Below are 251,944 nucleotides of genomic sequence, written 5' to 3'. Positions count from 1 at the left end.
CAGTCTCACTGAGGCAGAAACCCTACGGAGGGGGCTGCGATCTGTATTTCCGAGCCCTCCAGGGATTCTGGGTCACTCAATTGCAAAGCCCCCCCCCCAGGTCTAGACCAGTGACAGCTACTGGCTGTGTATTGGAACCACCTGGGAGCTTTGAAAGCTCTGATGCCTTTGCCCCTCTGTACTGCTGTTACAACACTTGACTCCAAATGAGAGGATTTTCCCTCCGGACACCGAATCTGTATTGTTTCCAACACCACGTCTCCAGCTCTCTGACACTACCTGGAGTTAGTGCAGACCCCACAGGTTAAGGCCTCAGTCCCGTAAGACTGCCTCCCACTTCAGATGCCAGTCGCAAGTTGGGGTGGGGCGAGGGGTTCCTACGACCCCCTCCTCAGGTGTAGGATTTGCTAGAATGATTCAAACTCAGGGAAACACTGTCCTTACTAATACCAGTTTATTATAAAGGATGCAACGCAGAAAGAGGCAACTGGAAGAGATGCACAGGTGTCGGGGAGGGCGCAGAGCTTCTGTTCTCACCAGCCGCCACCATCCCAGATTAATTGCAGCCCCTCTCCCCTCCCCGGAGGTCAGGGGTTGGGGCTAAAAGTTCCAAGCTTTAATGAAGCGGGTTGGTCCCTGGGGCAACCATCCCCATCCTGAGGCTGCCGAGGGGCACACCGAGAGTCACCTCATCCTCATAAACTCAGGTATGGTCCAAAGGGGCTCCTTATGAATGCGAAACGATGCTCCTCTCACCCAGTCACTCAGGAAATTCCAAGGGTTTTAGAAGCTCTTGTACCAGGAACCAGGGACAAAGACCCAGTGTGTATTTCTCAGTATGTGATATTTTACAATATCGCAGCCTCACCATCCCATTCTGGGTGGGTGGGCTCTGTTCAGGCTCCCCAAGCTCCGTCCTCCTTTCTGCTGCAATGGGGGTGAGGGAGGGTCTGGACAGGAGCAGGCAGGGGCCAACCAGGTGTGTGGCCAGGATAGCTCAACAAAGCAAGGGGGAGGGAGGCTGTCACGGGTGGGAGATGAGGGGGCACTGGCCTCTTTCCCTAGAACCTTGCCTGCGAGCAGGGAGGCTGGGAGGGGACGGTACCCATGCCAGCTCCTTGTGACTCTGTGTGTGGCGTGCTGAGCAGCTCAGCCCATCAGACCAGCCTCAAGCCTTTTCTAAGGAGGCTTTTGCTTTAGTCACAGCAGACCCCACGTGGGGATGGGTAGCTCGGGAGGAGCGTTGCCTTGGCAACACAAAGACTTAGGAGGGTGGCGCTGGTAACCAGGGCTGCTTTTGACCTTCGCCATCTCTCGGGCTGGTGGCTTTATCATCTCCTGTTCTGACGCTGGGGCCATGCCCAAGCCTGCGATGCAAGTCAACCTCAGGGGAGGCCTTTGGCCGCCCCCTCCCATCCACCCTCTTATCTTAGAGGACATCACCATGAAATACAATTCACCAGGAGGTGCCAATTTGAAAGCACCTAAACCAAAGCTAAGCCCCTGTTTGCCCTGGATTTGCCCTGTAGCCACCACCCCGGGCCACACCTGCTGCTCAATGTGCATCTACAACCAGACAAGCAAGGTGACCTCTGAGTTCCAGGTGGATCCAATGCAGAAGATGGTGAAATACAGCCTTAGCATCACTTCTCCAGGCTTGACTCCTCTCAGCTGTGTGACCTTAGGCAGAAGGCTTCCCCTCTCTGAGCCTCAGCTTGATCTCAGTAAAGTGGGTGCTGATACACTTCCTCTCTCCAGGGGCTGTCGTCAGGGGATCTGAAGGCTCCCATGGGCCACAGTCCCTCGTGTCGTGAGGGTGAGGGTGTGTGTTAGTCTGCTCGGGCTGCTATAACAGAGCACCATAACCTAGTGGCTTATAAAACAAATTTAGTCCTCACCGTCCTGGAGGCTGGAGTCCGATTTGGTGTCGGGTGGAAGTCCTCTTCCTGGTTCATAGATGGCCATCTTTTTTGCTGTGTCCTCACAGGGCAGAAGGGGTGAAGGGGCGCTCTGGGTTCTCTTCTATAAGGACACTAACCCCATTCCTGAGGCTCCACCCTCCTGACCTGATCACCTCCTAACACCGTCATAGTGGGGGTTAGTTTTCAACATGAGGATTTGGGGGTGTGGACACAGAACTTCAGTCCATGCGGGACGTTCATGCATCTTCTATCGCCATTACCAGATGTTCGTGGAGGTCCAGGACTGTGCCAGGTCCTCCAGGAATCTTGACTCTTTTAAAGACCCCAGTTAGGGCTTCCCTGGTGGCGCAGTGGTTGAGAGTCTGCCTGCCAATGCAGGGGACACGGGTTCGAGCCCTGGTCTGGGAAGATCCCACATGCCGCGGAGCGTCTAGGCCCGTGAGCCACAACTACTGAGCCTGCGCGTCTGGAGCCTGTGCTCCGCAACAAGAGAGGCCGCGACAGTGAGAGGCCCGGCGCACTGCGATGAAGAGTGGCCCCCACTTGCCGCAACTGGAGAAAGCCCCCGCACAGAAACGAAGACCCAACACAGCCATAAATAAATAAAGTACGTTTCTTCCACAAAAAAAATTTTTAAAAAAAGAGTGAAATGAGGCCTTTAAAAAAATAAAGACAGAAAGAAAATAAAGACCCCAGTTAGAGACCCCAGTACCCACCCCTGACTGCGGCCAGCCCAGCCATAAGCTTTCCTCCACTCCCTCCAGACCACAGGCAGTGTTGCAGGTTTGGGGTTCAGGCTTCCCAGTAATTTGAAGGCTTTGCACTGACTGGGGTTCGGGGAGGAGGAGAGGGGAGCTGGCGCCTGCTGGCACGGAGCCCACGCTGCAGCTGGGCAAGCCCCAGCAGCGGCCCCCCTTGGCGGCCCGGGCCTCGGGAATGGCAAGGAGGGCTCACCACTGACCACACGGCAGGCCAGGCCAGCTCCTCCCACCCCGCTGGGCCAGGCAGCTCCCTTTGACCTTGGCGGGGCCTGCTGGACACGTGCGCGGGCAGCCTGCCTGGTCTCATGCAAGGTCAGAGGATTTCTGAAAATGCTTAAAAGCTTCAGCTCTTTTAAGAAGGATTTTCTTCATTTTGGCACAGTGGGGTGTTTCTGGGCTGCGAGCTGCCCAAGCCCCGGAGCGCCTTTGTTCCCTCGGTCTGGGGGTGAGGCCCGGCCGAGGGCACCTTGGCATGGTGTCCCCTGAGGAGTGGGTCTCAGGGACTTGTCCTGAGCTTCCTCGGGGTGGGGGTGAATGCCCTGTAGCCAAGGAGGAAAAGGAGGCTGGGTAGGTGGCCCCCCCAACCCGGACAGTGAGGGTGGCCTGGCCACTGCAGCCCCAGGGCTGACCACTGAGGGAGTCATCCGGCCTGCTGGCCCTGGCTGTCCCAACCCTGGCACCTGCTCCCCACGCAAGGTCAAGAGGGCGCCCCTGGGAAGAACCCAGAGGGAGGGGGTGCCAAGGCCCGGGAGCATGGAAACTAGCCGGGCCTCTTTAAGAATCTGTGTTACCAGAGGGGAGAAAATGCAGAGCAAGGCCTTTAGTAAACATCTGAGGGCTGCAGTAACAACTCCCAGCTGTGTGAGTGGGGCCGGGGGGGGGGGGGGGGGCGGGGGCGGGGAGGCCCACGGAGCTGGCTGGAGGGTGGGATGGGCTGAGGTCAGGCTGGGTGGGGACCAGCCAAGAACACATGGAGGGCGGGCAGCGGGCTGAGCAGGGACAGAAGTTTGTCCGAGCGCGGTGGGCAGTGGATGAGCCTCCAAGCCGCTGGGCCTGGAAGTTTCCACTTCCCTTGGGGCCTTTTCTGAATCCTTCCAGAGATCTCTAGCCCCTCCTTGCAGCCAGGAGAGGAAGGTTTCAGTCCCGTGGTAGTGGAGGGGACGGGGGGGAGGGAAGGGTCGGTGCAGCTTTTTCCAAGTCACTGCCAATAGTTCAATTGCCTGTCCGGGTGGTGATTAGTATCTCTTTCTATCACTCAGAGTACCAAGCACAGCACCTGTGAACTGTCCCTCAGCAACGCCCTTCTCCAGACCCATCCCCTGGAGCCCCACCTTCTCTTGCCCAGGAGTTGTGCTGCAGCCTCCTGGGTGGTCTCGCTGCCTCCCAGCTCTGTCCAGGCCAGCCCCATAGAGCCACCATCATTACTGCTCTAAGATACCTGATCGGGACATTTCTCTAGGCTTAAATCCAGGTGGTGATCCCCTGTTAGTGACAGGCGATATCCTAGTTCGGATGCTTTGGGTTATGAGTAACAAATCCAATTCAGAAAGGCTTAAACTTTGGAGAGGATATGGTTGTTCATATTAACTGGGAAGTCCAGAAGCTGTGTGGGTTTCATGGGTGGTTGAGCTAGCAGTTCAGCCATGTCCAGAGGACCAGGTTCGGGTCCACCTCTCCTTTCTATCCTCTGTAGCAGCACACTGCTACAGCCAGTAGCAATCCTCACACTGGCTTCCCTCATGTTGCCAAAATGGCTGCAGTGCCTCCAGCTCCATACCAAACCTTTAAATGGCAGAGTGAATCTCTTTTTCCAAACTCCTGTTCTGGTTACGTATTTCTGTACAACAAAATCACCCCAAAACTTAGTGACTAAATCTTTTATTTTTCTCATAAATCTGCAGTTTGGGCAGGGCTCAGCAAGAACAGTCCATCCTTGCTCCACATGGCATCAGCTGGGGAAGCTAAACTGGGGCTTGGAGAATCCATTTCTAGATGGCTCACTCACGTGGCTGACAAACTGGTACTGATGCTGGCTGGGAACTTGGTTCCTCCTCATACAGAGCTGCTTGGGCTTCCTAACAGCATGGTGCCTGGGCTCCAAGAGAACAAGGCAGGAGTGCATGGCGTTCTTATGACCTGGCCTCAGGAGTCACACAGCATCACTTCCTTTGTACTCTGTTGGTTGCAGTGGTTACAAAGCCCTGCCCGGATTCAAGGGGATGAGCCATAGTCCTTACCACTCATGGGAGGAGCGTCAAGGCTGCATCCATGAGGAATTTGTGGGATGGGAGCTACTGTTGTCACCATCTTGGAAATATGATCGGCCACAACCCCCTGCAAATGTCTTCTCCACTCTCACTGAGCCAGTCTGGGGCACATGCCCAGCACTAAACTGATACCCGAGGCCAGAGAATGGGTTGTGTGTCACCCCTGGAGCCAGGGAAGACTTGGCTCTCCCCAGAGTGTCTGGGCTGCATGGGGGAGGTGTGGGTCCCCCAGAGAAAGGAAGAAGCTCAGGATGCAACCAGTGCCCCCTATAGCCACATTCATGGAACACTCACTACGTGCCAGGGGCTGTGCTAAGTGCTTGGTCTCATTTACTCCATTACTCCTCACCACAACCCAGTGAGACTGGTGCTGTTGTTCTCTGCACTTTACAGAAACTGGGGTTTGTCACATGCCCAAGGCCACAAGGCCAGAAGACGACAGAGACAGAGTTAAAGGTCAGGTGTGTATGGCTTTAAGTCTACGCTGCTAACCACTCCATAGCAAAGTTCAAGACTTCTGGTCCATGGCTGAAGAAAGCAACTTGAATGTGGAAGCATATAGCCTGGTTTCACTGGCAGCCATTTTGTGACCATGAGGCGATCCAATTTGAGAAAGAAGCAGGGGCACCGAGAAGGGGTGAACCTTGATCAATTATGGCAACATCTGCCCTCCATAGGGACTCTTCAGTTATGTGAGTCAGTAAATCTACTTTACTGTTTAAGACTGTATGGGTTTGACGCATAGTTACTTATAACTGAGAGTATCTTAACCAACGAAGGAGGCTATTGTAATATTTTTCCTATTTCATTATAGGAATTGTCTGTACGTCTGTCTATGTGATTAGACAACAAGTGGCTTAGAAGAAGGGACCAGGCCTCAAGCATTTCTCTATGCCCATTGCCTAGCACAGCTGGTGACACTCCATTTTTTGAACCATACTTGGAGAGAAAATAAATGTAGCTATTCTTCCAGAATTTTCAGGTGTTTATATCATAACCCCCTTCTCTTCTCTGCTTCCATATCTGGTGCTGTTCTTTCACTGCCTCTTGTTTTCAAAGCCCAAACACAGAACCCACATTGCAATTGAGTCCCCCACGATGTGACTTTGGCAAAAGAGGCGAGGAGAAGAACAAGTAGGTGCCTGGTCACCAGAGCAGCTGGGCTGTGGAGGTGGCCCTTGGCAGAGTGGCAGTAGAGAGACCGAGGAGAACCTTCGTGGGAAACAGGGGTGTGGCCGGGACGAGGCGAGCCTGAATGCTTTTACACTATCTGCATATTTCATGGCAAAAAACTTGGCCTCGTTGCTGTAAAAGCCTTCAGCCCAAGACACGCAATCTTTCTTGTTTTCTTTGTTGAAGGTTAACTTTTCGCAAGTTAAATTTCCTCCTACTCATCCAGCCTCATCAAGGAGCTTTGGCATATAAAGCTTTGCTGAGCGCGATAAAAGAAAGCCTCAAAAAAAAATAACATATGAGTGTTCCGAGAGCGTTTCTGGGAAAAGCATGCCCAGCCAGCTTGTTCTGCAGCCTTCCTTTCCCCCCACTCAGCTCCCAGACTTGGACCCACCCTCACCCTTGTCACAGTGTGTGGGCAGCAGAGTCTTTCCCCATGCCCACCCCTGGGGCCACAGCACTTCCTTCAGAGCAGCTGGTTGGAACCCAGTCCTAAGGCTGATCCCAGAATGGTGGTCTCCCGTCTTCCCCATCTGTGGGAAATTAGCAAAATAAGGAAGATGTATCAGTCTTTTCAGAAAATGGGATCTCTTCAGCTGATGGAGCTGGCTCTTGTTCTGACATTGGGTCTCTATTTGGTTTGCTTTCCCCTGCAAATAAAAGAAAACTCCAACTCAACAGGTGTAAACAAGAAGAATGGTTTAAAAATCTCACTTAACACAGAGCCCTGAATCAGCGTCCCAGGGGTCCTCACCAACACGCTCAGGCCGACCGCATGCAGCTATCATTGCCGGATGCGGTTTTCTTTCTCACGGTGTTTGACTGTGATTCTCACATCCTAACCATGGCAAAACCATCCTTTAGTTCTGTTCTGGGCTGCTTCCCCCAAGAAGGGAAGAGGATTGTTAGACCAAATTCTGGATATTCCTCCAGGTGTCAAGCAATTTCTACAGACACGATTCCTGTCACCTGGTACCTTTTCCTCTGAGATGGTCACCCACATACAGATAAGTACAAACTGTTGGCAAGAAATTAAAAGCTTAACCCAACTAAGCAGTGACTGCGTTTTCTTTTTTTTTTTTTTTTTTTGGCCACACCACGTGGCATGCGGGATCTTAGTTCCCCGACCGGGGATTGAACCCATGCCCCCTGCAGTGGAAGCGTGGAGTCTTAACCACTGGACCCCCAGGGAAGTCCCCGCATTTTCTATATGAATAAAATCATCTTTGCAAAAATGACTGGACAGGTTTTTGAAAAATGGGGATATGGGTTTGGGGTGATCAGACCTAAAAGAGAAGCCTGGCACGGTGGGTGCCCGGGGCTAGCAGGCAGGAACGAGGTCTACATGGGGGAGTGACCGGGAGGTGGTGTTCCAGGGCTGGCGATGGTCCATTTCTCCACTGTTTTGGACGGTGGTCACTCACTGTCTTCACTTTGCAGGGACGTATCAAGCTCAACACTTAAGATCTGTGCACTTCTCTGTACGTATGTTGTCCCGGAACAAAAAATGTCTTTCGGTACCTCTCCAGCCAGGGAACCCATGATGTTCTCTCTCAGGGCGGGTCAGAGGCAGGCACGCATCCTCCAAGCTGCTGAAGCCGGAGGTAGGAGTCACAGGAATGGCACCTGCCAAGATGCCCCGTGAGAGGAAACGAGCCCCGGGGCCCCTCCCCCTCCCCTCCCCCTCCCCTCCCACTAGCAGCCCTCAAATTGTCACTCCATTCCAGTCATTGTGTCTGATGCCTATCTTTTCTCCCACCCCATCTTCCGATGGCTTTGATTCCTCTTGTTCTTTTGCCAGCAAAGCTCTGCTTTCGCCAGCCCAAGAAAGAGAAGCTGTTCTCACCTCCCTCTTTTCTCTCCCTCACCCACGACCCCCACTCGGACCATCTGGGTCCCCGGACCAGGAGCCAAGCCAGCAGACCCCATGGTTCCAGGGGCTATGGTGGGTGCCGGGTGGCAATAAATACTCATAGGTTGGAGGTTGTCCTGCCCAAGAGAGAGGAGGGCAACGGAGAAGCTGATGGTGATGCCCTGGGGAGTCCCATGCCTTACTGGTTAGATCACGACGGATGAGCTTGGTTCTCGTGGCGCCTGGCTTAGAGACGAGCAGGGTGACAGCTGGATGGAAAACGTGCAGGGCACTGAGGAGGGGAGAGGCCATTCTTTAGCAGAGGACAGAGTCTAAGCAAGCAGAGATGGCTGTGCCACTAAAGCTCTTTTCCTGGGAGCATGTCGTTTGAGCCTTTGCCTCATCTTCCCATCCTGTTCCCCTTGTCCCCCGGATGAGCTCCGGGAGCGTTTCCTGTTTGTCTCAGCCCTCTCAGGCCTGAAGGAGAAGCAGAAGCCCCGTGCCTAGGCTCCTCTTGGGAGGGGCCTCAGTGCTGGTGTAACCAGACAAGGCCGGTTCCAAACACAAGTTCGGCTGCTCACCGCTCAAAAGGCCAATACCCGAGACACAAGTGTTGGTGGAAAAGGAAAAATTGCTTTATTCATGAGGCCAGCAACCTGGAAAGATGGTAGACTGACGTCCTAAGACCATCTCCAAGTTGCCGGTTGGGAGACAAAGGTTTTACAGGTCCTGTGAGGGAGGGGGCCGCAGGGTGCCTGGTCAGCTTGCGTGCAATTCTCGATTGGTTGGCATCAAGGTGAAGTTTTGAGTATCACCAACCTTCTGGTTTCAACTGGTCTGGGGTCTTACATGCTTGCGTCAGCAGTTTTCATTGGAGTGGGTCTGCATCCCATAAAAACCACTGAGGACTGAGTGTCAAACATTTATTTATCTATATATTTCAGGGAACTGGGAGTTCGGTGACCCTGCTATGTGTCTGGTTTATAGTCTAAATTGTTACCAGTTTTCCCGACCAACAAATATTCTTTGTTTCTACATCTTCACATTTCCAAATCATTAACTCTGAAGCCAGCCCTTCTGAGACTCAGGGGAGGCCTGGGAGACGAAAGCAAAAGCCTTTTACTTCAAAGGACAGGGACACAGGGGCTGGCATGCTGTCTCAGTCCCCCTTCTCTCTGATACCTCTCAGTCTTGAGGGGAACAGGTGTTGGACAAGAAAGGGAATCACGGTTTTTTTGTTTTTTCGTTTTGTTTTGGTTTTTTTGGCCGCACTGTGCAGCACGTGGGATCTTAGTTCCCTGACCAGGGATCGAACCCATGCCCCCTGCAGTGGAAGCGCGGAGTCCTAACCACTGCACCGCCAGGGAAGTCCCTGGGAACCACGTTTTGAATAGAGAGGCTAATCACAAACTTGGCAGAGAAACTCGGTTTTAGGGGGACTTTGTTTCAGTGGTTCTCATTGAACCGTGTCCTCAGCCCCTGCCTCGCCCTCCCTGCCAGCTTCTCCTCAGGTGCTCCCTTCCCCCACCAGCCTAAGCTCACCAGGTCTGTGCCCACAAGCCCAGACTGGCTCCCCTCTGTGCCCTCCGCCTCTTCCCCGGGGAAAGCTTCTCTGCCCTGACTATCCAAACTTGACCCAACCTTTAAGACCCAACTTCCGCCATTCACGTGTCTTTGAAAAAAAAAAAAAAGTTACATTGAGATATAATTCACATATCATACAATTCATCCATTTAAAGTGTACAATTCTATAGTTTTTGGCACATTCGCAGTTATGCAGCCATCCCCACAGTTAATTTTAAAATATTTTTGTCACTTCAAAAAGAAACTATCTCCCTTTTGCCCCTCCCTCAGCCCTAAGCCTATTCTGAACATTTCATATAAATGGAATCATATAATATGTGGCCTTTTGTGTCTGGCTTCTTTCACTGAGCATGTTTTTGAAGTTCTGATGTAGCATGTGTTAGTGCTTCATTCTTTCTGATGCCAAAATCCTAATCCATTGCCCAGAGGCAGCATATTTTGTTTATTCAGTCATCACTCGATGGACATTTGAGTGGTTTCCACCTTTTGCTCCGATGAATCCACCATTCACTTTTAAACTTTTTCCAAGCACCTGGTCTGTGCATTGTAATCTCCCCCTCCTCTGCACAAATCCTGCCACTACTAATATTAATTACCCTCTACCAAGCACCTACTATATGCCAGACTCCAAATTAGGCTCTTCTTATGTCAACAGACTGAATTCACACCATACCCCGAAGAATGTGGTATTATTTCCACTTTATGGATGAGAAAGCTCTAGCCCAGAGGAGTAAAGAGATTGGCCAACATCATGGTGGAAATGGGACTTGAACCCAAGTCTGTCCTGCCACAAAATCCTCCTGTTGTGTTTATCTCATTTTTGGCATGTAACCTTTCTTTAATTGGTTTTGCATATTTGGGGGTCTCCCTCAAATTGTAAGCCTCTTTAGGGTAAGGACCATGTCTCACAGTTCTTTAGTCTTAGACCCAGTACCTTGTTGGACAGTCCTTGCACGCGTATTTGTGGAGCTCCTGTTGGCTTGCAGTCTGTGGGGGATCTATGCTTCTCGTCTGTTCAGCGTCCCTCCCCTCAGCCTCCTCCTGGCTACAGGATGGGCATGTGCCTCAGGCCTAACCAATCAAAGCCCTCAATCCCGCTGGCCACAGTGATTGGCTCAAGGACGGCCCTAGGATCCAAGCCTGGCCAATCAGAGCCTTCCTCAAGTATCTTGCCATAGTAACGGCTGAGGACACCTGCTTACTCTTTGGGACTGGGAGCCATAGGGACCATCAAGCCTGGCATTGCCATTGGCAACTTCATCCTGCCTTCTGGGCAGAGCCTACATCAGAATGCCATGCAGATGTTTAAAATAGTATTGCAGGAAAATATTTAATCACATAGAAAGATGTTCATGATACCTTCCTGGGTTTAAAATAAGGCAGCTACAAAATAGAACATACAATATTACTTGCTACGTAAGTGTTCATATATACCTGCAAATAAAAAATGGGTAATAGATGCCAAAATACTAACATTGGTTCTCTCTGTATGAGTATTGATTATATATTTTTTCTTTGTTTATTTGAACTTTCAAAACTCAGGCTGAATTCTGTACTTTTTAGAAGGTTTTTTTGTTTTCCTGTTTATTTTAGGCTAGAGCCCTTCAGTTCATCTCATTTGCCCTTTTAGAGCACACACTTTTCTAACAACCCCATCATCTGCCCTGGTCCTGGGCCTTCCCCACCCTTGGCCACTCTGCTCACCTGGGCCCCTCCTGCCCACCAAGGACCTGCCATCCCAGCTGTGCCTGAGTGATTCCATCCCCAGGTGTCTTCCTGATCCTTGGAGAAAGGCAGGCCTCCCTCCCCCACTCATCCTGCTGGGTGTTGCGTTTCCATTCTCAGCTCACAAGGAACCTGCAAAAAATATTTTCTCTGGCAGTCAGAGAGTAGCAGCCCCAGACATGCCTTCCAGGCGACGTCCGAGCCTGGAGCGGCTGCTGTCCTCCACCGCTGCCAGGAGACACGGTCAAAGACAAGGCCAGGGTTCTGACCTCATAGCCTTGAATAGGGCTCTTTGCCCCATCAAGGTGTGAGCAATAACAAGGCCTGGGAGGTGCAGCCCCACAGGATTCTTCTGCTGGACCCAACCTCTCCCAAGCCAATGGCACAGAGCCATCATCCTGGGCCCAGACCCTGACTGCCTTCTCCAAATGCTGAAGGGTTCAAAGGGTATGAGAGTCTCATGGGTGGGCAGTCAAGGGCCCAACTGTCTGCCCACCAGAGTGTCTCTCTGTGGGGGCCCTACCCTCACTCCAGAGAGGTGTCCCTTCCTGTTCCCCTCCTGGCCCAGCCTGTCCTTCAGACCCCAGGCTCTGACTACCCAGTTGGTACCAGCGGCCATAGCCATTGAGCCAGGAGTGGGTAGTCACCTGACCCCGGCTGGCCCATTGGATCTGCGCTCATAAGAATGCTCTGGATAAAAAGGCAGCCAGGCTGGGCTGTGAAAACGCAGAAAAATTCGGGGAGAGAAAGGAGACAGAGAGACAGGCAAGTAGTTGAGATGAGCCATTCGGAGGACTGAAAAGAACAAGAGGGATAAAGTAGGCCTGAGTGTTCTCCAGATTCCAGACATTCAGAGGCTACATCCTTTGAAGAAAGCCCACTTTAGCCAACCTGTCTCATCTGGGTATTTATTCCTTACAACCCATAGATTCAGGGTTACACTGAGAGTACCTGTTCCCAGGTGGGAAGATCTGAGCCTACCTCCAGGTGGAGGGAGACGCCCTCTTCTCATCCCTCTCCCCTCCCATTGGCTGGGAGGCCCCATTTGCTGCTCATTCCCAAGGGCCTTGAGTTCTTGAAGAAACTGCTTCTCTGTTACTGGACATCTCCCCCAACCCTGTTCCAAGGGGAAGGAGTTTCAGGGCAGAGGGATCTTCCAGATCATGACCAAAAATCACTGGCAACCTTGGTTCAGTGGACCCTAAAAAACATGCTGATTGGGCATGCCGACCATGCCTAAGTTATGAAAAAGTAACAGGTTTTGGAGTCTGGCAGATTAGGGTTTGAATCCTGGCCCCAGCAGCCTCCTGGCTGTGGGATCTGCTTTGTTTCTTGGCACCTTCATCACCAATATCATCCGGGACCTGCCATGTGCTGGATGCCTTCCTGCGAGCTCCTGTAGAGGATACTATCACTGGGATCCCATTTTCCAAATGAGGAAGCAGAGACAGGAGAGGTTAAGCCATGGGGCACGAGTCACACAGCTGGTGATGGAGGATAAACCCTGGTTTATCTGATTCTGGGGAGCAGGTTTAGCCCAAAGAGAAGAAAAAATCTTGTGAGAAACCCTCATAAAATGAAGTTAGTGTGTTTCTCTACCCGGAAAAAGAGAAAGTAGACCTTCAACAAAAAAAATGTTCTTCCAGTGTTTACAGAGGAACTACATACAACATCTGGGATTTGCTTCCGAATCGTCCACTGGGGCACGTGTTGATGGAAGAAAACTGGATGAGTTGATCATTTTCGAAGCTGGGCTTTGGGACATGGGTGAACATTACACTGCTCTCTCTCCTTGTGAATATGTCTGGAAGTTCTCATAATAAAAAGGGTTTTTTTTAACGTATCAAGTAGGAACTCAGTCAGAGTTGAGGCGCGTTCGGCAAAGGATGTCAAGGTGCAGACGGTGGGCACCAACCATGAGGGAGCCCGGAGCCCCTCCCTGGCCCTGCCGACCACTCTCCCTCCCCACCAGTCTCCCTCTTGACTCCCATGTTGTCCAAGAACCCTCGGCTGTGAGAAATGAATGCGCCTCTCGGCGGGACATGTGTTTCCAATCATTCTGTGCAGCAGTGAGTCACCTCGGACAGCTGCTGCCTGTCTCCGACTCCCACCCCTCACGTCCAGATCCACCCTGCCCCCACCCAACTCTGCGCTCAGCTGACAGGACCCTCCTGCAGCTCCTGCGTCCTCCCACCTCTGGGTCCTTCTACCTAGAACAGTGCTCCCACCTTATCTGAATCATTCTGACCAACCTCCAGGTCTCTACCCCAGGCCATCCAGACCTCACTGGTGCCTTTGCTCCTCCGTCTGGCCCCCAACACACTTTGCCATCATCTCTATCTGTATTTCTACTAAAAGGTGGATCATGCTGTAGCAGGAAAGGGACTGTTTTTGTTCCATCCACATCCCCGGCACCTGCACATGCCTGACACACAGCTGGGGCCCAAAAACTTGTCGAATGAATGAATGAATGAATGAATAAACAAATGAGCTATAACCTTAAGAAGTCGGGCGTCTTGGGGAAGGCAGACATGAAGACAAGTAACCCGTGTGAGAAAACGCAAGGGGTCTGAGAATTCCAGGTAAACGGGCCACAGAAGGGCAGTTTCCATCTCTACCCCTCCCTAGGGCGGCCCGCTCTCCACACGACCCCAGCCGGGCACCTCCCTGGGATGGAAATCAATCACGAGCCCCCTTTGGCTGGCTGGGCTGGCTCCTGGGTCATGGCGAGGAAGGCTCTGAGGCCACGTCCAGGCTCGGTGGGGAAGGAGCGCTGGAGAGCGATGTGCCTGGGGTGGGACTGGGGTGGGGGGACAGGGGGCTACTTGCCAGCCAGGAGGCCACACCTGGGACATCCCTCTACCTGCCCTGAGGAGCCAGGACGCAGTCCAACTCAATGGGGAGCGCTGAGGGGGACCCAGGGCGCCCTCTGTGTCTTCAGGAAGCCCAGCCTGCCTGGGTGCTGAGAGACGCAGCCCACCCAGCCCCTGTTGCCTTCCCTGTGGGCATCTAGGCGACCCGGCTCTGTGGTCAGATGACACCTGTCAGGGGAGGCTGTGCTGGAGGATGCAAGTCACCTCCAGCAGTGACTAGGTGTTGGCCTTGTTCCCGGGCCAGGGAACGCCTGGGCAGAACTGGGGCTGTGCTGGAGGAGGAGAGAAGCAGTGGGATTTGGGGCAGGACTGCACACGTGATCCCACTTCTACCAGGGGCTGGGCAGGCCCAGGGACATGGGGTCCCAGAGGGCGAGCCACTGCCTTTTGGACCCTCTCGCCTGTGGAGCTGGGCTGCTGTCTCGTAGCTGAGGAGAGAGTGGGAGTGCCAAAAACAGACAGTCAACGAGCCAGGCCCACAACTCCAGAGAGCAGCTGGAAATGGCGGTGAGGACCTGATGAATCACTTTTCAGGGAGCCGGGCCTCTCCTCGCCTTCCTCCTGGCTCCGTTCGTTGCCTTCTGATCTCTTTGTTGGGGACCAGAGCCACCCACGCCCTGCTCTCCCTCTTGTCTGGCAGTTCAGCTCAAGATTGAACGAGGGCCTTTAGGCATTCTGTCGCCTCGCCCTCACCCCGGACTCCAGTGGATGACCTCTAGGGGCTGGGACCTCCTCCGTTTGCTCCGAAGCTCGTCACAGAGGGAGGGAGTGAGACAGGTTGGAATCTGAAGGTGACAAGAAACTGGACTGGGGATGGAAGGAGGTTGGATGCTGACCACGGGCTGACCTCACGGAGAACCTGAGGCATCCCCAGAGAAGAGAGACCAGGGCGGGGCAGGGGGAGGTGGGGCAAGGGGGAGAGAAGGCAAGGCAGCAGCACAGAAAGAAAAATAGGATTGGGGAGAGGAAGGAGAGAGAGAGGAAATTCTTGGGCATAGTCCTAATCATAGCCTTGAAATGAAATTTACTGCTGCACTCAGCATGGGAAGCCAGCCAGCGCCGCCAAACCAGCCCCCCTTCTGTTTGGATTAGGCGATGACATCATGGCCATGGGCCGTCACTCCCAACACCAAAGGAAGAGCAGGATGGCGGGCGGGAAACCTGAGCCCCCTGCCTCTGGCTTCCAGGGAGGCGAACCTGAAACCACGAAAACTCAACCCCAACCATCCCCTGCTGAGCGGGACAGCCAGTCCCCCAGCTGTCCCGCCCCTCGCTCCTGGCCAGTCCCTGGTCCCCAGAATGCCAGCTGTGGCTGCTTCCGGGAGAAAGCCAGGGATGGAGAAGCAGTGGTCCCATCTCTGCTCGCTGACCCTGCTCCCTAACCCGCCCATGAGGGGAAGCACATGACCGCATGCCCAGGGCCAGAAGGAAATGGCCTGGGCACGAGAAAATGCAGAGCAGTGCCCCAAAGAGAGCCACTGCCTGGTGTCTCTCATAGTCCTTTGTTTTCCATGTAAATGAAGCCTACAGGGGGCTCTGGGAAGAGCCCAGTTTGGGGAGAGCTGAGAGGCAGACAGGTGGGGAGCCGGAGGAGAAAAGCACAGCTCCGGGGTGTGGACTTCTGGGGCACAGACTGTGCAGGAGCGGCTCCCTGGCCCTCCCTCGCTACCGGAAGGAGGGACGTGCCCTCCCTTGCAGGACTGGAGTCCCTTCTGAGTCACAGGGAGGCAAAACATGGCCACAGGGAGGAGAGGCAGTGCCATATGAGAGTCCATGGGAAGCAAGGTCTGAAAAGGCTTCCCGGCCCAGGGGGGAAACCACGGCTGTGCCAGAGCCGCCTCCCTGGAGGAAGTGTTTACGTGCTGCCAGTCTAGGCTGTCTGCTCCGGATACTTCAGATGCGGCAGTGTCTTCAAGCCAACAACTTACTTCATGGGCTTTCTGTTCACCCCCAGGACAGCCTCCCGCCCTCCCTCCCTCCCTCCTTTCTTTCTGGAGCCACCCTAGAATGGATCAGAGCAGCAGGGGTGGTGTGGGTACTGCTGCCGGGTTTGTGAAGGCTGTGCTCTGCATAGTGGGGAGCGGGGAATTAAGATACAGGCAGGTTTGCAAGGTGTGTGCCCTGGCTCAAGGCTGCCTTTGCCCAGAGGGGGACCTGCCTGGGAGGGGAGGAAGGGGGATTGACAGGTGCAGAGGCAGGGAGTGAAGGAGAGAGGCCAGGTCCCGCCTTCTTAAAGATGCTCTATGGGATAGCGTAAAGTATAGCCACAGGCGCAGCCAAAGAAACCCCAATGGGAGGCGTGAGCCAAAAGCAGTGTAGAGGACGGAGCGGGAGCATTGGAGAGTAATGCCTAGGGGGGCTGCAGCCAGGGCAGGCTTTAGTAGCGATGTGCTGAAAATGTAGAAGAATAGCCGTATTTCTGCCCCAAGTGCTATCCATTTTAGGGTTGGACCATCATCTGAAAACTGCTTTCCCCACACGAGGAGCAGGATATGACATCTATCTCATCACCTAAGTCCCCGTCACCCGGAGACATGCAATGCACTTTTTGGTGAACACCTGTTCATACATCCGTCTGCATCCCTGCATGTGTGTAATTTCCCATAAATGGACTATCACGCATGCTCTATGCTCATGGACACTTTATTATTATTATTATTATTATTATTATTTTGGCCGTGTGGCTTGTGGGATCTTAGTTCCCCGACCAGGGATGGAACCCAGGCCCTTGGCAGTAAGAACGTGGAGTCCTAACCACTGGACTTGCCAGGGAATTTCCATGGGCACTTTTTAAACAACAATCTTTATACTATTTCTTGCCTTCCCTCTCTCCCCTGAGAACCAGTGTGGACAGAGCACCATCTCCCAGCCTGTTCTCTGGGTGATACGTGGGTACAGAGGCCCTCCCTATGCATTACTATTTGCCCTACAGAAACAGAACCTTGTTGTTTACGTCTCTGCATTTGGTCTCAAGACCAGCGATTTTTATCAGTTTCCCCAGTTAAGCGTTATCAACTAGGGAGGTTTTGCCACCCGGGGGACATTAGGCAAAGTCTGAGGACTTCGGTTGTGACAACTTGGGGGGAAGATGCTATCGGCATCTAGAGGGTAGATACCAGGGTTATTGCTCAATACCCCCGCCACGCACAGGACAGCCCCGCTGTGCAGAGGACGGCCCCACCAGAGAAAGGTCTGGCCCCAAGGTCAGCGGGGCCGAGGCTGAGAAGCCGGTCCAGCGGAAGAGGGTTCATAATGAAATTAATGAAGTGAAACAAAAATCAAAATGTCCTTTAGAGTGTCCACGGCTGATCACGAAGATGCTCATGTTGACTGTGCCGTGACCCGTGGCCCATCTTCACGCCACACACGGCCCGGTCATTCTTACTCACCTTCTTGTCACCTTTGGGATGTCCTATGGTAAACAGCCCCGCCAAGGAACTTTGGGGACAGATGTCTGGGCTGCGTGTGGCACCGCCACCTACTGTGGCCACGAATCTGATGCCCGGTTGGTCGACCCGGGGGGGAGGGTGGGCATCGTGACCCCAATGCCAGCTGCCCATTCCTCTCTGGGGGCCACACATCACAAACTGCCAGGCACAGGGACGCATCCCTCACCCTCACCAGCCACCAGCTCCCGCGCCCCCGGACCTGCCCGAGACACGCCCACTCTTTTGGGGCCAGATTCCTGAGCCTGTGGGGCCGATTTTCACACTATATACTGTAGAGCGTCTGGCTCTCTGGAACCTGCTGGAAGGGGTGTGAGGCCTTCAGCTCCGCTCCAGCTGTCTCGAGGGAGAAAACACTCCAAGCTCAGGAGGAAATGGATCTTCGGTAAACTGGGAGAGCGAATCGAGTGAGAAGAGGCGCCTCTGACGTCCATCCTTGTGCTGGCTGGACAGGGCCTCCTCTCTGAGGCTGGTGAGGTCACTCTGACTCGGTTTACCTGAGAGGAGCAGGAAGGAGGCGGAGCTGGCATTTTCCTTCTGACCCTGCACAGCGTTTACGCTGCCAAGCCCAGCCCAGGATGTGTTTGCTAGGTGCGCTCCCACAGGGGTGGGACCGGCTGACAGCTCTGCTGGGCTCTGCCTTGAGAAAGTCTCTTTGGGAAGGAGGCAGGGGCAAAGCGGGCGTTCCTGGTGGGAAGTAGTGGCCCCAGGGGGTGCGGGTGGTGATCTGAGGGTCCTAGAAGCCCCCCTCCCCCGGCCGGCCTGGCAGGTGCTGCCCCCTCCTGTCTGTCCTGAGTCCTGCCGGGAGTCACAGATACAAACCGAGGTCCAGCAGGCTGTGGTCAGAATGCACATGGGGACTGGGAGGGGGTCTCCCGTATGGCTCCCCTGTTAGCCTGGCCCCTAAGATCAAGGTCGGGGAAGCTAGTTAGGAGAGAAGCCCATGGAGAGAGCTATCAGCCTTCGGGTCCTCCTTCTTCCCGGGCGTGGGGCGCCCTGACCCTGACCTCCCTCCTTGGGCAGAGGTCAGAGCTGCGGCCCCTTCGCTACATTCATCCCCAGTTGCTGAGCCCTCTTGGCGGTGGAGCAGAGGGCGTGTGAAAGGGCATCTGTTGACACCGTAGCCAGATCCTAATCTACTTCTTGTCTTCAGTAGATTCCTCACCTGAGGCCTCAGTTCCCGTGGTTTTGAGATGGGAAGATTCTAACTAGGAGCACAGGCAGAGGATGACGAGGAGGAATGGAGAGGCCACGGCAATGAAGCGGGGCGCCTAGGAGCCAAGGCCGCCACAGGCACCGTAAAATGGCTGGGCCGGTCAGGGTGGGGTGAGCTTTCGGGAGCTGCTCTGTCCCTTCACCTGCTGTGCCCTCGTGAAAGTCATTTAACATTCAATGCCTCCTGATGGCAGCCACCGAAGGCACCGGATTTTAGCGCCTCTGCTCAGCCATGCTCAGAAATCCACTAGGAAGGGGACTGTATCATCATTTTGTGGATGGGGAGACAGAGGCTTGGCAAGGTCAAGGTGAGGAGGCTGGGCTGCTGCATCTCTGAGTCACAGGTAAACCCTCTGCCCCCACTCCTGCCGATCCTACCACAGAGCTCCATCCTTTCAGAGGGGTCCGCTTTGCCCCTCTGCTCCAAACCCTCCAGAAGCTCTGACCTCAGAATAAAACGTGGTCCCCTCCCAGACCCTCTAAAATCTCCTCCATGGCTCCTCTCCCCTCACTTCTCTTCTCCTTCACCAGCTCAGGAGTCCTTCTACCCACTGGCCCAGGGACCATTGTCTGTTCTGTGGAGGCCTGAATGCCCAGCTCTCAGGACAGTGCCTACTGCAGATGCTCAGGTAAGCGTTGTTGGTGGAAGGAAGGAAGGAAGGCCAGCCCAGGCCCCTCATTTCCTGCCCTGTGCCTGGCATGGACCCCGATCCCCTTCTGCACCACCATCAACCTACCTGTAATGTATTTCTCACCCTCAGGTATACTTGATCATTTATGTGTCTATCTTGCCTGAAAGGCTGAGATCCCCTAAGATAGATATTTGTTTCTTTCATAAACTGACAAATTGATTTCAGCTTCTGTAAAGTTCGAGAGCATTTCGTTCCACTTGCAATAGCAAAGAAAGAAAGAAATGAAAAGGCTACAGGCAGCCAACTTGCGATAATTTTCCAAATTAACTGTACTTTAAAAATTAGCATCAAACATCATTTCACAAATGACACGACTTTATTTTACAGAAACAAAAGCCGAAAAAGTGACTTTGGAATTGTTAGAGTACTAAAAATAACTGCCCTGCCTATTTAACTTTTCTTCAAGTTGTCTGTTTCAAAGCACGCATAAACAGAAAGAAGCTGTTTTTCCATTGTTTCAGTATTTCCCAGTTTCAAATCTCAAGTCAGCAACACAGTTTAGCGGGCAATTATTCTTTAATTGTGTCATTTTTCTCAGTTTACAACTCCCCGGCTAGATTACAAACATCCTGCTGGCAAGAACGAGGCTTTATGTGTAACAGTGCCCACCACAGAGAGGGCTCAGAGACAGGTAGACAGGGACCCCAGGGGCCACACTTTCTGGGCCATCCACACCTCTAAGACCCTCTGCCCTTCCTTGGAACACAGAACTGTTTTGGGAAAAGTCCTTCAGCTCCCACATTTGTGGGCTAAGGGAGCAGAGCCCGGAGAATGCCTTCATCCAATCCTACTGTCTCCTGGGCTCCTGCCCCCACCCCCCGCCCCGCTGGCTGGTCAAAAATATGGCCAGTTTATATAAAATCCTGTTTTGTTCATAGTAACCACTCTCCCCTCCCCCTCCAACTCTACTGGCCAAGCGCACTTAAAATTCTAAGGCCTCCATTTGAAAAAGGAATCCTCGGTAAATTTCAGGAGGCCACCCAGCCAAAGGGGGCTGGGAGAGGGGCGGCAGGGAACGACCCCTGCTCCAAAGCGCACATCCTTCTCCTCAATCCCTGGCTAGAATCTCAGGGACCCCAGGGGTGGAAGGGAATCAGGCAGTGTACATCTCCCGTACCAAGCTGGAGGGGAAGGGGTGGTGGGTGGGCCGCCTGTGCCCTGGAGGGGTGGGCTGAGAGTCCCAAGTGCTGAGTCAGGGTCCACTGGGCGCTGTCCTCCCGCAGCAACCCCCTCCCCCCAAGCTCTGGAGATTTGGGAGGCTGCGGGGTACGGTACCGGGCGGTGGGAAGCCAGGTGCGCAGCGGCGAGCCCCGGCCGTGCCAGACTGGACACAACAAAAGCCGGGCCTGGGGGAGGGCCGGGAGGCGCGGGAGGCGAGCGGGGAGGGGGCGGCTGGGAGCTCCCGGAGCCGGCATTGGCCGCCCGCCACCGGGGGGCGGAGCCCAACAATCCTCGGAGAGCAATAAAAGGCCGGCTCGGCCCGCGCGCACGGCGCACACATCCATAGAAGGCGGTGGAGCGTCAGCGATCCGGCCCGCGGCGCGCTCGTTCGCTCGCTCGCTCGCTCGCTCGTTCACTCGCTGCCCCCCACCCGCTCTCGTCTCCGCGCTGCCGGCCGCGCCCCGCGCCCCCCTATCGCCCCCGCGACCAAGAGCCGAGAAAGTTTGTGTGGCGAGTGCGGGCCGGAGCGGAGGGCGCGCCCGCGGAGCGCCTCCCAGACCCGCGCGGCCCCGGCCGGCGAGAGGGGAGCGCCCCAAGCCCAGGCGGCGGCGGCGAGCCCGAGCCCGCGCCCCCGCCCCCCGCCCGCCATGGGCGCCGCGGCCCGCAGCCTGCGGCTTGTGCTCGGCCTCCTGCTGCTGGGGACGTTGCTCCGCCCGGCCGACGCCTGCAGCTGCTCCCCGGTGCACCCGCAACAGGCGTTTTGCAATGCAGACGTAGGTAAGGACGGCGACCCCGCCCCGGCGCCCACCGCCCCTACGGGGAGCGCTGGACCCGGAGGTTTCGCCGGCGCCCGCCCGCTCGCATCTTGCTGAGGGACCCAGCGCCCGCCTCCGGGGCCTCGGTGCCTTCTAGAATCCTGCAAGTTGATGCCAAAATCGTACTTTCTTTCCCCCCTTCCTTCTCTTCCTTTCTTTTCCTCTCTGCCGAGATGCTTCTCAACCTCAAAATTCCACCGAAATTCCGCTGCAGCTCCAGCTCCAGAAAAGGGAGCCAGGGAACGGATTGGATTTTGGCAGGCGGAGGGCCCCGGGATGCCAGCGCGGGGGGGTGGGGGTGGGGGTGGGGGGGGGCGGAGCGGGGAGAGTGCGGGACACAGCCTGGGGGGTGGGGGGACTCTCGACCTCGGTGGGTTGAAGGACCTGGGCCCCCAGGAAGAAACTTTCACAGGTGAGATGGGAGTTGGGCTCCTCTGGGCTTGGAGCTGGGTGGGGAAGAGCTGCTCTGCCTGGGCCTCTCCCACCAGGCCGCCCGTGGGGCTCACCAGATTAGGCTGGGGCTGGATGGAAGCTTCCCTCCCCTGGTCAGGTTCCCCACGGGCTCAGTGGAGCAGCTGGAAAGACGGGCAGAGCCCCATGGCCGGCTCCTCCCACGTCCTGCCCAGGAGGCACTGCACACAGTGACAGGCAGGAGGGTCCTTGAGTGGTGACTGCTTTTTCAGGACATCCACACGAGCTGGGGACTTTGGTGACTGCAGGTTGCAGGTAGGCTTGTGTGGCTGCTTAGAGTCCCCAGCGAGTATCTGTTCCCCCCAGGACCCCTTGCTCCCCACACATGGCAGCGAGCGAGGCAAGGAGGAGAGCCCAGTTATTTGTTCTCATCCACAGAGGGGCAGGAGACAGAAGTGGGGAGAATGCAGCAGAAATGGGAGGAACCAGCTGGGCCCTGGAGGTTTCCATCCAGTTCTGACACTTGCAGGCCTCTACTGCCCTGGTGACAGTCAGCCAGGTTTTCCTGGGGCGGGTTCAGTTGAACCAAAAGGACGGATGCACAGCAGGTGGGCCTCTGCAGCTCACTCTCACTTCCTGACAGGTTTGTTTTCTGCTTCTAAGTCTCAGCCGCCAGCCACGCATCCTCTTGCCAGCGGTGGTGAGGCTGGGCTGCCCTCACCTGTGCAGACTCAAGGGCAGGGTGTCTGGGTTTCTCCTCTTGTCAGCCATGCCCCGCTGATCTCCCCACACTCCCCACGGCTCCTGGACACACCTCAGTTGGCCCTTGGAGCTGCCGCTGTTGCCTGGCGCGGGAGGTCTTCAGGTCATTCTACCTGTGCGCATCACGTAGCTCAGGCCACCTGCACTTGGGGCACGGTGTGTGCTTGCAGAGTGGTTTCCACAAAACCCGAATTGGGGGAAGTTCTCCAATTTGGCTTCGCTGCTCAGCAAGACCGGTGCGGGGGAGGGGGGGCGGAGGAGAGGCTCCTCCCAGTGGCGGAGCCAGGATTGGCCTTGCATGCGGTGTCCCCTGGGAGTCCAGGCCTGCCCAGGCTCCTTGCAGAGAGAGAGGCTGTGCTTCTAGGGCAGAATCAGGCCCAGGCTCAGAAGGAATCCGTGGCTCAGGAGACTCTAGGGCTTGGTTCACAGGGGCTGAGCAGGAAGGGGTCGGGCCTTGGGACCACCTCACACCCCTCAGCTGCACGGAGAGAATGCCCAGCCAGCCACTCTCATCCTTGCCCAGTGTCAGCTGAGGCAGCGCTGGGGCCGTTTCTGCTTTGGGTTTGGATCAAGGGCAGCAAAGGTCAGGGTGCAGCAGTGTCCGAATGCCTCAAGGCCCCTTCTTGCTTTGCGCGTTACCCTCTCTTCCACCTGCATCTCCTGGCATTTGTGTCCAAGTCATCACATCAAAATCATCGTAGAGCCAAAACTTGTAACCCCATACCAGCTCAGAGGTTCCACAGGGCCTACTGATGCCAGGGTCGCGCCACAAAGCCCATTACATTAGGTTCCCATGGCTGCTGTAACAAGTGACCGCAAACTGAGGGACGTCAAACAGCAAGAATTGATTCTCTCACAGTTTAGGGGGCCTAACATCCAAAATGAAGGTGTTAGCAGTGTAGGTTCCTTCTGGAGGCTCTGAGGGGAAACCTGTTCCACCCCTGGTGGCTCCAGCAATCTTCAGTGTCCCTTGGCTTGTAGACATATCACTCCAATCTCTGCTCTGTCTTCTGGTGGCCTTCTTCTCTGTGCTTGTGTCTCTGTGCCCTCTCCTCTTATTCGAATACCAGTCATTGGATTCAGGGCCCTCCCTAGTCCGCTATGACGTCATCTCAACTTGATCATATCTGCAAAGACCCTATTTCCAAATAAGGTCACATTCACAGGTTCTGGGTGGACGTGAATTTGGGGTGGGTGCTGCCCAGTATTGTTCCATGGGCAGCCCTTCTGTGCTTAGTCAACTCGGGGTACGTCCCAGAGGCATCCCAGGGTGTAGGCCCCAGATGGCCATGGAGTAAACCCCACAGTGAAAGCTATATAGCCTTTCCACATCTGCTTCTCCTTTAGGTGGTGCATGGCTTCCTTGGTGATGATTCCCCACTCTGGCCGAGAGCATAATTGCCTTGGGTCTGGATCTCTTTGCAGACATCAAAAGTCTGGCTCAGACCTTGGCTTTTGTAGTTTTAAAGCCCTACAGGTGACTGTGCCACCAGGGCAGTGGCCCGGGGGTCCAGGAAGGGTGATGGTCTGCTGTACTTGGGGTCCCTAAAGACTGACCTTTAATGCAGTGTGCTGGCTCCTTTAATTGTTGGCTGGATGCAGGCTTGTGAAATGGCTTGGTGTCTACAAGAGGCAGTTGGCTTAGGAAACAGTCATTTTTCTCTCTGCCTGTGTAAGGATTTCTGGGAGGCATCTCCTTAGCTCTTGCAGTCGGTAGGATTGGAACTGGGGTCGGCAAAAGAGTTTGTTATGAGGTTATGAGATTGAGGATGAAGGGGTGGGAAGAGGTGACCGGGGCTCCTCCTGGAAGGCCCCGCTCCCTGTCCTTTCCAGAAAAGTGAGGATGAGCTTCCTTTCCAGGAAGTCTTTTCACGTCTCAGAGCCCTGCTCGGATGCGCCGCTGGCCTCATTCCCTCTCATCTAATGGGGTCCTTCGCCATCTCCTACAGGCCTGCACGGCTCCAGTAACCTGGCTGGAAACCAGCTTTGGGCTTGCTCTTCAGGTAGTGCCACAGTGCGGGAGCCTGGAGTCCCTTAGCCAGCTGAGTGGCTTGGCAGACCTGGGCCGCTTGGGCCGGTTTCTGGAGTCGAGGGTGAATCCAGGAGCTCTCTGGGCCCAGACGATAAAGTCTCCCCCGCGGCGTGGGTGGCGAGGCCCAGGGCCACTGTCTCCCAGGAGGGCTGGTCTCTAGCACCAGGTGGAGCAGGGCCCACAGCCAAGGGCACGTGCTTGTTGCCAGGGCAAACAGGCTGGCCTTGGGCACATGCTGATGGGGGCCGGATGGCGGCCACTCGGGGAGAAACGCAGTAGGCACTGAGAAACGGCAGCATCTTCACCAAACACGTGCTCGGGAAAAGCAAGGCAGCTGAGCTTCCTGTGAGCTGAGTGAGGCCTTGAGTGCACGGGGGCTGGGATGGGGGTGGTGCCGTGTAAAGATACTCCTTTCGCAAAGTGTATAATCAGTCTGTGTTTCGTAATCCTGATTTTCCTATCGGGCTCACCTGTGTCGCAACAAGCAGTTACAGAGTGCCCAGCTCTGCCCCCAGGGGACATAAGGGAGAAGCAAGGCATGATCCCTGCCCTCAGGAAGGAGCGCTAGGACACTGGTGCCAGGCAGTGTGGAAGCAGGTTTAAGACTGCGTGGGTCAGGGTGGGCAGAAGGCATGTAGACTCCCCCGACCCTGACCGACCGCCAGGGGCGTGGCTTAAAGTAAGTCAGCCTCCATGTGCTTCGGGCAAATAATGAACCAAGTAACTGTCACAAGGTGAAAAGCGTTTGGGCATCTGAAGAGAGATAACGGGTTCCAGTGAGAGGATGGGGAGGGGGCCATGGGGGGCCCTCGAGTTCCTGGGCTTGGTCTTGGACAGTGTTGCTGGAAGGATGTATTCTCCAGGGGAGTGACTGGAACCTGGGTTGGGAGATGGGAAGAGGTGTGTGCAGCGCTTGGAGGCTGTGCTGCGGGCATGGCACGTGGCTGGGAGGGAGCTCTGCCCACCCCACGTGTTCCTCCCTCTCTGATCTGAGGACATGGGGCCAGCCTGCAGCCTGGGGCCTGCTGGATCCCCTGGAATCGGTGGTCCTGGCCGCTAGTCCTTGAGCTGCAGATGGGCTCGGGTCCTGCCGCTCTTCTTTGTCATCTCAGCTGGGTTGCCCAGAGCATCCCATTGCTGCGGGTTTAGATGACTCCCAGGCTTGGGGGTCGGGGGGTGGACGCAGCCACCCTCGCCTGATGCAGAGCTGCTGAGCCAGTGCCCAAGGGGCTGTGGGAGCAGGTGAACCCCTTGGGTTCCAAAACGGCTAAGAGGTATGCTTGGAGGACCCCAGGAGGTCTGAAGGATGGGAAAAAACAGCAGGAAAAAGCAAAAGCATGTGTATAACTGAATCACTTTGCTGTACACCTGAAACTGTCACAACATTGTTAATCAACTGTGACTCCAATATAAAATAAAAAGTTAAAAAAAATCAAAATCAAAAAACAATAAAAGGGCTTCCCTGGTGGCGCAGTGGTTGAGGATCTGCCTGCCAATGCAGGGGACACGGGTTCGAGCCGTGGCCTGGGAAGATCCCACATGCCACGGAGCAACTAGGCCCGTGAGCCACAACTACTGAGCCCGCGCGTCTGGAGCCTGTGCTCCGCAACAAGAGAGGCCACGATAGTGAGAGGCCCGCGCATCGCGATGAAGAGTGGCCCCCGCTTGCCGCAACTAGAGAAAGCCCTCGCACAGAAACAAAGACCCAACACAGCCAAAAATAAAAATAAATTAATTAAAAGTAACATTTAAAAAAAAAACAATAAAATAAATAAGTACTAAGGATATAATGTGCAAAGTGATGACTATAGCTAACACTGCTGTATGATGTATAAGAAAGTTAAGAGAGCAAATCCTAAGAGTTCTCATCACAAGGAAAACTTTTTTTTGTTTTTCTTTTATATCTATGAGATGATGGATGTTAATTGAACATGTTGTGATAATCATTTCATGATACATCTAAGTCAAATCATTATGCTGTACACCTTAAACTTATATAGTGCTGTATGTCAATTATATCAATAAAACAGGGGAAAAAAAGCGTGAAAGGAGATAAAGAGAAGGCAGACTAGGGGCAGGGGTGTAAGTGCCACCGATTCTTCTCCCCTGCCCTGGAGCTCGACTCAGGTGCCTGCCCTGGACACCCCTCCACCCTGCAGTGTGTGTGAGAGTACACACACACCACACACACACAAACAAGGGGCTGAGGGCAAGTGGTCTTGTGGCCAGGATGGTCTTTCTGGAAAGAGAAAGGCAGACTTAGGAAATTAAGGTTGAAAGCGCTAAAAACCCTAAATTAGAGGATGGAGCTGGGGGAACATGTACCAGGCATGGTTAAGTGCATCATTTCACAGTGCCAAGGACAGGGACAGGCTGCCTGGGAAAGGTGCGAGGGAGTCTGGGTGCAGAGCAGGCTCGGGGGCAGGAGGGCCCGAGTGGCAGAGTGGGACTGGACATCTGGTTTATCACATAGGGTTTGCATTCCATCCCGAGGGCCTGAGGAGAGGCATCGAGAGTGTGTACCTGTGGGTGATAGCGGGCATCACCCAGGGAGTTTGCTGAAAGGCAGGTGTCTGAATTAGCGTCCCATATTGGACCCTTGGGGCTCAGGGCGTGGGCATGGGTATTTCTCAGGCTCTCCAGGTGATTCTGACACCCACCAAAGTTTGCACAGAGCAGTCGTTTCCAGAGCGGGTACCCAAGACAATTTGGGTGTGAGAAGAGAACTTTATAGATACCTTACTGTACGGATTGACAGATGCACTTGTGCATAGTTTTAAACGAACAGGTAGATTTTGAGTGCTTGGCTAGGCTTCTGTTTAGTTGCTACAGGGTCCATAGACTGCGAGGACCATAGGGTGTCAGGGTGGGGGGAGGGGTATGTGAGATGCCCCAGAATGCTGGGAGGAAAGGCAACCAAGGGAAGTGGGGAGGGAGGAGGGCTTCCAGACTGAGGGGCAGTCTGGGTACCAGCGTCTCAGAAAGAGCAGGAATGAAGCTGGCTCCCCCAGCCCAGGCCCAGGCTCTCCCAGGGCCCACCTCCAGGACCCCTGAGGGCTGGCTGGAATCCTGGAGCCTTTGGCGCCTCCATCACTGCGTGCATGTGCAGCCCCAGTGGGAAAGTGATAGAGACCCAGGGGAATCCCATTTTGTAGCTGACAAAATTGGGGTCAGCCTCGTCCAATTAGCATCCTAGGTTAAGCTTCTGGAGACCCCAGCAAGGCAGACTGGGCGAGTGTTTGCTGTAAAAATCAAATTGAGATGTAATCTCTATAAAGAAGGGTCCTAACCTGGGGGGCATGGACGTCTGTTCAGAGATGGGCCTGGTGGGGGGCGGTCTTGAGCCCTGAAACTGTAAGCAAAGCTGTGTGTGTGTGTGTGTGTGTGTGTCCATGTTTTTCTGTGGACAGGGGCCATGGCTTCCACCAGGTTCTCAAAGGGGTATGTGACCCCTAAAAGGTTAATCACTGCCTGTAAAAGACTTATTTATGGCCTGTTGGGAGGGGTGAGAGACATGGGGGGAAGGGGCTTTGAAACCAAAGGGTGGGCAGCCTTGGGCCGGGCTCAGCAGCAGAGCCTGAAGCCCCAGCGGTGGGAACCAGGGGGGGTCTTTGTTGTCGCCCCACCTCCCCAAGAGCGGGAGGGAGGGGAAGGAAGCTGCAGGCAGGAGAGCAATGTTAAGGGCTGGTAGTCAGTCACTCAGGTGAGCGGAGCAGGCACCTGCACGAGGGAGGGACTCAGGAAACGAAAGGCAGGCAGGGGGGTGACGGGCTGGGACAGGGGCTGCCTCTGGGGTTTGACCTCAGGGCCAGGGCCAGGCATCCCCTAACGTGGTCAGGTGGTCAGTGGGGTTCCCTGCTGAGTTCTGCTGAGAGACAGAGACAGTGGCGTCTCCGGCTGTAGTAGGTACAGCAGATTATGGAAGTATGTGAGGGGCCTCGGAGGGAAGAGGGGGTGGGAGCAGAGGCGGTGGGAAGTGGGGACATAGGTTTGGAGCGGCGTGGTGAGGGCAGCTGCTCTGCAGCCCCACGACTCAGTCCAGGGGAGAGATCTTGGGCAAGTGCCCTCGGTTTCTCCATCACCAAAGAGGAGATAATAATTTACCTGCCTTTTAAGGTTGTGGGCAAAGATCACAAGAAAGGGCAGAGGTGCAGTGCCTAGGATGGTGCCCATGGAGGCTCTCAGGGTTGGGGCGGGGGGACTGTCTCTTTCTGTGCCAGATGCTGTGCTGGACGTGTAATCCTCACCCAGCCCTGAGGTCTGGCCATGGTTATCACACAGGTAGGGGGGCGCAGAGACACACAAGCTGGGCCCTGGTGCCTCCAGGAGGGTGGCCAGGGAACTAGGAGGGAAACCGTGGTAGTTCTGTGAAGGAAAAGTGACTGTGGCAAATAACAGTAACAGCAGCTGTCATCATCCATGCTAAGTGCTTGGAACTGTGTTCCACACGTTCCTCCTGTTAACACGTCTGTTTCACAATTATCCCCATTTTACAGATGATCAGACTGAGGCACGGGCTGATTAACTTGCTTGGGTCACATGACTGTCAAATAGCAGAGTAAGAAGACAGAGGGTTTTAAAATGAAAGGAGGCTTAACAGTGAGGAGGCTGAACGCCGCAATTCTGGTCCACCTTGGCTTGGAGGGGGTGGTCTCTGGGGAGCATGAAGGAGGGAAACTCCTGGAAGCTGACCTTGTTCGTGAGATTTGCTCATCAATTGGAGATGAGCTAAATTAAATTAAGCTCTATCCTGACAGCAGAATATTAAGCAGTCATTTTAAACAGTATTATAGATTCACGTTTTTGACCTAGAAAAATGTTCAGAGTGCATTAAATTTAAAAGCCCAGATACAGTCAGTATGCTTTCACATTTCAAACAGTGTCTAATATAATTTTTAAGTGCACCATGCGTAACTGTACATTGTAACAAAAAGTTATCAAGCAAATACTCAAATTAAGAGATGAGTCATTGCCACCCTGAAACCTCAGTTAATCCCTCCTGGTCCCAACCCCCTCCTTTCCCTTAGATAACCACTGTCCTGGTTTTTATGGTGAAAATTCCCTGGCATACAGAAGTTTTATTGCTTCTGTATGTATCTCTATCCTTTTTTTTTTTTTATTGTGCATGTACAGAAAAGTGGAAGGGTGACTGTCAAAATTCTAGGCAGTGGGTGAGATCAAGGGTGATTTTTATTTCGTTTTGCTTATTTGTGTGTTCTGAATTTTCTGTGATTAACGTGTGTGAGTTGTATAATTATTTTAAAGTTAAAAGACAATGGGGAGACAGGGGTGGAGGTTTCTTCAGGATGGGGGAGGCAGAGGAGAAGGCTGCGGGCAAGAGGGTAAGAGCCCTGAGCCCGGAGGGAGGGGGAGCGCGTCCAGGGCTGCCCACCTTTGCCTTCGTCCTCCAAGAAGCAGATTAGGGAAGGGTTTATTGCTTCTTAAGAAGACTGTTATTGTTTTTCTGCCTCAGAGACTTATGCTTTATTGAGGTGTAATTCACATACTGTTCACCCATTTAAAGTGTACAATTCAGTGGTTTTTAGTGCAGTCACAGAGCTGTGCAGCCATCACTGCTATCTGATCTTGCAGCATCCCGAGGACCCCTGAGCTGAGTACATCCGAGGTTTCCGAGGTGAGACTCAGGCGGTGTGTTTCCACCCGGTGCTGCCCCAGCAAGGCTGTGCCCTACAACAGGACGCACAGGATGCAGTCGGCCTCCTAAAACTATGCTGGCCTTTCAGGGCTTGGCAAACTACACCCCTGCCCGCGACTGCCTATCGTGGTAAATACAGTTTTACTGGGATGCGGCCACGCTCATTCCTAATACAAAGTCTGCAGCTGCTTTTGAGCTACAAGGCAGCGTTGAGTAGTAGCGACAGAGCTACGTTAGTTATTGTACCATCTGGCCCTTTATGAAAACTTTCCCCCACCCCTGAGTGTGAGCTTCCTGGGGCTGGCTCACCTCTCACCTGGTGGCCCGCTCCCTGCTTTCCAGAAGAAATGATGCTTGTGGATATCATTCTCTGAACTGACCCCAAAGATGCAGCAAATCTTGAACCTGTGGGCCTAAGAGAGGGAGGGATGAGTTTAAAGGCCATAACCCCTCTGTGGTGGAACGTTCCGGGGTGGAGAGTTCCTGGGGACAGAGCCTGGCTTGGGATGAGTCTTCATGTGGCCCTTTCTGATCTGTGGTCTGGAGATCTTGGTTGGGCTTCCGGGAGACCCCATAGGGTCAGGGCATCCTCGCTGAGTTGGCTCAGCACCCCGGCTCTGCACCAGGCGTGGCCGAGGCCCCTCTGATGACAGTCAAAGGCCCTAGTTAGGAGGCACTTCAACAGCTGATTCTTAACCAAGGACAGAATGAGGAAATGGACTGACATTTTAGAGGAAAAAAGACGAAGTGGAACGTATTGGGAGAAGAAGCCTGGGCCTTTGGAGCCTGTTAGAGCTGGTTCTGAGTCCTGACTCTGTGCCTCTGTGAGCCTTGGTTTCTTCTTCTGTAAAAGCAGAATTAAACTCCTCAGGGCCGGGCCATAGCAGATGCTGAGTGAATTTCTGATGAATGAGTAAAGTGTGCAAAAGCATGGGAGGGACTCAATAGATGTCAGCCCCACCCACTCCATCTAGAATCCTGAGACCCTGGACGATGCTTCTGTGAAACCTTGTGGCCTATGTCCCCAGAGCTCCTCAAGAAGAAAGTCATGTGGGTGCAACAGGGAAATAAACCTCCTCTGACATTCCTGGCCCCCTCTGCTTTCTCTGTTCTTCCTACAGCGTGTAAAACTCAGCCTGGCCTCTCTCTCTGTGGCCCAGCTCACTTCTGCCGCCCTTCCTTTGGTCCAGATCAAGAGTTCAGGGCCGGTGGATGGGTTTTCAGCTCAGGCCACATGATGTGAGGGAGACGCGCTCACGCCGGCTCCCAGCACTGTATGGAAACTGTACCTCTGATGGTCCTCTGCTCTGCCTTCTCTGTGCCACCAGTCCCTGGTCACTCCAGGTAGTTGAAAATTCACTGTGCAGAGTTGGTTGACCCGCCCCAGGCCGCCTTGTCCTCACCTGGGTCCCATGACATGTGAGGGTGTGGAGAACAAGGACGGGGTGGGAAGGAACGCGTTAGATGTGGAGATGCGCAGGAATGATCTTATTGGGCCGCGTGTCTAGAACGTTTGCAGGCATGCGATGAAGTCTGAGCTCGCGGTGACCCCGGGTGCCCCAGCCTCTGGAGTCCAGGGTGCTGTCAACAGACAGCACTCCGTGTAGCCGCGAGAAAAGGCCAGAGGTCACTCGTGGGCTTCAGGTTCATGTGGATTGTTCTGCTCCGAGGGGAACATCCCTTTTCAGAAGGACTGTTGACCCTGTGACAGGGCGGTTTTGGGGGCAGACACAGTTCTCTCCTGGGGGCTTTTCTCTGCAGCCCTCCAGCATTTAATCTTCAATCCTCAGAAGCCCCGGGGAGAAATGACCCAGCCCAGCTATGCCCAGGCAGAAACCAGGTATCTCAGGAGGAATGGCGTTGGAGCAGAGCCATGATGAGCGCTGTCAGTCCCCAATTCTTGGTTGTGACATACTGGCCCCTTGGCCCCGTTGGATCCAGGGCAGGGAACAAAGGAATAAATCGAAGGTGGTGTTTGTTTCTTGTGCGCCGGTTCTGCGGGGCTGGGGGGGGGAAACCACCGGCAAATAGTCACCAATCATAAGTCTCTTCGATAAAAAAACATCGACTGTCTAGGGATTTTCAGTGCAAAAGGACTTCATCTCTTCCATTTCACAAGGACTCATGAGGTAGGTGGTAGGTCAGGCAGGTGTCCTCCCCTGTCTGGATGGGGAGCGGTCCATGATTTACCCAAGGTCACGCAGCCAAGGGCGGCACCAAGAATCTAAGGAGCCGGATCCTGGCTCAAGTCTCTGGAAATAGATCAGACGTCACAGCTTTGGCCTTTCCGTTGCTCTGTTCTGTGTGGCCAAGAGACTTGTTGTCCTTGGAAGGGCTGACTCTAAGTAGGTGTGTTTGGTCCTAACCTGAGCAATTTAGAAGCTTGGAAGGGCATTTTGACAATGCTGATCAAGGACTTTAAGTCTCCCCTTGAATGTAAATTGGTGCAGCCACTATGGCCAACAATATGGAGGTTCCTTAAACTAAAAGTAAGACTTACCGTATGATCCAGCCATCCCACTCCTGGGCATGTATCTGGAGAAAACTCTAATTCGTAAAGATGCATGCACCCCAATGTTCACAGCAGCACTGTTTACAATAACCAAGACATGGAAACAACCCAAATGTCCATTGACGGATGAATGGATAAAGAAGATGTGGTGTATTTATACAATAGGATATTGCTCAGCCATAAAAAAGAGTAAAATAATGCCATTTGCAGCAACATGGATGGACCTAGAGATTATCATACTAAGTGAAGTAAGTCATATAGAGAAGGACAAATGTCATATGATATCACTTATATGTGGAATCTAAGAAAATAATATCATGAACTTATTTACAAGACAGAAGAGACTCACAGACATAGAAAACAAACATGGTTACCAAAGGGGAAAGCTGGTGGGGGCAGGGGGGAGGGATAAATTAGGAGTTTGGGATTAGCAGATACAAACCACTATATATAAAACAGATAAACAACAAGGTCTTACTGTAGAGCACAGGGAACTATATTCAGTATCCTGTAATAAGCCATAATGGCAACGGATACAAAAAAGAATATATGTATGTATAATTGAATCTCTTTGCTGTACACCAGAAACGAACACAACATTGTAAATCAACTATATGTTAATTTAGAAAAAGAAAAAGTCTCCCCTTTGGTCAAGCAACTCTAAAGCTAGGAATTTTTTTGCGGGAAATAATGAAGTACATGTGCTGGCATCTCGTGACGCGGATGCTCACCTCCATCTTGTTTATCTCAGTGTTGGAAACACTTAGATACAGCAGCAGGGCAGTGGTCAAATAAATCACAGCCTCGGGTGCTCTGTGGGACCAAAGGTTGTAGAATTTTTTACTGAAATGTAAAATGTTCAGATAAAGGAGGGGAAATTAGACTTTCTTTTGCAAGTGTGTGTTTTCTAATTTTTCCCTGTTGAACTTGAATGATACGTGTCGTTTTTAAAGTCAGAGTTTGCTGAAGTATGGGTCTGACTGTACTCAGCAGTAGGTTGGGCCCGCACTATTAAAGCTGGGTTGGTCCTAGTTCATTGATGGGCCCCATGGAGCAGAGACCGCCGAGCAGAGCAGGTTCATCCAGAGGATGGGAGCTGCATCCTAGGAATCACTAAGATGGTGTCAGGAGAGCCCAGGCTTGGGAGAAATATCTTCAGTGCAGGAACAACCTGGAGAGCACGGCAGTGGTGGCCATTCCGGAATGCATCAAAGGTCCCACAAGCTGGAGTTTTTGGCCACCATGTTATCTGCACTCTCCCCAAGCCCCGCCCCAAACTTGTCCCATGCTGAAGGTGGGTGTACATGACCTTGCTGAGAAGAGGCTAAGGGATTGGGGGCTGGGTATGCTCTGGGGAAGGAGAAATGGACATAAGACTTTGTGTCTATGGGGCCAAGAAGAGGGGCCCAAAAAGTGGGTGGGGAGCTGTGGTTGAGAAGTTCAGGGGCAGACTTCCTGCCCCACGCCAGGTCGGGGACCACATGACCTCCCCAGAGCCCTTCCAGCCCCACACAAAGGCTTTCATCCCTGGATCAGCTCTGCCTCCAAGGTTCCAAGTCCCTGCTGTTGACTTTTACAAGAAACCAAACCCTGAGATCAGTTGCTTTGACGTCTTGGGGCCAATGTTCCCCAAACTAAATTTCTCAATTGTCAAATTTGTGGAGAGTGCCCTTAGCCCTAGAAATGAGGTCAGGCATGTCCTATTTCTTATTTTGGGTGGATGGGTGGGTGGGTGGGTGACATGGGGGCCCCAGGCCAGCATTCCTTTCCCCCACCTCCAGTCGGCTCAGCTCAACAGTGGATCCTGGAGGGGCAAATATCCCCAACCTGAGTGGGACCAGACGCCCTCCCTGTGGGAGGAGGGGTGGCCAGCGTTGTCGGGAAGCCCTGACCTTGAGGTGCAACAGCTCAGAAGAGTGACACCCCAATGAGGAACGTCACCATGCTGCCAGGCTGGGACAGGAGGGATTTTCTCCCTGCCAGACCGTCTTTAAGCACCGAAAGCACGCGCACGTCAGGCATCTTCACGGTGCCCCCGAGGTGGCCCTCCCTCTGCTCATCACCCCAGCTGTTTGAGCCAAATCTTTGTGATCGGTGGACCCACAACAGGTGTGCTGACAGGTGATCGCCCTCTGGCTGGCTCGTCACCGTCCCTGACTTCACCCCCGCTCTGATGTCAGAGCACCACAGCTCTGTCGTTCCCGTGGCAGCGGCTGCCAGAGTTCACCAGCTGGGGCGGATGCTGGGCTGCTGGCAGAGGTGGGGAGCTGCGATTCCAGCCAACTTTGGTCGGTGGGCCCCGGAGACCCCATGCAGAGCACCCAGGGCCGAGGTTCTTGTTGTGTCCCCGCCCCCTTATCCATTGTGAAGGTGGAGTTCTTTCTGTGCCCAGTGGTTTGGTGAGGGCGCCTTGGGAAGTGGGCCAATAAGAGTGTCCAGGCCACATGTCCAAAAGGCTAATTTGAAAGTCCTTGCACCACGGGGCTCTGCATATACAGTTGGATCGGGGAGGATGGGCAGTGGGAGCTGGTGGGATGGGGTTGGGGGTGAATGTGGTGGTTTTTTTGAGGGGGGAGATCACCATACAACAACAGTTGTTGGCACTGGGGACCCCTGACCTAGGCGGGGTAGCTGCAGTAGTAAGGTTGGAGGGAAAGCAGTTGACATCGCCAAGAGACATTTAGTAAGGTGCCAGTTGGATCAGCCGTAAGCAGCCCCCCAGCTAGCCTGGTGTCTCCTGTGAATTTGGAAGAGCCTGTGCCTCATGTCTGTCTTAATGAAGCTGGTTGGGGAGGTGACGGAGACAAGATGACAAGGGCTTGTTCTCCTAGAGGCTGGCTGCCCAGCCATCTCAGCCTTCTAGAACTGTCCTTATCCTGAGTATGCATCAGGGAGATGGTTAAACATACAGATTCGCAAACCCCACCCCAGGATTCGGGTGGAAAAACCTGCGGTAGGGTCTGGCCAGGACTCATAGTCTACCATGATCACCTCCCCACCAGGTGATTCTGATGCAGCTGGTCTAACACCCAGCCGGCTTTATGAACCACTACTCTGGAACTTAACTGAGGGAGAGTCAGGAAGTGAGCAAAAGTGGAAGCTCTGGGCAGCACACTGGGTGTCACAAAGTGTATTTCTAGCGGCTAGAACTCAGAGAAATGGAGTTTAAAATGTTTCTGATGTTTGTTTTATCTGGGCTTGGCTTGGATGCCTCCAGTGATGGGTGTCTCACTACCTACCAAGTCAGCCCAGTGATTTCAAGACAGCCCTGTAGAAAGTGCTTCTTTCCACCCGGGCCAATTTCTGCCTCCCTGTAATGTGTTCTTGGTGGTCTGGTCCAGGCATCTGGAGACACGCACAGTAAGTACCACCCTCTTCCCCAAGCAGCTTGCCAAGCATGTGGGTGTTTCTGATGGTGATGAGCGCTAGCATCTGTGTAGATGATGGGTGTTGCTGTTATTATCCCCGTTTTACAGATGAACAGAGACTGAGGCACCCAGAGTTAAGAAACCTGTGCTAGGTCACACAGTCAATACTCTGAACCACCAGAGTACACTGTTCTAGACTTTTCTACCACCTTCAAGCCTCCCACCAAACATTCTTGGTTCCTTAGGACTTTCCTTCCTATGACCTGTTTTCGTTTGTTTTTTCATTCTCCTCCTGAACTCTGAGGCCCTTCTTCCCATCCTTAACCACTCCCTGCCTTTCTGAACCATATCTGGGAAGACATACCTCTCCCTTACTCAGATTTTCTCCTTATTTAGTAAAAGTGTAGTTCTCATTTAGTGTATATTTCTCATTAGGTGAATTCCTAATAATTTCTTTTCTTTCTTTCTTTTTTTGCCGCACCGCGTGGCATGTGGGATCTTAGTTCCCCAACCAGGGATTGGAAGCGTGGAGTCTTAACCACTGGACCATCAGGGAAGTCCCCCTAAAAATTTCGATAGTTATATTTTGATTTTAAAACTTGCAGGCCATCCCGTTTGATCTTCACGCGTCCCGTGGGGGTGGGGAACAGGGTGGGTGAGGTCTGACCTGCGCAGGGGCTGGGCTGGACCATTACCCTGCTTGTTTTAGGCGTTCCTAGCAACACAGGTAACGATCACATTGGCTCTTTTGGTGACCACGGTCTCTGCCGACTCTGAGCTCACAGCCGGCTCAGACCCTCTCGTCTCCCGCTTTGCTCCTTCGGAGCTACATTCTCCCACTTGGCACTTGCAGGGTCGGATGTGGGGACCCACGTGTGGGTTGTAGATGTTTTCCCAGTATGCTTGGCCTTGTTAGATTTGACCAGGTGTTCAAGCCTGTGAAAAATCTGAGCTGAAGGCTTGCATTCCAGCAGCACGGCTGGTTTTCCATTTCCCTGTGGGTGATTGAGTGCCGGGAACATCGCATCCAGAGCTGATGGCCATGGATTCAGACGCTCATGTACTTGACTCATGGAAAGCCCACCAGGGCCCCAGCCTCTACTCTTCTTGCTTTAGACACACTTTTTTTTAAATAAATTTATTTATTTACTTATTTATTTATTTATGGGTGTGTTGGGTCTTCGTTTCTGTGCGAGGGCTTTCTCTAGTTGCGGCAAGTGGGGGCCACTCTTCATCGCGGTGTGCGGGCCTCTCACTGTCGCGGCCTCTCTTGTTGCGGAGCACAGGCTCCAGACGCGCAGGCCCAGTAGTTGTGGCTCACGGGCCTAGTTGCTCCGCGGTATGTGGGATCCTCCCAGACCAGGGCTCGAACCTGTGTCCCCTGCATTGGCAGGCAGATTCTCAACCACTGCGCCACCAGGGAAGCCCTAGACACACTTTTAAGACACTGCTTTGTGTGGGTCCCAGTCCATAGCAGTTTAGAAGCCGTATGAAAAAAGGGGGATAGGGTGCTGTCAGACACACAGACAGAAAGTTAAAACTACGGAGGAAGCTATAAGAAACCCACTTAAAAACTCCAAATTATATTCTGGGGTCATTTAGTTTAGAGGAACTCTGTCATATATATATATATACATGGTTTTTTTGGTGGGGGTCCTATATATCTTAAAAGCCCTTGAGGGATTCTCTGTATTATAGTCCTAAAGATAATCCAGAGTTCTAAGAAGGTCAAATTATATCTATTCTGTGTACTCTCAGGAGACCGAGAAATGTTTAACTTTACACACGAAAGAGTAAGCTTTACTTATATGGAAATGTTCTCTCTGGCCATGCCAGCTAATTGGGAGCCCTTTTATATCTATTTTTAAATGTTTCAAAGAAAATGTGCTAAACCGTGTCCCCGGGGCGTTGAATCTGTGGACCCCGGAGAAAAACAGGAGCATTTTCCTGTTGCTGCGGAAATCAGGGGCTGCCTTGTCAGGGAGGAAGAACCAGAACAGGGCTGGGGAGAGGTGGGTGGGTAGGATGAGGGGGGTTCTGTTTGAGGAAGAAGGACGGGCACGAGCACAGTGAAGGTGTTGGACCTGGGTCAGGGGCATTTGGGATGCCCGGCTGGGGAAAGGGGGCCAGATCCTGAGCTGCTGGAATGTTCCCAAGCCTGTAGGCCAGGGACTGCCCGACCGACTTCGGTGAGATGGTTAACTGAGCGCATTTCTGGGCCCCTCCCCACTGAGGCAGAGGTGGGATCGGTCTGGGGCGGGGCCCCAAAATCTGCGTCTTAACTAGCAGCTCAGGCAACCCGTGAGGCAGGTGGCCTCTGGCTGTGCTTGGGGACTTGCTGGTGCCGACAGCACAGGGCCCGTTGCAGATGCTCAAGTGACACAGGTGGCCGAGTTAGAACAGTGGCTGTAGCCATAGTGCTGGGAAGGAGGCGTCGGGTGGGGTGGAACGGGGGTGGTGGCAGGGAGCCTGGTTAGGAGGCTCAGGTGAGACCCTTCGACTGGAGTCCGGTCCATCTGGCATTGGAGCCCCTGGTTTGGGCGCCACACAGCCGCCTTCGTGGTCACCTTTCTTCCTCATCGGCCTGGGGTACCCTGGAGTCTCCATTGAGGGATCAGAAGGCAGGAGGGCTGCTGTGGGCCTGGCCCTTCCTGGGGGCCTGGGAGGGGGTCTGCCTCGGCTGAAAAGTCATCTGAGCCGCTACCCAGGTGACCGCCGCGGGCTGGCTCCACGCACCGGGGACGCAGAGGGTGAGAGGAGAATGGGCCCAGTGTCCTTCCCATCTGCCGCTCTGAGTGGAGCTTCTGTAAGGACAGGGCTGCGGCTTCCCGAGGGGTTGAAGGCAGCCAGCACAGGCCAGCCCGTCCCGCTTCGGGAAGCAAGATCAGACGGCCCGAGAGAACCCGGACACTCAGAACACTCTGGTCCCAAGTCCGTGAGCAAGGAAGGGCTTGGAGGTGAGGGCATGGGGCAGCTGGGGACATGGGCAGAGGGCAAGGGTGCATCTGCCGGTTGGTACAGGGTTTTCAGTTCCTGAACGAGGGAGCTGACTCTTAATTTCTGGGCTTTATCCCTAAGATCACCATCCAGATGTTTTAGGTTTTCATCCATTTGCGGGTCTCCAGGAAAACCACCTGGGCAGCATTGGGGTGCCCACCCCAGCGGGCCTGGCTCAGGGTATAACGGGTGACCGAGTGGGTGGGGGCCCTCCAGAGTGGGAGAGGCTCGTGCAGGGTTTGCTCATTGTCACCAGTTACCATGGGGCGTGAGCCAGTGGCTCCAGGCCCAAAAATAGACCTTGGATCTCGGGGTGCAGTTTTCCCCATTCTCTACAGATGAAGAGACATTCACAGCTCTCTCCCTCTCCTCACCTGTTTGGACACCCCTGTGGCCATTCCCAGGGGTGGGAAAAGCTCAATCTCTGACATTTGGGACCCAGATTCAAACCCAGCTCCTCCCTGTGAGCTGGGACAGTTACTCAGTTTCTGCACTTCTATTTCTTGGTGTGGGGAGATGCTTTCATTTCTCCTGGGCGTATACTTAGGAGTACAGTTGCTGGGTCATATGGTAGATCTACATTTACCATCTTATAAAACTGCCAAACAGTTTTCCAGAGCGGCTGCACCTTTTCGCATCCCCACCAGCAGCATGTGAGGGTTCCGATGTCCCCACATCCTCACCAAGTCTTGTCATTGCCTGTCTTTTTCATTGTAGCCATCCTAGTGGGTGTGAAGTGGTATCTTCATTTTGCATTTCCCTGATGAGTGTTGGTGCTGAACATCTTTTTATGGGCTTTATTAGCCATACATAAATCTTCTTTGGTGATGTGTTTATTTCAACCTTTTGCCTGTTTTTATAAATTTATTTATTTATTTATTTTTGGCTGCATTGGGTCTTCGTTGCTGTGCGCGGGCTTTTTCTAGATTGTGTTGAGCGGGGGCTACTCTTCATTTTGGTGCGCGGGCTTCTCATTGCGGTGGCTTCTCTTGCTGTGGAGCACGGACTCTAGGCACGTGGGCTTCAGTAAATGCGGCATGAGGGCTCAGTAGTTGTGGCACATGGGCTTTGTTGCTCTGCGGCATGTGAGATCTTCCCGGACCAGGGCTCGAACCGGTGTCCCTTGCATTGGCAGGCGGATTCTTAACCACTGTGCCACCAGGGAAGTCCCTGCCCATTTTTAAGTTGGATTGTTTGTCTTCTTCTTATTGTAAGAGCTGTTTATACAGACTGATTCAAGTCTTTTGTTGGATATGTGGTTTGCAGGTATTTCCTTCCAGTCCTTATGTTTTCACTTATTAACGATGTCTTTTGAAGTGCAGAGGTTTTTAATACTGATGATGCCACACTTATCAATTTCTTGTATTGCTTGTGCTTTTGGTGTTGTATCTAAGAATCTTTGCCTAACCTGAAGTCATGAAGATACAGTTCTGTTTCCTTCCAAGCGTCTATAGCTTTAGACCTTACCTTAAGGTCTATGATCACTTTAATTTCTGTATATGGTATATAATTTTGTATATGATGAGATAAGGGTGTAAATTAATCTTTTTTGCATGTGGATATCCAACTGTCCCAGGAACATTTGTTGAAAACGAACAAAAAAATGACTCTTTCCCCCATTGAATTGCTGTGGCACTTTTGTTGAAAATCTCAACCATTGTTTTAATGCCCCAGCTTTCTCTTTCTCTCTCCTCTTGCTCATCATGGTGGTTGGCAGACTGGTAGAATATGATGTGAACCGCATTTCCACATGTATAACTGCACCATCATAGTTACCAAGAGCCAGCGGCTATGTGACCATTGGTCAAAGACAAGATGGTCTATCCGAGGGGCAGCTGCCACCTGCCAGCTGTGTGATTTGGGTCAAGTTTCTTAATTGCTCCCTGCCTCAGTTTCCCCACCCGTGAACCAGGGGTGCTAATAACTCCTTACCTCAACGGTTACTGTAAAAAAGATAGCGGAGGGCAGCCCACGCAGTTAACATTAGTTGTTCCGTTGATGCAGTGGTGTTTCTGATGACCAGCATTAATTTTGGCTAAAATTGCTCACCCTGGCTCCGCACATCCTAAAATAAAAAAAGGGAAGGGATACCCACACAGTTGAGGGGCGCTCTGTACAGACTGCAGTGCCTAGGAAGCAGCTCCCATAGCCCACAAATCTGGCCGTTTTTGACATCAGCTGCAAGTGATACTCTTTTTTGGGGTGAATGCACCTTCTTTAGGAAGGCCTGGTGGAGCACGTGTCCCTGACTGATGGCAAAGAGATGTGAAAAAAGAAATACCACTAGCTTAACCTCCTCTCTGGTTTGCACTGAATTCTAGTACAAACCTGCACGTCAGCACACTCACCCACACACACCTCCCCCTACACACACAGACACACACACACACACACACACCCCTTTCCTGGCAGGCTCCTCCTCCTTCACCTCTTCCTCCTTTCATTTGTAAGTAGCTCCCTCCAGAGGGCCAGACATTTGCATCACCCCCACCTGAACCCTAACTTGTCTCCTAAGGTGGGGTCTTAACCCCGGCACTGTTGACGTTTGGAGCCTGGTCCCTGTTTGTCGTGGGGCCGTCCTGTGCATCTCAGGACGTTTTGCAGCAGCCCCCCTCCTTCCAGTTGTGACAACCAAAACTGTCTCCAGACATGGCCACATGGCCCCCTGGGAAGCAGAACCACACCCCACTGAGAACAGCTGCCCTGCTGGGTCTCATTAAAGGCGTGTGAGACAGAGATCGGGAGCCGGAGAACAGGCCCTCGTGGGCGGGTGACAGGAGAGTGATCTGGAGGGACACGTCGCCCAGTCTGTCCTGCACTCAGAGCCCCGTGTGCCTTGGCTCCAAGGCCTCGCTGTCCTCGGAACGCTCCGGGCAGCGCTGTGCATCTTCCTGCCCTGTGGGCTTGCCGTGAAACGGCCATAGCACCTGTGGCTCCTCGGCCCTGGTGCCCTTGAACCTCCACTCTTGGTTCACACCGCCTTCTCTCCGAAGCCGTGTGTGCAAAGGCCCCCAACACGAAAGGAAACGCGGAGAGAGCCCCTCGGCGGAGCCCCAGTCCCGACGACGAAGCCTTGCTTTTGAGGCAGAAGCACAAATGGCTACACGTCCGAGAGAAAGGAGACGTGCCCCTGCGGAGAAGACAGGACCTCCGGCGGTGGAAGAGCTGGCTGCCCCAGCGCTTGGCCGAGGAGCTGAAGGCGGAGCAGCAGAAGGCCCCAGACCAGTGAGTCCGAGGCCTGGAGAGGCTGTACTCAGCACATCTGTTGCGGGGGAGGTGGTGGCGGGCCGACTGGCCGAGGACCATGAACCTGACTCAGAGGGCTCGACCCAGCGAGGGGCCGCCAGGTCGCCCAGGGCCGAGGGGAAGCACACAATGGCCGTGCGGCAAGAGAAGGGACACAGGGAAGAGCTGGTCCGACGTCAGCCCTGGTGCACCACGTCCCGGAGAATAGCGGTGACCCAGGAGAGGCAGGGAGCCTCCAGAACCACGGGCCTGAGTCCTCGCCCGCTGAGCCCAGCACAGAGGAGTGAAGGAAAACACGCGCCTTCAACGAAGACCGGCGGGGGCCACCGTCCCGTTGACCCTGGGCTGAGAAGAGGGACAGAACTTGGGAAAGCTCTTGGCTGCTGTAGGGGAGATCAAATGCCTGGAGGAACAGGAGACAGAAACAGCCCAGGACGGCAGGAGGCAGCTGGGGAAGCGAACGGCTTGTCTTCAAGGCCCGAAAAACCACTGTTTGGATCAGAGCCCCCAGGGCAAAGCCGACGACCTGGAACAGCTGTGGCCAGTCGGCTTGACCTGCAGAAGGGGGGCCTGACCGCTGGCAAAGCTCTGTGACAAGAGCAGGTGGCAGGGAGAGCTGGAGTTTGCCTCTGAAGGGTTGTTCGATACCAACCGGAAGCTGAAAAAAACACCTGAACTTGCACCTGGATCTCAAGCCCGGGATGAATCAGAGCCCCAGTGAAGAACAGGGCTTTGAGGAGACGCAGGCATGGAGAAGGGAGAGCCAGAGAAAGGGGAATGGAAGAGATGCAGGGATGGACATGGTGCCCACCGGGGAGCCCACGAGTCCAGCGGGGGTGGACGCCCACCTGACGCCATCCAGAACCAGCTTGAAAAAGTTACTAAGCAAGCTCAAGAACCAAAAATCCCATAGGATGGCCAAGTGCGTGGTTAAGAATGACAGTAAACCGTGGTCTCCCGAGGCAGGGACATCTGTCGATGAAGAGACCCTGCTCTCGTGCAGCCCCGAATCCAGACAGGAGCCGCCCCGGCCGGACGCGCTGGCGCAGGGCTCCCTTCAGCTTCACCCGCGAGAACAGGCAGACAGAGGTGGCTTGACGGCATCAAGGCAGAAACAGAAAATGCAGGAGGAGCAGAGAAGACCAAAGCAGCTGGGCTCACTCAAGCAAATCAGACACCCCAAGATGAGCTTGGAGGCCGACCTCCAGACAGAGCTGGAAGATGGGAGGAGGGCACAGAGGCCAGCTTCTCTGGCTCGTCGGAAGCCTGACTCCCCTCCAGACCAGGAGGAGAAAGGAGGGTATGACCACAGCCCCACTTCCCCCTCGGCCAGCATCGTCGATGATGACAAGCACAGTCAGATGATCCGTGACCTTCAACAGCAAATTCTAGAGCAAAACAAGTTGCACAAGCAGTTTCTTGAAGAAACCAGGAAACGCTTGTGAGAGTTTCAGAAAATATGTTAAAAACGAGAGTCCCACCCCTGGTAAATACATCACTGGTAACTGAGCGTTCTGCCAGAACTGGCACCCAAGTCTGTGCGATTGTATTTGCGTCATCTGCTCAGAAACCTGTAGCCTCTTTAAAATGGGCCATCAGTCATCCTTCCATCCTTTGGAGCGAATTCCTCTGCAGGAATCGTACTTATTGCCAACCTTGCCTTTAAAACGAAGTCCAGTTCAGGAAGACTCCTTAGCACGAACGTGTGGGGCGCGCTAGGAGGGTCTGGCCATTGTAGCACGAAGGTGTGTCCCGGAGCTGAGGCTGTTTTCACGTGCCACAGCACAGGTGGAAATACCAGGTACATTTAAGTGCTTTAGATGTTTTGGCGAAATAAACAGTGGACTCTGAGGGGCATCCAAGGTCAGACGGGCACAGTTTCAAAAGATACATCATTTGTTGCTTAGCCAGTGGCTGAGACGTTAATGGAGAGATTTAACAAAAATCTTTTAGTCTTTCAAACCAACATCATTTAATAGGACATCAGTAACATTCTTATAACTTTAATATTAGAAAGTAGGAGGGAGGGAGAAAGGAGGGGGAGAGGGAGGGAAAGAAGGGGGTGGAAGCAAGAGGAAGAAAGAGGAAAGAGAGAAAGAAAGGGGAAGTGGTTCCCAGCAACTCAGCGCTATAGACTCCTTCTGGGGCTGGCAGTGGTGGGGAAACCAGGGTGTCTGGTAGGTTCCCTACCCTCCAGCTTTACCTCTGACCCAAAAGCCTTGGCAGTCGTGGAGACCCTACACTGGGTGGGGTTTTATCTGCCTGTTGCATACTTAGGGGTTGGAATGGGGGTGGACAAACCTTTTCTGCAAAGAGCCGATAGTAAACATTTTAGGCTTTGCTGGCTATACGGTCTCTGGCAACTACTCTACGCCTGCCTTTGCAGCTGGAACGCAGCCACAGACAACACATAAATGAATGGGTGTGACCGAGTTCCGATAAGACTTTATTTACAAAAATAGGTGGTAGGCAGGCTTTGGCCCTTGGGCCAGAGCTAACTGACCCCTGGACTTAGCATATGAAGGAGAGGTTCCCTCCCTCCCTCCCAAGGACCTCAGATGCACTGGGTGGGATAAATCCTCTTCATTCATGATATGTTGGCATCATTGGGCCACCAATGGCCTTTTTTATCTTACGTATGTTCGGCCTCATAGCCCAGCCATGTCAAAGTGACCAACAGAGTGAAGGCAGGGTCTGCCGCGACCCCAGCCCGTCCACATATAGACAATATAATGAACAACTGTGAGCCCACCACCCAAACCCAAGATCTGGAATATTTGCTGAAAACCAGCTTTATCTGTGTGCTACTTCCCTCTTCTCTACGCTGTTCCTCCTTAGCTGTATCGTACACCCGCTGAACTTGGGAGTTGTCCCTGCACTTCACTACAACCCGAACGCAACCTGTATTGTTTAGTTTTACTCCTGCTTGAACCCTATAAAAAGGATATTATATCATGTGTGGTCTTTTGGAAGCGTTTTTGGACCCAGCGTAGTTAGTTCATTCGTGTCACACGTAGGTGTCATTTTTGCCACAGCGTCATAGCATGTGACCCTCTGAGCCTTCTTTCCATAGCTGCTTCTGTTTTGTGCCAGTTCCCAAAAAGTGAACTACATCCCTAATGCATTTGGATCAAAAGGCCTGGCATCAAAAAGTGCTTTGGGAATGTTTGAACACCACAGCTGGGATGTAGGTGTGGGAAAGGTCCCATCCCTCCTTTTCTTCCCATTTTCACCTTTTTTTTTTTGTCCCTGGAAAATGTTGACCTGATATTATACTGTTTTTCCTTTGCAAATACTGAGTGACAGACACTGCCCCACTTAACTGGAGCTGAACACTGAACAACACACACACAGGACATGTTCTAGTGGAGGATATAGGTAACAAGTGACCACAATGACAGGTGGTGATAGAGGGATACTCAGAGAGGTGGGGTGACTGACCGGATATGTGTCTCTGAGCATCCAGCCCACAACCCCTGAATGCGACCATTTGTGTGGAGCAGTAATGGCATCCCACAAGGTGTGTTTTGTTTGTTTGTTTGTTTGTTTTTCAGTTTTGTTTTAAAATCAATAGCTTGAGTGAGGAACCTTCCACCATCTCACGTCTCCATCACGTGAGTCTCCGTTGTCTGTGGCTTTTCCATTTTAGGTGGAGAAAATGTTTGATCCCAGCCCGGTTTCTCTCACCTGCTTCCGGAATACCATGGGTCAGGGCTGCAGAGCTGCTCAACAATTTGGTCTGAGCCCAACGTGAATAAGAAAAAAGTCCTGGGGCCAAGAGAGCTTTGTCACTCCCAGGCCAAATGAGGACTCCCTGCGGGGAGGGGCGCTGGCCTTTAGTGGGTGCTCAGCTGGAACTCCCATCTGTCGCTATGGGATCACCTCAGTCTGAGGGTGGAGGGGGTGCCGTGGGATCACTGGGTTTAAAGCCGTGGCCACGATGAGACCCAAACACTGAGTAATGAGATCCTCGTGACTCGGGCTGGAAGCCGCAGTCTAATGAAGGGGCAAGCCTGCCTTTAAGTGCCTTATTTTTGTTTCCACTTTCAAAGGTCATGTTTGTGGCCCGTGTGTTCTAGGTGAGGAATTGTCCCTTCTTGGCCACACTTGAGCTAAAAGTAGGTGTGGGGGATGGGCAGCGAGACATGGCGGAGGGTGACTCAACTCCGCCTGGACGGTCACTCCCACACTGTCCCCTGGCAGCTGGATGAGACACCCTGCCCTTTCCCACCTGTCCTGCAGAAGGCTGAAGGGGGGCGGGCCAGGGTACCCCCTTCTCTAGGTCAGTGACGTGGGTAATGAAACAGCCCTCCAGGACTACCCCCGCCTGCCCGCCCGCAAAAAGAGCTGACCCTCCAGTGATTCCCGATGGAGATGTCACCAGTAACTTCCATCTCTCAGTGGTATCCAGGGGGTGGGCTGGGATCCCAGAAGACACTGCCTTCACTCCCTGTCGGTCACTTTGACATGACTGGACTCTGGTGCCCAGGGCCCTGGGACAGTGCCACCTGGAAGGGTTCCGCCCAGTACTGCCAGGGGGCAGTGGGGACCCCGACACGGTGGCTTCTCCTAAAGGGTCCTCCCCCAGCGGCCTTCCCCACGCATCCTCCCTCCCTCCCTTATGGGCTCTTCCTCTCTGAAACTGCATCTTCTAGAACTTTCCCCTGGTTTTGTGATTCCTCCCCCCACTTTCGGGGGCAGCTACCGTGTTCCTGTTTCACTCTGTGTTGTCAGGTCACTTCCTTGCAGCCCAGCCAGTGAGTCCTCCCCAGACGGCAGCCGCTAGGGAAGGCCTCCGTGGCCGGCCTGCTGGTGGACAGGCCCTCCGTTTGCCCAAGGGGTCCACAGGCGGAAGACGGCGCCGGTGGTGCCTGCTGCGAGGTCCGCTGTCCACAGGCAGGTGCGGGCCAGCAGTGACCGACAAGGACCAGGACACTTCGGAAGCAGGGACAGAAGTTCTCCCTCGACAATGTGACTGCTCCAGCCCTGGAGGGGCCGGTGGGCACCCTCGGCTTGGATGTGACCCCGCGTTCCACGTGTGCTGCTCTGAGGGTCCTTATGCCTGTCCCCTCCCCTGCCCAGCCAGGTGCGAGGTTGTAGTGTGTATGAGAACATCCAGAATCTCAGAAATGTAAAATAATGGGAAAATAGGTTTTTCAAGTTGGGGTGGAGGGCAGGGGACCCTCTTTCAGGCCATGAGATGCGGGCAGCTTCTTGCCTCCACGTGATGGAGATGTGATGGAGAGCTGATGGCGGAGCGCAGCCCACCCTCGTCCTGGCTGGAGACGGGAGGCTGGGTGGACTGCACACCCCACACCACCCGCTCCAAGGGGCAGCTGGGCTGCCACCTGGGCTCTTACTTGCTAAGCTAACGAGGACTAGCCGAGGAGAGGGGGCACGAACCACCCAGCCTGCGCACCCAGCTTCCCTCCACACTGGCAACTGGGAGGGTGGCTCTGGGATTCCAGCCTTTCCATCGCTGCTCTTGGCTCCTGGGAAATGCCGTGGATTGGAGTCGGCCCACAGACCACATGCCTCAACGTCCCACGCCAGGGCCGCTGCTGCTGCTCTGTCCATGCGGACGGGCGCCTGAGCCACAGGCCCGGCACTCGAGTGTTCAGTCCCCAAAATGAGGCAACCTGGAAGGGGAGACCTGCCCGAGGTCACGGTCCACCAGCAGCAACGTGAGGACAGGACCCTTGTCTGCTGCCCCTCACTTCTTAGCTGTCCGTCCAGCCCCTTCCTAAGCCTGTGGGTGGGGAGGGATCCTCTCAGCATCTCTCCCTGCACCACCACCCCCACCCCGCCCCCTGCCCCGCCTGGTCCTGCTCCTGCCCCCGCTCCGGGCTCCAGGCTTGGGCTTGCAGGACTGAGCTTGGCTCCTTCTCGGGGTCTTGGCGGAGAAAGTGCAGAGCAGCAGTTCCCTCCACAAAGCCGCACTGTTCTCAGCAAATCCTCCCAGGAGCGGGGATGCATTTTTTTCAAATGATTCAGCAGCACGTGAATGGGAAGGGCCCGAGCCCAAGGCTTCGGAGACCGTGACCAAGGCCTCTGGCATGAGATCCTGCTGGGCCCACAGGGAAAAGGGAGGAAAGGTGGCTTGAGTCAGGGGTCCTATCTGGGTCCTGGGGGGTCGGGAGAGCAGCTTGGAAGCTGGGCGGTGAGTGCTGCAGCTTCTCTCTGCATCACCAGGGCGCTTTTAGAGATGTTTCCCTCCTGCTCCCAAGGGGAGCCAAAGCAAAGGGACAGGAAATGGAGATGGGAAAGCTGGTCTCCATGGAGACGGGGCATCCAGTGGACAACGGCTCACGTGTATGTACTAGAATCTTGAACAGCACTGGGCAGGCCTGGCAGATCCCCAGGTACCGGGCTCATGGGCAGCGTGGACCAGGGCTGGGGCTGTACTGCTGTCTCCTGTTGTCTGTCCTGCACCCGTCACTCTCCCTGCCCCACCCTCAACTCCTGAAAAAACATATCTGCTCTGAGCAGTTGTCATTCCAGGCGTTTTTGACCCTAGCCTGAGTCACGCTGGCCAAGTCTTGCCCTCACACTGGACACCACAGCCCTGCCGTGGACATCTGTTGGCTCCTGGGGTTGGGGAGGTTTGGGGGACCTGGGGGTGGGTCTGGTCTCTCACAGCTGCTACAGGGATGGAAGAAGCCCTTGGTTCCCTGCAGCATCACAGGGCTGTTTTTAATTACTTCATTTCCCTGAAAGCAGGGAATTTGGAGGAGGTCTGCTCCACCCCTGGCTGAACAGGGCCTGGCATTGAGGCCAGGGAAGGCAGAGCTGAGTGCTTGGGGAGAGCCCCCAGGGCCGTGTCCACCTTGGGGCAGCTGGAAAGGTGAGGGCTGGGTGCACACTGAGGTCAGAGGGGCAGGTGGGGCTGGATGCTCCCACGGCCTTCTGGGCCCCAGGCCAGCACTGACGTCATGCATTCCTTGTGACATCTCCCGGGCTGCTCGGCCACATCCCGTTTCCACATGCCTGTTCTGTAGGGAGGGGCGTGGCCCCGAAACCTGGGGAGTCCAAGCGGTCTGCAGTCCATGTGAACACGACCCTCTTTCTAAATCATCATCCACCCGCCCCCTGCCCCTGTAGCTGGTGCGGTCTGCCCCCCACCCCAAAGAAGCAGATGCAGCCCATTGCAAAGGCTCACAGTGTCTTTACCATGCTCCCCACAGCCCACTGAGATGGTTTAGTTACTTGTAAGCAGTTAGGGATCCCTCGGTAATCCAGAGCAGGGCTCTGAAAAATATGATCACTTCATTACAGCTTTCAGGGGGCAGAGCAGCAGGCTGTGTGTCTGGGGTGTAGATGCAGGAAGCGGGGCACCCCTCATTTTCTGACTCTACCCTTAAGGGTTAGTGGTGGCTGGGATGGAGGCACCCCAGTCCACCCTCCACTGGGACTTGGGGCAAGTTCATCAAAATTCAAAGGTCAAGGGGCCTCCGCCAGGTCAACCAGCCATACAGTGTCACTGTGTCCACCCTAAAGAGACAAGAGACCCTCTTCCCAAGAGGCAGCCTCGGGATGTAGCTGCAGGCATTAAGCGAGGACTTTGGTAGCTCTGTGATTTGAGGGTGTAGATGTCTACCCTCACGGCGCCCCTTCTCTGGAGAGTGTAGACAAGAGTGTGGAACCCTCCAGCCCTCCCCAAGTACCCCAGCAGTGCAGAGCACACCTGGAGAGCTGGGGGTCCGAAGCCTGACCTGGAGTAAGTGGGGGCTGGATCTCGCCTGGGACAAAATCGTTGCTTTCTGAATTCCTCTGAAATGGTTGGCGTGTAGTTTTTCCCAGAGACAAGGAAAAGGACCAAGTGACCCTCTACTCTCAAACCAGGGCTCGCATTCCAGGCACAGCAGCAGAGGGGCCCCCACCCACTCTTGATTGGGGCCAGTAGGGTCTTTGGCAAATGTGCCGGCCAGTCGAAAGCCCCTGACCTCTCCCGCACAGCGGGTGGCTTTGAGACCGTGTGCCCCTCACCGGAGGGACCACTGGGCATTTTCCATGAGGCCGTGAGCAGGGCAGCGAGGTCCGTGTTAGTGCCTGTCTCGCTGGGCGCCCCTTCCAGATCGGAGCTGGAGGCTGCGGTAGGCGGGCGGGGAGGTGACGGTGGCCTCTGCTGATGCTGAGCCCCCCTCGCCACCCTGAGTCAGCGCATACACGTAAGGCTCAGACGATTCAGGGTTTTGACCTTGTATTTAGACGGATGTTCTTCCGAATCCTGGAGATTCCCGCACCTGTTGCAGGCAGACCCGTGATTTTTCCCTGAGCCGGAAGCTCTGCCTGGGCAGGCTCTGGGATCTGGGGATTCTGGGGTGTTGAGTGTGTTGGTGCAAGGCCGTGAATGTGTAAAAGTCAGAGTCCTGACATCCCCAGCCTTACCGTGCTCTGGGGTCGGGAGCCCATGCCGAGCAGCGTAGCCCCGTTGGGAAAGGTCCTACAGGATACATTCGTACGTGTAGCATATGGCATTCCTCTGGAGAGAAGTTGGGCCCGTGGTAAGACAGTCAAGATAATTCAGTTTATTTCAGTGTGAAATAAATGAACTTCTGACAAGCAGTTCTCTTTCAGGGCCCGGCTCCCCCGTAGACTATGTCCTTGGCTTGTTGTTAATCTCCATTGCTTCCCCGACAAGGTCTGCAGACACATGAGGACTGAGATGTTGGCGGGGTGTGGGCGAGACTTGAATCGGCCTGGGCTGGTCGAGTGTGCTGCTCCTCTGGACCGGCCCTGGTCACAGGGTGTGCTGGGGACACCCAAGGTTTCCTGCCAGCCTCCTCCCCGTCCCCTCCCCCCAGGGCAGTGGCACAGTCTGGCCTCCCTTGGTTTTGCCTGGGCTGTCGTCATCTCTCGGAGTCTGAACATAGCCTGTGTTCTTTGGATCGTCGTCCGCAACCTTGACTTTCCACCCACCCCGTTCTTTTCCATCCCAAATCTGGCTGGGCGGACTAGGGATTGTTTTTGCAGGCTCCTAGCGGGGGGAAGTGACGTCATGTGGTGTCCACAGCCCGAGGGGTGGGGGCGGGGGCTCTGCGGTTGCTTGTGCTTTGAATTAAGTCCACGGCTGTGCATTCCAGTAGCCAACATCTGGCAGTGAATTCATCAGCCAGTGTATCACCCTTGATCTCAAACCCAGATGTTGTGTTAACGGCAGAAGAGAAAGAAGAAAAAATCTGAGCAGGCCAGGGAGAGGCTATCATTTTTGCGTCCAAAGCGGTTAGAACAGGAATCTTCATGAAGACTCTCCCTCCTACTGCTGCCTCTCGTTCCCCAGGGGCAGGATGGGGGAGCAGAGCTGCTCACTCATGGGGGGGGAGGAACAGGACCTAGGCTGACCCCCACCCCAGGGCCAAACACCAAGCCCAGCATGCAGTAGGTGTTTGGTAAACATGAGTCCATGCCTCCATTTTAACTTCTTCCCAGATTCTTTGGGTCTCTTTGCTTCTCCCCAGCCCTGTCCTTTAAATGGCCTGGGACTCAGAGAGGCCCATCCCTCACTTGGAGTGGCCTCCAGTCTGGAGCTCAGGGTTATGCCCATTGCGCTAGGTGCAGGAAACACATTTCTGGAAAGCTCTTCTTGCCTCCTTCTCTGTCCGCCACTGGCAGTTGGAAAGAGTGTGCTTCTTGGTTTTCCTATCCATCATCTATCTTCCTGCCCGGGTTGGATCTCCTCGAAGGCAGGGACTGTTACTGAAGACCTTCCCACACCTTACCCCTTTTGCCCTTTGGGCAACAGGAGGGGGCCCATGCTTTATCGAATTTATACTTAAAAGGCAGTCCAACTCGGAACTCTGAGCTTGGCCTGGAAGACAGTCCCCACTCTGGCTCATGCCGGGGGCAGAAAGCTGAGGGTCGGGATGTCCGCAGCCGAGTTGGCTGGGGTCCACTGTGCTGCTGCCCCGCCTGCCCTCCCTCCCTTGTGAGGCCCCTCAGGTCTCCTATCTGTAACTTGCCTGTGGGAGCCTCTGGCTGTGATCAATTAAGCTGCCAACGCTTTGCCTGTGTCCCCCCACCCCACCCCATGCAGAGTGGTGCTGAGCCCAGGTGGTACCTGCTGCCCTGAGCAGCTCAGCGCCGTGGATCCCTCGCACCTACGCGGACAGGTGTGTGCCCAGCATCTCTCTTTCATGGTTGGAGGGTGTTGACACTTCGGGGAAGGTTTCCATAGAACTGGGCTTTCTTTTCTCTCTTGCTTCACTTTCTTTCCTTCCATTTCTCTTTTTATTTTTTTTAATTTTTATTTGTTTATTCATTTGTTTTTGGCTGCATTGGGTCTCCGTTGCTGCGCGCGGGCTTCCTCTATTTACGGTGAGCAGGGGCTGCTCTTCGATGCGGTGCACGGGCTTACCATTGCGGTGGCTTCTCTTGTTGCGGAGCACGGGCTCTAGGTGCGCGGGCTTCAGCAGTTGTGGCACATGGGCTCGGTAGTTGTGGCACATGGGCTTAGTTGCTCCACAGCATGTGGGATCTTCCCAGACAAGGGATCAAACCTGTGTCCCCTGCATTGGCAGGTAGATTCTTAACCACTGCGCCACCAGGGAAGTCCCCCCATTCTCTTTCATTTTGTAAAACGTTGAGATTCCCACCCAGAATTCAAAGACCCTGAAGAATCTGAATTCCTGTGCTGCGTGGACGAGCCCAGTTGGAGGTCCTCCCCACCCCACCCACCACCTCCCTGCAGGCAGCTGGCAGCCCAGGGGCCAGTGAACATTCTAGTCTTAACTCTGGACCCTGGATTCAACCAATCTCTTCTTTTCTGACAAATTTTAAAAGGCAAGTGTGTGGTCTGTAACCCCAAAGCAGGTGCATCAGGAAGCTGCATCAGACCCAGACCCAGGATCCTCACCGCCCAGAGTGGGCTTCCCAGGCCTGAACGTGGCACAGCTCTCCTTACCCCTCACCCCCCGAATGCAAGAATTCGCACCATTCTTCTCCGAGGTGCTGTTTTTGTTCTGTCCTGAGCTACACGTGCATCGTGTGTCAGGCACCGCGTCACGTGCCCCCCGTCTCTTAGTCTTCCCACACCTTGATGGTGTGCAGATCCTGGCGGCGGTGTCTCCGTTTCCGATGTGAGCAGCTGAGTCCCAGGGAGGTCAGGGAACTTCCCTGAGGCTACACAGCAGGGAGGGGCTACAGCAGGATGGAGCCCCTCTGCTGCCCCCTTTCAATTAACAACTCAGACTGCCTGGGAGCCGTAGGAGCTTTTATAAGAGAAAAATGCATGGACCTTGCTGTGTGGAATGGAATGGAGTCTCTTGGCTGTTTGGGAGTAGTTTTTGCTTGTTTTCTTTTTTTTTTTTTTTTTTAATTTTATTGAAGTATAGTTGATTTACAATGTTGTTAATTTCTGCTGTACAGCAAAGTGATTCAGTTATACATATATATATATTCTTTTTCATATTCTTTTCCATTATGATTTATCACAGGATATGGAATATACTTCCCTGTGTTCTACAGTAGGACCTTGTTGTTTATCCATCCTGTATATAATAGTTTGCATCTGCTAATCCCAACCTCACAATCCCTCCCCACCTCCCCCTTGGCAACCACAAGTCTGTTGCCTATGTGAGTCTGTTTCTGTTTCATAGATATGTTCATTTGTGTCGTATTTTAGATTCCACATATAAGTGTTATCATATGGTATTTGTCTTTCTCTGTCGGACTTACTTCGCTTAGTATGATCATCTCTAGGTCTATCCATGTTGCTGCCAATGGCATTACTTCATTCTTTTTTATGGCTGAGTAGTACTCCATTGTATATATATACCACATCTTCTTTATCCATTCATCTGTCGATGGACATTCAGATTGTTTCCACGTCTTGGCTGTTGTGAATAGTGCTACTATGAACATAAGGGTGCTTTTATCTTTTTTTTTTTTTTTTTTTGGCTGCGTTGGGTCTTTGTTGCTGCACGTGGCCTTTTCTCTAGTTGCAGCTAGTGGGGGCGTCTCTTCATTGTGGTGCATGGGCTTCTCATTGGGTGGCTTCTCTTGTTACAGAGCATGGGCTCTAGGCACGCGGGCTTCAGTAGTTGTGGCACTCGGGCTCAGTAGTTGTGGCTCACGGGCTCTAGAGCACAGGCTCAGTAGTTGTGGCACATGGGTTTAGTTGCTCCACGGCATGTGGGATCTTCCCAGACCACGGCTCGAACCCATGTCCCTTGCATTGACAGGCGGATTCTTAACCACTGTGCCACCAGGGAAGCCCAGGGGTGCTTGTATCTTTTTGAATTATAGTTTTCTCCAGATATATGCTCAGGAGTGGGATTGCTCGATCATATGGCAACTCTATTTTTAGTTTTTTGAGGAACCTCCATACTGTTTTCCATAGTGGCTGCACCAATTTACATTCCCACCAACAGTGTAGGGGGGTTCTCTTTTCTCCACACCCTCTCCAGCATTTGTTATTTGTAGACTTTTTAATGATGGCCGTTCTGACTGATGTGCAGTGGTACCTCATTGTAGTTTTGACTTTTTGCTTATTTTCTAATGGCCAGCAGTGTGTTTATTGAACACCTATAATGCAGTAAGCATTGTGCAGGGTGCTGGACCTCTGAAAAGCAGTGCCAAAAAGTTCCAAAAAGCATGCAGAATTAGATGTACCATAGTAAAATCTGGCAGCATTGCTCCTTTTAGAACTGTTATCTCCGTTGGATGTTCCTGGTTCATTTGATACCATGAGCTGAGGACGACGCTGCGGAAGAGCAGACTTATGACAGGACTAATCTGATGTTTACTGATTCGCATAAACACTTTTTTGTGCAGCACTGCAATAAGGTATAGATGAGGCAGGTCGTAAGAGGGACCAAGACAAACCTAACCTGTGCTGCCATCCAAGTATCTCAGGGTCAGCTCAGCAAATAGTGAGCCCTAACTGTTCTGTGGTTAGAGCATAGCTTCTGTCTGTTAGAAGCTCCCAGGGCCCTGAGCAGATGGGTACAGATGTTTACAGCAGAGTGGAGGAGAGATGTGGAATATACCAAGTGCTACGGGAGGACAGGATTTCCCAGAGGGAAGATGGGGAAGGGCTATTTCAGCTGGGTCTTGAAGGATGAGTGGAAGTTCTCCAGGCAGAGAGAGGGAGATGGCATTCAAGGCAGAAGAAACTTGCCTGTCTAGAGGTATGGACACCCCTGGGCAGGTTCAGATTCAGGGAGTATTATGGACTGGTGGGAGAGCAAGAGCGGGAGGCCACCACGGCAGCCGAAAGAGTCCCTGGCTGGCACCAGGTTGCAAAGGGTCTTCTGTTTTAGATGAGGGCAGTGGGCGGCCGAAAAAGATGTTTGAACTGGACGGGACGTGACTGAAAAAACATAACACGTGCTGGGGAGGGAGGATGGGTGGGGGCTGGGAGGAGACGCTGGGATCAGGTTGACCAGCTACCAAGGGCAAGACCCTCTGTTCTACGGTGGCATTTCCTAGATGTGGCTTTGTAGGTTGGGGGCTGGCTCAGCCTGGGAAACAGGAACCTGTGGCCTCGGCCAGTCATGACTCAGCGCTGACAGAAGAAAAAATAAGGATGGGTTTGGGCCTGGGTGGGGCGCTGGGGCTGTGGCGTGGGGCTCTGGTGCCAGGCTGGGATCCAGAGAGCATTTCAGGGGTCCAGGGAGATGGGGCACAGATGGGGATCCACGTGCCTGGGCCTCCCTGCTCTACGGGAGAAGACAGCCCTGCCTGGGGACTCTGAGATTCCAGCCGCCCACTGGGGAGTGGAGGTGGGAGGCTCCTCTGAGCCTGTCTGCTCCTTGTTTCTTTATTTTGCTCACACCCACACTCACGTGACCCTCATCCAGCGTGACCCTGAACAGCCGAATCTTGGAGGACAAAGCTTTTAAAGCCATTAAAACAGGCTGTGCCACCAGCGGATAAGCCTCGAAATGAAAAAAGGGAGGGCTCTGCCCAAGCGACAGGGTGAACTGATCCGCGCCCCGTCAGGTTATGGGTTGGAGCAGAGTCCTGGCTTAATTGCTAGTAGGAAGCCCTGGGGTGCATGGCCCTCGAGCAGCCTCAGGCCCCAGGGAACATTCCGGAACCTTCCCAGCCTGACCTCTTCCCCTCTCCTTCATCTCGTGTCACGTTCCAGGATCATCTTTCTTTCTGTTCGGCCTTTGTCCTCGGCATCTGTCCCTCATGTCTGCTAGAGATGCTCCTGAATGTCTCCTTCCCCCATTCAACGGTTAAAATGTTCAACCTTCCTCTGCTGTGCCTCTGATAGAATATGTGTTATTACAGAGAATCATCCCTGCGACATCTCTCAGGGACACGTTGAGGACAGATTAGGAGGCTGACAAGATAGACCTTTTAGATGGAAGACCCCCAACCTAAATATGATGGGGCCCCTCGTAGGTAGGTAACGCCCCCTCTGCCTTCAGCCCAAGAGAGCCTGATTGCCAGTAGGCTATGGGGGGCGGGGACTCTCACCATCCTTCACTGCGTGATGAGGATTGCAGAGCAGTCAGCGTGCTTATCTGCTTCCCCAGCCACAGACACATCCACATGGGGGAGAAGGAAGAGAAGCCCCAGAGCACTCAAGCATGACATCAACAGCGAGCTGTTGTTCAAATCAGTGACAGCCCCAGCAGCCCCCTGTCGTGAGGGACGAGAGCTTCTGCTCTGGGGCCCTGTCGACCGAGGGCTCTAGCTTCACTCCTGGTCTTCCCCCTCGGGATGGAGTCCGATGCTGTACCCAGGGCTGGGATCATCTTGCCCCTCACCTCCCACCTCCCTGCTGCCCCTTGCCCCCTCCTTAGAGCCAGGACAGTCTTTCGGGGACTCTGCTCACCTCTCTGTCTTTGTTTTGCAGTGATCAGGGCCAAAGCCGTCAGTCAGGAGGAGGTGGACTCCGGGAATGACATCTACGGCAACCCCATCAAGCGGATTCAGTACGAGATCAAGCAAATAAAGGTAACGGCGACTGTCCCTAGGTTGCTCCATCGGGCAGAGCTGGGGGAGATTTGGGAGCAGGGCCGGGGACCGGGAGGGGCTGTCCCACCATCTCAGTGCACCACTGGGTCCCTAGAACTCGGTCCAGCCACCTGTGAGGCAGACAGCTAGGAGCAAGGGCATCAAGCCACAAGTGGATCTGATTTTCCTTAATCTGTAAATGCTGAGAAGTCGTGTGGGCATGGTATGTTCCCATCAGCTAGGTGATTTCAGAAATGTGTTATCTTCATTTTGATGAATATAAATCAGTGGCAGAGCCTCAGCCTTAAGTTACCAAGTTCACAGCATCCGTGGAACGTTCTGTGAGTGCCTCTTCACCTCTCCATGGCGGGTTCAGAGGCAGCGGGAACTTGGCTGTTGCCTCTGGGAGCCCACGACCAATGTGAGAGCAGATGACCTAATTCCCCCAAACTGCGGGTGGACTCTAGTCTTGCCTGGTTAGCTTTATGTTCTAAGAGGAGGGGGGATTTGGAGAGAGGAGGACTCCTGTGGACAGGTGTGCTGGGACAGCTTCCTGAGATAGGGGAGTTGAGGAACAAATGGACATGGCAGCCTGGCTGGTGACGGAGAAGATGCTTTGCCGGGGGAAGGGAGGGACGGGAGGCATTGGGGGCTGCAGACTGAGAGGGCGGTGGCATTTGTTAGGTTTTCAGAATGGTGGTTGTGTTCAAGGTCATATGGCAAGGCGCCCATATTTGGGAGGGAGGGAGGGAGGGGAGGACGTGGAGGGGAGGTTGGGAGGACAGGACCAGTGCTGATGGAAGGTTATTGTTGTTGACAATAACTAACTTGGTCTATAAGAGGGAAGAAGATTCTAGGCTCCAGCTGGAGGGACAGCTTTTCGACCTGGTTAGTAGTTGTGGCCATCCATATTTAATTTTGTTACAAAAATAAAAAATAGAACATAAATGTTACCAGAAGGTCAAAGAAATGCTTAATCATTGTGTCTGTGTCATTTAAAGAGGTGACCCAGTGTCTCAGTGCCTACATCTCTATTTATGAAGCAGGAAGGACAGTTATCTCTGCTCTCACCACTCACTGAGGGGTCGTGAAAAGGCAGGTGTTGACAGCAAGGAAGCACTTTCAGCCCTTTGGTGATAGACATCATTTATAACCTTTCTAGGCATGGGTTGGGGTGTAGCTCTTGCAAAGCCGGTTCATCGTGACATTGGGATGACCAGGTTCCATTTGAGTTTGCTTGTTGAAACTCTTCCCCCCAAAACCAAACAACGCTATTAATCTCGGTTGAGCCACAGCAAGAGTCCTGATGCGGTTCCTGTGGAATCGTGGAGCCCGCGTGTTTGTGATCTACAGCCGTGTTTAGCCTCCTCTGTTGTGTGGTCCTGGCACATGCGTGCGCTCCCCTTTCCATTACCCCCACCCCCGCTCACCCGGCTTCCAGCAGCCTGCACCCCCAAAACTGGGGTGGAGGGGCAGTTCTCAGTCCACACTCAGGCCCCCGCCTGCCACTGTCCCCGATGGGGCCGCAGGAGCTCCCTGGCTGTGGCTTTCTCACTTCCTGCCCGGGCACTGGAACAACACACCCCTTCACCTGGGCAGCAGGTCTGTTCCCAAGAGGCTGTAAGAAAATCACAAGTTGAAAAGTCAAACTCCACTTGCCCAGGGAGTTGCATCCTAATTGAGAGGTGCCTCTCCACTCTGGTCCCCGTCAAATAGCCAGTGCTTAAAATTCCTGGAAATACACAAAAGTGGTGATCCTCCGTGATGGGTCAGAATCACCTGGAGATACATAAGCCCCTCCCCAGGGATTCTGAGATGACCTCACAGGTGGTAGGGAGAGCAGGTGTATTATCTGAGGCGGGTCCCTCTGGATGACAGTCTCATGCCCAGCCTGGTGACAACTGCCACACTAAGCAGTAAATCAGAGTGACTCCAGGGAATCCTGCCCATTAGGAATGCTCGTCTTCTAATGTCTCGCTGGTACATCTCCATCCCCTTTTCCATGTTGGCAGTACCACGGGTGCAGGTTGGGGCGCCCCTCTGTGTTCGGGATGGGAACGTGGCTGTGCCGCCCAATTCGTTGACATTCCTCATCCTCCTCTTTCCAGATGTTCAAGGGACCTGACAAGGACATAGAGTTTATCTACACGGCCCCCTCCTCCGCAGTGTGCGGGGTCTCGCTGGACATTGGAGGAAAGAAGGAGTATCTCATTGCAGGTGTGTATGTGGATATGGGCATGGAACGTTCTTAGAGACCGTCCAGGGGCGGGGAGGTGGGGCGGCTCGAAGTGGAACAGAGCCCTGACGTACGCACAGTGCTATTCAGAAGTCTCGGAGATTCCCTGCCTAATTCCCATCAGAGAATTAGTGAATTTTCTCCTGTCCTCGGCATTCCCCTTGTTAGAATAGTGGAACCAATGTGACTTGATGGGAAGGAGCAAAGTAAACCAGTATTCATAGGAAATTTGAGGTCAGGTGGACGCAAAGAGGTGAGATGCCCGAAGTGCTCAAGCCTGGACAGGAGGCGGGGAAGGAGAGTTGAAACCTCATTTTAGATCTCTTGGTATTATTATGCTCTCTACTCACCTGCTGCTTTGTTCATTGTATCCCTCTTTTTTTACTGTGATAAAATATATATAACATAAAATTTACCATTTTAGCCATTTTTAGGTGTACAGTTCAGTGGCATGAAGCACATTCACACTGTTGTACAACCATCACCACCATCTATCTCCAGAACTTTCGTCTTCCCAAACTGAAACTCCATGCCTGTTAAACTCCCCCTCGCCCCAGCCCTGGCGATCTCCATTCTGCTTTCTGTCTCGGTGAACCTGACTCCTCTAAGGGCCTCATAAAAGTGGAATCCTACAGCGTTTGCCCTTTTGTGATGGGCTGATTTCACTGAGCATCATGTTCTCAAGGGTCAGCCATGTTGCAGCAAATGTCAGAATTTCCTCCTTTTTTAAGGCTGAATAATACTCCGTTGTATGGATAGACCACGTTTTGTTTATCATTGCATCTCTTTTAAAAATTATATTCTTTTATTCTTACATAAAATGATTTCCCTTTACTTCTTTCTACTGCCTCCTCTGCCCACCCACCTAGGCTTCACCCCCAGAGTCCAGAGCAGGTGTCCTCACAATCAGCACTATTGACATTTGAGACCAGATCATTCTTTGTTGGGGGGCTTTTCCTATGCATGTAGGATATTTAGCTACATCCCTGGCTTCTACCCACTAATTGCTGTAACATCCTCCACCCCGTCGTGGGGTCTCCGACATCACCAAATGTTCCCGGGGCGGGGGCAGAATCACCCCGAGATGAGACCCCCCCCCCCCGCTCTAACAGAACCTCCAGTGATGCCGTAAATGCTGTATGCCCGTGCTGTCCGGTCTGGCCGCCATGAACCACACGTGGCTGCTGAGCACTTGAGCTGTGGCTGGTGCAACTGAGGGGCTGGGGCTTTCATTTTACTTCATTGCAATTGATTTAAATGTAAATGTGAACAGCCATCTGCAGCTGGTGGCCCCTATTCTGGCCGGTGCTGTCCGGGTCAGCTAAGGAACCTCACTGTCCGCTTCTAGGGAAAGTAGGAGTCAGATCACAAACTTAAGAAAAAAGAAGAGACAGGACACCTCCCCGAGACCGACATCCTATTTTGTTCCCAAAATCCCAATTTAATCATAAAATTAATTCCAAATCCAAATCTCCATGATTTGGGGGATTTTCTTCCATCCAGATTATTTCACATATTTCAACACATGTTTAGCAGGTGCCCACTAGGTGCCTAGCTCTGTGCTCGGCATGGCAGGAGGTTCAGGAGGAGAGATCCTGGGGCCCTGCTGTCAGGAATCCCATGTTACCCACCCGGGAGGGACAGGAGAAGAAGTTAAAGAAAGTAAGATAAGTTTCACACGTGGGGAAATGTGAATAGTGAGTGAATGCTTAAAAGGTACAAAGAGGCAGAGACCCTAGCAGATGCCAGGACCCAGAAGATGTAGTGTCGGGAGAAGGTGCTGACCTTGGCCATGCAAGGGCGGTGCTGCAGGGAGGGAGGTGCAGCGGGGCCAAGGAGGCTTCTGGAATCTCTCCTTGGACAAGTACCTCCCTCCCTTCCACAAAATGCTCACATCCAGCACCTGCTTCCGTGAGTTTCTTTGTCATTACCTCAAGACTTTTGTCCCTCTCCTTGGGGATAATGGGAGATTTTTTTCCTTCCTTTATAGGCCCTTCTGAACTTCCTAAATGTTTTATTTTGAGCACCTATTATTTTTTAACATCTTTCTTGAGATATAATTCACACAGCATACAATTCACCCATTTAAAGTGTATAATTTAAGGGTCTGGGTGTATTTACAGAGGTGTGCAACCATCAGCACCGTCAGAAAGAAACCCTATACCTTTTAGCTATTACCTTCCTAACCCCCATTCTCCCCTGACCCCAGCTCTCAGCAACCACTAATCTTTCTTTGTAGATTTCTTTACTCTGGACTTTCTTATGAATGGAATCGTGTAACATATGGTCCTTTGTGTCTGGCTTCTTTCAGCATAATGTTTTTTAAAGTTTTTAATGTTTTTAATGTTTTGTTCATGTTGTAACCTATATCAGAACTTCACTCCTTTTTATGGCCGAATAATATTCCACTGGATGGATGTACTACATTTTGCCTATCCATTCAGCATTTCTCCTATCCATTCAGCATTTCACTGGGGTTGTTTCTGCCTTTTGTCTATTATGAGCAATGCTGCTCTGAACATGTGTGTGCAAGTTTTTGCCTGGACGTGTGTTTTCATTTCTCTTGGGTAGATACTTAGGAGTGGAACTGCCAGACCTATGGTGACTCTGTGTTTCACCATTTGAGGAACTGACAGACTGTTTTACAAAACAGCTGCACCATTTCACATTTGCAGTATCTACTGGTTTTACAATAGGAAAGATGATATCAAATGGAGAGAAGCAGATGAGGACAAAATCACAATGCAGAGAGCTGACAACCTGACTGTGACATCACAGTAGCACAGGAAATGGCACTGGCGGAGACACACCTGGTTCAGGGACCTTATCGCCCTAGCAAATCAAAGGCTTCTAATTTTCTGCGTCCTTTTTTTGTCCTTGTCTCTAACACCCTTTAAAATGAGAGCCTCAGCCGTCCTGCTGGGTCTCCACACTGCCCTCTAAGGGCTGTCTGGCCAAACTGCAGAGCTGCCGAAGCCCTTATTCAAGGAGGGAGAGGCTGCATCCTGCCGTGGGCGGCTCCTGGTGGAAAAGCGACCTCAGTGTGGGCTAGGACCCGCTTCCAGACATGCCCAGCTGAATCCTTACCCACGCTGAGGCTCTGTCTTAAAGGCCTCTACATCAGGCTTCACCAGCTCCCTGTTAATAGAAATAGGAGTGCCCTTTTCCTGGAGCTGACGTTCTCCAAATGCTTTCCATGTGGGTTCCATTTAATCCTCACTACCCCCTATTATGATCCCCATTTTACAGATGAGGAAAACTGAGGAGTAGAGGATGGAGCCGTGTTCCCAGGTCCCGTGGTGTGTGCCTGAACCCACTTTCACTTTCAAGCCGACTGTTAAACTTTGGTTGATGTCATGGTGGTAGCTTGAAATTGGCCAGAGGGGGATTATTTACACCACAGAATTAGGGCAAATGCTACACACCAGATCTTTTCCTCCCAGGAGAGCTGCTGGTCAGGCGTTTCTCAGCACACCCCTGACAGCGTCACACTGCCGGGGAGTGGTGCAGTGGTGCAGCCAGAATTTACACCCTGGTCTGCCTGACCCCTGGGTCTGTTACACTCTGCTTCTTTCATCATTGGTCCAGGTTTAGAAGTCTCACTCCCCCAACGCCTAACCCAGCAGTCCTCCACACGCACTGCTCGTTGGAATTCCACAGGGAGTTTGCAAAAATCCTGATGCCCAGGCTGCACCCCAGACCAATTCAAGCAGAATCTCCAGGGGTGCGGCCCCAGCATCAGCATTTGTAAAGCTCCCTAGGAGAGTCCATTGTGCAGCCAGGACTGAGAACCTGCCCTCCTCTGGGTCAAGGCAGACCTTTTGTTCCAGAGGTGCCAAATAGCCAGTCTGCACACACTCAGGAGAGCTGAGCCCCAGCAGCCATGGTTGGTCACCTCCCTCAAGGTCAGTAGCCTCTGGACATTATTTCATCTCCTGGCACCCTTCTCAGTCAGTCAGACCTGCCTCTTGCCCCGAGATTCTGAGGAGCGGGGCACCACCCTTTATTCCACGAGATGGGTGGTCCAGACCATGGGGCCCTTTGGCCGGATCCTGGGGCAGGACGGGGAGATGGCTTATATCCAGCAGTCAGGAGCCCCAGCAGTGTCTTCGCGGAGCGTGGGGCTTGGGTCCTGTCCCGTTCCGCTTACCCCGAGAGTGCAAGGAAACCGCAGGGCTGCTTAGCAGGTGGGTCCAGGACAAGAGTGGAGGTCCACGTGGTGGCCGCGTGGTGATTGTTTTGCTGGTGGTTGCTTTTATTTCTTTTGGGGGACGTGGAGGGAAAATCAGCTGTGCTCAGACCCTTTTCGGAAAGGGAAAGACTTCATGTCCAAAGGGAGCATTGTGAGTCAAATGCAGAAAGCCTCATAATTTCAAGTCACTCGTGATAACGTTGATATTTTTCCCACGCGGAAGCTCAGCCGTTCATATGTGCTATTTAACATGTAACATGTATGTGACCTGTGCTGCTCCTACCACAGGCCCTTTCAATTGTCCCCAGGCTGAATGAGAAGACAGTTATACAAGTAATTGCCACACACATTTCAGAAGCTTGCTACACATGAAACCATCCAAATTGTAGCTCCACTTATAATAAAAATTAAAAACACTTGAAGAGGAATTCACGTGGTAACTGTGTGCCTATCATCTTGACTACCTCACATTTAGTATTGGAAGGAAGCAAGTGACATGGGACACATTTTAGTTCCCTAACTGGCCGTGGAACATAAGATTAATAAAAGGCACTTCCACTGGTGGCTGACTCACCCCATTACAGAGGGACCTCTCTAATCTGACTTCCTTCCCTGGCTCAGCGAGACAGCTCTGGAACAAATCTGGTGTTTAATTTCTAAAGAACAGACTCTAGATCTTGTTTTCCTGGAGTCGGAATGGGCTAACCAAGAATCACGGGGCACAGTAAACCACTCAGCCAGCGCTGGCTGCAGCCGCACGAGTGACCACATAGCCTGGGGCAGCCCACCTCCTCCTGGGCTGATGAGTCAAATTCACATGTTGAGTTGGCTCCGTGAGACGCTTGTGTTCAGGAACTGTTATGGAATCGGCCCTGTAATTTTCTTCTACAGTCCTCTCCTCCGGAAGGAAAAATAAACATACAACCCTCAGTTACAAATTTTAATTAATTCCTGTTTTTCTGTAGCCAAGAAAGACTTTGCTTTTTTTCCAAGGCAGACAGATGCTCACGTGCCCAACCAAGTCTTAATTACCCCTGCTGAAAGGGATCGCCTTTTAATATTCTGAGATGCTACACCATTTACACGTGACAGTTAAAGCTCATGTGAGCCCAGTAACTGGGACCACTGAAACTATACAATTTCCATTTCGTCTCCATGCCCTGCCTTTGTCCGTTCTCTGTGGAAGTTTGAATTGGTGGTGAAAAGATTAAAGAGGAAGACAGCAAGAAAAAGATAATGAAGCACATTGTTAGAACAGATACCCACGTCATTGTCAGCAGACATTTATTGAGCCGTTACTATGTGCAAGGAACTATGGATAAAAATGGATTAAGACACAACCCTTACCCTTCATGTTTATGAGCTGGTTAAGGAACAAGATACGTAAGAAAGGCAAAGAACAATGTGAAGTGGGATATTGGTGCCAGTCACGTGACGCAGTGGAAGTTGCTACGGAAGTCTGGAGGGAGGGGCTAGAATGAGTACTCAGCCTGCCTCTGATGAATGACCAGGCTGGGCAAGGTAGTAAATGCCAGAAGAAACCAGGCTGTGGGAAGGAGTTACTTGCCATCTGTCCATTTTGCTCCTCATCTATTCTGAACTCATAGAAAATAGCTACAGGCCTAGAAAAAAAAAAATAGCTATTTTTGAAGTTTAAGGCCACCCAGATGTATATTTTTTTAGTTATGAGGATCAGAATGAATGCTACGGTAGTCATTCTGCTCCTTGATCCTTTTCTTTACCTGGAATGTCATACAACTCTAAACAGATAACAAGGAAAAATAGAGCTCCTGAGGGTAAGAGGAGTGTTTAAAGAAGAAGAGCATGAGAATTCATATCTGGGGACTGCTTCCTGCCACCTGCCCAGCAAAGGATAGGCAGGTGGCAAAGGATGTCACTGGTGCCGCTCAGGCCTCAGGCAGCCCATCTCATCTTTCCCCTGGCAATAGATTTCTGTTTCACTTCCTCCCGACGGGGCGCAGTTGACGACAAGCTGCATCAGCGCTTCGCTGAGCTATGTTTCTGTTAGCAGATTGTTCGTGGCCAGGGCTATGCCTGAGATCATTAAGTCGGATGCACTGCAGCTTTGTCAAGCCGAGGTGCTCAGGGTGCAGCCCGGGGCTCCTGTCTGCCTCTGAGGGAATCGCGTGTCGCTCTCTGCCAGGCTCTGGTGTCATCACTGGGCATCTGTGCCTCTTGACAAGGTGCCATTGTAGCAGGAGGGACAAGATTTTAGACGACCTCCCTGGCCCTTGTTAGGATCTGTCAGTCACCAGAATACACTGGCTTGTCTTTTTCTCCTGCTCAGCTAATGCCCGGGCTGTCACCAATGAGAACTCTTCACAAAAGGAGGAAGGGGGCAGGAGCCTAAGGTACCAACAGCGTCTCATCATCCCCAATAAAAGGAATTCAGGGCAGATTTCTGATTTTATAAAATTCTGTTTTTACTGTTCATAACGGAACAACCCAGAATTACAAGTTCAACATCAAATGGAGGAAATGCTTAGGAATAAATATTTGGTGGAAAAAAAACAGGAAACAGTACAATTTACGTACAACATTATCTTTTGTGTGTGAATACGTGTGCATAAAAGAACATTGGAAGGAAATGCATCAAAATTTAGCTCTAGGTAATGAAAAGAGAGAAGTTTTTAAAAATTATTTCCTACCTTTTCTAAGTTTTCTACAGTGAACTTGCATTCTTCTTATACTCAGAGTAAATATTCCACGGTGTATGAGTGTGCTCGGGTTGCTATAACAAAAACCACAGACTGGTTAAACAACAGAAATTTATTTTCTCACAATTCTGGAGTCTGGAAGTCCAAGATCAAGGTGTTGGCAGGGTTGGTTTCTTCTGAGGCCTCTCTCTCTGGCTTGTGGACGGCCACTTTCTCCCTGTGTCCCCACATGGTCGTCCCTCTGTGTCTGTCTGTGTCTAATCTCTTCCTCTTATAAGGGCAGCAGTCCTATTGGATTAGGATTCACCCTAATGACCTCATTTTAATCAATTCTTTAAAGACCTTCTTTCCTAATTCAGTCACATCCTGACGTGCTAGGGGTAAGGGCTTCAACATCTGAATTTTGGAGGGGACACAACTGAGCCCACAGCACACGGTACCGTCAGAACTGACCCTCCCCATGCCCAAGCCGCATCCAAATGCAGAAGGATGAGAACCCATAACTTGTCCTGAGCTTGATGACCCCTGTCTACTCAGGAAAGGCCGAGGGGAATGGCAAGATGCACATCACCCTCTGTGACTTCATCGTGCCCTGGGACACCCTGAGCACCACCCAGAAGAAGAGCCTGAACCACAGGTACCAGATGGGCTGTGAGTGCAAGGTAAGCCACCACTACCTCCTCCCAGGCTTCGCCTCATCACCACCTCCTCCAGGTGGGTGGACTGCTGGGATTTGATCCCTGGCTTTCCTGGGCCTCTCAATCCACGGGGTCCCAACTTAGGCCAGGGCTCTGGGGAGGTGTGGCCTACCCACAAGTGAGGATGTCCGGCCAGGGACATTTGGGAGGTATGGGGAATCTGGCCATGTGGCCTATAGCTTCTAGGAAGGAAGCCTTCTAGGAGGAGGAGTTTTGTGGGGAGAACATGGTCCTAGGAGTATCTTTCTACAAATGTGCAAGTGCAGAGACTTGTGTGCCTTGTGAAAGAGTGTCCCGGGTGCTATGCTTTTGCCAACATACCAGCCATTTCCACGCATGGGTCCGTGTAAATGTGGGGTCTGTGTGCTGAAGCCCCAGCCCCTCTTCTTAAAAGCGGCCCAGAGGTTGCACCAAACACAGTTACAGCGGCGCTAATGCTTAGAAGCAGCCATAGAAAGTGAGACCTCCTTCACGGCCCACAGGCTCCCATCCTGTTGTCTCCTAACACATCAGCACTGCCCCTCCCCCAGCCCCAGCACAGGATGCGAGTCTGGGTCCAGAAGATGCTGGCCCAGCGCGGCCCTGTGCGAGGCTGCAGGGATTGGCCTATGCCGGTTGGCGCTGCTTGTGCAGCCCTCCTGCCCATCCTGGTAGGTGGGCCCTCCTGTCCTTCGCTCATTCAGAACGTGAATTCCGACCTACAGCTACACGTAAGTCCAGCAAACTCCTCTGTGCCTAACATGAAGTTAAGAAACAAGTTCCTCCTTTTTCTTTGCTTGGCCTGAAGGTTTTCACCTTCCTGTGAACTCAGGTTCTTTTGCCAAAATGCTACTTGCCGATCCCCTCTAAACCCATGTGTGCTTGGGAGCAAGACAACGTCCTTTTAATTTGATTTGAACCTATCCAGTAGATTCAAGACCCTTTATTGTTATTATTGTTGTACTCCCAGGAGGGCAGGGCTGAGCTGAAGGCAGTTTGTCATGCTCAGAGAAGGTAGACCAGATGGCCCAAAATGGAGGCGCGTTTACAGTAGCCGGGGGTGCAGAGACAGTGTACTGTCCCACCTTGGGCAGGCTGCCTACTACCATTTGGAGAGTATGGGGCTCAGGAAAGGCTACTGATGGAGCAGGTTGGACTCCAGTCCCAGCTCCCTCCCTTCCTGGTGCACTCGCTTGGTCATTCACTCTGCAAACTGCCCTTGAGCACCTTCGCCAGGTGCATTGCCAGGTTGTGGAGATGCCCCCATGAGTGGCCTTGGTCCCTGACTGAATCCACCTCTGCGTCCCCCTTCCTAGATCACGCGCTGCCCCATGATCCCGTGCTACATCTCCTCTCCGGACGAGTGCCTCTGGATGGACTGGGTCACGGAGAAGAACATCAACGGGCACCAGGCCAAGTTCTTCGCCTGCATCAAGAGAAGCGACGGCTCTTGCGCATGGTACCGTGGAGCGGCACCCCCCAAGCAGGAGTTTCTGGACATCGAGGACCCGTAAGCAGGCCACCAGCACCCCTGTGGCCAATTGAAAGCCTCCAAGAGTTCAGACTGGTCCAGCTCCGACATCCCTTCCTGGAAACAGCATGAATAAAACAGTCATCCAAGTGGGTCTAAATTAGTGTGATTCTCCTCCCCACCCCCGTTTTCCTTTTCAACATCGTTGTGGGTCTGGAGGCAGAGGTGGGTCCCATACCCCACCCGCCAGCCTGGACACTGCGCAACTCGGTCTCCCATCCTTGAGCGCGGGCAGGGGCAGGACGTTCGGGCTTCCCTCCCAGGCCCAGCCTTGGCACTGTCACAAACGCTGAGCAGGCAGCACTTAAGGGTCCCCCAGCCTGGTCAGGGCAGAGCCTGGAAGTATGCATTTTGCAGAAACTTTTGAGGGTCGTTGCCAGACTGTGTAGCAGGCCTACCAGGTCCCTTTCCTCTTGAGAGGGGCATGTCCCTCAGTTCCTGCAGCTTCCACCTCTGGCCCTAGGGTGGCAGCCCCTGCCCCTTGTAAGTGCCCTGTACCCCCGCAGACTCCCCCATGCCCACCACGGACTCCCAGTACCTGTGACTTCTGTGTGTCTGGGAGCAGCCCTGGACCGGTGGCTTGCTCTTGACGGAGCCCCAGTTAATCGTATTAATCTGCAGAATTCCATCAGGAGCCTCCCTCCCAGGCCCCGTAGCGATGCTGGGACAGCGAGCTTCAGCTCCAGCCAAGTCCTTTGATTCCCATCCCTGGCCCCCAACACACACCCCAGCCCTTGGCGGAACCTGCCACGTTCTGCCCTGGGGCAGACATTTGCGGGCGCGGGGCTTGGCTGCCCTTGTAGTTCCTTCTTGACCTGCTGAGGCCCCTCGCTCCCTGCTTCTCTTTCTGGCCTGTGGCATCCAGGTGGAGGGGCACGAATTTGCTTGGCGAGGGGTTGTGTGTGGCTGGTGGCATGAGCTGGCTGTGCCGTCTGCACATCCTGAGGACATCAAAAGCTGGGTCCCGCTCTGTCCCCCAACATGCCTCAGAGGCCCCCAAGCAGGTACCAGAGGTTTAGAGTATGACCTCCCTCAAAGACTGACCGTCACTGTGCCACGCGGGGGTTCCCGAGAGTGAAGTTAACGAAGCGTAGAATGAAGTCCTCCCCAGGGAAGGACGGATTTTGGAGGGAGGTGGCGTCAGTAAAATTCTCATTGCTTTCTGGGCCTCCAGGACTCTGTGGCCAGCTTTAAGAGACATTCTTCTAAAGATGAATTTTTAGAGAATATGTGAACCCAAATTACAGGTGTACCCACCTCTGCTTATATTTCTTTTATTACGAAGATCTCTCAGTTAAGAAAGTTCATAGGGAACTAGGGAACCTATCTGTTCCCTAAAGGTGGTTTCCTGATGCCAGTAAAATGGGAGTTAGCAGAGGCAGAAATTTCTCAGTAACAGTAAAGATAATCTCCTTTTTCTTCCCACTTGTGTTCTAAAGATAAACTGTTCTGAGTTTATCATGCACACTATGCAAACACACACAGTGAAACTGAAGTCTGTCAGCCTGGGAGTGGTCCTTCTGCAGAATTCTTCCAAAGTCATCCTCTAAGCCTGCTCTATTCTGCGGTGACCCCAAAGCACCTGTAAGACCCCTGACCCCCCCCCACCAGTGGCATGCAGCCCCCATGCCTACCCGGGACCTGGTCAGCACAGATTTTGATGACTCCCTTTCTAGGGCAGACTAGGGGACTCTCCAGGAATCCGGCCCGCTCCAAGGGCGTCTTCATGCTGTACAGTGATAGAAAGTTTGTAAGATGTCATAATGGACCAGTCCTTGTGATTTCAGTATATACGAGAACACCAGACCCTCCAATCAGTATAACACCCCACCCCCGTCTGCTTCCTGTACGGTGTTATCATATGTAACATTTACTCCTGTTTCTGCTGATTTTTTTTAATGTGTTGGTTTGTTTCTGACATCAGTTGTAATCATTCCTGTGCTGTGTTTTTTATTACCCTTGGTAGGGGTTAGACTCGCACCTTTTTTTTTCAAAGGTTTCTGCATCGTGGGAGCATTGGACCCAGAGTGGAAATGGCGCGGTAGCTAGCCTATGATGGTGATTCCTTCAGACCTTTCCTTCAGTTCCTTGAGTATCGTTGATTTTCCGTCTCCCATCTTTTGTTCTCCAGTTCCAATTATTACAAAGCAAAGAATCTTTGAGTAGGTTGGTTCTAAAAGGTGGCCTTTATATTCAGTCTACGCACATCGGTCTTGTAGCCGTGCTGAGCAGAAAAAAAAAAGTCAAGATGAAGTACCTGGTGGTGGCCGAGAGAAGCCACTCAAGTACCCTCAACAGTAAATAATTGCCATATATATATAGTTTAAGAAGGCTCTCCATTCAGCATTGTTTAATTTATATGTTATGTTCTAAGCACTGCTCTTTCCTCCCTCTATTCTTGTCTTCTGCAAGCAACTCAAAATATTTAAAATAAAGTTTACATTGTAGTTATTTCCAAATCTTTGCTTGATAAGTATTAAGAAATATCGGACTTGCCGCCGTAATTTAAAGCTTTGTTGATCTTGTTCGTTTTTGTTTGGATTTTTTCGTTTGTTTGTTTTGTTTTGTTTTACTTTTGGGGCAATGTGATTTTGCTGGAATATGAAGTCTGAGACCTTCCTGTGCTGGGAACACGTGAGAGTTGTTGAAAGTCGACAAGCAGACAGCGCATGTCTCCGATGCCTTGTGTCATTCTCGAGTGACCGCTCGGTCCGTGGACAGTAAACAGTATTATCAACGAGAACGCTGGCTCTCTGTGTGGTCTTGTCCGACGTTCCGAGCTGCCGCTTTCTAGGTTAGGAACAGGGGAGGGTGCGGCTTGGTTTATCCCCTGAGAAGCAGGCCTGGGTGCTTAGAGGCCTATGTGGGATGTGGCAGAGAGTGGGGCAGACGACAGTGAATATGGTTTCTTAAACTGGCCAAGAGGCAGGACGGGACCCCTTCATTCAGCACATACTTCTCCCTTTCTGTTATGGAGCACTTCACACACACACACACACACACACACACACACACACACACACACTCACACATGAAAGCAGAGCCCTGCAACCATCTTGCATCTTCCACAATGAACCCACCGTCTTTCTCCTCTGCCTGCACCCACTCCCCCAACCACCCTGCCTGAGATTATCAGGAAGGGAAGATTCCAGATGCCAAACAGTTTTATCTGTAGATGTTTCAGTACATATCTCTAAAAAAACAAGAACTATCTTTTTAATATTTATTTTTTGATTTGGCTGCGCCAGGTCTTAGTTGCGGCACATGGGATCTTTAGTTGTGGCGTGTGGGATCTAGTTCCCTGACCAGGGATTGAACCCGGGCCCCCTGCATTGGGAGCGTGGAGTCTTAGCCACTAGACCACCAGGGAAGTCCCAAAGCAAAAACTATTTTTAAAACATTTCTGAAATACTTTTATCACACCTTGAAAACATAATTAGAATCCATGAATGTCATGGAAGATCTAGTCAGTGTTCAGACATCTCTGATGGTCTCGTAAATGCTTTTTTATAGTTTGTTGTTTTGAATCAGGATCCAAATAAGGTCCATACATTGCAGTCGCTCCCTCAAGTCCCCTCCCCTGCCCCCCTGCCCTGCCTCCCTTCTCTCCCCCTCAAGCTGGGAAAAATGGTCCCATCATCATTCTTTTTTTTAACTAATTTATTTATTTATTTATTTATTTATTTATGGCTGCGTTGGGTCTTCGTTGCTGCGTGTGGCCTTTCTCTAGTTGCTGCGAGTGGGGGCTACTCTTCGTTGCTGTGCGTGGGCTTCTCATTGCGGTGGCTTCTCGTGTTGCGGAGCATGGGCTGTAGGCGCACAGGCTTCAGTAGTTGTGGCACGCAGGCTCAGTAGTTGTGGCGCATGGGCTTAGTTGCTCTGCAGCATGTGGAATCTTCCTGGACCAGGGATCGAACCCGTGTCCCCTGCATTGGCAGGCAGATTCTTAACCACTGCGCCACCAGGGAAGTCCCCCCATCATCATTTAAACTTTAACTGAGTCTCATATCACTGTGAGTCACCATATGAAAGTCCGTTCATGGTATGTTCGAACACGTGACCACCCTCTGGCCCACTTGTAGAATTTGTTATTCCAGGGACAAGCTGGAAGATTCATGTTTGCCATTTTCTGTAGCAGATCCCTAATCAGCAAGAACAAACTCATGGCTGCCTCATGAGGCAGTAAAGAGTTAGTGAGACAAAGCATTAAATGCCATCCACTGCAGAAATATCTGGATTGTTTTTTCCATATGATGAGATCTATGGGGGAAATGGTTCAGAGGCATATTAGAATAATATTGAATAATACAAACACTTTCTGTGTCATACAAATGACCTTACTTGGCATTGGTGCCCGTCCCAACCTGCAGACCACATTTGGGGTCTTAACACAAACGTTTCATTCATTTTATGTATTTAGGTCAAATGTGACTTTTTAAAAACACTTCTTGTGGAAATTTTCAAACATAGACAGAAACACAGAGAATGACAAAACGAACTCCATGCACTCATGATCCAGTTTCAACAATTTTCCCAGTTTTCTTGATCTTTGCAGGCAGTTTTAAATCAGTCTGAAGACCCACATATGGGGTAACCAGATTGTTAGGGATTCTACCAGACACCACTGTTTCCCCCTCAGCCTTACTCATTCTGTGAAAGAAGAGCAATGTGGGCAACTGAGGACAACCTGCTCTCTGGTCGGAACCCCCAACAGACACATGTGGGTTCAAACTGGAAACACAGCAGCAGCCTCTGCAGGATCCAGTTCGCGAGACCACGATCGGGGGGGTGGGGGTCAGGGCGGCAGTGGAAGAACCATCAGGGCTGGTGAAAATCCTTCAGACGTGTGAGGGGCACTATCTTTTCCCTCCTAATTATTCCTGGATCTGTTTATCTCATCTAACTTAAAATCAAACCAAGATGGTGGAGCTGCAATATTTCAGTAGGGTCAGCTTTATCCTAACAGCGACGTGCTGTTGCCATGGTTTTACATTAAGACTTTCAAGTTCACGGACCGGTCTATCTCTGGCCTTGGGTTCAAGCTTCAAGCCGACCCACAGCTCACCCTGTCACAGGCAGTTGCCTTGAATCATCTCGCGGTGAAAGGCAGTGCTTTGATTTGGGGAATCATTTAGCTCTAATAGCAGCTTTTTTCCTCCAAGAAACAAATTGTGGGGAAACGAAAAAAAAGACATTCAGAAACAGGAGATAATTCTGCATGTTTTCATTCTGTAACAACTTGGAGGAATGTTTCTTTCTAATTAAATGAAACAGTAGCGTGGACCAAATCCAAGTCGGTGTCTGCAGAATGGTGGGGTGTCACGTGGGGGTCAAAATCAGAGAAAGGGCGAGTGTTATGGAGGATCTGAGGACAGGATCCAGGATGGGAGGCAGGGGTAATGCTGCATACATGACCTAGAAAGAAAGCGGGAAGTTTCGTTTTTATTTTTAGGCCAATCAACGTGTCCTCGCTTTGTCCTTTGAAGGGAAGTTGGGTGGTGGGGCTGGGGGGGTGGGCAGCAGGAACAAGATTCCAACCAGGGAGGCTCCCTAGAGACTTAGCCCCCAGCGTTTGTACTGGGTGCTGGTCAGGTTGGCGCCCTCTGCCCAGCGTGTAGCAAAACCCCAGACTCCCAGAGCAGAAGCAGGTTTTAACATCCACAAACAGTTGGGGCACAGGAGCCACTCTTAATTAGAAATCCACGCTCCCAGACCTCGGAAGCAGGCCTTCCGGGGGGAGAGAGGTCTCGGGCCTGCCGTGATAACTCTTTTTCGCATATGAGTCCTTCCCATCTTCTTCCATGATCTGTCCCCCGTCCAGGAGACTCCGCTCCTAAACTCCCAGGGGCAACTGCTTAGGAAATCATTCTGATAAACCTAATAATTCCAGTCTTAGCTAACATTTATCCCACGCCAGGACTTGTGCTAAAGGTTTCACGTACATGACCTCATTTAACACCTGCCAACTCTGAGGGGTGGTCCTCTCACCTTCCCATTGGATAGACAGGGAAACCGAGGCCTGGGAAGCTTGAGTTACCGGTCACCCAGCCGTTCAGCGCTAGAGCTGGGATTTGAACCCAGGCAGAGTCGGAATCCTGGGCCCGGCTCTTCAGTAGGACATGCACCTGCCCTACTTCCCCAGCCTCTCTAAGGACCATGGACGGAGACTCCAACAAGGCCGTGGCTCAGGTGGAAGCAGGTTATCCTCTGCAGATCGATGCCCACCCAGCAGCAGGTGGGGACCCTTTCCTTCCACTCGCAGGAAGAGCCTTGTAGTGGTTTGTTTTTATGTGTTTTTCCCCCCCAGGACAAAGGCAAATTTCTCTCCCTTTTTCTGAATTTTGAAACAATGATAACAGCAAAATCCTAGTCTCAGTGAAGACACTTGATCACACCAAGATACCTTGTTCCAAGTTGTAATTTCTAAACTTAAAAAAAGAATAAAATTCAATTATATGGGAAATTCATCCCTATGTGCTTTCTCTTCCAAACCAGGACGCTTCTGAGAGAGAAAGCGGGCGCCGTTAACAATTAATAGGATCAAGGGGTGTAAAGCGGCACTGTCCTGGACAAGCTGCTATGCAGTGTCGCCCTGTCATTATGGGACCCCTTCCGACCACACGAGGTATATCAAACCCCCTCTGCCGTATTCCCAGTTGCTAGGGCTCATCCTCAGATGCAGTACACCCACAACCCTGGGGCCCAAAAGCCTTATCCTACCTTCCTGTGACCTGAGAGCGAAGGTGTACCAGCTAAGGCAGCTCTGGATACCGTAGCAAATGAGCCCAGTATCCCAGGGACTAACACAAAGGAGTTTATTTCTTGCCAAGACCAATGGGGATGTTTGGTGGGCGCCCTCCATGGCTGATTCAGGACCTGCCTTCTGTCCCTCAGTGTCCCTCACCACCTTCTGGAGCCTCGGAGTCCTTGGTTTTCAGCCAGAAAGAGGAGGGAAGGAGGCACCATAGATTCTTAGCCTCTCTGGCTTGGGGGTGACATCTACCACCTCCACGCCCAGGTACTAGACGGACTGAGTCGCCGTTCAACCATTCAACACCATTCAACAGGCAGCTTCTGGCCGTGGCCACTCTGCCTCTACCCACCTGCTTCCCAGGCAGTCCCAGACATGGCTCAAGTGAGAGGCCTTGTGGGGGAGTTTGGGGGAGGCAGGCGGGTGTGCAGAGAGGTGTCATGAGAGCCGTGGGGATGGGGGATCTCACGGCTTCCGTAAGGATTCAAGCAGGATTTCAGTATTAGCAGGTGGGGAAAGCTGCCCTCAAATACACAGGGAAAATACACACCTGTGGCATTTACGCTGGGTGAGTTTTCTTAGAGAGGAAGCTTTGTCTGGGAGGGGAAGGAAGAGGCAGGCGAGTGGCCACAGCCAACACAGGCATTTAAGGCCAGCACAGGGATTTAAGGTCCATTGGCTACTTTTTGGCCAAACCGCCAAACACAGGCCCAATTCCATTGCAGCCCATCTGCATGCAGGGGAAAGAGGCCTAAAACAAAACTCTTGGAGCCCTGCCACGTGGCTTTTCCTTGGTGAGTTCAACCAGACCCGGGTTTGGATCTAATTTGGCAGTTTCTAGAAACTGGAAATTGTCAGGGTTGTGTAGGCCCAGCAGGAGTGGCTCATAGGAACCAAAACTCACAATGACTGACGTAAAAGTCAGAAGAACAATGATTACTTTACAGTTAGAAATGTGACATAGGTCTTTCCAGAAATTAGCTTAAATCTTTGGTCATCTACAGGCTGTGAAACCGGGGGAGGGGTCCAGTCCCTTTTACCTCGACCTCCAAAGTAAGGAGCCCCCAGGTGACTTCTGGGCAACAGTACTGTTACTTTGTTAATGCATCTTTTTTAAGGTAAGTTCTAATTTGATTCATTTTGGTTACGGCTTTATTTTTTAAAATTGAGAATACTTTATTCTTTCATCTTCAGTGTTTCTCCAGTTTTCTCTTTCAGGATTTAGAGATTATTCAGTTGTCTCATCTCTAGCATTTTATTTGCCATTTAGTTGGATTTCACATTTATCCACAGTGTACCGCCAGCACACCAGCCCAGGGACACACCAATGAAATGAGACATGGTGGGGGAAGGAGGAGAAGTCCAGAGAACATTCCAAATGAATGTATAAGTGGAATGTGCCACCAGCCCAAGGCAACACCAACCTAATGGCAGGGATGGAGGGAATCCAGGAAGACCTCTTGGAGGAGGTGGCACCAGAGGAGGTGGTTGAAGGACAAGTGGGAAAGGGAATTTTAGGCCAAAGACCAACCTGAGCCTGGAGTAGAGACAGCCTGATTGGGGCCTGAGGGGCACTTGGATTTAGCTCTGCTGAAGGATGTAGGGCAGGGAATGGCTGGGGAGGAGGGGGAAAGGCAGGCAAAAGCCAGCCCCTGGGAGGCTATTAGAGACCATGCGAAGGAGCTTGGCTTTCCCATCAGCAGGAGGCAGGGGGAGGGGTGGACAGGAAAGGGTTTCAGACAGGAGTGAAATGGGTTCAGGTAGGCCTTTTAAATATATTATTCTGTTTGGCAGTTTGACCAACGGACTTGGCTCTATGCCAGTAATGCAGGAGAGAGCGGAGAGCGGCTTTACTTGGGCAATGGGACTGAGGGGAGGGAATGGCTTGAGGAATATTTGGAAAGTAAAATTAGCAAAATTTGTTGAGAATTTACACGGGGTGAGGGAGAGAGGGGGAGTCCAGGATGCGGCCAGGCAGGTGATTGTTGGGGTTACTGTGTGCATCAGTCCAGGTCCAACCAGGAACTCCAAAACCACTCTGCACAGCCTTTAAAACAGCAGGGATTAAGGTAGGGATTGGTGACAGCCTGATGGAAGAAACTCCCTGGGAAGCCAAGAAGGGAACAGCGGAAGCTGTCAGCACCTCGAGGGTGGAGGGGCAGAAGGAGGGGCAGCTCTTGTAGGCTGCCCTACCAGAGCCCAGGGAGGGGCCAGGTGGGAGGCTGCAACCACAGTATGTCTCTCTGGATGGCGTTGAAGCCACTGCTGGAGACTCCACTCAAAGCAGAGAGGGAGGGGAAGAAAAGGCCTGCTTCTCCTTTCCTCTGCCCACCAGTCTCAGCAGTGCCCCCAAGTGGCCGGACCCACTGGGAAACCAGCTGAAAAGGGCAAGGATTTGGTCTGAGCTCCAGCACAGCAGCCCAAGTAGGCAACAGGGCAGAAAGGAGAGACAGCTTGGTGGGGGCGGTGGGGGGGGGGCGTTTCTGGGCATGGTGAATTTCGAGGTGCTTGTGGGACACCTCGAAAGGACACCCCCTTCTGGGGAGGGGGTGTCCAGGAGGCACTGGACCCACCTTTCCAAAGATGAGGAGGAGAGAGGTCTGTGTTGGTACATTTGGAATTTACCAGCCTACAGGCAGTAGTTAGTTGCAGTGGTGACAGCAATGGATGTGCTCATAGGGTAAGTATGTTACATAAAAGAAACATTCAAATTATTTTCCCAAATGGTTGCATCATTTTACATTCCCTGCAGTTTTACAATCTATTTGCTTCCACATTCTTTCCAATGTGTAGTCTTTTAGCTTCTAGCAGTTCCATGAGTGTGGAATGTTAACTCATTGTGGTATTAATTTGCATTTCTCTGGTGACGTTTGAGATGGAGCATGTTTTAAAATTTTATTTATTTATTTTTGGCTGCGTGGGTCTTCGTTGCTGCACACAGGCTTTCTCTAGTTGTGTCGACGGGCTTCTCATTGCGGTGGCTTCTCTTGTTGTGGAGCACGGGCTCTAGGCACGCAGGCTTCAGTAGTTGGGGTGCATGGGTTCAGTAGCTGTGGCTTGCGGCCCTAGAGGGCAGGTTCAGTATTTGGGGTGCATGGGTTCAGTAGCTGTGGCTTGCGGCCCTAGAGGGCAGGTTCAGTAGTTGTAGCTCCCGGGCTTAGTTGCTCTCCAGCATGTGGGATCTTCCCGGACCAGGGCTCGAACCCGTGTCCCCTGCATTGGCAGGGGGATTCTTAACCGCTGCGCCACCAGGGAAGCCCAAGATGAAGCATTTTAGAAAAGACTTTCCTATGGGCCATGTGAACACACCTCTAGGAGATTCCACTTGGAAGCCTTCTAGGAGGGAATTTGAAAGGGGAGTAGGGTGGGAGTGTGGGTGGCCAAAGGCTCCACTCGACATCCAGGTCTCAGATCACATTCTCAAGCAGGATGCGGGCCTTTTCAGGCAATAGCTTTGTCATCTAAGAAAAATTTCAGGGTTACCTCTGAGGGCCTGAGCTAAAGATGTGAACTTGGAGCCTGAGAAACCTGGGTTTAAACCACACTTGCTTGCTGGGATCTTGCACACTCAGTTTTATCATCTGTAAAATGGAAACAATATCTTTTTGTAGGGTTGCCATGAGGATTAAATCAGATAGTGTGGGCAAGTGGCCAGCTTGGTATCTGGCACATAATATGAACTCAGCACCAGGAACAAATGTCATCAGTATTGTTATTAGAATCAAAGATCTGCTGGAGATCATCTTTATTTCACAGATGATCACATGGAGGCCCAAAAGAAGTGTCCAAAGCAACTTGCTAACTAGGGCAGAGCTGGGATAAAACTGAGGTCTCCTCAATCCTGGGCTAGTTGCCCGCCCTCCGCCCCCCACCTGCTCCCACACTTTTAATCACTCATTTATACATTGTATCAGACCTGGAAGAGTGAGGTCTTTGTCTGAATCATTGCCTTAGGGCTCAGAACGGATTCCGGGACAAATCCCAATCTGAATCTCTGTAGTTGAGGATTCTCACAGACAGGGCAGAGCTCAACCTCAGGCTCCTGCGGGTCTGTTCATACTTGTTTGCTTTTTCAAAAACCAGCACTCCCCAAGTGATAACTACAGGTGAATTTTGTTCCAATTACACCCATTCTCTCTCTCCATTGCCAGTCCCTGCTTGAAGGACTGTGCGGGGAAGGAACGTAACGACTAGCTCCAGGTTTCTAGTTGCTTCACCCAGGATCGCCCAGCCTGCCCTTCACACTTGTCTGCCAAGGACACAGCAGATTGTGTTGTGTACTCCAAGTGTTCCCTTTTAGGAAAAGTTGTTTTCTGTGGAGTAACAATATTCCTTTGCTTATGTGAGAGTATCTGGAGGTCAGGCCTGGGACTGCACTCTCTCCACCTGCCCTGCGGAACGGGGCGGACGCAACCAAGCGGATTAGGTGAAAGGCATTTTAAAAAATACTGCAAAAGCAAAGCGCGTTTGCAAACATTCAACCAAAACTTTAACGTAGTCATCACGGGATGACGCTTTTGGAGGAAGGGAGTGGGGTCAAGGAATTGCACAGGGCCCGGGACACTGCAAAGGTCAAATACCATCGCTCCCGACCCCTTAATCCCAAGAGCACTTTGCTCCGCCCTCCGGGCTTCACTGGACCCGCTGCCCTCTTCTCGCCGGGCCTGTGTCTTGGTCACTAAATGCCCTAGAGGGTGCGATCAAGCCTCCCGCGCCACCGCCCCTACTGCAGGTGAGAAAGACGCGCGCCCGGACGCCGCCCTAGGTGCGCCGGCTCGCCAGACCCGGAAGCAGGCACCTCACGTGCTCTGCGGGAACTCGTGGGGCGCCGGCCAAGGGGGCGGGGCGTCTCAGGCTCTGCGTGCTTGCGTCATCGCGTAGGCTGGCGGGGCCGCGGGACGGGGAGGTGACGTATCGGGCGCGTAAAGTGGCTGTGGGCGGGTCCAGGGACTAGGGCGGAAGCTAGCACCGCCTCTTAAAGTTGCCGGGGCCTTTCGGTGTGCCGCCTTGAGGGCTGCGGACCGCGGCTCCTTTAAGCGTCGCCGTGACACGTGTGTGAGGCGGCGGAGGCCCGGATGGTGCGTGTGCGGGGCCCGTGCCGAGCAGACGCCAGCGCTGCGGGCCTGCAGCCGGGCCAGCAGCCGAGCTAGCTGAGGGCTGGGTAGGCTGGGGCCGGGTTGGGGCGGCGCGAGGGCCGGGTGGAGAGCTTCCGCCCGGCGGGGCGTGGGAATGTGACTCCCGACGCGGGGCGCACCGGCGGACGCTCCGGGGAGACACGGGTGTTTGTTTGCGAGGGACTTGGGGGTCCACGGAGAGGCACCAGGGCTGCACCGTCCGCAAGGGGCTCCGGGGTCCACGGGGAGGCCCCGGGCTGCGCGTCCACGGGGGTCTCCGGGGTCCACGGGGAGGTACTAGGGCTGCGTCGTCTCCGAGGGCTCGGGGGTGCACGGGGAGGCCCTGGAAATGTGTCCTCGGTCCGGGTTGCCTCGGGTCTGCTCTCTGCTCTTCTCCACACACCGGGAGCGACCCGCGATGCAGGGAAGAGCTGCCCCGTCCAGGAACCCAGGCAGGGGAGGAGGCAGCAGCCTATGGCGGTGTTACGCACAGACGCATCATGTATGCAGAATTCAGACTTTCTTTGGAATGGCTTAATTCCAAATAAAGGGGAGGGCGTTCAGTTTGGCAGCAGAGTTGATGTCTTGTTTGTTCTCTTGTAGTAAGAGATGTGGGAAAGCTCGCCTCTGGAGAGGGTAACATTCCTTATGGTCTTGGTCGTGGTCATGGTCCTGGTGAGGGGATGGGTACAAGATGTGAGTTTTTTAAATATCTGTTTCTTTGGGCGGGTAGTATTGGGTCTCCCCTGGGGTTCTAGGAGCTAGAGCAGCGTCCTAAAACAGAGACGGATGAGAGAGGAAAACATCCTGGCTCTGACACAGTCCACTGTCTGTAAGGGATGCGGAGAATCAGGCCTCCAAGGAGAGGGGCGCTCAGTTTGCTCTTTCCTGGCTGGGGACCGATGTTTGCTCTGCAGAAGAGCCCCCTCTAAAAGCGCCCCAGGGAGGCCCCAGCCCTGTGCTGTCTGGGGCTCCTCCCCGCCAGCACGTGGTTGACCCTGTGAGTCTCCAGTGCATTTTATGCTGGAAAAATGCATTTAAAGGGAGGAGGGAGAGAAAATGTTCTTGAATGGTGATTGATTTAAGGAAGCTTTATTTGAGTAGAGGTAGAAACGTGCACAGATAAACGTGAGCTGGTCCTGGCCCGTGAGGAACGTGCACTGGAGAGAGCATCCTTCCTGAGTTTTGAAGCAAGTGTGTACATCAGAGGGCTTGTGATGATTACAGGGACATTTTTCTCTGGGTTGCTGCACCTCAGAAATAAATCATTTTTAGGTTGTTGCTTAATGTTTCGGGTGGAATGGGTGATGTAGAGGTTTGATCTTCCTGTTGAAACTTGAAAAATTCTATTTGTTCAAAATCTCTTGACTCCACATCGAGGAGTGGGCTATGTGGGATGGGTGGGTGTTCTTTAAGTTATTTATCTCGAATTAAACTGGGTTCAATCTCCCAAGTTCTGTTTATCCTCTAGCTTCGAGGGGTTCCCAAACCCATATCCGCCCATGACAAGAGTCCTTAGCAACGTGTGATCTTGACAGGAAGAGGGACATTGTAGGGAGTTTTCATGAAACAGAAATCTTTACAGATTGACTTCATTCTGAGATCATGTTTATTATGATCTTTAGTTTTTCTTTCTTTCTTTTTTTTTGCTGTTGATATGCTTTTACTTATGGACATCAGACATGGTATATCTGGAACTTGCTGTAAAGTAATGTGGGCTCAGGAGAGGAATCGACTGGTCCTACACAATAATTATTGACGCTGAATGAGGGGAGCATGGCGGTTCCCTGTGATGTTCTCTACATTGTGAATGAACGTTTTCACAGTAAAAAGTTTTTAAGTACCTTAATTTTCTGTAATCACAGTGATTGTGGTTGGTAATTAAGAAAAAAAAAAAGCAGAGTGAAAATTTGGCAACTCTCATTGCGCCATTTTTTTGGGAAATCTTACTGGCTCATGTCATCTGAAAGTTGGAGATGATTATCTGTTATCTCTTAGTCTTTGCAAATGTGATGGAGTCTGGAGTTGACCGGCGTGTGGGGAGATTTTTGTTCACTGGGCTTGTCACTGGCGTGAAGGTTAAGGTATGGAACAAAGGGCAGTGTTTTCATATCATGTCCATCGAAATTGTTTGTAGTTAGTTAGCTCAGCTTTTCACTCTTTCTAAGTCCCGCACTGTCCATATTCCTTCCGCCTTAATGCTGACTGTTCCCGGTAGATGGTTGGCCTTCCTGCTCCGCGTCCAGGGGGTGGGGCTGATGAGACAGCGGGAAGAGAACTGGCCTCATGTGATGCTGTGTTCATCCCACAGACTCTGACACCCATTCTGGACGACACGCTTGTGGCTCTGGTGATTGAACAGGCCAAAGCCTGGGAGCACGTGATTTTGAGGGCCCAGCACCACACCTGCCCAGTCCGGCCAAGCACCTGACCCCATGCTGCAGGAATAGCACGCCCAAGTTCAGACACCCCAGGTAAGCCCACATGTGGTCCAGCAGCCATTGTTCAGTTGGTGAGAGCTCTTAGATAATTCCCCTTAGGAAAGCTTCTTTTATTTTTTTCATGTCAAAGAACTTGTGCTTGCTTTTTTTAAAATAATGGTCTTACATTTCTGTTCTTTACAGAAATTTTTATAGAAAAAGAAATTGGATCCACATACAGAATTAGGTGCCCCATAACCATAAATCTGGATGGTTTACCAAGAGGTGCTGGACAGGGTCCTTTCACTCGAGGAGAGTTTTGGATCCACCTGACTAGTTGGGTCTCCTGGCTCAGGCCAGCGACCACATACCCGGGGGAAGTCATCATTTTTCTGATGGGAGTAAGCTGTGTAAGGAACTATTTTTCTAACTGTGACTCAAATAGTCCTTGAGCTTTGGCCGGGGTGGTTGAGTTGACAGGTAGTGTGTGTAGTTAGAGGTGATGGGGATTTCCGGTTTGTTACAGTTTCTACACTGCGGCTTTAGGGACTGTTCCGCAGCCAGCAGTCAGCTCTCACCCAGTGTGTGTCTCCCCATTAAGCTCACAGGCACCTTTGACACTGTTTTTTTTCCTATTTTACAAAGAACGGTCTCCCGCAGTCACAGTGATTGTCCCTGGAGTCTATAGCTAATCCACGCTGGAATAACCCAGGCCTGCCGCCTTCTGGAGCCTGAGTTGCCGCCACGGCCCCTGCCTGCTCTGCCCCCCACCCCCCCTTAAGTTTAGGCGTTTTGTGTACACCATTCTAGTCCTATTACTATCTTTTCTCTTCTCCCTCACTTTTTTTTTTTTTTTTTTTTTAATAAATTTATTTATTTTTAACTGTGTTGGGTCTTCGTTTCTGTGCGAGGGCTTTCTCTAGTTGCGGCGAGCAGGGGCCACTCTTCATTGCGGTGCGCGGGCCTCTCACTACTGCGACCTCTATTGTTGCGGAGCACAGGCTCCAGACGCGCAGGCTCAGTAGTTGTGGCTCACGGGCCTAGTTGCTCCGCGGCATGTGGGATCTTCCCAGACCAGGGCTCGAACCCATGTCCCCTGCACTGGCAGGCAGATTCTCAACCACTGCGCCACCAGGGAAGCCCTCCCTCACTTTTAAAAAGATACTCTGAACTGATTCACTTTGTTATAAAGCAGAAACTAACACACCATTGTAAAGCAATTATACTCCAATAGAGATGTTTAAAACAAAAATAAAAGATAATCTGTACAAGCACTATCCAGTAACACAAGCCACAAGTATAACTGAGTTTTATAGTGGCCACGTTAAAAAATAAAAAGAAGCAGATGAAATGAACTGTCACAATATAACTTATTTAACCCAGTATATGTAAAATGTGATCATTTTGGGGACTTCCCTGGTGGCGCCGTGGTTAAGAATCCGCCTGCCAATGCAGGGGACACGGGTTCGAGCCCTGGTCCGGGAAGATCCCACATGCCGCGGAGCAACTAAGGCCAAGAGCCACAACTACTAAGCCTGTGCTCTGGAGCCCGTGTGCCACAACTGCTGAGCCCATGCACCGCAACTACTGAGCCCAGTGCGCCTAGAGCCTGTGCTCTGCAACAAGAGAAGCGAGTGCTTGCTGCAACTAGAGAAAGCCCGCGTGCAGCAACAAAGACCCAACTCAGCCAAAAATATATATGTATATATATGATCATTTCGGCATATAACTAGTCTTAAAATTACTGAGATGTTTTACATTTGCAAACTGAGTCTTCGAAATCCAGTGTGTGTTCTACACTTACAGCACATCCCAGTTTGGACCAGCCTCACTTCTTCTGTTCAGTGGCCCAATGAGGCTCGTGGCCTTTGTTTTGAAGAGTACGGGTCTGAGCAGATGAGTGTGCCCACCTCACTCTCCGTGCGAATTCCTTTATTACATGGATTTGTGTGTGCAACTAGAGTGTCTTGTGAGAATTAGTGTTTTCCTGGTTTTGAGCATACGTTAGGACCACATGGTTGCCTCTTGAGGGAAATTGCACCAAGTGTGACGTCCAAAGTCACTTGATGGTACTTGTTGAAGAGAAGACGCCGAGAAGGTAGTCTCGCCTCCTCCGGGCCGTGTCAGTCCGTTTAGTGCTGTTTGCGGAGGCACTTTGTCTTTTTGAGAGGAGAAGCGTGGGCATCGCTGTGTCCAAGTGGTCAGTACTACGTCTCGTGTCACCCTTCCTTTGTAAGGTTGGCGGCCGATCCAGAGCCGCTTTCATGGTGGGTCACATCCATAAGGCCCAGGAGGGGGTTGTCAGGGAAGGGATGCTCTGTTCCTGGGACCCGCTTACCCGCCGCTCCGTGTTCTTCCTTATCCCCGCAGTGATGCACCATGCCCATAGTCGACAAGTTGAAGGAAGCCCTCAAGCCTGGCCGCAGGGACTCGGCTGACGATGGGGAGCTGGGGAAGCTTCTGGCCTCATCTGCCAGGAAGGTCCTTCTGCAGAAGCTGGAGTTTGAGCCGGCCAGCAAGAGTTTCTCCTACCAGCTGGAGTCACTGAAGAGCAAATACGTGCTGCTGAACCCCAGGACAGAGGGAGCCGGCTGCCACAGGAGCGGGGATGAGCCACAGGCCAGGACACAGGGTACTGTGAGAGGGCCTCGCTCTGTGCTGACCAAGTGGAGGGACGAAACGTTGACTGATTAGTAGGACCAGAAACGGAGTGTGGTGACTTGTGAATGTCGTGCGTGGGGTCAGTAGATTTTAGTTATGGAAGGAACGGTATGGGGTTGGTCAGAAAGAGATCTGTGTCCTTAGAGGTTCAAGAGCAGGCCTTGGACACCGGATGGAGAAGGGGGGTGGGCTCAGTGCCAGTGCCCGGTTCTTCCAGCTGCTGGTTCTCGGGACCTCGTCCTCTCATCCACAGAGGGGTCCTGGGGCGCTAGACCGACGCCGTCAGGGAGAGCCGTGGGGTGACAGGCGTTCTCCTGGGCTTCTGCCCCCGGAGAACCCAGTCGCCCCCGGATGCCGCGTTCTGAGCCCGTGCCCACTGAGTGTGCCACGGCACTTGCTCTCGGTGGTCTGCCTGGGCACGGAGTCAGATGGCCTCCTCTCTCCCATCCCTCCCCCTCCAGGCAGCGAGCACACGTACGAGAGCTGCGGTGACGGCGTCCCCGCGCCCCAGAAGGTGCTCTTCCCCGTGGAGCGGCTGTCGCTGCGCTGGGGGCGCGTCTACCGTGTGGGCGCGGGGCTGCACAACCTCGGCAACACCTGCTTCCTCAACTCCACCGTGCAGTGCTTGACCTACACGCCGCCCCTGGCCAACTACCTGCTCTCCAAGGAGCACACGCGAGGCTGTGAGTGAGCGCTGGGGGGGGGGGGGGGGGGCTGTGCACACGCATGGCGGCGAGTGTGCACGTGCAGTGGGGTGACCCTGGGTCCTCGGGGCCAGATGGTCTCCTAAGTGGACAAACCCATGTGCTCAACGGTGCTGCCAGTTCAGCCTGGGTCCAATTCAGGAGTGAAGTAGTAACTGATAAATAGTAACGCTTTATAGTAACTGGTAAATCCTACATTTGAATTGTGCCAGCTGCAGGATGGGCCGTGAAAGAGAATCAGGTAGAGTAATGGTCTCTAAACTGGTCTGAAAGTAATTACCTAAAGAGAGAAAAGGGTTTTCAAAAGATACCTCCGAAATACATGTATTCGGTTGTTTTATACACCTGTTTTTGTAGCAGTGTTTTATGTACATCATAAAACGTCCTCCAAAGTGGAAATTGAATGTGGGTAAAATAAAGATGAAAGAAAATATAACTTACCCAAACTGAAGAAAACAGAAAGTCTGAATAGCCTTTCCACCATTAACAAAATTAAGTCAGTGGTTAAAATTTTTCCCATGAAGAAAACACCAGGCTGAGACAATTTATGGGTAAGTTTTATGAAACTTTTAAGAAACAGATCATTTCAATGCTTCCTGAACTCTTTCAGAGAAAAGAAAAAGAGAGAAAGCTCCCTAGCTCGTTCAGTGAGGTTCTCTTAACTTGGATAACAAAATTAAAAAGCACAATATGAGAAAGAAAAATTACAGTTCCCTCTTGTTCATGAATATACATGTAAAAATTCTAGATAAAATACTAGCAAATTCAGTAGTCTTAAACACTGTGAGCAACTTGTGTTCATCCTAGTAACACAAGGATGTTCTAATATCAGAAAACCTCCAAATGTAATTGTGGAGCCAGTATAGCACAGCAGTTACAAGCACCACTCTGGAGGCTGGCCTGCTGGGTTTACATCCTGGTTCTGCCACCCGGCGACTGAGTCCTTGAGAATTACCTGACCTGTTCCTCATCTGCAAAGTAATAATAATATTTCCTTCACAGCGTTTTTGTAAAGCTTAAATGAATTGTGTAGAGTGCTTAGAATAGTACTTGGCACTCAGTAAGTTCTACATCCGTGACTGCTAATCTTGCTACCTTAGTTGCCGTCACTTTATTAACAGATTAAGAGAGAAAGGTCACCTGAAAATAGATGCCCCAAAAAATTATGATAAAGAAAACTCTTAGCAAAGTAGCAACAGAAGGGATTTTTTTACTAATATTGATAAAAGGTATCTAGCAAAAACTACAAAAAAGCATTCCAATTAGGAAAATAGTAGAAGCACACCTTTTAAAATACGGAGAGAAGCAAGGGTGGCCACTCTCTGTACTTGTGTTTGATATGCTGGTCCTGGCCAGAGCAGTGACACAGGAGACAAGAGGAGGGAGTAACACTTGTTGGTTAAAAATGATACTCCTGCGTAGAAAAACAAAGGAATCCATAGACAAATCAGAAATTCGGGGGAATAAGAAAGAAATTTGGCACTATGACTAGATATAACATCAATATACAAAAAGTTACTTGAATTTGTCTACACCAAACAAGAAATTGTTAAAAAAAAAAAAATTGGGGCTTCCCTGGTGGCGCAGTGGTTGAGAATCTGCCTGCCAATGCAGGGGACACGGGTTCGAGCCCTGGTCTGGGAAGATCCCACCTGCCGTGGAGCAACTAGGCCCGTGAGCCACAACTACTGAGCCTGCGCGTCTGGAGCCTGTGCTCCGCAGCAAGAGAGGCCGCGACAGTGAGAGGCCCACGCACTGCGATGAAGAGTGGCCCCCGCTCGCCGCAACTAGAGAAAGCCCTCGCACAGAAACGAAGACCCAACACAGCCAAAATAAATAAATTAATTAATTAATTAAAAAAATTTGCTATTATAAAAAATTGTATAACAGCAACAAAAATGATAAGTGTCGAGACCCAAATTACCAAGATATATGTGGAAAACCTTTCCTGGGAATTTAAGGGCATTATATGATAACCTACACACATGGAGATCGCTGCCTTCACAGAGGGAAGCCTCAATATTATAAAAATGTTGGTTCTCTCCCAAATTAATATAGAGATTATTGTAGCTCCAGCTGATTCTAAAATTTATGTGGAAAAGAAAAGCAAAGGACCAAAATCACCAAGACACCTGTAAAGAATATGAGAAGAGGTATACTCTAGCAGCTGTAAAGTCTTCTTGTAAAGTTAGAGAAGTTAAAATGGCATAGAATTGAGTCAGGGAGGGAAGTACTGACCGATGGAGAGACAGCCCAGAAACAGAGCCACGAATGCGTGGACATGTGGCATTACACACCATTTTTTCACATATACATGTGTCTCCTGTTTTAAATAAATGGAACTTAAAAATAACTAGGGTTTACATACGGAAAAAATGAAATAGAATCCCCATTTCACAGCATACTCACACCAAAAAATGGATTTAAAACTTCTCAAAAGGGCTTCCCTGGTGGCACAGTGGTTAAGAATCCTCCGGCCAATGCAGGGGACACGGGTTCAAGCTCTGATCCGGGAAAGTCCCACATACCGCGGAGCAACTAAGCCCATGTGCCACAACTACTGAGCCTGCGCTCTAGAGCCTGGGAGCCAGAACTACTGAGCCCGCGTGCCACAGCTACTGAAGCTCACATGCCTAGAGCCTGTGCTCTGCAACAAGAGAAGCCACCGCAATGAGAAGCCCGCGCACTGCCACAAAGAGTAGCCCCCACTTAGCGCAACTAGAGAAAGCCTGCGCACAGCAACGAAGACCCAACGCAGCCAAAAATAAATAAAATAAATAAATTTATTTTTAAAAAAACTTCTCAAAAGTAAAAACAATGCTTTTATAACAGACGTGAGCAAGTATCTTTCTGACCTTGGGTTGGGAGAAAGCACTAACCATTAAAAAAATTGATGAATTCGGCTGCATTAAAATTAAGAACTTTTGTTCATGAAAAAACAAAATACAAACAGGGAGCTACAGACGAGGAGATGACACCTGGGATGCATAAACAATGAAGGATTGGTACCAAGAATATATACAAAACCACAAATCAACAAGGAAAAGAGAATAACATATTAAGAAATAGATAAACATTAGGAGCAGGCATTTTATAGGAGAGGAAACTCATGGTCACAGAGCAGAGGAGGAGATTGCTAGTAACCTCGTAATCTGGGAGACGCTTTATACCTTTGTGGTCGATGAGGATTCAGAAGTCTGACGGTACCGAAGGCCATAGGGGATGGAGGTCAATGAGATTCTTTGTAAACTCCTGGTCTTAGTTGGCATAACTACTTTGGAAAACAATCTGGTGTTCTCTGTCATATAATCTACACTTAACAATTCTACAGAAAAGCTCTGATATCTGCACCAGGAAACCTACAGCAAAAAATTGTAAGCAACCCAGGTGCCCATCAACACAATGGGTACTTGAATTATATAGGCACATGGTAGAATATTATACGGCAGTGCAGAAGAATGGATTTGCTCCATGAATGAGTCTCAATAGCATAGTGTCAAGTGAAGAAAAAGTCCCAGAAGACTGCATGCAGCATGAATTCCTATTTATAAAATTGGAAAGCAGACAATTTGTTGTTTAGGTGTACATATATGTGATAAAACTTAAAGTGATTTTTATAACTAGGTAAATAATTAGAAATCAGGGCAGAACCAGAGGCAGGGACATGGGAGCGTGGGAGGAACATCGTTATGATAAAAGTTTGGGATTGCATGACGTGTTCAGGGATATTAGTTATATTATTAAAAAAGAATGAAAGAAGACCAGGCTATGGGAACGACTGTAGTATTTTAAATGTCTTGTAATGGTTCACAGCAGCACTAGCTACTGTATCAAGGCACAGTGCACACTTCTAAGATGAAGTTGATTCTAAATCTGTTTCCAGTAGTTACCTTGGTGATGGCTGAGGTTGTTTTGGGTGGACTTTACTAAGGTTTGACTGGGTTGTCTTTGTTTTTATCTCATGACGTTGGCGGTGAGAGCCTCTCTCCTGAGCCTGTAGGTCGCTCTGCCGTTTTCTTGTTCCCTGTGCTTCCGCTGTTGGTTTCTCTGCAGGAATCTTTGAGCTGTTTGCAACTTTGCAAGGGTTAATACAGTTAAAAGTAGGTAACCTCTGTAAGTCCATGTAACCTGGCACAAGTAAACTGTAGTATGTGGGGGCAAGGGCTTGAGTTGGGAGCAGCCCCTCCTCCTGTGAGCAACGCAGGCAGACCTGGGGAGGGTGCCAGTGTCTCTCCATGTCACTCTGTGAAATGTCAGTAAGCCTTAATTTCTTGGCTTTTTTAGAGTAAAATGTATTAAGAGAAGTTTTAGTATTTTTTTCCTGGCACCTGACTGGATCCCCAAGTGACCCCTAAGTGGGCTTGGGCTGTCCTCTCTTCCTCGAATTCACTGTTTGAAGATTCTCAAGGGTCCAGGGAAGTATGGCTTGAACATGACAAGGGGCTGCTTACATGGAGCCCCAGTCCTGCAACGTGCCTGGACCACTTCAGGATCTACCCACAGAATAAACACTGTGTAAAATATCCAGGGGGATTAAATCCTATTCTTTCGTACATTCTTCCCCAAATTCAAGTAGCAGTGTCCCCAAAATCATGGATACAACTTTTATGATACATTTTCCTAAATTACCTGAAGAAAGTGTCCACGGGCTGTTTAAATTAAACTTGCGTATTACCAGGGATTTGGGAAATCCTGTTTCAGGTATTTCTGGGTGAAATTGTTACTTGCCCTATTTTTTTTTTTTTTTGTGCCGAGTCACACGGCTTGCGGGATCTTAGTTCCCAGACCAGGGATTGAACCCTTGGTGGTGAAAGTGCCGAGTCCTAACCACTGGACCACCAGGGAGTTCCCAGTTGCCCTATTTAAGAGTGATGATTTATTAGTCTAAAAGTCTCAGCGTTTTAGATAATGATTAGAGGCTTAATTTCCACACGACTTTCATAGAGTATCTTAACATGAATTAGATTTTGTAAATGGGAGCTCTTTTTGTTTGCTTAACATTTGTTATGTTTGTTATCTTAAATAACATTAGGTTTTTTGCCTAAATTTGAGCCTTCTCCACAATTATTGCCATTTAAAAAATAAAAGTAATGAATGGATATAGTTAGAGTTGAGAAAACTCTAAAATGAAAAATTAAAGCCTCTCCTTCATGTAAAGGCATTAATCACATGAATGGTTTTTTGATTTCCCTCCAAGAAGAATTTTTTGTATAAATACTAGCATTTTTTAAAAAATAAAACTTTTTTGCATTATGGTAAGTGCATATAACAAAATTTACCATTTTAAGTGTACAGTTCAGTAGCATTAAGTGCATTCACACTGTCATGCAACCATCACCACCATCCATCTCCAGAACGTTTTCAAACTGGAAGTCCGGCCCCATTAAAAACAACCCCCCCCCCAGCCCCCATCCTTGGTACCCTCCATCCTACTTTTTTAAAATTATTATTTAATTATTAGCACCTTTAATTATTTATTTATTTATTTTTTGGCTGTGTTGGGTCTTCATTTCTGTGCGAGGGCTTCCTCTAGTTGCGGCAAGCGGGGGCCTCTCACTATCGCGGCCACTCTTGTTGCGGAGCATGGGCTCCAGACGCACAGGCTCAGTAGTTGTGGCTCACGGGCCTAGTTGCTCCGCGGCATGTGGCATCCTCCCAGACCAGGGCTCGAACCCGTGTCCCCTGCATTGGCAGGCAGATTCTCAACCACTGCGCCACCAGCAAAGCCCCCATCCTACTTTTTGTCTCGGTGACCCTTGCTGCTCCAGGTACTTCATGTAAGTGGAATTACACAGTGTTTGTCCTTTTAGGACTGGCTTACTTCACTTAGCATAATGTCCTCAAGGTTTCTCTTTGTTGTAGCAGGTGTCAGAATTCCTTTTCTTTTTAAGGCTGAGTAATATTCCACTTTATTTATAGACCACATTCTTTATCCATTCGTCTGTCAATGGTCGCTCAGATTGCTTCTACATTTTGGTTCTTGTGAATAATACTATAAATGTGAGTGTACGAGTATCTCTTTGAGACTCTGCTTTCCCTTCTTTTGGGTAAATACCTGGAAGAGGAATTACTGGATTATATGGGAATTCTATTTTTAATTTTTTGAGGAACTACCATACTCTTTTCCACAGTAGCTGCACCATTTGACATTCCCACGAACAGTGTACAGGGGTTCCAGTTTCTCAACATCTTTACCAACATGGGCCCTTTTCGTTTGTAGATACTAGGATTTTTTGTGTGTACGTGGTAAACAGGCTGCATGCTGTTTCCTTTTTTAATTTGAGATAGGTCTAAGTAACTGGGTGATTGGAGGTGTTCAGGGGGAGAATAATGGATTGGTGTGAATTTTGTGTTAGGCGCTGGGTCTGTTTAGGAAGGTCGTGCACTACATACACGACTGCAGTATCTTGTAGAACTAAAGATGTGCTTGCCCTTGGACCCAGAAATGTATCTTGTAGGTATATGCCTTAGAGAAACTGACATGCGCACAAGGACCATTCACCACAGCATTTGTGATAGCAGGAAAAGGGGGAAGGTTGACATGCAGGAGCAGGGGGGCCGTGTGGATGAACTGTGGTCTGGAGCAGGGATTAAAGAGCGGTTTGTTACAGTTGATAGAAAGTGAGCTTAAACATGAAGCTGCAGTGTCCTGGTAAGTGAGTGCCACGTGTGGAATACAGTGAATGCATGAATGGGAACAGTGGTGACCTGGTTGGGGAGAAGGATGAAGCACGTGGGGAACAGGGTTGTGAGAGGTTGAGAGGGAGTTCAACTATCACACCAGTACTTGACTTAAAAATCACCTAAAATGGGGTGTAGTCTTTGCTCTTCTCTGTGTATTTAAGATCATAATTTTAAGTAGAGGTAGAAGCATAACGCTATCTTGCCTAATTCCTGGGGGACAAATAGTTTATCCAGAGCACGGGGACTGGCCGCAGCCTGGGGGCCCCATCACAGCATGGGGGCTCTGTGTGGCCCACTGCCGGTCTTTATGGACCCGTCCCTACCGTGTAGGTGTCGCCTGGGGCCGCTTGGGGCGCCAGAGCTGCAGAGTCGGGCCATTAGGCTGGGGGAGCACGTGCCCGGGGTCTCCCCAGAGCTGGCCGAGCCCCTGTGTCTCCTGGAAACCAGAGCAGAGGTTCCTATGCTGAAGAGCACATGAAGGGGGTGTCGGGAAGCCCAAAATGTTCTAGCCTGTTGACCATGTGATGCAGTTTGGAAGTCAGAGAAAACATTATTCTAAACGGTGCTTGAAAACTCAGACTCCTTGGGCTGGGTTGCAGCCGAGCCCACAGCTGTGGAGAGACCGGGTCCCGGGTGCCGCAGGCAGCGCCGGGGCTTGGGCCGGGCTGTCAGGCTCCTGCTGTCTCTGCTGGGCGGGAGGCCATGTTGTCAGGTCTCCTGGGAGCTCTTGCCTTACCACGACCGCCTGTCCATGCCCGCAGGTCACCAGGGAAGCTTCTGCATGCTGTGTGTCATGCAGAACCACATCATCCAGGCCTTCGCCAACAGTGGCAACGCCATCAAGCCCGTGTCCTTCATCCGAGACCTCAGAAGTAAGAGCGGCTTCCTTCTCGGGGTGGGGGGGCAGGAGGGAGGGCTCGGGAGGCTGCACGCACAGAGTGTAGCAGACTAAGCGAGCCCTGGGGCTGGATGTGGGGCGGTCCACGCCAGGTGGTGGTGATCCCCACCCCGAAGATCAGGCGGGTTTGGCCAGGCCGGGAGCTGTGTGTCATGGGCCTGGAGGTGGGGAGCAGGTAAGGAAGGGCTGCGGGGCCTTTTCTCAACGTCAGAGAAACCAGTGTCCATGTGCTGTGACAGTCAGATATCTCCCTTAGCAGAAAAGATGGGCTCATTGGTTTTTGAAGCCCGTGTAAGTTGTATTGCGATGACATGGTGATAATCTGCCATGGTCTGTATTGGCTCCTGGAAAACCAGCTTTAGTTCATCAGTGGATCTCATATCCTTAATGCTTGGTGTTCATTCGTGCTTTCTGTTAAGTGTAGAGGGTTTAAGCCCTTACGTCTCACTGAGAAGATAACTGCCATGAGGGTGGTACCTGGGATGTAGAAAGCCAGGCAGGCTCCTTTTCCTCGCTTGGGTTTAGTCCTGGGTCCGCTAGGAGTTGGTGATGAGACCGACAGGAGTGGGACATTTGGAGAGCAGGCAGGAGCTCTTCCCTTCCGGCCTGATGCTTCTTCCTTTCCTCCTTAGAGATCGCCCGGCATTTCCGCTTCGGGAACCAAGAGGACGCACACGAGTTTCTGCGGTACACCATTGATGCCATGCAGAAGGCCTGCTTGAGCGGCTGTGCCAAGTACGCGCTCCTCCCCCCGCCCCAGGCTGCCTCTGTGGACCTTAGCCCCGTGGCCCTGAGCTGAAGCTCCAGCAAGGGGTCGCACTCTGCTTCCCGGGAAAGGGCTCCTCCTGCTGCAGGGCAGGTGGTGGCCATCTCTGTCCCAGCAACTCATGGAGGGAAATGCCTTCTTTTTTTTTAATGTTTATTTATTTATTTTTGGCTGTGTTGGGTCTTCGTTGCTGTGCGCGGGCTTTTCTCTAGTTGCGTCAAGTGGGGGCTACTCTTCGTTGTGGTGCACGGGCTTCTCATTGTGGTGGCTCCTCTTTGTTGTGGAGCATGGGCTCTAGGCGCGCGGGCTTCAGTAGTTGTGGCCCGCGGGCTCAGTAGTTGTGGCTCGCAGGCTTAGTTGCTCTGCGGCATGTGGGATCTTCCTGGACCAGGGCTCGAACCCATGTCCCCTGCATTGGCAGGCGGATTCTTAACCACTGCGCCACCAGGGAAGTCCTGGGAAATGCTTTAATAGATCTCTTCGAGAATCTTACGCTACTGACAGGGACTTTTGCCATCTTTTAAAAATCACCTCATTATTTTGGTACTGAGGATGGGGATGGTAGGAATTATAATGTCTTTATGGAAGAACTTGAAAGGCTGCAGGAAAACTTGAGGGTAAGGTAAGGAGATTATGATTTTTGAGGTTTTGCTCTGCCCAAATTTGAGAGCATAGACAAATGCACATGACGGATTGATGGTTGGTTGCTTAGTCTTCCCTTTTGTAAAACAGCTACTGTCAACAGTGTTTTTGTATCATTCCTGGGTTTTTGGGTTCAGAGAGAAGAAAGGAGGCAGGAAATGCTGCCTAGGCCTGGAATAGAACTGAGTCCTGGACTCTGGAAACACAACTCAGGAGTCATATCTGGAACATCCTTTGGCAAAGTTAGTTGAGTTGTAGCCACGAGGATGGGAAACCTCTGTTTCAGCGGGTGAAACTCTGATGTAATTAAACCTGACCCGTAGCCCGGTAAAGTGGTCTGTCTTTGGTGACCCCACACTGGTCGGGAAGTGACTCTCCCCTCGGGAACACACGCTGGCATTGCTTTTGCTTGGGTTAAAGGCCCTTTTTTCCCCTTAACGCCTGGGAATGTTTCTCGTGTTCTGCTTTATGTATTTGATGGTACGGTGCCCTTTCGGGTGCCAGGTTGTTGGTGTTCTCATGTCTCAGCTGCCCCCTCCCCGCGGCCGCCCCGCACACCCCCCCACCCCCGCTTCCTGTGCCCCTCACTCCATCTCCTTTGAGTCCCTCCTCCACGTGCCCCTCGAAGTTCAGTCTTTGTTTCTTTCCTGAGTTCAGTGAACTTTCCCTCCTTTTGGTCGTTTTATCTTAGTTTTAAGGCTTGTTCACGGTGGTCTTCCGTCTCCCCACATGCTTGTTTGGGGTCTTCATTTCAGCCTGGAGTTTGTGTCGCTGTCTTCTCCTGCTTCATGTTGCTTCCGGGGGGCTGATTCTCATCAGGTAGGGTGTCAAGTCTCCACCATTTTCTACTGGAACCACCTTTGCTTCCGTATCACGAGGATTTGGCGATTCGCTTGGCTCTTGCTTCGGGCGCCCCCTTCTGGCCACATAGCGAAGCACACGCTGGAGTGGGCAGCTTTTCCTCTCGGGGCGGAAGGGGCGTGTGGCCTCAGTATTTTTATGTTTCTCGTTCAGGACCCTGGTTTTCCCCTTTGTTCTCCTGCCCTGCACCCCCTGCTCCCCAAGGAGCCTGCCTGCCTCCTCCTGCCGAGTCGCTGCCTTGGGGGCTGCCTCCCAGCCACATCCTGTTGCCAGGACACTTGGGAGCCTCACCTTATAGGAGGTGCTGCACAGGCCTCAGGTCCCCTCGTCCCTTCTCCTTTCCTTCCCTTCCTCTGAGACGCTCAGTGGCAGCGTCTGGGATAGCTTTTTGATCTGGCTTTATTTTCCTACTTCTGGGTGATTGAATGTCTGCGCTGTCCTTGCTTCCGGCTGAACCGAGGGTGGGTCCTATGTGGTCCTCTGGGCTCCTGTCCTGACGGGCTTCCGGTGACCTGGGGGGTGACCTGGAGTTCAGCAGCTGCATCACACCCAGAGGCTTTCAGTCTGCTCTGAGGTTATGTCCTTGCTAGTTTTGGGACCTAAAATGTCCCTTCTTTGATGAGTGGTGGTGACAGTATAGATGGTGGCAGCTGATTTTTCTTTTCCTAACTTGCAGAATAAAAATCTGCTGACCCTGTGTTTGTCCCCCACGTGTTTTGGAGCTATACTCAGTGCGTCTGGGCAGCGCGGCCATGAATAGTCGTGTGGCCTGAGCAGGAGGCTGAGACCAGGGCGCCTGGCTCGCTCTGCCGGTGGTGGGAGGTGGCCACCTGCGGAGGGAGGTGCGGGGTTAGCAGCACTCAGGCCGCCCCCCACCCCCGCCCAGGAGGCAGAAGCATCTGCAGGAGGTGGTGGGCAGGAGAGTGGGGCCTGGGTGGACACGGGGAAGCTCTTCCCGGCAGGGAGTGGGCCTTGCCACGTAGTGCTTTTGTGGCCAAAAAGACCAAAAAGACCAAAAGGTCAGCTGTGATTGTGTCCCGGAGGTCTCGGGGACTCAGGACAGTTGCAGAGGAGTGGGTCAGATTCGGTGGGTTGCAAGCGAAGCCAGGAGCAGAGGCTAGATGTAGGGTATTGTTTCCAGAATCTTCGTTACATGAGTTGCTGTGGGTGCAGGCGCTGCGCTAGGTGCTCTCTGGAGCTCTGCTTCGCGGCTCTGGGGCTAGGGGTTTGAATGTAGGTCTGCCGGACCCTAAAGCCCACGCCCGTGCCCACTGCTGTCCTGCTGAGAGGGTTCAGAGGGGGAGTTTGTCCCCGCTCACTCTGCGCTCCCCTTCCCCAGAGATGAGCGTGTGCGGTGCCCACGAGGGACGGCGGGGCTGCGCTGGAGCGGGGAGGGGTGGGCCGGGGGTGGGGTGACGTACAGGTCCATCTGGTCTCTTGCTCCCTGTGCCGTGGGAGGTGAGGCTGCCTGCTGAGAGGGCAGCTGAGGCGGCTGCTGTGGGGAGCAGGCCGCGCGGGTCAGCGCGTGGGGAGGCCTCCGGGCGGAGCTGCCGCTGACCAGGTGGGACCTTTCCCATCCTCGCACTGAGTGGGTAACGGCACAGGGGCTGGTGGGGCTGCCGGCCTGCTTCTTGGCCCCTGTCCTCCCCCTGAAGGTCATGGCCTTTCTGCAGGTTGGATCGTCAGACGCAGGCTACGACTTTGGTCCATCAGATTTTTGGAGGCTATCTCCGATCGCGAGGTAAGTGGAGAAACGTTCTCTGCCCCTTCTTGTTGGGGATTAGAGTATTAACCAGAAATGCTTGGTATTGGCACCCAGGCTGACCCTCCAGGCCCAGGAGGCCTACAGCCTGGTTTGTGCACCGCAGCCCTGCCGGCTGCCTTGCTGGGGGCCCCGTTCCTGGGGGGGGGTTTGGAGCAAAGCATCAGGAGCCTGTGGATGCGGGTGGTGTTCCTTTTCCTCAGACGCCATAGCTGCTCAGATGTGGCCACTGCCCTTGGGGTGGGAGTGAGCACCCATGGGGCAGCTGGCCAGGCTGGGAAGGCACCTCGGGGTTTGCCCTCCTCTCCTCCTGAGCACTTCCCATCCCAAGATTTCAGGGGGCTGGTGAGCTGGTGGTCTGCCTCCAGTTCTCAGACTTGGAAACGGGGGTGGTGCCCTGGAGGCCCTGCACCCACCCCACTGCCCCCCTTGTTCTCTCGCAGTGAAGTGCTCCGTGTGCAAGAGCGTCTCAGACACCTACGATCCCTACTTGGATGTGGCGCTGGAGATTCGGGTATAGACCCTGTCATGCTGTTTCGTTTGCATTAGGACAGGGAGGCCAGAGGGCAAAGAACCCAAAGAACAAAAACCTATGAGAGCATGTGATCCAGATAGATCAGGAAAGAAATACTTGGAGTCCTACATTTTCGTGTATTTCTTCCTAGCCATTTCCCTCTGCGTGTTCTATTTTTTTCAAAAAGAAGGGGGAAAATAATGCAGTTTTGTGCCCCGAGGCATGAGTAGCGGCCACACTGAGTGCAGGGCTTGAGCAGGGAGGTCTGTCCGGTGTGCTGCGGGCAGCTTTCACACAGAGGCTGCGCATTTCGGAGCGGCCTTCCTTTCTCCCCGCTCTGACTCTGCAGGAGGTGAGCTCACCTCAGCCTGAGGTCTGGACCGGACCCTCTGAGGCCTTGATAAACCCCCGGGGCTGTGATCCTCGTCAACAGAGGAGGGGTGACAGCCTGGCTCCCTGTTCCTTTGCCGCGTTCTGACTCCCAGAAGGTGGCAGCTAGCAGGCCAATTCTTAACGCAAGTGAGATGTTGTGATTTGCTGCGTCAGCCTGAAAAAAGACCTTACATTTGGCATTTCTGGAGAGTCAGCCTTTTTCTTCCGCTCTTTGTTCTATTCCCTGTTTTTGTCCTTCTCAGCAAGCTGCAAATATCGTGCGTGCCCTGGAACTTTTTGTGAAACCAGATGTCCTGAGTGGAGAGAACGCCTATATGTGTGCGAAGTAAGTTTCGTTTTGCTTGTGGCAAAAAGATCAAGCCGGCCAGAAAGAAAATATGTCACCTAACCTGACACGGCTGCCGTCCCCCTCCCTCCCTCTCGCCCTCAGAGGTGACCACTGTCCACATTTCTTTTTTATGGCCGCGCCCCACGGCTTGCGGGATCTTAGTTACTCGACCAGGGATTGAACCCAGGCCACGGCAGTGAAAGCGCCGAGTCCTAACACTGGACCAGGGAACTCCCAACCACTGTCCACATTCTTGAGTGGCGCAGATGTGTCTTAAAACTGAAAACCTCTAAACAACACAGGTGGAGGGATAGCCGTGGTTGTCATAGCTGCTGTTTATTATGCGGCACTTACTCCGTGCTGGTCCCTGTTCTGAGGGCCTCGCGTGCACTCACTCGTGAGGCACGGACTGTTATTACCCCCATTTCACAGGAGGAGAAAACTGAGGCACAAAAGTGGAGTGACTGGACATGGCCGTCTGCTCCGGAGGCCGTCCTGCCTCCTCGAAAAGCCGTGTTCTGTGGCTTCCGTTCTTGACTTGAGTTGTCCTCGGCATTTTTCCATTTCAGCAGTTGTGACTGACCTCGTCCTCTTTAGGGTTGTGCAGTCTCAGTGTGTGGGTGTGTTACTTTATATCCAGGTCATTTAAAAGCTGTAATCACTAATGAAAATTTTTCTCACTATGCTTTTCAGGGGGATGATTCTGTGCCTAAACCCGCTTTTTATCCCTCTCAATTCACCTCCTTTAGCTCTAGAAGCTGTTCACTTTTGCCCCTGTCTTCTCCCCCTTCATTTCCTTGTCTTCTGGCTTTGCTTTCGGTGATTTCCTGCCTGCCTGTTTATCTCTTGGCCACATCTGCTCGAATTTGCTTTTCCTGTGTTAGCCCAAAGTTGCTTTTCCACGCATCTTCTTTAGTCTCCTCGTTGGGAAAGTATTTTGTTTTTGCTTTAGAATCTCCACCTTTTCTCTAGTCCTGGTTGCCCTGCCATAGCTTTCCTTTCCTTAAGTGGTGTTGATTGGTTTTTAGGGGTGCAGAGGGCACAGTCTCATTTAAGAAGACCCCTTATTTAAAGTGCAGTTCCTGATGTTCTGATACTAACCTAGTGTGAGGACAGCAGTCCTCAGAGCACGAGCTGATAGCTCTTCCTCTCCCCTTCCTCGCAGATGCAAGAAGAAGGTTCCAGCCAGCAAGCGGTTCACCATCCACAGGACGTCCAACGTCCTGACACTCTCACTGAAGCGCTTTGCCAACTTCAGTGGGGGGAAGATCACCAAGGTGAGCACTCAAAGTGCCCAGGCTGCTTGGTCAGCACTTTTTGAAAGATTCCAGGTTCTACTCCAGGTTGAGTGGATTCAAATCCCTGGAAGACAGGGCCCAGGAGTCCACATTTTTGCACCATCCCTAAATGATCATTATGCAGTCAAGTTCAAGAACATTTTTTTTTCCTAGCATCTTCCTGTGCTTGGGGTGTTGCTGCTATAGAAGGTCTGGGTGGCCCAAGAATCAGTGTGGTGAACACTGCGCCCTGCAGCTCTCTTCTCCCATGTCCTGTTTGTCTCTTAAGCAGGTGCAGCTGCATGCTGTGCCTTTTTGTGGAGTGTAATAATTTACTTTTTTGCACAGTGGTGTTTTAATAGAAGATGCCTTGTCTCATAAGGGCCTGGAGATGTGTTCTCAGTTGGTAGAGCCTAGCTGTGTGGTTTGGGGCAAGGCACTTGTCTGGGCTTTCAGTCTCCTCCCTGGCAGTGGTAGTGGTTAGGTCAGCATTTCCCAAACTGGTGTTCTGCAGAACGGTAGTATGGTACCCTGAAAAAAAGTGTTCCGTGTTCTGTGTTCAGCTGAGTTTGGGAAATGCCAAGCCGAAGTTAAAATAGTTCTTTTTAATTATAGACCTTCTCAGAGCCTTTATTAAGCTGTGTTGTATTTTGAATCTCCAAGGGGAATTTACTATGAGGAATTTTCTAAACTCAGTTACTGAGGGAGTCACTCATTCCTCCGTTCTAACACTTGGGCTTACATTGCACCATGCCATGCGAGGCACTGGGAAATCAGTGGGAGATAATCAGTGCTGAATGAGGTCGTGTTGCTTCTGCCCTGAGGAGCTCACGTTCCGCCATAAAATCTCCTGGAACTAGTTTTCCATTAGGACACAGTTTGAGAAACATTGGTCTGTTTGATTTCGGCCCCATGTCTAGCACGATTGGACTGGGGCTCCTGAGCCTATTGGGTGTGTTGGCTTTTGAGATTTTGAAATTGTCAATAGACAGGAAAAGATATGTCGGTGAATATCATGACATTCTGTTGATCCAGACAAACAGGTACCAACTGTATGAAGCCGAAGAACAGGCAGAAGTAACCACTGGCCGTGGGACTCGGAACAGTGGGTGCTTGACATGGGGGCACTTACTGGACAGAAAGGGGTTTTCTGGGTCCGTGTCTGTCTCTTGAGTGGAGTGTAGGTTACCATCAGTGTACACTGGTCAGAACTCACCAAACTGTGCTCCTATTTTCACTCTGTGTAAACCGTACTTCATTTTTTTTTTTTTTTTTTGGCCACAATGTGCGGCATGGGGGATCTTAGTTCCCAGACCAGGGATTGAACCCGTGCCCCCTGCAGTGGAAGTGCAGAGTGTTATCCACTGGACTGCCAGGGAAGTCGCTGTACTTCATTTTTTTAAAAGTCTGTATGTGCACAGGCAGAAATGCAAGTATGTTATATCTGTATCGTTCAAAGATCATGTTTGATAATATTTTCTTATGAAAAATTGTTGACTTCTAAAATAAATTATGGCATGACCTTCATCCTGAGCCACTCCATTAAAATTTTAACCTGCTGTTTCAGTTGGCCATGTGGAGTCAGCACCTGTTTTCGTGAATCCCTGACTCCCCCTGCAGTGTTCCTGCATGGTGGCAGGGAGGAGAATGAACAACTCTTCTCCTTTCACACGTGGGACCCAGGTAGTGAGAGAACTAATTTGGATGCACAGCCAAGACAGGGGACCATAAACCACTTGTCAGGACAATAAAGAGTTTCTCATAGAAACTCCCATAGAAAGATTGCAGTTTTCTGCTTTCTTTTTTAATCACTGACTAAGGGAGGCCCCCGCCTCAGCCTTGCTGTGTGCCCATTGCCCCACATTGTTAAAGACCAGCTGATGGAGAGGGCAAGGTGACCCTTACTCCCAATGATGAATTGTAATTGTCTTTTCCTTGGGTTTTCAAACAGGATGTGGGATATCCGGAATTCCTGAACATCCGTCCGTATATGTCCCAGAGTAATGGTGAGCCTGTCATGTACGGGCTGTATGCTGTCCTGGTCCATTCGGGCTATAGCTGCCACGCCGGGCACTATTACTGCTACGTGAAGGTCAGTGGCTCCTGTGTTCACGTCAGGCTGTCTTAGGTGGTGGTACGCGTGCTACCTCCAGGGGGCAGGTTTGTGGTGCCTGTTTGCACGAGTCCAGATGTGATCTCTGCAGAACGTTTATTCTGTGGAAAGTGGCCGTGTTTTGTGGTTGGTCCAGGTCCTGTTGTTGTTTCTTCGTGGAGTGCAAAGACGTGTTTTAAACCTGTCCCACTAGGATCTGTCCCACCCTTGGCCTTGCAATGAGACACTGGAGGGGGGCTGCTGCCAGTGCCCTGCCCTTAGACCCCTGGAGAAGACTCGGAAGGCCAGATATTGGTGGGAGAGGCTGTGCTGAGCAGACCTGCCAAAATAGCCTTCCACAAGGAAAGCTCGCGTCTTTCGGGGTGTCAGGAAGGAAGGGAGACTTCAGCACACTTGGGGGCACGTTCAGAGTTAGAGAGATACTTGACATTTTATGAAATCATTGCTAGTTAGTTCATCAGCACTGGGATACATGTGGCAGCTAAAAGGTTTTTTCCTTCCCTTGTTAAAAGTAAGGATCGCGGAAGTGTTGATCGTTGTGTTTTGTTTCGTCCACACCCTGCGCTGCTCAGGCAAGCAATGGACAGTGGTACCAGATGAACGACTCCTTTGTCCACTCCAGCAACATCAAGGTGGTTCTGAACCAGCAGGCCTACGTCCTCTTCTACCTGCGGTAACCGGCTCCCCACCCCCACCCCCCAGAGCGCTCGCCTTCACTCTGCTCTCGCCCCGACCGGCCTCCCTGGCCTTTCTCTGCGTGAAAGTGACTGGAATTCTGCAGGAGGGAAGCTCTTGGAGCAGCTCTCTTCCTGCCAGTCAGGTGTAGTGGAGAGCGGCCGCTGGGAAGGACACTTAGATCACGTCCACTTGGCTGTTGAGTCAAAGCCAGAGCCTGTGGGAAGGTCAGAGCAGGAGTCCATCTGCCCCACAGTGAGGTGACTTTGAATGTAAATTGGAAGGTTGTCTATTACATTATTGCCCCAAATTAGATGCGTTCCATCTGGCTATCGGCTGGCGTACAGACCTTCCTTTGTGGGGAAAGTGATCACGGTGGGCAGTGAGGTAGGTTGTCAGAGGGTAGAGGCTTAGTTGTCAGAGGGTGTAGGCCTTTGGAAGGTGCCTTTTCTTGGGACTGATTGTCACCAACCTGGAGGATGAGGATGTGGAGGGGGAGGTGTTTTGCTGCTCCAGGATGGCTTTCTGATAAACTGAGAATCTAATCTCGGAAGAACTGAGTAATTTGCTCTCTGCTTACATTGAGCAGAATCGGAGGCTGCGTAGTAAGTTCTCATGGTTTAAGGGCAAAGTCAGCTTCAGAGAAGCACGTTGGGACAGTCATGGTTCCCTCTGGCTGTTTTTCTGCCTTTGCTGCCCTTTTTTATTTATCCGTGCGGCGTGGCCTGCGGGATCTCAGTCCCCAGACCAGGGACTGAACCCGGGCCACCGCAGTGAAAGCCCGGAATCCTAACCACTGGGCCACCAGGGAGCTCCCTGCCTGCTCTTTTTTTTTTGGAATGGAATTGTAACCTTGACTTCTGTATTCTGATTCCGTCTCACACTCAGTTTCGGTAAAGCCTCTGCAGCTTTAGTAAGACACTCCCTGACTTTGTTCTATTCCTTTGACAGGATTCCAGGCTCTAAGAAGAGTCCTGAGGGCTCCATCTGCAGGACAGCGTCCTCCCTTCCCGGCCACTCCAGGGTGGTTCCAGACCACGCCAGGAAGAATATCAGCAATGGGACCACATCCCCATCAGTGACTGGAAAGGTACTTGTTTAAGAGGATCGATGTAATCATTGCCGTTCTTCGTGCCTGTGCCTCTCAGGGGATCGTGGAGCCCCCAGACCTCTTCATGCTGGGGAGCTCGGCCCAATGGAAGGAGAGTGCAGACAGCAGTCCTGCTGTATTCCACGTTCTTTCTGAAGTGGGTCACGGAGCCAACAATGGTGAGGAGGAAGAGGGGACAAGTGATGAGAAAACCTGACTCAGCAAATCAAGACTTAGAGCTCCCAGTGTGTCCCCGCCTTAGAGCAGCTGCTATGCAGAAGTGCAGTGACAGGTTCCCCGAGCAAACCTCTGGCCTTAAGCATCTGGGAAAAAAATATTTTATCCCCACATTTTAATACTAAAAATGTGAGTAGTTTGTACCAGTGTTAATTCTCTGATTTTGATAATTATATTCCAGTTATGCTAAGAGAATGTCCTTTGTTTTTAGGAATACTCGTGGGTGTATATGGAGGTAAAAGGACGTCGTGTCTAAAATTTAACTCCTATAGTTAGGAAAATATATATGTACATACATATACACATATATATACAGAAGGGGAGAGAGCAAGAAAACTAATGTGGTGAAGTGTTAACAATTAAGGAATACCCTTGAAGTTATTTTTGTATGTATTTGAAATTTTGTACTAAAAAAAGTAAAGAACTCAGTTTTATTAACAAGATAATAGCAGTTTCCTTATAACATAATTCATAATTCAAAAATAGAACGGCCCTCTCTTTTGACTATTTCTGTGATCCTTTCCCTTCAGTCTGAAGATCAAATCCAAACGCAGGCTGCCAGGGCCTTCACATGTCTACAGGGGTTTTAGTCATTTACGCAAATCTGTTTCCTTTCCAACATTAAAGAAAACAGAAGCTGAAATAGAAGTATTGGAGTTGACATAGCAATGACAAGCCATGACCTGGTTGCAAAGGTGATGGTCACTGTGGCCAGAGCAGGAAAGCCGTAAGCCTCGGGTGCTGCCCAGAGGAACAGCGACGGGCATGGGGGTGCCTGAGGGCGAGCCCGGCCCCCACCCCCCCACCCCCTGGTCAGGCCACCGCAAGGCCTCTTCGCTGACCCTGCGTGTTTTCATCATGAAAATAACTTTCGAAATACACTGCAGCTGCACAAAAGTTATTTTACTCTAAGTAACATTGTATAAGTTCCATGTACTTAAATGCTCAACAAGTGAACAGGTTTTGCAGCGCAGTGGGAAGATGTATTCCTTTTAGGAAGAATGCTAATAAAGAAATAATGATCTAAGTGACTTAAAATCACTCTGTTGCCTGTGCAGAGGATATGGATGTTTAAGTGATTCAAAATAGTATCAAATTAGCAAGTATTTTGGGAAAAAATTGTGGCCGGCAAGAGTACAGTAAATGCAGTGTGGCAGTATGCATCCTAATTTATGAAAATATTAACAGCCTAGTAATTCCATTTCTAAAAAATTAGCGTGGAGTACTAAGTACAGAAGAAGATTCAGTCTTTTGACCATTCCTTCAGCACATAGTCTCTAAGACCCTGACCTGGTTGGGGGTGGAGGTGGCGTGTCATGGTAAACAGCACCGACGCAGGCCTCGGGGAGCATTTCGGTGAGTGAGTGGCGTAGACCCAGTTGTAATGGTGCTGTGGAGAAGGATGGGGCACTTAGCACCTTAGTGGTATGTCAAGGAGACCTGGAGCCAGTCTAGTTGATAAACTCTTCATGCAATGAGATGGTCGCTAGTCAAACATTAAAGACCTTTGTTGATGGGCCAGAGTATGAAGGTGATAATGGCATATGGTGAAACTGAGATGCTCCTGTGCACCTGTGTCAGAAGAAAAGACCAAAGGGAGAAGACACCAGCCTATTAATGGAGGGTTATGTTTAGGTGATGGAACTTGGTAAATGTTTTCCCTTTATACTTTTTAGTATTTCTCAAATCTTGATGAAAATGTATTGCTTTCATAGTAAAGTTAATTATAAAGAGGCACACCCATACATGCACAACTCAAAAGATGCTGAAAAGAATAGCAGTATCTGTATCGTGTGTCCATATAAATAATTTGTCTAGAGTTGCTCCTCAGAGCCCCTGCCTGCTGCCTCCCTGTGGGGGCCCAGCCAGCTGGCTATGCTCCCTCCGGCTTTGACCGCCTCCTCTGCTTTGCTCCCCTTTAGAGACCAGACCCTGTGACAATGAAGAAGCCTCAGACCCCTGAAGAGCTCGGGGTGCCCGTTGCCAGGAATGGCTCTGTGTCGGGCCTGAAGTCTCAGAATGGATACACTCCTCCCAAGCCACCCCTGGGGTCCCCTTCCCCCAAACTCTGCAAAACACCTACCCACGCGCCAACCGTTCTGGATGAGCCTGGAAAGAAAGTCAAGAAACCAGCTCCCCTGCAGCACTTCTCCCCACCGCTCAAAACCTCCCCGGGGACCCCCGGCACTGGCGAGCCAGGCGGCAGCAGGTGTGAGGGCCGCAGGCCCAGCTCCTGGGACGGCAGGGCCACCCTCTCTACCTCACCTCGGCCCCCGGCCGCCAGGACCGCCAACGGGCTCGGGCCCAAGGTGGGTGATGAGGGCCCCGCCGCCGAGAGGAGGGGCTCCAGCCCTGAGCACCCTGCTGTCGGTGGCCCCTCCAGGCGCCCCCAGGCCCCCCAGAGTGGAGCCGCCCCTCTTAGCGATTCTCAGGGAACCCACTCTGCCGGCCCCGCCAAGGTGCTGCCGGCCCGAGAGGACGCCGAGCTGGTGAAGGCCAAGTGCCCCGACCTGAGCAGCACCGCCCCCGAGGCTGCCAACGCCATGTCTCCTCCGCCGGCCAAAAAGCTGGCCCTTTCTGCCAGGAAGGTGGGTGTGTGGGAGGGTGTCAGGCTTGAGGAGCGGATTCGATTTTAGTTTGGGAGGTGGGACGGCAGCACAGGGGCATTTGGCCACCTGAGGAGCCGAGACGTTGGGCTTCCCTAGGTGGCGGAGGGCTGTCCAGGCTTGGGCAGGTTGTGGCATCTCTGTCATTGGGTGAGGCCGGTGGCCAATGGAGGGTCAGGGCCACACAGCCATCCTCTGTCTCCATCTGTGGACAGATGTCCTAAGGGAGCTTTGGGGAATGGTCCCCGGCAGGGAGCTCTGAGCACGGGGACGCACGGGACACGGGCTGGCTGGCACCTCTGTGTGCACCTCGAAGCTCCGTGATATAATTGTCGTACTGAGATTTTTGTTTAAACTTCCTTCGTTTTTTCCTTTTTGTTTCTAACCAAAAACACTTCTGATTCTTCTTCTACCATTCTCTCACCCCTCACGCCCCCTTTTTTGTTCTTCTGTCCTCTCATCCTTCTTTCTGGGCTCTTTTATTTTTTATTTTATTTTTATTTTATTTTTACTTTTTCTCTTCACTCACGGCAACCTTTTTTAGAGCACCAAGTTTTTATTTATGTCAATAACTGCAGGCCAGCACCCTGCGGAGGGCAACCGGCAATGACCTCCGTCCACCTCCCCTCTCTCCATCCTCCGACCTCACCTCCCCCCGGAAACCCACTCACCCCGTCGTCGCCTCCACCTGGCCTGTCAGTACAATCCGGTAAGCGGGGCGGCCGCTCCTCCCCCGTGGGGACAGCACACAGGTCTGCCCGGTGTCTCCTCTGTCCTCCTGCCGAAGGGGCTTCGGCAGGGCAGAGGCGGCTTGGTCTCTCAGGCCCTGGCTTTTTTACTCTGTCTTCATCTTCCATCGTCTGCCACGTGCTCGTGGTGATGGGTGTGCTGTGAGCTGATCTGCCTATGGCCCCCCAGCCCCGTGACGGGACCCTGAAGTGGAAGAGAGGGGGGGCGTTTGAACAGACCCTGCGTGAGCTCAGGGTCCTGTGCGCTGGTTGTGTCTCCCAGCCGCGCTCCCTGGCTTATCTCGGGTGGGGTGGGGTCTGTCACCCTGGCCCTGAGGGCCTCCCGAGTGGGCTCAGGTGCCCCCCGTGCGCTGCGGAGGCTGCTGCAGGAGGCGAGGTTCTTTGGGAGCTTTTCAGGCTCCTGCGGAGATGCCCCTCCGGAGGTTTGGGCTGTCGCCTCCTGGCCCGCTCCGTACAGGGATGCTCGTGTTCCTTTGTGAGTCCAGGGCCAAAGGGCCAGAATTACCGATAAACGGCTTGTTTGAGGGCTGAGGGGCTATCAAGGCCTTTGGCAGCTGGGGAGGGAGGGAGGAAGGAAGGAAGGAAGATGGGGCGAGGCCATGGAGTGGTTTGGGCGGACTTGGCGTTGCCGCGGCGCCGACGTGCCCTCCCTGCCTTCCTCGTTCGGGGCCCCGCTGTTCCCTTCGTCCAGCCCCCCTCCCGCTCTCAGTCCTGGCACGGGGATTTTGCACGTGCTAGATCCTTAAATGTCCGAGACATTTATTGGGTATTTTTTCTTTGTTTCTTTGACATATCACTTTTTTTTTAATTCCAGAAAACGCAGAGTAGTAGTGCAGTTTGTATGTTGCCATCAGAGTTTGTTCTAGTTTAGACGATGTTGAGATAGTCCTGTTTAATTAACAACCCTTGGAGACGGGTATTATGTCACTCATTCACAGATGAGAAAATTGTGGCCCAGAGTGGAAAGTTGACCTTTCCAAGGTCGCATAGCTGGCAGGAGGAGATCCCAGAGTCTCACTTGATTTGCTCTAAATCCTGCCCTTTACTTGTCGTGCTGTATCATCTGACTGGAAAGTCATTTCCCTGATTTTCCTGAACCCCAAGTTTCAGAGGAAAATCCTCGAAGGGTAATAGTGGAAGATGCGTAGGCTTATAGCCGCCTTTCTTACAAGACTCACCGCCTGTGCTCAGACACCTGATACTTGCGGAGGCTGGACATTTATTGCTTAGTGGAGGTTTCCTCCCAACACATTTGTATTGAGAATCTGAAACATTAGGGTTTGCAAAAGTACTTTGAACTGCTTGGTGACAAGAAACTAAGAGATATGTAACGATTTTTATTAACTTTGATCTTAAGATTTGAATTTGTTAGCGTGTATTTTCTAATGTTCGCTGAAATGTACATATATCTGAGATTTACAGGCGAAAGTCTTATAAAATCCTGACCTGAGAGGGAAGGGGCTGAGGGAGGGCAGGCAGGGAGAGCTCAGCCTGTCCTCACTACCTGACTGTCCCTACAGGGCTGTGTCACCTGCTCCCAGACCATCCAGCCATCTGAAGCCCCCCCTTGGCCCCCATGCCCTGTCACTGTCCAGTAGCCCCCCGCCTCTCCGGACATCAGACCCACAGAGCCACTCGCCCGCCTCTGCGCCCCTGCCTCAGGTCAACGGGGGCTTCCGGTCCCCCTCACACCAGCTGCCAGAGGCCAGCGAGCCCCCCCAGGGTCTCTGTAAGAAGAGGAAGAAGACCCGCGTGGGAGAGACCCAGGGCCAGGGCTCAGAGACCTGCACGGCTGTGGCGGCCCCTCCAGGGCCTCCTAGGAAGAGGAGGAGGAGGAAGAGGAAGCACACGGGGGACACGGACGCCTCCCCTCTGCAGGCGGGGCGCACGGCAGGGCCGCCCTGGAGCCCTGCGCACAGGAAGGAGGGTCGGGCGGAGCCGTCGGTGGGCAGACCGGAGGAAGAGGGCGGACAGCAGCCGGGGAACGGCTGGCCCGTGGGATGCGGGAGCGACGGCCACCGCGTGAGCCGCAGGAAGAGGAGGAGGAAGGGAGCTGAGGGCCTTGGCGGAGAAGACTGCCTCCGCCAGGACCCACCTTGGCATGGGTGAGAGCAAGGAGCCCTGCACCGCCGCTCACACACAGTCCACTCCCAGTGGGTGCTGTCTGGAAATACAGGCGCTGCCCGGCCCTCTGGGACGTGACTGTATTGTCAGGTGTCCCAGGCGGGTGGTGAGTGGAAACAGCATTCTGGACCTGGCCAGCCCCGTAGGTGCTGGGAGGTCACGTGACCCGGGCCGGGCTGCACTGGGGTCCTGTCGTCCACTTTGTAGGACTTGCCTCGGATTAAAAACGCACTTGTGTGCTTTTCTGGACTGTGGCCGTGGGCAGGTCCTGGTCAGGTTCAGGTGGAGTCTCCTGGGGCTCTTCTGCGGGGCTGAGGCACATGCACCAAAGTTCACGGGGTATCTGGGCCTCAGTTTGCTAGGAGCTGACTGTCAACTCTGACTTCCTAGGAGCTTCTCTTCTTCAGATGTCGTCCAGCCAGAGACCATTGCAGCATCACCAAGGAAAAAGAAAAAGAAAAAAAGGAAGCAGGAGTCACAGCAGGAAGTAGAAGAGAATGAGCCTGAGGGCCAGAGGGGCTCTGTAGTCCCTGGGAGCAGGCCAGGGACAGCTGTGAATGGCCAGGCTCCCGGAGGCCCCACAGGTGTGCACTGGGCCGGGAGGGGACGCCAGGGGAGCAGGGGGTGGGAGCCAGCCTGCCCTGTGCGTCTAGAGGCAGGTGCGGTACATTGGGAGGGGCCCGCTGGAAGACCTCTTACCTCTGCCCTCGTGCCAGCTGTCTGCCCACTTGGGCCTCCTCACCTGGCAGATTGTTCAGCCCGAACTACCCCGTAGGAAAAGATGGGGTACATGTAAACTTTACACGTTCTGTGAGCGCAGGGTTTCTTCTGGTTCAGGGCTGTTCCCGTCTAAACCTTCCCACTGGAATTACTCCTGGGCTGCCCAGCCTGGCGTTTTTCTTTGCCAGTTGAACTTGCAGCATTGGGTTCAGAAGCTCACCTCCCTCTGCCTCTCTTTGTAGCCGGCCTTCCTGAAGATCGTGTGGCCTTTTGCTGTTGGGGTTCTGTGTGCTTTGGCCGTGCCCAGGCTGAGGCCTCCACCAAGCGCCTCGTTCATGTTTCGTTTTCTCTTTTCCTTAGTGGGCTGGCTCGTTTCACCAGGCTCTCCTGGTGGAATGTGTCTGTTAAATGAGGGGAGAGAAGGTCCTCAGCACTTCAGGAAGGGGCCCCCAGGTGGTGGATCGTCTGGGGTCTGCTGTTTGTGCTTTGGGGGCACACTGGTTCCCGGGGATGGGTTTGTAGTTTTTCAAACTCCGGAGAAACGAATTCATGAATAAACACGGAATTCCATTAATTACACGGCAAAAGCACTAACTGCTAGGCAGTGAGGAATGGCCACTTCAGGCAGCCCGTGTGTCATTGGAGAAAAGGCTGCAGAGACCGGCTGTCGTCAGACGGGGTCACTTCGTGAGCACGTCAGCCAAGCGGGAGGTGCTGCCAGGCCCCAAGGCTCTCTGCCCAGCGCAGAGCAGGAAGTGCGCGGCGGGCAGGTGCTGGGGCTGCAGGGACGCCCAGCGCCCCGTGGGTTTGCTCATGGTCCCAAAATGGGGGCGGGCATTTGTGACCCTAAAGAGGCCAGAGCCCGGGTTGCAGGTGGCTCCGCGTGACCACCGGGCCCGAGCTGTGCTGAGGAGCGGCTGGAGAGGGCGTGCGGGGGACAGGCTGGGGGCAGACAGTGGACGCTGTCCTGCTCAGAGCACTGAGCCTGAAGGGCACCAGGTCATTGCCAAATTGGCGGACCAGAGAGATGAGGTCAGGCTTGTGTTTAGGGAGGTGAGTCTATTCTGACAGTTGTGGGAGGTTAGGGGGACTGGGCAGAGGCCAGGAGCAGCTCAGACGTCATTTCTAGAGCCCTGATGAGGGGCGGTCAGTGCTGTCTGTGCAGATGTCCTTGCTGGCCAGGCTCCCTGGGGGCAGGGAGGTGGGAGCTGCCCTGCTGCTGCGGTGGCGGTGGTGGTGGCGGCGGCACCTTGTCCCTCCAGTGCGCGCTGCTCCGGGTTTCTGCCCCTTCCCTGCAGGCGAGGAGCCTCCAGTGGGAGCTCCCCTCCCTTGCTGCTTCAGACCGAGGGCTCACTGCTGCCTGTAGGTTTTTTGCTTTGTTTTCGGTGTTCAGGTTTTCATCTTTTGCAGAGTTGATTTGGACCAATAACCTCTTCTCTTGAGAAAGAATAATCGTTAACTCCCTTGTCACAGGCAGGCAGGCAGGCAGGAAGAGCTTGCTTTTACACATTCTTTAAAGAATTTGTCATTAGTAAGTTCTGCAATTCTGTTGTAAGTAAAAGGTGTGCGAGCGTTTCCTTGGTGGTTTATTTTTAATGTATGTAAATGTTATTCTGATTGCAGGGCTGGGACAGGCTCCTCTTGTATCCTGGGACAGAGAGAGAGAATCCGATGTGGTCCAGGAATTGCTCAAATATTCATCTGATAAAGCTTACGGGAGAAGAGGTACTGGTTTTGAGACTTGACTTCTGTCTTCTGCAGTTGGCTTATGAGGAGGTAGGGAGGCCTGAAACAGACCTCCTGTGTTGAGCCTTGTGCCTAGGAATTGCTTGGCTCCGAAGACGGGAAGAGGAATGTACATGTCTGTTGTACCCTCTCTGACCCTGCTGCCATTGCATGCAGATCAAGAACCCTGCAGGCGGGTTTTGTCTGCGGTGGGGATCCAGAGCAGCTTCCCCCTGGGCTCTGGGAGCCGGGGAGAGGGCAGGGTGGGCACGTTTGGGCAGGGCAGGGCAGCCAGGGAGAGCGTTAGAATCCCAGAGTCGGGGTAGGCAACAGACCGAAAAACTCATCCAGCACTCATGCTGTAAGTTTTTATTTAGAACGTTATTTTTCTAATTCGGACTCTGAGAAAGAACGCAAGATCTTTGTTTCTCAGATGAGGGCATGGGCTTAAAAAGAACTAAATATTTGGGGTTAACAGTGTTTGCTTTTAAGTGATGGGATCACTGACTGGCCTACACACCGGAGACCACTCTGTTCCTCCCCTTTTCCTTCTCTGTGTATCCATTTTCACCAAAAGGTGGCACTCAAAACTTTTTGAATAATTAGGAGTAGACCAGCCTAGTTTGTAAACTTCACCCTTGAAGTAAATCCACAGGGCAGCTGGGGACCCACACAGGTCGCAATGCCAGTGTCTGTCTTGCAGTTTTGACGTGGGACGGCGAGGTGTCAGCTGTCAGTCAGGACGCCATTCAGGACAGCAGGCTGGCCTGCATGGCCACAGTCATTGACGACTGGGACGAAGAGTTCGACCGAGGGAAGGTATGATGTGTGGTGGCGCCTGGCGGGGGCGGAGCGCCGCGGAGTAGCTCAGCTCGGGGGGCGCTGGGGAGGACTTGGACTTTCAGGGCTGTTTGAAGGGGCAGCAGCCTTGCAGAGTGGCCGAGGGCGAGACTGGAGCCATGCTGCCCGGGTTCAGGAAGCCTCTGTCCTCCAGTTGCTCCTGCTCCTCCATCAGCGAAGTGGGGGTCATGGGGACACCTTCCGTGGGTCACGTGGAGAGTAAATCTGTTCGTTTAGGTCGCACGTTGAGACTCGTGCTGGCACGTAGTAAGCACTTGGAAAGGAGCCACCGGGACCCGGGGGAGCCCTGTTTGGGAATTGTGACACAGTGATTCTTGACATAGGAAAAGAAATTGAAAAAATTCAAGAGAGAGAAGAAAAGAAACTTCAACGCCTTCCAGAAACTTCAGAGTAGACGGAACTTTTGGTCTGTGACTCATCCAGCTAAGGCTTCCAGTCTCAGCTATCGCCGCTGAATTTGCAGCTGTCAAGATGGGTCAGTTTGTGCGTGTGTGTGTGTGTGCGCAGTCGTGCATGGGCTGTGGTGTGTACGGCGTGGAGTGTGGTGTGCACACACCGGTCACTCGCAGATTGAGGACCAGGCTGTTTCCAGGCTCCATCTCGTGTCAGTGTCGTTGCCTGTGTGGGACACGCTCTCCAGGGCTGGTGGTGGGACTCCTAGGGTCTCGTTTCTCTCCCTCAAGAATGATGTTCTTTGCCTCACAGCCTCCAGAGACGCGGTCCCTTCCCGGGGACCGTCTATCTGGACTGAAGAGCCACTTGCTGAGGACTTGCTGGCTCTGTCGGCTCCAGGCCTGCCATGGGGGACGGCCCGCAGAGGCCCCGGGCTTCTGTGGATCAGGACCTCTGGTGACACAACATGCACTGTGACGGACACGGGGACTCTTAGAGCAGGGGGCAGCACAGCAACGGGGACCCGGGATGGGCCTGAGCGCCCTGTGCTGCTGGCCGGCGGCATCTGGCCTGGGTCTGTGGGGGACAGCGGGGAGGACGGCGGCTGCGCCTTCCCAGTGTGACCTCGAGCTCCAGAGATGACGGCATGCAGCCAGTTGCCCTTCTCGACGGGCCCTCCGTCCCCCACTCCTGGCGGCTGGCGCTGCCAACTCATCCTGCGCCTCCCGCTTCCTCAGGTGGGGGCTCTGTATGCCTTACCTGTCCAGCCTCAGAGAGTCGGCGGCGCCCCGGGCCGGCCCCACGCCGCTGCCTCTCCCTTTTGTGGAATTGCGGGGCGGGCAGCCCTGCCAGTGCATCTCTCTCTTGCAAGAAACTCTAGATCCTCTCTGGAGAGCAGGTGGCTGTAGTGGGGCAGGTTGGGGGCCGAAAAGGTGTGCCGACACATCTGCTTCTCAGGCTGCTACTTGTTCCGAGGTGGCTTTGCTGGACCCTCCCTTGCAGCTGCAGTAACCCGGGGGTCCTTACTGAGGTGGTGGTCTTGGGGTAGATTCTCCGTTTATTTTACTACTTGATATAAAACATTTATTTTTCACCAGGCCTGTGGCTTCCATCAGCAATATGTTTCCTCTCCCTAATATGCAAATACTGGCTTCGTTTGCTCAATTTTGTGAGTGCTTTTTGAATTTAGATGATTGTATTACTCGAGAAGATCACAATCACTTTTTTATCTTGTTCAAGCTGTGCCTGCGAACTTATAATTTAATAAATATGGGAAATCCTCAGTGAGGTGGTACTGTCCAGAAAAAGGATGCATGTCCCAGTGGTAGAAGGTATGGAAGTAAATCTGAAGATTATCCCTCAGCGCATGTCCACGCTTCCTCTCCTCTTGGTATCACTTCGTGTGGGCGTGGACCAATGCCTGGTCCTGTCCTTCGAGTGGTCTCCTCGGCCTGAGGCCCGATGCACTTGTCTGGCCCCCACTTTCTTCCTCACGGAGCCTTGCCCTTTGCTCTGCGGCTTGTTCTGGGGCCTGGGGGATCCTGGTGGTATCGAAAAAGCGTTACATTTTTTATACGGGGAGCTATGTTAATTTTTTCATGTGGGTCGTTCTTTATGTTTTTTTCTTCCTGTTTTTGTATTTCTCTTTAAACAGTTGGGGAGAATAATACCAGTGGCCTGCGCTGGGGCTGCTCTGGTCCCAGCAGATGGGAACCGGGCTCTGCCTGGACTGGCCCAGGAGCCTTTTGGTCTTTTTCAGAGGACTGATTCCTGCATGTCAACCACACCTTGCTCAAAGCTGAGGGGCCTACCCCAGTGCCCTGTGGCTCTGTCATTTGTCATCTCAGGAGGGAAGGCAGGTGCCTCCGTGGGCAGGGTTTTTTTCTCTCTTGAGATGTTGACATCCATTCCTGCGTGAACTATTTCCCCGACCATATTTTTATCATGTTCTGTAGCTGAAAAAAGAAAAATTCAGTTGTTTGCTAGCACAGAATTGATCTCCTTTCTCTCTCTCCCTCTTCTCCAAACAAGTCTCTTCCTTTCTCCATTATATAATTATAAAGCCTTTTCCTGAGGAAAACGTACCCGTTTTCTCCTGGGCAGGGGTGAGCACTGGCCTGACCCTGCAGCGTTTAAGTATCGCTGTTAAGTAGACAAGTCCTCCCATCCCACGGAGAATCATCGGCCAAACTGGGAGGGAAAGGATAGGCCCAGAAATCGAGTCCAGATCCTAGGTGTACGTGTATAAAGAACTAAAGCTTCTATAGTGGCGGTCTTAGACTTTGTTGACTTAGAACATGGGTCTAATTTAACTTCGTGTTTGGGGAGTCACCCCTCCCAGTGGTCCTCGGCCCTCTCACTCCCTGACCCTTGGCTGGGGCCCTGCTCACACCTCGGCCCCGTGTGCGCGTCGAGCCCACGGCACGTGACCTGCACCTCCGCTCCAGGGGCTGAGGGGCCCCAGGTGTTGCCAAGATCTTGGTGCAATAAAACAACGAGTTTTTGTGAGTCCTGCCTGTGTCTTTGTTTTTTTTTTCCCTTTGACTTTTAAAAGGTTCACCCTGACCCCAGTCTGCTGTCCCAGTTCGCATGTGAGGTTGGCCTCAGGCACTTTCTGGTCACCTGTCTGTGAGTGGGAGCCAGGTGCCTTTAGCAGTCTGTGCAGCAAAGCTTAGAACAGGTCTTTGTTAAGCATAAAGGGGGAATAAAGAGGTTTATTGGAATGTCTTAATACATACATTTATTTGAATTTAAGAAGGAAGAAATCCTTTGAAGTGACTCCCTGAGCTTTGAGGGTGATTTTCAGTGAGCACCAGATTGATACTTGGAAACAGTATCATTCCACTGAGGTTTGTTTGAAAATTTTTTGAACCAAATGGTTGGATTTCTGCAGGGAAAGATGAGGGAGAAATCATAGGTTTTGCTAAACTGAGTTTTCCTCACGGTTGGCAGGGACGACCCAGGCTTCTGGTTTGGGGACCCCCTCCTGAGCCTGGCTTGTGCGCAGCGGTGGGTAGGGCACGGGGACGTGGTCAGTGCCCGTTCAGTCTCCCCTGACCCAAGCGGGCACGCCCAGCTGCTGCTTCAGCCACATGCTGGAGGCCGTGTTGAGGAAAACTCGTTTCCTGTGCGGACTGGAATTCAGTGTTGATACAGAATGTAATTCGGACTCACGTGGACATCGCTGCTCTTGTCAGGCTTGACAGGAGCAGGAGGGGCAGGGTCTGGCTGATAGCACATGTCCTGGAAGCGGGGTAAGGCCAGGAGGGGGCACAGGTCCCTGCAGAGTGCTCCGTGATCGGGAGGTTACAGGTGGCAGGAGCAGTGCCTGTGAGTGGGTGACAGGAGCTAGTGTAGTCCCAGGCGAAGGCAGGTTTCCGTTGAGTGGGTTCTGGTGCCCAAGTCCCGCGGCTCCTTACCCCTTCCTTCTCTTCAGTGACACCCCACAGTGCCCCACCCAAACATGCCCCTCTGACACCGGGACTCTATTCCAGTCACTGCGGCGGGGGCCGGGGGCGGGTGGTGGCCAGACAGCTCAAAATGAGGACAGCAGAGTAAGAACAGGTGAGGTGAGACATCTGGACCCAAACCAGAGGGGGTGCTCGGCAGATGGGAGAGAGTTTGGGGTGACTGATGCAGTTCATGGGCCTGTCTCACCAGCCAAACTTGTGTCCAAAGGTTCTGCATCACAGGCTGGGAGGCAGCTGGAGTTGATCCACTACAAATCTGGGCACAGGGGTCATACAAGCAAGACCATAGCTTTTCCATGTTGTTACTGTTTCCCAACAGTAGCAACATGGTTCAGGGTGTGTAGAAGATGAATAAGGCCAAGTTTCCCACTGGCAGCCCGTGGTCTCAAGCACAGAGCTGCCGGCTCCAGTGGGAACCAGGAGGAGGGCGTGCCAGCTCTGCCTGGTGTGGCCTCGGGGACGAGGGGAGGCTGTGAATGGAGGGTTGACAGGTGAGTAGGCTCCAGCTGGTGGCGCTCACTTGAACGACCCTGTCAGGTGACAAGTCAAAAGCACAGGATGCTTCTCCATTGATAATTTCGGTAGGAACCTTTGATGCCAGCCTTTCTTTGTGTGTCTTTCGGGTTACAGTGAGTGTCTGCGGTGTCGTCAGCAAGGGTCTACAAGGTCTGATTCGCTCTTTACACACCCAAGGCTGATGGCAGTGTGCGTGCAGGCCAGGGGCGGGGGTGGAGAAGACAGGTGAAGATGACCAGTCCAACAGGCTGGCCAAGAAGTGCTCATGTCTGGAACTATGACATGGTAGTAACAGAAGAGGTGGGGCCACTTGGGTATTTGGAGGTGGAATCAAGAGCAAAGGTAACAGATAAGGTGGAAGGTTCAGGGTTGGGGGAAGACCTCTGGCTTGGGAAGTCAGTTGAGTGGTAGGGCACGTTGTACCAGAGAGGCAGGTGGGTGACAGATTCCAAGGCTGTGATGCAGCCAAGCCTGCGTTATCAGAACAGAATGGGGAGAACCACAGGTGTGAGAAGGAGGTGACCAGGGAGCATGGAGTCTCCCGATTAAAAAGTGCAGGACACCTGGGGAACCAGGTGAACATCCATTAGAAGCCCGGCCGACCTCAGGAGTCAGGAGTGAGCAGTGAAAGGCTGGCTGGTACGATGGAGTGAGGAAGGCCAGGGTACAAGTCCTGCCCAGCCTGGTAGCGTGGACAGCCTCCATGTAGATGGGACCTAGGTGAAACTAGGTTCTGGTAATCCCAGGCAGCTTGAGGATGTGTCATGGGACACCTGGTGGGAGCTCAGCGGTGTGGTTCTCCCTTTGCCTTCGGGGCCTCATGGCCGGTCACCTGCACTGGCTCCTCCCTTTAGCCCACGCTCGTGCCTGGAGGAGCCCCTGCTGCACAGACTCTGCTTAGCCCAGCTGCATCGTGCTCCTTCCTTCCCCACTCCTGCATCAGGACCGGCTGGTACCGTCAGGGAGGACCATCCAGCTGCCCAAAGCTGGTTGCCATGCTTCATTAGGTTGTCTCAGGGGGCCCCTCTCTCCCATCCCATGAGTGGCTGTTGCACATTTGTGCCCTCCCACCACCTGTGTGCCCCTTACTCTTGGCAAATGATTTTCATCCCACTGCAAGAGTTGCCTCCCACTCCGAAATAAACAGCGAAACACGAGGAAACCAAAACCATAAGCAACTTCTCTCCCTCTCCATGTGGTCTGTTCTCCCTCTAACCTAGCGGTTCCAACACTCACGGAGCCCAGAATCACCTGGGAGAGTTAGTTAATACTAATTTAATACAAATGTGAAGGAAATGAGAATCTCGAGAGTGAGCCTTGGGCAAACCCTTCCCGAGTGATTCTACCGGGCGGCCAGCGTTGAGAACTGCTGTGCTAGTCCCGGGTTTGAGAGAGGGTCAGAATCACCAGGGGGTTGTTAAAACACAGGTTGCTGGGCCCCATCCCCCGACATTCTGATTCAGCAGGTCTGGGGTGAGGTCTGAGAATTTGCATTTCTAGCATGTTCCTAGGGGATGCTGAACCCGCTGCTGGGTGGGGACCACACTCACAGCTCTGATCTAATGGTTCTTACATGGGATGGTCTGTAGGACCCCCTGTGGGGACCTCAATGTGCTCTCCAGACCGACCTCTTCCACCCCTTGGGGACCTCGCCTCAGTGATTATCCCATCTGCCTCCTGTGTCTCGCTCTTCCCGCTTCCTTCTCTCATGAACATGTTCAAGTGTCAGCCATCCTAAAAAAGGGCCATTGTTTCCGTGTCCCCTCCCAGCCACCCTCTCCCTCACCTAAGCTTCGATTTGCCCTCTGCTTCCTTCTCCACTCAGTGGAGGTCCTTAGTCTGCTTTCTGCCCGCATCACTCCACTCAGTGACCCGATTCCCAAATCTGATGAGCCTTTGCCACAACTTCTTTTCAGGATTGGACACTATTCACCCCCGTCTCCCTGAAGAGCTCTTCTTTTTCTGTCCCTTCAGTGTTAAATCTGTTGGATCTGGTGAGCCCTGGATACTTAGATGTAGCCAGAATCAATCCACTCCAATCAATATGCCCCATTGTCTAATCAATATAGCCCGAGGAACATCTTTTCCTGGATATCCTACTGGCAAATCTGTGGCCCAGACAGAGTTCATTGTTTTGTCTGCCCTCCTCTTACCTGTGTCCTGCTCCTCCTGTGTCCCTCCCATGGCTGGGGGCCCACCATCCACCCTGATGCCAAAGCCAGAAACGTGCCCGCCACGCTTGGCACCTCCTTCACGTTACTCCCACGCATCAGTGACAGAATTCTGATCTTTCCACCTGGCTGCCGGAAAGTCCTCTCTTTCCCGTCCCCACCGCCTGGCTCTCAGCTTGAGTCGCCACCACTTTTCTCTTGGACTCGAATTGTCTTCTAACCAGTTCTCCAACCTCCAGTGGACCTGCTTCCTGGTCTGCCTTCCTGGCCCCTAGGACAGTCCTTCAAGACAAGAAGCCCTAATCAAATCATTCCTGTCCTCAGGTTTCCCAGCACCTGTCACAGCTGTGTTGTTGAAAGGATGTGTCAGCCTTCATCATCCCGCGCTAACCGTTGGGACTGTTAAAATGCACCTTGATGTGGTTTTTTGCTCTTACAGTAATAGAAATGATCCGTGGTTCATGTACTTTATTCTCCCTTCTTACGTGTACTGCTCTGCTGTTTTCTGCCTTACATGGCCTCGGCTAGACACTTCCCCTTGGCAGAGACCGGTGGGTGTTGCCTTCGGTGGGTCCCGAATTCCAGGCCCCCAGGAAGTCTTGGTGGAAGGGGTAAGCCCGACAGGAGTGTGATTGGTGACCGTGCCCCTGGACTCCCCTCAGAACGCAGCCAGCCCACCTCCGCTGATGTCCTTGGCCCAGAGGCCTCCTTGCGCCGTCCTCCCGACGCTTCTGTCTCTGAGCCCCTGCCCCCCACCCCCCGTCCCCCCCACCTTTGTTTTTTGCACAAGTGCAAATATTTTGGCAGGTCTGGCGGGAACTGGAGCATTAGCTCCTCTATTTGAAGTGAAAGCCTGGACGGTGTGGCACGTGGCCAGCTGTCTGCCGGGCGGCAGGGGAACCGTTTGTGACAGCTGGACACAATCAAGATCCATTACAAACAGATTTCAAGGGCCATTCACACACAGAAGAAACTGCAAGCTTTAGCAGAATAAAATCTGGGGGTTTTCAAAGCAAGACAATGCCCCAGCCTCGGCCCCGGCCCCGTGTGAGCCGCTCGGTTTGCATCTCTGCAAGCGCCCTTCCTTCCCCAGCACCACCTCCCTCCCGAGTGCGGGCTGGAGAGGCTGGCGGGGCTGGCGGGGCTGGCGGGGGCTGCCCCCAGGCCCTGTCTTGTGTTACTGAGGACACCTGTCTAAACCTGCATGGGGAGGGCTCAGAGGCTGGCTTCCGGAAGCGCCGCTGCCCAGCCTCGTCAGCCTCTCACCTTGGTCTCAGGGAGAATGGAGTGTTCACATAGCAGTTGGAGGGTGAGGCTGGCAGGCCCAGCTGAGCCCATTCCTCTTCTGTGAAGCAGGTGTTATCTGAGGTAACTGTCCCCCCCTCCCTGGCCCTGGCCTTGGCGGAGCTCTGAGTAGTGGCTCGTCGGGTAGCCATTTATAATTCTATATGGAGGGGAGGCCTTAGGACGTGGTGCTTCCTGTGGTTCTGTTGGCCTCAGCAGACGGTGTTCCTTCAGCACGTGCGGGGTGGTGGTGCGAGTTGTTCCTTTTGCACGTGGAGGGGTGTCATTGCTCATGCAGGGAGGGGACACCGTCCTCCCCTTTCTCACGAGACCCTCCAGCTTGCACTGCCCACTTGGCCCCCTGCTGTCTCACTCATCTTGATGGGAGAAGAGAAAGGCGAGGAAATAGAATCATTTGTTTTAGAAAAAGGAACCAGATGAAATATGGACACAAGGAAGAACAGAAAGGTAATAGTAAAGTCCCTCACCATGGTATCTTATATCTAAGCCTCCTCTAAAATTCTTATTTAAAACATTAATTTAAAATAGGTAATAATATCATATGATATCACTTATACGTAGAATCTAAAATATCACACAGATGAACTTATTTACAAAACAGAAAAAGACTCACAGGCATAGAAAACAAACTTACGGTTAACAAAGGGCAAAGGGCTTGGGGGAGGGATAAATTAGGAGTTTTGGGATTAGCAGATACACACCACTATATATAAAATAGATAAACAACAAGGACTCACTGTATATCACAGGGAACTATATTCAATATCCTATAATAAACCATAATGGAAAAGAATATGAAAAAGAATATATACATATATATATATATATATATAACTGAAATCTGCTGTACACCCAAAACTAACACAACATTGTAAATCAACTATACTTCAGTAAAAAAATAAATAAATAAAATAAAATAGGTAATACAGGCATATTGTGTTTAATTTAAAAGCTGTGTATTTCCCAGGGCTGCTGTAACAAAGTCCCACGGGCTGGGGGGCTTAAAACAACAGAAATTTGTTCTCTCACAGTCTGGAGGCCGGAGGTCTGAAATCAAGGTACTGGCAGGGCTGCACTCTCTCTGAAGAATCCTTCTTTGCCTCTTCCAGCTTCTGGTGACCCAGGCATTGCTTGGCCTCTCCAGTGTCTGCCTCCATCTTCACATGGCCTTCTCTTTGTGTCTCTATGTCCTAATCGCCTCTTCTTAGAAGGACACCAGTTATTGGATTTGGGCCAGCCTAGTGATCTCATCTTAACCTGATTACATCTGCAGAGACCTTATTTCCAAATAAGATCACAATTCACAGGTACTGGAGGTTAGGTTTTTGGGTTCACAATTCAACCCCTTTGAGTATTGAAGGGTATTTAATGAAGAGTCTCCCACTCCTGTTTCCCTGGCAGCTGGCTCTCCTCCCAGAGGCAGGGAGGCCCCCAGTCTCCTGTGTGCCCTGATAGCCACAGTCCACGCTTGCCCACTAGTTTGGGAGTCCCAAGAGGGCATGGCTTTCCAGCTTCTCCCTTCGCTGCTGTGTCCTCAGCATCTTGAACAGCACATGGCACAGCACTGCGCCCTGCCCCCGACAAATATTTGTCAAATGGCTGAACGTACAATGTAAATGTACATCACATGTCGATGTATTTTTGTTAGAAATGGAAATATACTATATACCCCTGTTCTGTCCTTGCTTTTTCCACTTCATACAGCTTGGGAATCGTCTCACGTCGGTAAATGCGGAAATCAGCCTCAATCTTTTAAAAGCCTGTGGGTGCTCCCTTGTATGAAAGGGACAGGACCCAGTAACCTGTCCCTTAACCTGTCCCTTTTTGAATACTGTGTCTGAAAAAGTTTTAAACATCACAGTATAAGCACAGGAAAAAAATATATTTTGGGTTACCTCTGCTCAAAAACCTTCCTTCGTCATTCTAATTTTTGAAATTATTATGTAAGGCAAGGATGACAGAAGGGAGGCACTAACTTAAAAAAAAAAAGTTGTCAGGCGGATCAACCACTAAAAGCAACAGACCACAGTGAGAGGCCGGCAGGGAGCCCCGACCCATTTTCTTTTCCTTTTCAATTTTTTTTTTTTTTGATGTGGACAATTTTTTAAGAGTCTTTATTGAATTTGTTACAATACTGCTTCTGTTTTATGTTTTGGTTTTTTGGCCACAAGGCATGTGGGATCTTAGCTCCCCGACCAGGGATCAAACCCGCACCCCCTGCATTGGAAGGCGAAGTCTTAACCACTGGACCGCCAGGGAAGTCCCTGACCCATTTTCAAAGTTCTTGACGTGGGGGAAGAGGTCTGGGGGGAAGCAGCAAACCAGCAGATTCCAGACCCACGGCCAGTGCCCTCTCAGCTCCTCTGCTCCCTGCCTCTGGCTCTCCCTTTGAGGTCTCGCTATGCTCCAGGGGCTGAGGACACAAGTAGCAAGTGAAGCTGACCTGGTGGCTCCCATTCTACACTGTGACCTCTGTGGGCCTCAGTTTCCAAATCTGCGGCATGGAGATAACAGTTCAACGAAGCCCCCGAGCCAGGAATGTGAACTAACAGAGGGTCTTTGACAGTGACCTGCAGTCAAGTACATTTTATGTCCCTACCCAGTGCATTCATCTACAACCAAAACAAACATTATCCTTACGGTATGTGATGGACACTGATTCTATCTTATTCTATCTTCTCTTCATCCAATGGTGATTGGTTTTTCATCCATTCAGAGTCAGGACCTGCCATTGGAAAACACTGTTGTAACGAAACAATGTAAGTTAAGGGAATTTGTAAACAGTTAAGTACCAGGCTAATTGAAGTGATTAGCATTCACACCCGTATTCCTTCCCATCCAAAGGTACTGGGTTTGGGAGTTCAGATCATAGTGAGAATTAACCTGTGGCCTCAATTGCTTTTCTTCCCACGTTTTGGTCATTGAGCAAGAGTTAGGTGAAATCAGTGAAGATTAAACTGCTAGGTCCACCAGAATCAACATTTTAGGAGTAAGATAACAATCTATACAAGGGAAGTGTCTAATTTCTGGAACTATTCGAAAGAAACACCTGCCTAAGGAAATGGAGACCATCTTCTAAGACTTTCTGGAGACATCAAGCTTCTCCACCAAAGGCTGGGTCAGACAGCTCAGTGGAGTAAGAGGGATGTTTGTGAATGTACAATTTTCTTAGCCACCGGAAGGGTGGGCCAGAGCTGCACCCTGATGGAATGTAAAGATTAGGATCCCTTAGGGTGATATATTGAAATCCATGCATCCATCCATCCATGTGCAGAAGTCAAGAGGAAGACAACGACAGATCTGTCACTTCAGAGATCAATATTGGGTAGAAGCCTGGATTTTACAGGCAGAGGCTCCATTGTGTGGGTGGGAAACAGGTTCAGGGCATTGAGCTGTTTGCCCAGGTCACAAGGCTAATAGGAAGCAGATCTGGAAAGAAAGCCTAGAGTTTCATCATTCATTTATCCCTTTTCCATGAGGGGAAATTACTTTTCTTTCTTGTCTCTTGGGAGGCATATTTTAGGGCTCACTCTTAAGGAAACAGGCTGCTGAGGAGGGTCACAACTCCCCCTGATGGAGACATTGCCAGGGACATTGCCAGGTCCTTGGGCTGAGCTCTCCTCCAGCAGCCCCTGGGTACAGCACGTTGGCTAGGTGTCCAGGGTTATGACCCCCCAGGAGGGTCTTGGACCATCCCTGTGTGATGTGTGATCCAGAGATTCCTTCGAACTGAGGCAGTTATCATTTTTATGGGTAGCACCAAACCAAGAAAGAGCATACGCATCCAGAAGTGGCTGGAAAAAGTGGCATTTTCCTTGATTTTTCTAAATTAAAAATTGGGGAGGTGCCCACCTCCGGGTGAAGAGCTACTGCTCACGCTCCCCGAAGGGCAGCTCAGTTTACCAGTGGGAGGGGATTGGTCCGCCCAGGGCAGGCAAATAAAACATGTAAGAGGCCCAGGAATCAAGGTCACCAAAATCCTGAAATGCTGGGAGATGAGGTGCCTCTCTTTGAAATTTGATCTGGGTAAATTCAGAGGACAAATAAAAGGAAGTATAAAGGCAGTGAGCTCATGACATTCACGGTGCTAAGGTTCAGACCTCAGAAATAATGAATTCAAATTCTCTGGTCTCTGACCGAGGACCGGCCGTCTCTGGCAGTCTGGGGAGGGCCGGACCTGCGAGGTTGACGTCAGCGAGGACCACCCTGCCCTTCAGTGGCCGGACACGACCTTGGGCCTTTGTGGGCCGCCAGGCTCCGTGCTGTATACCCCGGGCCTGTGCCGCCCTTGAGAAATCCTAAACCCGCTGCGCCCCTGGAGGCGGCCGGGGCGGGGCCTCGGGCTGGGGCGTGGTATGAGGCGGGGCCTCGGGTCGAGGGGCCAGCCGGAGGGGCGGGGCCTGGGCGGGAGCGCGTACGCAGGCGCGGGCAGGCTACAGGACGCAGCCCGAAGGGTGGGCGCGCGGGCGGCGAGGGCGGGGCCGCGGGCCTGGCCGGGCGCGCGTGCGCAGGCGCGGGCCGGGAGGCGGCCGCGTGCTGGGGTGTGTGTGTGTGCGCGCGCGTAGGCGGCGGGCGGGGCGCGCAGGCGGCGGGCGGGGCGCCCCGCGGGAGGCAAGGGGCGGGTGGCGGGCGCGGGGCCGGGGGCGGGGCTCCGAGACGCGCTGGGCGAGCAGGGCCAGGAGCTACGGGTCCAGGGGCGAGCGGCGAGCCCGGCGCGGAGCCCGGCGCCGGCACCATGGACGAGGACGACAGCTACGGTCAGTACGGCCCGCGGCCCGGCCGGCGGACGCCCTCTCCCTCGCTTCCTCCCTTCTCCGGCCCGGCGCCCTGCCGCGCCTCTGGCGGCTCGCGTTTCCCGGGGACGGTGGTGCCGGACGCGAGCCTAGGGCGGCCGGGCCGGGTGGGGACCTCCGCAGGGCAGGGGTCACCCGGGGCCCGGAGGCTGAAGGCTGAGGGGCGCTGAGGGGTCGGCGTCGGAGTGCCCAGGTCTCCGGGGTCGGCGCCGGGGGTCGCCGGGCTCGGGTCTCTGGGGCCGGGTTCATAGGACTGGGGTCTCAGGGCCTGGGTCTCCGGGGCGGGGGTCTCCGGCGCGAGGGTCTCGAGGCCGGGGTCTCGGGCGGGTTTCGCGAGGAGAGTGTCTCGGGGCCGCGAATTCGGGGCCAGGGTCTCGGGCGGGGGTCGCGGGCCTCTGTCCGGCGCAGGCCCGGTCGCCCCACAGCCCCGCCGCGGGCCCCCGCGAACGCTCAAGTTCCCCCCGGGCATTCTCCGTAGTTTCCGGCCCCTTCGGTGTTGGCAAGTTGTGTGCCCGGGTCCATGTCTTTGTTCAGAAACGAAAATGAGAAAACACAGGCAGCGAACCCGAAGTGGACAGGCTGCGACCAGGGGGTGCCATCGGGACCAGGACGTCGGCCAGTGGCCACTCCAAGGCCCGGGTTGACGATCGCTGCCCGCCGTTCCGTGTGAACGGGCTGCTGGTCCAAAACGCCTGCGGGTGAAGCCCGAGGGGCGCGGAGAAACGCAAGTTTGCTTTCTCATCTGTGCACAGAGACGCGGCATAGTCATCACATCACACAGACAGGGAAAACTTGACAAAACTACCAGTTTCCAAATCCTCCACCAGCTAATCTTATGCTGGGAACTCTTGGCCATCGGAAGGGCATTCCTCCCTCAAATAGCTTCAGATCGCCGGAGTTTTAGACGGCTCTGTGAAATGCTTTAGTTAATTTAACGTTTTATTCCTGAGAGATGAAAGAATGGCAGATAGAACAAGTGGTGAACTTCCGTGGTTTGGTAGCTGAGTACAGAGAGCACAGTTAAAAATACCTGTGTGGCTAAAGGGAACCGAATCCTGCTTTATTGACTAATTGACATAGGTGGTGTTTGTTTCTTAAGTTCTGAGGGAGCAAGCTTTGTTATGGAGTATGTTAAAATGAGACGGGTGAAGCATGTTGTTATGGTTTTCTGTTTATTTACGAGTAAGTCATTGAGGAACCACTGACCGCAGAAAAGGTGGGTTAATGACCCACAACCCTGAGTGGCAGACAGGGGAAGGGCCACCACTCGTGGCCTGAAGTCCAGAGCATGTGAGGGATGGCTACCCATCAGATGTCCCCTTGTTAACCTTCCAAGTAAAAGTAGTGTGTGCTTTTCTTCTGTGATTGAAAAAAAATCACCTCCTGGCTGGTCCCGAAGGGTTTTTTGGCTCCTGCAGGCTTCTGTCTTTCTGCCCACCCAGGAGAAGTCTTCTCCAGCTTTGCCTGCTGCTGTGCCTTCTCTTGCTGTTTAATCTCTCGCAGATCCCAGTGTTCTGCCAGGCTTTCTTGTGCCCTCTTCTGGTGTTCTTACCCACCGGGCGAGGCAGGAAGCTGTTGGTCTGGTTGCTTTTAACACAATGACTGCTTTGCCACCAGTGGCGTGAATTTGTGCTTGGACGGGGTGAATGGAAGCAGGGGGTATTTGTTTCCTTTGGTGGCTGTGACAGGTTAGCACAAGCTTGGTGGCTCAAAAGAACATACATTTATTATCTTCTAGTTCTGGAGGTCAGAAGTCCAGATTTGCTCTCACTGAGCTAAAATCAAGGTGTTTACGGGTCTGTGTTCCTTTCTGGAGGTCCTAAGGGAACGTCCGTTTCCTTACCTTTTCCAGCTTCTAAAGGCTGCCCACATTCCTTGGCTGGTGGCCACCTTCCATCTTCAAAGCCAGCAGGTAGCATCTTCTCATTTCTCTCTGACCTCTGCCTCTTCTAGTTAGGACCCTGTGATTCCATTGGACCCACCTGGATATGGATGAGGATCAGCAACCTTAATTCTGCAGTGGTAATCCCCCTTTTGCCATGTAGGGGTAACACGTTCGCAGGTTCTGGGATTGGGACAGGGACATCTCTGGGGTCCGTTATTCTGCTGACCACACGTAAAGATGAGGAAGAAGTTCTTCCTTTCTTTCTCTTTATGCAATTTAAAAAAATCATGTTCTTTGTATTTTGGAGGAACCAGAAATGTTGACTTAAAGAAGATTCCCTACCCATAGGGTTTACCACACAAAAAGTACCTAATAGCTCAAGATGATCATACGAAGAATAAGGCTCCCAGTTCTTTAAGGTTTGCCTTAGTCTCCAGAACTGTCCATTTCTTTCCTAGGTTTTACAGAGAATTTACCTCAAAAGATAAGACAACTGTTCAGATTCCACATTTCAAAAGGAAGTGCGTGCTACGGCCTCATAAAGCACATAGAATGCCAGGTCCAGGGGTTCCCTCAGAACCACCACTGGTGGTTCATGGGTCAGCCTGGGACACTAGAACTGTTTTTCACGTTGTATCTTTGGGGAAATGGGTTATGATTTCCAAGCTACCACCTTGGTATAAAAAACCTTTGAAACATAGCTCATTTATAATAAGCTAAAGAAAGAGAATTAGTCTTAGAGTTTCTCTGTTCAATGAAAGAGAATTTCGAAAACTCACCAGAAGGCCTTTCTTGACTGCATACTCTTTGGTGCCCTGTACGGACCCAGAGACCACACCACTGAGTTCGTCAGCCCTTTCTCCTGTATACTCCCTGTGATCCTGAATTGTTTATTTGGAGGGTCTTAACTCACTAGACCAGTGCAGCGTGGTTCAGACTGCACATGTGGTATGATAAACTGTACTCTGAAGACCTATGTGGGGTGGGGGGTGGGAACGATAAAAGTCATTTTAAAGCTTATTCTTTTTTTTGGAAAACTGTGGAATTAGTGATTTTCTAAATGCTTAATTGACACTTTAAGAAAGATGTTCATAATGCTTGTGGCTGGCTGGTCTTTATCCCCCGGCAGCTTCTTTCTAAACACTGTGAAATAATTGGGAGGTTTTTTTTTTCCGGTCATTTTACCTTCTTATTAGATGACTGTACTTCCTGGATGTCACAATTCTCATTTGCAAAAGGAAGAGGTATTTTTGCCTTCATAGGGCTCCCTGCCCAAGAAAAGACTCAGTGACTCTGTTCCTCTTTGTGACCTCTGAACTTGAGCAGACATTTTTAACCTGCAATCTGCCCCTCAGTGGGCTTTCAGGCCCCTCTGAGAGTGTATGTGAGAGTTTTTGTGAATGTGCATTTTTGGAGAGTCTTTAGCTTGAATCCGGTTCTCAGACGGCTCTGACTCCGGGAATTGCTGCTCCAGAGGTTGCCTGTGTGTTTGCCTGCCTCTCTCTTAGGACAGGTCGCGAGGTAGAGATGGGCAGGGTCCGTCTAGTAGTAACATCGGAAATGTTAGTGGTGATGACTCTGACAAAATAATCAAATTTCTGAGCGTGGGTTCTTAAGATCGTTGAACTCAGCGTGCCGTTCAAGGCTTTTACTTCTCAAACACAGATCTTAACTCCTCTCGGCTTTTATTAGCTTCAGGCTGATCCCTATCCTGCAGCACGAGGGAGAAGAGGTCTTTAAGAAATAAGCCTCTCTTGAGAGAGTGGAGAAGTTGATCTTAACCAGGCACACCTGCCGTTCTCAGAAGATTAAAGTGAGGCGTGGGCAGTGACACGCATGCGCGCTGCCGCAGGATGGTGCGTGGGAACCCGTGGCGTCTAGAGAGATTTGCTGTTTCGTGTTTGTGCCTCCAGAACAAGCCTGGGGCCCGGTACCCAATAGAAGCAGCTCAGCAACTGTTGAGGGAATAACAGATTGAAGCAGGTTCCATGTGGCAAAAGTTAACATTCATTGAGCTTGAATTTTTGTCTTCAACCCTCCATCCCAAACAGAAACTAGAACACTTTTCTGATTGACCCTGTGCCAAACCAGTTTTCTTCATTTTTCTATGATATTGATGACTTTCATTGTTTCCAGGGTAGTTCCACTCTTAGTGATTTGCGTTAATTGAAAAGAATACAATTACATGAAGTCAGGGCTTTCTTAGAAAATCTGGAACATAAGGTTACCATAATTATACATTTTGTGGTCTTTAGGGTAGATTTCCAGGGGTGACATTAACATGTCAGAGGATATAAACATTTTGAGAATTCTTGATGCCTGGTGCCAATTTGCTTTCCAAAAGGGCTGTATCATTCTACCCTGTTCTTAGCCCCATATGGGGGTATGTGTTCCAGTATCACTGCAAATGTGCCACCGGTGAGGATTAGCATATGAAAGCTTTTTTTTTTTAAACTAATTTAATGGTTACAAATAGCACCTCATTATATCTGTTGATTACTAGCTAGGTTAAAAAAAATTTCTTTTGTATATTTGTGTATTATGACCTGGCTGTTCAAGTGAGATGATGGTTTCTTTATTTATTTACCTGAGATTAACTCCTTCTTTAAGGCCTCTGTTAAATCAGCTGATTTACGTTTTTCTCACTCTGATATTTTAAGCATGGGGAAAACATATATTCTGATTGGGATTTGGGTCAGATTTTGACCATTTGTAGAGTCGCTTATTTACCTTTCTTTAGTCTTTGTCTTAAAGATTGAAGATCTCTCAACCAATATATTGTCTTCTGGCCCAATACAAAATGTTTCCTTTAGGGGAGAAATTGCGAGTTAAGTGGCTTTTATTGGTTTGGGTTACAATGATAAATAGTTCAGTCTGTGGAATCTTAGGGTTCATACCTGCCCCTTTCTGAATGTCCTGGGTGTTAGTCAAAAACCATCTTGCCAAATAGAGTTTTTTCTTATGTATTTCATGCCTTCAAGATTAGGTAGTTCTCCAGTAAGAACTAGGAGAGCGCCTTCTTATTCCAACGTGAGAGGAAACATAGAGGTTACTTGGCGGGGGAGGAGGGTGGGGACGTGTGTGTGTGTGTGTGTGTGTGTGTGAATGAGAGAGACATGAGGCAGAGGATGGAAAGCTTGAGCCTGAGAGCCGTGTGGCTGGTGGAGTCTCCACTCCTGTAGCCCTCTTCACCCCTTTCCTGCTCACCCTCCGAGACAAAAGTTGTGGACAGGGGGCTCTGGAAGAAAAGCACTTTGCCCGAACCTGTCCATCTGCTCCATTGCCACACTGCCTCTCGATTGGCTAATTATTGTCGCTCAGTTTCAGTTGCAATAATAGAGGTCTGGAGGAGGTGGAAAATTATTTAGAAATTTTCAAGAAGTGAATCCCACATTCTTTGAAACTGCTGGTAGTGTTGTTTTCCTTCTCTCTTCCCATGGACTAAAAAAATGTAATATAGGGTGAAGGCTGTGTAGGGGATTTTTGTTATTCTTCATTATGCAAGATGGTGCAATGCTGTGTCTTTCTGCTTTTGTGGTGGTGAGATGGTTGTGAGCTGCTTCCTGTGAGGCCTGGCTCCTTTAGCAAGGGTCAGGATGTCACCTTCCTTAGCCCAGTGCTTTCTGTGTCTTCCACTTTTTTTTTTTTTTTTTTGAGTCTTCAAGAAGATTTCTGTGGGAATTCCCTGGCAGTCCAGTAGTTAGGACTCTGCACTGTCACTGCTGGGGGCCTGGGTTCCATCCCTGGTTGGGAAACTAAGATCCCACAAGCCGTGTGGCGTGGCCTGGCCCAAAAAAAAAAAGGACGTTTCTATTTCAAAAGCATGCCTTTATCTGGCATTGTTGCAGTCTATATTGTGTGGTTTTTAAAAATTATTTTATTTAATTTATTTATTTTTGGCTGCGTTGGGTCTTTGTTGCTGCACGCAGGCTTTCTCCAGTTGCCGGGGCTACTCTTCGTTGTGGTGCGCGGGCTTCTCATTGCGGTGGCTTCTCTTGTTGCGGAGCACAGGCTCTAGGTGCGCGAGCTTCAGTAGTTGTGGCATGCGGGCTCTGAGTGCAGGCTCAGTACTTGTGGCACATGGGCTTAGTTGCTCTGAAGCACATGGGATCTTCCCGGACCAGCGCTCGAACCCGTGTCCCCTGCATTGGCAGGCGGATTCTTAACCACTGCGCCACCAGGGAAGTCCCTGCAGCCTATATTGTAATTATTAAAGTTGGGTATGAATGATGGAATTGGTTTAATGCTATTAAAAATCTTTCCCCTTCAGTAGTCCTGAAACAGGCTTGGTTTCTGTGAGCAGTTTACAAAGGCTTATTCAGTCAACAAGCACTAGTGACCACACCACGCAGCCCCTACCGTCACAGATGCTTCGAGCCGAGAAGGAGGAGACAGACGTGGAAGAAGGCTGTGAAGGAGAGTATTAGAGTGGATGTGACAGGTGTACAGGAAAACTCAGGCACACAGAGGAGAGCAGTTCTACCTGGGGTCGGGGTGGGACCGGATTGGGCAGAGGACAGTTCACGGAAGAGCTGGCACTTGGGCTGGATTTTGAAACATGAGTTGGTGCTAACTAGGTGGATATGGCAAAGAAATACATTTCAGGCAGAGAGATTGAGCAGAGGCCAGGCGAATGGAGTAACCGGCTCCTGTGGGGAGCTGCAGGTGGTTCTGTGTGCCCGGGGGGAGGGCGGGGAGGGTCCTGAGGGCTCCTGCATGGGACCCAGGACTTTCTTCTCTGTGCCACGAGGAGCCATGAGGGGTAGGGCTGGGCTGTTTCGAGGTGATTATTTTGCATTTTGGAAAGATTCCCCCGTCTGGTGTGGTGCAGCTGGGCAGCGTGGAGCCCCTTTGGGAGCTGTTGCAGGCATCCGGGCGGGGTAGAGGATGGGGCCTGAGTTAAGGCAGTAGGGGTGGGAGGAAGGGGGGGAACAAGCACGAGACTGGGTAAGGACCTGAAATTGATAGGATTTGGTTGCCAGAGTTTGGGAGGGACAGAGCTTCGAAGGACAAGAAGGAAATAGGATGAGTCTCGGGGAGACCGACCACTTAGAGAGTGTCTGGACTGAGTGTGCAGAGTTGAGCGCAGGAGCTCGGGTGAGGACACACCGAGTGGAGTCGTGAGGTTCGTACGGGCCCTCCACGGGGGGAGGTCCATTTAGGCAGCTGGATTCGGAACTGGAACTCAGGCAATTACCAACACACGAGTGGGAGTGGAAGCAGGGAAGGGGTGATGTGACGTGCTGACTGAGAAGAGGTCCAGGGACGTCATCTTGGGCGTGCCACCGTTGAAGGGCTGGGCAGGGAAAGCGGCCCGAAAAGGAGACTGTGCAGTTCTATATATGTATATATAGAACCCTTTTAAGAAACTAGATGAAATGAAGAGAGGGGGCAGCAGCTAGAACGCAATGCAGAATGGAGAGGCTTTTGTTTTAAATTTGGGGACACTTAAGACTGTGGATAGACTCTTTTTTGAAAACTACTCTGAACCAGTCTTGGATTAAGGTTTTCATAGACCATGTGCTGTGAACCCCATGTAGGATGGGGCTCGTATTTCATTTTGTCTGTTGAGGCTTTTACACATAGCAGCTGCCGGACTGCATGTGTTTGCAACCTTTTTAGCTTAAGTTACTTTCTCTTATGATCTCTGCTTCCCTGAAATACTTTTTCCAACAGCCCTAATGATTGAAATTAAGAGAGTGTTTTGATTTTTAACTGTATTCTTGCATTTTCAGCTGCCTGCTTGATGTTTCCCCCTGGGTATTCTATCGTCTCAAATTCAGCATCGGAAGGCGACCTTCTGCCTCTCTCCCTTCTACTCTCCTCTCCAGACTTCCCCCCCCCCTTTTTTTTTTAACTTTTATCCCCATTTACTTATCACTCCAATTACTCAGGCTTGAAAAACTACTTGATTCCTTTGTCTTTCTTGCCTTCTAAATTATTTTCCAGCTATCCATCATCTATCCATCTATTCATCCCATTTTCATTATCTTCTTTGTGTTGGGGCATTTGCTTGATGCCGAGGCTATGAAGAATTTTAAAATACGGGCCCTGTTTTCAAGAAGCTCACAGTGTAGGGGGGTTGGTGAATTGAAAAATTTCAATGAAGAATATATGACAGATGCTCTGATGAAGATATAAACAAATGCTGTGGGAGCCTGGAGGGTTCTAGTTTTCAGTGTGTTCTGGGTGAGGTATACTTTTGAGTAAACCACCTAACTTCGGGATGAAATAAGGTGGGAGCATAGCAGAGCATGTGTTACCACTATAACTATTTTTGCAGCAGCAGTTAACTGCTTGCCGTGCACTAAGTTCACTGCTGAACATCTTTTGTACGGTCTTATTTAGTCCTCACAGTAATCCTGGGTGGGAGGAACAGTGGCCACGCCCTCTTAATAGGTGACGAGATAGAGAGGTTAAGAGATTTATTTATAAAAGGTGACCTGGCTGATGAGTGGCAGAGTTGGCGCTGGAACCAGATTTCTCAGACTGCAGAGCCTGTGTGCTCACCACTTCTGCTGCCGGCCTGCTTGTTCTTTTTTTTTTTTTTTTTTTTGAATTTTAGTAGAGTTGATTTACAATGTTGTGTTAGTTTCAGTATACAGCAAAGTGATTCATTTATACAAATATATATATTCTTTTTCAGCTTCTTTTCCATTATAGGTTATTATAAGATATTGAATATAGTTCCCTGTGCTGTACAGTAGGTCCCTGTTGTTTATCTATTTTATTTATAGTAGTGTGTATCTGTTAGTCATAAACTCCTAATTTATCCCTGCCCCCACTTTCCCCTTTGGTAACCATACGTTTGTTTTCTGCGAGTCTATTTCTGTTCTGTAAATAAGCTCATTTGTATTATTTTTTTAGGTTCTACATATAAGTGATATCATGTGATATTTGTCTTTCTCTGTCTGTGACTTCACTTAGTATGATCATCTCTGGGTCCATCCACGTTGCTGCAAATAGCCTGCTCATTCCTATTTCCTATTATTTCACACCCCTCTCTTCACTTTTACATGCTTATACATGTAAAAGGTATACATACCTTGTATACTTTTTATAAACTTTCTAAACTTTCTGTTTTTCTCCTGGAATTAGGAGTTCCAATTCCATGAGTTCCATGTCTTGATACACTGGTTACTTTTTTGGTTAAAACCTATGTTGCAGGTTATTAAACAGATGTATATTGAAAGAGCCCATTGTTAATTTTAGGGTTGAGATTTGACGGTTTAGGCAGATCATACAGTAAAGCCTGTTTCTTTCTCCTAGTCTGTTGGGTTGTGTTGGCTTCTCCTGGGGCCTCTGGTAAGTGGGGGCTGGTGTGGCGACAGGAGTCATGCTCCTGGCCTTTGAGGGTCCCCTGGAGCCAGACACGTCCTGTGGTTGGGCAGCCAGAGTTTATAGGCGAAGCCCAGGTAACCAGGTGAAGGTTAACACAGGAGTCCTGCCTCCTGCAGATCTGTCCCGAAGCTGGCCCCTCAGCCAGTTCCAGGCGCCTTCTGGTGTGGCTCCTCACCTTTCACCCCTTAGGACGAAGTAGAAGAGCCTGTTGTGTAGAGAACAAATGTATGGACACCAAGGAGGGACAGTGGCGGGGGCGGGGGGGGGGAGCTGGTGGTGGTGGGATGAATTGGGAGATCGGGATTGACGTATATACACTAATATGTGTAAAATAGGTAACTAATAAGAACCTGCTGTATAAAAAAATAAATAAAATTCAAAAAAATAAAAATAAGAGCCTGTTGAGAGAGGAAACCCAACAGTGAAACAGGAGACTGCGGTGGTGGCACAGTATTTCTTCAGGGGAATGATGGTACCTTCCAGCATCACCCCCCACTCCGCCACCGCTGCTCTAACTCTGTAGTTTGTGCCTCCTGTCAGGGCCTCGTCCGTACAACAGTCCCCTAGAGGGGTCTCCAAGGATTCTGGAGCAGGACTTCAGCTTTGCAGGCTCAAAAAGACTTTGGGGCCTAGATTCCCAAGTGAGCATGCTGATTTATGACGGTGTTTGCAGGAGTTTTTGAAACCAGCCTTTGGTCATGTGACGGCTCCTAGCCCAGCTGCGGGAGCGCCTGCAAGAGGCTGTGGTTCAGGACACCCAGGCAGCCCAGGACCCCAGCGTCCTCATTTTCACGCCTCTTGCGTTTCGCCTCCTAAGTCTCACCTGCCCTGGACCATCACTCTTGTGTCAGGATGACACCCAACGATAAAGTGGGGTTGGAGCAGCTCCTGAGCACCCTGGGCTGTCGTCTCAGAGTCCCGGACTTTGTGGTCACCTTAGTGGCCGCGTCAGGCACGCTTCCTCCCTGAAGTGGCTCTCCTCCTTCATGGTGACTTTTACCGGTGGTGGGCAAGGGTGACTTCTTCAGCTGATTCAGTAACTTTGACAAACACTTCCAGTGATTTCCCCCAGTGTCCAGACAAAGCATGGAAGAAATGAATTTCTGAAAAGATTGCAGGGTTGGAATTGAAAGATTATTTTGTGGGTTTACGATATTCTCAGAGAAACAGGGATTCTGCCCTAGCCTTTGTGGTCTAGCTCCGGAGGCACACCTTCTGGGCCATGGTCTCCAGGAAGGCCCTTGCAGACCTCCACACCTCTGCTCTCTCCACTCGGCCCACTGCCTGCTGGGATGCTTCCCACCCGGACGTCCTCGTGATCAGTCCCCTCACTTACCGGCCTTGGTTTAGGTTCCCTTCCTCCCAGGGAGGCTTACCCAGATCTGCGCGCAGTTAATTAAGCAGCCTGCACTGCACGCCTCTGCCCCCCAACTCTGCTTGACTCCCACCCCCTTCCCCAGGCACTCATCGCCTGCTACCTATTATGTTTATTACACGTGGCTGGTCTTCTCCAGCTGAAATGGAAGCTCCACGGAGACAGGAATCTTCATCTTCTGTTACCAGACACAACCCAGGTGCCTAAGACTGGGCCCCGTACACCGTAGGCTCTCAGAGTTTGTTGAGGGAATTGTTGAGTCCACACTCTCTCTCGCCCATCTGGTTTTGATGTGGAAACTAAGGTCATTGAAATTGCTCCTGTAAACTTGCAAGTTGTTGTTGAAATAAGAATTTAGCCCTCTTATCTCACACGTGCTCTGTCCTTTTTCATTCTTCTGTGTTTTGTGGTTTATTTGGGGGCTTGGTTCTTGCTGCAGCTGGTTGTGGTAATAACCAGTTAGGAAGTTCCACACTACTGGCTTGCTGCAAGGGTTATGGGGACGCTTTCTATGCATTCAGAGATTTCAGTACAAATCTTAAAAAAGGGATATTTGGACAAAACATATGATTATTCTGTTCTTGAAAGACGAGTGAGATGAGGAAATTCTTCAGGAGGGCTCACGTAACCTACTGGTGTGAGTCCCCTTTATTTTAGGAAGTGTTAAGGTATTAGACAAATGTATGTATCTTGACAAGGATTAAAAATTTTCGGGATTAAAAAAAATCAGGAAAGCAACTGGGCATGTTGATAGGATGCTGCTTTGACTTGGATCTTTTCTGGACACGCCCTCAGCACCGTAGAGAGACAAAAGAAGTGGCTTCACTGTATTAGTTTCTTATGGCTGTTGTAACAAATTATCATGAATTTAGTGGCTTAAAACAACACAGGGCTTCCCTGGTGGCGCAGTGGTTGAGAACCTGCCTGCCAGTGCAGGGGACACGGGTTCGAGCCCTGGTCTGGGAGGATCCCACGTGCCGCGGAGCAGCTGGGCCCGTGAGCCACAATTACTGAGCCTGCGCGTCTGGAGCCTGTGCTCCGCAACTGGAGAGGCCGCGATAGTGAGAGGCCCGCGCACCGCGATGAAGAGTGGCCCCCACTTGCCGCAACTAGAGAAAGCCCTCTCACAGAAACGAAGACCCAACACAGCCATAAATAAATAAATAAATACTTAAAAAAAAAGAAAAATCTATTAAAAAAAACAATGCAAATTTATTTTATTGTTCTGGGGGGTGGATCACAAGTCTGGAATGGGTCTCAGGGCTAAAATCAAGGTGTCAGCTCTGTTCCTTCTGGAAGCTCTAGGGGAGCCTCCATGTCCTTGCCTTTTCCACCCTTTAGAAGCTACCTGCATCCCTTGGCTCGTGGCCCTATTACATCTGTTTTGTTTTATTTCTCTCATTACATCCTCAAAACCACCAATGACTGATCAAGTCTTTCTCATATCTCATCACTCTGATGCTGACTTTGCCCCACTTCCACTTTTAAGCCCCCTTGTGATCACGTTGTGCCCACCCAGGTAATCCAGGATAATCTCTCCATCTCTAGGTCAGCTGATTAGCAACGTTAATTACATCTGCAACCTTAATTCCCCTTTGCCGTGGAATTTACCAGATCCATATGGTCCAGGGACTAGGGTCAGGACATCTCTGGGGGCCGTGTTCTGCAGACCACATCACCCTAGCGCTTTTGTTCCTAGGCTGTTTCTCATGAGGAGGGACCTCTTTCTTCTTGAGGAGATGTTCCACGTGAATAGGAAGGACTACAGTATTGTGTAGACTTTTTCTAGTTTTGTTAAGCATTTCTTGTCCTAGAAGAGCGTTCCTCATTCAGCACACATGCAGAGCAGCAACAAACTCTGACCTGTATGTCCTGTTCTGCTCCTCAGCAGCCCTATTTGTCATCAAATTGCCAGAACAGAGAAGGTCTCCAGTCAGAAGGCTGTGTTGTTGCTGCCCGTCCTTAGGAATGTTTTTGTACTTACTTTGGTAGCAAAGAGAATTTTTTTTTTTGGTTTCAGGTAATGGAAACATCCCTGAACAATGGAGCTTGATAGGAAAAAGGAGTTCATTATTCTAGAGGAATATATTGACATGACATTGTTCGGTGATTATCTTCCCAGTCATCTGCCTTTTTTCCTCACATCACTTGATGGGCATCCGTGTAGAGGAAGCAGGCTAGGTGTGACTTTCACAAATTCGTGTTAAAGGCTCATTTGGGGGCTTCCCTGGTGGCGCAGTGGTTGAGAGTCTGCCTGCCGATGCAAGGGACGCGGGTTCAAGCCCTGGTCCGGGAGGATCCCACATGCCGCGGAGCGGCTGGGCCCGTGAGCCACAATTGCTGAGCCTGCGCATCTGGAGCCTGTGCTCCGCAGCAAGAGAGGCCGCGATGGTGAGAGGACCGCGCACCGCGATGAAGAGTGGCCCCCGCTTGCCGCAACTAGAGAAAGCCCTAGCACAGAAACAAAGACCCAACATAGCCATAAATAAATTAAAAAAAATTAAAAAAAAAAATTTAAAAAAAAAAAGGCTCATTTGGTTTGATTTCCACCCTGAATGGATCTCAAGGATACAAAACTGAGTTTTTGGCTAAATACTACTGTTCTTTCCCTTTTTTGATCTTGCTGTTATCTCTCATTTTCTTAAACATGTAAACATGTGTACATATAGCGTTTTCATAAGAGGAGTTTAAACTACTTTAAAAAAATTATGAAAGTAACATATCCTTATGGTAAAAACACAATTGATAGAGAAAAGCATGTAAAAGCAAGTCACTTTTGACTTTTAAAGGGGTTTTACTAGGCTCTAGGAAGTTTGCACGGTTTTAGTTCTCTGTGTTATCCCCAAGGTCAGTTGATTTCCACACAAAAATAGGTTACACATCCCCCGATTCTTGCCTGGAGCCACAGAACTGAAGAAAACAGTCTCTGTGAGACTGAATTGTGATTGGAGATTTGCCGCTTGGAGAAAATAAATTCGGGACCGTTTGAACGCAAAAGTCGGGGGATCTCGCACGTAGAGACCGTGTGAGCCAGGATGTGTGCTCCTGCATTGCTGCGGGACTCAGGCTGAAATTACAAAAGTATCAGTAGTCTGTTTAACCTGCCCATCTGAGTTGGTAATCTAGTAAATAGGGATTAGAATGGTGTGTCCACGCCTGGCTAATCTACAGAATCGCCTGTGTCAGTTTAAAAGGCAGTTTACTCTGGGGCCCCACTATAGCCATAGCTAATGAACCAGGACCCTCCAGGGTAGGATCCGGGAATGAATGAATACATACATACATACATACATACATATGTACACACACATACACACATATTTTCAAAGAGCCTAAATTCGAGGAGCCCAGATGTAGAAGACCCACTCTCAGGAAGCTTGCGCTGCTCTCTTTGGGGTCACGTTGCTTGGCCCTGGCTTGCGTTAGAGATGGTTCCCTTTATTTCCTGTGTTTGTTTGAAATGATGGTGTGAGGATTTGTGTCAAGGATTGTAGGAAGGGTCGGCTGAGTGTTAAATGCATTTTTCCAACGGTAACCATCTAATTGATGTGGTTTTGCTTTAGGCCATTCAGAATTCCCCTTAGAGGATTTTGAGCTTTCAAGCAGAGGTTTGTAAGAAGAGGCTCAGCAGATCAAAGGAGCAAAAAATAACCAAGCTTGGGTTTTTTTTTAAACTCCTTTATTATAGCCACCAAGTTTATCTGCCTCCCCACTTCAGCTTCCCTAGGTGTCTGTGCGGTTTTAGTTTTGCTCCTTGTAGAAGACACCTTCCCTGTGTGTTGCTCAGTTGCTGGGCAGCCCCTGGGCAGGCGCCATCCTGGAGCCCTGATCTGCACAGCAGAGGAAGTGACCTGAAAAGAGCCTTCCCATGTCCCACTTGGGACGTGGATTGCCAGGCACACGAGGCCTGTGGAAGGGCCGAGGCCCGCAGCCACCTGCCAGAGCGTCTTCCGAGGAGCTCTCAGCCTCTCCTCAGGGGTTGTTGGTGGATAGTCTGGCCGTGCTAGGCTGGCTGTAATTGTATATGTCCTCTTTAGCACTTTGGGCGAGCTTTGAAAAGTTAACATTATGGAAAATTTCAAACACATGCAAAAGTGCAGGGAAGAGTGTAACGAACTCCCATGGACCCGTCACCATGAACATTTTGGTATAGTTTTCTTTCATGCATATTCCTACATGTCCACCAACCTTAAGTCCTTTTTGGAAAACGTAGGATTTAAAAAATAAGCTTAAACCTCAGCTTCCATCTTAAGAGACTAGCCAAAAGGAGAAAATGAAATCCAAGCAGAAGGACGGAGAATATAAAAGAGCAGAAATCAATGAAATAGAAAACAGAGCAGCTGCTCAGAAAAGTTCTCGCCTTGAAGGGAAGTGGATTAGCAGAGAGAAAGGGGAGGACATCCACTCCATTTATCACATTTTAGCAGTCTGGTTATATAGTGCTGAGCAGGCGTGAAGGGTATGGTAGCAAGAGCACTGCACGTGTAGTCTGGCCTGGCTTCTGGGTCTGGTACTGTCTCTAATGCCCCTGGGATCTTGGGCAAGTCACTTAGCATCCCCACATCCCCTGCAAAGTGTAGACAGTGGTATCTTTCCTACCTGCCTTGCACGGTTGTTGCAAGGTCAAATAAGAGAGTGCATGTGAAAGTAATTTACATAAAACAGCTGCGGAAATGTGGAGTGTAAGATTTGATAAGGAGAAATTTGGAATTACTAGATAAACTGAAGCTTGGGGGTTATATATCTGGATCTTATTAGCAACAACAACAACAAAAAGCTTAAAAACTAGTTCCAGTCACTCTGTGGAATGTTTTGTAGCTTTTTAAAAAAAACATAAGTGTTTTTCTGTGCCATTAAAATTTATATATGGATGATTTTTTGGTGGCATCTGCCAGGGAAGGACCCCATCCTCATAGCGGACAGCGTGAAAAGCAAGAGTCTAAAGGAGGGGCTGGAGGTAGGTGGCAGGCCTCACTGGGTCAGAACCAGACAGTTTATCACGTGGAGCCCAGCAGACACCGGAACCCAGGCTGGGGCTGCTGCTTCCCCCACACCAAGTCCCACAGGGTGATGGGATGAGCCCAAACGATGGGCACGCTTGAATTGGGTTGGTCTGCAGCTGAGGGACCAGGGCCCCAGGGCTTAGCACCTTCCGCAGCAAGCAGCAGACAAGCCAGCCCTCCCCTGGGAGCCAGCAGGTCACACTGCGGTCTCCTTGACCAACCAAATGTGACAAAAGACGTGTGGGGATGCTGGGGCCCTATGGTGGCCTGCCTATGCCGAATGCAGTATAATATGGTGGCGCCCTGATTTGATTAATTGTCCTCTCTTGTTGGTCATTTAGAAGTTTCCTCTCTGTTCCTGTAACAAATAACCCTGTAACATTGTTGGTAAAATGTTGTCTACATTTCTGATTCTTTTCTTAGGCTAGATTCCTGTAAGTGGAATCACTGGGTCAGTGACTAAAAACTTCTTTTTAGTCTCTTGATATGTACTGTCAAGTGATTTTCCAGAAAGTTCTGTCACATTTACGTTTACATTTCACACTAGTATATGATGATATTTGTTAATTTATCCTTCCAAACATTGAATTGTTTTTTAATCATTAGTTTTTTGATGTAACTTTTAAATATTTTTTTCTCTCTCTCCTCAGTGTTGGTGGGGTAGCTTTATTCTAAGACCTTGCCTAGTGCTCGTATAAATCAGAATGGGAATTATAGCAGCTTCTTTCCCAGGTCATTTCTTGTTAATTTAGTCAACAGATATTTATTGTGTACCAGTTAGGAGCTGGGCGCTCTGTGGGTCTTGGAATTTAGACGTGGACAGAGTTCTCAGGGATCTTGCATACTAGATGGAAGGAGAACTTTGACCTTTAACCAAGAAAAGGAGCTGGTTTTTCTGGGTATGTTTCATCCAGCTGTGTTCTCTGTTGAGTTCAGATGAGGGTTTCTTAAGAGTTAAGTTAGGGTGAGAACTCATCTGCTTCCCACCTTGTGTTTATTGGACACAGGCCAGCGGTTGAGCTTTGTGTTCCTGACTTCTCAGCACTCCTGTGTCCCCTTGTGACTGAAAGGGGCTTTTTATAGACATCTGCGTCCACAAATTGTGTTAAAGACCTTTGAAAGTGAGTCTACGCAAACCACGATGTAATTCTGAACAGATAGGTTTTAGAATCCTTTTCTGTACGGATAGGGAGGACAGTGCCTGTTGAGGGACTCTCTGATAGAAAGAAGCTTAAACTTGGCTTGATAACTTTGTCTTTTAATACTCTTTCCAAAGTGCATTGTCTGGGAGTTCCCTGGCAGTCCAGTGGTTAGGACTCCGTGCTTTCACTGCCAAGAGCCTGGGTTCGATCCCTGGTCGGGGAACTAAGATCCCACAAGTCGCGTGGCGCGGCCAAAAAAAAAAAAAAGAACAAAGTGCATTGTCATGAACTTTTCATCAGTCAGCCTTAATTTTTACCCTGGCCACTTGTGCCTTGGGCAGATTATCTGTCTTCTCTAAGAGGCACAGACTTGGGGTAACGACACAGTCGTACCTGCCTTGCAGGGCATTGTGAAGGGTCCAGTGAGGTGCTCCGTGTACATCAGGCAGGGGGGTGACATGCAGCAGGAGCCTGGGGAGTGTCCGCTGTGAAGGCCATCATCAGCGGACATTCTGGAGGGCTTGGTAGGGCCTCCACAGCAAACTAGGATACCAGCGGTGACACATTGAAACATCTTACTTAGTGATAACAAGTACATTCGTTTCCATTTATCTTTTTGCTACAAACTTTTCTGATTCCCCCTTATTGTAGTTTTCTAAAAAATAACTTTATCGAGGTATAATTTACATACAATCAATTGTATCTATTTGAAGTGTACCGTCTGATGAACTATATTTGACAGATTTGTACACCATTGAAACCACCATCACTGTCAAGATACAGAACATTTCCATTGCCATGAAAAGGTTCTCTACGTCCATCTGCAGCCCATCCCTCCCTCTACCCCAGGCATCCTGGATCTTTTTGTCACTACAGATTGGTTTGTGTTCCCCAGCATTTTATATAAATGGAATCATACAATGTATTCTCTACTGTGTCTGGCCCTCACTCAGCATGAAGTAATTGAGATCATTTTTGGGATGTCAGTCTTTTCTCTTTATTGCTGAGTGGTGTTCCACTGTCTGGATGGACCACAGTGTATTTATCCAGTCACCTGTCATGAACGTGTGCATGGTTTCTGGTTTGGGGCCATTGTGAATAAAGCTGCTGTGAGCCTTCATGTAAAGTCATCATGTGGACATGTTTTCATTTCTCTTGGGTTAATATCCATGGATGGAATGGTTGGCTTGTATCGTGGGGTTTTCCTTTTCTCCTAAAAAACGTTTTATTATATGTAAAATGTAATAAGGAATGGTATGTACAAATGGTATGTAACTAGTTTTAAAATGTCTTAGAAAAGCTTTTATTTAATGTAAGTATAATATGCAAATCAGTGAAAGTATGTTTTAGTATGTTATCATTTTGCATCAATCAAAAAAATACTGGATTTTCCTAGAAAAAAAGTGACGTAAAACTTGAAACAATCACAAAGTAAATGCAAACTTTTTTTTCTGTTCTTGTACAAAATCACAATTTTGTACTTCCTTAAAATTGGAGAGAAAGCTTCACACAAAAATTTAGAAGTATAAATTCTTGCAGGTGGGCAAATGCACCCAGGAGCACAGCAGAATCAGGCATGAGGGCAGGGTAGCCCTCAGGAAGGTTCTCTCAGCATTGTGTGCCTGTGTCTCCTGTGCTTTCCCTTTGCAGAGTTGCTTTGTGTATCTAGGTAAGCTGCTCCCTGGTAGCTCGTGGCTTTTGTCCATGATGTTTGTGAGACAAACACAACGTAGACAAGCCTTCGATGGTCACTTTATTCCTCCCCCCAGTGTAGCCAGAGGATAGGCACCCTCTCATGTCATCAGCCAGGCCTTTGCCACCCACTAGATTGCTTGCACCACTGCCACTCAAAGTGTAAATCTTCTTTTAGAAAGGGGGGAGCGGGTGTTAATATATTTTTAAAAGGGATTATTCTGTAAAATATTTTCAGAACAATTCTGTTGTTTAGGGGGTTTTGGTGTTTGAACTACCAGGCAGAAAGCCTTCTACTTTGGAATTAAGGTATTAATTAAAGGTTATTCTAAAGATTCAGTGATTTATGTCCGCAGACAAGTTAGATGGCAGGAGTTAAAAGTAATTTAACTTAAAGTTGGCAAATTGGTCTTTTCATAATTGTGGTGTGGCAAACCACCGATTTAGTCCACTTAGTACCTTGTTATGTACCGTTTTCTGTCCCAATTGTTAGTACTGCTTAATTTAATGGTTGTGATCTCCTGCAGGATTCCCTCAGGTCAGTGTGTAAACCCCACGTGATGAACTAGGGATGCCAGCAGCCCTCTGAGCCTTCGTTCGCAGTCTGTCAGCCTTCGGGGTGGGATGAGAGGCTTGGCCCCAGTGTCCTCGTGCTGCTGGTGACTTTTGTCACCCAGCTCACTCAGGCACGTGCCTGAAGACTTAAGGAAAGGAGGAGTAAACCTCTCGGGAGATTGGGTAACCCCTGCGTGTACTCTTTTTCTTGATGTGTTCTTGGATGTCTTGTTTCCCGACCAGGATTATACATGACGTTTTGGCAGGACCGTCTTTTACTAAACAAGAAGTTTTGTATTCTGCAGAACTACCTTTAGCTTTGTACTTAAGTAGGCGTTTTACATTTTCAGTATAGGATTTAATCTGTACCATCACTTTACGATAAGAGGTTTGTGACATTATCTCCATTTACTAGGTCACAGTTACAAACTCATTGATGTGCTTTTGCAAAGTTCTCAGTTGTCGTCTTATTTGACAGCATTATTTGTCCTGATCATCCCAAACCAGTTAATTGATGATAGAGGTTTTCCTCCAGTTAGATACATTTTAAAGGTAATTTCTATGGAAATTGATATGAAATGCATATGATAAAGCTCTTTCCTTTCCAGTGGGAGAGAGCAATGAATAACAGTCCTTTCTTTCCCTTTCAAGTTCCGAACTGCTGGAAATAGAGAAAGCAGTCAGAAAGTGGAGATCAAATCACCAGCTTTATAACTGGTGAAGAGAGGGCGTCCCCCTAACTCCAGGCATCTGGGAATAGATTGCAAGTTTGTAAAGTAGGTCACATCTCTCCCTCTTTCTTCCCCCTAATTGGATCTTCTGAACATTTGGCATCACCATTTGGTATAACCAATAGCTTTAATTAAGTACTGCCTATCCTCTGATGTCTCCTGAGCTTATACAGCCAGTCCTCGTTATTTGTGGATTCCGTATTTGTGAGTTTGCCTCCTCGCTAGAATCTGTTTGTAACCCCAAATCAACACGACAGTGGTGCTCTCTCTGTTGTGTGTGGACGTGCGCAGGGCAGTGAAAGATGCGGGTGGTCCACCACGGCTCCCAGGGCCCTCTACCTCCCCTTTCAGTGCTCAGGCCTTAAGCAAGGGCCCTGGATGCACTCTGCTTAGTGCCACGTTTTTGCCCTTTCTGCTGGTGATTTCTCTGTTGAAAATGGCCCCACGCATAGTGCTGACGTGCTGTCTGGTGTTCCCCAGTGCAAGAAGGCTGTGGTGTGCCCCACTGAGAACACACATGTGTTTGATGAGCCTCCTTCAGGCATGAGTTCAGTGTCAGTGAGGTGTCCTGAAACAAGCTTACGTGTTGATCCTTTGAGGAAGTGGGATCAGGGGCTCGCAGGAACCTAGCCCTGTATTTCCCCTGGGGACCTTGGTTCAGTGTTTGGCAATTCTGGGTTAGCAGAGACTTTCTAGGACGTAACTGCTTGAATTATGAGGACCGACTGTACCTCTAGCCTTCTTCCTCCCCCTAAGCTTCAGGCTCGGATGGCTCACTGCCTCGTTTGTCATCCCCCCGAGATGTCTGAACGGGGCCTCATGCTCAGTGTGGCACCGCAGAGCCCCCAGCTGTCCCCATCCTAGGAAACAGCATGTCTGCCCGCGTGGTGTGCAAATCACATGTTGAGAAATCAACCCTCATTCCTCCCTTTCTCTCGTTTTCCACATCCAGTTCCTTAGTAGTGCTGTCTATTCTACTTCCAAACACGTTCTAAAGTCCTCTGTTTTTCTCCATCTCTCCTGCTGCCACGTGAGTGGGGGTCACTGGTATTGCTCCCCGGATGTGACTCCAGCTCCCTGTGTGGACCTCACTGTGCCCCCATATCCCATGCTCTCCCCCTTCTGGGCACCTGATTAGCTGTCCCTTTTCAGGTGGACCCAGAGAATTTGTGTGGGAGCACTTGGTGTTACTCTGGGTGATGGTAGCTTCTGCAAACAGAGACCTGCCTCCAAACCTGGTAGGAATATTTTTGAGACTGGAAGGGAGGGGTTTTTTTTTTTTTTTAGGGAAAATAAACATCTGAATAGTGGTTTAAGAGCTTGAAGAATATCTTGAAGAAATGCCCCTTCAAGAATAGATTATTAGAGTTTCCTTATTTGCTTTGTATTTTACTGAAACCACCTGCCTTGTAAAACAAGGAGATTAGATTTTAGACAAAACCATGGTTTCCGATTAGTTTGTTTTTAAAATCAGTGACAGGTACCAAGAAGAAGTTTGGACGGGCTGCTTGTGTGGTACTGCCTTCCGCCTTCTCTGCTCTGCCCCTTGACATAGCGTGGGCATGGTCTGTCTTCCTCCTGCTCCTCTGTCATGTGATGGCTTCATCAGCAGGGCCCTGGTTTCTTTTCACTGGTTCACTTTGCTCTCTGTCAGCTGAGTAAAAGGATGGGTGGAGTGCACCGATTTTGTAACTTGGTCTTGTGGTTTTACAAAGAAAGGGGGTGATGTATAATTAGTAAGGCAGAAAGGGAGCGAAGGAAACAGGAAGAGGATATACAGTGCTTGTGCATCAGAGTAGATGTGCAAAGCAACGAAGAGTGGGCAGGCAAGCTCCTGTGTTCCCCAGCCTTATCTGTCCTTACTGTTTGAGCTGTCAGAGAACTTTGCTTTCATACACGCTTAAATTTCGCACCATGATGGCAGTTGTTTCCGTATTTATTGAAGGCTGGCCATTTTTTTCCAAAAGTTATTAATTGAATTTGGTTTAGAAGTACACAGAACACCATTCCCCTAAGTAGTAAAAGTACCAGAAAGATCATTTCTTTTTTTTTTTTTTAATTTATCTTCTTATTTATTTATTTATTTTGGCATGCGGGATCTTTAGTTGTGGCTTTCAGACTCTTAGTTGAGGCATGCATGCGGGATCTAGTTCCCTGATCGGGGATCGAAGCTGGGCCCCCTGCATTGGGAGCGTGGAGTCTTACCCACTGGATGACCAGGGAAGTCCCCAGAAAGATCATTTTTGGAAATACCAGTTGCATTTATTTTAAATAGCTGGTGCTTGTCATGTATTACTTTACTCCAGTTAAAGAATGAACTTGCCTGATAGCTTAGTCACCATTGTCCCCTACAAAACCATTAGGCTTGTTTGATCCGTAAACATTTTCCTTTCAACCCAGGACAGCGTTAAAACAATCCATTCATCACGCAGTGGGTGATGAGTATTACACTGAGCTGATGGAATACCTAACGTGATTGCTCCGTGATTACCTGAGAGCATAGAAAGCTGGTTCAGCAGACACTTTTCATCTTTGAGAAGGGGAGTCTTAGTTCACAGAATCATAAAATGTTTAGAGGGGAAACTTACCATGAATCTGAGTCAGCATCTTTAGTTTTGTTTCCTGTATATGGCTTGACGGTGAGAGGGTCGCGGGAGGAGGTTCTGGAACTGGAATTTGAATAGGTAGAATTCAGGTAGAAAAAACTAGAAAATATTTTAAAGTTTATTTTACCACAGTGATACAATATATACACATAGTTTAAAAGATCATACACCACATAAAAATTTACATGCATGCTTTTTAAAAATTAATTAATTAAATTTGCCTGGTCTTCTTTGAAATTATCAATTGCTTTCTAAAATACTGCAGCTTTGCCCCAAGCTTATCTATGATGCTTTCTATCTGCTTAAGCACATCAGTCAGTTGTGTCCCCCTGGACAGCGCACATGATTTTTCCGCTCAGATCTAGATCAGTTGCTCTTAAGTCTGCTGTGCGGCCTTTGTTTCCGTTTCCCCCCCAGAGTCATTGGGCATTCCCTCTCTGTTGGATCACCTTTTCCTTGGTCTGTGTCTTTCCTGTTTTCAGTTTACCTTAAGTTTACAGAAGCATATTCTCTAGAAGTTTCCTAGGAAAGGGTATGTGGGAGGTCGGTGTTCTGAGTCTGCATGTTAGAAAATATTTTGGTCTGTACTTAACACTTTTTGGATTTGGTATAAAATTCTTGCAGTAAAGTTTTCTTCTGATTTTAAAGGCTTTTTTTTTTTTGCTTGTCCATGAGGTTTATCCATGTTGTTTCATGTAGTTATAGTTTGTTCACTTTTACAAATGTATGATATTTTATCTTTTGAGTATGCCACAATTTTAAAAAAGTCTGTTCCACTTTTAATGGACATTTAGGTGGTTTCCATTTCAGGGTTATTGCTACAAATGCTGCTGTGACCATTCACATTCATATTTCCTGGTATTCATGTGACGGGTGTATACCCAGCAGCATTTATAGGAAACTCAGTCTGTTAAAAGCTAACAGATGCTGTCAGCTATTAGTCCCTATTTATGCTTTATTTCATGAGCAGTTTACTTTGATAAAAAGACCAGAATTCAGCCTTTAGGAGAAGTTTCTTACTGGTTCATATTTGTGTTTTATAAACTTGTCTCAGTCGAGAGGGGCTGTCTCTTAGGCAGTTTCGTTTCGTACTGGTTCATATTTGTGTTTTATAAACTTATCTCAGTCGAGAGGGGCTGTCTCTTAGGCAGTTTCAGAGTTAAGGGAACTCACTCTTGATGACTTCCTCACTAGGGGCATCTGGTCCCTGTGCCCGGAGTGTGCATCCCGTCAGGCTGGGGGAGCACATGGAGAGCAGATGGGGGCGAGGGCACCGCCCCGGGAGGGCTCCACTGGGCTTGGTGGTGGCAGCCGTGGTTGGCGTGGCTCCTCCACTCTCCCGTGTCCTCAGCTTCCTTCATCGTGGAAGGGGATGGTGATGGTGGTGGCAGGGGTGCCTCCTGATCTCCTCCAGGGTTGTTCTGATGCTCAAGAAATCCTGTATTTCTGTGAAAATATCTCTGTGTCTCTTTGGAAACTGATACCGCTTTTCAAAGTTACCTGATTGATTATGATGCAGTAGCACGTGTCCCTTCAGTTGGGGTGACAAGACCTCAGGCTGTCTAGCAGTTCCGTGAGCCTGGTTCTTGTTTGGAATTCCACATCCTTTTGTCTTTGAATCTGCATTTCCTAAGTCCCTTTTTCTTGCAAACTTCTCTCCAGGTAGGTTTCCTGGCTGCGAAGAGAATGTGCAGCCCAGCCAACACAAATGTCATTCTGTGACTTTGGGTATAAAATCATTTTCAAAAAGAGTAGGGTAACTGGACTGAGGGTTTGTTCAGTGGAGGGAAGTTAAGTTTGGGGCCACATTCCTGGAAGGATGAATCATCACTACGCGAATGACGGAAATGCAGGTGGGTCTCTGTGGATGGCGGGGTTCTCTCGGGGTGACAGTAGATGGGTGGGGAGCCACGCAGGACCAGGTCTTGAAGGGCCTCTTGTGCGGGGCGGCTCTGTCTAAAATGCCCTTCCTCTCCCACGCAGCGCCTGCTTACCCCAAAGGTCATCTCTACTTCTTCCTTTAAGATTGTGGCCACAAAGCGGTATTTGAATCTCCCCGGATCTCCTCCTAAATACCAGATAATGCCACTGAGATTGTGGATTTTCCCAAGTCACTCTCCGTTATTGGACTGCTCACATCCCCATTCTCCCCGCCTCTCCCAGGGACTGATTTTTGGTGTTCTTCCTCCAAGAACTTGGAGCACCCGGCCCTCGCGTCCTAGTCCTGAGCAGCGTGAGTGGTGGTTTAGGTGACCGCTACTGCTGCCACCAGCCCGGGCCTCCAGAGGCCTGTGCTCTCTTCACCTCTGCACCCCAGCACGCAGCTAGTGTGGTGCTCAAACTGAACACACAGTAGAGACCCAAGTCCTTTTTGAGTGGATGCAGAGTACTAAGCACTTACAGTTTTCAAATAATGAATACTGTGTGTGTGAGCAGCAGCTAGAACATGGGGGGCAGGCATCCTCAGGGTATTAGGCTCTTTCAGGTTGAAAGTAAGAGACCCTCAGGTTACCAGGTGATGAGACTTTCTCCTAAATGGACACAGGAAGTGGGAGGTTCAGCCGCCACAGTCGCTCTGGGTCCCGGAGCTCAGGTCTGTTCACGGGGAAATGGCCTTGGGAATCCCAATCTTGCAGAGGGTGCCTGTTTAATTTCATTAGTCCACGTGGTGAGGAACAGGAAGTAGGAGGTTCAGAGGAGAATATAAATGCATTTCACACACCACAGGATTCTGGACAAGAGAAGCCTGTGTATGGTGTTTTTGTTTTGGGTTGGGGAGCGTCACTGAGGTTCAGCTTTCACCTCTGTGATGCCTTTTCTGACCACCACGTTGAATACTTTAATAACCGCTCCCACGCACGCACTCCTGATTCCTTCTTTTCCACGTAGCACTTGCCACTTTCTAGCGTGCTAGTTAATTTATTATTTATTGTGTATATTGTTTGTTGTCTGTATCTGCCCATATAACATAAATTCCCATTGGCTATCACCCATTCCCATAAATTAGTCACAGTGTACAGACAAAGGGCAAACCAATTTTCATATAACAAAAAACCCTTCAGAAAATGAGAACTGCTGAATATCACCAGAGCATGCATGACCTGTATACTAGGTAGAACATGACTTTCTTCTTCTGTATACATTCAAAAGGTAATTTATTTGCAGAAATGGCTAATTGTAAACCTTTTAACAGTCTTCTCATGTAGCCAGCAGAGGGCAGCACAGACTGAATTGACCATATCCGGAATTTTGACTTTATTTTAAACGGCATTTAAAATTGCAGCAACTGCTTACAGGTGTAGTTCGATATTTATCAGCATCAAGTTTAGTATACTTCGTTCTCATTTGTGAGTCGTACTGTTGCTCCTCTGTCCTTGTGAAGGAAGATGTTTCTGTTTATCGCGAATATGTCAAATTCATGTTTTCTAAAGCGTACACAACACGCTTCCGAGTGTGATCGTGACGGCAGGTGTGAGTCCTTTGAGGCATCGTTCCATCATCACCAGGCAGTGGGTAATCATTTATTTACCCGGGCTTCTCCGAGGGATGGTGCTGCCCTTACCCACTCTTGGAGGGCTGGGTCCAGGTGCAGATTCCTCAACACGAGGGTCCTCTCTGAGCGTCTGGTGATGTGTCGAACCCCTTCTCAAGGAAAAAAAGCACAGAAACTCAAAACCACGTGTTTTTTTCAGTTTTATGGCATTGATAATGGATTTTCTTCACGTAGAAAATAAGACCAGATTTTGTGAAGAATTGCACCTTTCTCATTTTTTTCTTGCAAAAGGTAATGACTCTTTTTGGAAAAAATTGAAATTCAGATTGTATACATAAAATAAAGGCTAAAAGGGCATGGTTTGGGCTTTTTAAAAAAAATATCTAATTGATTTTTACTTTTGATGATAAAACTGCCAAAAATTCTGCCTCATGAAGTACGCACTGGCAGATGTGATCAGGTGCAAAGTAAGTGCACGTCCAGGAATTTTTCATTTGAATTCTCTGCGACACACACATGGTATTTCTTTTGTTCTCAAGTCTTTTTTGTGCAATACTGATTTGATGCTGTTTGTGTCTGTGAGGAAAAACAGTACAAATCCATGTTTTTCAGGTAATCCAGGAAGTAGAAGTAACCTTTAAAAGAGTTTTGCAGTATTTCCAGGCAACTGGATTTCTGTCTGCAGAAGGCTGAGGTCTTTGTCACTTTCCACCCCAGCTTACAGATGCACTTCTGGGGGTTTGAGGACACTCCTGTGACTGCATGCTCTAAGCCCCTCTCCTATTGGCAGCTTATCAGGAAAGATCTAAGCTGCAGAGAAGGAGGCCATCAGGAAGCAAAACAATTTATCTCCAAATCTCAGAAAGACTTCAAGGCACCATGGGCCTCTGAGAATAGAGATACGGAGTGAGGCTAGAAACTGGAGGGGGGGTTGGAAGTCATGGCAGGCAGTTAAGACTTCCAGTTCTCTTCCATCTCCTGTAGCAAGGCGATTTCTCTTCCCCCTTGGTAAAACATGAAGATGAGCCTGTAAGGAAACTGAGTGAAAGTCTGTGTACTTACTTACGAGCTCCTTACCCTTTCTCCTCTACCTAGCTTCCCAGATGCTGCTGGCCAGGTTTATAGCCCACATAGCTCAGGTAGGAGGTTGGAGATCACTTCTTTAGGTCATTGCCCAAGAAAAAAGAACCTACAGAGTCCTACATGTGGGATATCCACATGTTATTGCTTTATTATTTTACAAAGACACCCCCCACTCAATAGGTCACAGCTACTACACAGGGCTTTTAATCGGGTTGTCAGTGCCTCTCTCTTAAATGTAAAGAAACAGCCTCTGTTTACTAGACATTTAAGGAAAATCCCCAAACATTAACAACAGAACAAAGCAAACGGAAGAAAAGAAATTAGAGGAAACAGGTCATGGAAGAAAACCTTATAAACTATATACTTGGGACTTCCCTGGTGGCGCAGTGGTTAAGAATCCACCTGCCAATGCAGGGGACACGGGTTCGAGCCCTGGTCCGGGAAGATCCCACATGCCGCAGAGCAACTAAGCCCGTGCGCCGCAACTACTGAGCCTGCGCTCTAGAGCCCGAGAGCCACAACTACTGAGCCCACGTGCCGCGAATACTGAAGCCCTCGTGCCTAGAGCCCGTGCTCTGCCGCAGCAAGAGAAGCCACCGCAACGAGAAGCCCGTGCACCGCAACGAAGAGTAGCCCCTGCTCGCCGCAACTAGAGAAAGCCCGCGTGCAGCAACGAAGACCCAACACAGCCAAAAATTAATTAATTAATTATTTTAAAAAAGGAATCGTGTTTAGAAAAAAGAAAGCATAAATATTAAATGATAATTCTGAGTTTTTTTTAACACAAAAAGATTATCTCACTAAAGGCAGAATGTATCATACTTACTTTCTTCTGTTTAAATTACAGAAGGAATACATGATTACTATGTTCTGGGGTGGGGGGGAAGTGCAGAACACATAAAATACAAAAATAAAAGTCTTTTTTTTTTTTTTTTTTACTGCCTACATCACAAGGTTAAACAGTGTGTGTTTTTCTACAAGTTTTTTTTTTTTTTTCATTTAATTTGTCTTAGAGCACATAGATCTACCTCAATTTTTTTAAACTGGTACATTCCACAGCAAAATCTGTACTATACTTTGATTTTGTACTGATGAAACTTTGTTTCCAGTACTTTGCTGTCACAGGCTGTGTGCAATCAACATTCTTCTACTTCTATCTTTCTGTACGTGCAGAAGAGATTCAGAAACGCTGAATTACAGAGTCAACAGGTCTGGGCAGCTAACTTTTTATTTTGAAAATTTTTAGACCTGCAGAAAAATTGAAAAAACATGGAGTTGCCATATGCCCTCTACCCAACTTCCCCTAAGGTTACTATCTTACATACCACAGTACAGTTATTAAAACCAGCGAATTAACACCAATACAATACTAGTAAGCAATCTGGCAGTCCTACTGGAACCTCACCAGTTTTCTCACTAAGGTCCTTTCCTTCTGGTCCAGGATCTAATTCAGAAGACCCCACTGCAATTAGTTCTGACCACGACAGTTCCCAGTCCTGTGTGTCACGACCTTGACACTTCACAGAGGACTTCTCGATTATTTTGTAGAATGTTCCCCAGTTTGGATTTGCCTGCAGTTTTCTCCTGATTCAATTGAGGCTGTGCATTTTTGGCAAGAATGAGGTTGTGTTCTTAGTGCATTGTGTCAGGGTCCATGATGGTGATGAATCCTTTTACTAGTGATGTTAACCTTGAACATCTGGTAAAGATGAGTCCACCAGGTTTCTGTAAGTTTCTGTGGCTGGCTGTCCTTTTGTGATTCCTAAGAATCTTGTTGGGAGATGCTCTGGGGTGATGTGGATATCTGTTCCTCGCCATCCTTTCTCACCCCCCAATTTTCGTGTCAACGGCTGGGTGCTTCCTCAAGTTGGCTTCTGTGTCTTTCAACCTGTCCCCATCATTCTCTGAGCACTTCCTCACTTCCTGCCATCACAGGATTTTCCGGGCAGGCTCATTTTGTATTTTTCCCTACCCAGCCCTGGAATCAACCATTTCCCCAAGGATCACAGGTTCCTTTTAATGGGGAATGGTATTTAGAAACCAAGATCTGGGCATAGGGGCGTACTGTAGAAACATTTTTAACTGGGACAGACATTACCAAACTGCCTTCTGAAACTTGGCACCACCTGCTCCCCACCACACACTATGAGAATGTCCCCTTCCCTACAACCTCACCAATGCTCTTTAACACTCTGGTAGTCTACTGGCTATTGTAATTTATACTGCCCTGTTTATTAGGGTTATTGGCTGTCTGTCTTTCTTCTCTGAATTGTTCATATCCTTTGTCCTATTTTGCTACTGTTGTTTGTCTTTTTATTGGTTTGTAGGTACTCTTCATATATTTTGGATAGTAATCCTTTGCTTGTAAGTGTTGCAAATATTTTCTCCAACTATACTGCCAGTCTTACCTTTTTTATGAGAGCTTTTGTCATACAAAATAGAATATAAATAATATATTTATATATTAAGTTCATTCATATGAAGTCAAGTTGGTCAATTGTTTTTTCTTTTATGACTTCTAGGTTTTTGTGACCTGCTTAGGAAGTAATGTTCCTTTGCAATAAAATTAGAAAAAATTCACTTAAAAATGTACATATGTACATATATAGGTATATATAATATATACTTTTTATATTTACATACTTATATTTGTCATTCTGTACTTAAAGAAACAAAACAAAAAACTCCAGGTGGATTATAGGTCAAAGTACATATACATATATAAGATACACTTTGACCTATAATCCATCTGGAGGTTTTTTGTTTGTTTTTTTAAGTATAGAATGGCAAAGGGAATCTAAATTTTTTCTGGATAGTCAATTGTCATCACCATTTATTGAAGAGCACATCCTTTCCCTGCTGACCTAAAATACCACGTGATCAGTACAAGGTAGTGACTAAACACGCAAGCCCAGGAGTCAGCTGCTTGGGTTATAGCCCTGGCTCCATGGCTCACTAGCTGTCTGCTTACTCTCTCCATGTCTTTTAGTTTTTTCATCTAGGAAATGGGGAAAATTTTCCCACTTAGTAGGGTTATTGTAAAAGTGCTTAAAACAATGCAGACACCTAGTAGACACAATACATGTTAGCTATTATTATAGACTAAATTTGCACGCACACATTGGTGTGTCTAGCCAATGCTGTCCAAAAAAACATAGTGTGGGCCAAATACATAATTTAAAATTTTCTAGTAGCCACATTACACAGCTAAAAGATAAATGGTAAAAATAACCTTAATAATATATTTTATTTAACCCAATATATCTAAAACATTATCATTTCAACATATAATCAATATAATAATTAAGATACTTTGCATTTTTTTGGTGCTAGGATTTCAAAATCCAGGGTGTGTGTTACACTTAGAACATACTTGAAGAACTCAGTAGTGGTTACCACACGTGACAGTGCAGGGCTAGACTAGTTCATGACTTGGTTGTATATTCTTGGAACAATATCACATGTGTACCTGCAAGAAAATTACTAAACTGAGCAGCCACCCATAACTGAAAAAAATCTCTTGACAAACTAGAAAGAGAAGGAATCCTTTTTTAACATGATAAAAGGTATTTACAACTTATAGTAAATGTTATATTCTGTGGAGGAATGTAGAAAGCTTTTCCTTTAAGATGGCGAAGAAATGAAGGGTGTCCACGCTCAGCAACTTCACTGGTGCTGTACTGCAGGGTTTTCTAGCCCAATCTTTCTCAGCCACGGAGCCCCAGGAGAATTGGGCCCGAACGCTCTAGCCGGGGAAACGGGGCAAGAAAAAGGGCACAAGGATTGTAAAGAGGAAAAAAAGGAAACGATTGTCTCACAGGTGGATTGACTGTCCATATAGAAAAGGTAAAAAACCTAAAGACAAATTGTTAGAATCATTCACAGAGGTTGGCAAAGCTGCTGTTCACAAAGTCAACATATAAAGCACAAATGCATTCCAATATATTAGCAACCAACAGTAATTAAATACCTGGCGATAAATCTATCAACAATGTGCAAGAGTTTAGTGGAAAAAAAATTCTAAAATTTTATTGAAAGACTTGAAAGAGGACCTAAATCCATGGAGAGAGAAAGTGCACTCAGGACCCAGCACACTCAGATGTCAGTTTTCCCAGAGGATCTACAGATTCAATGTAGATTTGCCACTGCAAATCACAATCCCAGCAGGTTTTACTTGTCTGTTTTGGGGGTTTCTTCACCGCAACGAAGAGTAGCCCCGCTCGCCACAACTAGAGAAAGCCCACGTGCAGCAACGAAGACCCAATGCAGCCAAAAATAAATCAGATAAAATAAATAAATTTATATATAAAAAAACTATATACTTAAGAGTCTCAGAAATTATATTACTGAAACAACAGGATGCTATCAAAAAGGAATATTCAGAGATTAAGAGTGAGTTCTTGCAAATTAAAAATAGCAAAAATAGAACATTCAATAGAAAGGTTGGAAGATAAAGCAGAGAATCGTCTTAGTTCAGGCTGCTGTAACAAGGTACCACAGGCTGGGTGGCTTAAACAACAAATGTTTATTTCTCACAGTTGTGGAGGCTGAAAGTCTAAGATCTCAGTGCTGGCCTGGTTGGGTTCTTGGTGAGGGCCCTCCTCCTGGTTTATAGAGGGCTATCTTCTCGCTGTGTCCTCACATGGCAGAAAGAGAGAGCTAGTTAACTCTCTGGCCTCTTCTTATAAGGGCACTTATCCCATCAAGGTGGCTTCACCCTCATGACCTAATCACCTCCCAGAGGCTCCACCTCCAAACACCATCACATTAGGGTTTCAACATATGAGTTGGGGCGGGTGGGACACAGACATTCAGGCCATTGCAACAATATTTCCTAGAAAGCAGCTCAAAAAGGAGAGGAAAAGTAGGAGTGAAAAGATAAGAATAGTTAAAGGATTCACAGTGGAGGCCCAGTGTCTAACTAATAGAAATTCCAAAAAACAAGAACTGGGAAAAAAAAAAAGGACAGGAATTTATTAAAGAGTATAAGACTTCAGACATAGGTTCTACCTGGTGGCTAACATAACGTATGAAATTTCACAATACTGAGTGTAGAGATAAGGTCCTAAAAGCTTCCTGAAAGGGGAAAAAGGTCACATACAAAATATTGGGAATCAGAATGGTACCATCACTATGAGCAATACAGGAAGAGGAAACAATGAGCGGATGCCTCCACTATGCTCAGGAAACGTGACTTCGCTTAGAATGCCACACCCCGCCAGAATGTCAGGTGTGAGAGAAGAGACATGCAAAATTCACAACAACGACGATGAAAACCCACCCCTCCACAGCCTCTCTCTGCTAGTTGTTAGAGAATGTGCTCCACCAAAAGGAGCAAGCAGTCCAAGAAAGAAAAAAACCATGGAATCAGAGACTCAGGTCCAGCGGTGGGAAATGTCTGGGGGGTGCTCAGGGTGGTGCCCCGAACGCGGGCCTCAAGAGCCAGAAGACCAGGCTGAGTAGGAGTGTGGAGGTTTCTGGAGGCCGTCTCAGAAAACAGACCGCTCGGCGCGTTTGACCGTCTTGACAGTTGCATAGCTTGGTAGAGAGTTTGGCGTGAGCAAACAGAAACAAACAAAGGACACTTAGTCCATTCTGTGGTTATTTTAATCATAGTACATTATATAGCTGAGCTGTGAGCAGTGTTTATGGGAATACTAAATACTGATTTAACCAGAAATGTTTGTGTAATTATACCGAGTGGGCGTGTGTGTGTGTGTGTGTGTGCATGTGGGAGGGGGGTGGGGGTAAAAGGCGAGTCTTCATCTTCCATGGCAGGCAGTTGACGTCTAGAGGTGAAAACTCGAGAACAAGTAGTGTAACTAGTTATTTCAAAACAAGGAGGTGATGAACAGAAGAAATAGTCAAGAGACCTACGTCTGTGAAGCATGAGTCGGGGGTGGGGGGTGGGGAGTTGGGCAGGAAGCCGTGGTTTTCTGTTTTAAGCCTTAGGTACTATTTGCTTTTTATATGATGTGTGCATCTTTTGCTTAGAGAAACAAACCAGGCACGGTGGTGAGAGACGAGCCTGAAGAGGGACAGGGTCCCAGGAAGGGGGTCTTGAAACTGGTGATTACGGGGCTGAGACTTGGTGGGCAGATGTCAGGCCATTGAATTCTTCAGGGCCGGTTCCTGGGGCCTTGTGGTTTGTGTTGTGCCCTCACAGCTCCACTCTCTATGCTCTCCCTGGTCCTCTGGCCCTGTTGGATTATGTAGGAGACTGGCGGGCCAGGGGACAGTGAGGTCAAGGTGTCTTCTCCCCACCAGGGAGCTAAGGTCGGCTGAACCCTCTACCTGTGGTCCTGCCAGCGGCCTCTCTACTCCGCTGCCCAGCAGGCCTGGCCTGGGTCAGGGCCGCCCCCTCTCACTGGCCCTGCTGCTGCGTCTCTCCCTGTGGTCTCCCCACACTCCACCCTCACTTTTTTTTTAATAGCTACTCTATCTATCTATCTATCTATCTATCTATCTATCTATCTATCTATTTATTTATTTATGGCTGTGTTGGGTCTTCGTTTCATGTGAGGGCTTTCTCTAGTTGCGGCGAGCGGGGGCCACTTCTTCATCGTGGTGCGTGGGCCTCTCACTATCGCAGCCCCTCCCGTTGCGGGGCACAGGCTCCAGACGCGCAGGCTCAGCAATTGTGGCTCACGGGCCCAGTTGCTCTGCGGCATGTGGGATCCTCCCAGACCAGGGCTCGAACCCGTGTCCCCTGCATTGGCAGGCAGATTCTCAACCACTGCGCCACCAGGGAAGCCCCTCCACCCTCACTTTTATAGACAGTCCCTCTCTTCTCTCCAGACTCCCACTCTGAGTGCGTCTCTGTCTCCTTGGGATTGTGACTGACGTGGGTATTGTGCTGAGAAAAAGACTTTTCCCAGAACGTTACGTGGATATTCATGGAGGCTTTCTTTCAGGCTACATCCTGATAAACCCATTGTAAGCTGAAAATGTTGTAGGTCAAAAATGCATGTAATACACCTAAACTGAACATCATAGCTTAGCGCAGCCTACCTTAAAGGTGCTCAAAACACACACAGTGTGTTTTGCCCCCCTGCAGTGGGGCAAAATCATCTAACACAGAGGCTATTTTGTAATAAAGTGTTGATTTTCTCATGTAATGGCTTGAATACTGTATTGACACTGAGAAGCAGAACAGTTGTCTGGGTCCAGGATGGTTGTAAGTGTATCGGTTGTTCACCCTCGTGATCATGGGCTGACTGGGGGCTGTGCTCGCTGCTGCTGCCGCCCAGCATCACGGGAGAGGATTGGACCGCATACCGCTAGCCCGGAAAAGAGCAACGTTCAAAGTATGGTTTCTACTGAGTGCATGTTGCTTTCACACCATCATAAAGTGGAAAAATCATAAGTCAACCATTGTGGGACTTCCCTGGTTGTCCAGTGGTTAGGGCTCCATGCTTCCACTGCAGGGGGCATGGGTTTGATCCCTGGTCGGGGAACTAAGATCCTGCATGCCGCACGGTGTGGGAAAAAAAAAAAAGTCAACCATTGTAAGTCGGGGACTGTCTGTATACTTATCTCTTGAGGTAAATATATCTTAAGGATGAATATATCTCATATATTGTATAATATATGTGGTTATACATATGAACTATGACAGATATGAGAGATATAGAGATATAAAGAAATGTATAGGGCTTCCCTGGTGGCACAGTGGTTGAGAATCTGCCTGCTAATGCAGGGGACACGGGTTCGAGCCCTGGTCTGGGAAGATCCCACATGCCACGGAGCAGCTGGGCCCGTGAGCCACAACTACTGAGCCTGCGCGTCTGGAGCCTGTGCCCCGCAACGGGAGGGGCCACGATAGTGAAAGGCCCGCGCACCGCGATGAAGAGCGGTCCCCGCACCGCGATGAAGAGTGGCCCCCGCTTGCCGCAACTAGAGAAAGCCCTCGCACGAACCGAAGACCCAACACAGCCAAAAATAAATAAATAAATAAAGTAGCTATAAAAATTAAAAAAAAAAAAAAGAAATGTATATATAGTTAAATTTTACATGTAAAACACAGAGAATAAGAATATAATACATAAAACAAAAATCTGGAAAAATGTAAAGAATATATACTGAAATGTCATCAGTGGTTATCCCTGGGTGACCCGCCCCCCGCCACTACTGTAATCTAATTTCAATAATAAACATGTGTCATGACTATAGTAAGAGAAAAGAACAGTTTGGTGCAATATATTAGAACATAGAATGGGGATGAAATTGAACTTATATTGGGAATAATGCCCTTAGATTTTTTTTTTTTTTGGCCTCTAAAATCCGCCTTCTACTTTTATCCTGTGACCTCACAACATACTGTCATGATTACGATCTCTTAGTCATGCTCTTGGGAAATGCGCTGTTATCTCCTTGTGAGACAACCAGGGGTTTTTAAGTGATTCCATTCTAAGAAGGTACTTGGGAAGTGAAGAGAGAGACGCCAGCTCTGTCTGCTGCTTTGGGCGAATCTGAGACCAGAAGTGCCTCTGTTACTCGTTGGACTCCAGCTCAGACTGCTTCCAGGGAGGAGGTGTTTAACCTCTCGGAAGCTACTTGAGCTTGACTTCAGGAACTGGGTGGTGGCCGTGAACTGGGAGTGACGCTTCTGTGGCTGGAGGCTGATTGGTCCAGGAGTGCAGCCAGCGAGTTCCCTGTCGGTCCAGGAAGCAGCTCTGAGCTGTCCCGGTGGCTGGACAGCTCACAGGTATTCCTGCCCCACCTGGCCCTGCCTCCCAGGGAGTCTTTGCTCTGAGTTCTCCTTTGAAGAACAAAACCCAGCAACCTTCAAGGTCCTACTGTGACAGAAAAGATGGTCCTTAAAACCAAAGAAGAGGACGGTGAGTCCCAGTCCTGGCTTGGGTGTATGGGGTGGGGTTTAAGTAGCTCTTTTGATTGACATGTGAAATTCTGTGACGACAATTTTACTGCCTCTTGAGAAGAAGTACCAACCGACAGTCTCTTGCCTCTGTGTGTGCGTGTGTGTGTGTGTGTGTGTGTGTGTGTGTGAGAGAGAGCGAGAGAGCGCGTGAGCCAGAGAGATGCTGTGTTTTTAAACTGAAGACGTCCCCCAGCCCCCACCCCCACTCTTTACTTTTCATTGAAGATCCCCCTGGGTGCGTCTTGGTGGCATGTGCCCTCCTACTTGGTGATCGTGTCTGATTTCCTGAATCTGAGCAGCAGTCTTAGAAGCTCTGGAAGTTGCGTGTACACCCAGAGTGAGTGTGACACTAAAAAGGAAAGATGTTAGAGACCAGGTTGAAAGTATTGGTGAGGTTCAAGATGAATATTAACCATTTTTATTAAATAAAAATGTAACAAAGAGAATATCCATAGTTATTTGATCTTCCTCTTTTGGTATTAGGTAAAGACTGAAGCCTTGTCAGGTCTGGGGAACTTCCTTCGTCTTCTCCACACCCACACTGTAAACAGTGAAGCTATGAGTAAAGGGGTGACAAATTTTGTGGGTTATAAATCCCAAAAGCTTTTGCAGAAGAACTGGCTTAAAGCACCCTAGGTCCGGGCTCTCAAATGTTCTGAGGTTAAGTTTTGTGTGTGGATGTGTGTATGTTTTCTTGTGATGCTTTCATCAGATGGCCATGTTTTAATGCCATAAGACAAAAAGCAAAATGTATACTGGTTTGTAGCTGGTACTGAATGATATGAATAAGTCAGAAATAAATATTAGGCTGTTTTTCAAAATGGATTTTGTGAAAGTGATAATAAACTTTGGGGGTCCTTTTTATGCTTTTCCTTATCTGGTTCACTATAAAGTATTTTCAAGTTTTACCTCTATGTCAGACAGAGTATCTTGGACCATATTCACAGGGTGGTTGGAAAAGCTGTACTGTGTGTGAAAGCCTTTGGGGGAGAGGGCATCTGGTGTTGATAATGACCCTTGGCATGTGAAGAGGGGACGATAATGAGGCAGTTCTAGGTCAGGGCTGAACCGCCCCCATGGGAGGTTTTGTATCTGAAAGGTGAGTCCAGGGTAGCCAAGGTCTCTCGTTCAGCAGGGGAGCCTCATGAAAGTGGAAGAGGACGTTGGCGGCTGACCCTGGGTTCGTAGGGCCGCGCCGGCCTGGCCTGGGCAGATGGCGACCGCTGCTCACGGAGCCAGTTCTCCCCTCTTGCCTACTGCTGCTCCTTCTGCGTAGCCTGGCTTCAGACCCACCGAGGTGGTGCTAACCGTCGCTTCAAAGTCAAAATCAAGGGGTCCCACGTCGTCAGCCTCTAGCCATCCTAGAGGCTTTAACATTCAACATAAACTGCTCAGTGTGTGTGCCCTTGATTCAGGGGTGGGAGTAGGGCCAGGGCTTTTAGAGATCAGATTTTAGTGGTAGGATTAATGTGCAACTTTGCCTTGAAAAAGTCGCCTTCAAGAGAGGGTGGTTCTCCATTTCCCTCAACCCTCCTGGGAATGTTTCATCTTGTTGTCTATTTGGGACATTAGGGAGGGCAGTGTTGCTAAGATAGATACCCCTAGGTATTGAGGTGAGATGCAGAAGTGGCATCAGGCAGATGTGAAAGTGAAGGGAGCAAATGGACTTTCCCGGGCAGGTCCCCAAGCATCCTGGGGAGGGATGGTCAAGCGTCAGCGTGTGCTTCTCACGCAGTTGCATTGATTAGATTGTTACCCAGAGAGCTGCCCCACACAGGGGAATGAAGTTTTCAAAAATGTCTCTAAAGGGGCTTCCCTGGTGGCGCAGTGGTTAAGAATCCGCCTGCCAATGCAGGGGACACGGGTTCGAGCCCTGGTCCGGGAAGATCCCACATGCCGCGGAGCAACTAAGCCTGTGCACCATGACTACTGAGCCTGCGCTCTAGAGCCTGTGAGCTACAACTACTGAAGCCCGCGGGCCTAGAGCCCGTGCTCTGCAGCAAGAGAAGCCCCCGCAATGAGAAGCCCGAGCACCACAACGAAGAGTAGCCCGCGTGCAGCAACGAAGACCCAACGTAGCCATAACTAAATAAATAAATAAATTTATTTAAAAAAAGAAAATGTCTAAAGAAATCAGATCCTACCTGCTGCACGAGTGTCTAATCCACAGTCCTTCAGTTACAGATGTGGCTTTGCCTCTGTCCTGACTTGGTACTTACGCTCATCAATTTCTACTCCACTTATGCAGGTGTGTGTGAGTGAGGACTAACCAGTGGCAGTTGTGCAGGTGCCTGCGAGACTTAACCACTGTACTGAACTGAGCACTGTTTTCTTAACTGCCTGGGGCTATTTTTTAGCCGTTTAATCTTACCTTTTGAGTGTTTGGTCCTCCTTGGTTTGCCTTTGAGCCTTCTCTTTGGGATGGAATCCCAGCTCCTTGGTGTGTGTGACACGAGGCCTTCACCTGCATAGCCCAGGCTCTCTGCCGGGTGCCCTGGGCCCTGACCCAAGGTGTGCTCACTGTCTCCAGGAACCCAGCTACTTCCTGGCCTCCTCCCCTCACTTGGGATGTGCATCCGCGCTGTCTCTGCTTCTCCATTTGGGGAACTCATTTGTTCTCAACTCCTGGCTCAGAGGCTTGACTGCTGTGAAGCCGCTCGGTCCCTGGTGTCCTCTGAGTCCTGGGCAGGCGTGGCCGCCGTGGCAGCATGTGCTACCACCACAGGCTCGCTCGCCTACCCCTCTGGCCTCTCCCTTCTGTGCAGGGCATGGGCTGGAGCTCTTTGAATCCCAGCTCCGAGCACAGGCTGGGCATATGCAGATGCACAGTAAACGCTGAGCTGACGTGGCTTTTATTATTCCCGTGAGAGAAAATAAAGAGCTGAGGGCTCAGCCAGTGAGTTTGAATTGGGCTTGGTCTGTTTGTGGATTATTTATACTCATTGAGTCTTACCTCTATAAACTGGAGGTAACAGTGCATAGTCCATTGTCAGGAAATGCACAGAGTTCATAGTCGGACTTTGTTGTCAAGTTCAAATAAAAATGGAAATGGAAAAAGATTTTAAGCCATGGATACTATGTGAGTATAGGATAGTGTTATTTATAGGAAAATATGCTGAATAGAATGGAATTAAATAGAGTGCCTCTCCCTTAGGACATTGGATTTTCAGGTTGCGTCTAGAATACTCTCTCTGATGGTAACTTACCCCTCATCCCATCCTCTAAACGCGTTCCTTGTCATTATGCCAGCCTCATGTTGGGCAGGTTGCTGAGGTCGAGGCGAGTATTAAACAGAAAAGCAGAGGTGCTGTAAGTGAACATCTGTAGATACTCCTCACTCCCTTCCTTAGGAGTTGAGTTTGTATTTTGCGAAATCAAAAATGGTTACATCTTTATTTGTAAGCTAGAGCGCTTGGCGCTGTACAAAGCACACATCTCAGCAGACCTGCATCACCATCTGCTGGGACCAGTTTTGAAGGGGACTTGCTCTGGTCTGGATTTCATAGGCTCTAGCCTGGATTTCATAGGCTGTCTGTGGACCGCACCAGCGTGAGTGCCCGCAGCGTTGAACAGAGGGTCAGGACTGCCCTTTCTTCTTGATGAAAGAGATGAACAGAAATGGGCCTCGGGTTCTGCTCTGAAAAGAGCGGACCTTTATCCATCGTCTAAGGCTTTCTGCAGCCTCCCAAGTTCTCTTTGGTACGGAACATAAATGCATAGGGCTGGCTGCCAGAGGTCAGGACCCAGCGTCCAGGAGGCAGGTGGGGTGCGGAGGGCAGCAGGTGGAGTTGTCTGAGGAGCCAGCATTGTGGAAAGAAGAGGCAGGGAGTGTGGGTCTTGGCAGGACACCGGTCTGGGGCCTTAGGAGCCCCCAGCCTGCCAGTGGGCAGTGGAGACGAGGACAAGGCAGGTGCGGTAGATCTGGACAGGAGGCGTCAGGACCTTGTGGTGCAGCCCTTCCTGTGGCTCTGGAAGATTCGCTGAATATGTTGGGGGGGGGCGGTGCTGGCAGCACAGGACCCACATAGAGTTTGCTGCTGGTGATGTTAAATGTGGAGGGGTAGACGTCCTGGAAGTTTTTTATAATATCCATTTCTCACTTTTCCCTTGCATTTTGACAGCCTTCCAAAGGCACCTTTACTGAATTTACATTGTTCTTGTCTCTGCTCCTCTTTCTGTTTGTTGCAGCCCAGCTGAGATTTCCTTTTTAGAAAAAGACTCTTGTAACTGCTGCTGTCTTCTCCTGTTACCTTGTGAAGAGCTTCCGCTCATGGGGATTCAGATGGGTTCATTTTGCAGCTGGGACAGTCACTAGATGCAGAGGGGCCACAGGCTTGTGGGTCCGCGGCTCCTGGGGGGGGACATGGAACTCCGCCGGGGCTGGCGTTGGGCAGCACTGCTGAGATGCGCTGCTCTTGGGACCCACGTCTCCTCCTCCTGAGCCCGTGCTGGGTGTGACACACCAGTGAAAACGGGGACAGAAGTCAGTCCTGCTGCCCTCAGTTCTGCTCATGGTCAGGACTTGCCCAGCCACTCCTTCCCTTCTTATGAAGATAATTTCTTGACTTTTGTATGTTCTTCCTTCCTTACCCTATGGAGAAATCATGAAAGCTTAACTTCTGACCTAGAAAAATGCAATGCATTTCTTTTCTAAGTCAGTGGCTATTTCTGCCTCTCCTCTCTTTCTGGCACCTTAAGTCTCTTCTGTTAAGCGTTCAGGATTCTGATTCATAGAAATACGTTGGAATCCCACGTAGACAGCGTGGCATGATGGTATAGTTGCCTCAGGGGTTTCACACGCATTATAACAGGACTCAAGTATGTTCCTTCCACTAAAGGAATAATTAGTCATTAATCTGAGCAAATGTTTTGGGGTAAGTGGCTGGTGACATTTCCATATTTTCTCTGAATAGAAATTTCAACATACAATTTTGCCTCATTTGTGGATCCAGATACACAGAAAGGTATAAAATGTGGCGTTGCCGCCTCTGCTTGCTCCCTCTCCACACTCCTCATCTCTGAACAGGGTCCCTGTTGACAGTTTCAAGTGCGTCCTTCTCAGATCTTGCATTTACCAGCATCGGTGCCACGCGCATGGTGTCCTGTTCCTTCCCGTGGCACAGTGTCTGGGAGATCTTTCTGTGCTGGCATCTACCGATCAGCTCGTTCTTTTTCATGACCAAATCGTGTGTAAGTAGTTTTCATTTTTGCACTTTTGGGAGTATGTCCATTGGATAAATTCTTAAACGGAATTACTGAATTGAAAAGTACTGCAGAAAGGTTGCGCCGTTTACACTCCCCCAGCAGAGCCTGGGCCGCCTGTGTACTCCCGCGCCCTTGGCCGACGCTCTCATTTCTGCCAGACTCACTGGGAGCGGTGTGGTGTTCGTGCTTTAACTTGAGAGTTTAAGCGTCCTTCATGTCTGGCCACTGTGTTTCTCTTTCTGGGTCTGCTTTTTATGTCTTTCGCTGGTTGTGTCCACCTTTGTCTTACTGCTCTATATGCTGCTCTCCTTGTGAAAAGAAGTTAATCCTCTGTCATATATTTTGCACATTTGTTGTCCTGGTTGTTTACCTTTTAGCTCATAGAACTTTATTTTCCATTCTGAAGCTTTACATTTCATTGTAGCAAACTGAACAGACTCTCTGAGATTATGACCATATTAATCCATGCTTTATTCTAGAATTTTTGTGGTTTCTTTTTTTACATTAAAATCTTTGATTCAGCTAGAATTTATTCCGATATAAATGAGGTAGACATTCAGCTTAGTTTTCCCTCAAATGGGTAGCTGGCTAATTGCCCCCCCACCATTGACTGAATAATCCTATTTTTCTTTATATTTTTGTATCTTTTAAAAATATTTTCTTTATGAGATTTTATGACTTGAAGTGCCACCTGTGTGTTTCAGTATTTCTTGAGTTTCTTTTCTGCTGTTTTCCTTCTGTAGTGCTGAAATTTCAAATTATTGATGTCTCAACACTTTACTCTCTGGCAGAGGCTCGCCTCACATTACCCTTCTTCCTCTTCATAGTTTTCTAGGCTATTCATACATACATTTTCCATATGAACTTTAATATCGTTTTATCTGTTGCGCTCCTGTGAAACTCTTGTTGGTAAGGTAAATAGTTTTAGAAACTGAGGCACATACTGAGGACAGCTTTTCCCGCAGGGCTCTCTCTGCCTGTGCTCAGATCTTCCTTGTTTTCTTGGTGGCTTGCTCCTGGCACAGTAAGCGCGCTGGCTTGTGGGGAATTTGCTGGTGCTTGGGGGTAGAAGAGAGGAGAATCTGCTTGTACTGGAGGGAGGAGGCCCCCGCCCTCTCACGGGTCAGCTCGCCTCCTTGAGCTGGCGGCTCTGAGGCACCGTGCCGCCCTGGGTCTCTGCGGACAGAGCGTTGCCCACCGCCTGCCTCAGCCTCCTCGTGGCCCCGCAGTTCTCCCCTCCTTCCTCCCTGCAGTCTCCTCCTGTCTCTGCTGCGCCCTCTGCAAAGGCCAGGAGGGAGAGGATGGCCGAGGGCAGCCCCGGCAGGGATGAGATCCCTGCGCTGGTGCCGGGAGCAGGCCCCATCAGGGAGGCTGGCCCTTGCCTGCCCCGGCTCTGCTGCCTGTGAGCGGACCCAGGACCACTGGGACCCGGAGCCCAGTCGGTGCCTCCAGCTCCTCTCGGGCTTCTCTCAGACCTCAGGGTCACTTCTCTGGACTTCGGGCAGCTCTGAGAAGGGTTGATGTCTGGCACCGGGAGCTGGCTTTTTCTACTATGAGGTTAGAGTTAGGAACTGCTACCCTCTCGGTTGCTTCAGGTGTTTCTCAGAGAGGGGACAGAAGCCAGTCTCGGCTTCTTTGAAGAAGCATTTATGCTCCTAGCTTTTACTAAAGAGCAATTCAGCATTTTAAAGCATAAGGAATAGGGTAGAATGGTTGAAACTCCATGCCTGAGTTTTGTGTGACACAGAAGCAGGGGAGGCGGGGATGCTGAGTGTGGAGGGCTCCACGCCTGGTATGGGCTGGTGCAGGGCCTTTGCCCAGGTGACGCGGGGCTCGGGGAGGCCGAGTGCGTAGGGTTAGCAAGTCTGTGATGTTGGTGAATTGAAAGACACTGATTTACTGCCTCTCAGGAGCTGTCTGTGGAATAAGCGAGTGCTGCAGACCACCCTGCGCGCGTGGCGGAGGGCCCGGTTCAAGGCAGCCCTGGGGAGACGGCGCGTGGTGTGGGGAGCGGTGTCGCACAGGGTGGCCGTGGAAGCTCTGAGCTACCAGGGGGGCAGAAGACACTTAGTCCTCTGTTCCCACTTCTGAGCCCAAGTTTCGCTGCCTTGGACAAACGCCCTGTGTTCCTGTCACTTCTCCCTGGCCACCGCGGAAAAGCTCCCCGTCCGTCTCTCCGGGTGCCCCCATGCCCCTTCCCACTCTGTCTCTACCTTGCCTCCCGCCTGACAACAGGACAGTCAGATGTCCTCATGCCAGACTCAAAGGGCATGGTCTGACTTGTGCAGCTTTTCCAGGCATTTCCAGCTTGTTCTCCCCTGTCCCCGTTTGTCCTCTGTCCCCAGCCTCGAGGGCCCTCTCACCGATGGCCCAGCCTCAGCTCTCGTGGGGTCTCCTGGGACAACCTGGCCGCGGGCTTGGCTGTCTCTGACCCCGTGACGCCTGTCGCCAGCATTCATTGGGCGCTTACTTGCTGCTTGATTCTTTTTTCTTTAAAAGGACCAGTAACATGTAAGCTCTTTGGGGGCCCGAACCATGTCTTACCATCTTTGTATCTTCTACGGTAACTAATAGGGTAGTTACTAATAGGGTACCTGGTTTATGGGTGGTAACCATTTTTTCCCCAAAGATTGTTTGTTAGATTACAAGTCTGAGAAAGTAATTTTTTAAAGCTTTTATTTTCTCCGTTGGTAGATTTCCTGAGATTACTAGCCAGTGAACAGTCTTTTTCTCTGATCATCGCTGTGATTTCATAAACTTGATTGTGGGGCCGTTTATTGAGATCTGTCTTTAGAGAAGAGGCGGGCCACACTGCAGACTTCCTGTCGGTAGCTTTTCACTCTCACTTCTTGTCTCCTTGCTTCCTTGGATCATACTGTTTGTGCCAAGAATTGACCGTGGTGCAGCCTTTGCTGCCAGCCTGTCTGGCCTGGCTTCACGCTGAGGCCTTTGCTGGTTTACACGCTACAAGTCAAGCCCAGTGGTGGATCCTCTGTTGCTGAATTGTAGCTGGTGAGTTAAGGGTGAGCCACAGTGAGCCTGTGCCTTATGACCGAGTCATGCACAGAAAGTGATAGGTCAGGATCTGCCTGCTGGGACCTTTAAATCCCTGGAGTGTGTCTGTGTGTATTTTGATGTTAGCTCAGAAAGGGGGACATAGCCCTTAGGACTGTGCAGAGTGCTGTGAGAATATTTATGGTATTTTACTGGAAGGCAAGAGCTTAATTTCATGGGCAGATAACCCCCTGGGAACAGGACAGTGTCCAACCAGGTGGTAAACTGCATGATACAAACATTGTTCCAAGGAAACGGTGTGAAGAAGGCCTTTAAGTGAGGGTTCATTTGTGTGAACTGAGGGAGTTCTCCCCGTAAGAGGTGGCTCTTCATGGCTGGCCAGGATGAGCCTCTAAACAATGACAAGGAAACGGAAACAGGCTGGGGACGAGGTGCTCTGGTGGACCAGGGAGGATGGGCTCTCCCTGGGGCCGGGTGAGGGATGGGCAGCTCACCAGACTGAGTGTCAGTTGGGGACTCTCAGTCCATGTGTTTGTTGAAAACTTGTCTCCCTTTTGCAGCTTAAAGCAAAGATCTCATAAATAATTTTAGGGTTTATTTCTCATAGATTTGGTATGATTCTTTTAGATGAGAACTGCCATTTCGACACAAAAATAAAATTGTTCATATTGTGGCTGTTTCTTTAAAGACAGGCTAGGCTGCAAAGCCCAAGTGTTTGGTTAGGTCTGGTGACCCTCCTGGTGATGAGGAGACCTCAGAGTATGGATCGCACGTTAGTGTGGTGGGGGAGGATGCCTCCTGTCAGCAGTTTCCTAAGGGCAGAGGACTGGAAGGCAGGGGAGGGTGTGGGATTTTTAAGTGTTTTTCCTCCTGTTGTTGTCGTGTGCCTGGACCAGTGCTTCTTAAGCAGGACACTTTTGCCCTTCAGGGGATTTGGCAACGTCTGGAGACGTTTGGGGTTGTCCTATCTGGGGGATAGGGTGGGGTGTTACTGGCATCCAGTGGGTGGAGGCCAGGGTGCAGTTAAATGTGCTCTAAGGCACCAGGATGCCCTCGACACAGAATGATCCCCGAAATGTCAATAGTGCCGAGATCGGAGAACCTCATCTAGTGTAGTGGTTTATTTTCTCTTTTTTCTCCTTGCTTATTTGGCACTTGTTTTAAAATCCTTATGTCTCCTCCCTTATTAGTCAAAGGCAGTGCTTCCCAGAGGGGTCTGCAGACAGGGCTTCCAGTCACCCTGTGTTCTGGCTTAACACGGGGCCCTGAGCCTCTGGAACCCGAGTCTCAGCCTGGGGTCCCAGATCTGTGTGTCTGATGGTGCCCTTGGTGATCCTCGTGCCCTGGAGTTTGAGAGCCACTCCTCTCAGGCTGTAGCGACGTTTCTTGTCACCAGCCATCTTACAGTATCGTCCCTGGACCCACCTGCCTCACTCAGCCTAGCCAGAATATACTGGAACGCTCTGTTGCAGCCTCTGGTGCGGAAACACCTATGGCCCGTGTGTGGAGAGAGCGGCTAGCACATGGCCTGAGTGGGAGGCAGGTCCTTTTTAGTAAAAAGGCTGGAGCGTGCCACGTGGGGACAAGGGGCCTAAGGCCTCCGAGGACGGGAAGCCGGGGGGGGGGGGGATGGTGTTGGAGCGGCGTGGTCAGCGTCCCTGCCTGCTGACACGGGGCTGGGCAAAGGAGGTGGCCTTGCGCTGAGGGTGACAGGACAGCCTGCCCTCTGGATCCTGCCCGCTTGTTTATCCACTCAGGAAGGGAGAGGGTCCCTTAAGTAAGGGTTAACATCCTCCCTGGGAAGCCACCATCAGCTTTTTGCTTCCAAGGGGGAGAAAAAAGCCGCTGCAGCCTGTGAGTAAAGGCTCTTGGCGCGTCCCACCTCCGAGGCCGCGAGTGGGGGCGTGGTGGGCGGGGCACTGTCATCGCATTCATGGAAATAAGCCTGGAGGACGGAGCACACGCTCCAAGTGTCAGCCCGGCGACATCTCCGTCCACGCCTGCCTTCCCCACCAGCATCGGTTCCCTCTCCACCCGGGTTTCCGCTCAGCTTTTGTGTCCGCGGCCGCCGCCTCTGCCCTGGCTGTGCGGACGCACGTTCTTTGCGGGCTCCATCGCTGCCTCCGCCCGGCGCTGTGGGGGCAGCCGGGGGCCTGGGACTGGGGGGTCGCGGTGCCGGGCCACCATGGCCTCTGAAGCTGAGAGCTGCCGGCTGCCTGGGCTTTGACGTTGCCGCCCTGGGGCTGCCGGGATCCTGGGGCTGCCGGAGAGGGGACTCGCCCTGGGTAAGAGGCTGAGTGGGTGGCGCGTGTGAGCCCATCGTGTGCAGCTTCCTGTAGAGCGCGGATCCCTCTGTTGTTGTTATTATGCGCCGCCGCCGCCGCTGCCGGCCTCTCCCACCCAGGAGCAGGCAGCAGCGTGATGTGTGCAGCGGCTGCTTCTCTGCATGTCTGTCTTGTGGTTTCGCATTCTGCTCTCTCCTCCTAGGGTTTTTCCAGTAGCTTCTTCAAATAGAGGTTTAAGCCTTCAGTGTGGTTTCTTCTAGGCCTGAGATTGAGGAACAAGCTAATAACCGATTTCTGTGGTCCTGCTCTGGTGAGGTTAGAAATAGGCTGGCAGAAAGCAGAGGGGCAAATCCGGCAAGATCCCCCTCTCAGCCCACCCTAGGAGTTTTTATTTTACTCATTAAGAACTTTGGAACCTTCCCCCGGTATGGTAGCCCTCTTTCCAAAAATGCACACAGAAGAGGAGCTGGAGACCCACGTTTATTTTGGTGCCAGGGGTCTGTTCCAGCTGTCAGCCAAGGTGGGGGGGGGGCAATGTTTCAGTCTGCAGAAGTATTCAGGGTTTTACAAAGGGCCAGCGTACACATAGGCTTTAGGAAGGCGGGTAAAGTGAGAGCGAAGTGACTTCTTCAGTTCTTCACGCCCTCACCGAGCCTCTCTTTTGGAGGGAAGGGGTGTGGTGGCACAGCTGTGCAGTGCCAGAGATGGCAGCTGGTGTGGGGAGGGAGGAGAGGGGCGCTGATGCTCGGTTCTGCTGCTGGGATGGGAGCTCCCAGACTCGCCCTGAGAGCACGAGGGCTGCGCGATGTCTCAAGGAGCCAGAGGTAGAACATGGCTCTCCTTGCCGAGCTGGCTCCGGCGCTGCTTGCAGTCTCTGTGACCCTTTCCAAAACAGCCTTGGAGACAGAGATCGCAAGTATGAGTGCTGGAGAGAAACTGCTGCAGAAGTCCAGCTGGATCACATAGTACCACTGCTAGGTTTTAGAAAAGCTTGAGGTTCTTAAAATGATTATTTTCTAGTGTTCAGCTTTTCTTGAAAGCAGATGTTAACTTTATTTTTCTAAACCAAACTTTTAGGATGAAATTTTATGACTTTGTTTCTTTTACTACCTTGAGATTTGACTTCATTTTCCCTTTGGTTAGCTGGTTGAATCATAAGGTTATACAGACTGGTCTTTGAGTTCTAGGATTTCTTAGATAAAATGTGTTGATTCCCTCCTCTATGTAAGGTAAGATGATAAAATACCCTGCTTTCATGAGACAGTTTATGGAGCTGTTTATTATACACCCTCTCATTGGGAAGGACAAGGATTCTGACATGCCCATTCCTGCTTAGGGAAACCAGGGCAGGGAGAGGTGGTGGTTTCTCCAGGTCACAGAGCAACTAGGCAGTGAAGCCCCACACAGGTGTCCCTCCCCCCGCTCCCCAATCCCTGGGCAGTGTCTCATCTCAGTTAAGGGGGCCTGAGTTGTTAGGTTAGTGGTTAGATGAGATGTCTCAAAGACTGAGATAGGAACAAAGTTTTCCTTAAAGATGCAGACTATGGTAATAAAATCTTTAGTATACTTACTTCTAGGTGGGAGACTGGGTGGTCTTTGTGTGGAAGAAATTTAAGCTAGAAGAGTAAATATTCACCGGGGCAATTTGCTAGAAGGCACCTCTCACCTCCTGTGTTGAATGTCAGTTATGCTAGCCACGGGCCAATTTAATTCTTTCTTTTAGAATCACTTAGGCTGTAAATTGGTGGTGAGACACTTCTCTTCCAGTGCTTTACACAAAAGTCAAATCGTAGCTTCTTGGGAAAGGGACTAAGGTAAGCAGAAATCGGCAAGTCAGGATATTGCTATTAAAATTTTGTTTCATTTGTTTTTAATTATGGTAAAATATATGTAATATAAACTTTACCCTTTTAAGTGAACGGTTCAGTAGCCTTAAGTTCATTTACCTTGTTGACAACCATCACCGCTATCCCTCTCCAGAAGTTTTGCAAAACTGAAACTCTGTCCCCGTTAAACACTGGCTCCCCATTCTCCCCTCCCCCAGCCCCAGACACCCACCATTCCCCTTTCTGTTCCTGTAAATTTGGCTTCTCTAGGGACCTCATGTAAGTGGAATCGTACAGTATTGGTCCTTTTGTGGCTGGCTTATTTCACTTAGCATAATGTCTTCCGGGTTCCTTCATGCTCTAGCACGTGTCAGAATTTCCTTCCTTTTCGAGGCAGAATAATATGGTATTAAATTATACAGAGGGTTGGTGTAGTTTTGACTTAGTTGGAGGGGAAAGGAATTGTTTCCCAAAGTCGGGAGACTTTCTGTAAAGGTGTGAGGTGGTCAAGTCAGCAGACTGTTGGCCGTATGTGTGTCCACAAGTTTCAGATTTCGGTCACATCCCTTTGCTACGTCCTCCTGTGCCCTCTGGTCTTGACAACTACCCTGACGTCTGTCTCTAAGTGTGAGGCTGTCAGCGAAGCCCCTTAGTCATTGTAGCTTTCTGTTTCACTCATCTCTATGTTGCCTTTACTTAAGGACCCTGTGAATTTTGGTTGTTTTCTTATCCCCATCATGAAGATCTGACCTCATGTATTTCTAACGTCAGCATAGAATTGAGAGTTTTGTGAAAGTCTGCTGACTGTATGTCACCAAAGCCTGAGTTGTTTCTAGTCTTTTGGGTTTTTTCACATTGGAAGGCACTGGGATCTCTTGGGAGACCAAGGTGACTTACCCCAGGGTGGGGCAGAGTGAGTGATCTGACCGGAGGATCTGCACAGGCTGATTCAGAAAGTGCCTGGTGGTATGAGCAGCACCCACCACACCGTGAGTTCTGTACGCAGGCCCTTTGATCTTTGTCTTTGGAGGCACACCGCCTTCACTCCGTGGGCAGCTTCCCAGATTTGCGCTCTTGAACCCAAGAGCTGTTTGTAAATAGCTCATGTTCCCTCTGGAGCTGGTAACAGTTTCTGGAGAGGGTACAGGAAGGCCCAGTGCTTTACTTTACCTTTCTTTCTTTTTTAAGAACATTTATTTTACTGAAATATAGTTGATTTACAATGTTGTGTTAATTTCTGCTGTACAGCAAAGTGATTCAGTTATATATATACGTGTGTGTGTGTGTGTATTCTTTTTCATATTCTTTTCCATTGTGGTTTATCATAGGATATTGAATATGGTTCCCTGTGCTATACAGTAGGACCTTGTTGTTTCTCCATTCTGTGTATAATAGTTTGCGTCTGCTAATCCTCATGCTTTACTTTACCAGGCTGCTGTGGCTCCAGGTGGGCAGGTGGTTTCTGAGGCTGTGTGTGTTTTCAGTTTCATGAAACTCCAGCCTGGAAAGGGTCTGGCCTTGCTTAGCAGGGCACCCTGGCCGGCGCAGGCTCCGGAGGCCTGGAAGCGCTTCTTCTGTACACCGACCTGGGCTGCGTGGAGACCAGACCTGTCTGTCTACTTTCTCCACACGTGGGGAAAAGGGAGGGCCTTATGGACTCTTGGCCTCACCTTTTTAAATGTTTCCCTGCTGTGGTAGTTTAAATTTAGACCCTTCTTATCCACCGAAAGGCAAGGGCTATATATAAGAAGGATGATGGTTGATGATTATGGTGGAAAAAATAAGGCAAATGATGTATTTTAAAGCTAGGCAGAGGGACCTGGTATAGCTGGAGGACCTCAGGGAGCTGTGTCTGGGCCCTGAAGTGCACCTCCAACACTTTGATATTTGTCACCCCTGGGGACGAAGGGCAGACAACGTGGTCCCTTCTGGCTGGCAGCCGCCTGTATTCCTGTTGAGCAGAAACTGCTGTCAGAAGATCTGCCTTTTCAGTTGGACTTCATGGCAGGTCTCTGGGCACCTGCCCATGATTGTGACCGCTGGAGAGGGAGAAGCTGCACCTAGCGATGCCGCATGTGCATATCTACCCGCCCCCAGCCCGGAAGGAGGGCGCTGTCCCTTTAAGAGAGCCTCCTTTGTATGCGCTGGATGGAGCACATTGCTGCTCTGGGTTTCTGCCGGTTAAATCCGCAGAGCAACATTTAAATAAAGAAATAAATAGAAGGTCCCCTTGTGTGGCTTTTCTATTCACAGCCGAGCACAATGGTCTCTTGTTGTTGTAGGCTCTTTAATCCCCTTCATTAAATTGGAGCTCTGCAAGGGAATGGTGAGGGGCTGCTGCTGGACTGGTCCCCGTGCTGGAAGCAGGACACCTTGTATTGAAATTAACCTTTGCAGGCACGAAATCCCAAGGCCTCCAGGCCCTCTGCCCCGTGTCCTTTATGCGCAGGCCGCTGCCTCCCTAGTTGCCATTCTTTTCAGGAGAAGAGGGTTTAGCTGCCTTCCTGGCACAGAAGCGTGGCTGCAGCACGTGGCAGTCGGGGGGTGGGGGTGCGGGGGGAGGAGTTGTTTGTTGATCTGCCATCTGGCCCATCAGATCTTTTACAGTTTAACCCTAATGGCTACGCCAGGGCTTGGGTAGATAGATGCCTTTCCCAGGGGCCCACGCTGCTTTCTCAGAAACTCGGGGTGCCGAGTGGATGTGGTGGTTTCTGAGTACCAGCTGTTCCTGTCGTGTCCTGGTGGCAGCCTTCCAGGGTCCTTGAGACGCCAGCTAGGATCCTAGGGATCACTTACTCCTCTGGCTCTCCAGCCGTGGTTTTGATTCTTCATGTTGTTAAATGAAATTAAGCATTTTGTCTGTGGAATTTTTCTTTTCCTCATGGGCAACATGAGAATGAGGGCTTGAGTTGAAAATTTGGTGTTGCATTGATAAGTTTAAGCAGAGGAAAATACATTTGTTAAAATGCTGGATTTTTTTTTCTCACCTCAGAGCAAAATTCCACTAGAAAAATGAGATCTAAATCTGCTTCTTTTTTTTTTTTTTTGTGGTAAGTTCTTAGGTGATTTGTTGAACCAAAAGGGAAGCAGTGCTGTGATTTAAGGGTACTAAGTGTGGAATGGAGAAGCGATTTAGAAATCGCGTGGTTAATGTCAGGAGACAGCTTCAAAGTAAATGTGGATAAATGCCTTGCTGGTTCTAACTGCACATTGGCTAGAAGTATCTTCCATCTGACCACCAGGACGTATTGATGTTCCATAAGATGTTATGGAAAATCCCGAACGAACTTTTTGGCCAGCCCAATAGAAGGCCTGTCTTTTTCTAGTGACCATAGACTAACATTTTTATTTTTCATTTAAAAAATGCAGTAGTACTTAACTGTATTTTTTTAAGCAAGTATTCAGGAGCTCATGTGCCCCATCTCTCTCCATTCCCAGACCCCCCTACCCAGAAGCAACCACTCATAATGAACTTTTTCTGGTTTTTGATCTTCTGGTAGATGCTGCCAGGTTTGTATTGATATTCTCTTCCTGCTGATTATTTTATCAAAGTCAAAGATTATCTCCTGATTTCCTTCACTTGCAGCATTCTTTCCTTCACTCTCTCCCTGTCCATTTTTGATAGTTTTTCACAAATGTCTGGTCGCTTAATTTTCATCTTTGAGACTCTCATACACGCATTCACAACCTTGATTTCTGTCTGTGATCTTTCACGCGTGCCTCCTGCTCCTTTGTAAGAGGAGGTGCGGGGACCCCGCTTGCCCTTCGTGTGCTCCTTGCCTCTCTCGGGCCCTCACACCTCTGTCAGCTCTTTCCCCATTTCAGCATGCTCACAGCTGACTACATACAGCTTTTGTCCTGGAACCTGAAGTGGCCTCTGTGCCACGTGCTCCCCACTGGTACCCTCCCCGCGACAGGAGTGTGCGCCCTCCTGGGAGCTCTTCCCAGCACCAAGGTCGATGCCTCCTTTCTTGCCTCCCGTTGGCATGTGGCTTGAACCCTGATTCCCTCTAGCCTTTGTTTTTCCTGTTTCTAGCTACCTTGTTCTTCTGTTGAGAGGAGACCCAAGTGATGCCTTCTCCCATCGTAAACACTCCAGCTCTTTCCCATTCATTCTCTCGTCCACTCTTCCTGAGGATGGTCTTCTTGCAGCCCATTGGCCTCTTGTTCTAATCGGATCCTCTCCACACTGTGAGCGTGCGTGCGTGTCGGGTCAGAATCGTTTTTGTTTAGAACTTTGAAAGCCCCTTCCACTGTCTTGCGGGATCTCTGTTGCTCCAGCCCGATTCTTGTTTTGTGGGTGGTCTGGTTCCCCTCTTTACTCCTCATCGAGGTTTTAGGATCGTCTTTAATCCTTCAACTTCTGAACTTTACTCTGAGGACTTCTCTGAGATTAAAAAAAACTTTATTATACTGAATGGACTGACTTCTTGCTTATATTTTGTTTTGCTTCTTTTTTCAAGTCTTTTTTTTTGCACTTTGTTCTGTAGGAGTGCCTCAGCTTCATCTTTTATCCTTTTATTGACTTTTTTTATTTTGGGAGAGGCTAGAGGGGCAAAATATGTTTAATTTCCAAGAGCTTATTCTTTTTCTGTAATTGTCTCCTTTTCATAGTTTCCTGTTCTTTCAAAGTTTCCTTCTGTTCCCTTAATTATCTCTGTCTGCTCCAGGGTAGATTATCTGCTCCCTGCCCTGCTGGTTGCCATTCGGGCCGGAGGTTCAGCCATCTCTGTGAGCGGAAGAATGATACGGTGGATGGGCTGAGTGGGAGCTCCAAGTGTGGGGACGGGCCTGGGGCATAAGTCTGCTCTCCACAGGGCAGTACCAGGCCTCCCAAATACAGGAATCGAGGCTCCGCCCTGGGCACCCTCTCCCATGCTTGCTCTCCGCGTGCCGGTCCAGCTCCTTTGTTTTTGCCTGGGGACAAATATATATTCAGAACCTCTGGGTGCCAGACACTGTGCTGGGTGCTGCGAACACGGCAGTGTCAGGCATGCAAGGTCCCTGCCCTCGTGGAGTCTGCTTTCAGAGGGAGGTGTTGGCGCTCTGCCCTGGAAATTCGTGGAGGCCTCTTTTGCCGATGGCCCCTCTCCCCGTACTCTGTGGTATTGCAGGATTGTACCTTTTTTAATTCCTTTACTCTCTCTAAAGCAGCATCTCAGAAGGTGGAGGACCGCAGGCACATTTTGAACTTCTGCTGCAGAAACTAGATTGTGACCTTCCAGAAAAACTGTCTTGTGCGAAGGCTAACCCAGAATGGCTGGGTGCTTAGATTCTGAAAAGGAAGCCACCACTGAGAGTTTCCAGTTTGGAACAATAGAAATTGGCTTCTCAGGGTATCCAGCAGTCTTGAGATACAAATTTTTCACATCATGGTTCTGTTTTTCATCAGCCTTGTTATGAGGACCGTAGTCTTGCCTCTGATTGGGGCGAGACTCCTTAGTGATCTGATCAAGCCTTCTCTGTGGTTCAGAGTCAAAGCCTGGTTATTCATTCCCCCATGGAATAGCTATTAAAGAAATGAACTATTGCCTCAAATTTGCAAAACCATGTTATGTTAGAAGCTCAGGAAATTAGTTTCTTAAAGGGAACTTCTCATCTTCATGGACTAGAAATTTTTCTGGTTTGTGAAGTCCAGAAGAAGCAGAGTGAACTCCTTTAGGCGTGCTTTTCTCTAGAATGGGGTATGAGTCAGTAGAGTTTGTGTTGTTTCTTAGAGTGGTTTTCGCTCTAACTAGAACTGATCTGTTGTTAGTTAACTTTCTCCTCAAGTAGCTGTTGGAATGCTCACCCCTGAGTTCACAGAGACACAGTTGAGGCCGCACTTGGAAGGCCTGGGCTGGGTGTAGGTGGTCTGTTGGAATCTCTGGATGGCTCTGTCTTCCAGCCTCTAGTGAATTAGGAGTGTATTTCAAACTACAGGACTCAGTGCGTTCATTAGGCTACGAAATCAGTTTCGTGGGCCACAGCCGCTGTTAGGAAAACTAAGAGTAAAACAGTAGAAAATGTCAATGGATTTCACGTGGTGAGGGGTTTGTTTTTGTTTTTGTTTTCTTTTTTTGGCTGCACTGTGCGGCATGTGGGATCTTAGTTTCCCAATCAGGGATCAAACACATGCCCCCTGCAGTGGAAGCATGGAGTCTTAACCATTGGACCACCGGGGAAGTCCCAAGGGTATTATTTTTGATACTGTTGTGTATGGGGGAGATTGGGTCGTGAAATCAAATACATTTCTTAACTGTGGGTCTTGGAGAAGTTTAAAAGACACTTTTCTAGGGACTTTCCTGGTGGCGCAGTGGTTGGGAATCCGCCTGCCAATGCAGGGGACACGGGTTTGAGCCCTGGTCCGGGAAGATCCCACATGCTGCAGAGCAGCTAAGCCCGTGAGCCACAACTACTGAGCCTGCGTGCCACAACTACTGAAGCCTGCATACCTAGAGCCCGTGCTCTGCAATGAGAGAAGCCACCGCAATGAGAAGCCTGCACACCGCAACCAAGAGTAGCCCCCGCTCGCCGCAACTAGAGAGCCTGTGTGCAGCAACGAAGACCCAATGCAGCCAAAAATAAATATACAGTGGAGAAAAGACAGCCTCTTCAATAAGTGGTACTGGGAAAACTGGACAGCTACATGTAAAAGAATGAAATTAGAACACTCCTTAACACCGTACACAAAAATAAACTCAAAATGGATTAAAGACCTAAATGTAAGGCCAGACATCATCAAACTCTTAGAAGAAAACATAGGCAGAACACTCTATGACATAAATCACAGCAAGATCCTTTTTGATCCACCTCCTAGAGAAATGGAAATAAAAACAAAACTAAACAAGTGGGACCTAATGAAACTTAAAAGCTTTTGCACAGCAAAGGAAACCATAAACAAGACGAAAAGACAACCCTCAGAATGGGAGAAAATATTTGCAAATGAAGCAACTGACAAAGGATTAATCTCCAAAACATACAAGCAACTCATGCAGCTCAATATCAAAAAAACAAACAACCCAATCCAAAAATGGGCAGAAGACCTAAATAGACATTTGTCCAAAGAAGATATACAGATTGCCAACAAACACATGAAAGAATGCTCAACATCATTAATCATTAGAGAAATGCAAATCAAAACTACAATGAGATATCATCTCACACCGGTCAGAATGGCCATCATCAAAAAATCTACAAACAATAAATGCTGGAGAGGGTGTGGAGAAAAGGGAACCCTCTTGCACTGTTGGTGGGAATGTAAATTGATACAGCCACTATGGAGAACAGTATGGAGGTTCCTTAAAAAACTAAAAATAGAACTACCATACAACCCAGCAATCCCACTACTGGGCATATACCCTGAGAAAACCATAATTCAAAAAGAGTCATGTACCAAAATGTTCATTGCAACTCTATTTACAATAGCCAGGACATGGAAGCAACCTAAGTGTCCATCGACAGATGAATGGATAAAGAAGATGTGGCACATATATACAATGGAATATTACTCAGCCATAAAAAGGAACGAAACTGAGTTATTTGTAGTGAGGTGGATGGACCTAGAGACTGTCATACAGCGTGAAGTAAGTCAGAAAGAGAAAAACAAATACCATATGCTAACACATATATATATGGAATCTAAAAAAAAAAAAAGAAAAAAAAATGGTCAGAAGAACCTAGGGGCAAGACGGGAATAAAGATGCAGACCTACTAGAGAATGGACTTGAGGATACGGGGAGGGGGAAGTGTAAGCTGGGACAAAGAGAGAGAGTGGCATGGACATATATACACTACGAAACGTAAAATAGATAGCTAGTGGGAAGCAGCCGCATAGCAGCAGGAGATCAGCTCTGTGCTTTGTGACCACCTAGAGGGGTGGGATAGGGAGGATGGAAGGGAGAGAGATGCAAGAGGGAAGAGATATGGGGACATATGTATACGTATAACTGATTCACTTTGTTATAAAGCAGAAACTAACACACCATTGTAAAGCAATTATACTCTAATAAAGATGTTAAAAAAAAAAGAAAAATAAATAAAAATGAATAAATTTATTTTTTTAAAAAAGACACTTTTCTAGACAAGGGTGGGGAAAAGCTGGATAAAAAAGGAAGAATCAGCGTAGAACCTAATGTAACTAACTAACCTGTGCTGAGACTTAATCGTGGTCTGTTGTTTCTACCCTCTTCTATTGTCTTACATGATTTTTATGATATATTTGGGGAGAGTAGATTCAGTACTACAGAGAGTAGATCGCAGTAGATTCAGTTTCAGTGCCATGCTTGGCAAGTCGTGCACCCTGCTATGCCTTCAAGCAGAACTGTTCCACTGTGCTGCCCAGTAGAAACGTAATATGAGCCACAAATGCAGTGTTACTCTCCAGCAGCCCCTGTGAGCACAATTAAAATAATATATTTTATTTACCAACTTATCATTTCAATGTGTAATCAATACAAAAAAGTATTAAAGAGATATGTTACTCTTTTGGTACAAAATCTGGTGTGTATTTTACACACACAGCCCATCTCAAACTGGGCTTAATCACATTTCAAGTGCTTCCTACCCACACTCGGCTTGTGACCACCACATCATACGGAGCCGTTCTCACTTACTGAGGCGCCTGCGCGAAGGATAGAAGCATCCAGGTACTGCCCCTCCCGTCTGGCAACATGGGGCCCTTTGCTGTGGCCCCCAAGGGAATGGGACCAACACTTGTGAGCCCCTCCTAAGCCCCAGGCGGGATGGGGTGCGCTTCAGTGACTATGGGACTTCACCCTCACAGCAGCCAGTGCATGGGCGAGGGTGTCCCCATTTTATTGGTGCTGAACGTGGCCTGAATAGGTTCAGTAACTGTGCAAAGTGGCCTGAGTGCTGTGTGGTGGGTTGGATCTGGGATTGGAGCCGGGCATGCCTGATGCCAACGCCTGTTCTTCCATCGACCACTGGCTGCCCGCGCGCTCAGAAGGACCGTTGTAGGGCCTTCCTACCCCGAGCCCCTGCTTTTAGAGGAGATGGAGTCTTGAGGAATGTGGAAGCGTTTTGTGGTGAGAACTGTGATGGGGAATTAAGTAACTTTGTTCTGATGAAAAGAGCTCATTTAAAAATATGATTCAAAAAATGTTAAAGGGTATAAAGCAGAGAGAAAAGTCCCCATAACCCCATCCTCAGAGTTAAACATTGTTTCAGTTTGGGGGTGTGTCCTTCTAGATTTTTTTTCTCTGTACATACTAGTCTCTCCCCTTCCCACTCCAGAATGTCACAGAACTGTCATTCACATTGCTTCTCTGTTGCCTCCCCCTCCCCTCTAGGGTCATGGACATCGCCCTGTGTCGGGGCTGGACCCAGTGAGGGAGCCGAGGCCTAGAGAGATGGATTAACCCAGGGGCCTGAGCCCCCCACCCCTCAGGATGGAAATGGCCAGGGCCTGGCCAACAGTCCTCCCCTTTCATTCCTAGCCAACCTCATCTCATCTCAGGCAGCCTTTTCTCCCTTGTTTTTTTGTGACAGCTGTTCCTTTATCAGAGCTCTTCTCTGTGATCCACTATCCTTTCTAACCTTGGTCATCCTGACGGAGAATGGGAGCCAGATCCGTCCCCAGCAGTCGTTCATTTCCGACACTGGCTTCTCACCTCTTCCGTGGTACCTTTGTCCTTTTGCGGTCTCTGGATTGTATTTATTTTTGGCGCGGTGAAAGCTTTCTGAGTAATCCTCCCCTCCTTTTCTGTAGTTCCCAGTGACCTGACTGCAGACGAGCGCCAGGAGCTGGAGAACATTCGGCGGAGGAAGCAGGAGCTGCTGGCCGACATCCAGGTAGGAGCCGGGCCGCCACCTCGACCAGGTGTCTTCTCTTGACACCTTCTGACTTGGTCTCACCACGGTTCTGATAAAGTGCAGGTATTGATAACCAGCCTTGCTTAACAAGTGAGAGTGGAATCTCGGAGAGGAGGAGTGCTCTGTAAGCTGCACCCAGCTGGCCGGCTGTCAGGCTAGAGTGACAGGTCTCCTGACTGCGACTAGAACCCAGGCTTCAGGTTAAGTAGACCCATGTCCACATCCTGGCGGCCACTTTCTGGCAGGGCGATTCTAGATAGAGAATTTTGCCTCTTTGGTCTTCAGTTTCTTTATCTGTAAAATAGGAATGAAAACACCTGTTGATAGGTTGCCCTTAGTTGGATGATTTTAGCCCCTGGGGAAGCCAATTCTTTTAGAATTCTCTGCTCTGTAAAACATTTGAGAGCTCAGGGACGGGGCTGGGGGGTGGGGTGGGCGGGGCACACCCTGTAACCCCAAGCTGCAAAGTGTATCGTCGGAAAGACAGGGTGTGCTCTAGTGTTGGTGTGAGTATACTTTGCTGTGGCCCTAGTTCTTTGATTCCTCCTTCACTGGTAAGTGCTGGGAAAGCTTAGCGGTTCTTCACTCAAAGCCCCCTCCAGCGTGACAGTCGTCCACTCTGAGGGCCTGCTTAGATGGGGGAGGGGTGGAAGGCAGAGCTGGGATCAGCGTTCCCTTTGCCAGCCACTTGGCGGCACTGTTGGCCCAGCACCAGCACTGCTGGCGGGGCAGCCTGGGCGCTGGGGGGAGTGGTTTATCCTGGGAATCTTCTGTCACCCGCTGTTCAGTGAGCTGCAGATGTGCTCCAGCAGACTGTGTTAAGGCCGCCGTTTTCAGTGGAAAAATACATACTGTACATAGTGTGTATGATTATAAATTTCTGTCCTAGACTGTAAACTCCTTGAGGTCAGGAGGTATCTTTTTCACCTTTGTATTCCCTAGAATGTTTACTATCTGGTAGGAACCCAAGAAATATTTGTTGAATAGATGAATTTTCCAAAAATTTTTAGATTTTGGGGGGGCGTCATCTTATTTAATTTCATTTTGCTTTATTTTAGTTTTTGGTTGGAGGGAGTTGTGTGAGATTTTAGAGATTTTAATTTGATCTGTATCTTCCTCCTGGTAATTCTGGGCTGTGTGTTTTGCAGAGGCTGAAGGATGAGATAGCAGAAGTAGCTAATGAAATTGAAAACCTGGGGTCCACAGAAGAGAGGTGAGTCTGTCCTCTTCCAAGTGGTTTTGTGGTTGTAGCATCGCCAAGTGCCAGCCTGCAATTGTACACACGTGGTGTATTTAAGAAGAAAGCGTGTTTTCTGCCCTCTTTGCCTAGCAAGCACGTACGTAACCATACTTTTTGCCTTCAGTGCAGGGACTTCTAAATGTGAGGGCTTTTGACATTGTTGGAAAGGCTGAACTGGAGAACTTGGCAGGTCCCCCAAAGCCTTAAACTGCCCTTAAATGGTCGTGTGAACTATTTCTTCCCTTCTCTTGTCCACTGTGTACCTATTCTCGAGTTTCTGTTTTTCCTTTTCGGTAAAGGAAAAGCTTAATGGATGCTGCCAATGCAGTTCCAGAAGGCTGGAGGCCCAGTTGTGTCTGGGTGTCATCACAAGCTTGCTGGTGCCTCCCTAAGACTTAAGAGAAGAGAACGTAGAAATGAGATTATAGCACAAAGTGACAAGGGGTGTCTACAGGTTGTTTTCTTCTTTTAACTACGTGAAATCTTAGTTGCTTTGAGAGTTTAATTTTGAATGGGGTTCCCAGACCATTTTCTAACTGCTTAATGTCGTAAATGGGCTATTTCTAATTCACTACATGTCTGTATTTTTCTAAGCCTGAGTCTCCCTGTCTGGCTTCATGAGACTGTTTGATTTGGTTATTTTAAACTTGTGTGGGCAGGGCCATCAGGGATTAGTGAAGCTGCATGTCCTGCAGAAATCGGCCAGCTCATCACATCCAGTCACTGCATTGTCAGTTCTGAATTATAGCTTTCTTACTTGCCATTAAAAAAAAACTGTAGCTTAAAAGAAATGGACAAATAGGAGTTCATCAGAATTTACAATTTCTGCTCTTATAAAATATACTCTTAAAAGAAATGAATAGGCAAACCACAGATGAGGAGAAAATGCTTGCAATACCCGAGTTTGAAAAAGGACCTGTATCCAGAATATCTATAGAAAGAACACATAAAACTTACTAATAAAAAAACAGCTTAGGGACTTCCCTCGTGGTCCAGTGGTTAAGACTCCACGCTCCCAATGCAGGGAGCCCCGGTTCGATCCCTGGTCAGGGAACTAGATCCCGCATGCTGCAACTAAAAATCCCGCATGCCGCAACTAAAAAAGATCCCGCACGCTGCAACAAGGACCCCGCACGCGGCAACGAAGATCCTGCGTGCCGCAACTAAGACCCGGCGCAGCCAGACAAACAAACAAATAAATAAATAAATCAGCTTAACTAAAAAATGGGCAAAAAACTTGAACACTTTTATATGTATATAATAGACACATGAAAAATGCTCAGTATCATTAGTCATAAGGAGATGCTGCTTCACACCCACTAGGACGGCTGGCATTAAATAGACAGGTGGCGTCTCGAGTTGCCGAGAGCTGGTGAGAATAAGCAGTGTAAACACTGGGGAAAACGGGATGGCAGTTTCTCATAATGTTGACCATATATCCGTGCTGTGCCCAGCAATTCAGCTCCCAGGTATTTACTCAAGAGAAATGAGAGCGTGCCCACATGCACGAGGATATCTACAGTATTCTTATTTAAAATAGCCAAAAACTGGAATTAGCTTTAAATGTCTACCAGCAGATGAATGGACGAACAGATTGAGGCAATAAGCTATTAACTTACATAGCATACACTTCTGGGGTTTTGAAAATGCTCTAAAACTGGATTATGGTGATAGTTGCACAACTTATTAGTAAACTTAGTAAACATCATTCAGATGTGCACTCAAAATGGGTATGTTATATGATATGTAAACTATACCTCAATAAAGTTTTAAAAAATCATGTTAAAAAAAGAAACCCACTGCGGTAGGAGGAACAAATGAGCGTGGGGCCAGGGTCAGGATTTCAGTGTCCTTCCATAGTTAGACCTAAGTGTGCCTGTGCTTTCCTGGATAAATCTCAGAAATCCCTGCAAATCAGTGGACGCGTGTGGGGGTCATATCAGTCTTTCAAAAATTCTCGAATACCTGGAGTACTTAAATGGCTGTGGTGGTTGTTTTACAGGAAAAACATGCAGAGGAACAAACAGGTAGCCATGGGCAGGAAAAAATTCAACATGGATCCTAAAAAAGTAAGTGGAAAGGCAGCAGCCAGAGCCCATAGTCTGTAAGGTGGCGGTTTCCACGGTGTCAGCTGGAACCCAGGGGCACTGAGACAGCTTACCTGCCTGTTTGTAGAGTGCAGCTCATGTTGTGAGCCCTGCTTCCTGCAGAACTTGGAATTACTTAGTAGATACTTCCTCTGTGTCCAGAGCACCCACACCCGTTCTTCCTGTGCCCTTGTCTCCTTTCCGGACCTTCCTGGGGTCTAAGGCACCATTGGCATCTTTGCTGTCTTTCCAGGGGATCCAATTCTTAATAGAGAATGATCTGCTGAAGAACACTTGTGAAGACATCGCCCAGTTCTTGTATAAAGGTGAAGGGCTCAACAAAACAGCCATCGGTGACTACCTGGGGGAGAGGTAAGGCCTCCGGAGACACCTGTGGCCGGTTGGTCAGCAGTTAGTTACCTAGAGAAACAAACTCCAGGATGCTCCGAGCTTTGTCCTGAGGGGTGCTGGGGAACAGCAGCTGGCGTGCTTGGGGGCGGAAGGACTCCTCCTGTGTTCAGCTAGCAGACAGAGAGCTGCAGGTAGATGGCTGCCCGCCCCGCCCCGGCCACGGGGCCGCAGCGCTCAGCGTGGGAGGCGGCCGCGCGCTGGGGGTCGGGATGACCTTGGATTCTCAGCATCAGTGTCTGACTTCTGCTCTCCCCCCCCACCCCCGTATCTTTTGTTTCTCTTGCTAGAGATGAGTTTAACATCCAGGTTCTTCATGCGTTTGTGGAGCTACATGAGTTCACCGATCTCAACCTCGTCCAGGCCTTACGGTGAGTGCATTCAAAGCTAGCAACTTGTGGAGCGGGAGGCGGGTCTTTGGTTATGCGTCTGCCCTGGGCTGGCATTTTAATGAAATTTACCTTTGGCGGTTATTTGAGTATCTCGAAGCATCTTAAAGGAAAGTAGTCTGTTGGCCTATGATTGAAATGATTGGATGGTTAAAGGGAATTAAATTGAAAGCAAATTTTGCAGAACTGTTCCTCAGGTCTTTCATTTAACATTTTGGAAATTGATGAATATTTACACTTTGAATCTTTCCCAATTTCGCTTTAGAAAACCCTTTAATTTCCTGCCCTAGGATAGGAAGTAGATAGTGTGCCCTTCATTTTAGAAGGAAAAAACTCAGCATTAATTTTTTTGCTAAATCTATTACCTGTGTCTTTTGAGAAATTGTCATTTGGTATTTTCACTGCCGTTAGTGTAAATGATATCATCTTTTGTGTTGTCATTTAGATAGGTGAAAATAATCCAGAGTTAAATCTGTTGACCACAGGTCTCTCTTTGACTTAAAGGGATCAGTCATGAACGCTTTGATAGAAAATCTCTTTTCCTGCTATGTCGTCTTTTTTTCTGGAAATTGGAGTTCTTTTAAAATGAGCATTATCTATATTTCAGTCGTGTATCAGGCTGAGGAGGAGAACCATTCTTTTGAATAGGAAAATCTTAATTGTTTTCTAAATGCATTCTCTCCGATCGAGAGAATGGTGATGTGGAGTAGTTAGCCTGCATCTGTTCAGAGTTACTTGACTGAAGGCTGAAGTCCCCCACGTCTCCCTTTGCCGCAGAAATCATTCACGGAGAAACAAATTATCTCCTCAAGTCCCATAACTTGCCCTGTCTTGACCTCCTAGGCAGTTCCTGTGGAGCTTCCGGCTGCCGGGAGAGGCCCAGAAGATTGACCGGATGATGGAGGCGTTTGCCCAGCGCTACTGTCAGTGCAACCACGGGGTGTTCCAGTCAACAGGTGAGCGGGGTGGGTGGGGGGGGGGGGCGTCCTCTCCTGCGGTTGGCAGTGCCTGCCAGGTTCTCTTCTAGGTACTAGGTCATTCCTAAAACAAAAGGGCTTAGGTTCTTGCCTAAGAACATTGCTTTAAATGGTATTTATAATAGTAAAAGGTTGGAAACTATCCAAATTCTAACAATAAGGTAGTAAGAATGTAAGTTAGGGTACCTCTGAATTATGAAGTATGCAACTACTAAAAATCATGTTTTTAAGAGGCTTTATTGACATGGAAAAACGCTAATAAGATTAGCCAAAAAGCAGACTTCAAAACAATGTATCTGTTTTCATTCTAATTGTGTTACAGTCTGTATCTGTGAGATACATTTGTGATAACCTTACACGTAGGCGCATTTATGTAAGAAAGCAAAATAAGTTATTACTACGTGGTGAGATTATAGGCAGTTTATATCTTCTTTTTTATACATTGTGCTTTTCTGGTTTTCTATGCTGTATGTGTTCTTCTTTTACAATCTGAAGAAATAAACATCTTTAAGTCTTGAATGCTTTATGTTCTTTCCCGTGCCTTGCTCTTTTCAGTGAACAGTATATAACCTTTCAGTTAGAGCATACCCAGGCGCTTGGATTTTGCCCATTCTTTTGAGAGCACTGCTTTTTATTCTCTATCTCATCCGGCGTTACTTGTTCTTTCGGGTGGGATGTTTCCTATCGGATTTTGCTTTTCTCTTTTAGACACTTGTTACGTCCTCTCATTTGCCATCATCATGTTGAACACCAGCCTGCATAACCCCAATGTCAAAGACAAGCCCACCGTGGAGAGGTTCATCGCCATGAATCGAGGCATCAACGACGGGGGAGACCTGCCCGAGGAGCTGCTCCGGGTGAGTTTGGCGCTGATTCAAGACTGTGGTCCCGGGTGGCGCTGATGGAGCAGACGGGAGGGACATGGGATCATCCAGTGTCTACTCGGACCATACACATAATTATGTGAATTTCATTAAGAAATTGGTAGTGAGGCCCAGTGAGGAGTCAGTGGGGGAAAGTGGTTTATAAATCTGAAACTAAAGGCTCGAATGGAAGTCGGGCTGATCTCTTTTCTTTCTTAATTGTCCATTAGGCATCTTATTTCTCTTGTCTCTGTGAGCCCCTAAAGGGAGAGATGTTCTCCATGCTACCAGTGCGTGGCACACAGTGACACTTATTAAATGAATGATGGGAAAGGGCGGGAGGAGAGGTATTTCTAGGATCAGAGACATGCAGTGTCATCTTTTATCCCAGAATCTGTATGAGAGCATAAAAAACGAACCCTTTAAAATCCCAGAAGATGATGGGAATGACCTTACTCACACTTTCTTCAACCCAGACCGAGAAGGCTGGCTATTGAAGCTCGGTAAGTGATGCCGTCTGGGTTGGGGCTCCTAACGCAGAAACTTAGAAACTTAGAAAGAAAGGACGTGTGTATGCACGCTCGCCCACCCGCGCCTGCACTGTGGCGAACAGGGGGTTGGTGCAGGAGGCGCTAAGGAGAGACTTTGGTATGAATTCGTACTGTTCTAACAAGATCGCCTCCAGAAAGGAAGTGAATGCACGGCTAGTGCCCCATGGGACGCACAGAGACTCCTGGGGACAGGCTTGCCCGCATAAGTACTGCCTACATGTGTTTGCGCTCCACATTTCCTCTCTGGGGCAGTTCCCGGAGGACCTGGTCCTTTTCCCTTCCCGGCCCCCTGGACCACTGGGAGGGCGGCCAGCTGTGCCCTTCTCTCTACTTCCCATCACGAGTTTGTATCCGGTGCTCCCGCCTCCCCCACCCCGGTGCATCCTCACTTCCTTCTGCATCTGGCTCCCCACAGGCAGCGTGCATGGCAAACCCAAGGCCCTGGCTGCAGCACAATCCACGGCACTCTGACTCATTCTTGGGCGCTGGTTGTTTTCCCCCCTCCTTTCCGATACAAATCAGCCACATTAATGATTTTGTTCATTCAGAAAAATTAAAAGTTATTCCTCTTCCCTCTGCCAAAAGTGAGCTTGTATTGCTGAGATTTGTGGTCATGCCTTGCCATGAAGGTGACCAAGTAACCAAAACGAAGGTTTTTATACATTCATATGCACATGTGATTATTTCATTAACCGTTTCAGAACGCAGAGAGAGCCCCCGGATGTAATGATGTTAATTTTTTGGCCACTGAGAGAGTACTCTCCTCTGTTTTCTTCTGCCTTGGCCTTTTGACGTGTGGGTTCCTGCATTATCAGGAGGTGTCATTAGAATGATCCTCCTCTACTATTTCAGCTCCTGGTCCCAGTGAGATTAGAAGTCCTTACACTCTATGCCATTATTGACACGTCTGGGAAGCGCTGAAATGAAATCTTCAATTTCTGACTAGTTCAGATGGCAGTAGGATTCGTATTCCCTTTTAACAGCATATCCTAAGTCCTCGTGTTTATACATAATGACTTAGTTCATAAATTCTCCTTAAGCACCACCTCACTGGTCGGAGTTTTAAATGTCTCTTGAATTTGTCAACATTTCATGTATCTTTAAGCCAGTAGACTCTTCGAAGTTAAGGCTCTAAAATTACTCACCCCAGAGGTGGCCACTCTGCTCTGCATCTTTATTGCCAAGTGGCTAGAGTTAAAAGGAAACCTGCTGGAAAATTTAAAAGTGCATCCAAGTTTGGATTTGCTTCCCCCTCCAGGGAAATTTGTTTAAATGCTAATACTAAGTGTTAGCTTTGACAGCCCAGAGAGTAAAATTAGAACAGTACGAAGATTATCTTGGTTCTTACACCAGGATGACATGTAAATTCATGAGGCATCCCATATTTTTTAAAAAGAAAAAAATTTAACTAAATGTGAGACTCGTTTTTAGGTCATTGCATTACTTTTTCCAGACCTCCACCAAACCCTCCTAAACTCTTCACGTTGTGTTTTCATTGTAGCACACTTCAGATCACCCCTTCGTATGTGTGTGCCACAGAAGGCAGGCCTTCCAGCCGTCTGCAATTGTGTGTATATGTCTGTGTATGCATATAACCGTAAGATTGTGTATTCTTGTGTATACACATATGTACATATGTATTCACAGGCTTGTGTGTGAGCATTTTTACACACACTTTAAAAAGAGGTAGCCATCCGAAGAGAGACATTTAATTTTCCCCAAAGTAATCTTCACTGTCTTTGCTCTGGATTCAGGATATACTAATAAACGTCAGCTTGGTGAGAGCTGATCTGTGGCATCTTTGAGGCCAGGATTTTGGTGGTGCCTCAGATCTTGTCTTTACCAGATGGGATGTGGCAGATGAGGCCAGCCCCTCATTCACACGCTGGACAGTGGCGTTTGCCCTGTTGCTGTCTTTATGTCCCGTCCCCACGAGGCAGACATGAATGACTAATACAGTGCACCTTAAGATTAAGGAGTCGGGTTTAATTTCTTTGTTTTAATTTTCTTTTCTCCCTCATTTGTATGTTTCCATGATTTTGGCTCTCCTTTTCCTTGCCCCAAACTCCAGGAGGTATGTAATCCCCTCAACCTGCTCGCTCGCTCTGCCCAGGCCACTGTAATCGCTGCAGCGTTTTCTTATTTTGTGACTTTTGATTATTTTGTTTTAAATTGCTGGTGGTAGTCTTAATGCTGCTTCTAACTTACCGTACAGTCCCTAGGGAACTGGTCAGGATTGGGGGTGCGGAGTGATTTTCACGTTTCCCTTGGAGGGGTAGTGCATAGTGCATCCAACAGCTGGGCACCCAGATGTGGGATAATTTGAACTCTCCCAAGTGCAGTAGTGCAAGAAAACACACTAAGAGTGGATTTGTAAAAGCAGACAAAGTATTCACTGAATTGTCTCTCGGAATTATTGGCCAGGCGTATGCTATATTACTGACTCAAACTGACACTCAGGAACTTCAGAGATTTCTGACGTGGAGCAGAGGAGGGGGAGGAGGTTGTGATCCCCGCAGTTGTGTGCTCCGGGCACACGTGCCGTGACCAGAGAAGCAAACCAGGAAAATAAATAAATTAGACAACATAGGACATTTGCCTTTGCATGAAAAAGGGAAATGGTGTTTCTTCAACTCAGAATGAGGCCAGGTAAAGTTAAAAAAGATAAAACCCCCAAATCCCTTCTTGAAGTCCTTCCGTTTAATCTCCTGTGTTTTAGGGGAGGGCATTACAACCTCGGCTCTGTTTTTTATGTTTTGTTTTGTTTTTCTCCCTCCTCTTTTTCAATGAGTCATCGTTCAAACCCCCAAATTGGCCTCGTAGTTATGTCGTTGGCATCTGCTCTCCACTTGCTGATTCAGGGAAACATGTTTTCTAGATGAGGAGTCCTCAGGTGTCTGCTTCAGCCTCACTTGAGCAGAGCCTCAAGGGAAAGAACGGCCCCAACGCTGACATTTATGAAACGTTTCCGGGCCTTGTCCGGTGGTTCCCACCCAGCTCCGGGGGGAGCCAGCGTCTGGCCTTTACATCTACGGGGTAGAGGCCCGCAGGCTGGGAGGTGGTCCTGTGAGTTCCTCAGGGACTGTCCTAGGTGCGCGCATCGGTCTGTCTGCTTGTTTCATGTCTGTTTCCCTTTCAACATGAAATGTGTCCCTGGGACCGCGGGATGCTTCACGGTAGGGGTCTCGTTAATGCAGCAGGTTGTCGGGAAGGGACATAGCCAAGCTTTCATCACCAGGGAGAGGATTTGTCTGGCTTTGCTTTCGTCCTAGATTTCCTCCCATCTTCTTCCTTGTGACATCTGACCCCTCTTCCATGACCTCCTGAGCCCCAGGTGCCCCCGGGGTGGTCCTGTGAGGGGAGCGCATGGCAGTGGGCCTGGGTTGAGGTGTCCTGTGTGCTGAGCCCCAGGTGGGGGTGAAGGCCCAAGAGGCAGAAGAGCTGCTTTCTCGGGTTCTGAAAGGGGGAAGGGGGTTTCCTTTATTATGACAAATTGGCTCCAGTTCTAAGTATATTCCTTGTGTTCTTTCTCCTCCTGATTTATTTCGGTTCTGCCCAGCCTTTCCCATTTCCTTACGCATGTCCTATTTCCATCCATGGTTTTCTTGATTCACGCCCTAGGGCCTTAGGGGCCAGAGGCACGTGCTCACAGAAGCTGACAGTTGCTGTGGACAGAGAGTCGAGTTGGTCTTCGCTTGACAGCAGCAGGGGGTGTGGGTGGGGGCGTAGCGCGTGCTGGCTCAGGACCAAACTCCTTCCGTGAGGCGGTGCCATTGAGAACCTCGGCAATTCGTGATCAGTCGCTTAACCTCTCAGAGTTCGGGCACCCAAGCAGAGCCGTGCAAGGGGCCCAAAAGTCCAGTAGTCCTCAAAACTGCTACCAGGACCGACGCTGGACACTTCATTTCCGTGGCAGGATTTGCGTTGCTCCAGCAGTCGGATCCTTTGAGGAAACCTGGCGTGATCACACGGCCACGTCCTGGATCACACGGCCACGTCCTGGATCACACGGCCACGTCCTGGCAGCTGGGATACTCCTTCTGAACCCTGTGCTCAGCTGTTCGTGGTGCGGGGCAAGCAAGGAAGCGTGGCTGGGGTCACTAGATTTACACCCTGTGGTCCTTGTTCTTTGTGAGGTTTGGAGGAGTGATGTTCTCTGTAGGTTAAGTCAGCAAAGGAGCATATCCTGTCCAGGGCAGTAAGAAGTGTTTATGAAATGCTGTGTGTATCTCACCACATGCAGGCCTTTCATGTGGTTCATGTTCAGAAAGCTTTCCCTGGACCCGGTGTAAGTCGAGGAGAAGAAAGGCTTTGCTCATGGTCAGATTGAGAGCAGGATGTGCCTTCACTCACCGAGGCCACGGTGAACTTTCCCTTCCTTTGTGTCATCTTGGGATAACTTCATGACCCCGGTGATTCTTCTTATTGAGAAGGACTAAGGGAACCTTCAACAGCTCACAGCCACCCGCGAGAGCTCACTTGGCCTGTGGCCTCCTCCTCCAGTTATTTTTGTTTCAAGATTCCGGTGAGAAGTCCAGAATTGAATAGGGACCTCTGCTTACCAGTGGATTCTTCCCTGATCCAGGGATCCTGCTTTGTCCCACCCAGGACTCGGGGGGAATTTAGGACACTGGCCCAGAAACCTAAAAAGCCAGTGTAGAAACGCACTACAGTCAGGAAGGTGGGGTAGAAGGTGAAACCGTAGGAACTTGGGTCCCACGTTCCAGGAGAGCTGGATCTGATTGTGAGGGGATTAAAATGTCTTACTTACTGGTTCCTCCTCCTGTCCCGTTCTGATAAAACCCTGGGCTGGTGGACCCGCAGTGTAGCGTAGCCAGGGCGCTGACCCTCTCCCCTCCTCTTGTGTTCGCCCATTTCCACCGCATCCATAGGCTTCTGCTGACGCTTCTCTGGTCCATCACCGTCCCAGCTCCCTCCCCAGCCCGTGCTCTCATCTGCTGTCCTGATGTCATCTGCAGGGGGCCACCCAACTTGCTTGCTCTGCTTGTACCCACAGACTTTCACGCTGTGAAAGGTGCTTCTGTTTTGGCTCTGTGTCTCGTTACTGATGTAAATCTGCCATGGTCTCAGTGTCTTCCTGGCGCCCTGCCCCCGCTTCCTCGTCCTGCACCCTCTCTGGGGGCAGAGCTTCGAGCCCCCCGGAGCCTGCGCTGGCTGGTTGACTCCTATCCAACACGCATCTCTCTTTGCTCTGCAGGTGGCAGGGTAAAGACTTGGAAAAGACGCTGGTTCATTCTGACTGACAACTGCCTTTACTACTTTGAGTACACGACGGTGAGCGCCTGCTTGGTCAGCTGGGACGGGGGTGGACCAGGCCTTGTGTTTAAACGGCTCTAATGAGACAGGGTTGGAGGACACAGGGGGAGACAGTCAGATTTGTCCTGCTGCATCTTTGGGGCACTAGGAGAGTTTATGTGAAGTGGAAGGGCTAAGACGAATCTCAAGAGAGGGGCCCGGGTGTGGTGTGGGGTGTCTGGCCACAGGAACCGTAGCTCAGAGCTGACATCCACTTCTCCGTTGGGACACGAGGCGCCCTGCCAGGAGACAGTGGCAGACAACATCATACACGGCCTTAGAAATGGGTTGTAGAGCCGAGCTAGAAAGAATGAACTTGGACCCATGGCCAAGAGAGAGTTTGTGGCCCCATTGAAAGGGAAACAAAGGTAATTGTGATTCTATGGTAGCAGAAATACTGAAGCACTTGATTTAGAAGAAACAGCCAAGGGGCAAAATATGTAATAGAGGAAAAGAAAGTGAAATGAAATGGGAGATTACCTGGAGTTTTAAGAAATTGACGTTTACTTAAACTGAAAGTTTTGTTGGTTTTTATTTAGTGGGAATGGAATTACAATACATACAATTCTATGAGAATAAAGATGGTACAGAGTCTACGAGAGTAAAGACTGTACAGTAAGACCTTTTCCGAAGCTCCCTCTAGGAGCCCCAGCAGGTTGGTAGCCTCAGGTTGGAGCCCGCTCAGACGGGCTCCCCACAGCTGGAGGCCCTCGTTTCTGCCCTGTTCCCTGGTCATCGGAAGAGCAAACCATATACCACTGGCAGCACTGGAACGTGTCTTAAGTAAATCAGGGCAGTTGAGATGCTACTGAGAAAACGAAGGTTCAGAAGCATCTTTTATAATAAAGATATTAGAGCAAGATGGGATGAGAGTCCTGGCGGTGTCTGTGTGAAGCTCGCTAGGAGCCAGGATGCAGGTCCACGCCTAGCCCTTTGCAGCTTGGCGGTGAAGCGGGTTTCCACTGTGTTCCACACTGTGGTTCTGCAGCTTGCAGACGTCGTGCGGATGTGGCTTCTCACGTGGGGAGTGAGAGTCATGACAGTGTCAGCTCAGAATTCAGTCACTCAGCAATTTCCAAGGGAATGCTGACCAGGATTTTGTGCGTTATGGGGGCTAAACCCATGCCACGTACGTTCTGCAACTGGCTTTGCTTTTCTGTTATTAAAATCCTTTCAATTATGAGAGTACTGTATTTCAAATACCCAAAACAGTACAAAGATAGATTTTTTTTTTCACCCCGCAAAGTACCACTGTGAACAGCTTGGTAAATTTCTTTCTCTTTTGCCCCTGTCCCCCTGCCCCATGTATTAACTTTTTTTTTCTAGACCGGTGACATCTTTAAAATCCTGTTTAAATCTTTTTCACTGGTCTCTGGGTTAATATGAACCACGTGCGGGGCATCTAAACAGTGCACCCCTAAGTCCCGGGACAGTCTCAGTGGTAATGCAGTGAGATTCTAGAATCTTGTGGTTCTTCATGACGCCGACCATGGTGGCGTTAGCTGAATTCAGTCTAGCAGCGCACCGGCATTTTATCAGGCAGTGGGAATCCAGAGAAAACGTTTCTGAAGATGCCGAGGGGGGAGCCTCAGGGTTAAGATGGTAGGTGGAGATAACCACACAGAAATTACCTGACAAAGAGGAAAAATCTAGTAGAAATAAGTGGGGACGTAGCAGCCGGATGAGGAAAGGGCAGAACTCATTCACCGCACTTCGCAGTAGGCAGCAGGGGCCGCCGGCACAGCCCGGAGCCAGCAGAAGGCCCCTTGCTGCATGGCCAGGCACAACCAGCCCCAGACCTCCCCGTGCCCAAGTCTGGGAGAAGTAAACCGAGTAAGAATTCTTCCCTCCTCCCCCTTCGGATGGAGGAGTGGTGAGGTCTGCTGCAGGGTAGAAACCGGGGAAACGGGAAAAGTGGGAAAACAGGGCTCACTTTCTGCGATATCAGTGAAAGCTCCGGGTGTGTGTTCATGTAAGAAGACTGTCCGTGGGGGGTGTGCGGTGAGCATCAGCTCCAAGAGATGCCGGACACCAGCACCCCAGGGGAGAGTTGGGGCTCGGGGTGTCTGAGGGGGGCGCTCCCTCCACTCGCTTCTCTCCTGAGACTCTGGAAGTGGCCAGAACACCAATAGCTGGCTCTCCAGTAGTTTCAGACTTAAATGAGACCCAAAACTATATATTAAGAATATGACTATATAATTGTAGAATTATAACTTATTTATTAACACATAAGTTAAAACTTTAAGGGATGATTAGCTAGAAATGTAATCACTATCCTAGAGGAGAGGCTTGAGACAGTCATAGAGATTGTGTCTGAAAGACAAGCATTAAAACAATTAAGGGCAAGCTAACAGGTGCGGAGGACAGATGGGGGTGATCCCAATACCAGAATGAATGGGACCTGCAAATGCAAAGACAAGTTATGACATTATTTCCCTAAAAAGGAGAAACAAACCTGAATCTGCAGATCGAAAGAGTGCATATGGTATTTTAGGAACATCTGTCCTAGGAAGCTTGGTGCCGAGGCATAGCCCAGTTAAACTGTTGAACTTGGAACAAAGTCTTTGGCCATTGGTTGTCTGGACATCAGGGAGAAGAGGTGAAGGCTGATGGCCCGGCAGGTGTGGGAGTGGCCTTTGCTGAGATGGGAAGCCCTGGAGGAGGGCCAGTTGTGGGTGAGGGGACGCAGGGCTCTGTTCTGGACAGGAGTTTAGGTGCTTTCTGGTCCAGGTGGAGTTGTCAGGCAGGCAGTGTCTCTTTGAGGATCCTACAGTCTGGAGGGGGGAGGTGAGGCTGGAGATAGTGAGAAGGTAGTGACACACGACACGACTATAGTCCAGGCGTTGCGGGCACAGAACAGGGGCACCTCGGGTGAGACTTGAGCTTCCTAGGGTTGCTGACACTGGAACTGAGGCTTGAAAGCTGAGTAGGCGGGCCAGACAAAGAAGCAGGATAATTTTTGTGTGAAAGGGGCTTACATGTTCCCCACTGGAGGGCCACCCACAGCTCTTGTCACACTCAGTCTTTCAGAGCATCTGTGGAAGCTCCTCCTCCAAAGGCTTTTCGGTCTTAGGGATTCATATGTGGTACGTTGACAACACCCACACGTTTCTTGACCCTATTCTTGTTTTTAAAGCTGCTCTGTGGACTTCATGTCGTGGAGGAGTCACGGGAGCTGGGCTGAGTTGCCGGGAGGAAGGTAACAGGACATGCGTTCATAAACTGAGCAGTTAGGTCTTCTCTCTCCAATTCTTCTGCAGGATAAGGAGCCCCGTGGAATTATCCCATTAGAGAACCTGAGTATCCGGGAGGTGGAAGACTCCAAAAAACCAGTGAGTATTTTTTGGTGAGATGTTTTGGGGGGACAGAAGGGATGGGCATAGCAGCTGTTGGACACAGGAAGAAGTTGCAGAGGTTTACAGTTGACCCTTGGACAACAAAGTTGGGGCTGTGTGGGTCCCCTGACACGTGGACTGTTCTCAGTGGTGACTCCTACGGTAGAGTGCCGTGTGTGCTTGGCTAAGTCCGCGGGTGCTGAGGCACTGCTGTACGGACGGAGGCCGACTGTCGGTCGTACGTGGATTCTTAATTGCGCGGAAGGTCAGCACCCACCCCCGCCTTACTCAAGGGTCAGCTGTACTTGAGAAAAACCCCGGAAGTACTCATATGATTTAATTTAAGTTAGCCTAACTTTTAAAATTATCTTTACAGTTCAAGCCAAAGGTGAGACTAAATAACCTCTTTCATTCTGTCCATCAGCTTTAGCGTCAATTTACTGAATATCACACGAGGTATAGAATTGTCCTTCCTTAAAAGGCAGCATCAAGCTCTCATGATTGGACCACTTATTTTATGATCTTCAGATCGCTTATAAATATTTTTCCTCTGTTTTGGAATATCGTATTGCTGGCTTGGCTTTAAAAGGCATTAAGCTACCTGCAGTTCGCTCCATATTTTCTATATATTAGGAGTAGAGCTACCATGTATCATCTGCTCAATATCTTTGCTAATAAAACCTATTTATATACAATCTACATCCTCCAGAATTCCACTTCTAGGCTCCTCTTTTCCAAAGGAAAACATATGTTGGCTATATTTTATGAAGGTGAGACTAAAGAAAGAAGTTAACTTTTTTTTTTTTTTTGGAAATAAAAATTTGCTTTTTGGGAAATAAATTAACTTTTTTCTTGGTCAGCAGCTTTCTTAGATCTTTGTCACTCTCTCCCTCTCTTTCTTAATTCTCAGAACTGCTTTGAGCTTTACATCCCCGACAACAAAGACCAAGTGATTAAGGCCTGTAAGACGGAGGCTGACGGGCGAGTGGTGGAGGGGAACCACACGGTGTACCGCATCTCGGCCCCGACGCCTGAGGAGAAGGAGGACTGGATCAAGTGCATCAAGTAGGTGGCCGATGAAGGTGGCGACCTCGCCTCTCAGATAGTGACGCTCCAGCTGTCCCGTGGGCTGCCCATCCCGCCTCTGCGCCCCGCGTGCTGAATCCTTAGCGAGTAGTTTGACTGTGATTCCCCAGTGACTTTTTCCCTGGGTCTCTGGATTCTTGACCATTGAGCGTTTTTAAGAGCGCGCCTCACATCTAGGTTTCCCAAGTGCAGCTCATGGCCCCAAAGAGGGGACAGGTGGGCAGGCTTATAGGCACAGGTGCCACTGGCCAGACTGGCCTTTTCATGTCTTAGGAAGTGGGTTTTGTCTTCATGGTGGCAGCTCAGCGGGGATTGTAACCGTTCCCTTTTATAATTTCTTAATCCTGTGAGACACTGTCGTCCCATTTACAGATGGGCAGACTGAGGCCCATAGAGGGTAAGTAATGAATGCTTGTCAGAGTCACATGGCCGTGACCCGGGGTTGCGAGGCAGAGCCTCACGCTCCCTGCTGCGCTGTGAGGAAGCGGTGGTTCTGGGGGAAGGGAGGTGTACACGGATCCTCGGGTCCAGGGCTCCTCCTGGTCCTCGCGCCACCTGTTTCACCGCGCTTTATCACGGGGCGGGGGTGGGGGGGGGTGCCCTGCCCCGGCAGCTCCTCCTCCCCACTCCTCCCTGGGGCTTCCGTGAGCCCTGTCCCGCCCGCCAGCACACCCACCGCCCATCGCCACACCCGTCTCGGTGGCACTTGCTCCTGAGAGTGCGTCCTCGCTCTCCCCGCCAGGGCTGTGTCCATCAGACAGGACCCCGCCGTTTCCTTCGGGCGTCCCCATTACTGGGCCTCGAGACTTCCCCTGGAGACCAGTGAGGCCGCACTGACCGGTGACCGAGGCCCTGCAGGTCCTGCGTCGCCCCGAGTGATGGGCCTTCTCCCGCCGGGGCCGCGGCCTGCTCCTGAGGGGCTGGGCATGCTCTAGTTTTTGTGGTGGTTTTGGCACCTCTCCTAAAACAAGTGTAGTGTTTGGGCCAGGGTTAAATAGTGAATAAACGGCTGAAGGGGGGAGAGGTGATGGTGGGGGGAAGGAGCAGATCGTTTATTCCCACACAAAGAGTCTCTGAAAGTTGTGCGGTTCAGACGGGCGGGACAGGAGAGCACCGGTTCGGAGTCAGGCCAGCCCGTGCCGAGTTCCCGCTCTGACTCTCGGCGTCGCCTGCCCTCCTCCCAGACCCCCAGCTTTCTCACCACACAGCAGTGAGAGGCGGGGCTCCCGGGGGGCTCCCGGGGGGCTCCCGGGGACGTCGCCGCGCCCTTCCGGACGATGGTGTTAAGGCACAAGGCTGTTCTGAGGGTGAGGCAGGTGGCGCAGCGCTGTGCTCAGCGCGCCGCCTGGACCCTGGTAGCCCTGGGTGGTGACGGCTGTCGGAAGTGTGGTGTCATCAGGGGCCGTCCCACGTGCCGTGGAGCCCACGAGGCACCGCAGCGTTTCTGGCGTCACCACCAATAATGAGGCTCAGGGGTCCTCTGTGCTGGACGCGCCCTGAGGTCTGCGTGGAGGAGTAGCAGCGCCTTGGGGACAGGTGGCCACGGAGAGCTCCTTACCCATGTCCCCGTGCCCTTTTTCTTACCACATGTTTTTTAAAAAAATACTCGACTCTTTAATCCTTATGAAATGTATTTTTTGCATGTGGTTTGAAGTAAAGGATGTAACCTTATTTTCTCGAGTGAGTGGCTGATTGTCCTGATACCGTTTATTACTCCATCTTGCCCAGTCTGAAGTGCTCTCTTTAGTGTGGACCAACTTCCCGTGTGTGCGCGGTGCGCGCGTCCCTTGTGGCTCTGGGTCTGTGTGCTGTCCTGCGTGATCATTGGGGCATCAGAGCGTGTGTGGACACGGCATTGTGGGTAGCCTCCCCCGACTCATCGTTCTTCCAAAAAGGCTTTGTCTGCAGGTGTACGTTCTGTCTTTCATGTCATTGTACTTCGGTAGCCAGAGAAGCCGAGCCCTCCTTACGGCCACGCTTGGAATGGTTCAGTCCCTCCATCGAGGTGAATGCAGAGCCTTCTCGGGGGTGGTTCCCGGGGTCTGCCCGGAGCTGGCCTCATCTCCCTGTGGGAGTTGCAGACACTGTTCCAGCTCCACAGCTCAGCGCCCTTAACCCTCTCCAGAGCCCTGCGAAGGTGGGTGCCGCAGGATGGTTGTCCCCAGGTGACAGATGAGGACACAGGCACAGCGAGGTGAATTCAGTCGTCCCGAGCCTTCTGACTCAGGGAGCCGTCCTCCTCCACGTGCGGCGCTCAGCTCCAGCCGCCCTTGGCTCTGACGCTCCCCCAGTGAAAATGTTGGGGCAGAGGCGCCAGAGGAGGGACCTGATCGGATGGAAGCTCTTTGCGATGTCGCTGGAGAGGTTTTGCAGAAGGTCAAGTTGCAGGCACGTTTTCTCTCATCAGTGCTCTTCCCAGGAGTGTCCAGCTACCTCGGTCCTGGTGCTCTGGGGACGTGGTCACACAGGATCGCATGTCTCTGCAGACAGACCTGCAGCGCAGCGACGGTGGCCGCTGAGGGAGAGCTCCTGCTGCCTGGTGTCGTCTCCGCTCTGCCTTCCCAGGGCTGGGGCGGAGGGTCTCCAGGGACCGTGTGAGGACGGCCGTGAGAAGGAGCACACGTATGTGCAAGGCCGGGGCAGAGCTCCCAGCCCCAAGCCCTTCACTGCGCCCTGGCCCCCCCGTCGCGTGGACTGGAGATGTGCCGCGGCGTCCCTGGGGGCTTGGCCCACCCAGGAAGCGGAGGTGGACCCACCCTAATGCTCTGAAGGTGGAAGCAGGATTCCCTCCCTTGCACTCCGAGCGGTCAGATGCCTGCGTGGCGGGGTCCCTCGGGATGCGTTCCGGGCCCTGTCCAGCTCCTGCCTCCCCCGGAGCTGAGTTGCTGTTTCACACGGACACATCCTCTCTGTGAACGGGGCCCGGTCAGCCCGCCGGAGCCGTCGTGCACCTGGTTAAGTGCGGTCCACAGTCACGTGGGCTTGTGACTGGCCCAGAAGCTAGTTGGCACCTGGAATACTACTTCTCAGGAAAAGCAAATTAAACTTCAAAACGTGGATCACACCTTGCTTAAAAGTGGAGAATGACAAATACAGAGGGACGACAGGTGGCTGAGGCCTGCCATCACCACCTGTGCTGGTGTCTCTGGGGCCAGTGCAAGGGCTGCTTGGGCTCCCTCCCCACCAGGCTGTGGGCACAGAGCAGGCTGCTGGCCGCTTGCTTGGGCCCCGACTGCCCAGTGATGGGTCTTGGCTGTCGAGCTGGTGCTCTTGGGGACTCAGAAGTTGCTCGGTACAGACGGTGGCCGCCAATCAGACGCACCACGTGCCAGGGGACACACGGGGTTGTGTGGTGGTCACTGCTCCAGACAAACGCCACTGTCATGACGGAACTAAAGCGCTGCGCTTGTTTTGCTGCGTTAGAGCACAGCTGTGAGGGTGTAGAGGATTCCTCAACTTAAATTGATTACTTGGTTGAAACAGGCAATAAGCACCCCACAGTGATCTTGTCACCTGTACCACGTGTCTCCCTCAAAACTTGTCTTTTACGCCACATGTGGACACAGTGAAGGTTGATGCCGGGACGTGGCCTTTAAAGGGACGGTCGAGCAGGGAGGGGGTCTGGGGCACGGCTGCTGCTAGGAAGCCCCTGCCTGGGGTCGTGTCTCCTGGTCCTGTTCCTCAGTCTCCTCTGCTTTCTCCCCTTTTCTGTGTTGCAGGGCGGCCATCAGCAGGGACCCTTTCTACGAGATGCTAGCCGCGCGGAAGAAGAAGGTCTCTTCCACGAAAAGACACTGAGTCTGCGCAGCCAGCAGGGCTGGTGGGCCCGGCGAGTGAGGCCCGGCGAGTGAGGCCCGGTGCAGCCTCCCTGCCGCCCATGCAGTGGGAGCGTCTTGCCAGGCATCGCCCTGAATTCCTAGAGACTAGCTTCAGCTTTTGCTAATTTTTTTAAGTGGGAGAAGGGTAGGCAGTCACCCTTGGAGAAGGGGGCCTGATGCCTTCACGCTTGGGTTTTGAGCCTTTCTCTCTAAAAAGAACAGAGCTCCTGTCGGCCATGCCGCCTCCCCGCAAGTCTCCACTCAGCAGGTCTGATAGCAGAGCTCGGAGCCGACCATTTACCTCTCGGTTATTCCCTGGGAAGAAGCCTTCAACCCTGCACCATAAATATGTGTACCCATATCTTATTATATGTTAAGAAAAAAAGTGGAATGGAAGAGAAGCCACATGCTATAAAGATATATTTTTGTTTTTTAAAGAAAGAGAAAGAGAAGGTGGAGCTGTCCAGGCATTCTGCCTGTCTACTTCGGGAAGCTTCTCCCTAGAGAAGAAGCTCCCCGGGCCGCCGCTGTGCGTGTCAGCCCGGGCAGGGGCAGGGGCCGGGCGGGCCCCCTCCCCGCACTTCTGGGGCCTCGTCTGGGCGAGGGAGGAGGTGGCGAGGGGGGAGAGGGGGCCGCGCGGCGAGGACAGACTCGGGGCCTGCAGGGCAGCACCGGCCACTCCAGCTGATGCTTTTCCTTCCAGGTGCCCGGGGACCACTGCGGGGAGAAGGGAACCCGCCCCCCGCCTGCGCTGTTCCTTCTCTTTCAGGATTCATTCTTGTCGGGCTTTAAAATAGTCAGCATTTTTCCTTGAGCTACGTACCTAATCACCAAAACTGTGAGGAAGGTAGTCCCATCAGAGATTCCGGGATAACCTGTTTCTTATTTGGTTTTTCTTCCTCCTGCCCCTGAACTCCATTCCTCGTTTTAGAGGAAGGAGCAGGTCTGACCCGATCACCTTAGGGCTTCAGCCTTTTCTGCCTCCGAACCGGCCTTCACCTGGACTACGCCGTGCATGTCGCGCTGGCCCTTGGAGAGGAGCGGGCCTTCGTCTGCGCGGCAGGGGCGGGGGCGGGGAGCCAGAGGGTGAGTGGTCGGCCTCCCGCTGGAGTCGGCCTTGCCCTCCTATCGCGTGGCCTGAAGGAGCCGTGGCCGCCGCTCTCCTGCTGTTCTCTCAGGGACTCTCGTCCGGGGCCTGGTGCCCAGTCCGGGCAGAGCAGGGCTGGCCGGGCCATTGCAGCGCCAGTGTGACCCTGACTCCTCTGACACCTTCCGGGCGGGCTCACATCTCTGGAAATAGCTTTTGTAAAGGGGAGTGGTGGGGTCACTTTCTGGGGTCCCCGCCTTCATGTAGGTCCTACCTGGAATGGCTTCAGGCGTTTTAATGCCAGAGCTCGTGAAGGTGGCAGAAGAGGGTCCAGGCTGGGAACCTGAAATTTCTGGGCGGGAGAACCAGGGTGGTGCCAGCCGAGGTCCAGGGGGTCTGGGCCGGTGCTGGAGCCCCTCTGGCTATCCGAGTCCCTGGCCCTGGTTCTCACAAATATTATCTAGACAGAGAGGCACCTGGATCAGTATTAGTCTATTTATCAGAGGTGTAAATAATCCATGTATAGTTTTTCTCCTTTTAGATTATTTTGTATTTGTTTTAAAAAAAAGTTTTGTCAAAATATAAAGAAATGACTGAAAGTTGTTGACAGGGTTTTTAAAAAAATTATAATTATTCCAATCGTTTTTTGTTTGTCTGGTTTTTTTGCATTGTAAACTAGCGCCAAGGAACTGCAGCAAATAAACTCCAAATCTGCCCAAACCACTTTGTTGCCTGTGGCGTTGCTTCATGCCCGGATGGGCCCTGAGAAGGAAGGTCGTGCTTGTCAGGTGCACTTCCGCGGGAGGATGTGTCACTTGAACCTCTCGTCTTAAGTCTAGTGATGATAAAGATCGGAAGTGGCGAGCATGGTTCTTCTTCTGTTAAGGAGAGCGGAGCAAAAATGATCATTAGCATAGTCATTCCCCGCCCCCACCCTTTATGGAAGAAGAAACAAATGTCAGACATCAACTTTAAATTAAGATCAAGAAATGTGCCTTCAGCCTTTATAATACATTCTTAGTATTATTTCATTTTCCAGATGTGCCTACATAACTCCAGGGAAGAGTCACAGTGAGGTAGAGCTCAAAAGTTGAGAAGACATTCAGCATAGCATCTCAGGGTAAGGAGATCGACAAGCCTTAGCCTGTCCCCTCAGCTGGTGGTTCATCAGAACATGCAAAGTAGAGTTATCATGTGATCCAGCAGTTCCATTCCAAGGTATATGCCCAAGAGAACTGAAAGCAAGTCCACACAGAAACTTGCACACGACTGTTTATAGCAACATGATTCACAACAGCCAAAAGGTGGAAACAATCTAAATGTTCATCAACTGATGAATGGATGAACAAACTTTCGTCTGTTCGTACAAGGGAGTATCATGCAGCCACAAAAAGGAATGAAGTACCGATTCGTGCTGTGACATGGCTGAACCCTGAAAACGTTATGCTGAGTGAAAGAAGCCTGACACAAAAATCCATAGCTATATGATTCTTTTCATATGCAGTGTCTTGAAAAGGCAAATCTATGGAGAGAGAAAGTAGGTTGGTGGTAGTCAGAGGCTGGAGATGTTGGGGAGAATGGGGAGTGACTGCCCATGGGTACAGGGTTTCTTTTTTGGGGTGTTGAAAATATTCTGGAGTTAGTGGTGTTGGTTACACAACGTTGTGAATGCACTAAATCCCACTGAATTGTACACTTTAAAAGGGTGAATTTTATGATAAGTGAATTACATCTCAGTTTTAGAACAATAGCAGTGAACAAATGCCATCACTTCCCATGGTTTTACTGGTTCTCAAAGTGTGGTTCCCTGGTCAGCATCTTCAGCAACATCTGGGAATGGGTTAGAAATGCAAATTCTCAGGCCCCCGCCACACCGACTGAACTAGAACCTCTTGTGCTGGGGCCTGACACAGTTTAACAAGTTCTCCAGGTGCTTCTGGTGCCCAGTAATGTTTGAGAACCACTGCCTTAAACAACCACCCTGATTCCTTCTGTTACCAAACAGGTTTGGCCGCTCATCGTTTAAGAATCCAATGTTGAGAGACAAATGTTGGGTAAAAGGAAAGATATTAGCTTTATTGAGGAAGCTGGCAATCCTGCAGAGAAGGTGGCCTCATGTCCCAAAGAACCAATTCCCCCTTGTCGACTGGGGGCTAGAGCTTTTAAAGGGGAGTTTCAGGGGTTCACAGGCGGGCTTGGGGGGCCATATGCAGAACAGCACAGTCAGCTCTGACGGTAGTCTTGAAATTGCTCACGCGGAGGTCTGATCAGTGTCATCTTGATTCTTTTAATTACAGTTAATCTTCGACTCCAGGGTCAGTTTGTTCCCATTTCCTTGGGCCATTTCTTGGAATTGTGCAAGATGGAGCAGCTTATGTCTCATGGCTACAGTCTGGTCATCATGTAGTTAACTTCTTCCTCCTGGTCGGGGTTTCAATATCTGCAAAGCAGCTCAAAGGATATGGATCAGAATATTATCCATAGCCCTTAAGGAGGAACTAAAGGTCCTTGATTTTGTTTAATGGTTGAACTATTATTATTTTGTCTTGTTTGACTATTTTCCTCTGTTTCTGCATTTTCTCATTTCTCTGATTAAATTTATTCTTTGGCTAAAGTTCTTCCAGACAAGAGGCAGGTGGAGGACATGGGGAGGGTGGGTGTCTGTCCCAGGAAGGCCCCATAGGGTCCTGCACCATTACACTTCCTTCTCTTCATTGTTAGGCATACGTACGTATATTTATATATAAGTGTGTGAGTCTAACGTGAGACTGTGTAAATCTCACGTTACAGGACCACGATCTCCTCGCTGGATGGTCTTGGCCCCAGCATAGACAAGCCACAAGCAGCTCTGTGGTCAAGTCTGTGCTGTGAAGTGTCTCTCTCTCTCTCCTTTCCAGCCGAGGGTTCTGCTAGATTTTCATGGTTTAGATCAACTCCAGCTTCTACCTGGAGCGAGCTGTTTCCTAACCTGGTTAAAACAAGCGGGCTGCTGTGTGTGACCCGCTGCAGAGAAGACAGTAGAAAACCTCAGCCCTGTTAGCCACGGACGGTCATGTGACTTGGGTACCAGAACTCGTGTCCTGTACCAAGAGGGACAAGAGTGATGGCAGCCAGACTAGCCTTATCTTCCTTAATCTAGTCCTCCTCTGGGTTCGCTGCATTGCATCGCACGAAATCTACTTTCTACTCTTGGATTAGATCTTTGTACAAATTCAGTTGAAACCGATCTGTTTATGTTTCCTACGGGTTCAGAATTCTGCTTAGCGTCCTCCTGACAAGCGTCCTTAGTGACTATTATACACAGTCTCCTCCTATCTTCATGCTCTTAAGCAAGACGTAATTACAGTTTATTGAGCACCTGTGTCCTGGGCCTTTTCATTCATTTCTCCACTATCCCCGACTACCACCTAAAAAACTAGCATCCTGCCAGATGTTAATAGGTGCTCCTGAGTGTTACGCAAACAGGTTTAGGACATGCCGGTTTGGGCCACGTGGCCAGCGTCCTTTCCTGCAGCCTCTCCATATCTGCAGGTGTCCAAAGCACGCAGCGTCTCCTGGACCTTGTGCGTGGCGCTCCCTTGCAGGTGGCATCTCAGGAGAAGCCAGCGTTCCTTGGGCCAGCGCTGCCCTTATCTGGTCCATTCACCTTTCTCTGATGACCTGCGTAAGCCCGGCCCTTCCTGACTTCAGGGCTGTCACTGCCTCTCTGGCCAGCTCCACTTTCTTTGGGATTCTGGCCCTGCTCGCCTCCTAGTTTTGGCTCGCTCTTGCGCCTTTCCTGGTTATTTCTTCCTTCCAGCCTCTGGGTTCTCACAGTGCTTCACATGGACCGTCTTTGTCTCCTGCCTCCCGGCCCCACAAGTCACTCTGCCTTCCACTTGGAAGTTCCTCCACCTCCATCTTCCTGGGATGCTTCTGCTCATCCCTAAGATCCCAGCCGGGCCACCCCTACCGCCAGGCGTCTTCCCGACCCTCATCCCGCATTCCCTGCCAGCCCCCTGGTCTCTCCCCATCATGATTCACATCATGCTGACTCTTTCTTTTCTGTTTGGAAAGTAACGCTCTTAATTGTGCAGCTTGCCGAGTTTCACATGATGACCCTGAATTTTAATTTCGCAGCGGTTTGTCTCTCAGCCTAGGCAAAATCCACGGGAGCTTTCCTCACTTCGTGCTCACAGAACAACCCACGGGGATCGGGGAGGGGAGTGCTGCTTGGCCTTACACCAGCTTGGTGAACTCAGACTGGCTCAGTCCCAGGCCAGCACCAAAGGCCCTTCTGGAAGCTCTGCGGGGGCTTCTCCCATTGTTCGTGGCTTGATTTTACGTGGGGGCCGTCTGCCTCTTAGGCCTTGATCTCAAAGGGCCCTGGCCTGTTTTACTGGGGACTGAGGGCCAGAGAGGAAGAGTATTGACCCAAACGCTCTCCCAGTTTAGTGAAAACGTCTGGATTCAGGGCCCAATTCTGATACCCAGTCCGGCCCCCCGTGACCATAGCCCTGCCTCGTTAGGGTGGGGCCCACAGGGCAGGAGTGTTCTGAGTGGCCTCTCCACAAAGCCGTTGGGGCCCCGTGAACACAGGTAGCTTCGCCGAGCCTGGTTCTGCCCTGTGGGGTTTAGGGACGAGCCCTGCAGAACCTCTTGTTCGTGACTCTGAGCAAAATGAAGCCAGGGTCTCTGGGAACCACTGTGTGATTTGCCCTTCATCTTGGCTGCCAGGAAGCCCAGAGTCAGGGGCACGCTTCCTCATATGACTTGTTAATCCTGCTTTGCACTTTTATTTTTGTTAATAGACTTATTTTCTTAGGACAGTTTTAGGTTTACAATAAATTGAGGGGTTGGCGCAAGGATTTCCCATAACCCCTGCACCTACACCTGCATAGCCTCTCCCGTTATCAACATCCGCCACCAGAGCTCGGGGGGTAACCGAAGAACCTACATTGACACATCATCACCCAGAGTCTGCAGTGTACATTAGGGTTCACTCTTGGTGTTTTACATTCTATGGGTTTGGATAAACGTGTAATGTCATGTATCCGCCGTCATATTATCACGCAGAGAGGTTTCACTTCCCTAAAAATCCTCTGTTCTCTGTCTATTCACCCCCCCTTCCCCCCAACCCCTGGCCACCCCTGATCTTGCTGCCACTGCCTACTGTCTCCGTAGCTCTGCCTGTTCCAAAATGTCACAGAGTTGGAATCATACAATGTATAGACTGTACTTTCCACTTTTAATTGTTTTTTTTTTAATAAATTTATTTATCTTTGGCTGCGTTGAGTCTTCGTTGCTGCACACGGGCTTTCTCTAGTTGCGGCGAGTGGGGGCTACTCTTCGTTGCGGTGCGCGGGCTTCTCATTGCAGTGGCTTCTCTTTGTTTCGGTGCACGGGCTCTAGGCATGCGGGCTTCAGTAGTTGTGGCTCTTGGGCTCTAGAGCACAGGCTCAGTAGTTGTGGCGCATGGGCTTAGTTGCTCCGTGGCATGTGGGATCTTCCCAGACCAGGGCTCGAACCCATGTCCCCTGCATTGGCAGGCAGATTCTTAAGCACTGTGCCACCAGGGAAGTCCCTTAATCGTGTTTTTTGACTCTTTATCCTCTTTTATCATTATCATAGTATATATTGGAATTTATAAGCTCATTCACTTTTTTTTTTAAAGAGGAAATTTGTGAATAAAATAGGGACAAAACTTTAAAAATTGCCTGAATGCTTGGTCCATTGTTGGGCCTATCAGACACTTGCTTTTGTGTCCTTTAGGAGTTGTGTAATGCTTTCTTTGTGACTATTTGAAAAGGGAAGTGGAACCATCTACTGCAGAGTACACGGCACTGAAGAGACGCAGGGTGGCTTCCCGGGGGGAGCTCTGAGATTTAGCAATCTGTGATAACGTCACTTCTGACCCCAGCCTCTTGTTAGGACAGGAGGGCTCTGGGACGGCCGTGACATTTGGAATGTGGAAACGACCTTGCAGCTCCTTCTGCTGCAGGTTAAGCTTCCTGAGATGGGTTGACAGGACAGAGAAGTCCTTTCTCAAAGTGCCCCGGGAGCAATCATCACAATTTCAAATTCTGTCCCCTCTCTGCCTTATTAGATTTTGCTGGAAGCCCTGTGGTTTGAGGGCGGAGGGGGGACACCCTCTGAAAACCTGTGGGCACTGGCCGGAGAATGGCATTTCTTGAAGGAATAGACGTTACAGATGATGTGGAAATAAGACGGCAGTTTTTTGTTTGTTTTTTTTTTTTTTTTTAATTTAAGATTATTGTATTTCCTTACAAGAGGAATGTTTTAACAAATTTTACAGGTGTCAATCAACCTTTGTTCGAATTGGGCACACATCAAATCTAGCATTTTGGGAGTTTTATTTGGAAGTGAACTTTTAACTATCAATACAAATGCCAAGATACTACACAAAACATCCACAGGAACTTTTTTCATCTTTTTTGAATTGTTCACAAACATTTCCTACATAATCCAACATACAACAGAGAAATGGTACATCTTTTTCTTTCAATTTGCATACAATGGAAAAACAAGAATATATATATATATATTTTACAAAGTTTAACTAATAGATACTACCAAGCTGACAGTTTAGTCTATAGGTGAGAAATTATCTAATAAAAAATAATCAATTTATTTAGCATCAGTCACTTCCATAACCAAGTATTATTCTGATTAATAAAACTTGCTGCCATTAAGCTTCTGGTATATACTTATACCAACTACTCCATCTGTTGTATTGCTCCCCACCTTGGTTCTTCACAATTACAAACAGAAAATCGTTGCAAAGTAGGGGCAAGCATTTGCAAAAACAAACAAAAATCCCCAGCTTATTATAAGCATGAATGTGTGGTGGAATTTCCTCCCAAGCAATGGACTTTCAAATCACTTAAGAAATCACCAGAACTGAATGTGTTAAGATATTTCGCCTAAGTCCAAGAAGAGATGCATTTATTTATATCCAACAGAGGACTGAAAATTAAACTTAGTGTTTAGTTTGGGGGCAGGTTGGGGGGAATTCAGCCATTTGAAAAATGACCGTCTTAAAAAAAAAAAATGACCACCAAAAATAGGTTCACTAAATTTATTTTAAAAATCATAAAACGTTTCTTACAAAAGAGCATTACATTCTGCACACTGCTCTGAATAGATGCCAGGGACATATGGACTATTGTTACTTTTCCTCCCTGTCCCACCCCCCCAAATGTTACAGTGATCACAAAGTAAAGTGTTCACAATAATTACATGGGGGGATTTTTTTTTTAAACCACCAACGATGAACAAAGATTAAAATTCACTCACTCTGCTGCTGTTTCAAAATTTCAATGTTAGTTTTTGCACACCCTCCCCCACCCCCCACCCCTGTTTGTAAGGAACTAAAACATTACATCTGGTGAACAGCAAAGATTTCACTACACCTCAAATGCAGAACACCTATGAAGCAGAGGAATGTTGGCTTTTTAAACAGAAGCAGATAAAAAAAAAAAGATGCAGGACTCCTTCAGTTCTTCACTAGTCTTAGAAAAACTTTCCAGAATACTGCTTCACACTGTTCTGCAGCAAGTACTGTGCATTCTGTATCTGGTCCTGTGTTCCTGTAATGGTAATGATCCGGTCTTCGGACCCTTCTAAAGGCTCATCAATTTTGATCGACGCTCCTGACTCATGACGGATTTGTTTAATCCGCTGACCACCTTTGCCAATAATAGATCCAGCCAGATCTTTGGGAATAGTTACTTGTGTAGTAATAATAGGTCCACCAAGATCACCATATGAGCCACGACCCCCTGCGTAGGAATAATCATATCCAGAGCCACCCTGTGGTTCATAAGCCATCTGCCACTCTGATGGGCTCCATGTATCTATGGCAGAGTCCCAGGTTTCATCAGCACTGAAACCAACCATGCCATCATAACGGTCTCCAGGTCTTCCTCTTCTGTCATAGGCCATTAGATCTCCCCCTCTAGGTGGTGGTGGTGGAGGAAGAGGAAGATTCCGAGCTCTGCTACCACCCCGGCCACCTCGTCCAGGAGGAGGTGGAGGAGGTCCTCGACGAGGGCTCATATCATCATAATCTTTTCTGGATGGAGGCATGGGACGCCCACCCCGACCAGGAGGCATTCTGTCAAAACCACCTCTTCCCCGCATGGGAAATCCCACAGGACGTCCACGGCGGTCATCAAACATCATTGTAAAACCACCATAATCGTAGGTTTCATCGTAAAAATTGGGATCATAAGGCTGAGCACGTCCTTTGATGGGAGACTCTGATATAAGATCAAGGATGATCTTTATGCACTCTACAACCCTATCAGGTTTTCCTCCAATAAGAACGACTCTGTCAGTGGATTGAGGACAACATTCCTGGAAAAGCTTGATTGTTGTCTGAGTGTTCTCTCGAAGTTCTTTGATTTTAGCACCTTTGACCCCAATAATTCCTCCTGCCAGACTCTGATGAATCAACAGTCTCAACTCGCAGTCAAAGTCGCTTCCTTTATAGTGTTGGTACTCTTCCAAGGTAGGGATGATTTTCTTCAGAATTTCTCCAATTGTTTCAATGTCAGCACTGATACTCAATATGCGCTCGGGGCCACTGCTGTCTGGGACTGAAACACTGGCATTGTAGTCTGTACGGAGAGCCTTAATATTCTTGCCTCCTTTTCCAATCACTGCCCCAGCATTCTTGCTCTGAAGCAGAATGCGTAATTCAACCATCTCATCAGTGTTTCTAGATCTTTTAAAAGCTTGTTCCTCTTCCATATCTTCAGCAGGGCGCTTACCAAATTCGCCATTGGTTTCGGTGTTGGGAAAGGTTTCCTCTGGCTGTTCAGTTTCCATTTTCTTGTATTAAAGGGACACACCAATCAGTTATTAAATATATCCTTGCAGGGCAGAACTGAAGTGTTCTGGGCGGGACCAACTGACACCCTAGTGCTGCAGTAGCCTATAGGCCGCAAATAACCGGGAAGTAGGCAAGACGTCGAGGTTGGTGCACTAGAGAAACAGAGGATAATGGCGCCTGCAGTGCTTTCGCCTGGAGAGCCCTCCTCCTTTCCAAGACTGCAGTTTTTGTCACTGTCATTAAAATGGTGATATGATTCTGAGAACTCTCAGCAGAGAGCTTGTTCTGAGAACCATCCAGAGACAGGGAAGTGGCCCCTGCTTCCCTTGCTGCCCCGCCTTTGCAAGGGCCACGTGCTCCACTGGCTGACCTCAGCCTTTGGACGCTGGTGGGCTCTGCAGGGTGAGTGGTTTGTGCAGGCCAGCCTGTCTGCTTCAGCGCCATCTCCCCAGCCATCAGCAGAACGTGGTCCCTCTAATAAGGTCACCCTGTATCGAAGGAGCAGCAAGGGTGGAGCCCTCCTTTCAGCAGCCAAATGGACCTGACACCACCACGGGGCGTGTTTGGGTAGGTTGTGCTGCCAGCGAGGGTTCCAACAGCATCTGTCGGAGCCAGATCGTACCTCTCCTGTTCCCTTCACGCTTTAAGACAGTCTCTCCCAGAGGCATCGTGTGTCCCCCATCTGAAGGCTCACTGATCATCTTCTAGGAATCAAAGCTGTGTCTCAGTCTGTTTTCTGAATCAGGGGTAAAGATACACCCCCTGTTGAGAATGCTGGACTTCATGAATCAGCCCTCTCCATGTGAAAAACTGTCATTTCTTTGCAGGGAAAGGTGCATGTCTGGCAAAAGCTTATGTATCTGTATCACCCAGAACCTCCAGGGAAGTGGTTCTTATTACCTGTGGGCCTTGGCCCCTCTGTGAAGCTAATATAAGCTACAGACGTTCTCCCCAGAAAAGTACAGAGGGAGCCCCAAGTGCAAAGCCGGTGGAGTCCCTTCCGTGGCCCCAGGTTAAACAGCCCCCGTCTGAGCCTGTGCTCGCCAGACTCAGGGGCGCCCGAATGGATTGCGAAAGGAGGAAGCCTTGCATTTCAAAGTTTGCTTTTTCACTCTGTGTCTGCTCTCTATATGCTCAATACCTATTTAAAGAATAGGTATTCTTTAAATAGATCTGTTTGTCGTAGTCTGCTCAGGCTACTGTAACAAAAAATACCACAGACTGGGCGGTTTAAATGACAGAAATTTATTTCTCAGTTCTGAAGGCGGGAAGTCCAAAGTCAAGGTGGCCACCAGTTGAGCTCCTGGTGAGGCTGTCTTGCCTACTCGCTGTGTCTTCACATGATGGAGAGAGAGCGGGCTGGAGAGAGAGAGAGAGAGGAAGCAAGCTCTGCGGTCTGTTGCTTTTGTTTCTCTGGAGAACCCTGACTTACAACACAGACGGCAAAGAGAAACACGGGAAGCAGCCCCCTTGGGAAGGAATTCACTGAAGTGAGTCTGGGCAAATGTGCGGGGGCAGAGCCGGACCTCACGTCCTTTCATCTGCTTTACTAACTTTATGAACTCCTCGACCTGCCCAGATGGTGTCAGCTCTTCCTGGGCATGTATACGCAGTTGACTCAGGTTGGCACCAAATCCACCCACACCTGTGAAGTATCTGCCCGTTGACGGCTGCTGACATCTTAGCGTGGTGCCCCTCCCTCAGGCGTCGGGTGCCACCTTCCCTGCTCACTCGAGGGGGACAGTTGTGGGTCTGCTCGGCGGTGCCAGGGGACTCCCTCAGAGGCTGCGGCCCCCGCGGGGATGGCAGATGCCAGATGTCACAGCCAGGGAAACACCTCGCTGAAGTTCAGGTGAGCAGTGGATAGACCCCGGGTCTGGGGAGCCTATCGAAACAGAAGTTCCGGTGGTGTGCCATGGGGACGAGGTGACTTTGCTTGACTTGGACCCTGGATTGCAATATAAGGAAGCAAGGAGCTAGTCCAAGTCACCAAATATTTCTTGGAGGCAGCCAGTCATTTCCCAGGGAGCAGAGCCCAAACCTCAAGTAAATAGCCCTTGCCTGTTCCTTAGGTACGTACAGGTTCTGGGCAAAGAGGATGAGGCTGCATGCAAATACTGACACTGCTTGGTGGGTGTCTTATGTAATTGGCCCTGTTAAACTTTCCAAGCAATTATTGCTTATAACTTTACCTGTAGCTTTACCTTTAGCTTTCAAAGGTTGGGTCTGGAAATGGCTACAGACAGAAAATGTGATGTGGGTGGTGTGTTGGAAAAACTCCCATTTCCCACTTCTCCCTTACGTTCACACACAACTCTTCACTCTGACACTTCTGCCACCAGATGTGTGGGAGTTGGCCCCAACCGAGCATTCTCCGTGACACCAGCTGGGTGTCCTGCAACTGAACTCAATTCTGACACTGCCTACCCGGAGATGGCGTCAGATCCCACAGGTGAAGGGCTCAGTCCCACAAGGCTGCCCCCCGCCCCCCGACTTCAGACGCCCAAAATCGAAGGAGGTGGGTCCCCGCGTTACCCACCACTCCGTCCAATTTGCCTGTAAACTGGAGTCATATATACTTATTTATAAATATTTCTTGTCTATATTTATTTACAAATATTATTTTTATATTTATCATTGAAATTTTAAAACTACAGAAAAGCACAAGGGACAATACAAAAGCTCGTATTCCTACTACCCAGTATTTCCGACTGTTCACATTTTGTCACTTCCCCACCCCCTTCCAGTTTCTTAGAATAAATAAGTAAGATATTCTGGTTTCCCCTTAGGACACAGAAGGCTGGAAAGAGGCACACTCCCATCCTAACAAGAGAAGTCTAGATAGTCTACAAAATGATTCCGAGCTCATCAAGGAACAGAGCTTATAGGGTGACAGCCTCGCCTGAAATCTAAGAAAGACAGGCCTCCAAGGAGAGCAGGAGACGGGGTCACGGGGCAGAGCTGGGGAGGAGATGGGCCACGGTCCCGGTGGGTCAGGAGACTCAGCTGAAACTTTTAGCCAAGTGCTGCAGGTGCAGTGCAGGCCGGCTGGAGGGGAGAGAACCGCTGGTGTTGAGACTCAACGGGTCCTCCCCAGGGACCTCCCCGTGCGCTCACAGGAAGGGTGGGGGCAGGCAGGAAGGGCAGAGAAAGCTTCCTTGAAACCCACAAACCTCTCCCGACAGAACAAAAGCCTGCGGCCACCGTGGGAAGAACTACAAAGCCTGTCACCCCCCGGGGCACAGGTGGAGACTCATTGAGGCTGGAGGAACAGATACCCTCTGCCCCTCGTGGGGAGGTAGAGGCTGTCAGAGATCTCCTACCACTGGGAAGGGCAGGGCCATGAGAAAAACCCACCCTGAGGTGCAGGGACATGGGGACTGAAGCCCAAACCCAGCAACAGAGAACCCCTCTCCCCAGAGCCTGGTGCCCCAGCCCAGCCCAGCCCAGGCTGGAAAGTGTCCAGTAACAGCGGTCCACTGCTGCGGCAGGGGGAGGGAGCCCCCCTCGGAGGGGCAGGCTCAGCAAGAAATCCCAAGAACAGGAACGTTGAGAAAAGTTCTTTGGTCCCCAGCGCTCACGATTGAATTACCCTCCCTGAGGTCCACCAGCTGGGTTTCCTTCTCGCCCGTGGCCACACTGCTGCATGAATCATGCGATGCTGGGAGGTGTTTCGTTGTCGATCCATCCACAGGTTTTTGTCTGTTCTGAATAAGCTGCCATGAACTTGCACAGACAAATCTCAATGTGGACACATGTTTCCATTTCTCTTGTAAATACCCAGGAACAGGGTTGCTGGGTCTTAGAGCATGGGCATCTTTAAGGAGACCACTGAACTGTTTTCCAAATAAGCTGTCCCTCACATTCCCAGCGGCAACGACCCGAGTCCCAGTTACTTTGCATCCCCGTCAATATTTGGTATTGTTGGTCTCTCTGATTTTAACCACTTCAGTGGGTGTGTGACGGTATCTCATAGTGGTTTTAATTTGCATTTTCCTAGTGACTAATGATACTGAGCATCTGTTCATTGGCTTGTTCCCTGTATTTCTTCTTTGCCAAAATGTCTGCTCAAGTCACTTGCCCATTTTTTAAAAAGTTCAGGTTGTCTTTTCGTTAAAGGGTTGTAAGCATTCTTTATATAATCTGGATACAAGTCCTTGATTGGATATATGTGTTGCAAATATTTTCTCCCAGTCCAGGCCTTGCTTTTAAACTTCTTTTTTTTTTTTTGGCCACAGTGTGTGGCATGCAGGATCTTAGTTTCCCGACCAGGGATCGAACCCATGCCCCCTGCAATGGAAGTACAAAATCTTAACGACTTGACTGCCAGGGAAGTCCCTTAAACTTTTTAATAGTGTCTTTTGAAGGGCAAACATTTTTAATTTTGATGAAACGATTTTATCAATTATTTTTCATTTATGATTTGTGCTTTTGTAATCTAAGAAATCTTTGCCTAACCCAAGATCACAAGCATTTTCTCCTAGAAGTTTTACAGGTTTACCTCTTATATTTAGGTCTGATCCATCTTGAGTTAATTTTTGTATAGGGTGTGAGCTAATGGTCAAAATGAACACCTTGGCCTTGTTCCTGATCTTAGGAGAAAGCATTCTGTTTTTTATCATTAGGTGGGATGATAGTCTTAGGTTTTTCAGAGATGCTTTTTATCTTAAAAAGGTTAAATATGTTCTCATATTTTCCTACTTTGTGGAGAGTTTTACTCATGAATGAGCGCTCAATTTGTTAAATGGTTTAACAAATCAGTTTGTTAAATGGAGAATCTGCATAGGTGCAGAATCTCATGATTTTTCTCTTTCAGTGTATTAATATGGTGAGTTACACTGAATAATATTTTTAGTGGTAAATCAACTTTGTGCCCCTGGGATAAAACACACTTGGCCATGGTTTTTAAAAACGTATTACTGGATTCAATTTGTTAAATGTTTTGTTAAGGAGTTCTTGTATCTGCATTCATGAGGGATAAGGTGATATGGTCATTTAATCCATTAAACTGAATTGTCAGCTCCATGAGAGCAGAGAGTCTGCCTCTTTGGGTCATCTCTGGGTTCCCAGCTCCTAGACAATGCTTGGCACATAGAGGACCCTTGGGACCTATCTGTTGAATAAATGACAATTAATGAATGCATGACAATAAGTCACAGGTTGCTTTATGCCAGACAGGATTGTGTGAATAGTTTATCAGAACTTGCTTTCTGTAACCCAAGGGAATGTGATTCAGGTGCATTAGTAGCTTATCTGGTTGTTCTGACTCTTAAAGTGGTCCAGATTTGTAAGGATGGAGGTGACCTGAAGATGTAAGAGGAGAAGCAGCATAGGAAGGAGAAAGAAGGAGGCCGTTTCTGGGGTTTCACCCCTGTCTTCTGATCCTTGACCCATTTCTCTCCACCTGATGGGTGCTACCTGTTCGCTAAGCTCCCCTCCCTACCCATGGATTAGGCAGCTGCAGCCCTTTTCCTTAAACACCTGGTGGGTCCTGGTGCCGTTGCATCACCTTTGTGCACAATCTAAACAGACTGAGGGCAGGGCAGCTTATCCCCCAGTTGCAGTCATCTCTCATGCTTTCATTTCCATCATCATTATCACTGAATATTTATTGGGTAAATACCATGTGGGTATCACTCTGCTGTGCATAGTACCCTTCATTTGTCTGGCATTTCATGTAAGAAATCATGATGATTATCTACTGACTTCCTACTATCATAATTAACATATTATTTCTTTGGTTAAGTGAACTCAGGACCCTCCTTGGAGGCAGACATTTGCACAGTCAGGACACTACAGTGAGGTAGTGCCCAAGGTCCCCCAGACAGCACACGGTGCAGACGGGATCTGCATGCCCTTCTGATGACTGGGACACCCTCAAGGCCAGTCTTGGACTCAGGTAAGCACCTCGGTCTAGTGCCCTCCAGGTCGTGTGACTAAGACACTCATTTTCTTATCATGTGTTTGGAAAGTGGGATGTTTTGCAGTAATATGCAAAAAGGTAATGTTATCTTGATCTCGTCTCTTCCTACACAGATTTAGTTAAAAAGTCTAATCTAAGTGGGAGTTTAGGGGAAAGCCCATTGACACAGTGGGTGTATGTGGCCAGGCTATTTAAGATGGCGCTTTCTCTTGCTCTCTGTACATCCCCTTCTTGACTAGTCCCTGCTTCCCTCACGTGACTACCCAGTCCTCTTCATTCTAGGGCTTCAGTAGTCCCTGGTAACTCATGAGCCCACCTGATGTGAATTCCCCCAATAAACGGTAGCCTTCTTCTCCCCTGAGTAGCCAAGACTACCGCCATGTCCTGCCTGCCATCTGCCACACACAGTGGGGTATCACTCCAGGACCCTTTGTGTAAGATCCCCTATCCAATGAACCATTGATGTCTCTGTGCTCTCTCCAGACTCTTTCTTCAGTCTTGAGGCTGGGCAACTATTGGGTTGGCCAAAAAGTTCGTTCGGGTTTTCCATAACATCTTACAGAAAAACCCAAATGAACTTTTTGCCGACCCAATACAAAGCTTGCAGGCCTGTGGGGTGCAGCCCACCGATGGGTGAAGGACTTTATTTGAATGGATTGCTTATGGGAGATGCAGAGACTAGACCTGTCATTCAAATAATAGTCTGATACAGAATCCGAAATGCAGAGAAAATTCTAAAGACCTGTTGAAAAATGGTGAGAGCTAGAACAAGAATGCAGGAGACCATCTTTAGTTAATTTAGTTGTGGAAGCTGCATCTCTTGACACTGAGCATTTTGGCCACCAAGAGTTCATTGTTTTAGGTTCCTGCTCTCGGCTGCTTGGCTGGGACCATTGACTAAATACATTCTGGATGCTCAGAGTTGGTTCAGGTTCACGAAGAAGGGGACACATGCAAATGTTAGGCTGAGGGACATGGCATAATTGTCCTATCTACACAGTGCCAAAGTCTAAGAGATTATGTCTGTCAACTTTGCCAATCAACATATGACTCCAAGGTCGAATGAGGAAGTGTCTTCAGACGGGGGTGAAGAACAATCTTGTTTTTTTTTTTGTAAGTCAACCATTTATGGTCACTTTCATATGATTGTTCATTGCACAAATAATATTACCCATAAAATCGAACAGAGTCCTGAAATCTGTATGAAGACTATGGTCTAATTCACCAGCAAATCCTTTCTTGATTCAGGATGGAGAGGAATTGGTTTTGAAAGAGGTTGGAATAGTTCATGCAGGTGGAGCCCAGGTTAGCAAGGGGCATCCCAAATGTGTTGGGCCCTGCCTTGTTGAACATTCCCAAAATGCAGAATGACAGGCTGAGTGATAGGGTCATATTGTTCTTAAGAGGCGTATAACCTACAAGAGGCTTGGGTTGATGTGGTCCTAACCCAGCTTAACTCTGAGATAACTTCAGCTCAAAGCTGCATAAAAACCTTAGGACTTTTGCTCCAGTCACAAGAAAATAAGTGGGGCGAGGCTTGACTTTCCACTGCGTAAAGCTGGACAAATAGACGAGGCAGATGTCTGCAGGCATTGGACAACAGGCAACACAGGACTGTAATTTTGAGAGCAGAGAACACATGAGCAGAAACCACCATGCTTGTCTTGGCTTTCTGACTTGGGGGCATTTTTGTGCATGGTTTGGGGAGTGGGTCCCAAGCAGAATGGTGTTCTTGCTGAGAATTGTGTGATGCCGGAGTGGCTGAAATATGCAAATCAGGGTCCCAGAGAAGAGGGATCTGCACAGAGGGGGTGGTTCCAGAGGTCTGCATGGACATTCACTGCAGATCCTTGTGTCTTAGTCCATTTGGGTGGCTAAAACCAAATACAATAGACAGTATATTTACTTCTCACACTTTCAGAGGCTGGAAGTCCAAGATCAAGTTTCTGGCAGCTTTGGTGTCTGGTGAGGGCCTGCTTTCTGGTTCACAGATGGCTGTCTTCTCATTATATCCTCACATGGCAAGGGACAAGGGAGCTCTTGGGGATCTTGTTTGTAAGGGCACTAATCTCATTCAAGAGGGCTCTACCCTCATGACCTAATTACCTTTTATTTTATTATTTTTATTTTTTTAATTGAAGTATAGTTGGTTTACAATGTTGTGTTAATTTCTGCTATACAGCAAAATGATTCAGTTATACATATATATTCCTTTTTTATATTCTTTTCCATTATGGTTTATCACAGGGTATTGAATATAGTTCTTTGTGCTATGCAGTAGGACGTTGTTGTTTATCCCTAGTTACCTTTTAAAGACCTACCTCCAAATACTATCACATTGGGGGAATAGGCTTCAACGTATGAATTTGGAGGAGGCACAGATATTCAGTCTGTTGCACCTTGTCTGAGGGCTGGGCTGTACAGGTGCAGGGTAAGACTCTGTGAGGGCCTAGCAGAGATTGCCTGATGCAGGGCTGAGAACCAAACATGATACTGGAAGTATCATGCTGGGGAGCATTAGTTGGACTTTCAGCCCAGCCAGTGTGGAAAGACTTTGCATTCAGGTGTGACCCCAGAAAGGCCAGGCCTTAGGAGAACTGTATCCTAGGACTATGTTCAAGACAGAAATAGACATGCCCCACAAATGAGAAATCAAGCCTGATAGGACCAAAAGAATCTGCCAGTAATTTAACTACCTGCCAGAAAAAAAAACAACAACAAAAAAACCCTTAACACTCTTTAAAGGAAGATAACCTAATCCAGATTGCCTACAATGTATTTTCATACTTTCCAGCATATAATCAAAAATAACTAGACTTGCAAAGAAGCAGGAAAGTGTGACTCATACTCAAAAAAAAAAAAAAAAATCAAGTAGAAACAGACCCCAAGATGAACTAATGTTGAAATGAGCAGACAAGGACTTTAAAGCAGCTGTTATAAATATACAATTAGTTGATGTTTAACAAAGCTAGGAAGGTAATTCAGTGGGGGAAAAGGAAAGACTTTCCAACAACTAGGACTGGAACAACTGGATAAACAATGGAAATAAATCAACCTCAACCTCTACCTCATAACATACACAAAGATTATTTCGAGATGGATCATAGACCTAGTCCCAAACCTAAAACTATAAAGCTAAAACTATATCATACAAGAATAGTCTCATGACCTTTGGAGTAAGCAAAGATTTCTTCGAGAGGATGCAAAAAAATACTAAACATAAGATTTTTTTTAAAAAGAATAAATCAGACTTCATCAAACTACAGCCTGGGGGGAAATATTTGAAATACATAGAGCTGGCAAAAAGTGAGAAATAATAACTCGTGGTAGTTTTGATTTGTATTTCCCTGACTCCTGGTTATGATGCACGCTCTTTTGCTTTGCCCATTTGAATTTCCTCCTCTGTGCATTGCCTGTTCATGCCTTTTGACTATTTTCCTTTAGGGTTGTCTTTAAAAAGTCAATTTGTAGGTGTTTTTGTGATGTTAAGTGATATTAAACTTATGCTTACGGGTGTACTACAAGTATTTTTCTAAGTCTGATATTGGCCTTTTGATTTTATTTGTGTTATGTTTTCCAAAATTTTAATTTTATAGAGTCCAATATGTCCATTTTTTCTGTATAGTTTTGAGTTTCTTGTCTTATTTAAGGAGGTTGCCTTTCCTCCAAAATAAATAGTCCCCTAAATTTTCTTCTAATATTTAATTTTAATTTTCTTTCTTTGACCTCTGGATTTTTAATCCATCTAAGGTTCATTTCTGTTTATGTTATGAGGAAAGGATCTAAGTTTATTTTACTCCAGAAAGGTAATTGATAATGCCAACACAACCCATTAATTAAATCATCCTTTTCCCACTGCATTGAGATACCACTTTTATCATGTGTTAAATTCCCAGATATTTTTGGAATGGCTTCTTTTCCTGTGCCAAGAATACTCTTTTCATTACAGTTGTTTCCAAAGGAGCTATTAATAGTTGGTGAGTAAACCTCCCTCATCATTCCTCAGCTTTGAGATGTTCTTGGCTATCCTCAGACATTTATTCTTTCTTAGAAGCATTAAAAATACTTGTTTCTAGTTTGAAAATCACAGATGGGGTCATAAGGCCAGAGAAATACCAAGGCATGCAGCCAAGAGCATAAATGGGAACTGTTGTTTCTCTTCACAACCAGTTTTGTCCATTTACCTGATCCAAGGGCCATTTAGGGGGAAATCCTTTGCAAATCAATTAGAGCAGCTTGCCAGAGAATGGCTGTAGTTGACTGACCACAGCTGATCAGTGGCTCTTGGACAGAATTTTGAGTGATGGTGTCATCCTGAGAGTCTTGGAAGAGCTGCTGGAGGCAGCTGGTGTGGGCAGGGAGCGGGCCTCCGGGCCAGGGACCTTCCTGGTGGTTCTGACCCCCGCCCTCTGGCAGGATCATGTTCTTGTGTCTCCTGGAGATGCCCCTGGGTGTCCTTCTTCTAACTGGACTGACATCAGCCCTCCAGCCCCTGGTGATTCCATCCTCAGCCCTGTTCTCACTACCCTGCTGTCCGGGCATCTCCCCTCACCCTCTGTGACCTCAACTCCATTTCACTGAGGCAGCTGGACGCTAAGATGCTCTTTAGAGCTGAAAGAGAAAAATAATTAACATCAGTCTGCATTGAGCCACGACTTCCTTCTGACACCACAGCCAAACACTGATCTGCGGCAGGTGGCCACTTGGGAACAAAGGGAGAAGTTGGCAGGTCCTTGGGGACAGAACAGGTGCTCCCGCTCAGATCGCCCTTTCTCCCACCTGTCCATCTGCATCTGGTGCAGAGTTAGTGAACAACGGCAGCCTGGCCTTTGTTTGCACTCAGACTCCCTGGTGGACCCGCCCATTTGGTGGCATTGCCTGGTCGTCTGTGCCCCTCATGTAGCTCCTGCACTTCATGGCTACAGCTTGGTCCACATCAGTAACGGAAACCGGGAGGGTCCACCTCCCTCCACTTGAGAACATGGAGTTCTTGTTTATCATCCAAATGGCTCAGAATTCCAAGATGTAAGACCTTTAAATAAGAAGGAGAGAGAGCGCACCGGGGTCATAAGGATGATAGAATCCCTGACACAGATTAGTAGAACGATTCTTGATGACCAGTTCTCTTTATTCTCTTCATTGGGTCACTAATTCTCACCTCTCCTCTCTTCCCCCCGCCATGCCCCCGCTTCCACCACCCGACATGGACACCAGTTCCCTCTCCATCATCCTATCTACCCCACGTCACCTCCCCAACACGCACAGGGAAAGGCCTTGCCTTTTACGATTGTTTTCTTTTTTGAAAGAATTTCAAAAGTACAGAAAAGTTACCAAAAATTATTGTATAAAGAACACCTGTATGCCCAGATTTACCTGCTAATATTTCACCCATTTGCTGTGTTATTGTGCGCTCTCTCTCTCTCTTTACCATTTGAGAGGTTACTTGCATACACTCAGTCCTTTAGCTCTAAACCTTTCTGTGTGTAATTCCTAAGAATAAGAATATCCACTTACATAACCATAAAACCACGATATAGTTACCAACATCAGTAAATTTAACACAGATGCAACACTTTTGTCTGATCAACTGTTTGAATTCAAATTTGTCAGTTGACCCAGTACTATCCTTTATAGCATTTTCCCTCCAGTCCAGGATCCAGTCCAGAATCAGGCATTGCATTTAGTTGTCCTGTTTCCTTAGCCTCCTTTAATCTGGAATTCCTATGGCTTTTCTTTTTCTACTATGGCATGGACATTTTTTAAGAGTAACCCCTCACCCCCGCCTTTTAAAAAATAATAGATTGCTCCTCATTTGGGGTACGCCTCACGTTTCCTCATGAGTAGACGGGGGTTATGCATTTTGGGAAGGACCCTGTATAGGGAGTGCTGCATCCAGCAAAGGGCACCCCATCAGGAGGCACGAGGTCCAGCGCCCCTCACTGGTGATGTGGGTGTTGACCGCCTGGTCCACTGCATAACCGCTGTTTCTTTATTCTCCCTGCAGCTAATAGGCAATCAGGGAGGAGATACTTGGAGATGATGCGAGAAATAGAATAGAATATTCTATTTCTCATGAAACCTCCTTCTAGACTTAGCTTCATTGGTGACTCTCACCTGCTCCAGTCTTCACCTGTCAAGCACTTGTACTTTCTATTCTTCCCCAGGGAAGAATAGAAAGTAAAAGTAAAAGCCTCAAGGGCTGTGTCACGGAACTCAGGAGGATGCAGTCATCACCTGGTTTGTCCTTTTGAGGGTTAACTTCGTTAGGAAGTTTTCCCGACGTTGATACACACCCTGATATAACGCACTGCAGAAAAGACCAAGCTCTGGCACAGGCTGACTTGCTTGGATCATCTGAATGTGTCTGTGGTCCTTGGCGATTGAGGCTCTTTGTGTGTTTGCTAAAAGCTATGGGTAGCTTTCCCAGAATTTGCATACATCGTGGATCCACTAAACTTTCTTACAATTTCATTGATGTCCCTTCCTTAAAGCTGGTCTGTGGGCCCCACTATGAGGACCCTGCCAAGCAAAGATACCAAAATGTTTTTTGTCTTGAAGAACTGACGTGCCTTCCTTTTTCACATAGCCAGTATTATCCTGCTGCATTCCTATGTTGTCCTGGCTTCCAGGAAACTTGTAGTAAAATGCAATGTTGTAGCTCAGCCCCAGCCTCCAAAGACTGGGGGAGAACGGAACTTACCTTTAGGCTGGAAGTGCGAAGTCTTGGCACGATCATAGATTCTGTGCTGAAACTCTCCGATGGAACACAGAACATCACAAAATTCATGGTTTCCAGACTGTCAGAGGGAAATGGAAATCACCGGTATGGCCTTCTGGAGGGTGTTCGAGGTTGGAGGAGCTCTCTGCTGCTGGAAGCCCGTCTGCAGTGGCGGAAGCGCCGCCACAGCTACAGGTGTTTTGGAGGCTGGAATGCGGTCTTACGGGCCCTGGATAATCTGAGCATCACTGGGAACACCCACGTGCTCTCTCCCAGGAGAGGATGGAACACTTCGACTGTTGTTGTGAGTGGCTGTTCCCTTGAGCCCCAAAGCAAGAGAGGTGGGAGGTCCAATGTCAGCTGACAGCGCTGAGTGGCCTGGGCTGCGTTTATGGTGTCTGGTGCCATCATGCTTCTGCCTAGCCAGGTCGTGCACCACATAGAGTGTCTGCCACCATGTGAGAGTGAGCGTCAGACTTGGGGACCTAGTCTAGCTGAGGGTTTTCGGGTTCGGGGGAAACGTAGCTGTCCCCTGGTCTATTGATGCTCCGGGTGGCTGCACGTTGCAATGACTCGGGAATTTTTAAAAGGACTGATGGCTGAGTCCCAATTCTAATGTGAATTAAATATGTGAATCTATTAGAAATAGATTCCAATGTGAATCCTGGAAATGGGGTGTGGCCTGGGTTTTGGGGTTTTTTTAAGTCTATTTTTAAAAACAGCTTTATTTAGATATAATTAACACACGATTCAAGCAATTTCAAGTGCGCAATTCAATGGTTTTCAGTAGAGTCACAGGGTTGTATATCCATTATCACAATCTTATCTTAGAACGTTTTTTTTTGCCCCTAAAAGGAATCCCAGACTCATTAGCAGGCACACCCCATTACCACCCCCACTCTTCTCTCAGCCCCAGGCAATCCCCTTTCTCTCTCTAGAGATTTGTCTATTCTGGTCTTTCATATAAAAGGAATATATATGAAGTCATTTATAACTGGCTTATTTCCTAAACATAATGTTTTCAGGGTTCATCCATGTTGTAGCATTCCTTTTTATTGCTGAATACTGTTCTATTGTATGGATGTGCCACGTTTTATGTATCCATTCATCAGTGATTGACCATGTTTTATGTATCCATTCATCAGTGATGGACATTTGGGTTCTTTCCATATCTTGGCTATTGTGAATAATGCTGCTACGAACATTCACATACAAGTTTTTCTGCAGACACATTCGTTGCCTTAAATTTTACAATTTCCTGTCAATTTATGAATGTCTCAAAAAAAGAAGTTGATTATTACCTCCCACTAATATAGGATAAACCAGCTTCCTCTTGGTAGTATTTGCTTCTCATATTTACTCTCGATCTTTCTGTAATTAAACAGAATCTCTTGTTATTAAAATGTAGCTTGATATCATTTTTTTGGTCCAATCTGATAACCTCTGTCATTTTACTGGCAAATTTAGTCTATTCACAATCATAATTACTATTCTGGATTTGTATCTACCATATTATGAAATTTCTTGTTCCACATTTCATATGTTTTCCTCTTTTCTTGTCTTTTTTTTTTTAATATTTATTTATTTATTTGGCTGCACCAGGTCTTAGTTGAGGCACACGGGATCTTTTAGTTGCAACACGCGAACTCTTAATTGCGGCATGTGGGGTCTAGTTCCCTGACCAGGGATCAAAACTGGGCCCCTGCATTGCAAGCGTGGAGTCTTAGCCACTGAACCACCAAGGAAGTCCCTTTTCTTGTCCTTTTAGTTGAGCTTTCTTTAGTTCATACCTACCGCCACTAGTTTGGAAGCTACATAGATTTGTATTCCTTTTTTAGTTAGCCTTACATTGTGAATATTTAGCCTAAAAGGAATGAATATTTCTCATCTACTCTCAGAAAATAGAGGAACCATAGAATATTTCAGCTTCTATCATCTCTCCCATTGTATATTTTTTTAAAAAAAAAACTTTTTTTGAAACATTCATAAACTGACAGGAAATTGTAAAGATAGTACAGACAGGTCCTGTGTACACTTCACCCAGTTTTCCCCAGTGGTTACATCTTACATAATTGTAGTATAATATCAAAACCAGGAAATTAACACTCATAAAATGTATGGATAGCCCTCTCATTTTATCAGATATATAAATTTATGTAACCACCACAATCAAGATACAGGAGTGTTCCCTCACCACAAAGATCTCCTTACAGACATCCTTTCATAGTCACACCCATGACCTTGTCCCCTACCACCTGTAATCCCTGGCAAGCACTGATCTGTTTTCCATCTCTATGATGTTGTCATTTTGACAAAATTATATAAAATCACCTTTTATGTGACCCTTGGAGATTGGCCTTTCTACTCAGCATAATGCTCTTGAGATCCAAGTTGTTGTATACATCAGTAATTCCTTCCCTCTTTTTGTTAAGTGCTACTCAACAGTATGGATGCACGAGTTTGTTTAACCATCCTACTTCTACTGTAGGACATTTTGCTTGTTTCTACTTTTTGGCTACTATGAATAAAAATTGCTATAAATAATCATATAAGGTTTTTATGTGGACATAAGTTTTCTTTCTCTAGGATAAATGCCCAAGACTACAGCTGTTGGGTCATATGATAACTGTTTGTTTAGATTTTAAAGAAACTACCAAACTTTTTCAAAGTGACTATGCCATTTTACATTCCCACCAGCCATGTAGAAGGTATCCAGTTTTTCTGCATTTTCAGCATTTGGCATTGACATTATTTTTTATTTTAGCTGTTCTAATAAGTATGCAGTGATAGCTCTTTTTGGTTTTAATATTTCATTTCCCTAATGGTTTAGTTATGTTGAATGTATTTTCATGTCCTTATTTGCCATCCGTTTGCCTCTTCAGTGAACTATTTCTTCATTTTTTGACCTATTTTCTAATTGGATTTATTTTTTTTACTGTTGAATGTTGAGAGTTCTTGATATTTTCTAGATACTGGATACGTGGTTTGCAGATATTTTCTGCCAGTCTTAGCTTGTCTTTTCATCTTCTTAACAAGGTCTTTGAAAGAGCAAACATTTAAAATTTTGATGAAGTCCAATGAATTTTTTCCTTTTTTTTTTTCCCAAAGGTGTTGCTAATCTGAAAGCCATGACGCTGGATGAGTAAAGCCCTCTCCCTGAGCCCGTCTGTCTCCCTGCATCCTCTGACAGCCTGAGTCTGAGAAGAATCCCCCTCACGGGGGGGGCGAGCTGGCCTTCCTGATGCTTTTCCTATGGGCCCCATTCTCACTGTTTCAGCCATCGAACCAGCCTGACCCTGCTTCCTTTGAACGACTCTTCAGGTATCTGAAATCAGCTTTGTGAGGTTCTTGTCTCCTCTTTTCCAAAGGAAGGGGGTGTCCACTTGCTGGGTCATTAGTTGGTCAGGCAGGATGTGTCAGATGGGCTGGGGATGCTTGGGCCCCTCCTGGCCCCCTCCCTCCACTCAGCACAGCAGGCCCTGGTCAGCCCTGGGGGGTGGACAGAATGAGGAAACCAAGACCCCTTGGTTTGCCTTAAAGAGTCTCTGGTTGTTTGCAAGCTCCGTACATGTTCCCAAATCCTGGCTCATGTGCCCCAAGAGGCCTCGCGGGCAGGCGGGCCACAGGGAAGAGAAAAGCAGGGCCCTGCAAGTGTCACACCTGTGACAGGTGTGAGCCGGACAGGCCTCCATTTGCTCACTTGTGGAGCAAAAGAGGCAGAATCTGCTGTGCAGGTGCCATCAGGGGGACTCAGGAATGCCAGGCCTCCAGCCTACCGCTCAGCACAGAGGGACCTTAGTGACATCATGAGAACAAGGACAAATACGGATGGAGCTCATTCCAAACCAGGCCAGGCTCCAAGCGCATTTAACCTCTCGACAGCCCGGAGCCAGCTCTGCCCGGTGCCTCGTCCCCACAGCTGCAGTGCAGGCCCAGACAGGTGTAGTGATGTGAGCAGTTCACCCGGCAGGTAAGCGGCAGAGACTCTCCCGGCGATGTGGCTGGAGAGTGGGAGCCCGAGGGCACTGGGCTCACTGCCCTCCTGCGTCCACTCATGAGTAGAAGCTGCCTCCTGTCCCAGGTGTGTGTTTGGATCAATGGGTCATCCTGCTTTTCTTCTGAGAACCACATGCACAGACACCAGACCAATGAAGGTCCTGGGTTTGCATCTCTGTGGGGTGGTGTAACTCAGGCAACTCTGCTGCTGGGGCTGGTGAGGGGACGGCGCTCCCCCACGATCACGTTCATCCATCTGACAATTGGGAGACCAGGGAAGAATCTGGCCAAAATGGTAAGTCCTGAGGCTTGTTTGGGAACCATCAGGCCAAGCAAAACCAGATGGGAAACTGTATTTCCAGATCTGCATTCAGATCGCTGTCTTCGTGATTCCTAAAACTGAAGTGTAAACACACAGAAATCCCCACTTGAAGTCTAAAAATGCTGTTCTTATTATTCTTCTAAAGTCCTGAAATTGTGGAGTGTTTTTCTTCCTAGTTCCCCCTCCTTTATTCAAAATATTTTGAATCTTTGCCCCTGGGAATACTGTCTTTTTAAAATCAGAATCTTCATTTTCCCATCTGGGCTCATGACTAGATAGATTTCCATGTCACTGGGGCCCAGATTTTTCATCTCTAATACCCTCTTCCAGGTGGGCGGCCCCAGACACTTGCCCAGGGCTGCTTTCCGCCCCCCATGCCTGGTCCTGGGGCAGGCTGATGGGTCCCTCCACTACACCTGGCCAGTTCTGGTCACTCCTGATGGCTCTCCCTTCTTGGGGCTGCCAACAAAGCCCCACAAACTGGGGGGCTTAAAACATCTCACACTCTGGAGGCCAGAAGTCCGAAATCAAGGCGTTAGCAGGGCTGTGCTCTCCTTGGAGGTGTAGGGGAGGGTCCTGCCAGGCCTCTTCCAGGCTCTGGTGGCCCCAGGCGTTCCTTGGCTTGTGGCCACATCACCCCAATTCTGTCTCCATCCTCACATGGCCTCATCTGGGTCTGTGTCTCAAATCTCCCTCTGCTTTTATCTTATGAGGACACCAGTCTTTGGATTTGGGCCCCACCCTAAATGGAGTTGGGTTTCATCTCAGAATCCTTTACTTAGTTACATCTGCAAAAACCCTTTTTACAAATGAGGTCATGTAAGGTTCTAGGCAGACAGGACTTGGACGTATCTTTTTTTGAACAACTTTATCGAGATGTAATTCACACGCCATATAATTCACTCATTTAGTGTGCAATTCAATGGTTGTTCGTGTATTACATTAACTTTTTAAAATTGCGGTAAAAACTATACACATATCTGGGGTCACCTCATCTCTCACCTGCTGCACTGGCCATGGGCTTGACTCATGGGCATGGGGTGGGGAGGGGGGCCATTTCCCTTCATTTTCAGTTACTTCCTTGGGTCAGCCTGTATGGCCCTTGGGCTGCCTTTGTGGGCATTGTGTGACAGCCATAGGGCAAAGCCCCGGGCTGACCATGTGATCAGAGGACTGAAGTCCCCCCCACCTCCGCAGGTCCTGGGCATACTTGTGACACCTGAATGGGAAAGGGGGTGATTCCTCAGCGGGATGTTTTGGCTCTGCCCATCTCTCACCCTTGCGGTCCAGGGTCCGTCAGGGGCTCCCTGGTCTGGCCTCTGCATTGTGGTCCCCTGTGCTGCATCCTTCCTGGTTCCCTTCCCTCTTCCTGGAGATGCACCTGGCCTGGCCTGTTCTGTCCAGATAGGTTTGGGCTGGATGGTCACTGATATTGCATTCTGACCCTTTCTGTAAGTGTTGCTCTCTGGGTGACTTATATATATGTTTATGGGGTTTCTTTTTAATACCCCAGGACGTTATTTAAATGATAAGAGACTGTGACACAGAGGCTTTTGCCGAGATTTAGGGCAGGTGGGCATTTTCGTTCCTTTGAAACCTGGCTGCCTCTGCAAGGGGACGGATGCGGCAGCTGAGGAGTAGCTGCTGAACCCCCCGGGGAAGTGCGGATGGGGTGGGGACCACGGGTCACAGAAGTGGTGCTAGGAGGCTGATGAAACAGCTGACAGCTCAGCCCTTCATCACCTGTGAAAATGGCAGGAAAAAAGCAGAATGTTCCATGTCATTTAGCCGGTCCCACGTAGCTGATTTTCTGGGGCACTTTAGCCAGGAGGACATGCTCCCGCATTTGCTCTGAGGCCATATTATCTCATGCCTGGGGTTTCAGAAGAGCTGTCACCCTCTGGCTGTACCCATGGCAACGGGAGACCCAGCATCAGGAGCGCTCTCTCAGTGTCTGCATTCAGCACCAAGGGATGTGGAGGGGGGCCCTTTGGGAACAGAGTAGACCCTGGCAGTCATTGGGTCCAGACCCCTCCTTCGAGGGTGTAGCAGGGAGCCACCAACGGAAAGGGCAGGGCCGAGGGAGACCCATCTTCTGACTCCTTGCCGGATCCCCGCTAGTCCTGCAGCTCCTCCCTCACGAGAGGCTTCCGGTACTTTCTCCCTTGATCGGCATTAACTGTCAAGAGGTGCCAACAGCTAAGGGAAGGGAAGGAGAAGAGTCCATAAGACCATGAGAAAGGGGAACCAGAAGGGTTGGAGGAAAGCCAGAATGTTCCAGAATCTGAGGGAAGCAGGGGCTATCCAACGCAGCAAGCAAGTCAGGTTAGATAATTAGCAAATTCAGCATTTGTTTGGAATCCACCTAAAAGATCATCTCTAATTTGAGCTTATTTCTAGGCAACATTCCCTGGACCTAGTAATTCGGAAACAACCTTTCCCTCTGAGATTTTTGTCATTCTGGAGATGTTCTATTATGCAGACAGTGAAGGGAAGCAGCACGATGGATAGAACTTTTTTTTTTCCTAAGCCACGAACCATCCTTGGCTTCTGCAGTTTCTCCCTAGCATTGCAAGGTAGTAGCTCTTGTGCTTTAAGTCTTCCCCAGAAATGTTTAACAATAGCAAAAAATATATAAGCAAACAAAACCCAGACTTATAGCTACAGGCTTGATTTCTACATGGCAGAAGCTAGGTTTCCTTTGTCTTTTATGGCACGTTTCCAGGTCTACGTATTGTCTGGCTTGTGTACCATTGGTTTTTATAAGTTTTGGGATTTGACCTGTTGTGAAAACTATTGTTGCCACATACATACATGTAATTACACCTAATTACTACTTAATATTCTATTTGTTAATTCAACAACCATTTAAGTTTTTTCTGTATCCAAGGCGGTGTGCGGAGCAGTTACAGTTCAATGGGGAAAACAGTGTCCCTGCTCCCAAAGGCACCTGCACAGTATTCCAGGGCAGGGGAATCAGCACATGACGGGAGCATGTGTACATTGTGTTTAGACCAGAGGGGCCAGTGGTCACTTATTTGGAAGGAGTAGGAGGGAGGGGGTGAGAAAGTCTTCCTTGAAGCTAAGCCTCTCTCTGGCCATTCAACATTCTCAAATCCTTTATGCCGTGGTTCTTCTATATTTTATCAGAAAACCTTCAGCAGTAGGTCAGCACCACAAGCTGCCCATCTGCATTTCTCTACCCGGTTGCTGAGCCCCGTGAGAAGCCATCTCATCTGCTAAACATCCAATTTAATTGCTCATAAGTTCCACCTTCCATAAAACACTGAACACATTCAGCCAAGTTCTTTGCCACTTTATAACATGGATCACCTTTCCTCCAGTTTCCAAAGTCAGCTCCATCCCTTTAACTAACTGTCTGTTAATCCCATTCCGGGTCATTCCCCCATGAAAGCAACTTCATGCTCCTCCATCAGTGGCTCTCTTCCCCACTGGCCAGTCTTGGCCCCATGGGGGATTGGTTCATGCCCCTGAACCCCTAGATTTGCACCTGCATGAGTGCTGTGTGGTTTCCCACAGGTGTCCTTTGCTGTGTCTTCAGAGACTTCTCAGTGTGAGAGACACACAGTGCAGAAGAGGCAAAGCACCGTCAGGCTACAAGGCCATGAAGCTTGTGGCTGGAAGGTGGACCACCAGGATGTGAAGAAGACACCAGAGGGTGTGATACGGTCCACCCGTCGCACTGCTCAGATCCACTCATTCCTCACATGACGTCCAATCCATCTCAGAGCCCTCCAGGTGGTGGCAAGAACCAATAGCATTTCAGGTATCTTGGTGTCACCATCAGACTCGATATCCACCAGCCCTCAAAAGTTGGAGTGTCCCCCTTTTCCCAGTGAATACTCTGATAAACGGCTGTAAGTCCATTTAAGGAAGAGTTAAGGGACCTTTATCATAAACAGCTGTGGTGCCAGTGCAGGGGCCCTTTCTCAGGAGGACCAGGGTCCTCCCTTCATCAGTGGGCTCTTGGTCCATGAAACTGACCCAACGTGATTTTCCACTGAATGGCTGATATCAACCTTATGTTCACCAGCTCTAGATTTTTCTCTTAGTTCCACCAGTTCCCTGCCCATCCCAATGGCCTTTTAGCTTTGCTGTCCGTTATAGTTGTTATGTCTACCTGACCGCTGTCCGGTGAGGACTGCCACCTGCCTTCTCCTCTCTGTAATGACATCATCTTCACTGACGCTGGGGAGCCCAGGCCCATGGCTGGTCCCCCACTGTAAACTCCAGGCCCACAGAGGACAGCCAGCCTGGAGCCCCTCAGACATGTCAATGCCTCTCTCACCAATGCATTTCCTATTGCTTTTGTAGAGGGGGTGTCCTTTGAGCTTTGCTGGGGAACACAGGTGGTAAATTCTTTCATCTCACACAACAAAGTCATCCTAACATTGCCCCTTCCCTGAGCCCTCTGTCCCTTACCTCAGTGCTCTGCCAAGGCACTTCCAGCCTCTCTGCCTAATCTACTGCAGGTCATGACGATGCACAAGCTTCATGGACCCATTCCCGGCAGGGTAGTAAGGCAGGCTCCAGGCCTTCTCCAGCCTCTAAACTAAGCTGGTGACTAAACTAAGCTGGAGATGTTCAGTCCAAGTCTGAAGATCTGAGAACCGGGGGGCCGATGGTGTAAGTCCCAGACTGAGTTTGAAGGCCCGAGAATCAGATATCCGAGGGGAGGAGGAGGTGGACGTCCGCACTCAAGCAGAGAGCAAATTCACCTTTCCTCTGCCTTTTTGTTCTACTCAGACCTTCCACAGATTGGATGATGCCCACCCACATCAGGGAGGGCCATCTTCTTTCCTCCGTCCACCAATTCAAATGCTCATCTCTTCCAGAAACACCCTCACAAGACACACACAGAGATCATGTTTGACCAGCTATCTGGGCATCCCTTAGCCCAGCCAAGTTGACACATAAAATTAACCATCACAACAGGTAAACTCACGGTCTGAAGCCCAGAGTTTCCCCCTTCTGCCCCGGTTGGGAAAGAACATTGATAGGTGTTTTCTACTTTGGTTTTCCCCATTATCACTTTGCTGCACAAGGAAGTGGAGAGAGTTTGGGAGACTCAGAGGAACCACCCTCAAAGCACAAAATCCTTACGAAAAGACCAGACTGGGAAGAAATGAAATTTCCAGATCTCGACTCATAGGTTTTCCCCTGATTACTCAACCTAAAGCATTAACCACATTCCAGGTAGAAGAGAATCCATTTTTATTCTAAAGACCCAGCATGTGTTGTGTTTCTGCTATTCTCTCCCCTTCAGTTTTATAAACACCCTGAAAATGACTTACAGACGTAAACATCAATCAGGAACTCTCTCCAGCCTGTATGACAAAATCCAGGGCCGTCTGCAAAGGAAAGTTCTGCTTCCCCATTTTATCGTTGTTTTGATTTCCGAGGGGTCCCCAGGGCATCTGTTTTCCATAACTTCCTGCTTCCTCCAGATGGAATGACCCAGCCAGCCAGCTCCCTCCAAGGAGAGCGTGGGGTCGGTCTGGGGTTCCTTCCCTGCACCTCCTTCCTCACGTTTGGAAAGTTGGAGATTTCCTCTCTGTTTCATGGTTTATGTCAAATATCTGCATATTCAAATCAAACGGACGGCTCTGTGTATTTCAACATTCCTTATCCTAACTTGACTTATCTGACTCTTGAGAGTTGTGGCTGTTTTTGCAAATCACTGAAGAGGGGCAGAAGCAGGTTCTCTAGCTAATGGAAAGGGGAGGAAGGGAGAGCCTCAGACCCCTGCCACCATGAGCAGGCAGACCGCAGACCACAGCGTGTCTTGGGTCCTGGGAGGGCCCCAGGTTCGCTTTTCTGAAGCCCTTTCCCATGCCCACGTGCGGTTTGTTCCCATGTGAAAGAAGCCCCACTGGCGATCGGCAGCTTTCCCCAAGCTTTCCCATGGGGCAGGCATTTCCCCATGTTTCCGGGGCAAAGACAGAGTAAAGTGCCAGGTGCTGAGGTCAGAGTCGACTGTTGGTGCGTTTGTGCATTAGAGAGACAAACCCAGGATAAGTGTGTGAAAGAGCTAAAACCCAGCACTGGGAAAATATACCCAATACTGGCCCTTGAAAGACTGGGTCACTCCCAGCACCTTTAAATGTGAAAAAACGCTCCACGGTTTTAAGGCCCATGCTAACAAGAGCTGTGCTCCTAGGTGAGTCTTGAAGCTTCATCAAGTCGATTTAAAATTCAGAGGTTCTCAAAGGCTGTTCAGCGATTCCAGGGTAGGACGCATCACAACAGGAATGAAGCTCACAGAATAAAAGCTCGCCGTCCAGACCAGACAGCTGCTGTTTGATGCCGAGTTTGGTGTCTCGTGGACCGAACCCCAGGATGCAGAGGTAGGAGGCTCTTAGGGATCATCCAGTCTATCGATAAATGAGGACTCAGCCCGCAGACCAGCCCCACCTCCCTGTTAGCTCAGTGCCCTAGGGAAGGGTACCCCATCGCTCTGTGCCTCAGTTTCCTCCTCGGAATCTCATTTCACAAAGATTTTGAGAAATGGGCCTTCGTGGACTGCCCCTTCTTGAGGGATCTTGAACTCATGAATAAAGGAAAATGAAGCTGGTCAATATCTTCCCTTCTCCTTTCTCTAGGGAGGGGTCAGCCATAAGGTCTGCAGGCCAAATCAGGCCCCTCTGCCTGTTTTTGGAAGTAGCACTTTATGGGAACACGGCCACACCCATCATCCACATGTTGTCTGTGGTGGCTTCAGAAGTACGATGGCGGAGTTGAGCGGTTGACACAGAGACCATCTGGATTCCAAAGCCTAAACTAGTTACTCTCTGGTCCTTTACAGAAAAAGTGTGCTGGTCCCCAAGACCCCTAAGGTGGCTGTGAACTTAAAGGGGACTTTTGCAGCAGGCCTGCCTCTGTGAAGTCCTGGTAAGACTGGGAGAGGCCGAGAGCTCAGGGTTTTTGTATTTCAGGAAACCCAATCTCCACGGATGCAACCGCAGTGTTCCCAGCACAGCACATAATTGTGTTTTCCCCCCTCTCAGAAAACCATTTAACCAGGAGGCCTGTAAGTCACAGGTGATGAGACCAGCTCTGTCCCCACAGGGCCACGCCCTTGGAAAATGGGAAAGTCATCTCCTTCAGTGTCTGGGCAGAAGATCGGGAAAGAGACCAATTGGGCATGGCCGTGCAGGGCCCGGGGCCACTGGCAGCCAAGGCAAAGGCTTGGGGTGGGGATTGGGGGCTGCAGAAAGGATTCAGGGGCTGGGCGGTCTAGGTTAGGGGCAGGAGAAGGAAGCTGTTCTAGCTTCAACATCTGGGGGCGGCTGCACTGAATGAAGCCCAGAGGGTCCGGTGCATCACCCTTGGACCCTCACAATCCGAGGGGTGTTGGGGCGTACCTCAGTCTTCACCGATTAACGGTGACAAGGGCTCACCACCTACTGCCTTGGGGGGGCCGGCACACCCTTCCCGGCCCCCCGCCATCTCTACAGAAGCACTGGCCTCGCAGGATTCGGGGAAGCAAAGGCAGAGCATCGGCTAGTGGATAAGTGCCCAGCGGTGGGGTCCGTGCTGGTCCTCTGCAAACGCTCCTTCCCGTAGAAGCCAAACTGGCTGCCGAGAGGGGCTTACCATGGGCAGGAGCTGGTGAGTGTCCTCGGAGCCGGACCCTCCCCGGGTGAGCCAGGAAGCCCCGTACTCAGTGAGGAGGGGGCCAAGCCCCAGGGAGGAGCTGAGGAAGTGGCATTCCACTCCGGCTGGAGATGTATTGAGCCGCGTTGAGGAGTGGCATGGGAGCTGGGCCTGCGTCTTGACTTTTGCTCCAGGAACATGTCATTTTCAATTAAGACCTCTTTGCTTTTACAGTGAGCTCTTTAAACATGGAGTTGTTTTTAATCGTGGCAAAGGGATATGAAATAAGCAGAAGCTGTAGCTCCCTTTTCCATCCCCTCACGACTGAGGGTCCTGAATGGAGCCAGGGAGGGAGAGCTGACCTTCAGCATCCCAAAATGCCAGGCAGAGAGGTGGGAGGTGAGTGGGGCTGGTGCCTGGTGAAGGCCACGGCCAGGAGTGAATGACGGCCTTGCCCTGCTGAGGAATGGGTGCTTCGGCTTTGGGGCATTTTTGGTGACTCTATGAGGGACAGAGTCATGCCTGGATTGCTGGCACAGGCTCGTACAAAGGGAGGGATGTATCGCAGTGATTGTGACCTGAGTGGGGTGAGGGGGCAGCCTGGATCTTGAAGGGGGAGATGGAGGGGCGTCTCTGGGAGCCGGTGCTCCAGTACCGAGGGAGGATCCGAAGGGGAGCTACCAGCACTCAAATCCCATTGACCCTCACCGTCTGGGCAAGTGCCCTGGATTTACTTCAGTGTTTTCACACCCTCACCATGGAGGCCGCTTTCTCTCTCTCTCTTTTTTTCAAATCGTGGTGAATACATATCATGAAATTTACCATCTTAACTGTTTTAAAGTTAACCATTCAGTGGCATTTAGTACATTCAAAATGTTGTGCAACCATCTCCTCTATCCAGTTCCAGAACTCCTACATCTTCTCAAAAGGAAGCCCTGTACCAAGGAGCAGTCACCCGCGCCTTCCCTGGCAACCACTAATTAATTACTCTCTGTCTCTGTGGATCTGCCTATTCTGGGCATTTCATCCACATGGAATCATACACTATGTGGCTGTGGATTTTTTTAATATCATGTTTTAAAAGATTTCTCCTCCCCACTAAAAACTGGGCCAAAGTTCTAAACAGACACCTCGTCAAAGAAGATACACAGATACAAATAAGCACATGAAAAGATGCTCCATATCATATGTCATCAGGGAAGAGGCACTTAAAGCAACAATGAGACACGACTACACGCCCATTAGAATGGCTAAAATCCAGAACACTGACAATACCAAACGCTGGCGAGGATGTGGAACAGCAGGAACTCTCATTCGTTGCTGGTGGGAATACAAAATGGTGCAGCCACTTCGGAAGAGAGTTTGGTGGTTTCTTACAATCCAGCAATCACACTCCTTGGTATTTACCCAAAGGAGTTGAAGACACTGTCACACAAAAACCAATACCCACATGTTTATCACAGCTTTATTCACAGTCACAAAAATTTGGAAGCAACCAAGATGTCCTTCAGTAGGTGATGGATAAATAAACTGTGGTACATTCAGACAATGGAATATTATTCAGTGGTGAGAAGAAGTGAGCTATTAAGTCATAAAAAGACATGGAGGAGGGAACCTTCCATGCATTTTGCCAAGTGAAAGAAACCAATCTGAGAAGGCTACTGTTTGATTCCAACTACAGGACATTCTGGAAAAGGCAAAACTATGGAGACAGTAAATAGATGAATGGTTACCAGGGTTACGGAGGAGGGAGGGATGAATAGGTGCGGCACAGAGGATATTTAAGGCAGTGAAACTACTCCGTAGGATACTACAGTGGTGAATGCATACCATCATACATTTGTCCAAACCCGTAGAACGTACAACACCAAGATGAACCCTAGTGTAAACTATGGGCTTCAGAATTAAGAATACTGTGTCAGTATTGACTCATCAATTGTAACAGATGTCCCACATGAATACAAGATGTTAATAATAGGAAGAAGAGGGGGTTGACGATGACCTCATATGAATCAGCATGGAGAAGACAAGGACACAAACCGTCAGGATATCATACTTCAGACTGTGGCTGTTTCTCCCACTCCTCAGGACTATCCTAGTCCTCCTGTATTCTTGTTTATAATGACTACTGGAGCTGAGCTCTTGGGCCTTTACGTACTCCATGTATAACCTGAGAAACTCCAAGAAATTCTCTTTTTTATTATTTTTTTATTGAAGTACAGTTGACGTATAATACTATATTAGTTAGAGGTGTATGGTATGCCGATTCACAGTTTTTAAAGGTTATACTCCATTTATAGTTATTATAAAATATTGTTGTACAATATATCCTTGTAGCTTACTTTATACCCAATAGTTTGTACTTCTTAATCCCCTACCCCTGACTTGCCCCTCCCCCCTTCCCTCTCCCCACTGGTAACCACTAGTTTGTTCTCTATACTATCTGTGTGTCTGCTTCTTTTCTGTTATATTCACTAGTTGTTATTTTTTTAGATTCCAAATATAAGTGATATCATACAGTAAAAAAAAAAAAAAAAAAAAGAGGGGGTTGAGGGGGCAGTGAGAGGGTAAGAGGCATATAGGAACTCTGTACTTTCTGGTCAATTTTTCTGTAAACCTAAAATTCCCCCCAAAAAAGTCTGTTAATTTAAAAAAATCTCTCTCTGTCATGTCAGAGATCATCAATTAAATAATTGATTTGTTTTCCCGGTTTTATTCAAAGACACATGTAACTGCCCTTCAAAACTTGAAAAAACAAACTCTATCCAGAGCATAGGATCTTGCTATTTTGGTTAGCTTGGGCAGGTTCTCACTGGTAAATGTACTATTTTTTTTTTTTTTGCATATTCTTTTCCATTATAGTTTGTTACAAGATACTGAATATAGTTCCCTGTGCTATACAATAGGACCTTGTTGTTTATCTATTATATATATGGTAGTTTTTATCTGCTAATCCCAAACTCTTAATTTATCCCTTCCCCGCACCCCGCTTTCCCCTCTGGTAACCTTAAGTTTGTTTTGTATGTTTGTGAGGCTGTTTCTGTTTTGTAAATAAGTTCATTTGTATCATATTTTGCTCTTTTTTTTTTTTTTTTTTTGGTTGTGCCACGTGGCTAGCAGAATCTTAGTTCCCTAACCAGGGATGGAACCTGCGCCCCCTGCAGTGGAAGTATGGAGTCTTAACCACTGGACTGCCAGGAAATTCCCTGTATCATATTTTAGATTCCACATATAAGTGACATCATATGATATTTGCCTTGCTCTGTCTGACTTACTTCACTTAGTATGATAATCTCTATATTCATCCATGTTGCTGCAAACGGCATATCTCATTCTTTTTTATGGCTGAGTAATATTCTATTGTGTATATATATACCACATCTTCTTTATCCATTCATCTGTTGATGGATAGTTAAGTTGCTTCCATGTCTTGGCTATTGTAAATAGTGCTGCCATGAACATTGGGATGCATGTATCTTTTTGAATTAGAGTTTTCTCTGGACATATGCCTAGGAGTGGGATTGCTGGATCATATGGTAACACTATGTTAACTTTTTTAAGGAACCTCCATACTGTATTCCATAATGGCTGCACCAAGTTAAATATACCATTTTTTTGTGTCTTTCATTAAGACCATTTTTCTGTGGGGGAGATGGCTCCAGCCCCCCACACACATACCCCATTTCTATCTCCCCATCTCTGGAACAGGGCTTTGTCTTGAATCACCTGAGGATGGGGTAAATTTAGGTTCTGACGGAGTCACGGAGTGGGCTTGGAGAGTCTTTGTTTCCAGCGGTTTCCCAGGTGGTCCGGTCAGGGGATCACCCTTCAGGTAGGAGGCTCTGGAGTTTGAAGATCTTGAAATAAATCTTCGCGATTAAAGTAGTCCCTTGAGGGGCCAAGCCAGCAGCATTTGGTGAATTGGAATATCAGACTCCAAACATGGCTCCACTAATTACAAAATGGGCGGGGTCCTGAGAAAGTTCCAGACCCCTCTGAGAACCATGAAGGAATTCTTTTGGATTCCTGACAGGTCCCCGGGAACCAGGCAGCCCTGTCGCTTCTGCCGGCAACAACCAGGTTGCCAAGTGGTCTGAGTGTGCCCGGGACCTTCCTGGGTTTCCTTCAGAAAGTCTCAAGTTCTGGCACACAGGGACGGCTGACAACCCAGGATTCTTATTAGTGCTTTCCCACCAGCAAAGAAAGACACAAAAGATAAAAGTGAAACCAGCAGAACGTGTCTCGGTCGGTACTCAGTAGAGCATAGGTTCTTCTGTCTCAGAGCAAAAGGAATTCAGCGAGAGGCAGGGTGACAGGAAAGAGCTTATTAGTATAGGACGCTTGTGAGAGATATAAGCGGTCAGGCAAGGGAGTGCCGCACCGAGAACTTTGTGGCTACATTTTTATAATCAAAGGAAAAGTGGTGAGGGGAAAAAGACCGCCTTCTTCCTCATTCTTGAGTAGACGTCACGCTTCCGTCATCAGTTCCTCCTCCAGGTCGGGCGGGGGAGTTTTCTTGTCCTTACATGGTCAAGCTGACACTGTCATGGTGCAGTGGAAATGAGCGATAACAAATACTAAAATGTGATGTCATCTCAGGTTTCAGTGTAATGTCACCTTTTCCTTATATTTTTGTTTTTAGTGTGAGCAGAGGACCATGTCCTAAAAGTCATTAACTTACTGACCTCGCTGGGCATGATGTGGGTCTCGTGCCACCATTATGTTATTGTTTGGGGGCATGTCTCATGCTTCTGTTGCTAAGCAAGCCTGCTTGGTTTTGTGGTTCAGCAAACCTGCTTTCTTGAACGATCATTAACTTACAGGGGTCTCCCATACTTTTTCCTTTACTTATGATCCTTTAGTGGGATTAACTATTGAATCACCTACTCTGTCTCTTTACTCTGTCCCTATCAAAAGGACTGAGATTCATAGTGCCTTATTGCTTAAGAAGCCTTCAGGGACGGAGGCCAGGCTGGAGGTGACAAATCCCCCAGTCTCAGGAGAGACCAGAGAGGAGCTGGGGATGGCATCCACACAATCGCAGGCGGGTCTCGGCAGCCCTGCCCGTGCTGGTAGCCGCCCTGCTTCCCAGATTACCTGCCCACACCGTAGGAGTCTGGGGGACGCAAGGACAGCCTGGTCACAGCGCAATGACTATCCTTGGGGTAGATTTAGAGACAGATGGGCTGAGTCCAACCACAGGCAGGAAATTTCATTTCCAGACCTCCTTCAAATTCTTCTTTCCTGACTCACTATATTCAAAGAACGTTTTGTTTTGCAAACAAAGCCGAGAAGGCCTTCCAGCAGAGGCCCATCCCCAGGGCCCAGGTATCACTCTCCCTGCCCTGAAGTCTGGAGTTAAACTTGAATCTCAGGCAAACAGGATGATGGTCCGATGGTCGGTGGAAACACAGAGCGTGTGGGAGGAATGGTGCTGTTTCAGTGGTAAAGCCGTCGTCTTGCAGCTTTTTGCTACCGTTTTGACTCCCATTTATTACTTAGGGCCCCTGACTTTCACCTTGGAGATATTTTTTTCCAGTATGAGATAATGTAAACTAAGTCATTGAACAGGAGACTACTCTATAACACAGTTTAATTTTTTTTTAGTATCCCAAAGAAAAGGGATCTTTGCACTTTTAAGAAAGAAATCTTTTCTATTTCCAGGTCTTGGGTGGAAGTTGAGCTGTAACGTTTTGGAAACCATTGGAGGGACGCTGGGTCTCTTAAAGGCAGCCTGTCCTTGAACGCCCCCTCCCCCCGAATCCAAAGTGTGCCCAAGTGGACGGCATGATTGATGAGCAGTTAGTGGAGAAAAGGATGGTAGGGGCGGGGCAGGGAGGCAGAGGCCACCTGGCCTGGGACTGGCCCTAGGGCCTCGCAGGACCTCTCCTGGAAGGACAGCAGGGGACATCCAAGGTCTGTCCCCTGAGGGGGACAGTCAGCGTGAATGAGCTCGACTGCGAGGTTTTTGGGGTGAGAGCTGCTCTGAGTTCCGGGTCCCTCGGGTGTAGTTCTGCCGCGCGCCCTGCTGTGCGTGGACAGCGTTTATCCCTGAGTCGAATCTGCCCAAATTTCTAGTTTGTTTGTCAGCGACTGTTCCGCTACAATGGGCCAAGGGCGGCAAGACTCTCCTCTGAGGGGCACTGACCCCTCCCGGGCCAGGTTTCCACACCTGTCCACACTTAGACCCGAGGGAAGATGTGAACATCCAGGCGTTTGGCCCTGCCCGCCTGGGGGTGGGGCCAGAGCCCTGAGCTCGGGCAGCTTCCCAGGTGATTCCACTCTGCAGCCATGGGGAGAACCGTAGCCTTTGAAGCACCTGCTCTTCATGTAATCAGTGGGCTCGTTGAAGGGAACCCAGGCCCTGAGGGTGGGTCCTCCTCAAACGTGTATGACCCTAAAGAAAGGAAATAGAGGAGGGCTTCATAGCTAAGGATAGCTGGCTACTTCAAGTGAATTTACTCGAAACAGAGACTAAAATTTTACTCTAAACCAGTGGTTCTCAACCTCTAGCGTGCATTAGAATCTCCTGGGGGCTTGTTAAAATTCGGATGGCTCCCCCCACCCCCATGTTTCCCCCTCCAGCAGGTCGGGGCGGGCCTGAGCACATTCATCACTAACACACTCCCATATGATGTTGACGCTGCGGTCCAGGGAGCTACTGTGAGAACCACATTCTAGAGAGCGGAAAAAAAGTCAAAGGCTTGAGGGAAGCGATTCTTAAAAATGAAAATTACAGAGAGTTTATTTTATCGAACATTTAATGAAAACACAGATTGCAGGTGCCGTCAATTCTTAGAATAAAGGATGAATTAAGTGTGTGCGTGATGAGGGGAGGGGCATGGGGGAGGGGCATGGGGGGAGGGGCAGCCTGCGATGCTCCCGGGACTCGGCGGGGCCGCGGCCAGGGCCGGCGCGTGTCAGAGATACACTGGCACCATCCACAGCAGTTTTGAAGGACTCAGGGAGCTGGCAGGAGGGACAGGGCACGGGTCCCAGATGAATCGGAAATGTAAGTGCCTGACGTTAGGTTTTGGTTCCCGAGGCACCCGTTTCAAAAGAGGTCCGTCTTGAACGAACGTAGTGCCAGCTGCATGGTACAGCCGCCTGCCAAACAGCCAGGTAAGGATCAGGCCCCCGCTACCATGAAGCTGCCCTTCCAGAGGGCCCTGGAGGACCTAGATAACCAGGTGCTTAGTGACCCGGCCTCCGGTTTCCTGAGCCCTAATTCTCACCCTTATGCTTCAGTTAGCCCGTGAGTGACCCCTCGAAATCCCAGACACGCCTCCCTCGGACCCTAATAAAGGCAGAGCCTGGGGTCACCTCTCTCCCCACCACCTCGCTGTGTGGCGCCCTGGGCATGCCCTGTACCCTCCAGGACCTGTGAGGGATAAATCTTGTTTCCCCCTCCCACCAGATGGAGCCATGGTGAGGGAACCCTCTGTCTGGAGCCTGAGGCTCAGCCCTGCCTGCTCCCCAAACTCAGAGCCCCTCCTCAGGCTGAAGCCGGGCAAGGGCTCTTCTTGACCAAACCTTCAGACAGGTTCCCCTGAGCCCTCTTTTCGGCAGGGCTGGTCCAGGGCCCGCCTAAGCCAGTCTCGGCAGAGAATCCTGCTGTGTCACCCCACCCTTGCCATCTGACCAAGCTCCTCGTCCTCACCTTTGATGTCTACTCCTTGACCTGCCTTTAGCAAGAATCCCCCTCCCGTTGTCTCCTTTTAGTAATTTTCCACCTACGGACGCCCTCACTGCTCTCTGCCTGTAAACCCCCAGCTGTCTCCACTGCCCTCGGAGACGAGCACAGCTTTCTCCTCTATCACAACAGGACCGAATAAAACCTGGCTCTCTCGCCTCTAACCAGCGTCCGGCTCCTTTGAGCGCGAGGCCTGTCTGTCAAACGCTTGTTTTCACGGGAGCACTGCCCACGACCCCCTGCCCTGTGCAGGCAGAGGCATTGGGCTGCAAAAGCCTCCCGCTAACCCACTCCCAGCCTGGCTGGCTTGGACTCCAGGCACGTCTGTGCCTTGTGGGCCCTCACCCCGGGGCTTGCTGGACAGAGACCCCGGGCCTCCAGGGTGCCTAGCCTGGAAACTTTGCGGGCCGGAGACGTCTCTCTGGCCACCCTGCCGTCTTTGTGAAGCCCGAGGCCCCTGCTGAGCCAGCCTGGCCGGTGGGGTTCTGCTCTCCCTTTGTGCCCAAGGCCAGGGGCAAGGACACAGCTGGGCAGAGGACAAAGCCGCCTGTCCTCCTGTCCCTGCTGCCGGGAACTCAGCCTGAGGATGTGTAGCAGTGCCAAAGTAGACACAGGGAGGCTGCGTGTGGTGGGGACAGCGACGAGACCCAGATGGCCCAGTCTCCCGCCCACCGCCAGCATCCCCAGCCGAGGAGAATCGTCCTGCGGTTGTATTTAATGATGGGTCACATCGGTGGAAACTTGTCTTCCAAGTTAATTCAGCAGGAGGAAGAGCTCCCAGGGGACTGTAAGTAGACGGTGAGCCTTTCAGCTCATCCCCCATGGCTGTGACTGTCAGAGCAAAGGAAATGAGGGAACCACGTGTCTCAGCTGGCAGGGCGGACGGTGGCAGAGGGGACGGTGGCCGGCCACCCACTGCTCGGCCCCAAATGCATTTCCCAGTTAGGAAGTGTCTCACGCCGCCTGGCATTTCCGAAGGGCCCGCTGTTTCCCCCACAGTGTGGACATAGCGAAAGCTAATTGTGCCACCTAGAACCTGGGGGTCCTCCCCTGGCTTCTCTGCTCAGGTGGGACTTCAGGTGGGACCCACTGGGCAGCACCTTCCTCCACGTCACTCCTGAGTCTCTCTACTCCAGGCAGGGCGTCCACCCTGAGCCCAAGCCTGTGGTTTCATGGCCAAGGGGACGTCTGCCCGACTCTCTGCCACGTCCACCATTTCACCATCTGATGTTTGGTCCTTTGTGTCTTGGGACACATAGACCCCGGAGGGCACAATTTTGGTGGAAGTTGGACCAGCTAGAACCTTGATCTACAGTTTCAAACTGTTCCTTGGAAGAGTGATGGGGCTTAAAGGAAAGAATGGTTTCATTCTGAACTAAGTTAGGGGAAACGCTGGGTTAGATGAGGTTCAACAGTCTTTGCAGCAGGATTTGTCAGAGCCTTTGTTCCTTCAGTGATGTTTACTGAAGGACTGCCGCAGGCCAGGTACAGGACCAGGTCCTGGGGTGGCCGTGCTCATCAAAAGGGATGGGCCCTAGGAAGAGGGGAGGTGGATAACTGATGCCTAATTAGTGCCTAATTGCAGCTGTCACGGTGATGCAGCGAGCAGTGCTGGGCGCTCAGCGAACAGAGACCGAGGGAGTGAACGGTCCATGGGGGACCCTTGCTGGGAAAGATGCCACAGCTGAGGGTGAGGAGGAATTAGGTGTTTGTGTGCACGTGTGAGTGTGTGTGTGCAGGCATGCAGGATTCTATGCCGGGCAGGAAACCCCTCTCGTGAGCGGGTGTCTTGGAGGAGCTGGAAGAAGCCAGCACGGCTGGGGCATGGGGCATTCGGGTCGAGACTGGGGGGAATGGTGTGAGCGAGCAGGGGCCAAATCCTACAAGGCCCTCGAGGTTTATTTGGATTTTCTCCTAGGAGCACTAGGAAGCTGTTGATGGGTTTTAAGTGTTTTGTTGACATGACAGTTGTCTTTTGTTTTTTTGTTTTTTGTGGGTTTTTTTAAATTTTATTTTATTTATTTTTTTATGTGGCAGGTTCTTATTAGTCATCCATTTTATACACATCGGTGTATACATGTCAATCCCAATCTCCCAATTCATCACACCACCACCACCTCCCCCACCAGTTTCCCCCCTTGGAATCCATACGTTTGTTCTCTACATCTGTGTCTCTATTTCTGCCCTGCAAACCGGTTCATCTGTACCATTTCTCTGGGTTCCACATATATGCATTAATATATGATATTTGTTTTTCTCTTTCTGACTTGGAATCCATACGTTTGTTCTCTACATCTGTGTCTCTATTTCTGCCCTGCAAACCGGTTCATCTGTACCATTTCTCTGGGTTCCACATATATGCATTAATATACGATATTTGTTTTTCTCTTTCTGACTTACTTCACTCTGTATGACCGTCTCTAGATTCATCCACGTCTCTACAAATGACCCAATTTTGTTCCTTTTTATGGCTTAGTAATATTCCATTGTATAGATGTACCACATCTTCTTTATCCATTCGTCTGTCGATGGGCATTTAGGTTGCTTCCATGACCTGGCTATTGTAAATAGTGCTGCAATGAACATTGGGGTGCATGTGTCTTTTTGCATTATGGTTTTCTCTGGGTATATGCCCAGTAGTGGGATTGCTGGGTCATATGGTAATTCTATTTTTAGTTTTTTAAGGAACCTCCATACTGTTCTCCATAGTGGCTGTATCAATTTACATTCCCACCAACAGTGCAAGAGGGTTCCCTTTTCTCCACACCCTCTCCAGCATTTGTTGTTTGTAGATTTTCTGATGATGCCCATTCTAACTGTTGTGAGGTGATACTTCATTGTAGTTTTGATTTGCATTTCTCTAATAATTAGTGATGTTGAGCAGCTTTTCATGTGCTTCTTGGCCATCTGTATGTCTTCTTTGGAGAAATGTCTATTTAGGTCTTCTAGCCATTTTTGGATTGGGTTGTTTGTTTTTTTAATATTGAGCTGCATGAGCTGTTTATATATTTTAGACATTAATCCTTTGTCCATTGATTTGTTTGCAAATATTTTCTCCCATTCTGAGGGTTGTCTTCTCGTCTTGTTTGTAGTTTCCTTTGCTGTGCAAAAGCTTTTAAGTTTCATTAGGTCCCATTTGTTTATTTTTGTTTTTATTTCCATTACTCTAGGAGGTGGATCAAAAACGATCTTGCTGTGATTTATGTCAAAGGGTGTTTTTCCTCTAAGAGTTTTATAGTGTCCAGTCTTACATTTAGGTCTCTAATCCATTTGGAGTTTATTTTTGTGTATGGTGTTAGGGAGTGTTCTAATTTCATTCTTTGACCTGTAGCTGTCCAGTTTTCTCTTATTGAAGAGACTGTCTTTTCTCCATTGTATATCCTTGCCTCCTTTGTCATAGATTAGTTGACTATAGGTGTGTGGGTTTATCTCTGGGCTTTCTATCCTGTTCCATTGATCTGTATTTCTGTTTTTGTGCCAGTACCATATTGTCTTGATTACTGTAGCTTTGTAGCGTAGTCTGAAGTCAGGGAGTCTGATTCCTCCAGCTCCATTTTTTTCCCTCCAGACAGCTTTGGCTATTTGGGGTCTTTTGTGTCTCCATACAAATCTTAAGATTTTTTGTTCTCGTTCTGTAAAAAATGCCATTGGTAATTTGATAGGGATTGCATCGAATCTGTAGATTGCTTTGGGTAGTATAGTCATTTTCACAATATTGATTCTTCCAATCCGAGAATATGGTATATCTCTCCATCTGTTTGTATCATCTTTAATTTCTTTCATCAGTGTCTTATAGTTTTCTGCATACAGGTCTTTTGTCACCCTAAGTAGGTTTATTCCTAGGTATTTTATTCTTTTTGTTGCAATGGTAAATGGGAGTGTTTCCTTAATTTCTCTTTCAGATTTTTCATCATTAATGAAGAGATTTCTGTGCATTAATTTTGTATCCTGCAACTTTACCAAATTCATTGATTAGCTCTAGTAGTTTTCTGGTGGCATCTTTAGGATTTTCTATGTATAGTATCATGTCATCTGCAGACAGTGACAGTTTTACTTCTTATTTTCCAATTTATATTCCTTTTATTTCCTTTTCTTCTCTGATTGCCGTGGCTAGGACTTCCAAAACTATGTTGAATAATAGTGGTGAGAGTGGACATCCTTGTTTTTTTCCTGATCTTAGAGGAAATGCTTTCAGTTTTTCAGCATTGAGAATGATGTTTGCTGTGGGTTTGTCATATATGGCCTTTGTTATGTTGAGGTAGGTTCCCTCCTTGCCCATTTTCTAGAGAGTTTTTATCGTAAATCAGTGTTGAATTTTGTCAAAAGCTTTTTCTGCATCTATTGAGATGATCATATGGTTTTTATTCTTCAATTTGTTAATATGGTTTGTCACATTGATTGATTTGCATATACTGAAGAATACTTGCATCCCTGGGATAAATCCCACTTGATCATGGTGTATGATCCTTTTAATGTGTTGTTGGATTCTGTTTGCTAGTATTTTGTTGAGGATATTTGCGTCTATGTTCATCAGTGATATTGGTCTGTAGTTTTCTTTCTTTGTGACATCTTTGTCTGGTTTTGGTATCAGGGTGATAGTGGCCTCATAGAATGAGTTTGGGAGTGTTCCTCCCTCTGCTATATTTTAGAAGAGTTTGAGAAGGATAGGTGTTAGCTCTTCTCTAAATGTTTGATAGAATTCACCTGTGAAGCCATCTGGTCCTGAGCTTTTGTTTGATGGAAGATTTTTAATCACAGTCTCAATTTCAGTGCTTGTGATTGGTCTGTTTATATTTTCTATTTCTTCCTGGTTCAGTCTGGGAAGGTTGTGCTTTTCTAAGAATTTGTCCATTTCTTCCAGGTTGTCCATTTTATTGGCATATAGTTGCTTGTAGTAATCTCTCATGATCCTTTGTATTTCTGCAGTGTCAGTTGTTACTTCTCCTTTTTCATTTCTAATTCTATTGATTTGAGTCTTCTCCCTTTTTTTCTTGATGAGGCTGGCTAATGGTTTATCAATTTTGTTTATCTTCTTAAAGAACCAGCTTTTAGTTTTATTGATCTTTGCTATTGTTTTCTTTGTTTCTATTTCATTTGTTTCTGATCTGATCTTTATGATTTCTTTCCTTCTGCTAACTTTGGGTTTTTTTTTTTTAATTTTTTATTTATTATGTTTATTTTTGGCTGTGTTGGGTCTTCATTTCTGTGTGAGGGCTTTCTCCAGTTGCGGCGAGTGGGGGCCACTCTTCATCGCGGTGCTCAGGCCTCTCACTATCGCGGCCTCTCTTGTTGCGGAGCAGGGGCTCCAGACGCTCAGGCTCAGTAGTTGTGGCTCACGGGCCCAGTTGCTCCATGGCATGTGGGATCTTCCCAGACCAGGGCTCGAACCCGTGTCCCCTGCATTGGCAGGCAGACTCTCAACCACTGCGCCACCAGGGAAGCCCTAACTTTGGGTTTTGTTTGTTCTCTTTCTCTAGTTCCTTTAGGTGTAAGGTTAGATTGTTTATTTGAGATTTTTCTTGTTTCTTGAGGTAGGCTTGTATTACTATAAACTTCCTTCTTAGAACTGCTTTTGCTGCATCCCATAGGTTTTGGATCGTCGTGTTTTCATTGTAATTTGTCTCTAGGTATTTTTTGATTTCCTGTTTGATTTCTTCAGTGATCTCTTGGTTATTTAATAATGTATTATTTAGCCTCCATGTGTTTGTGTTTTTTACGGTTTTTTTCCCTGTAA

General features: G+C 49.7%; 5 protein-coding genes and 1 pseudogene across 12 annotated transcripts; 5 read left to right on the top strand and 1 right to left on the bottom strand.

Moving 5' to 3' along the window:
• The first annotated feature begins 20,996 nt into the window (after nt 1–20,996).
• Nucleotides 20,997–71,437, top strand: TIMP2 (TIMP metallopeptidase inhibitor 2). Of its 2 annotated transcripts, none has more exons than XM_082371601.1 (5): nt 20,997–21,448; nt 57,280–57,380; nt 59,489–59,597; nt 67,024–67,148; nt 68,480–71,437. In XM_082371601.1, the coding sequence occupies exons 1-5, from the start codon at nt 21,319–21,321 to the stop codon at nt 68,675–68,677; spliced, it is 663 nt and encodes a 220-aa protein (XP_082227727.1). In that variant the 5' UTR covers nt 20,997–21,318; the 3' UTR covers nt 68,678–71,437. The 2 variants fall into 2 exon arrangements, with proteins under 2 accessions (XP_082227727.1, XP_082227728.1); XM_082371602.1 differs by lacking the exon at nt 20,997–21,448 and adding an exon at nt 56,789–56,822.
• On the top strand, nt 21,457–34,569 carry LOC309618195 (uncharacterized protein). The gene is made up of 2 exons (XM_082371600.1): nt 21,457–22,212; nt 22,336–34,569. The coding sequence occupies exon 2, from the start codon at nt 22,495–22,497 to the stop codon at nt 23,410–23,412; it is 918 nt and encodes a 305-aa protein (XP_082227726.1). The 5' UTR covers nt 21,457–22,212; nt 22,336–22,494; the 3' UTR covers nt 23,413–34,569.
• CEP295NL (CEP295 N-terminal like) lies at nt 42,181–56,728 on the top strand (the record flags this gene model as incomplete). Its single annotated transcript, XM_082374456.1, is given in 8 exon segments — nt 42,181–42,450; nt 42,454–42,492; nt 42,495–42,833; nt 42,835–43,041; nt 43,045–43,131; nt 43,133–43,912; nt 43,916–46,084; nt 56,709–56,728. Coding segments are annotated over 7 exon segments (1,743 nt in total), but the record flags the coding sequence as incomplete, so codon positions are not given.
• Nucleotides 71,438–80,434: 8,997 nt separating the features above from the next.
• USP36 (ubiquitin specific peptidase 36) lies at nt 80,435–116,270 on the top strand. Of its 4 annotated transcripts, XM_082371561.1 has the most exons (22): nt 80,436–80,606; nt 82,871–83,033; nt 85,350–85,611; nt 86,102–86,323; nt 93,790–93,900; nt 94,559–94,661; nt 97,869–97,936; nt 98,401–98,471; nt 99,107–99,189; nt 100,358–100,469; nt 102,421–102,561; nt 103,155–103,255; nt 104,209–104,347; nt 106,507–106,893; nt 107,044–107,172; nt 107,769–107,899; nt 109,460–110,044; nt 110,454–110,647; nt 112,407–112,508; nt 113,212–113,327; nt 113,693–113,844; nt 114,075–116,270. In XM_082371561.1, the coding sequence occupies exons 3-21, from the start codon at nt 85,359–85,361 to the stop codon at nt 113,822–113,824; spliced, it is 3,180 nt and encodes a 1,059-aa protein (XP_082227687.1). In that variant the 5' UTR covers nt 80,436–80,606; nt 82,871–83,033; nt 85,350–85,358; the 3' UTR covers nt 113,825–113,844; nt 114,075–116,270. The 4 variants fall into 4 exon arrangements, with proteins under 4 accessions (XP_082227686.1, XP_082227687.1, XP_082227684.1 ...); XM_082371558.1 differs by having other exon boundaries at nt 106,507–107,172; XM_082371559.1 differs by lacking the exon at nt 80,436–80,606 and adding an exon at nt 81,102–81,255 and having other exon boundaries at nt 106,507–107,172.
• A 9,595-nt stretch (nt 116,271–125,865) lies between these two features.
• On the top strand, nt 125,866–205,828 carry CYTH1 (cytohesin 1). Of its 3 annotated transcripts, none has more exons than XM_082372779.1 (13): nt 125,866–125,981; nt 183,845–183,927; nt 185,097–185,161; nt 187,191–187,257; nt 187,529–187,647; nt 187,974–188,054; nt 188,916–189,028; nt 189,758–189,906; nt 190,304–190,416; nt 195,680–195,758; nt 199,040–199,111; nt 200,025–200,179; nt 203,920–205,828. In XM_082372779.1, exons 1-13 carry the CDS (start codon nt 125,960–125,962, stop codon nt 203,996–203,998), a joined length of 1,197 nt encoding a protein of 398 aa, XP_082228905.1. In that variant the 5' UTR covers nt 125,866–125,959; the 3' UTR covers nt 203,999–205,828. The 3 variants fall into 3 exon arrangements, with proteins under 3 accessions (XP_082228905.1, XP_082228903.1, XP_082228904.1); XM_082372777.1 differs by lacking the exon at nt 125,866–125,981 and adding an exon at nt 160,944–161,763 and having other exon boundaries at nt 190,304–190,415; nt 195,682–195,758; XM_082372778.1 differs by lacking the exon at nt 125,866–125,981 and adding an exon at nt 172,168–172,309.
• A 6,341-nt stretch (nt 205,829–212,169) lies between these two features.
• LOC309618666 (heterogeneous nuclear ribonucleoprotein K pseudogene) lies at nt 212,170–214,148 on the bottom strand (annotated as a pseudogene). Its single transcript has one exon. The product of its transcript is annotated as a heterogeneous nuclear ribonucleoprotein K pseudogene (transcript).
• Between the last annotated feature and the right edge of the window lie 37,796 nt (nt 214,149–251,944).

This window comes from Balaenoptera borealis, assembly GCF_965194805.1.
Source record: "Balaenoptera borealis genome assembly, chromosome: 20".
NCBI classification, from domain to species: Eukaryota; Metazoa; Chordata; class Mammalia; order Artiodactyla; family Balaenopteridae; genus Balaenoptera; species Balaenoptera borealis.
Note: the sequence above shows the minus strand (reverse complement) of the source record. Positions and strands in the feature narration are given on the sequence as shown.

Bases quoted from the DNA above. Each gene is read 5' to 3' on its own strand.
- TIMP2 (XM_082371601.1), top strand. From the start codon at position 21,319: ATGGGCGCCGCGGCCCGCAGCCTGCGGCTTGTGCTCGGCCTCCTGCTG. The intron at 21,449-57,279 runs GTAAGGACGGCG...TTTGTTTTGCAG, and splicing joins GTTTTGCAATGCAGACGTAG to TGATCAGGGCCAAAGCCGTC. The intron at 59,598-67,023 runs GTGTGTATGTGG...CTGTCTACTCAG, and splicing joins GAAGGAGTATCTCATTGCAG to GAAAGGCCGAGGGGAATGGC.
- LOC309618195 (XM_082371600.1), top strand. From the start codon at position 22,495: ATGCACAGCAGGTGGGCCTCTGCAGCTCACTCTCACTTCCTGACAGGT.
- USP36 (XM_082371560.1), top strand. From the start codon at position 85,359: ATGCCCATAGTCGACAAGTTGAAGGAAGCCCTCAAGCCTGGCCGCAGG. The intron at 99,190-100,357 runs GTAAGTTTCGTT...CCTTCCTCGCAG, and splicing joins AACGCCTATATGTGTGCGAA to ATGCAAGAAGAAGGTTCCAG. The intron at 103,256-104,208 runs GTAACCGGCTCC...TTCCTTTGACAG, and splicing joins TACGTCCTCTTCTACCTGCG to GATTCCAGGCTCTAAGAAGA.
- CYTH1 (XM_082372777.1), top strand. From the start codon at position 161,736: ATGGTCCTTAAAACCAAAGAAGAGGACG. The intron at 187,258-187,528 runs GTAAGTGGAAAG...CTGTCTTTCCAG, and splicing joins TCAACATGGATCCTAAAAAA to GGGATCCAATTCTTAATAGA. The intron at 190,416-195,681 runs GTAAGTGATGCC...TTTGCTCTGCAG, and splicing joins AGGCTGGCTATTGAAGCTCG to GTGGCAGGGTAAAGACTTGG.